This window comes from Amblyraja radiata, chromosome 10 (assembly GCF_010909765.2).
Source record: "Amblyraja radiata isolate CabotCenter1 chromosome 10, sAmbRad1.1.pri, whole genome shotgun sequence".
Lineage (NCBI taxonomy): Eukaryota > Metazoa > Chordata > Chondrichthyes > Rajiformes > Rajidae > Amblyraja > Amblyraja radiata.
This window is the reverse complement of record NC_045965.1, coordinates 57,843,870-58,132,227: the sequence shown is the minus strand read 5'-3', so window position 1 is coordinate 58,132,227 and position 288,358 is coordinate 57,843,870. Positions and strand designations below refer to the sequence as shown.

General features: G+C 41.3%; 3 protein-coding genes across 13 annotated transcripts; 2 read left to right on the top strand and 1 right to left on the bottom strand.

The window, feature by feature from the left end:
• Positions 1-83,651: 83,651 nt before the first annotated feature.
• tgfbr3 (transforming growth factor beta receptor 3) lies at positions 83,652-199,910 on the bottom strand. Of its 3 annotated transcripts, XM_033028965.1 has the most exons (18): positions 199,757-199,910; positions 180,888-181,119; positions 167,206-167,426; positions 140,763-140,900; positions 128,933-129,116; positions 128,445-128,613; positions 125,159-125,309; positions 115,691-115,886; positions 109,405-109,715; positions 108,182-108,334; positions 106,376-106,501; positions 105,050-105,229; positions 102,287-102,595; positions 101,045-101,174; positions 97,830-97,871; positions 95,301-95,408; positions 92,262-92,312; positions 87,068-87,204 (listed from the first exon to the last, which is right to left on the bottom strand). In XM_033028965.1, the coding sequence occupies exons 2-17, from the start codon at positions 180,946-180,948 to the stop codon at positions 92,269-92,271; spliced, it is 2,523 nt and encodes an 840-aa protein (XP_032884856.1). In that variant the 5' UTR covers positions 180,949-181,119; positions 199,757-199,910; the 3' UTR covers positions 87,068-87,204; positions 92,262-92,268. The 3 variants fall into 3 exon arrangements, with proteins under 3 accessions (XP_032884855.1, XP_032884854.1, XP_032884856.1); XM_033028964.1 differs by lacking the exon at positions 92,262-92,312 and having other exon boundaries at positions 83,652-87,204; positions 125,159-125,306; XM_033028963.1 differs by lacking the exon at positions 92,262-92,312 and having other exon boundaries at positions 83,652-87,204; positions 199,757-199,907.
• Positions 198,976-269,626, top strand: LOC116978002 (bromodomain-containing protein 3-like). 9 transcript variants are annotated; one of them, XM_033028969.1, is made up of 12 exons: positions 198,976-199,406; positions 239,506-239,800; positions 240,609-240,746; positions 240,828-240,963; positions 242,661-242,809; positions 245,404-245,751; positions 253,884-254,012; positions 260,306-260,491; positions 265,893-266,077; positions 267,186-267,472; positions 267,565-267,684; positions 267,766-269,626. In XM_033028969.1, the coding sequence occupies exons 2-12, from the start codon at positions 239,543-239,545 to the stop codon at positions 267,903-267,905; spliced, it is 2,076 nt and encodes a 691-aa protein (XP_032884860.1). In that variant the 5' UTR covers positions 198,976-199,406; positions 239,506-239,542; the 3' UTR covers positions 267,906-269,626. The 9 variants fall into 9 exon arrangements, with proteins under 9 accessions (XP_032884860.1, XP_032884866.1, XP_032884865.1 ...); XM_033028975.1 differs by lacking the exon at positions 198,976-199,406 and adding an exon at positions 224,758-224,918 and having other exon boundaries at positions 267,565-267,641; positions 267,769-269,626; XM_033028974.1 differs by lacking the exon at positions 198,976-199,406 and adding an exon at positions 224,758-224,918 and having other exon boundaries at positions 267,565-267,641.
• Positions 269,627-276,732: 7,106 nt separating this feature from the next.
• LOC116978003 (bromodomain-containing protein 4-like) lies at positions 276,733-287,330 on the top strand. Its single transcript, XM_033028976.1, has 7 exons — positions 276,733-277,143; positions 279,623-279,717; positions 279,809-279,914; positions 282,589-282,677; positions 283,099-283,319; positions 284,630-284,786; positions 286,225-287,330. The coding sequence occupies exons 1-7, from the start codon at positions 276,849-276,851 to the stop codon at positions 286,291-286,293; spliced, it is 1,032 nt and encodes a 343-aa protein (XP_032884867.1). The 5' UTR covers positions 276,733-276,848; the 3' UTR covers positions 286,294-287,330.
• The last annotated feature ends 1,028 nt before the right edge of the window (positions 287,331-288,358 follow it).

Genomic DNA, 288,358 nt, shown 5'->3' with positions numbered 1-288,358 from the left:
ACATGGAAAAAGTTGCCTCTCCGTGGAGGAGGCGATCAAAGAGGTTTCCCCCACACCACCCCCCACACAAGATACACAGAGAAACATTAAACACACATATTGAGACACACCCACCCTGGGCACTAAATGATAGGGCACTAAATTTAATCTCATAACAAATCAGATGGGTTGCACAGCAGAAATGATCAGAATATGTAGGGTCTGTGGACTTATTCTAAGATTATTGATGTGCTAATGTGATATTGGTGTGCTTAGAAAAAAAGCATGTCCCAACCTGAAGTTTTGCCTTCCTATCCCCTCTACGGATGCTACCTGACCCGCTTGAGTTCCTCCATCACTGTGTTTTACTCAAGATTCCAGTAATTGCAGTTCCTTGTGGCTCCATGAAGCTGAATAATGTATCTACAGAATATTAAATAAATACTAATTTTCAAAAAATTGCAAACAGTCAAATCAAAATGGATTGACATGACAGGTCTGTGGCTGAACAGGTGTAAATAAATTCAAGTAGACACAAAAAGCTGGAGTAACTCAGCGGGACAGGGGGAGGAAAGGTTTCTTGCTATCAACCTAATGTATTTGGGGGAAGAATCCACAAGAAATTGCAGTGAATTGTGGACGCAGCCCAGGCCATCACACAAACCAACCAACCAACCGTCTATTGACTCCATTTATACCTCGTGCTGCCTCGGCAAAGCCAGCAACCTAATCAAGGATGAGTCGACCCTGGTCACTCCCTCTTCTCCCCTCTCCCCTGGCCTCTCCCATCAGATAAGAGGTATAGAAGTGTGAAAACGCACACCTCCAGATTCATGGACAGTTTCTTCCCAGTTATCAGGCAATCATCCTACCACAACCAGAGAGCAGTACTGCGCTAATATCTACCTCTTTGATGACCCTCGGACTATCCTTGATCGGACTTTGCTGGCTTTACCTTGCACTAAACGTAATTCCTTTATTATGTATGTATACACTGTAAATGGATTGATTGTAACCGTATTATCTTTCTGATGACTGGTTAGCACGCAACAAAAGCTTTTTACTGTACCTCGGTACACGTGACTCATATTTTGCCCTGTTAACCCCATTCTCCTGCCTTCTCCCTGTATTCATGACAGGGGTAACCCATTGTGAGTTTGCAGTTGTACAACTGGCACTGGAAGAAGGAAGCTCAGAACCATGCCAGCTTCGTGTTAAGGCATTAATAAGCAGTGCAGACCTGGGTACGTTGCACCACAGTGAATAGTTAATACTTTTCCACCACAACATAAATGCTTCCAAGTTTACTATTTTGTCTATGTACTCAGTAATATCTAATGCACTTTGTTGGATCTGGTTTTCTTTAACTCTGAGACATCTTGGCCCTCTGCTTAATGCTGTGGAACTATTTATCACTTGCCATGTAATATCAAATAATTGAAGGGTTCATGGCTACCCGAGCTCAAGGCCTCCAATGCCCTCCAGCACATTGAGCCAGACATTCAAGAAATATCTAAAGTAATTGGGACTCTTTTCTTGGGCATGAGCCAGTGCATACTTGACCTACTATGAACAGGGCAAGGATTCTCGTTAATTACGTGCTCAAGTCTATCTTGTCTCCCAATACCAAGGCGATCTAACACCCTACAATGAACACAAAGTCTTGGCACAACTGAGATAGCTGGTTGGCAAAACAATTATTGTACACACTCTGTGTAGACCCTCCTCATGATACTCAAGAAAGGATGATCTCCCAAATGGGTTTAAGTTGAGACAAAACATTTAATAGGAATGCAAAAACTTTTACTGCATCGAGATTTGGTGGGTATATGGAATGAGCTGTAAGATGATGTCGTTGAGGCAGATACTAAAGCAGCTATTTAGAGTCATTTGGCAGGTACAAGGATAGGAATGGTTTAGAGAGGGATAGGGGTCGAAACTGAACAGGTGGGACTGGTGTAGATGGAGCGTCTTGGTCAGCATGGGTGTTAGGACGAAGGACCTGTTTCCGTGCTGTGACTCTACGACTTGATGTGCACTTCTGCATCAAAGTGAACAGTCACCATAGATTTAGCTGCCTGCAAGTATTCTGAAATGTATTTATTTAAAACTCATGACCCGAGAGTATGTATATAAAGCAGGGTCACATAATATATAATGAAATCAAAAGGTGTGAATTCAAAGTTTTTCATCAATCTGCATTGTAATGAGAGAGCTGTAAGTAAATATAAGAGTAAATAGAGAGATAGCAGAAGAGGTTTACTGGAATGCGGCATGGATTTGGGGGGCATTAACTGAAGGAGACATTGAACAAATTTAGATGGTTTTTATTTCTAGAACGCAGGATGTTGTGAGGAGACCTGATAGAATTATATAAAATTTACGAGAGGCAAGGATAGGGTAGACAGAGTGGAAACCTTTTTCCCAGGGTGGAAATGTCAAAGACTGGAGGCAAAGCTTTAACAGGCAAGGGGCAAAATTTAAAAGAGTAATGAGGGGCAGATTTCTCACAGGGAATGGGAGGGGCTTGGAATGAGGTGGTGGTGGAAAGCAGATATGATTGTGGCATTTAAGAGGCTTTTAGATGGGCACTTGGATATGGATCATTTGCATGCAGATTAGATTAAGTTATCTTGGCATTATGTGCGGCACAGACATTGTGGGCCAAAGGGCCTGTTGTTCTGCTGTACATTTCCATGTTGTGTGTTCTATATTCTATGTTAGATGGATGTAGCTTGATAACAGGAATGCATCTTATCATATTGGTTTAAAATGTTTCACTATTTCTGCAGTATATTTTCAAAAACATTTTGCAGTAGTTTCCTGAAAGATTCCTCATGGCAGTCTACCAAGCCTCCACATATGCTGGGGCCACAAAACAAATGAAATAGCAGCCATTGTTTTTTATGGGAGCAATGACGTCTGTCTGCTGCAGGATAGCTGTGTTCAGCTGGAGAGGAAAGATTACCATCTATAGATCCACGCATGCTGTCTCCCAGAAAGTGATGAACTGCTAACGGAAATGCATTCCTAATCTGTTTTTCAGGATCTCCTGCGTAATTCCATGAGGTCAGTCTTCTCTATACACCAGACCGTAGGTCAAATTGAACCAAACCTCTTACATACCAGAGCACCCAATTGGAATGGGTTCATCCCAAACTTACTAACTCCACGAACCATCAAGCGCATAAAAAACTATCCTAAATTTGTTCAATGTCTCCTTCAGTTAATGCCCCCCAAATCCATGCCGCATTCCCCGGAGCTGGAGAACGCCAACCGACCCGTGGAGCTGGAGAACGCTACCCGACCCGTGGAGCTGGAGAACGCCACCCGACCCGTGGAGCTGGAGAACGCCACCCGACCCGTGGAGCTCACCTGACCCTCGCAGCTGGAGAACACCACCCGACCCGTGGAGCTGGAGAACACCGCGGAGCTGGAGACCGCCACCCGACCCGCTGGGCTGGAGAACGCCAGGTAAGTCCCGGGGCTGGAGACCATCAGCAGAGCCGCGGGGCTGAAGAACGCCTGCGGAGTCACGGAGACGCAGACGCGGAGCAACGGAGCGGCAGAACACCAGCGCGCACCAAGCCAGCTCGGCCGACCAGAAGCACCAACAGACGGCGATGCGTACGAAAACACCGCCGGGGACGCAGAGGTGGGTTAAAGGCCAGGTTAGAGCTAACCCCACACAGGGTGGCGATTCCTAGCCTTTTCCTCGCCAACGTGCGCTCACTGGCAAACAAAATGGACGAACTCCGGCTAAGGATCACCTCCCACAGCTGGATCAAGGACTGCAACATCCTGATCTTCACGGAAACTTGGCTCAACACCGACGTTCCTGACAGCGCCATCCAGCTATCGGGGCGTCATTTACTCCGAGCGGACAGGACATCAGACTCCGGTAAGACCAGAGGTGGGGGTCTGTGCATTTATGTAAATAAAGCATGGTGCACGGACTCCACCATCATCGAGAGTCACTGCTCAGCTAACCTTGAGTTCCTCTTGGTTAGATGCAGACCGTTCTATCTGCCCAGAGAGTTCACCTCCACTGTTGTGACTGCAGCCTATATCCCTCCTGATGCTAATGCCAAGCTTGCAATGAAAGAGCTGCATACTGCCATTAGCAATCAACAGACGCACAACCCCGAGGCAGCCTTCATTGTTGCGGGTGACTTCAATCACTCTAACCTGAAGACTGTACTCCCCAAATTCCACCAACATGTCTCCTTCCCCACTAGAGTAGACAAGACACTGGACAAAGTCTACACCAACATGGCTGAAGCTTACAAAGCCATCCCCCTCCCCCACCTTGGTCAGTCTGATCACGTCTCATTGTTCCTGCTCCCTAAGTACTCCCCACTCATCAGACGGGTTAAACCAACTGTGAGGACAGTTAAAGTCTAGTCAGAGGAAGCGGACTTCACACTTCAGCAGTGTTTTGGAAACACTGACTGGAAGGCGTTTGCAGCCCAGGCCACCCTCGACTCCCACACGGACATTGATTCCTACACATCCTCTGTTCTGGACTTTATAAACTCCACCATCAATAGTGTCACCTCCCTCAAACAGGTGACCATATTCCCGAATCAGAAGCCATGGATGAACAGCGAGGTCAGGCTACTGCTGAAAGCACGGGACACCGCTTTCAGGTCAGGCGATGCTCGAGCCTACAGTTCAGCCAGGGCTAACCTGAAGAGGGGCATCAAGAAGGCCAAGCACTGCCATAAGCTCAGGATTGCGGAGCACTTCAACAACAACTCCGACCCCCGACGCATGTGGCAAGGCATCCAGGCCATCACGGACTACAGACCCTCCAACACCACCCCCACATCCAGCGACGCCTCCTTCCTTGAGGAGCTTAACCACTTCTATGGCCGCTTCGACAGGGACAATCTAGAGACAGCCATCAAGGCTGTGCTACCTGCCGATCACCAACCCCTCACACTCACCCCCTACGACGTATATGTGGCACTGAGTAGGACTAATGCACGTAAAGCTGCTGGCCCTGACGGCATCCCCGGGCGCGTGCTCAGGGCCTGTGCTGCGCAGCTGACAGACGTCTGGACTGACATCTTCAACCTGTCACTTGCCCAAGCAGTTGTCCCCACGTGCCTTAAAACCACCTCCATCGTGCCAGTGCCAAAACACTCCACTGCGGCAAGCCTCAACGACTTCCGCCCAGTTGCACTTACCCCCATCATCACCAAGTGCTTCGAGAGGCTGGTCCTGGCACACCTCAAAAGCTGCCTATCCCCCACACTGGATCCCTATCAGTTTGCCTACCGCAAGAACAGGAGTACGGAGGATGCCATCTCAACGGCACTTCACTCCGCCCTCTCCCACCTCGACAACAGAGACACTTACGTAAGAATGCTGTTCATCGATTACAGCTCAGCATTCAACACCATTATACCATCAAAACTGATCACCAAACTCGGTAACCTGGGCACCGACCCCTCCCTCTGCAACTGGATACTGGACTTTCTAACCAACAGACCCCAGTCTGTTAGGTTAGACAAGCACACCTCTTCAACCCTCACCCTGAACACCGGCGTTCCACAGGGCTGTGTGCTGAGCCCCCTCCTCTACTCCCTCTTCACCTACGACTGCACACCTGTACATGGTACACCATCATCAAGTATGCAGATGATACAACGGTGATTGGCCTCATCAGCAACAACGATGAGTCTGCCTACAGGGAGGAGGTCCAGCACTTAGCAACATGGTGCGCTGACAACAACCTGGCCCTTAACTCCAAGAAGACCAAGGAGCTCATTGTAGACTTCAGGAAGTCCAGGGGCGGCACGCACACCCCCATCCACATTAACGGGACGGAGGTGGAACGTGTTTCTAGCTTCAGGTTCCTGGGAGTCAACATCTCCGATGACCTCTCTTGGACCCACAATACCTCAACTCTGATCAAGAAGGCTCACCAGCGTCTCTTCTTCCTGAGGAGACTGAAGAAGGTCCATCTGTCTCCTCAGATCCTGGTGAACTTCTACCGCTGCACCATCGAGAGCATCCTTACCAAATGCATCACAGTATGGTATGGCAACTGCTCTGTCTCCGACCGGAAGGCATTGCAGAGGATGGTGAAAATTGCCCAACGCATCACCGGTTCCTTGCTCCCCTCCATTGAGTCTGTCCAAAGCAAGCGTTGTCTGCGGAGGGCGCTCAGCATCGCCAAGGACTGCTCTCACCCCAACCATGGACTGTTTACCCTCCTACCATCCGGGAGGCGCTACAGGTCTCTCCGTTGCCGAACCAGCAGGTCCAGGACCAGCTTCTTCCCGGCGGCTGTCACTCTACTCAACAACGTACCTCGGTGACTGCCAATCACCCCCCCACCCCCCGGACACTTATTATCACTTATTATTATTTATTCAAATCATTTGCTATGTTGCTCTTCCAGGGAGATGCTAAATGCATTTCGTTGTCTCTGTACTGTACACTGACAATGACAATTAAAATTGAATCTGAATCTGAAAACAATGGACCAAAATGACTTCGTTCTTCAGGGAACGGGGATTCCCCTCCGCCACCATAGATGAGGCTCACACCAGGGTCTCATCCATACCCCGCAACACTGCTCTCTCTCCCCATCCCCGCACACGCAACAAGGGCAGAGTCCCTCTGGTCCTCACCTTTCACCCCACCAGCCGGCAAATACAACACATAATCCTCCGCCATTTCCGCCACCTCCAACGTGACCCCACCACTCGCCACATCTTCCCATCTCCCCCCATGTCTGCCTTCCGCAAAGACCGCTCTCTCCGCAACTCCCTCGTCAATTCTTCCCTTCCCTCCCGCACCACCCCCTCCCCGGGCACTTTCCGTTGCAACCGCAAGAAATGCAACACCTGTCCCTTCACCTCCCCCCTCGACTCCATTCAAGGTCCCAAGCAGTCGTTCCAGGTGCGACAAAGGTTCACCTGCATCTCCTCCAACCTCATCTACTGCATCCGCTGCTCTAGATGTCAGCTAATTTACATCGGTGAGACCAAGCGTAGGTTGGGCGACCGTTTCGCCGAACACCTCCGCTCAGTCCGCCTTAACCTACATGACCTCCCGGTGGCTCAGCACTTCAACTCCCCCTCCCATTCCCAATCCGACCTCTCTGTCCTGGGTCTCCTCCATTGCCAGAGTGAGCAACAGCGGAAATTGGAGGAACAGCACCTCATATTCCGTCTGGGGTCCTTGCGCCCTTATGGCATCAACATCGAATTCCCCCAATTTGGCTAGCCTGTGCTGTCCCCTCCCCTTCCTTCACCCTCTAGCTGTCTCCTCCCACCCTCCCATCCGCCCGCCCTCGGGCTCCTCCTCCTCCCTTTTTCCTTCTTTCTTTCCCCACCCCCCATCAGTCTGAAGAAGGGTTTCGGCCCGAAACGTCGCCTATTTCCTTCGCTCCATAGATGCTGCTGCACCCGCTGAGTTCCTCCAGCAATTTTGTGGACCAAAATGACTTCCTCCCCTCAGTCTCTAAAGCTGGATAATACAAAGCATTCTATCTTAAAGAACACTTGATATCTTCAGGAGGAGAGAGGGAGCAGGAGGATTTGGGAAGAGAGTAGCCTTGATGAAGACCAAGGGCAACCTTCACTGCGTTCGCGGGCAAAGTAAACATTCCACAAGAGTTTGGGGACATCTTTTCCCCAAGAGCAGGTGATAGGTTCTGGCAGGTGTCAAGCTTCAAGAACGGGGCGCTCGTTATCTCTGCCATGTTTGTCCTTCCCAACATATCGGCCTCAATCTGCTGGCCGAAACAATTCTCCTCAATCTGCTACATTTTATTTTTGAACAGTATGTTCTGTGCTGAGCTGACTCATTGCGATAAGTTGTTCTGAAGCAGTAAAATATCTTAACAGGAAAGGCAGCTGGATGAAGGCAACCTAAATTGTTCTACATTAATTTTGCTACTCCGAAGAGTCTTGATCACTTTAGTCACTTTGCTACTAATTTGCACAAATGATTAATTGTATGTGTGACTGAAATGACTGCCAGATGACAGGAAACGTTAATATCCTGGATAATTTACCAGTAATCCTAGATGACTGAACGCAAGGTTGTGTTATGCTGTGCATAACCATCTGGAATTATAGGCAGGCTGGTAAAAACATCAGGTTCTTTTAGAAGTTGCTGAATTTGCATCCTCATATGCAACAATAATGTCTCGTTTTGCACAGTCTTTATTCACTGTCTTGTATAATTGACGTATGCCTTGTGTTTTATGTGTTTGTCTATGTCTATGTGCCTGCAAGTAAGATTTTCATGATGCAGAAACCAGGAACTGCAGATGCTGGTTTACCAAGGAAAGACACAAGGTGCTGGAGTAACTCAGCGGGTCAGGCAGCATCTCTGGAGAACACAGATAGGTGACGTTTCGGGTCACCTACCCTCCTTCAGACTGATTGCAAGTGTGGGGGGAAAGAAACTAGAAGAAATTTTCATGGTGCCTGAACCTCGCCAAATGACAATAAACTTAAGATCGACACAAAAAGCTGGAGTAACTCAGCGGGATAGGCAGCATCTTTGGAGAGAAGGAATGGGTGACGTTGCTGGGTCGAGACCCGTCTTCAGGCTCAACTTGACCAGCTTCAACTTACTTGAGTTTGTTGCCAAAGGAAAGCTGAAGTTAGAAAAGGTTTTGAAATGAGTTAAGGCAGGAGAATGAGGGTGGGATCAGCTTACACAAGCTTCCCAAAGCCCCGCGTTTCTTGAATATCCTATCCTATTGATAGGCCAAATTAAGTGGTGCACAAAACTGTAAAACAAAAGTGAAGACAAAATAATCTGAGTTTTAGATTGAAATATTCTTCTAGGGTGAAGTCAGAGATGTGGACCATGTGTTGTACACTCCTATTGTTCTATGACGCAGCATTATCAAAAGGCCATTCGGACCCTTGAATCTCTGCTAGCTATGAAGTTTAGTTTAGTTTAGAGATACAGCGCAGAAGCTAGCCCTTTGGCCCACATAGTCTGCGCTGACCAGTGATCCCCGCACATTAACACTATCCTACACACACTATGGACAACTTACACATACACCAAGCCAATTAACCTACATATCTGTACGTCTTTGGTGTGTGGGAGGAACTTACGCGGTCATGGGGAGAACGTACAAACTCCGTACAGACAGCATCCGTAGTCGGGATCGAATCCGGGCCTCCAGACTCTGTGAGGCAGCAACTCTACCGCTGCGCCACCGTGCCACCCTAATGGTGGACAGTTCCATCTGTCCAACTTCCCTGTTCGTGCCAAGTAGCTCTAGAAAGTATTCTCACGTACCCCTATCCAATTTGCTTTTGAAAGTGTTATCAAAAAAAATGTCGTCAACACTTCTGGTGATGAATTTCAGATGATAATCGATATCTACATAGTGACGTTTTATCCTTCTATTTCCTTACATCGTTTGTTACATTCATTGTTATAACCAGTATCCCCGGCCTTGAATCATCAGTTAATTACAACAACGTCCATCTTCTTATCCTTTCCAAACCAGTCATGATCGGGTACATCTTTGTCAAATCTCCTCTCAAATAAACTGTGAGGATGCTGCAAATGCTCAGTAAGGTCAGGCAGCAACTGTGGAGGGAGAAGCAGAGTTAAAGGGTTTGGATTGCATTAGTGAGGCTAGAGGTTGCACTGCAATCCCTCGTATGGTGCATAGGTTAGTGCGTGCCAGACGTATGGTGCATAGGTTAGTGCGTGCCAGACTTAAGCTGTGAGTAACTAGTTCTTCTTCGTCTTCTGTCGTATGTCTTTTAGACCTGCAGCTCTGTTGAGGCGAGCCACGCCAACGTGTCATCGTCCAGTTCAATCAGTCCTCGTTCAAGTTCAAGTGAGTTTATTGTCATGTGTCCCTGTATAGGACAATGAAATTCTTGCTTTGCTTAAGCACACAGAAAATAGTAGGCATTTACTGCAAAACAAATAAATGTGTCCATATACCATGATATAAATATATACACACATGAATAAATAAACTGGTAAAGTGCAAATAACAGAAAGTGGTTATTAATAATCAGAGTTTTGTCCGAGCCAGGTTTAATAGCCTGATGGCTGTGGGGAAGTAGCTATTTCTGAACCTGGTTGTTGCAGTCTTCAGGCTCCTGTACCTTCTACTTGAAGGTAGCAGGGAGATGAGTGTGTGGCCAGGATGGTGTGGGTCTTTGATAATACTGCCAGCCTTTTTGAGGCAGCGACTGCGATAAATCCCCTCGATGGAAGGAAGGTCAGAGCCGATGATGGACTGGGCAGTGTTTACTACTTTTTCCTCTCCAAGGCGCTCAAATTGCCGAACCAAGCCACGATGCAACAGTATGCTCTCGACTGTGCACCTGCAGAAGTTAGAGAGAGTCTTCCTTGACAATCCGACTCTCCGTAATCTTCTCAGGAAGTAGAGGCGCTGATGAGCTTTTTTGATAATTGCATTCACCATTGTTTGGGGCAACTGGTGACTATGTTCTCCACTGTCTGTGGTGGGTTCCCACACTCGCAGGAGGCGCTCACTGTCCACGAGGCCCCACCTCTTCATCGCTACTCCATAGCGTCCGACGCCTGTCCTCAAGCGGTTGAAGTTTGTCCACTGTTTTCGGGGCAGGTCCTGGCCAGGGACGTCCATGGGGTCATCGATGTAATGGTGTAGCCTAGATGGTTCCGCTGACTTCCACTGGTCTCTCCATCTCGTCTTGACCCAGGCGGACTTGGAAGCATCAGCCGGTGTTGTGCGGAGCAGCTCTTGGGCTTGCGTGGCAAAGGGGCGCCGTGACTTGAGGCACACACGTTGTGGTGTCTCTGTGACGATCTGATGGACGAGGTGGGATTCACTGGTCTATGCCTTTCGAGAGAGGGCCAGCGTGGTTGCTTCTCGTCTGATGTTGGCTGGGGCGATGCCAGCGAGGACGGGCGGTTGGTTTACTGGGGTGGCTCGTAGGCATCCGGAGACAGTCCGCTGGGCGCTGTTGAGGGCAGCATCCAGCGTGAGGGCTACGGCACCAGACCGGGGCGCAGTACTCGGCGGCTGAGAACACCAGGGCCACTGTGGACATGCGCAATGTCTACGTCGTGGCTCCCCATGTGGTGCCGGCTAGGCGACGTATCAGTGCGGCACGGGCACTTGTCTTTGCCTTGGCACCTTCCAGGTGTTGTTTGAATGACAACGTTCTGTCGAGCTTCACACCGAGGTACGTGGGGACGGGCTGGGACCGTATCCGGGGGGAGACAAAGAAAGCCTCTACGCGGCCTCCTCCACGAGTAGCTTACAGGCTCATAAGCCCACAAAGCGAAACCAATGTCTTTACCGCGTCTGCAGACCGCAAAAAGCCATGCCTCCCCAGGCCATACGGCACCGTTAAATGCCGCCAACTGTCGAGGCTTAGCACTACAGCAGCTCAATGTTGAAGGTTCTTAGTTGAAGAGGCAGATACACGTCCCATCTGGAGATGTTGATTAGGATGAACCTGGTCCAATCCAATCTGACTGGGGTGATGGTGAGGTCCATTCCAATGTTTCATGAAACATTAAACATTTACGAGGTTGTTGGCAGGATTCGAGGGCCTGAGCTATAGGGAGAGTATGATCAGACTAGGACTCAATTCCATGGAGCGAAGGAGACTGAGGGTTAATTTAATAAATTCATGGGAGGAATAGATCGGGTAGACACACAGAGTCTCTTGCTCAGAGTAGGGGAACCGAGAAGCAGAGAACATTGGTATAAGGTGAGGGGGGGAAAATGAGCGGTAACATTTTTCACACAATTGAGGCAGGTTCCATCGCAACATTTAAGAAATATTTGGACAGGTACATGAATAGGACAGATTTAAAGGGACAAACGCAGGCAGGTGAGACTAGTGTAGATGGGACATGTTGGACGGTGTGTGCAAGTTGGGCCAAAGAGCCTGTTTCCATGCTATAAGACTCTATAAGAATTCTTATCCTAGAACATTTTGTTATTTTTTGTTGTTTTCATTCATCTCCATTCCGTGTTGAGTTTGGAGTTAACAAAGCTACTGAAAGTGACACAAAGTGCTGGAATAACAGCGGGTCAGGCAGCATCTCTGGGGAACATGGATAGATGATGTTTTGGTTGGGACCTTTCTTCAGAAAGACTGGGTAGCTTCTGCTTTAGATGAGCTGTAGAAAAGAAAATAGTGGGTGTGCTGTCTCCGAGTTTTAAAGGCAGTGTGTGCAGGGGTTAGCCCTTAATGTACTGTACTGAATTAAGGTCTCCAGTGTGTGATAGTTGTGTGCTAAGCCAGGTACATTGAAGAGGCTTAGCAATAGTATTCCCCTGCAGAATTGTTCTTTATGCATGTATTTTCCCTTGCTTTTTCACTTTAAATTAATTTCAAGTGTTACATTGGCCGTGTTGTAGGTAAATTTGATTTGTGTTACTTTTATAGGTTTCTCCTAAAGCCTGTACAGAGCACAGTTGCCAGGATACTTAATTTCAACAAGGTGCATATTTTACTTTTCGTGTGTTTTACTGGTTTAAAATGTCCCAACAGTTCCAGTTTTAAAGGGTACATTTAGTAAGTAAGGGTTTTACATTTTACATTAATTTATATTAAGGTACAATTGGGCAGCACAGTGCAGCTAGTAGAGTTAATGCCTCACATCACCAGAGGTCTAGGTTCGATCCTGACTTCGGGTGCTGTCTGTACGGAGTTTGAATGTTCTCCCCGTGACCGCGTTTCCTCCCGCACTCCAAAGATGTGCAGGTTTGTAGGTTAATTGGCTTTGGTGTAAATTGTAAATTGTCCCTTTTAAGCCCCTGTCCCACTTAGGAAACCTGAACGGAAACCTCTGGAGACTTTGCGCCCCACCCAAGGTTTCCGTGCGGTTCCCGGAGGTTGCGGGTGGTTGCCGGAGTTTGCAGGTAGTGGAAGCAGGTAGGGAGACTGACAAAAACCTCCGGGAACCGCACGGAAACCTTGGGTGGGGCGCAAAGTCTCCAGAGGTTTCCGTTCAGGTTTCCTAAGTGGGACAGGGGCATTAGTTACTGTACGGGGATCGCTGATCAGTGCAGACTCGGTGGGCTGAAGGGCCTGTTTCCACGGTGTATCTCATGTGCTGTCTGTGTGAAGTTTGCACGTTCTCCTTGTGACTGCTTGGGTTCCCTTGGGTTCTCCACCTTCCACCCACATCCCAAAGATGTGCGGGTTTGTCGGTCAATTGGCACGGTGTAAATCGCCCCCTAGCGAGCAGGGAGTGGATGAGAAGGTTGGATAACGTAGAGCGAGTGCTAATGGGAGGTCGGTGTGGACTCGATGGGACGAAGGACGTGTTTCCATGCTGTATCTCTAAACTAAACTAAGCTAAAAGATTAGCCATGACGATGGTGTGACAGACATGAGCAGCCAAACTGTCCACTCTCTGCTTCTCTTTCACATGACTTAAAAATCTGCAGATCCTTCCTTTTGGTCTTGCTGCAAGTGTTGTCAATTTCCTGTAGGTTTATGGATTATATACTTTAATATGTTACAGTGTTGTCCATATGTACTCTTTAATTGCACAATAATCTGGAATAGCCCAGGGGCTGCCAAGTGTTGCCACGGTTAATTGGCATTTATGTGCTGCTGCACAGAGCTGGAGGCTGAAATTCTGATTGCTATCACCTTGCAACTGAATCCTGTTGCACTGAATTCCAGTGCGACTGGAAAAAATAGTAATTGGAGATCTTGGGAATTGTAATTGTGGGAAATGGAATTCACGCAAGTGAACAACCTAAACTCCATCAACTCTTACTAGCCATGCGATAAAATGAATTGATTCAGATAAGCTTTGCCGAGCGGAGTGATCCAATCTATGGTCCATAATAAGCTGGGACCAGAATGTCAACGGATTGAACGTAGGATGTAGAAAAATATATCCGCCGCGTACTCCATTCCAATCACGTCTCAGCGGATAGATGCGATGGAAAAAGGCAACCAGTTTCAAAATAAATAACTTTGCCCCTGTGTTGTTGATTCAATCAGTTTGGGAATTGAGAAGCAAATAAGGGGTTGGACAGGCTAGATGCAGGAAGATTGTTCCCGATGTTGGGGAAGTCCAGAACAAGGGGGTCACAGTTTAAGGATAAGGGGGAAATCTTTTAGGACCGAGATGAGAAAAACATTTTTCACACAGAGAGTGGTGAATCTGTGGAATTCTCTGCCACAGAATGTAGTTGAGGCCAGTTCATTGGCTATATTTAAGAGGGAGTTAGATGTGGCCCCTGTGGCTAAAGGGATCAGGGGGTATGGAGAGAAGGCAGGTACGGGATACTGAGTTGGATGATCAGCCATGATCATATTGAATGGCGGTGCAGGCTCGAAGGGCCGAATGGCCTACTCCTGCACCTATTTTCTATGTTTCTATGTTATAATAGGAATTTATAGAAAGGGCAACACAGAGGTGCAACTGGTAGAGCTGAACCAAGAAGACACTTGCTCATTGACACACAGAGGGAGTGTCAGTTCATGGGTGTTGGCAGTTGGATAACTCTGGTATTTGGATAACTCTATGGAAGTTTGTAACTCTATGGTGGTTGGGTAACAATGATCGTGTAACTCTAAGGTAGGTCGGCAACTCTATGATAGTTGGTAATTGGGTAACTCTATGGTAGTTGATGGGCAGATAGATAAATGGGACCCCACACTTGACCTCAGCACCCCAGTTATGGAAAAGCTAGTAAACCAGGATTTCTGTTCAGGAGACAATATCCAAACTGGAGCCCCGTGGTGGTGGATGTCGTATAAGGTGCAGACTGGATCTAGTTGTTAAGCTTCTCACAGGTAACCCTGACCTTTAAGGAGCGTATATCACTATAAGGCGATGTGCTGAGAGCTAACACAGCATGTCTTGTGTCTGTAATGGCATAACATAGCAAGACCTCATCATCCTCCCAAGAGCAGAGGTGGAAAGAGATGCTCTGAGTATCATCTTCTGTTTCTCTCCCCACGGATGCCGCTTCACCGTCAAGGTGCTTCTAGCATTCTTGGAGTCATAGAGTGATACAGCATGGAAACAGGCCCTTCAGTCCAACTTGCCCACACCGACCAACATGCCCCATCTACATTGGTCCCAACTACCTGCGTTTGACCCATATCCCTCTAAACCTATCCTATCCATGTACCTATCCAAATGTGTCTTAACTGTTTATATTGCTTCTGTTTATATTTCTGATTTCCCGCACCTAGTTTAGTTTAGTTTAGAGATTGCAGCATGGAAGCAGGCCCTTCGGCCCACTGAGTCCGTGCTGACCAGTGATCCCCGCACACTAAAGCTATCCAATGCACATTAGGAACAATTTCACAATTATACCAAGCCACTTAGCCTACAAACCTGTACGTCTTTGGACTGTGGGAGGAAACCTGAGAAAATCCACACAGAGGAGAACATACAAACTCAGTACAGTTTGATTGTCATGCTTCCTATTTTCCCGGCACGATGGGAGTATGCGTGCGAGTTATGCTGATGTTGAAAGGGGTCTTATCCTTGTATGCAATGCACTGAAAGCCAACATGTAAATGCAATAAGTGAAATGATACGTCAACCTTTATTATGAGATTCAAATAAAAGAGATCCTTATTGCATGGAACACAAAGTGCTGGAGTAACTCAGCGGGTCAGGCCACATCTCTGGAGACCATGGATAGGTAACGTTTCAGCTCGGGACCATTCTTCAGACTGATTGTAATAGGGGGAGAATGGGGTGGTGCGGGACAAAGCCTGGCAAGTGATAGGTGGATACAGGTGAGATGGGTTTTGATTTGTAGATGGATGGACTAAGACTAGAGATAAAAAGAAGATATAAGGGTGACAAAAGGGGACAAATGGAGTTTGCGGTTGTATTGGGCCTTGATGGGACCATACATGGAATGTCAGCCACAATGTTGCTCTCCTTATTTGACTGATGTGGAACACCCCCCCTCCATCTCCTCCCCCCCCCCCAAAAGCTCGTCGAACGTGGAATGGAGTTGCTACAAATATCAGGTATGGAAAGGAAGGGTCGGTAGGGGTGGGGGTGAACCAGGGTAATGCCTCTAGCGCCTTTAGGTAACCTGCAGGAGGTTGCCCCCAGGAGACAAGGTGACTGATGAGGAGAAGAGAGAGACGTCGGTTCGCGGGCCGTGACGGTCGTGGGCAACAGAGGGGATCGGGAGCCGCTGCGGTAGAACGAACACGCGGAAATCCGGACATGGAACTCGGTAAATTGGCACCACACGTGGCGGGGCCGGCATTATTACATGCAAAATGAATTACATTGTGTGATGTTTAATTGCATATGTGACAATAAATATCCATTCAACCAATCATATTCATTGAATTGAAAAGATGACTTGCGATAGAGAGTGTTTCAGGTCAGGACAGAAACATATAAGATTGTTAAGGGCTTGGACACGCTAGAGGCAGGAAACATGTTCCCGATGTTGGTGGAGTCCAGAACCAGGGGCCACAGTTTAAGAATAAGGATTAAGCCATTTAGAATGGAGACGAGGAAACACTTTTTCTCACAGAGAGTGGTGAGTCTGTGGAATTCTCTGCCTCAGGTGGAGGCCGGTTCTCTGGATGCTTTCCAGAGAGAGCTAGGTAGGGCTCTTAAAAATAGCGGAGTCAGGGGATATGGGGAGAAGGCAGGAACGGGGTACTGATTGGGGATGATTAGCCATGATCACATTGAATGGTGGTGCTGGCTCGAAGGACCGAATGGCCTACTCATGCACCTATTGTCTATTGTCTATTGACCCATCACTGTAGATTCACTTGACTGGGTACACATGGTGAGTTTGCTCTGGCACCTGAGACTAAGGAGCTGAGAAGAATGGGAGAAGATCTCAACGAAACTTGCAAAGTCTTCATGAGGCTCAACGGGACGGTGGCAGGGAGGATGCTTCCCCTGCCTGAGGTGTCTGGACCCAGGGAACAGTCACAGACCGAGCAAGGGCAGCCTGTTTGCGACTGAGATGAGGAGAAAGGTCTTCAGTCAAAGGATGATGACTTCCATTAGTGCCGTGGAGGTTCAGTCACTGAGTTTATTTGAAGCAGCGATGGAAAGACATTTGAATATTAAGGAATCTGGGGAAAGTAGGGGGGATTTAGTGCCAAAGTAAATGATCGGAAGTGTACTTGATGAAAAGCAGATCCAGTTCAAAGGACTGGGTGTCAACTCCTACTCCCAAACTGTAAAACCACAAAAATCATTTAACTAGAAACAGAGCAGACCACAGACCATAAACAAGAGTCAAGAGTGTTTTATTGTCATTTGTCCCGAAACAGAACAATGACATTCTTACTTGCAGCAGCACGACAGATATGTAAACATGGAGGTTGCAGGTTTCAGGCTTCTATAACTTTTTCCCAATGGCAAGAGTGAAATGAGAGTGTGGCCAGGGTGGTGTGGACCTCTGATGATGTTGTCTGCCTTTTTGAGGCAGCGATTCCTGTAGATCTCTCTGATGGAGGGGAGGTCAGTACCCGTCATGGATCGGGCAGTGTCCACCAACTTTTACAATCTTCTATGTTTCTGAGCATTCGAGTTGCGAAACCAGGCTAGGATGCAACCAGTCAATATGCTCTCTACCGTACACCTGTAGAAGTTCAGCAGTATTCATTGACTTACCAAATCTCCTCAATCTTCTAAGGAAGATCGATGGGCTTTCTTTATGATAGCATCAGCGTGCCGGGTCCAGGGCAGATCTTCAGAGATATGCACAATCAGGAATTTGAGGTTTTTGACTCACTCAAGTTCAAGTTCAAGTGAGTTTATTGTCATGTGTCCCTGATAGGCCAATGAAATTCTTGCTTTGCTTCAGCACACAGAACATAGTAGGCATTTACTACAAAACAGATCAGTGTGTCCATATACCACAATATATATATATATATATATATATATATATATATATATATATACACATAAACAAATAAACTGATAAAGTGCAAATAGCAGATAATGGGCCACCAATAATCAGAGTTTTGTCCGAGCCAGGTTTAATAGCCTGATGGCTGTGGGGAAGTAGCTATTCCTGAACCTGGTTGTTGCAGTCTTCAGGCTCCTGTACCTACTACCTGAAGGTAGCAGGAAGATGAGTGTGTGGCCAGGATGGTGTGGCCATCGGCCCAACGGTGAAGACAGGTTTGTGGATCCTCGACCTTTCTGTTCCAAAGTCAATGATCAGTTCCTTGGTTTTACTGATGGTGAGAGCAAGGTTGTTGTTCTGACACCATTTGGTCACTCGATCGATCTCCCTTGGAGGAAGACAATGTATAGTGACAGATTTTCATATTGTTCAAAGAATCTTTCCTTTAGTCACTATTATTGAAGACAGGGGTTCAGGAGATAATCAAAACGCACTCACGAGCTCTCCACGAGGCATTCAATGCTGTTGAAAGATAAATCTTCCAAACACAGTCTCTTGATTAATAGTTTCTTTATTGTAATAGTAAAATCAGTAAGATATTCATCCAAACTTCTTCTTGTATAAGTCCATTTTGATCTTACTCGTGCATGATCAAAAGTTGTGACCTCTCCCCCATGCTTCTTCAAACTAAAGTAAACTTACAGGGAGTCTGCGTGAGAATCCCAGCCGCAAACACGCCTCAGACTACGTATAAATCCCACCCACATAATTACAGGCAGATAAAATTTAAAGGTAACTGGTTACAGTTAAGGGCCTGTCCCACGAGCATGCGACTCCATGCGGCAAGCGCGACCTAACGTGGTCGCTTGAGCCATACGGCCTCACGGGGCCGGTCCCACTTCGATCGTCGGAGCCGTATGGAGTTGTGCGGAGCTGGTCCCGACATAGCGCGGGGCTCCGAAAAACTGACCGTGTTCAAAAATTCAGCGCGGCAATGGCCTGCCGGCCCGCAGCCACCTCGGCGCCGTTCGCAGCGTCTTGACGCCGTAAGTCACGCGCGAACTTCCTGCGGACTTCGCTCGAACTTCACGTCACTCACTCGACCTCCGCGCCGCCCCCGTTTCCGGTTTGGTCGCGCTCGCCGCATGCAGGCGCATGCTGGTGGGACAGGCCCTTTATAACAAACTGAGTTAAGCTAAATCGCTACTACATGAAGCTCAGGTCCATTTGATACTTTGATACTGATGTTTGTGCTGGTCCACTTCACATCATAATTTACCATCTACCCAAACCAATGAACAGGACCACGGATCTATTCAAAGCAATGCTCCTCTGGCAATACAAGCTTTCCTCAACACTACAGGGGACTACCAGTCTCTGGAGACCGAAGCGACTGTAGATGCTGGAATCATGAACAAGAAGATAGACACAAAATGCTGGAGTAACTCAGCAGGACAGGCAGCATCTCTGGAGAGAAGGAATGGTTGACATTGCGGGTCGAGACCCTTCTTCAGATTGATGCCAGGGGACAGGGAGATACATAGATAAGGAGGTGTAAAGTGTTCCTCAGTCTGACGAAGGGTCTCGACCCGAAACGTCACCCATTCCTTCTCTCCAGAGATGCTGCCTGTCCCGCTGAGTTACTCCAGCATTTTGTGTCTATCTACGGTTTAAACCAACATCCGCAGTTCCTTCCTGCACATCACGAACAAGACCCTTCTTCAGTCTAACTGGAGCAGGAGGAAGGCACAAAGTGCTGGAGGAACTCTACCACCCAACACCAAACGGCACCTGTCTATTCCTCCTTCAGATGCTGCCTGGCCCGCTGAGTTCCTCTGGACCACCACTATTATTTATGATTTGAAGCAGGTGGGGTTCATTGCCAGAATTGTTCCAACCAAACATGAGGATTTAAGAGAGAGTTAGATAGAGCTCCAGGGGCTAGTGGAGTCGAGGGATATGGGGAGAAGGCAGGCACGGGTTATTGATACGGGACGATCAGCCATGATCACAATGAATGGCGGTGCTGGCTCAAAGGGCCGAATGGCCTCCTCCTGCACCTATTTTCTATGTTTCTATGTTTCCATGTTTCTATGAGTGTGTTACCGCATGAACCAAACTGACAACGGAAACATTTTACAATTTTTACTTCAAGTACGACATCTTATGTATTGTAATGTATATATTTAAAAAAAAATGAAATACAATTGCTCCTTTATTCCAAAGACATGCTGGGGATGTAGGTTAATTGAGGAAATTACCCTTAATGTGTAGGGAGCGGATGAGACAGAGGGATAACATAGATCAAGCTTGTGTAGGTGATGATGGTTAGTGTGGACTCGGTGGGCCACAGGGCCTGTTTCCGTGCTATGTCTCGAAACTAAACGAAATGTTATCAGTGAAGAATATTGTATTCCAGTCTTTCTTGTGAATATTCGTGTGTGAGGGTGGGATAAGTTGGTTCAATTGTCTGGAATATTAGATTAAAATACAGAAATTGATGTTAAGTTTAGTTTAGAGATTTAATGTTTTTCTAGAATTCAGTGATTCAGAATAAGTGTGTTAAACTCGAAGGGCAAAGGTTCGGTAAAAGGCATTTTTATTGTGGAAAATCAGGTATGCTTTGAGCAGTTTGGCATCAAAACTATTCTTTCATTGATGTTGCATTGAAATTATGTAAACAAGCACTTGATCAGAGGAATGGAGAAGTCCTGGAATGTTTGACTTGCAAGTTTGAAGGTCAAGTGAGGCGTCTTTTGGCGTCACAAGTTGCATATCGCATTAGTACGAGGTCACTTGCTTTACGATTGTGCAAAGAAAGATTCCTACTTTAGTTTTTCATAAATTAAAATGTAAAGAATTGCGAAATCACATTCCAGGCACTTTCTACTTGAAATAGACACAAAATGTTGGAGTAACTCAGCGGGCCAGACATCGTCTCCGGAGAAAAAGAATAGGTGACGTTTCAGGTCGGAACCCTTCTTCAGACTGAAAGTAGAAGTGGGGGTGGGGGGGGAGTGGGGAGTGGGGGGGTGGGGAGTGGGGGGGGGGGGTGGGGGGGGGGCGTTAACACCAAACCAGACAAGTAGAAGAGAGAGTAGCCATTGTTAATGCTTGCAAGAAGATAGTGGCGTGTGTCAATGAGCCCTTTCTGGAGGACACCAAGAGGTACAGACGGAAATGGTAGGCTTATCCAAGAGGGAATCATCTGGGATGGTTCATAGAAAGAAGATCAATGATTTCTCAAGGGTTGCAGCAGGGATTTGAGAGGGCATTGTATCAAGGGCGAAAAGTAAGAGGAGGATTTTATTCATGTTTGGGCTTTTTTTATTCATATAAAATCCTAGATAGCACACAAACAAAAGAACAGAGGCTAGAAAATGCCAGAACAAATCAGATGACCTCGAAGGGTGGAGCCCACAATGGCCCATTGTTGGCTGGGGGGGGGGGGTAGGTGCGTTAACAATGTTGGCCTATCCAGCCAACAATGAAACCTATTTGGGTCCCACCATTCCTGAGGTCATTTGTTGCCGGCCCTTGATTTGCTCTGGCCTTTTCTCATCTCCAGTTTTTTTACCCCACCTCTACTTTGAGTCTGAAGAAGGGTTGTGACCCAAAACGTCACCAGTTCTTTTTCTCCAGAGATATTGCCTGACCCACTGAGTGGAAGTGGCGGCGCTGTGATACAGCTGCGGCTCGCCTGCAGTCTGTCTGTATTTACTTTTTTGTGTTGTTTTTTTTTGTCTAGTTCAGTAATTTTTTTGGTTATTAGGTGGTGTTGTGTGTGTGGGGGGGGGGGGGGTGAAACAGGGCTTTCTGTCTCTCCCTTCTGGGGAATGCGACTTTTTTGTTGTATCCCCCTTCTCTTCCCCCGTCTGCGCTGAGGCCTAATGGCGGAGCTGGCGGCCTCCAACCTGCGACCGACCTCGAGGGTCCGGAGGTAGAGCCAGCCAGGACTCACCAACGCGAGGCTGGCCGTCTTCGAGCTTTGGCGACGTCCGGGCAGCGGCACGACTCGGCGCGGGGCTGAGACACTCCCGTGCGGGCGGCACGGCTACCGGCTGGAAGGCGCTCCTGTGTGAGCGGCCTGGATCCCGGCTGGAAGGTGCTCCCGTGGGGGCAGCCCGGTGCGGGGCTGAGAAGTTGCCGTGTGGGCGGCCCGGCTACCGGCTGGAAGGCGCTCCGGTGAGGGCGGACCGGCTCCCGGCTGGAAGGTGCTCCCGTGGGGGCAGCCCGGTGCGGGGCTGAGACGTTGCCGTGTGGGCGGCCCGGTGCGGGGCGGAGACGGTGCTCCGGTGGCTGAGGCGGCGTTCTGGCGGCGGCGACCTGGATCCGGGGCTCGGCCGCGGGCCAGTGGATGACAATGTCGGGAGCTCGCAGGTCACAGGCTGGTGCCTGTTTTCCGGAGCTCCCGTTGCAACAGCTGCGTCCGCTGGACTGGAGGGCGGCAGCTTCGACCACCCCCGGGCCGCGGAGCTTGAACCGCGGGACTGACTTACCATCGCCCGGTGGGGTATCGCCTCGGCGCAGAGGGAGAAGAGGAGGGAAGAGACAGTAACTCTAAGACTTTTGCCTCCATCACAGTGAGGAGGTGTTTGGTGAACTCACTGTGGTGGATGTTAATTTGTGTTTATTGTGTGTTGTTATTATTACATGTATGGCTGCAGGCAACAGCATTTCGTTCAGACCGAAAGGTCTGAATGACAAATAAAGGATTCAATTCAATTACTCCAGCATTTTGTGCCTATCTTCAGAATCAACTAGCATCTGCTATTCCTTCCTGCACTTTCTACATTAAGTTTTTGCTGGGAAGTACAAGAGGTTCTCTGCTTCCTCACTGAATTTTGTTACAAACAGAGATTTGAACTTTTACAAAGCAGCAATCTTTTCCCGAAGACATTCACAAAAAGCTGGAGTAACTCAGCGGGACCGGCAGCATCTCTGGAGAGAAGGAATGGTTGACGCTTCGGGTCGAGACCCCCCCCCCCCGCTCAGTCCACTTTGTTTTCTCTCGATTGCCATGGAGTTTTTAAACCAAGACAGTAAACAAGGGATCCTTTCCCATATTATTGTCACTGGCAACATCCAACAGGGGTGAAAAGTTGCTGAAGGATGCTCCTACATTGCACCGGTCAGAACTCAAGTGTAACATCTGTTGTTGAAACAATTTGGGGCCTTTAATTAAAGAGGAAATTGCTAAACAATTGGATGAAGATAATATGATGACATTTAGCCGAGAGAGAGCAAAGCTGAGCTTGAGAAAATTCTGTGTGGGGCTGACTAATGTGCAGTGGGCATGCAGAAAACTGTCATTAAGATCAGTGGGAGAGTTGACGGAATGAAGGAAGGTTATGCCCCTGTCCCACTTAGGAAACCTGAACGGAAACCTCTGGAGACTTTGCGCCCCACCCAAGGTTTCCGTGCGGTTCCCGGAGGTTGCAGGTGGTTGCCGGAGGTTGCAGGTAGTGGAAGCAGGTAGGGAGACTGACAAAAACCTCCGGGAACCGCACGGAAACCGCAAAGTCTCAAGAGGTTTCCGTTCAGGTTTCCTAAATGAGACAGGGGCATTAGTGACTTGGATTTAAAAACTGCTCAAAATGGAGGAAAGCAAGGAGAGGAGTTGAGGTCATTTTGGGACAAGTTGGTGGTGGGAACCAGTGCTGCGAAAGCTTTTACTCTGGAATTTATCTTGTTTCTTCAATGTCATTGTTTCTTCAATGTCATTGTTTCTTCAATGACCTGGATGATGGACTAAAGAGAGTCATTAAAGTAAGAGAACTATTGCATTTTTCTGTGCACTGAACAAAACTGCAGAGCGACATTGAGAAGATCGTAAAATGCCAAAGAATTCCGGATGGAACATAATGCGGGTAAATGTGAGCTGACATATTAAAGTTATAAAAACAACAACTCTGTGTGGATGGAGATTTAGGAGATAAAGGAACAAAAGTAACGAGCGTATAAGCTTTTTAACATTTATTTAATGGACGTGGGCATTGCAAGCTGAGCCAGCCACAGTGGCGCAGCAATAGAGTTGCTGCCTTACAGTTCCAGAGACCTGGGTTCGATCCTGACTGCGGGTGCTGTCTGTACTGAGTTTGTACGTTCTCCCCGTGACCTGCGTGGGATTTCCCCGGGAGCTCTGGTTTCCTCCCACACTCCAAAGATGTACAGGTGCGGACTCGGTGGGCTGAAGGGCCTGTTTCCGTGCTGTATCTCTAAACTAAACTAAACTTTAAGCGCCCATATCTCATGAACCTTGAGAACGTGGTGGTGAGCTGCCATCTTGAACCACTACAGTATTTGCACCCGCTGAGTTTCTCCAGCATTTTTGTCTACCACAGTATTTGAAGTGTGGATTTCTTCATAATGCAATTCAGATGGGACTTGCAGGATTTTGACCCAGTGACGTTGAAGAACCAGTAATATATTTCCAAGAAAGGGGTGGTGTGTGGCTTGGAGAACAACTTCCAGGTGGTGGTGTTCCCATTTTTTTTTTGCTTCCCTTGTCCTTCTGGCTGGTTGAGGTTGGAGGTTTAGAAGGTTCTATCCAAGGAGTCTTGGTGAGTTTCTGCAATGCATCCTGTCGATGTACCTGCGCCACTGTGCCGCCCTTGTTCAATACAAGAATGCAATGACTTTAAGCAGCACACTGGCGCAGCGGTAGAGTTGCTGCATTACAACGCCAGAGACACAGGTTCGATCCTGACTGCGGGTGCTGTCTGTATGGAGTTTCCACGTTCTCCCTGTGACCACGTGGGTTTTCTCCGAGTGCCCCATTTTCCTCCCACATTCCAAAGACGTGCAGGTCTCTGTAAATTGTCCATAATGTGCAGGATAGAATGAGTGCACGGGTGATCGCTGGTTGACATGGACTCAGCGGGTCGAGAGATCTGTTGCCACGCTGTATCTCTAAACTAAACTAAACTGGTTGGAGACTAGTGCAAGGAGCACATTGTGATTTAGATAATGGAACTGGTGGATGAACAATGCAAAACACACATTGGCGGAGGAACTCAGTGGGTCAGGCAACATCTGTGGAGAGAATGGACAGACAACGTTTTGGATTGGGACCCTTCGACTCTACAGTGTGCATTACATGGGAGAGAAAGAGATGAGAAAGAGAGAGATAGCAGGAAAGTAGTGGAGTGAAATATAAATCTTCAAAATTGAAATAAATAACTGTAAAAGGTTTGTATTATTGTCCAATCAAGTCTGGAGAGGTTTATGTTGCAAGAAAGCTTCCCACCAGACATCCCTTTCTCTTTAAATCATTTAGATTCATTAGTGTCAATTGTTAGTCATTATCCATCTATTCCATCATATTCAGTGTTAATGTGATGTGGAGACAAGCTTAAAACTAGAGTAGACATAATGAATAATCCTGTTGGATTTATTCCTAATGCATTATAATTGAACTGTCAGTTTTTATTATAATAAAACATAACTTTAACACTGATCGCAATTCTGGCCGATTTCTCTCTCTTGGTTAATTGCCTACTTCTGCATTTCAATAAAACCACTTTATGTCAGGAGGCAGATGAATCTGTGCTGTGTTCAGTGCCTTGCTGCTTGGGTGGGTTGTGGGGTACATGGTGTCGTTCATCAGTAAAGCTCTCAGTCATTTACAGATATAGATATCTGTGAAATTGACAGAACATAGAATATACAACAGTACAGCCTAAGAACAGGCCCTTCGACCCATACCATCTGTGGCGAACACGATGCCAAGACCACCTCTTATCTGCCCGCACGTGATCCATATCCCTTTATCCCTGCAGATACATGTGCCTATCCAAAAGGCTCAGAAATACCGCTATCGTGAGTTGTATACTATGAGTTGTATACTCTGGAGTTTAGAAGAATGAGAGGGGATCTTATTGAAAGATATAAGATTATTAAGGGTTTGGACCCGCTAGAGGCAGGAAACATGTTCCCGATGTTGGGGGAGTCCAGGACCAGGGGCCACAGTTTAAGAATAAGGGGTAAGCCATTTAGAACAGAGATGAGGAAACACTTTTTCACACAGAGAGTTGTGAGTCTGTGGAATTCTCTGCCTCAGGTGGAGGCCGGTTCTCTGGATATTTTCAAGAGCGATATTTTCAGATAGGGCTCTTGAAGATAGCGGAGTCAGGGGATATGGGGAGAAGGCAGGAATGGGGTACTGATTGTGGATGATCAGCCATGATCACATTGAATGGCAGTGCTGGCTTAAAGGGCCGAATGGCCTGCACTTGCACCTTTGTCTATTGTCTATCGTATCTGCCTCCACCACCACTTCTTTACCCGCTGTGTGTGTAAAAAAAAATGTGCCCCTTATAACTCCTATAAACTTTGCCCCTCTCAGCCTACAAGCCACGCCGTCTAGTCTTTGCCATTTCCACCCCGGGGGAAAAAAGGTTGTGACTGTCTGCCCTGTCCATACTTCTCAACTCTATACTCTTCAACTTTGCAGGTTGTGCACTTAGTTCACGGCTTTTGGTCCAGGTGTCTGCCTATATATTCAAGGCCCATTGTTCTGGATTTGAGCAAATTTTAAGATTAGAGTCAAAGAGTCTAATTTAATGACATTTGTCCAGCAAAGAGCAAACTGAATTTCCAGACCCTGGTGTCAAACTAAAAGCTAATCAGACTATGTGTGTAGGAAGGAACTGCAGATGCTGCCTGACCCGCTGAGTTACTCCAGCATTTTGCGTTCATTTATCTAGCTAATTGCCAGCGAAGGTTCACCAGACTGATTCCTGGGATGTCAGGACTTTCATATGAAGAAAGACTGGATAGACTCGGCTTGTACTCGCTAGAATTTAGAAGATTGAAGGGGGATCTTATAGAAACTTACAAAATTCTTAAGGGGTTGGACAGGCTAGATGCAGGAAGATTGTTCCCAATGTTAGGGAAGTCCAGAACAAGGGGTCACAGTTTAAGGATAAGGGGGAAATCTTTTAGGACCGAGATGAGAAAAACATTTTTCACACAGAGAGTGGTGAATCTCTGGAATTCTTTGCCACAGAAGGTAGTTGAAGGCCAGTTCATTGGCTATATTTAAGAGGGAGTTGGATGTGGCCCTTGTGGCTAAAGGGATCAGGGGGCATGGAGAGAAGGCAGGTACGTGATACTGAGTTGGATGATCAGCCATGATCATATTGAATGGCGGTGCAGGCTCGAAGGGCCGAATGGCCTACTCCTGCACCTATTTTCTATGTTTCTATGTTTCTAAACAGACTATGTGGTGTTTCTTCATATATTATCAAATTAGAAAATCATTTTTCTCTTTTTAAATAAAGTGAGTATTTGGTTGTTTACAGAAGTTAGAGTACTTTTGTGTCAGGAGGTCTGAACAAAATTCTCGAGTCTGACTCCAGTTAGATTATTCCATGTAAATAAGGGGGACAGATGATTGTGAAAAGTGAATGCTGTCTGTTGTGCTGCCAAGCATATTTTGGAAGTGAATCTGTTGATAAATGATTGTTGTGTACACCTTGGCACACAATCTTTCTTCATTACAAAACAGATGTGGCAGATAATTGAATTCTCATTAGTATATACTCTTATCTTGCACACGAGCCAACATTCATCCCAAGGTACACCTTGAAATCTATGCAATTTGTAAGCGTTTCAAGTGCAGTACCGTATCTTTCAGTTATCTGCTGTCCTTGGCATTTGATTCAGGTCAAACCACATGTGTGGCGAGATATGCCGAATATTTTCTTTGGAATGGAGAAGCAAAATATTCCATCTCAAGGGAAAATTGCCACTGCCCAGTAGTAGTTAGTTCTCCTTCCAATGTCTTGTTCCTATTGTAAGAGTTCTCTGCACTTCAGGAAGAATGAATACTTGTCGAGATGAGCTAATACAAAAGGAATTGTTGGCATGAGAATCAGAACATAATCTAACATTAGTGTTAATCTAACTTTGCTTTCGTCAAGGTTTGTATGCATCTCTTTCCACTGCTATTTTTTTTTTCCAGAAGACTTACATAACCACTCTGAACATCTGTTAGAAGCAAGGCTGATGGATTGGCGCTGACAGGAGGAAAAAGATCTACTTTTGCTCTTTGATTTGTCATTAGCACACACACTTTTCACGTTTTGGTTCTGCACCAGAGCAAGCTATACACCCACTTGACTCCAGCGTCTGAGCATATCTCCGAAACAATGAAACAAAATTATGACCCATTTCATCACTGGAATGAGGTTCAACCACAACAATTAAAAACACTTGCAGATGATAAAAGAGGTCTTCCACTTCTGAATTAAAAACAGGAAATGAAAGAAATATTCGGGTCAGGCAGCATTTGTGGAGAGATAAACAGAGTTAATTTCATCAGAACTCCACTAATGACATGTGGCAGCCCGACTAACCTTAGAAATATTGAATGTTCATTAATTCGCCTCCCTTAAAAAGAAGCGGAAAGATAGATGATCCCTCTACAGTCATTTAATGTATTCAATCAGGGCTAATGGCTGGCATTTAAAAGAATTATAACCAGCAAATTTATAAAAGGTATTCGAGTATTGTACACAATAGTAAATCCTAGGTAGAAACATAGAAGCATAGAAAATAGGTGCAGGAGTAGGCCATTCGGCTATTCGAGCCAGCACCGCCAATCAATATGATCATGGCTGATCATCCAAAATCAGTACCCCGTTCCTGCTTTCTCCCCATATTGCTAGATTCCACCTTCTTGCGTATGGCATGCACAGTCTAAAGTTGTAGGGCAACTTGTTCTATTTGATCTTATTTGATTGTGCCCGGGTTGATTGCACTCGTCGAAACAGGGCGGACCACGTGAAGGTTGCAATCTCTCCCACCCTCCTTGATTCCATTAGCCCCAAGAACTATATCCAACTCTCTCTTGAAAACATCCAGTGAATTGGCCTCCACTGCCTTCTGTGGCAGAGAATTCGACAGATTCTCTCTGGGTGAAAGAGTTTTTCCTCAAAATGAGCATTCTGCATTCTCCTGTGCATCTGCACTTACAACAGTGATTCTTCCTTTATCAATGGAAGAACTCTTGTAATGAAAATAATGTTTCATACAAACCTTCTCATGTTTGTGAGACTGAACCAACATTCCCGCTGCTGAGTAGATTTCTGCATTAAACTGCATAGATCAATTCTGATACAATGAATCTGACACCGAGAGGCCTATTGATATCTTCATTTGATTTGATCAGTGCCTATTTTAAAGTGTTTAACATTTTTTAATATTTTCTGCTTTATAAAGCCAGATGGACCATGCAATGCTTTGGTCCTTTTATCATTATTTAAAAAAAATACCTTCACAAAAGATTACGGTTGTACAAAACGTTGGTCAGGTCACATCTGGAATATTGTGTGCACTTCTGGTGGCCCCTTGTCAGGAAGGATGTGGAGGCTTTGGAGAGGGTGCAGAAGAGGTTCACCAGGATGTTGACTGGATTAGAGAGGATTAGCTATAAGGAGAGATTATAATTAGCCTCAGGTATTAGGGTAGTTAATTAGTCCTTTTTCCCCCAGTATGGAAATGTCCTTTGCTAGAGGGCATAGCTTTAAGATGAGAAGAGGAACGTTGAAAGGAGATTTATGAGGGAAGTTTTTTTTACAGAGTGTGGTTGTATTTGGAGTGCAGAGTCAGGGTGGAGGTGGAAATAAATATGTCAGCAATATTTAAGAGTTATTTAAAGGGACACATAGACATCCAGGGAATAGAGGGATATACAGTAGATAATAGACAATATAGAAAATAGGTGCAGGAGGAGGCCATTTGGCCCTTCGAGCCAGCACCGTCATTCATTGTGATCATGGCTGATCATCTACAATCAGTAACCCGTGGCTGCCTTCTCCCCATATTCTTTGATTCCGCTAGCCCCTAGAGCTCCATCTAACTCTCTTTTAAATTCATCCAGCGAATTGGCCTCCACTGCCTTCTGTGGCGGAGAAGGGCCAAAATGTTATCCCACCTTCTTGAAAGGTGGGATAACATTAGCTACCCTCCAATCCACAGGACCTGATCCTGAATCTATAGAACATTGGAAAATGATCACCAATGCGTCTGCGATTTCTAGAGCCACCTCCTTGAGTACCCTGGGATGCAGACCACCAGACCATTATTTATGAGGCAAGTTTTTTTTTTACAGAGGGTGGTCGTATTTGGAATGCACTGTCAGGGGTGGAGGTGGAAATAGATATGACAGCAATATTTAAGTTCTTTAAAGAGACATATAGACAGCCAGGGAATAAAGGGATATAGATCTGTGAAGGCAGGTGTGCAGTTTGAATTGGCATCAGGTTCAGCACAGGCATCATGGGCTGAAGGGCTGTACTGTCCTCTGTTCTAAAATAATATAAAAAATCACAAGAGTACTTGACAGGTTAAGGGCAGCACCCTAAATGATGCATTTCAGAGACTATTTTTGGGTAATGTTTAACAGAAATATTCTGGCCTCAACAAATCATAAATGTTGTAAAGAATTCCATTAGTTACGAATGTAAGAATCTTTCCTACAATGTGTGTGGTGGAACAGAAGTTGTGTGGATGGTATCTGATGGCAGGTGAGAAGGGTTTCTGTTGCTGGGAGCAGCAGCAATACATTTATGGCCATCCAGCTAAAGTTCATTAGCATTGGGGATATGCAGTCCTTTCAGAAGCCTAAGGAAGTTCAGCATGTTTAGTTTAGTTTAGTTTAGAGATACAGTGTGGAAACAGGCTCTTCGGCCCACCGATTCCGCACCAACAAGCAATCCCCGCACACTTACACTATCCTACACACACACACACTCACTATGGACAATTTACAACTATACAAAAGCCAATTAGCCTAAATCCCTGGGATGGCGGGACTGTCATATGCGGAAAGATTGAAAAGACTAGGCTTGTATTCGCTGGAGTTTAGAAGGATGAGAGGGTATCTTATAGAAACATATAAAATTATAAAAGGACTGGACAAGCTAGATGCAGGCAAAATGTTCCCAATGTTGGGCGAGTCCAGAACCAGGGGCCACAGTCTTAGAATAAAGGGGAGGTCATTTAAGACTGAGGTGAGAAAAAACATTTTCACCCAGAGAGTTGTGAATTTATGGAATTCCCTGCCACAGAGGGCAGTGGAGGCCAAGTCACTGGATGGATTTAAGAGAGAGTTAGATAGAGCTCTAGGGGCTAGTGGAGTCAAGGGATATGGGGAGAAGGCAGGCACGGGTTATTGATAGGGGACGATCAGCCATGATCACAATGAATGGCGGTGCTGGCTCGAAGGGCCGAATGGCCTCCTCCTGCACCTTGTTTCTATGTTTCTAAACCTATAGGTCTTTGGAATGTGGGAGGAAACTGGGGATCCTGGAGAAAATCCACGCCGGTCACGGGGAGAATGTGCAAACTCCGTACAGACAAGCACCCAGTAGGCAGGATCGAACCCAGGTCTCTGGAGCTGTGAGGCAGCAACTCTACCACTGTGCCACCGTGCCGCCCAATGTTTCCAATGACTCTTACCAACCTCAACAAACGTACCATATGAAGCCTACTGTTGGATTGCACCACAACTTGGTTTGGCAGAAGCTCTGTCCAAGTCTGCAAGAAATGTCAGGGAGTTAGAATCATGGAGTCATGGAGACATACAGCACGGAACCAGGCCCTTCGGCCCAACTTGCATATGCCGACCGACATGGCCCATCTACGCTACTCACACCTGCCCGCGTTCGGCCCAAATCCATCTCAACCTTTACTATCCATGTACCTGTCCAAATGCCTTTTAAATGTAACCCAGTCCATCACACGGATCAGCCTCCTCACCGTCAACTCCACCTGCACTTCATGCTGCCTTGTGAAAGGGGCCAACATAATCATGGGGCCTTTTCCAAACCTCCTTCTCCCCTCTCCTGTCAAGCAGAAAATATAAAAGCTTGAAAGCATCCACAACGGGATTTCGGAACAGCTTCTTCCCTGCAGTTAGCAGACTACTGAACGGTCCTTCCATCTGCTTCCGTGTAGTCCCAGCCATCTACCCCGGCTCATTGTGGACCTTTGACTTTTCCGCCTTGAAACATATAAGATTGTTAAGGGCTTGGACACGCTAGAGGCAGGAAACATGTCCCCGATGTTGGGGGAGTCCAGAACCAGGGGCCACAGTTTAAGAATAAGGAGTAAGCCATTTAGAACGGAGACGAGGAAACACTTTTTCTCACAGAGAGTGGTGAGTCTGTGAAATTCTCTGCCTCAGAGGGCGGTGGAGGCAGGTTCTCTGGATGCTTTCAAGAGAGAGCTAGATAGGGCTCTTAAAAATAGCGGAGTCAGGGGATATGGGGAAAGGCAGGAACGGGGTACTGATTGGGAATGATCAGCCATGATCACATTGAATGGCGGTGCAGGGTCGAAGGGCCGAATGGCCTACTCCTGCACATATTGTCTATTGTCTATTGTCTATAACTCTCACTTTATATCACATGAGCTCTTGCAGCCTGTAACCTAGTCAGAGGCATTCAGAAACATTCAGAGTGGTTTACAGTTTTGACAGCCTGGTCCACTGTGATGAACTCAGGAAGATGTCAGCACGTGTCCAGCTGCTATGGAGGTGGTGCTTATTGTGGGTGGCCTTATGAACTGGCCACACAGGTGACAGTGTCATGTTCCATGTGTAGAAACAAGGAACTGCCAATGCTGGTTTACAAAAAAAAATGACACTGATCATCCAAAATCAGTACCCCCGTCCCTGCTTTCTCCCCATAACCCTTGATTCCGTTAGCCCTAAGAACTAAATCTAACTCTCTCTTGAATACATCTGTATTGTGTAGCCAGGACATGTTGGCCGGCGTGGGCAGGTTGGGTAATAGGGCCACGTTGTACGACACTATGACTTCTTCAGACTGATTGTAGGATCCCGACAATCTAATTACTGCCCATCCATGTTCTCCATAGATGCTGCCTGACATGCTGAGTAACTCCAGATTATTGTGTCTTTCATTAATGTCTGTGGCTTATTTTTATTTAATTCTTGCTGAGTTTGCTGCACGTACTTAGAAGGTCCTGCTTCATCACGTGGGCTTGGCTGAAATGTAGAATCAGGCTCTATTTAGCTTCAAACTCCCAAAGGGAACATGAACCTGTTTAAGAAGGAACTGCAGATGCTGGAAAATCGAAGGTACACAAAAATGCTGGAGAAACTCAGCGGGTGCAGCAGCATCTATGGAGCGAAGGAAATGGGCAACGTTTCGGGCCCGAAACATTGTCTATTTCCTTCGCTCCATAGATGCTGCTGTACCCGCTGAGTTTCTCCAGCATTTTTGTGTACCTGGGAACATGAACCTGTTATGCTCAGATGTGATTATACCTCCTTTACTTCACAAATAACTTGGTGCTCGATGGGACCCGAGCCATGAGCTTTCACAGCTAACGGGCAGGCGAAACCCGGTCAATAGGTCATCAAGCCAGGGCCGTACCTTGATTACTGGAACTCCCTGTTTAAAGAACCTTGGGTGTGTCAGAATTACAGCAAAATCACGGTTAAAATCGCAATGAATTATACACCAGCTGCAATACAATGGAAAAAAATGCAGAGATCTGTTGCTGCACTTACGCAGAAATTTTTTAATTAAATTAAAACGTTTCTACAGGCGGCGGTGAATGATAATATTCATTGATTCCCAAAGGTCGGCAATAAATGTTTTAACTTCCATTCCATGAAAACGCATACATCATGTGTTAGAGAAACAATAGACAAATGTAGGTGGGAGTGCACAGTGTGTTGACTAGCTGAACAGTGATTGCCATTGGTTTCTGGTGAAGCAATGAAGGGTCCCAACACTGAAATGTTGTCTGTCCATTCCCTCCACCGATGCTGCCTGGCCCGCTGAGTTAAGGGCCTGTCCCACGAGCATGCGACTCCATGCGTCGAGCACGGCCAAACCGGAAGCGGGGGCCGCGCGGAGGTCGAGTGATCCCCGACATCGCGCGGGGCTCTGAAAAAATGACACTGTCCAAAAATTCTGCGCAGCAACGGCCTGCCGGCCCGCAGCCGCATTGAGGCCGTACGCAGCGCCTCAACGCCGTACGCAGCGTCTCAACGCAGTACGCAGCGTCTTGACGCCGTACCTCACGCGCGAACTTCCCGCGGACTTCGCTCGAACTTCACGTCAACTCGTACGGGATCACTCGACCTCCGCGCGGCCCCCGCTTCCGGTTTGGTCGTGCTTGCCGTATGCAGTCGCATGCTCGTGGGACAGGCCCTTTAATCCAGCACTTTGTGTTTTACTCGAAATTCCAGCACTTTTTACTTTCTTGTGTCTCTTCAATTTGTAAGATTCCGCACTTAGTTTTTTAAATGTTTTGTTTAGAGATACAGTGCAGAAACAGGCCCGTCGGACCACCTAGTCTGCACCGACCAACAATCCCCGCGCTCTAACACTATCCTACACACACTAGGGACAATTTGTGATTTTACCACATTTTAACGTACAAATTCTATACAGGCAGCACCTTGGTAGGGAGTCAAACCCGAATCTCCAAATTCAGTCCCCAAACCTCCAGGATACAAGAGGATGGAGGAAAGCAACAGGTCAGGCAGCACCTGTGGAGGTAATGGACAGGCAACGTTTCGGGCCGGGACCCTTCTTCTGTCTGAGTAATGGTCCCGACCTGAAAATATCACCTGGCCTTTCCGTCGACAGATGCTGCCTGACCCACAGAGTTAAGGGCCTGTCCCACGAGCATGCGATTGCTCTAGCGCGACCTAACGTGGTCGCTTGAGCCGTACGTCCTTGCGGGGCCGGTCCCACTTCGATCGCCGGAGCCGTATGGAGTTGTGCGGAGCAGGTCCCGACATCGCGAGGGGCTCCGGAAAACTGACCGTGTTCAAAAATTCCGCGCAGCAACGGCCTGCCGGCCCGCAGCCGCATTGAGGCCGTACGCACCGCCTCGACAGGCATACGCAGCGTCTTGATGCCGTACGCAGCGTCATGATGGCGTACGCCTAGCGCGAACTTCCCGCGGACTGCGCTCGAACTTGACGTCACTCACTTGACCTCCGCGCGGCCCCCGCTTCCGGTTTGGTCGTGCTTGCCGCATGCAGGCGCATGCTCGTGGGACAGGCCCTTTACTACAGCACTTTGTGCTTTATTCAAAACCCTAGCATCTGTTGTTCCTTGTGTCTCCAAGATTCAAATCCGTCACTACCTTGCCTTGATAAATGCCTTTCCATCTTTGAGAGGCTTTTCAGGACTGATCTCTTTGATTGTCGTCTCTCTTGGCCTCTCCCGGTCCCATTTGTCTTTTCACTTAGTGAAGCACCTTGAGACATTTTGTCAGATGAAAGGGCACTTTCCACGCTTCAGTTGGTGCAATGCCTTCGGGTGAAATGCTCCAATTGCTGGTTGTGAAAGAGAAGTTACCTGGAGTCTTGGAATGTAATTCCCACATAATATTCATCTGCAACTTTAAGTTGTGAATTTGGTTCAAAATAACTTCAATGAATATAAAATTCAGCCTTTCGTTTAAATGGGTTAGTGCAACAAAGTCTGAAGAACAGGTCCCAACCCGAAACATCACCCATACCTTTTCTCCAGAGATGCTGCCTGTCTCGCTGAGTTACTCCAGCATTTTGTGTCTATCTTCTTGTCTTGGGTCTCCCTATCACTGGGCCAAGACCATCTTCTGTCAACACAATGTGGTCATAGGAGTACAGTGGACTTCCTACATTGAGCAGACTCACGCACAGGTAACTTTCTCTTGCCAGAACTGCGGTGGAAACAACTTCGTCTGGGGATGAAAGATTAAATCAGCGTTTATAATCTTTTGCCTAAAAGCGTAACTTTCCTTCTCAAATGTTCTTAACTTGCGCCGAAGTCTAAAAAACAGCTACATTAAGTTGACTGCTGCCAAAAGATATAAACCATTGAGACAGTGGAGTGAGGATGATGGCAAATTGCAAGTGATTTTTGAATGCAGTTTTCTAAGGCTTGATTTCAACAGTTTATTATTTTAATCTGTCACTCATTACTTTGGTGTCTTAAGTATTTTAATAGATTGAAGGTTCCAGTTTTTTTTCTCCCTGTAAATATTTGGAAATGGCAAATGAACGAAAAGTTTAATATAAACAGCTCTGCGCAGTAATAAATTTCTGGAGGCCTCTACCTCCTCATTAAACCTTCCCATATAAGGTGTGATTTGAGATCGCTAAAAACTTAGCCCTTGAGCAACTTGTGGAAAACAATCCTTCCTTCTAAATAACCGGGCTCCGTTATTTTGCAAAGGTTTTCTGCCACACTCTCTGTGACGTTAATCTCTCTTGCTTTCTGGCAAGATCGGCGAAAACAAAATAGTTACAGATGTCTTTCTGCATTGATTGCTGAGAGTTTCAAACCCCACAGGCCCTGAGGCCCCGAGTCCTTGTAATTTCTGCTGTTTATGTAATTTTCAGCAGAGTACATCACTGAAAAGTTATTTATCTGGTAGAAACTACGGCCAAAGTTGGCAGGTAGCGCTGTCTGCCAATGTCTAGTGATCCATCATATCTTCCTCACTCAGTCGTGCTGTCTGTGGTTTTTTTTTAAAGATACTGGATGACACCCAGACACACTCTGTCCATGGCTCGCTTAAATAACCTCCTCACAAGCACCATATCTGGAAGCTTCATTATCACCAAGCACCTTACACTCTGAGCTGAGTTGGTCTCCTCCAGATCCCCGACAAACGCAGCTTAACTGAGTGATTGATACTTTTAGCAACACATAGAAACATAGAAACTAGGTGCAGGAGTAGGCCATTCGGCCCTTCGAGCCTGCACCGCCATTCAATATGATCATGGCTGATCATCCAACTCAGTATCCTGTACCTGCCTTCACTCCATACCCCCTCATCCCTCTAGCCAGAAGGGCCACATCTAACTCCCTCTTAAATATAGCCAATTAAAAAAATCCTAGAATTATTGAATGAATGGGAAAATATTCAACTTCAGTCCCAAACTCTAAACACAAACTATTTTGTCCTGTGTTCCGAAATGTGCTTTGATATTGCATATGCACAGAACTTAGACCACTTAAGACACAAGCAATTACAATTAATTACATTGCCTATGTAATTAGGAACATATTTCCAACCTCAAGTACCTTCTGTGGCAGAGAGTTCCAGAGATTCACCACTCTCTGCATGAAAAATGTTTTTCTCATCTCGGTTCTAAAGGATTTCCCCTCTATCCTTAAGCTGTGACCGCTTGTCCTGGACTTCCCCAACATCGGGAACAATCTTCCTGCATCTAGCCTGTCCAATCCCTTAAGAATTTTGTAAGTTTCTATAAGATCCCCCCTCAATCTCCTAAATTCTAGCGAGTACAATCCGAGTCTATCCAGTCTTTCTTCATAAGAAAGTCCTGACATCCATGGAATCAGTCTGGTGAACCTTCTCAGCACTCCCTCGATGGCAATAATGTCCATCCTCATATTTGGATACTAAAACTGAACGCAATACTTCAGGTGTGGTCTCACCAAGACCCTGTACAACTGCAGCAGAACCTCCCTGCTCCTATACTACATGTGACATTCTTTTCACTGTACCTCGGCACACGTGACAATAAACTAAACTGAACTGATACTAAAATAAAAGAAACTAAACTAAACTGATCTTTGTTTTGCATGCCATATACAAGGTATGCAAAGGGTCTCCAACACTTTTTCGAGGTAAGTGCAGTAAACCATTGTTTCGGTCAATGGTTTCTTTATTGCCTCATGTACCAGGTACAGTGATGTACAATTTTTTCACTTAGACTATCCCCCGTACGGTTCCTCTATAGACCTCTTTATAACGGATTTCAGTTATAGCGGATGGGCACACCGCCCTTCACCACCAGACCAGGCTGCCCCCAGCCACTTCCAGGCCAGATTCACAGCCGTCACCGCCGGCCCACACAGCTTCTTCCTTGGCCGCTTCCAGGCTGCGCCTGCTACCACCACCGCCGACCCTTACCTGGGCTCCACCCGCCCGCAGGCCGTGACCGACGACTTCGCCGATCTTCGCCTCTGCTCCGGCCACCAGCAGGCCGAGGCCTTCAACTCACCTCAATTCCAGGCCCAGTTTTGGACCGAGAGACTGAAGAAGGGTCTCGGCCCAAAACGTCACCTATTCATGTTCCACAGAGATGCTGGTTTACCTGCTGAGTTACTCCAGCACTTTGTGTCCTTTTGTGTAGTAACCAGCATCTACAGTTGTTTGATTCCACGACTTATTCAATGATAATCCCTTACTTGGTTATAGCCGATAATCGACAATTAGGGACACCGTTCCTCATGGGGCATGTTGGTAGGTGTGGGCAAGTATAGCTGAAGGGTCTGTTTCCACACTGTATAACTCTATCACTCCATGACTCTATAAACTAATTTAAAAGAATCCGTACTGACATTAGCTTTTCTAGTTACTTTTAATCAATGTGCTTTAGGACGAGTCATTAACAGGGGTTGGGTGGTCAGTGGTGAAAATGAAGAGGGACAAGCAACAAATTGTCTCGGTCCAAGGTGCAGGTTAAAAAGAAAATGTTGGGAATGAAAACAATAGCTCGAAGCGGCACAGTGGTGCAGCGGTAGAGTTGCTGCCTTACAGCACCAGGGACACAGGTTCAATTCTGACTACGGGTGCTGTCTGTACAGAGTTTGTACATTTGCCCTTGACTTGCGTGGATTTCCTCAGGGTGCTCCGGTTTCCTCCCACACTCCTAAGATATGGGAAGGTTAATGTCAGGGACCATGCCCTTCCATATCTCTGTGTCTCCCTCTCCCCTGACTCTCAGTCTGAAGAAGGGTCTCGACCTGAAATGTCACACCTTCCTTTTCCCCAGAGATGCTGCCTGTCCCGCTGAGTTACTCCGGAATTTTGTGTCAATCTTCGGTGTGTAAGATAGTGCTAATTGGCTTCGGTAAAAATTGTAAATTGTCCCTAGTGTGTGTATTGGTAAACTAAAAACATAAACTAAGTGCTAGAGAAACCCAAAGGGCCGTCCCACAACCCGAGAGGTTAACAGTCTGGGTGTTGGCCCTTCCATCAACTTGACTGGTCAGATCCAATGTGTCTGGACAGAAGGGCCTTCACCCCTAACCCATCTCCACTGAAGACACCATGGTCTCTGCACAACTGGCTGTGTTTATTCCCTGTCTCTGCTATTGGGTTGGGTTCCATATCGGCTCTGCAAGGGCCAGTGACTCTGCAAACAGACTTTTCCTTTGGGAAAGGGAGGATGATGGTCATGGGGCCCAGGGAACAGGGAGTCACAGTGCAAGTGAACAAGATGGGGGGAGAATATCAATTTAACACGAAAAAGAAAAACCAAATTTGCTGCTCTACAGATTATAACAGTCCCCAGAGTGGATGGGCCCTCTCCAAAGCTTTCAGGCAAATTTCCAGACTACACCCTGTGTTAACAAAATAAATACTGTTCTGTTGATTTGAAATTGTCATTATCTCCATTCTGCTTTGGTGAAAAAATTAGATTGCATTTCAGGTGTCCAACAGCAGGAACTAATTCTAAGCACAAAAACATTTCTGTGCTTTGAAAGAGCGTTAATCTTGCAGTCTGGGCAACCCTTCACCCCCCTGCGGTGTGTCAGGCGTAACTTTGTGTCATTAAAATGGAATCAGATCATAAAACAGCTTGCGGCATCGACAATAATTCACCAGCCGCTCGCCGCCGCTTTCTTTCCTTGTCAACCGTTCCCTCATCAGGTAACACTAGCGAAAATAATGTCGGCACAGGGAACTGCAGGTGTCCGTTTACAAAAAAAAGTGCTGGAGTAACTGAGCTGGTCAGGTGGTCAGGTAACTGAGCTGGTCAGGTAAGTTATAGAGCCATAGAGTCATAGAAACATAGAAACATAGAAAACAGGTGCAGGAGTAGGCCTTTCAGCCCTTCGAGCCTGCACCGCCATTCAATATGATCATGGCTGATCATCCAACTCAGTATCCTGTACCTGCCTTCTCTCCATACCCCCTGATCCCTTTAGCCACAAGGGCCACATCTAACTCCCTCTTTAATATAGCCAATGAACTGGCCTCAACTACCTTCTGTGGCAGAGAATTCCACAGATTCACCACTCTCTGTATAAAAAATGATTTTCTCATCTCAGCCCTAAAAGACTTCCCCCTTATCCTTAAACTGTGACCCCTTGTTCTGGACTTCCCCAACATCGGGAATAATCTTCCTGCATCTAGCCTGTCCAACCCCTTAAGAATTTTGTACGTTTCTATAAGATCCCCCCTCAATCTTCTAAATTCTAGCGAGTACAAGCCGAGTCTATCCAATCTTTCTTCATATGAAAGTCCTGCCAAAGATTCATAAGTAAGTCCTGTCATAGAGTGATACAGTGTAGAAACAGGCCCTTCGGCCCAACTTGCCCACACTGGCCAACATGTCCCAGCTACACTAGTCACTGTGCTTGGTCCAAACCTGTCCTATCCATGTACCTGTCTAACTACTTCTTAAACATTGGGATAGTCCCAGCCTCAACTACCTCCTCTGGTGACATTTTCACCCACCACCCTTTGTGTGAAAAAGTTACCCCTTAGATTCCTATAAAAATCTTTTTCCCTTCAGCTTAAACCTATGTCCTCTGGTCCTCGATTCACCTACACTGGGCAAGAGACTCTGTGCATCTACCTGATCTATTCCTCTCATGGTTTTATACATTATAAGAATGATCCCACAAATTAGTAGATTAACCTATGATGAGCCTTTGACAGCACTGGGCCTGTACTCGCTGGAGTTTAGATGAATGAGGGGTAACCTCATTGAAACATACAGAACAGTGAAAGGCTTGGATAGAGTGGATGTGGAGAGGATGTTTCCACTGGTGGGTGAGTCTAAGATTAGTGGTCATAGCCTCAGAATTAAAGGATGTTCTTTTAGAAAGGAGATGAGGAGCAATGTCTTTAGTCAGAGGGTGGTGACTCTGTGGAATTCTTTGCCACAGAAGGCTGTGGAGGCCAAGTCAGTGGATATATTTAAGGCAGAGATAGATAGGTTCTTGATTAGTACGGGTATCTGAGGATATGGGGAGAAGGCAAGAGAATGGGGTTAGGAGGGAGAGATAGATCAGCCATGATTGAATGGCGGAGTAGACTTGATGGGCCGAATGGCCTAATTCTACTCCTATCACTTATGACTTTATGACCTCTATAAGATCACCCATCATTCTCCTGCGCTCCCCTAGTTGTGCAGGGAATGAATGAGAAAGTGGGATAACATAGAACAAGTGTGAATAGGTGACTGATGGTCAGCGTGAACTTGGTGGGCTGAAGGGCCTGTTTCCACGCTGTATAACTGAACTGAACTAAATTAAACTAAACTTTAATTGATCCTCCAGGACTGTTAATACTAGACACTGGGAGCATCTAATGGAGTCCTTCTGATGATCAAGTCTGCTAGAACCATCTTGGTGAACGGCTGTTAGCCAGCAGCCGTCCGTTTTAAATTCGTTTTTTTTATAGTTTTTAGTGAGTCCTGTTTTTTTGTTTGTAGGGGATATGGTCTTTTAATGTGGGGGGTAGGTGTAACTTTATTTCTAGGTCCCTACCTGGTCGGTGTGGCAGCCTTTTCTCCGGGCTGCCTGTCGACCCGTCCTCGTGGCCTACCTGCGGGCTTGGAGCGCCGTTTCCTGGCGGGGACCGCCCAGCACCTCGGCCTCGGCGGTGGCACAGCGCTGGAGCGCTGGAGCGGAGCGGAGTGGAGCGGGCGATGCCTTGCCTGGGTCGCCGCGCTCGAGCGACGCGCTGGAGCTCTGACGAGCTGGACCGCCGAGAGCAACATCTCCGGGCTGCGGGTCTGCGGAGCGGAGAGGTGGCAGTGCGGAGAGGCGGCGGTGCGGAGAGGCGGCGCCGACTTTATCATCGGGAGCCTGGGAGCTCCAAACCGGCGCGGCCTTGTCGGCTTCGGCAGCCGCGGGCTCCAACCAGGAAGAGGCCGTTCCAGGTGGCCCAGCCACCGATAGGACTCTCCCGACGCCGGGGCAAGACCACCCGGTGAGAACGGCCAGGGACATCGGGCCTCCGTAGAGGCAATTGCGGTGGCCTCAATAGGCCTGACTTTGGGGTGAACATGGGGTGGGGACTGGACATTGTGCCTTCCTCCACAGTGCTATCCACTGTGGGGGGATGATTTTTTTGTCTAATTGTAGTCCTGTAGGTCTGTGTCCAAGATGGCTGCCGTGAAGAGAGAGTGGACGCTGGCGCGCTTTGGCTGCCGCTGCTTTCTCTTCACACTGTGTTTTTGATTTTCTGTTTTTGGATTGAATTCTGTTTTTAATTTGTGTCTCTGTGATGTCTTTATTACTTGTTTTATTCCGATTATATGTTTTTATTCCGATGACTATGTAAGGTGTCCTTGAGATGTCTGAAAGGCGCCCATTAAATAAAATTTATCATTATTATTATTATTAACCATTCATTGAGAAAATCAGACCTGTTGTACTCACTAGTGGAAGGATCCCTGATTTGGTGGATAAACATTGGAAAATCGAGTAGAATGACTTCTTCTTCTTCTTGCGTATGGCGTGCACAGCCGAAAGTTGCAGGACAACCTGTTCTATTTGATCTTGTTTGATTGTGCACGCCAGGTTGATTGCATTCGTCGAAACAGGGCGGACCACGTGAAGGTTGCAATCTCCCACCCCCAGAAGAATGGCTCACAACCAATGATAAATTTTACTGCCCAGTTCATCCAAGTCCATTTCCTCGGTCAGTGAAAGGTACGTTTCTCAGCGATATTCATGGAAGAAATCTCAACATTCTACATTAAAATTATATAATCGCTCTCTCTCTCTCTTTCTCTGACCCCATGCGTTTCTGTTTTCAATTCAGAGTCCCATCTGCAGCTTTCCTGAAGAAGACAGAGTGCTGGAGTAACTCAGCGGGCCAGGCAGCATCTCAGGAGAACATGGATAGGAGGCGTTTCGGGTCGGGACCCTTCTTCAGTCAAGATTCCAGCATCCACACAGTTCCTTGTTTCTGCAGCTTTCCTGAGTTACTTTTCCCACAGCCTCGTCCCTTCCCCTCTTCCTTTGCTGGGCCTCTCTCTCATCCTTGCTGCTTTGTGTTTGTTTTCTCACTGACTTGCGGAGATGATCTTTAATATAATCTCACAATCTGCTTGGCATTTCAGCTTATCGCAAATCATTCAATTCCTCCTGGGTTGGATTCTCACAGAAGATTGACACGAAATGCTGGAGTAACTCAGCGGGACAGGCAGCATCTCTGGAGAGAAGGAATGGGCGATGCTTCAGGGTCATGACCCTTCTTCAGACTCACAGCTTCTTCTGTCTCATTTTGTCCTTTGGCTTCACCGAGACTCATTTTCTGAAGCAAGACCCTGCTGGCTGCAACAGTTCTGGAAGGAGTCTTGTCTCTGTCCCGTTTCAACCCACTTCACAGTCCAAAGTGCACAATCTAGACTGACACCTTGGTGTGGCCTTGAGGGAGCGCAGCACTGCCAGAGGTGTCTACTTTGCATCAAGCCGTTAAACGTCTCGGGTGAATGTATAGATCACTCTGGCACTTATTTAGACAAGGGGTTGTGGTGGGAGGAAGGGGGAGGAATCTAAGATGACAGCACAGTGCCAGCCTGGAAGAGCTTGGCATCGCTGGAGGAGCAGTCTTCAGACGAGATGTTAACTGATGGCCACAAACTCTTTGAATCACTTCCCTCTGGAAGGCGACTCCGGACTGTCAAAGCTGCCACAGCCAGACATAGAAACATAGAAACATAGAAAATAGGTGCAGGAGTAGGCCATTCGGCCCTTCGAGCCTGCACCGCCATTCAATATGATCCTGGCTGATCATCCAACTCAGTATCCTGTACCTGCCTTCTCTCCATACCCACTGATCCCTTTAGCCACAAGGCCCACATCTAACTCCCTCTTAAATACAGCCAATGAACTGGCCTCAACTACCTTCTGTGGCAGAGAATTCCACAGATTCACCACTCTCGGTGTGAAAAATGTTTTTCTCATCTCAGTCCTAAAAGACTTTCCCCTTATCCTTAAACTGTGACCCCTTGTTCTGGACTTCCCCAACATCGGGAACAATCTTCCTGCATCTAGCCTGTCCAACCCCTTAAGAATTTTGTAAGTTTCAATAAGATCCCTCCTCAATTTTCTAAATTCTAGCGAGTACAAGCCGAGTCTATCCAGTCTTTCTTCATATGAAAGTCCTGACATCCCAGGGATCAGTCTGGTGAACAGCACTTTTCTACAAGTAGTAGCTCTACTCAATAACAAAAATCTGTAGCCTCCTTTTGCTCTGATATTTTATTTAATTCACATGTTTAATCGATAATGTTTTATAATTAATGTTTAATGTTTTATGTCTCATTCCTAACTGTCACTGTATGTCATGTTGTCACTTGCGGGCGGAGCACCAAGGCAAATTCCTTGTATGTGAATACTTGGCCAATAAACTTATTCATTCATTCATCTGTTCTGTGTAGGAAGGAACTGCAGATGCTGGTTTATACCGAAGAAAGGTACAAAGCGCTGGAGCAACTCAGCGGGGCAGGCAGCATCTCTGGAGAATGCTCCTTCAGACTGAAGAAGGGTTCCGACCTGTAACGTCACCCATCCTTTTTCTCCGGGAGACGTTGTCTGACCCGCTGAGTCACTTCAACACTTTGTGTCCATCTACTACCTACCTGCTCTGTTGGGTGGAGAAGATCCCATTGCAAGGAGGAGCTGAGGAAACATCCCCAAATTTGCAGCCAATATCTATCCAACAACAGGAAAAATAAACAAATGATCTGGATATTGAGTACATTGCAGGGGCAGGTCTTGTTCAAGTTTGGCTTCGGTCCTTTCGAAGAAGTGAAAGTGGCCACTGTTCATTGTCTTTTCGAAGCTCCTGGGGTTGACCTATCCACGATCTCCTGGGACGTAGCCTGAGCTGCTGAGTTACTCCAGGACTTTGTGTCTTTTTTTTGAAAAACCAGCATCTGCAGTTTCTTGATTCTACAATGTGGGACTAGTGTCACAATAGGTTAGGCCATGCAGTGGCAGCAGGTTCTAATTCCACGAGGGCAGGGTGCGGTTTTTAGGGCAATCAGGCAGCCCTCATGGCTACGCTGTCCTGTTGCCTTTTCCCAATTAGCAGATTGCTTGAAATGAACCTCATCAGATGCCATGGTGGAATTGGCTAGCCCGGTATCTCTTGTCGAGAGGTTTACAAGAATGATTCCAGAGATGATTGGGTTAACATACGATGAGCATTTGACAGCAATGTGCCTGTACTCGCTGGAGTTTAGAAGGATGAGAGGGTACCTCATTGGAACTTACTGAACAGTGAAAGACTTGGATGGAGTGGATGTGGAGTAGATGTTTCCATTGGTGGGAGAGTATAGGACCAGAGGCCATGGCTTCAGAATAAGGAGCTGTGGCTTTAGAAAGGAGTGAGGAGGGATTTTTTTAGTCAGAGAGTTGTGAATCTGTGGAATTCATTGACACAGAAGGCTGTGGAGGCAAAGTCAATGGATATTTTTAAGGTGGCGACTGATATGGTTATTCATTAGTACGGGTGTCAGGGAAGAAGGCAGGAGAATGGGATTGAGAGGAAAAGGCAGATCAGCCATGATTGAATGGCAGAGTAGATGTGATGGGCCGAATGGTCTAATTCTGCTCGGAGAACTTGAGAACTCTCACCACCATGTCAGCAGTCGCTATCAGCCAGTAATTCCTCTTTCCACTTTCACTGCTCTCACAGCTTAGAAACAAAGAAACAAAGAAAATAGGTGCAGGAGGAGGCCAGTTGGCCCTTCGAGCCAGCACCGCAATTCATTGTGATCATGGATGATCGTCCACAATCAGTAACCCGTGCCTGCCTTCTCCCCACATCCCTGGATTCCGCTAGCCCCTAGAGCTCCATCTAACTGTCTTTTAAATTCATTCAGTGAATTGGCCTCCACTGCCGTCTGTGGCAGAGGATTTCACAAATTCATAACTCTCTGGGTGAGAAAGTTTTTTTCTCATCTCAGTTTAAAAGAGCCTCCCCTTTATTCTTAGACTGTGGCCCCTTGTTCTGGACTCGCCCAACATTGGGAACATTTTTCCTGCATCCAGCTTATCCAGTCCTTTTATAATTTTATACGTTTCTATAAGATCCCTCTCATCCTTCTAAATTCCAGTGAATACAAGCCCAGTCTTTCCAATCTTTTCTCATATGACAGTCCCGCCATCCTGGGAATTAACCTCGTGAACCAGCACTGCACTGAACTGCCGCAATAGCAAGGATGTCCTTTCTCAAATTAGGAGACCAAAACTGCACACAATACTCTAGATGTGGTCTCACCAGGATAGCAATCAACCAATTACCACATAGCACATTATACCATATGGGTCAGCTTCAGCATTCTATCCCTGTTTTTGTAAAGAAGCCCTCTTGGAATAAATGCTAGCAAATGCTTTCTTTACTACCGATTCGACTTGCAGATTAACCTTTTGGGAATCCTGCACCAGCACTCCCAAGTCCCTTTGCACCTTCGATTTCTGGATTCTCTCCACATTTAGAAAATAGTCTACGCCTTTATTCCTACTACCAAAATGCATGACTCCACACTTTGCTCACTATATTCCATCTGCCACTTCTCTGCCCACTCTCCCTTCTCCAACCCGTCCAAGTCCCTCTGCAGAGTCCCTGCTTCTTCTACACTACCTGCCCCTCCACCTATTTTTGTATCATCCGCAAATTTGTCCACAAATCCTCCAATCCCCTCGTCCAAATCATTAATATGCAACGTGAAGAGTAGCGGCCCCAGCACCGACCCCTGTGGATCTCTGCTGGTCACTGGCGGCCAACCAGAAAAAGCCCCCTTTATTGCCGTTCCCTGGCTTCTACCACAAGCCAATCTGCTATCCGTGCCAGTATCTGCCATTTGATACCGTGGGCTCCCCTGATGCTTAGCAGCTCACGTGTGGCACCTTATCAAAGGCTTTCTGAATGGCTGGAAACCTACACGGTCACAAGGGGAGCGTGCAAACACCACACAGACAGCAATGGAGGTCTGCATTTTTTAGACTCAATGGGCCGCCAGGACTGTTTCCATGCTGTTAATTAAACTAAACTCTTTGTGGCGATGGTGACTTCGTCACCTCTCCTCCCACGTGGCTCCACTGAGCATTGCAGACTCACAAGATTTGTTTACTTTTAATCACCAATTTGGAGAATTAGACCGCTCGAATGTTGGCCATAACTCTTGGACAATCAGCAAATGATTGTGAGATTGTTGTAGTGGATGAGTGCCAGTGTAAACAGCAGGATGATTGAGGAACAGTACAGCTCACCAGTGCAAGGGCGTATCCTGAGTAGTGGCAATCCCGTGAGATCTGGGATACAGTTGTGACATTTTCTATGAAGCCCCACATGTTATGAATATCACAAGCCACCTGGTATCGGGCACAGACCATCCTTGTCTTGCACTGATTCATTGCATTTTACTTTCCAGACTCGCCCCTCACATTACGATGGTAGTCCATGGATTTATATGTTGTGTGCAAAGAAAATTAACATTAAGGATTATTTTGTGAAGCAACAACGCCCAATTCCCAAGGTCTGAAGATAAAAATAGAAGATGAAATCTTTTCAGTCCATTTCGAAGGGCGGCACAGTAGTGTTGCTGCCTCACAGCATCTGAGAGCTGGGTTCGATCCTCACCGCGGGTGCTGTCTGTTTGGAGTTTGCACTTTCTTCGTTTGTGACTGCGTGGGTTTCCTGTGGGTGCTCGGGTTTGTTGGTTCATTGACCTCTGTAAATTGTCCCAGTGTGTAGGGAGTGGATGTGAAAGTGGGATAATATAGAACTAGTGCGTACGGATGATCGATGGTTGATGTGGACTCGGTGGACCTGTTACCTTGCTGAATCTCTAAACAAAGGAAGCGTGGGGGAACTACCGTGAGGGGTGGGGGGGGGGTGGGGTGGTTGGGTGGGGGGGAAGAAACAAGGAAGACCTGGCATGGGAAGCTAAGAACAACGGAGGACCTGGTGTGGGGGACCGCCATGAGAGAGGTAGGGAGGGGGAGGGGGAGGGGGGGGGGTGGGGACAAAGAAGACCTGGCGTGGGATACTTTGTAACTTTGTTGGTGCCCTTTATGTGGCAACTCTTTGCATACCTAAGGTAAGTAAAACAAAGAATTTCACTGTGACTTGTCACATGTGAAAATAGAGTATTCATTCATTCCCTGGCTACCATTTCCACCTTCACGAAGGCTGTCAGCATGCTGTCTTGGTGCAATGAGTGCAAAAGGGCACTGGTTGTGAAAAAAACAACAAATGTATGTAGTTACATTTATTTAAATTCCACAGCTCGCATGGTGGGATTTACAAACAGTAACTTAGAAAGTAGAACGGCACTGTAGCACAGCGGTAGAACTGCAGCCTTACAGTGCCGGAGACCTGAGTTCGATCCCGATTATGGGTGCTGCCTGTACGGAGTTTGCACGTTCTCCCTGTGACTGCGTGGGTTTTCTATGGGTGCTCCTGTTTCCTCCCACACTCCAAAAAACGTATAGGGTTGTGGTTTCATTGGTATTGGTAAAAAGAAAAATGTCCCTAGTGTGTAGGATAGTGCTAGTTAGTGTACGGGGATCGCTGGTCTGCATGGACTCGGTGGGCCGAAGGGCCTGTTTCGTCGCTGTATCTATAAAGTAAAGTATAGACCAGGACTAGGCTTCTGCTCTTCAAGCCTGGTCCTTCATTCAACACCATAATTTCCTTATTCCCACCTTCTGTCCATAGCCCTTGACGTCCTTAGGACTAAGATATACCAGCAAGTGTGTAGGTGCGAACATTGAATTCTCCAATTTTAGGTAACCTCAAACAACCCTCCCCCTCCTCTTTCTCCCCCACACCTCCCATGTCTCCTCCTCCCCCCCCTCTCCCCTGTGCCCCACCTGGATTCCCACCTATTCCTCTCCTCCCCCACCCCACCCTCCTCCTACATTCCTTCCTCTGGCTTCACAATTTGTAACTCTTCAATCACACCTTCTGGCCTTTGTTCCACCCATCCGCCTATCAAAACCCCTCCTCATCTCAGTCCACCTATTACATAGAAACATAGAAAATAGGTGCAGGAGTAGGCCATTCGGCCCTTCGAGCCTGCACCGCCATTCAATATGATCATGGCTGATCATCCAACTCAGTATCCCGTACCTGCCTTCTCTCCATACCCCCTGATCCCCTTAGCCACAAGGGCCACATCTAACTCCCTCTTAAATATAGCCAATGAACTGGCCTCGACTACCCTCTGTGGCAGGGAGTTCCAGAGATTCACCACTCTCTGTGTGAAAAATGTTTTTCTCGCTACCTGCTACGCTTAGTCTTGCCTCTCCTCTCTCTCATCGTTCTACACCCCCACCCCCCACCCCCCACCCCCCACAATCAGTCTGGAAAAGGGTCCCGACCTGAAACGTCATCTGTCCATGTTCCCCAGAGATGGTTCCAGACCCGCTGAGTTACTCAAGCACTTTATGTCCTTTTTTTTAAACGAGCGGATCATATTGCTCTGGGCTTGATGTCAAGATAGGGGCCAAACTGAATTAGGGCAGCAGATGTCCTACCCTGAAGGTCATTAGTGAACCAGATGGGTTTGAGCTATGATCTACAACATTGGCTGTTAGTCAGACTCTTAATCATAGGGCCCTTAAAAAAGCTGTTGTTTTGCTTGTTTCTCCGTTTTCCACTAAAGTGATCTGGCATGAGTTTACTCAGTCTGAACCAAGAACTTCCATCTAAAACTTTCAGCAGAGACAGATAATCACAGAACAAAGGCAATCTTTGCAAGAGGATAGCTCATTGTTGCAAGTTTGTAAGAGACATATAAGTGCCTAGATTATATAAAAGTTGTACTTGGGCTGTACAGTATACAATGATCTTTAATTCCATTATAATTGTCCATCACAAGCAGGAACCATAGGTCAATGGAAACAAGCCAGTTTAATTATAACACTGACCAGCTTTGCTCGTTCAAGTCTTTGTGTGAAGCTAATAAAGGAAAAAATAATGTTCTGCGACTAAAATGAATGCACATTTTTTGAAAATTTTTGCAAGTAATTTGCAAGTTTGGACATTAAGTTGGCATTGATGTTGTTGGCTTGTTTGGTGTTTAAAAATATTTCAGTTTCAGTGTAGTTTATTGTCACGTGTACCGAGGTTCAGTGAATAGCTTTTTGTTGCATCAGCAGAAAGACAATACATGATTACAATCGATCCATTTACAGTGTATAGATACATGATAAGGGAATAACGTTTAGTGCAAGGTAAAGCCAGCAAAGTCCGATCAAAGATAGTCCGAAGTTCATCACAGAGAGAGTGTAGACAGTAGTTCAGTACTGCCTTCTGCTTGTGGTAGGATGATTCAGTTGCCTGATAACAGCTGGGAAGAAACTGTCCCCCAATCTGCTGGTGTGCGTTTTCACATTTCTATACCTTTTGCCTGATGGGTGAGGGGAGAAGAGGGAGTGGCCAGGGTGCGACTCGTCCTTGATTATGCTACTGGCCTTGCCGAGTCAATAGAAGGGAGGTTGGTTTGTGTGATGGTCTTGGCAGCGTCCACAATTCGCTGCAAATATTAAACCTTTGACAACTTTTTCTGATGCCTTTTATAGTTCTTAAGTCAAAGCAATGACTTGTTGCACTGCACACAGTAAATTGTATTGTCTTGAAAAGTGGTTCATGTAGTTTCTTCAGTGTTTAACTCTCTCGATCATATTGTGTTTAATTTTGTAATTCATTTAAAGCTTTTCCACTAAAAGCAACCTGTGAAATTAAAAACAAAAATTGCTGTTCAGGGTTTGACTCCCATGTTGGATTTGCAGTTGGCCATGTTACCATAAAACAGTAGAAAAGACTGAAAATATTTTCAGCTGAATGTATTAGAGAGCTGGTTGTGTACTTTCCATTTGGGGGCACAGACTTGGTCAAGCGGAACAATATGGTGACATTTCGGAGCAGATCATTCATCAGATTTGTTCAGTTAAAAGACATGGCAACTGACTCATCATTTTCCACCTCCTATGCCACAAAAATATATTCCACTCCCACAGAGCAATCTACCCCCTCTCCCCTCTCTCCCCCCCCCCCCCCCCCCCCTCTCCCCCCCTCCCTCCCCCCCTCTCTCCCTCCCCTCCCCTCCCCTCTCTCTCCCCCTCTCTCCCCCTCTCTCTCCCCCTCTATCTCTCTCTCCCCCTCTCCCCCCCCCACCCTCCCCCCCCTCTCCCCCCCTCTCTCCCCCCCTCTCTCCCCCCCTCTCTCCCCCCCTCTCCCCCCCCTCTCCCCCCCCCTCTCCCCCCCCCTCTCCCCCCCCCTCTCCCCCCCCTCTCCCCCCCCCTCGTCCCCCCCCCTCTCCCCCCCCTCTCCCTCCCCCTCTCCCCCCCCCTCATTCACCCCCCCCCCCCCTCCTCCCCCCCCCCCCCCCCTCCCCCCCCTCCCCCCCCCCCCTCTCCCCCCCCCTCTCCCCCCCCTCTCCCCCCCCCCTCTCCCCCCCCCTCTCCCCCCCGCCTCTCCCCCCCCCTCTCCCCCCCCTCTCCCCCACCCTCTCCCGCCACCCCCTCTCCCCACCCCTCTCCCCCCTCTCTCCCCCCTCTCGGCCCCCCCTCTGTCCCCCCCTCTCTTCCCCCCCTCTCTCCCCCCCTCTCTATCCTCCCCCCCTCTCTCCCCCCCTCTCTTCCCCCCTCTCTCTCCCCCCCTCTCTCCCCCCCTCTCTCCCCCCCTCTCTCCCCACCCTGCTCTCCCCCCTCTCTCCCCCCCCTCTCTCCCCCCCTCTGCTCCCCCCCTCTCTCCCCCCCCTCTCTCCCCCCCTCTCTCCCCCCCCTCTCTCCCCCCCTGTCTCCCCCCCCGTCCCCCCACCCCCACTCTCCAAGTATACTAAACCAACCCTGCCAGCCTTGCTTGGTTGCCAACCTTGCCTTGTAGCTGAATCAGAAAGTTCTGGTCTCATTCCAGAGATTTGAGCTCAGTTTGGGTTAGTACTCCAGTGTAACACTGAGGCAACGCCAGACAACAAGACTCTCTCACACTTGACTTGATCATCAGTCACTGAAAGTTGGCGTGCAGGTACAGCAGGCAGTGAAGAAAGCTAATGGAATGCTGGCCTTCATAACAAGATGATTTCAGTATAGGAGTAGAGAGGTTCTTCTGCAGTTGTATAGGGCTCTGGTGAGACCGCATCGGGAGTATTGTGTACTGTTTTGGTCTCCTAATTTGAGGAAGGACATCCTTGTGATTGAGGCAGTGCAGCGTAGGTTCACGAGATTGATCCCTGGGATGGCAGGACTGTCATATGAGGAAAGATTGAAAAGTCTAGGCTTGTATTCACTGGAGTTTAGAAGGATGAGGGGGTATCTTATAGAAACATATAAAATTATAAAATTATAAATGCTAGATGCAGGAAAAATGTTCCTAATGTTTGGCGAGTCCAGAGCCAGGGGCCACAGTCTTAGAATAAAGGGGAGGCCATTTAAGACTGAGGTGAGAAAAAATGTTTTCGCCCAGAGAGTTGTGAATTTGTGGAATTCCCTGCCACAGAGGGCAGTGGAGGCCAAATCACCGGATGGATTTAAGAGAGAGTTAGATAGAGCTCTAGGGGCTAGTGGAGTCAAGGGATATGGGGAGAAGGCAGGCACGGGTTATTGATAGTGGACGATCAGCCATGATCACAATGAATGGCGGTGCTGGCTCGAAGGGCCAAATGGCCTCCTCCTGCACCTATTTTCTATGTTTCTATGTTTCTAAGACTGCTAAATACATTATGGATATGTGGGTGGTGAATCAGTGGAATTCATTGCCACAGAAGACTGGAGGCCAAGTCTATGGATATTTTTAAGGCAGAGATACTGTAGATAGATTCTTGATTAGTGCGGTGTCAAAGGTTATGGGAAGAAGGCAGGAGATTGGGGTTAGGAGAGAGAGAGATAGATCACCCATGATTGAATGGCGGAGTAGACTTGATGAGCCGAATGGTCAAATTCTGCTCCTATCACTTATGATCTTACAATCTATGATTTTATGATCTGGGCAAATCGCTGAGAAATGGTTGAACGTGTTTAATGCAGATAAATACGAGATGTTACATTTATTGGGTGGTCAAACTCGGACATGACTACACAGTGAATGGCAGGGCCGTGCAGAGTATTGTAGAGCAGAGGGATCTAGGACTGCAGCTACACGGTTCCCCTGACAGTGGTGTCATAGAGTAGGTAGATAGGGTGGTCGAGAGGGCTATCGGCACATTGGACTTCATCAGTCAGGGTATTGAGGCCGCTTTGGAGTATTGTGTTTAGTTTTGCTCATCCTGTCATGGGAAGGATGTTATTAAGTGGAGTAGGAAGGAACTGCAGGTGCTGATTTAAGCCGAAGATAGACACAAAATGCTGGAGTAACTCAGCGGGACAGGCAGCATCTCTGGAGAGAAGGAATGCGTCTGAAGAAGGGTCACGACCCGAAATATCACCCATTCCTTTTCTCCAGAGATGCTGCCTGTCATGGTGAGTTACTCCAGCGTTTTGTGTCATTAAGTGGAAATGAGTGCAGAGAAGATTTACGATGATGTTGCCAGGACTTGAGGGCTACAAGGAGAGATTGGGCAGGTTAGGACTTTATTCCTTGGAGCGCAGGAAGCTGAGGGGTGATCTTATAGAGACGTGTATAAATTCATGAGAGGGAGAGATAGGGTGAATGCACAGTCTTTTACTGGAATAGGAATCAGGAACCAGAGGATCTAAGTTTAAGTCGAGAGGGGAAAGATCTAATAGAAACCTGAGAGGTAACTTTTTCACACAGAGGTGGTGGGTGTATGCAGAGAGGTAGTAGGAGGGCACATAGGTAAAAGAGAGAGAAGGGAAAGAGAGAGGGCGGCATGGTTGCTCAGCGGTAGAGTTGCTGCGTTACATCCCTTGCAGTGCCTGAGACCCGGGTTCGATCCCAACTACAGCCGCTGCCTGTACGGAGTTTTGTCCGTTCTCCCCGTGACCGCGTGGGTTTTCTCCGAGATCTTCGCTTTCCTCCCACACTCCAAAGACGGGCACGTTTGTAGCTTATTTGGCTTGGTGTAAAATGTTAAATTGTCCCTAGTGTGTGTGGGGTGGTGTTAATGTGCGGGGATCGCTGGTCGGGCACGGACTCGGTGGGCCAAAGGGCCTGTTAACGCACTGTATCTCTAAACTAAACTTAACTAAACTGAAAGGTAGGGGTATTATTTATAATTGGAGGATTTAAAGTTCATACCGTTGGGTTGTAAACAAATTGGATGCACTGGCGGAGCTACTGAATGTTTAGACTGGGTTGTTGCTTGACACGGCATTAACATTCTGATCCTGACCTGTCTGAGATGCATTGCTCCAGCTTCCCCTGACCTGTCTGACTGACCTCCTTCAGCGATCCAGCCAAGCTTCAAGCAGACTTCAGCAGTCGTATTCCAACAATTTAACAGGCTCAGACATTAACTATCTCCTCATTTTCTTTCTGTTTCCTGCAACTGCCTGACAATTCAACCAGTTTAAATATTACATCTTTGTTTGGTCTTCTTCCACTTTTGAGTTTCTTGCCCCTTGTGTTCTTTTAACACCCCTCCCCTGCCAAGCTATTGTGATCATTGTAATGATTCAGCTTTTCACCACTCTCTAGTTGTTCATCAGAACTTTTGGGGGAGTCCAGAACCAGGGGGGGGGGCACAGTTTAAGAATAAGGGGCAGGCCATTTAGAACGGAGATGAGGAAAAACTTTTGCTTCCCGAGAGTTGTGAGTCTGTGGAATTCTCTGCCTCTGAAGGCAGTGGAGGCAGATTCTCTGGATACTTTCAACAGAGAGTTACTTAAAGATAGCGGAGTCAATGGATATGGGGAGAAGGCAGGAACGGGGTACTGATTGTGGATGATCAGCCATGATCACAGTGAATGGCGGTGCTGGCTGGAAGGGCCAAATGGCCTACTCCTGCACCTATTGTCTATTGTCTATTGTCTTTGGACTATATTGAAAGTGTCTATGTGAATTTCTTTAATACCCCATCACATCACTGATCTTCCCAACATCACCTGGAGTGAATAGCTTGGAGGTTCCAGTTCTATTTAGTTTAGTTTAAGTCTGGAGATACAGCCAGAAACAGGCCTTTCGGCCCACCGAGTCCATGCTGACCTCCGGTGCTGACGGTGTGGAGTTTATATGTTCTCCCTGTGACTGCAAGGGTTTCCACCAGGTGCTCCTCATCCGTCACAGAGATCAAGGTAGGGTCCTTTCCCTCCACATCCCAAAGACTAGCGAGTTGGTAGTTTAATCGACCGCCGGTGCATAGGTGAATGGTCACGTATAGAGAGTCAGGAGGAGTTTAATTGTCATATGGACCGGGAATGGAACATTTAAATTCTTACTTGCTGTAGCTTAGCACGCACATTTAACGCAATAACGTCATAACGTCATAAGGTCATAGGAGTGGAATTAGGCCATTCGGCCCATCACATCTACTCCGCCATTCAATCATGGCTGATCTAGCTCTCCCTCCTAACCGCATTCTCCTGCCTTCTCCCCATAACCTCTGACACCTGTACTAGTAACACATCTATCTCTGCCTTAAAATGATTACAATCGAGTCATTTATAGTGTATAGATACAAGATAATAGCATGTAGATGTACAATATTCATTAATACGATAGAATATAGGTAACCAATGCATAATAGTGGAAACCAAAGCACTAAATGCACCCAATGGATTAAGTCCATGGGAAATCCACAAAATGCTGGAGTAATTTAGCGGGTCTGGCAGCATCTCTGGTGAACATGGGTAGGTGGCATTCCAGATTGGTTTCCTTCTTCAGGCTGATTGTGGCGTGAGAGTGTTGAGGGGAGAAAGCTAGAAGAGCGGAGGGGCGGGACAAAGCCTGGCAAGTGATAGGTGGGTACAAGTGAGGGAGCTCTTTGATAAGTAGATGGTTGGACAAGGGCCAGAAATAAAGAGACATAAAGTGTGAGATGGAGGATTGAAAAGGTATGAATTGAGAAGCCAAAGAAAGGAATCTAGGTGGGAGAGGAGAAGGGGAGGGGGAAGGGGAAGGGGATAAGTGGATGCAAATCCAGGTGGGGCACTGAAGAGGGGGGGTGGGGGTGGGGGTGGGGGGTTAGTAGGTTAGCTACCTGAAATTGGAGAATTCAATGTTCATACCTTTTTGAGTTGTAAGCCACCCAAGGTGAATATGAGGTGCTGTTCCTCCAATTTGTGAGTGTCCGCACTCTGCCAATGTAGAGGGCTGAGGACAGAAAGTTCAGTGTAGGAATGGGTAGAGGAGTTAAAATGTTTAGCAACTGGGAGATCCAGCAGGCTTGGTGGACTGAGCACCAGTGGGCGGCAAAACTGTCACCCTCTCTACACTTGGTCTTGCCGATGTTAATGAGGCTGCATCAGGAACAACAAATGCAGGGGATGCGGTTAGAGGAGATTCACGTGCAATGATTGTTTCGCTGAACACTTGCACTCAGTCCGCCAAGGATAGGCTACTCAGCCCCTCAAGCCTGCCCTGCCAACGTATCTAATCATGGCTGATCTACACCTCCCCCTCACCCCACCTTGATCTCGGTGATGTCCAGGTTGAAGAACAGCTTCTTCTCAACAATCATCAGACTCTTGAGCTACCCGTCCCCTATTTTCTTTTGTTCTTTAACTCCTCCTCAGTTCCATCTTAATTGAACGATCCTTTTAGTTGAAACTCATTTAGTTTAGTTGAGGTTAATTTAGAACAAGGAAGAAAGAACAGTACCACACTGGGCTGGCACGGTGGCGCAGCGGTAGAGTTGCTGCCTTACAACTTTCAGCGCCGGAGACCCGGGTTCGATCCCGTCTACGGGCGCTGTCTGTATGGAGTTTGCACGTTCTCCCCGTGACCGCGTGGATTTTCTCCGAGATCTTCGGTTTCCTCCCACACTCCAAAGACGTACAAAGATGACAAACAAAGATGTCCCAAGTGTGTGTAGGATAGTGTTAATGTGCGGAGATCGCTGGTTGGCATGGACTCGGTGGGCCGTAGGGCCTGTTTCCGCTCAGTATCTCTAAAACTAAAACTGAAACTAAAAACACGAACAGGCCCTTCGGCCTACAATGTCTGTGCCAAACATAATGCCAAGATCATCACTCATCACCGAGTCAGTATGTTTCTATATGATTACCTCTCAGTCTTCTCAACTCCTGATCACTTTTTTCCTAATAAGACAGCACCAGCGTTTCAGGAGTGGTTTATGTGAGTAGGGGGTGATATCATTGGAGATGGCAAGAGAGACTCAGGCTCTGGCCCTTGTTCCGCAGATGTGAACTAAAGAGAGATAGCATGACAATGAAAAAGCAGGGAAACATCACCATAAAAAGACATTTCAAAAGGACAAAGTGGTCACTGTGCAGATACAAAATCAAAATCAAATTAGCGAGCAGATGAGTTATTTCAAAGTGCTGTGATTGTTGCTGTTTTAGGTAAATTAAATTGAACAAACCCGCACAGGCAGTAATGTGACCCCATCATAATTTGATTTATTATTCATTTAAAGTACACAGTTTGAACATAACTTGCAAACAAAAATAATCTCTGCTACATTTAATAAAGGCGAGCTTTATTTTGAGACGTGTATAAATGATACGCATGCTGACAGACAACTATAACACACACTTCCAACTTACAGTCATTATTGTCAAAGGGGCGGCACAGTGGCGCAGCGATAGAGTAGCAGCCTCGCAGCATCAGAGACCACCGGTTCAATCCTGTAGCAATGTTACAACGTTTTGAGATTTTAAAAATCAAGTCTGCAATTTATCCCATCAGACAAAGCATAAAAATAGTTTAATTTGACACCTAATTCACTTTCATATCTTCAGTATTAAAAAGGTTATGGCCATTTTCATACTCGGAAATTAGCATCTTGTTCCCTATTGCTTTTCCATTGACTTAACTCAAAAGCTGTGATCGAGGACAGTCAAAAGCCCATAGCTTTCTTAAAAATTAAGAGAACTGAATGAAATTTTCAGTTATTGTAGATTGAAGCATTCTGAAACAAATGTGAAACAATCTTACTTGGATGACCTGAAATTAAAGCATATAATTAGTTAGTTACCTAATTGTAGCTAATTACAAAATTCAATTACTAGATCTAAACATCTATCCATTTCTTAAGAAAAGGTTAACATTTTTAAATAGCCTAAGTGTCCAAATAACATTCACACAAGAATTCACAATATAACATGATTTTTAAATCTCATTTTCATTAATTTATAGGCCAAATGGAAGGAATTTAGTGTTTAATACCCGTAAATTAATGGACATTTAAATCATCTTGCGAGTGAGATTTTGTGGAACGCGATCGTTTGGAACGTTGCAGTTTGCGGTGAATTTGGACCCCATATCGGCAGGAAAAACACTGCCGTTCGTATGAGGCCATAATCACACTTTCGCCAATGAAATTTGGATTAAAGTAATCTTAAGAAGCAAGTTTATATGTAAAATAAACGACTTACCTTATGTTTTGTCCCGTACGTGAGATCCGTCCCGTTGTCGGCGTTGACAGCGTTAGAAGTAGCTTTTTTATTTTACTCCAGGGATTAAATTGTCCCGTGATTTTTTTTTTAAACTTCCGAGAACGCAAGTTGGATCGATTATTCTTCAGCAGCTTAACAGCCTGAGAAATATTGACTCTGACAGGCAGGAGAAAACGGCATTTTAATCCCGCCCCCCCCCCCTCAAAGGCGTCAAAGTCGCGCACACGGTCAGTGGCAGAACTGCAGCGCCGCTGAAGGTAAGTTTTGTAACATACCTAGACCTTGGGTGCTGTTTGTGTGGAGTCTGCACGTTCTCCCTGTGACTGTGTGGGTTTCCTCCCACATCCTAAAAACATGCGGGTTGGTAAGTTAATTGGCCTCTGTAAATTGCCCCTTGTGTGTAGGGAGTGGATGAGAAAGTGGGATAACATAGAACCAGTGTGATTGGGAGATCAATGGGTGTAGTGGCATCAGTGGGCCGAAGGGCCTGTTTCCATGCTGTATATCTAAACTAAATCGATGTTCATCACTTACAATTTGTAGCTTTTGGATTCCTCCTGTCGTTGCCTGACCCATGCAGTCCGCTACACTGTGCAGAGATCAGAGCAGCAAAAAAGGCCCATCAGTCAATAACTGGTGTCAAGGGTAATGGGGAGAAGGCAGGAGAATGGGGTTAGGAGGGAGAGATAGATCAGCCATGATTGAATGGCAGAGTAGACTTGATGGGCCGAATGGCCTAATTGTTCTCCTATCACTTACGACATGACCTTATGAACTTAGGGCTTTCAACTAAAGCGTTCAAAGAAGTGGGAAACAAGAGACACACAATAAACTTGAGCTCAGCTTGTGCCAAATTTGAAAGTAATCCTAATTGAGTTATGTGATGGAAATTGCCCCACACTGTTGATGCAATGTAGTACTAGAAACCTTATCCTCTTTCTTAAACCTGCTGTGAACCACAGATATTTAATCTGCTTTTTGTGATTTGCTGGGGCACACCAAGCTTCATGCACGCTGAGACTAATCCCGCAATGTTCTGTGAAAGGAGGCAGGGACAACAAAGCGGCCAAGATGGAACCTGACCCTTGTTTTAAAAGCCTTTACTGTAACGAGGTGATTAACATTAGTTGTTTAGCTTAGCCAGTGGATTTTTCACAGATTTTCCCAACATTATCTAAAGCATGGATTTATTTACAACTCCACCCCACGTGAAGTTAATGGTAAACCTAAATAATACCACGAACCATCGTAAATGTCAAAGGAGCGGATGGTAATAAGTAGCAAGGGAATAGTTTAGACAGGCACAAAATGCTGGAGTTACTCAGCGGGTCAGGCAAAGGAATAGGTGACGTTTCGTGTCGGAACCCTTCTCCTGATTTAATAGCTTATTCAGGCATATCAGGATACCAGGAATAGTTTAGTTTGGTTTAATTTAGTTTAGTTTAGTTTAGTTTATTATTGTCACATGTACCGAGGTACAGTGAAAAGCTTTTTTGTTGCGTGCTATCCAGCTAGTGGAAAGACTATACATGATTACAACCAAGCCATTGTCAGTGTAACGATTCAGGTTAAAGGGAATTACGGGTAGCGCAAGATAAAGTCCAGTAAAGTCTGACTAAAGATAGTCCGAGGGTCTTCATTGGGGTAGATGGTAGGTTAGTACAGCTCTCTAGTTGGTGATAGGATGGCTCAGTTGCCTTACAACAGCTGGTGATAAAATGATCCATGTTCATCACTCATCTGGAGTATTGTGTACAGTTTTGGTCTCCTAATTTGAGGAAGGACATCCTTGTGATTGAGGCAGTGCAGCGTAGGTTCACGAGATTGAGCCTTGGGATGGCGGGACTGTCATATGAGGAAAGGTTGAAAAGACTAGGCTTGTATTCACTGGAGTTTAGAAGGATGAGGGGGCATCTTATAGAAACATATAAAATTATAAATGGACTGGACAAGCTAGATGCAGGAAAAATGTTCCCAATGTTGGGCGAGTCCAGAACCAGGGACCACAGTCTTGGAATAAAGGGGAGGTCATTTAAGACTGAGGTGAGAGAAAAAAAAATTCTCCCAGAGAGTTGTGAATTTGTGGAATTCCTTGCCACAGAGGGCAGTGGAGGCCAAACCGCTGGATGGATTTAAGAGAGAGTTAGATAGAGCTCTAGGAGCTAGTGGAGTAAAGGGATATGGGGAGAAGGGAGGCACGGGTTATTGATAGGGGACGATCAGCCATGATCACAATGAATGGCGGTGCTGGCTCGAAGGGCCGAATGGCCTACTCTTGCACCTATTTTCTATGTTTCTATGTTTCTATGTTCTTGATGCATATTTTCTAATTGAAAGGAAAAGGACGGAGGAGAAAGATCCCATGGGAATACTGGAAAAAAGAGAACACAGGAGGAGTGGGAGACTGTCAGAGAGAGCGAGAGAGAGGGGGTATCATTAGAGAATGTTCGAGCAAAGGGAGAGAACAAATCAGGGTGAATTTGAAGGACAGGACTGAAATGAGAGAATGGATTTTTTTTTAAGGGAAAGCTGAGGATGAAGTTAGAATGAAAATGTACAATATGATTTCAAGCACATCACTGGAATCAATTTACGCCAAAACGATTGGTTTCAATATTTCCTGACTTGGTCTACTTGGAAGTGCACACGCTATAGCTGAACCTTGTGGCAATTTGTCAGCATGCATTTTCTTTGGCAATCTTGATCCATAGTAAAATAAATTCCATTCGCTGCGGTCCTCCGCTCTCTTATTGTCAGGAGCGAGGGTTTGTGATTTTCTACAGTCAGTTCAACAAGGTTTGTCAGGAAGATACCATTCCCACTGGCAGGGCAATGGGGAACCTGAGGGCATGATTAAAATTATAACGAGACTGTACAGGAGTCAAACCAAGAAACTGTTCCTCGTGGGTAGATCAAGGGAAGCACAGACCTTCTCAAGGGCAGACTGTTTACCAGAGAAGCATCCAGCTACAAGCTTTCTTTGTCTGAGTCTCAGGTCTATCGCAGCTGTTCTCCGGTTGAGTTCAGAGATACAGCATGGAAACAGGCCCTTCGGCCCACCGAGTCCACACTGACCAGCGATGATCACCTGTACACTAGTTTTATCCGGGACTATTTATCGAGGCCAATTAACCTACCAACCTGCACATCTTTCGAATGCGGGAGGAAGCTGGAGCACTCGGAGAAAACCCACGTGGTCACGGGGAGACCGTACAAACTCCGTACGGGCAGCACCCGTGGTCAGGATCGAACCCGGGTCTCTGGTGCTGTAAGGCAGCAACTCTACCGCTGGCCCAGGGTGCCGCCACAGTTAGTATCGCGAGTGTGTGTGTGTGTGTGTGTGTGTGTGTGTGTGTGTGTGTGCGCGCTACCTCACAAGATAATACGGTTGAAATGCTTTAATTGGGTTAGGACTGCATTAGGGATATTACTCTGGCATTTATATAATGAAAAATATTATTGCCAGAGCAAATAAAAAATACTGATTCACAGGAGTCAACATCTTGATGTCGTATTGGCATCACCAAGGTGCCCCGATCAAGGTCTGAGTGTCACCAGTAACTACAAGAGGCATCAGAAGCTGTGAACCTGCAGAAGGTCACTCACCTCTCAGCTCTCCACCGTTCCCATCCACAAGTCACAATACAAGGCCTAGAATACTCCTGGGGACGTCAGCTCTGTCAGTGCTCAAGAAATTCAATATCAAGTTCAAGTTCAAGTGAGTTTATTGTCATGTGTCCCTGATAGGACAATGAAATTCTTGCTTTGCTTCAGCACACAGAACATAGTAGGCATTTACTACAAAACAGATCAATGTGTCCATATACCGTAATATAAATATATACACACATGAATAAATAAAATGATAAAGTGCAAATAACAGATAATTGGTTATTAATAATCAAAGTTTTGTCCGAGCCAGGTTTAATAGCCTGATGGCTGTGGGGAAGTAGCTATTCCTGAACCTGGTTGTTGCAGTCTTCAGGCTCCTGTACCTTCTACCTGAAGGTAGTAGGGAGATGAGTGTGTGGCCAGGATGGTGTGGGTCTCTGATGATACTGCCAGCCTTTTTGAGGCAGCGACTGCGATAAATCCCCTCGATGGAAGGAAGGTCAGAGCCGATGATGGACTGGGCAGTGTTTACTACTTTGTCCAAGGTGCAGCTGTCCATTTGATATATTTTGACTTTGAATATATTGTTACAGTATTCCTTTACTGCCTCAATCACGTAACTCCCTCCGTTAGAATTGGCACCCTACCAACCAACCCAAACATTATGTGTAGGAAGGAACCGCTGGTTTACACCGAAGACAGACACAAAACGCTGTAGTAACTCAGCGGGACAGGCAGCATCTCTAGAGAAAAGGAATGGAAACATTAGCATTCTCCACCACTGACTGCAATGGTTGCTGTATGTAACATCTTCAAAACGCACTGCAGTCACTGGCTTGACAACCCCAACAGCACCTCCCAAACACATGAACTTTACCACCTTGTTGAGAAGGGCATGAGGTTGATAGGCACACCACCACTCCTTCAGAGAGATGCTCTTTGGTCCTCCGAGCTCCCTCCCCTACTACCCCGCACTTTTTCTGCTCCCTAAACTAATTCATTTTCTCGCTTTCCTGGTTCTAATGTAGGGTTCCAGACCTGAAATGTTAACACACTGAGCATTTCCTGCATTTTCTGTTTTTATTTCACTTACCTGCAAGTTCACCAATATATTTTGACATGGAATATATCGGGTTTAACGCTTAGAGATGCAGCATATATTCCATTCATTTGTTCCATGTGCTGTCTATATCTCTTGTTTCCATTTCCCCTGATTTGCAGCCTGAAAGAAGGGTCTCGACCCGAAACGTCACCGATTCCTTTTCTCCAGAGATGCTCACTGACCCTTTGAGTCACTCCAGCTTTTTGTGTCTATCTTAGATCAGAGTCAGAACGTGTCCAAATTTGAGGAAGGACATTCTTGCTATTGAGGGAGTGCAGCGTAGGTTCAAGAGGTTAATTCCCGGGGATGGCGGGACTGTCGTATGTTGATAGAATGGAGCTGCTGGGCTTGTATACACTGGAATTTAGGATGAGAGGGGATCTTATTGAAACGTAAAAGATTATTAAGGGATTGGACACGCTTGAGGCAGGGAACATGTTCCCGATGTTAAGAGAATGCAGAACCAGGGGCCACAGTTTATCCACATGGACTAATATCATGAACTTTATCTGCACATTGTGCCAGAACTATTGCAATCTACTCTGTGTATTCAAAAAACCTCCACTATTCCTGTTCCTCACACGATTTTATTTGTACAAGTGAGAGACATATACTACAGTATTGCATAAGTATAGCGCTAGCTTCTAGTTCTGCCAGAGTATATTTTTGCCAAATCATTTTCCACTGCAATAAATCAGCATTCGTGACACCTTTCCCTCTTTGTCGATTCCCCCCGAGCATCCAAAATATATTCCATGTAGATCTGCGAACATCTTTCTGCAACTCCAATGCCAACTGAGTCTTACCTGATATAAAACTCAAGCGAACTTCGAGATGACCATACACTAATTCAGATCCCAGAGCCAACTTTCTTAAAACGATCACGACAGGTTTAGTTTTGAAGGGGAGACTTCTTGGACACTTGCAGTTTATTTTCTTTAATTTGGATAAGCGGACATAATCCTTCATTATTAAACATTTTCCATAATAGGGCACTTTTCAGAGTAGTTGTGGAGCTGGACATTCTTGTGAACCAGAAGCACCCGAGAAGGAATTTATATTGTGTTGTATTGTAATTAATTTATTAGCCAAGTGTGTAAAAACATACAAGGAATTTGATTTGCCGTACAGTCATACCCAAAAAAGCACCACGACACACGACTACATATAAATTAACATAAACATCCACCACAGCACACTGTGATGGAGGCAATAACGTATTATCTTCTTCCCTGTCGCTTCCCCAACAAGCCATTTGTATACATAGCTCTCCATTGTTTTCCCCAGGAGATTGCAGGATGTTAGAAACATAGAAACATAGAAAATATGTGCAGAAGGAGGCCATTCGGCCCTTCGATCCAGCACCGCCATTCATTGTGATCATGGCTGATCGTCCCGTATCAATAACCCGTGCCTGCCTTCTCCCCATATCCCTTGACTCCACTAGCCCCTAGAGCTCTATCTAACTCTCTCTTAAATCCACCCAGTGAGTTGGCCTCCACTGCCTTCTGTGGCAGGGAATTCCATAAATTCACAACTCTCTGGGTGAAAAAGTTTTTTCTCACCTCAGTCTTAAATGACCTCCCCTTTATTCTAAGGCTGTGGCCCCTGTTGGGTGGTAAGAAACAGGGCGATGCAGAATTAAGGAGCATTGTCAGTATTGCTGTGACCATGGACTTGCCTCCTGCAGATGATGGAGGACTACAGGTTCAGCCACAGTCAGATCATTGTCCAGCATCAGCAGCAGCATCAGCATCAGAATGAGGGGGGACCTCATTGAAACGTACAGAATAGTGAACAGCTTGGATAGAGTGGATTTGGAGAGGATGTTTCCACTCGTGGGAGAGTCTTGGACTAGAGGTCATAGCCTCTGAATTAAAGGACATTCTTTTAGGAAGGAGATGAGGAGATATGTATTTAGTCAGAGAGTGGTGAATCTGTGGAATTCTTTGCCACAGAAGGCTGTGCAGGCCAAGTCAGTGGATATATTTAAGGCATAGATTCTTGATTAGTACAGGTGTCAGAGGTTATGGGGAGAAGGCAGGAGAATGGGGTTAGGAGGGAGAGATAGATCAGCCATGGTTGAATGGCGGAGTAGACTTGATGGGCTGAATGCCCTTATTCTATTCCTATCACATGACCTTACGACTTTATTATCCAGCAGCATCATTTTACTTGAGAAACGAGAAAGTGCAAATGCTGGAATTTTGAGCAAAGCACAAAGTTACTCAATGCGTAGGAAAGAACTTTTGGCGAAGATAGACACAAAATGCTGGAGTAAGTCAGCGGCTCAGGCAGCATCTCTGGAGAAAAAGAATAGGTGATGTTTCGGGTCAGAGCCCTTCTTCAGACTGAGAGTAGAGGGGGGGGGGGGGGGGGGGGGGGGGGGGGGGGATAAACTGGTGATGAAGAAAGACCAGAACAAATCAGGGCTTGCAACAGATGATCCCAGGAAGGGTGGAGCCCACAATGGCTTATTGTTGGCTGGGGAAGGTATGAGAGTAAGAGAGATACAAAGATGTGAACAGTGGAACCGGTAGGGTGACAGGGGTGGGGGAGAGGGGGAGAGAGGGGAGGGGAGGGAATGCAAGATTAGTTGCAGGAGTTACAGGAATAACTCAATGGGTCAGACAGTATTTTTGGAGAACATGGATAAGTGACTTTTTGTGTCGGTGCAATTCAAATTTTACTCCTTATCGCGCTCGTATACTTAGCTTCGGTGCAAGCGCCTTTATCTAAGCTTTAATGTCTACTAACATGTGTAAATTATAATCATACAGTGACACAGCTGGCGTCCTGGTGCCATCGCAACAAACTGGAGCTCGGCTCTTAAGACAGTGGAATTGATAGTAGACTTTAGGAGAGCTCCCCCTCCCCTGACCCCACTCACCATCAACAACACCACAGTCACATCTGTGGAGACTTTTACGTTCCTGGGAACCATCATCTCCAAGGAACACATGGGCTACCATCGACTCCACAGTCAAAAAGGCACAACAGAGGATGTACTTCCTGCGGCAGATGAGGAAGCACAATCTGCCACAGGCAATGATGGTCCAATTCTACACGGCCATCGTAGAGTCTGTCCTCACCTTCTCCATCATGGTCTGGTTTGGCTCAGCCACCAAGCACGACACCTGGAGGCTGCAGCGAATCGTTCGATCAGCTGAGAAGGTTGTTGGCTGCAACCTTCCCTCCGTGGATGAACTGTACACTGCAAGGGCCAGGAAGCGAGCGGGCAAGATCATCTCTGACCCCTCTCACCCTGGCCACAAACTCTTTGAATCACTTCCCTCTGGAAGGCGACTCCGGATTGTCAAAGCTGCCACAGTAGACATAAAAACAGCTTTTTTTCCACGAGTAGTTGCTCTACTCAACCGCCAACAATCTGTAGCCTCCTTTTGCTCAGGTATTTTATTTAATGTACATGTTTAATCAATAACGTTTTATGATTGTTTAATGTTTTCTGTATCATTCCTAACTGTCACTGTATGTCATGTTGTCACTTGCGGGCGGAGCACCAAGGCAAATTCCTTGTATGTGAATACTTGGCCAATAAACTTATTCATTCATTCATACAGACCAGAAACAGGCCTTTTGGCCAAACTTGTCTATGCTGACCACGATGCCCCTACAGTACGTCCCATTTGCCCATGTTCAGCCCATATTATTCTAAACCTTTCCTATCCATGTACCTGTCCACATATTTTTTATATGTCGTTATAGTATCTGCCTCAACTACCTCCTCTGTCATATACTCTCTCCATATATTCACTACCCTCTTAGTGAAAAGGTTGTCCCCGGTGTTTGTATTAAATCTTGCCCGTCCCACCTTATACTCATGCCCTCTTGTGTTTGATTCCCTGGAAACAGGCCCTTATGCCCACTGAGTCTGTGCCGACCAGCGATCTCCGCACACTAACACTATCCCACACACACAAGGGACAAGTTACAATTATACCAAGTCAATCCACCTGCAAACCTGTACGTCTTTGGAGTGTGGGAGGAAACTGGAGCACCCGGTTTCCCACGCAGGTCACAGAGCGAACGTATAAACAGACAGCACCCGTGGTCAAGATCGAACCTGGGTCTCTGGCGCTGTAAGGAAGCCACCGTGCCGCCAAGGTTGTGAGGGGTGAAAGTTAATTTCCCTTTAAGAAACAAGCTGATGTGTGCAAACGCAAGTTGATGGGAAATGACTGGATTCATGGGCTGGATACGAGTCGGCTTTGTCCATGGCCAGCATTGTAACTGTTTATACAGCTGTACCCATCAACGCAAGGACACAGCTAGAGGTTGTTACAACAGCCAACTTACAAACTTCAAATACTTGTGGAATAATTAAAACAAACAGTTAAGAATCAAGAAAGTCAAGAGAGTCGAGAGTGTTTAATTGTCACATGTACAGGCAATGGAACAATGGAACTTGCTCGCTCTACAACAATAAACGACAACAAGACTTGCAACAATATGACAATAAATAATCAAACCAAAGTCCGTAGTAGATCATAGTTTGGTTTAGTTTAGTTTGGCGATACAGTGCGGAAACAGGGCCCTTTGGCCCACCGAGTCTGCATTGACCAGCAATCACACATGCACCAGTTCTATCCCACACACTAGGGACGGTTTACAGAAGCCAATTCACTTACAAACCTGAACATTGTTGGAATGTGGGAGGAAACCAGAGCACCCGGAGAAAACCCATGTGGTCACAGGGAGAACGTACAAACTCTGCTGTGCCTCTGTACAATGTGCAGTATCTGGTGGTGGCCTGATTGCAACAGCTACCATTACAGGTCATTCCTCTGAGCTTCATTGCACATTAACTGGATTTTATACTAAGAAAAATAAGGTTGGCACAAAGGTGACTTAATGTTTTTACTGATAGACTTGAACAAACAAATGCAATGTTGTTGTCACACCTCAATTATCCTGGTCCCTGAAATGGCAGAAGAACGACAGACTGTTCTATCTCACCAGCGCTAATGATCAAATTTAGTTCAATAGAAAAGTGACTAGATGAATGAATGAATGAATGAATGAATGAATAAGTTTATTGGCCAAGTATTCACATACAAGGAATTTGCCTTGGTGCTCTGCCCGCAAGTGACAACATGACATACAGTGACAGTTAGGAATGACACATAAAACATTAAACATTAATAATAAAACATTATTGATTAAACATGTGAATTAAATAACATACCGGAGCAAAAGGAGGCTACAGATTTTTGGTTATTGAGTAGAGCTACAACTCGTGGCTGTGACAGCAGTTACCATGAAATGTCTCGACCAACGGAAAAAAAATAATAGCGCTGCACTAAACCAGCATTTTATCATGCATTCAGGATGACTTAAATAGTTTTGAACCCAGTGAACTGTCTTATCTTAGCAAATGGTATAACTGAGCAGGGTGACCCTGGGATGTTCTGTATAAAGCAGCTCTCGCTGTGCAGCCAGATGATGGGTCAGTCTGGGATGAAGTGGAATAAAAGGGAACTGCAGATGCTGGTTTATACCAAATATGGACACAAAGTGCTGGAGTAACTCAGCGGGTCAGGCAGCATAGAAACATAGAAAATAGAAACATAGAAAATAGGTGCAGGAGTAGGTCATTCGGCCCTTCGAGCCTGCACCGCCATTCAATATGATCATGGCTGATCATCCAACTCAGTATCCCGTACCTGCCTTCTCTCCATACCCCCTGATCCCTTTAGCCACAAGGCCCACATCTAACTCCCTCTTAAATATAGCCAATGAACTGGCCTCAACTACATTCTGTGGCAGAGAATTCCAGAGATTCACCACTCTCTGTGTGAAAAATGTTTTTCTCATCTCGGTCCTAAAAGATTTCCCCCTTATCCTTAAACTGTGACCCCTTGTTCTGGACTTCCCCAACATTGGGAACAATCTTCCTGCATCTAGCCTGTCCAACCCCTTAAGAATTTTGTAAGTTTCTATAAGATCCCCCCTCAATCTTCTAAATTCTAGCGAGTCCAAGCCGAGTCTACCCAGTCTCTGGAGTAACATGGATAAGTGACATTTCAGATTGGGACCCTTCTTCAGGCTCTGGTGATGTTGCCTGACCCGCTGAGTTACACCAGCATTTGGTATAAACCAGCATCTGCAGTTCCTCGTTGTTACATTATGGTTTTACGCACAATGTGCAAGACTTTTGTGTATGGTTTGATTGTTCTCATGTATTGTAAGATTTGATTTGATAGAACGCAAACAAAAGCTTTTTTACTGTATCTCGGTCCATGTGACAATAATAAATCGATACCGATTCCAATCGCAGCAAAGATTGCACTTCAGAATCACCAGGAGCAAGGAGGTCCTTTTACAACCCAACAGTAACACCACAGTGATTTTTCTAACTTTGTTACCCTTGCATCCCCTCTCACTCCGTTCCTCCCCCAGCCAAGTCGTTGTACTAGTATCAAAGCCGTCTTGTTGAGTCTCATTGTTTGTAACTCGTTTGCACCTAGCCCACAGCTAACAATGGCCTGCTCCCTTTGTAATCGTTACTTGTGTGCATGTCTTTCATTCATTTGTTCCACATCTAACTACATCACCGTCTATATCTCTTATTTCCCTTTCCCCTGACTCTCAGGCTGAAGTAGGGTCTCAACCCGAAACGTCACCTATTCCTTTTCTCCAGTGATGCTGTCTGACTTGCTGTTACTCCAGCTTTTTGTGTCCATTTTCGGCCCTTTCTGACATTTTGTAGTCACGAAAGGAGTCAAATAAATGGAAGTTCCATTAAATGAAAGAATTGGTAGATTGACAGATAATTACATTTAACAGATAATTAAAAAGTATCTTCATTGGCTATCTTTAAGGTGTTGTGGAACCTGGGTGATTAGGATTGTGTTAGGTTTAACTCTAATAGTTTAAATTGCCTTTGCGCTAATAGTTTAAATTGCCTGTAAATGAGAAATGAATGCTCATATTTTGGCTGCAGTTTTTTGCCCCAAAATGGCTATGATTATGTAAAGTTTTCCACGGCTCCACGGATGTGTTTCATCTGCCACTAAACCCAGAAGCTCCTTCACACACTTCCGGTATTTTAAATAACTCATAAATCCCAGATGCCGCAGTTTAAGAACCAGGTCACTGAAGTTCGTTGCAATATCCAGCTTCCTGCATATCTTTAAAAACTCTTCCCAGCCCTTGTCCTGCTTTTTAATGAGACAGTCTTGTCCCTCAATGTGATTGCAGATCACAAGTAGAATTTCCTCACAGTGAATGGGAGTGGGAAAGTTTCTGGGAAGCACACTTGATTCCTTTATCCTGATAGAGGTACTGGAATCTTCAGTGGCCTGGGCCTCGAGGGGGGACAGAGTCTCCCTTCTACTCCCCTATTTCTTTACACTGGTGTACTCTCCAACCATAGCAACAGAGTCCAGCTAGAAAGAGTGAGATTTGGTTAGATTTAGATTCAGATTTCAAGAGAGAGTTAGATTTAGCTCTTAGGGCTAACGGAATCAAAGGATATGGGGAAAAATCAGGAACTGGGTGCTGATTTTGGATGATCAGCCACGATCATATTGAATGGCGGTACTGGCTGAAAGGGCCAAATGGCCTTTTCCCTGCACCTATTTTCTATGTTTCTATGAATGGGATTCACACAAGCACTAGGATCATTGTGGATTGTGCTAATGGTCTCCTGAAGATGGGATTTGGTTACCTGTATCATAGAAACATAGAAAATAGGTGCAGGAGGAGGCCATTCGGCCCTTCGAGTCAGCACCGCCATTCATTGTGATCATGGATGATCGTCCCCAATCAATAACCCGTGCCTGCCTTCTCCCCCTTGATTCCACTAATAGAAACATAGAAAATAGATTTCCACAGGGGATGCACTACAGAACTTGCAAGTAAGTCCCCTTGTGATTGTTGGAGCTGCCTCCCTCTTCCCTACCGGTTTCCCTTCATGGCTGTAAAAGTATGCCCTGTTACTGCGAATGCCATGGCACGTGTTCCTTTAAAGATTGATGCTCACTGTTTGACTCCGGCTTCCTTCCAGTTCTGTGCCTTCTGAGCTGGCCGATGAGACCAATGTAGAACTCATAGACTGAGTCACAAGTGGCAGGTGGGTCGTTGTTGAGGTGACACAATCTGTGCGCTAACAACCCTGGATAGGGTTGCCCTGCAAAGGGATGTTCATACGTTCTAGGAGCAGAATTATGCCATTCAGCGCATCAAGTCTACTCAATCATGGCTGATCCATCCTTCCCTGTCAACCCCAACCTCCTGCCTTTGCCCCATAACGCTGACACCATTATTAATCAAGAATCTGTCAATCTGCGCATTAAAAATATCCATTGACCTGGCCTCCACAGCCATCTGTGGCAATGAATCTCACAGATTCGCCACCCTCCGACGAAAGAAATTCCTCCTCAGCTCCTTTCTAAAGGTACAAACTTTTATTCTAATGGGCCTGTCCCACTTAGGCGATTTTTCAGCGGACTGCCGGTGACCGTCAAGTTGCCGGCAGTCGCCTGAAAAACCGGCAACTGGAACGGCGACTGTCAGAGTGGAAAACACACACACACACACACACACACACACACATGCAAGCACATCGCTTCCTTCACCAGCCCATGTGAATTTTTTAGACAGCGCTCCCCCCGCTTGCCCTGTCAAAATAATTCACATGGTGCAAAGCCAAGGTGATACAGACACACACCACGATGAACAGGAAGGTTGGCGCTGTAATTAAGACGGCTGAAGCACAGTGTACGGTAAGTCCTTTAAAAGATGGGGGGAGAGGGGGAAGAGGGGGGAAGAGGGGGTAGAAGGGGAGAGACAACTTTTAAGAAGCCAGAGACTCACGGCTGTGTAGCTCAGCAGACATTTAACATTATCGGTTATCCTTGGTTCTGAAAACTACTGCTTTCCTTGTTTTTCCCCAAAGAGCCAATGAAATTCACCGGTCAGCACCTGCTACAACCTACAAGAACCTTCGACCTACTGGCAATCCATTAGGACCTTCTGGCGACCCACCTACAGCACGAGAATTCTCGCTACTCACCATGGCGGCTTCATTCTAGTCGCCGCTAATTTCTCAACATGTTGAATAATTCGCGGCAATCATAATGAGGCCGCGACTAGTTCCCTGAATGCGGGAACTCCTCACGACCATGAAGGCGACTTCCCGGCAAACACCCTCGAACATGTGGCGACTGCATAGTCTCCTGCAGTCGCCTAAAAAGTCGCCTATGTGGGACAGGCCCATTAGGCTATGGCCACTGGTCCTAGACACCAAGTTCAACAATGTGAAGAGAAGGATTTTTATTCATGAGTTCACAACCTCACTGTCCAAGAGGAGGACATGTGAGGGATCTCCAAGATGAGGTGGTTGGGGGCATTTTCAAGAAAGGAGGCACGTGTGTTTGCAGTAAGACAGGTGCGTCTCCTTGCTGTCTGCCACAGTTCACCATGGTTCTCCTCAACCACCTCCTGCCAGCAGCCAAGAGGAACGTCCCTGAAGGCTCCCGGGATGTGTCGTGGATCCGGAACGCACACAGGAGACCCGGTGGCCGGATGAAGGACGACCCGGTGAGCCGCGTGCGGCCTGTAGGGAGAGTCGCCGAGCTACCCACAGCCACGTGCGGCGTGGGCCTGGATCGCAGCCGTGGAGAAGGGCCCGGCGGACCACAGCCTACTGCGGAGAAAGCTCGTAAACCACCGAGCTCGGTCCCGAACACTGGAGAGCCGAGGAGGAGGAAGCCTCTGGCGAAGATGGACGTGAGGAGCAAAGGCCAGTAGGAGGGGGATCGGGGTATTGCCTCCAGTGCCTTCAAGGTCAGCTGCAGGAGATGCCCTGGGGACACAGATGCGGGCAGGCAGGCGGGTAAGGAGAGGGACGTCGGTTGACCGTCTGAGCTGGTCGAGGGCGATGGAGGAGGACATGCAGCAGCCTGGGATCAGCTTGTGGATCAGGGGCTGCTCCAGTACATCCACCGCATGGATCGGTCTTTGGACTTTTTATCGCTGGCATGTGTGATCTATGCAATAAAAATTTCACTGTGCAGTGCACGCATGACAATAAAGCAACATTAAACCATTGAACCATCGAGTTCCAGAGTAGATTCGTTCCGTCTGGAGGAACAATGGATGTGTCCCGTCAAAGATGCGTCCTGACCCACTGAGTTCCTCCAACAGTTTGTTTTATACCATGCCAGATTCTCACGCTTGGCCTGCCTATTCCTCTCACTAATGAATCTCCCACCACTACTGCTCACTGGGACTTTTCCCTCCCTTTCATGCATCAAAGCCACAGGCTCTGCCAAAAACTTGGCTGCTTACCCTGTTCAACCAATATGCTGCTTGTGTTACAAGAAATGTCTTCTAGCTCAGAAAGAGCAGTGAGGCTAGAACAGATGGAATGGAGTCAAGGACACCCCATGTCACAGTGAAAGTCACCGCTAAGGAGCTCTTCAAGGTGCTCCTTAGAGTGGACACAGGTGAGTCACCTTAGGAGGGCAACGCGTAGATGCCGATCAGTCAATACAGACTCATGGATGGACGTTTGAGATTGCCCTTTGCTCCCAGTCACTAAGTTGGTGATACCACCATAAGATTGGCCAAGCTCTTGGTCAGAATTTGCATTTATTCTAATTTTCCCTTCATCGACTTCTCCCCTACCTTGGAGTCTTTAGGGCCAACTTCCTACTCTCCAGAACTTATTCCCATTTACCTTTCCCTCCAGGAAGTAGGTCAGCTACTAATGTAAATAGTCCCTGCTTGCTGTATGTATCCTTCTTCCCTTTGAGAACCAAGGTACTTTGAATGTCACCCATACCCACAAAGTGAACAAACTAGGTTTTTGAAGTCCTGTCCTAGCAATGTTGCTCCATAGACCTTCAACATATGTCAGCATCTCAATGGGCATCACATCTTCCCGCCAACGCTCCCTTCAGTTCTGCATGAAGCTTACAAACAAAATACTTTCTGACTTCATTCATGATGCATGAACACTCAGTACCCAAGAGTCAAGGGTGTTTAATTATCATATACTCTGGGAATGGCACAATTACATTCTTACTTGCTGCAGACTTACAGGCACAGGAACCCAAAAACACAACAAATAAATATGCAATAATCACATACAATAACTTAATGATCATTAATATGAGGTGTTTAAGAAAGAACTGCAGATGCTGGAAAAATCGAAGGTAGGCTAAAATGCTGGAGAAACTCAGCGGGTGAGGCAGAATCAATGGAGAGAAGGAATAGGTGACGTTTCGGGTCGAGACCCTTCTTCAGACTGAGGTGACCAGGTATAATAGTGCATAATAATGTTAAATCAAAGTACATGATGCAACCAAAAACAAACTCCAAAGTAGATTGATGCTGATGTAGGGTTGCGGTTTGGTTCGTTCCGTGTGGTTCAAGAGCATGTTTGTTGATGACTCCTCATGTTTGTTGAAGAAAGCTCCTCATTCTTCTTGATCTCTCCCCAGTTCTAGATGCGGTCACCTACTCCATCATATTCCAGGACATCCTTGTCACCACTCCTTCATAAACAAGCCCGCCTTCATTCTCTGCCCCACATGCCCTGCTCCCCCATCAGTAGTGGTCAGGAACCCAGACTTCCAGTTCCCTGTTGATTTAGAGTTAACATTTTTTACCATTGTGTACTAATATCTTCACTGCCTTTCCTCCCACTTTCTGAATGCCTTCCAGCCTTCCAAGAACTTATTTTTTCTCCAAATCTTCTTATCCGGTCCTTGGCAATGGCAGCCCCATATCTTGACACACAGTCCGACAATCCCCCCTTTGTCTCGGCAAGCCTCTCCTCCTTCACAATACATTTCAAACCTCCTTCTTTGGACAAGCTTTTAGTCATCGCGTCCAATCCCTTTCTGTAGCTTGCCAACTTTGTGCCTGATATTGCATCCATGAATCAACTTGGCACATTTGATTAAGTTGAAGATACAATATAAATTCAAGCTGTGGTGATGCTGTCTTCACTAGGACTGAGCAATGTTTATCCCAACCAATGCCATTGTGCATAGAAACATTGATTGCCAGCACCAATTCCGGTGGGTTAATTCTTTCTACACCATCTCAGGTGCACAGTTCTGTGTGAAGTGCCCAATCCCAAACCTTTTGATCATGATGCAAGTGTGGACAGATATCCTGTCCTCATTATCTCTATGGCTGATGTGTTTTAAGCAGCACATGTGGAAATGGTTTTAACATCTGCTTCTCAGTCAAAAGGCCATGAAGGATCTTGTTAATAGAAAATGACTTCAGTGCCAGTTGTGGTTTTATGCGGAAAGACACAAAGTGCTGGAATTATCTCAGCGGATCAGGCAGTATCTCTGGAGTAACACGAATAGGTGACATTTTGGCTTGGGACTCTTCTTCAGACACCAGCGATGTCGCCTGACCTGCTGAGTTACTCCAACATTTTGTTTCTTTTTGTGGTATAAATCTGCAGTTCCTTGTTATTGCATTATGGGGTTTGTCGTAGTGTGTGTATCAGGCTTTTAAATAAGACCATGGATATGCAGGGAATGGAGGAATATGGATTACGTGCAGGGAGTGGAGATTAACTTGGCATCAAGCTCGGCACATGCATTGTGGGTGAAGGGCCTATTCCCATCTTGTGCCGTTCCATGTTCTATGTTCAATGTTTATTGAGATTCAGCAAAAACCTTGTTTGCGTGCTATCCCATCAAATTATTCTATACATGAGAACAATCACGCCATACACAAGCTGAACAAGCAGTGTAAAGAGTTGAATACCAGAGTGATGAACATAGTGTTATAGCAAGGGTTCCCAACCTGGGGTAATTTTGCCCTCAGGGGGTAAATTTCATCTACCCAGGGGGTAGGTTTGTTGATTCTCGATTTGTACATATTTTTTCTCAATGACTGACTTTGTTTGGTCCTGGTAAATCGGTATCTGTTCATCATTAGTTGTTAATAAATAAGTGAAATAACATTGTTATGTCACTGTGCTATTAAAGGTGCCAGGGGCGAATGGGACCAAAAAGGTTGGGAACCCCTGTGTTATAGCGCTACAGTCACAGAGAAAGCGCAGGTAAAAGAAAGTGCAAGAGCTGCAAGCAGGTAGATTGGGAGATTGGAAATATACCTTCACAGATGGCAGGACCATTCAGTAGTCTGATCACAGTGGGGAAGAAGCTGTTCCTGAATCTGATGTTACGTACTTTCATGATTTTGTATCCTTTGCCCCATGGGAGAGTGGAGAAGAATGACTGACTGACTGGTCCATGATTATGTTGAAAGCTTTCCTGAGGCAGCGTGAAGTCCAGATGAAGTCAGTGGGTGGAGGTTGGCTTTTGTGACGGACTGGGCTACATCCACAACTTTCTGCAAAATGTGGGCTTATGTGAGCACTGGGCTTTGGTGTGGAGGGTGAGTTGTGATCAGGTAAGGTTTTGTTTTCTCTTTCTCAGCAGAAAGGACTAGGGATAAAGGCTATGGAAGCTAGGATGGTGATATGCTACTCCTACTGGATAGAGGAGATCGGGAACATCGGGAACATTTCTAATGTCCTAGGTTACTAAAGTTGTAGGAAGTGCATCCAGCTGCAGCTCCTGTCAGATTACATGGAGCAGTTGAAGTTGACCACAAAGTGCTGGAAGTGGCTCAGGCAGCATCTGGGGAAAGAACGGACAGGCGTTGTATCACGTCGGAACCCTTCTTCAGACATTGGCATGGCTATGGGACATTCAGTTTGGGAACAATGTGAGAGACAGGACTGTTAGCGAGTTGGTCACACTGTAGGTACAGATAGGAGATGGGTGACCACCAGTCGGAACAAGTGTGCAGGAGCCTCCTGTAGTCATTCCCCTTTCAAATAGTTACACTGCGATGGATACTCTTGATGGAGTTGGCCTCTCAGATGAAAGCAGTTTCACCAACCAAGTTTGTGCACAATAGTTGGCTATGATGCACAACAGAGGAAGGGAAAGATTCATTGAGAAGTAGTGGTGGGAGATTCAAGCTTTTCACTATACCTCGGTACACGTGACATTAAACTAAACTGAACTGAACTGAGGGGAACAAACGGGTATTTCTGTGGCCAAGAGTAAGACCCCTCCAAACTGCTGGAGGAACAAAGCGGGTCTAGTTTTTAGTTTAGTTTGGAGACACAGTGTGGAAACAGGCCCTTTAGCCCACTAGTCCCGGCCGACCAGCGATGCCCATACATCGCACATTAATACTAAAAATACACACTAGGGAGAATTTATAATCTTTGCCAATGCCAATTAACCTACAAACCTGAACGTCTTTGGAATGTGAGAGGATACCGTAGCACTGGGAAAAACCCATGTGGTCACGGGAAGAACGTACAAACTCCGTACAGATAGCACACGTAGTCATATCGAACCCAGTGTCTCTGGCGCTGTAAGACATCAGCTCAACTACCGTGCCACCCTGCTGCACCGATGTTGCTGGGATAGGGTTGTGGTTAGTGTTTTGCGGCCATCGTGCCATTTCGTGAAACATCCAGGAAGGGAAATGGGCTGATGACATTTCAGGTTGGGCTTCTCCTTCAGACTGATTGGAGTAGAGGGACGTTAGCTGGTAGAAAGAGGGTTAAGGATGAGGCGGGGTGAGAGCTGGCAAATGACAGGTCAATCCCGGGAATGAATGGGGCGTTTGGGTGATGAATCAGATGGGGGAGAGAAGGGAAGTGATCGTAACCAAGGCTGTAGGTAGGTGGAGAAGCAGTGTCTGTAATAAGCTTCAAAAAAATCATTTAATACTAGCTTATATAAAGGGTATAGTCATTCTATGATGGAAAATCAGCAAAGTAAGTTTGTCCCTTTACCTAAATTTTATTCCCTCGATGTCTCCGTCCCACCCACTCCATCTTACTGGTTGAAAAAACAATGATAAGTAATATCCAATGTATGAAGCTTGGGAAATTTGTTCCCTCATTCCCAAAAGAACTCAAATAAAAGCAGTGGGAACTGTGGAAAGGCAGGAGCAGCAACACTCCTGCCTTTCCTAAGTTGGGTGTGTGCCAAGTTTCACATCAGCCCTTCAGTATTAAATGTTCTTACTGTACGCTTATCCCACAAGCCCTGCCTCTGATTTCTGTCGTTACTTCATTCCCTGTGCTGTGATCCGTCTGTGTTGGAAGGGGGTGGGGCGGTGAGCACAAATAATCAATGTTACAGCCAACACCATTCATCTCAGGTAATCTGCACTGCCCAGATGGTTTGTTTATCAGGTGACTCCAGCGGGAAAAGGAACAATGGTGGCCTGTGAGAAATAAAAAGATTACTCCATAACCTGTCGTTGTTTTTGGTTCTGTCTCTGAAGGCTTGAGAACAGACCTTCTGAGGCCTCACTGTAGCTGTGACCCAGCAATATTGGTCTATCTCTCCTCCCAGCAGAAATTACATAATTGGGAGATCATCATAAAAATATTGAACTATATGTAACTATTCATCTGAGATTTATATTGAGGGGCATCCATTAGAGAGACTATGAGCAGCAAACATCTATGTCTGATGTGCTTTGTACTGAGCAGAGTTTATAGAGTCATATAGCATGGAAACAAGTCATTCAGCCCAATTTGCCGACCAACATGCCCCATCTACACTAGTCCCACCTGCCTGCTTTTGGCCCATATCCCTCTAAACCTATCCTATCCATGTATTTGTCTAAATGTTCCTTTAACGTTGCAATAGTCCCTGCCTCAACTACCTCCTCCAGGAGCTCATTCCATGCACCCTTAAGGTTCCTTTTCCTCTCACCTTAAACCGATGTCCTCTGGTTCTCGATTCCCCGACTCTGGGCAAAAGACTCTGTGCATTTATCCAATCTATTCCTGTCATGATTTTGTACATCTCTATAGATCACCCCCTCATCCTCCTGTGCTCCAAGGAATAAAGTCCTAGCCTGCCCAAACTCACCCTGTAGCTTAGGGCCCCCCCCGAGTCCGGGCAACATCCTTGTAAAGAAAGCAGATACAAGGAACTGCAGATGCTGGTTTACAAAAAAAGACACAGAGTGTTGGAGTAACTCAGGGAGTCAGGCAGCATCTTAGGCAGCAACATGAACCGTCATCTATTCTTAGTCTCCAGAGATGCTGCCTGACTCGCTGAGATATTCTAGCACTTTGTGTCTTCATTTGTTCTGCGTTGTATTGAATGGTTGCTTGGAAGTGGTAATGGTCTGAAACTGTTTTTGATGGGAATGCTCTGTATTACTTAAGCTAGAGGCAGGGTACCTTTGATATTGTCGAGGATTTTCCATTCTGGTGGACTGAGAAACTCCATGAGACAAGCGGTGATGTTAAATTGAAGCAATGGTCTGTTCCCAGCGGTTACTAGATCTGGGGGTGCATGTTCTTCCTCATCCTGGGCTCAAGATACAATACTTCATACTTAGGAGATGTGCAGGAGCACCAAGGCCGATGTTAGAGCATCCTTCAAGAGGATGAATCCACAGAAAGCATCCAGTCTGGACAATATACCTGGCATGTGGTGAGGACCTGAATGGACAACTGGTAGGAGTATTCAAAGACACCTTCACTCCCCTCACTTCAGCAGTCTGATGTTCCCACCTTCTTCAAAAAGGCATCTATTGTACCAGTGCACAAGAAGAGCATGGAAGGGAAGGAGAGAAGGGAGGGAGAGGGCTGGCAGCAGGAGCAGATGCCGGGGTCCGGGCGGACGGGTGTGAGCTGAGGCCGAGGTTTGTAATGAGGAGGAGGGAGATGGGTTGAGGAGTGGGGTGGCAGAGGGAGATGCGGAGGGGGGGGGGGGGGTGGAGGAAGGAGATGCCCCCTTGCTATCTACCCTCACTCCCTCCCTCCCCCTCCCTCTCTACCCTCCCCCCCCATACCCCCTCCTGCTACCTCCCTCCCAACCCCCCCCCTCCCTCTCTACCCCCTGTGTTGGGGGAATGGCTTGCATTGGGGGAAGGGGTGAGTGGTGGAATCTTGCATTGGAGGAGCAGACCTAACGGGTCTGCACTTGGGCTAGTTTACAATGTATATTAATGATTTAGACAAGGGGAATGTAACATCTCCAAGTTTGCAGAATACACAAAGCTGGGTGGCAGTGCGAGCTGCGAGGAGGATGCTATGAGGCTGCAGGGTGACTTGTATAGGTTGGGTGAGTGGGCGGATGCATGGCAGATGCAGTATAATGTGGATAAATGTGAGCTTATCCACTTTGGGGGCAAGAACAGGAAGGCAGATTATTATCTGAATGGTGTCAGACTGGGCTTGTATTCATTGGAATTTAGATGGATGAGAGGGGATCTTATAAAAACATAAAATTCTTAAAGGATTGGACAAGCTAGACGCAGGAAAAATGGTTCCGGTGTTGGGGGAGTCCAGAACCAGGTGTCACAGTTTAATAATAAAGGGTAGGCCATTTAGGACTGAGATGAGGAAAAACGTTTTCATCCAGAGAGTTCTGAAACTGCCAGAAGGCCAAATCACTGGATGTTTTCACGGGAGAGCTAGATTTAGCTCTTAGGGCTAAAGGAATCAAGGGGTACAGGGAAAAAGCCAGAACAGTGTACTGATTTCAGATGATCAGCCATGATCGTATTGAATGGCAGTGCTGGCTCGAAGGGCTTACTTCAGGACCAATGTTTCTATGTTTTACCATGTTCTAATATGACCAGGTCTGGAAGGGTGAGGCACAACAGATCTTCTGCAATACCATAGAGCATCATCACCAAACTGGGTGTGGGCGACAAATGCCAGACAGATGCAGTTTCATTGTTCAGCATCTGGATAAAGGATATGATTTAAAGAGCCCCACATGGGCTGATGAATATCAAAAAGCTTTCTTAGATGATTCATTTAATTCACCATGAGGCATTGTTTTAAGAACAGCTACAGAAATCATTACTAGTCTATTGAAAAAGCCGAATATCAGGATGGCTCACAGTGCAGTGAATATTTCTGGATCCCGTTCATCCTTGACCTGCCATATTGGTCAAAAATATCCTTGTATCAGTCTGAAGAAGGGTCTCGACCCGAAACGTCACCCATTCCTTCTCTCCAGAGATGCTGCCTGTCCCGCTGAGTTACTCCCAGCATTTTGTGTCTGTCCTGGTTGCATTAATCTTGATACATATTGTTTCACATCAATCTGACCTCTGGTTTGTAAAGTTTCTCTTACTCTGCAATGAAATGTCTAAAGCAGTGATTCTCATGACAGCAGGAGATTAAAGAATTTGCAGATTTTCAGCTCCTGTGGTTTAGTTGTTGCAACTCTCATAGGTATCATTTTTCCAAAAGACAAAGACAGACATTTAGAGTTTATTTTCATTAAATTGAACATCAATTCCTTCCAATAATACATTATACTGTTAATTAATGAACTTCCTTTCTGATTTTTAATTACAGGATACTGACTTTTAAAAAAAAAAACCATACCTTAGGCAGCATTGTTGAACTTTTAAATGACTTTTAACTGACATTAAATACTTAGGGTAATACCAAGCCTTTAATCACTAACATCAGAGTGCTCTTGTTCATCAGCCATAGGATATAAATTAGGGATTCGGAGCAGAATGCTGCAAAACTAATGAGAAACTGTTTTCCATTTCAGCACTAGTTAATCCTAAACCTCATCACATTCCTGTCATGACTTGGAGCAAGGTTCCAATCATCACATCTACATCAGATACTGAAAATCCATTAGTGCAAGCAAGTTGTTTCTCATTTGGTCAGACAGTCATCTAAGTATCAGTGAAGCATGGCAAGACAACATGCTTTAATCGGATTTGCAGAGAAATTCTCTGGATCCAAATGAAACCAGTTGGAGCAAGCAAAATGAAAAAGGTTATAAACAACAACCTCGTGAGTTTTATGGTCAATCATGCAATGTAAAAAAAAATTCTGGAAAATAAATAAGTCCTCTCTTTGCAGTAAGCACAAGATCTTTTCGTAAAGGAAATATGCAAATAACTGACCTCTCATGGGCAATATTTCTGAACAGTTGGACTTCTGTTCCGATTTATTTCACAGTTTCTGTTCTTAATGAACAATGGGCAATGGTGTTTCAAGTTCAATTTCCCACAAACTATCTTCACATTACCAATATCTCAAGATCTGCAAACAGTGTACTCTGCAAAAAGAAAAACTTTCTTCTAGTTTAACTTGTGAACAATCCAAATTTAATCTGATTCACAACATCACAGTTGCAGTGCCTCATTGCAAATGCATTTGGTATATTTTAAGGCCAAGTGCCGTGGTTTGCCTAATTTGTTTTGGAGTCTGCTTTAACTTTTTTTTCGTTGTACACCTTTGCACTTTATATGTTTGTCGTTCATTTCTGGAATTTTTTTTATGGCTCCATATTAACAAAGACACCATACATAACATTTCTAAAATGCTGCACTAATTTATTCCCCATTCTCTTTCTCTGGGTAGTTTACAATGTGTTGCATTCCACACTGAGGGGGCAGGAAGTAAACTCGCTTCCAGCCCTCTGCCAGGACTCTGACCATCTGCTGGAAGGTGCTTCACAGAGGCTCACAGGGAGTCTCCCTTTTCGTGTTTTTCTTCCTCCCTGTGGAGCAGTTCCTACACGATACTCAACACTTTTTTTTTTTAACTACAGGATTGCCAAGATTAGTAATTTACCATTTAAGGAACCACGGATATAAACTTGCTCCTGACTGCACTGAAACTTCCTGCTGTGGCAGGTTATATGGCCTCTAAATACCGCATAATGAAAATGAATTACAGCTGTTCCTATTTCTCACATTCTGTTTTGCATGATTTAAGAAATTTAATATTCAAGCCAAAGGTTATGTCAAGAAATTCTCCTTAATAAGTATCATCAGTGGGGTAAGGATAAGGGAGGCAACAGTCTCGGATTCTTCAGGGAATAGTTGGATGCTGTTACAGTGAGGAGAACTGACTGCTTTAATGAGACACAAAAAGCTGGAGTAATCCAGCGGCTCAGGCAACATCCCCGGAGAACATGGGTAGGTGACGTTGGGTTGGGACTCTTCTTCATTCTGAACGTCACCTATCCATGCTCTCCAGGTATGCTGCCTGAGCCATTGAGTTACTCCAGCTTTTTGTGTCTTTCCTTGGTAAATCAACATTTACAATTCCTTGTTTCTACTCTATGCTTTAATTAGACTTTCCCCATCTGTGTTGGTCCTACAACTAGTTCTGCGGGGACATCCCAGTGTGTGATTTGATTCAGATTCAGATTCAGATTCAATTTTAATTGTCATTGTCAGTGTACAGTACAGAGACAACGAAATGCATTTAGCATCTCCCTGGAAGAGCGACATAGCAAATGATTTAAATAAATAATAATAAGTGATAATAAGTGTCCGGGGGGTGGGGGGGTGATTGGCAGTCACCGAGGTACGTTGTTGAGTAGAGTGACAGCCGCCGGGAAGAAGCTGTTCCTGGACCTGCTGGTTCGGCAACGGAGAGACCTGTAGCGCCTCCCGGATGGTAGGAGGGTAAACAGTCCATGGTTGGGGTGAGAGCAGTCCTTGGCGATGCTGAGCGCCCTCCGCAGATAAATTGAGTGAAATTGCAACCATTGTGTCATAAGTAAACATAATTTACTCTCTAGAAAATCTAATTTTTACCTTGCTGGAATCTAGCACTTCTTTATTTAATAAAGACAATTTCCAGATTCAGTTAATTGATATACACCTTTATTTGACATAATTATATAGTATGACAAAAGATCAACATTTTTTTTTAAACTTTCACAATAAATCCCTTTTTAACAGCATATGCAAAATAGATAGGAACAGAACACAGCCCTATTAAGTAGGCACAGATACCACCTGCTAATACTTACAAAAGTCATATAGTACAACCAGCAGGAGAGGCTTTGTTCCTTTAGTAAAACAGTGAGGTAGATATATTTTAAAGGCAAAGAAAAAAATGAAGTGTTAAGAAAAGAAAATTTACAATCTTCGATGAATTGTTTCTCCAACAGTAATATTATACAAACTTCCAAAGTATGCAAAAGGTACATACCATCTGAAATTTCTAGGTGTACAGCTGCCAGGGTCCACGTTAAATCATTAGAGTGAACCTACTATAATGTTTAAAGCAATCTGATTGCTCCCGATTGTTTTAGTAAACCCCTCCCAAACACCAGAATCAATAGTATCCTTGAGTCAAAGTGAAAAAGAAAAGGCCAAAAAGAAGTAGGATATTACATTCATTGATCTCTTTTTATGCATCATTACGTTAGGCCCAAATGTATTTTTCTATCTGTATTCAATTGCAATACACAAAAGATTTCACATACAACTTAAAAGCAGATTAACATGCAGTTTGAAGCAAAGTGGAAGGCATAAAGTCATTTATTTTCAGGCAGTGAGCCAAACTCCTAAATCTTTTCAACTTATATTGTGAAACGTAAGAGAAACATTCCTGTAGGGTATTTTCCCCAATCACTTTGGAAACAAAAAATGAGAAAGCGAAATAGTATTGCAATGACAGCACTGAAAGATGCTAACTTTAATCACCACCTAACAACAAGCCTTCCGAAAACCTGTAATTTTACAAAATAGTCAGTAGGCTCTGCTAGAGGCAACTCTATTTTGTATAGCAAAATAGTAATGGATGATGTTGTTCTATACTTTACATCAGTGGTTCCCAACCCTTTTCAGCTAAAGTCCCATGTTCATAATCTAAAATGACCTTCCTTCTTCACGGACACACACACACACACCAAATGTCTCATACGGCACCCTTTAAGAAGTTAGGCTATTCCAGGCACAGTTCACAATCCCAGGGCTAGGGCAGTTGGCATGCAGAGTATATTTTAACTTCTTTTTTTGGGAACTTTCCAACTACTAAGCTGGGTATTATTACAACCTCACAGAACCCCGAGGGTCGTGCACCCATGGTTTGGAACCACAGCTTTACATCCTTTCTTTGATCAGCTGATGTGGTTTAAATGCAACATTTTCAAACAAAAAAAGTAAATTGAGACATTTGATCAGCTGGTTTGTTGAAAGAAGAAAATTAAAGTGCTAAATTGCTCATTAGATCCATTCATAACCACTTCTCAGAAATGTTCTGAATAAGGGCATAAAAAGTATTTGAAAAATCATAAAAATAACTGCAGAAGCTGTGAATCTGAAATACGAACAGAAAAAGCTGGGAATACTCAGCAGGTCAGGCAGCAACTGTGGAAAGAGAAACAAAGTCAATGTTCTTCAATCTGAAACATTTGCTCTGTTTCTCTTTTTACAGAAGATGCCAGAGTATTTCCAGCATTTTTGATTTTGAATATGAATAATAACTAACTGTTTAATACCAACAACTGCCTTAATGATTTAGATTGGTCACCTTATCATTTGTTTGTTGTCACTGTATTATGACAGGGACAAGTTACTGAATGCACATTTAATTTCATTAATTGTACAATTATCTTTAAAAAAAATATTAATTTTGCAGCCATATGTACGTCAAACTGAATTACCAGCTTTAGAAAAGTGTACAGATTTTATACAATATCTTCAGCTGGCAATAATCGTCTCAATCTTAGAATCTTAATAAAATGTAAAAGTGATTCCAATTACTTTAATTAGTATTGATTCTGATTAAACAAATGAACTTCTATTGCCCAAACAGATATTCTGAAAGAAATTAATAAAAAGCAAAATAGCAGAAATCTATTATAAAATCCAACAATTGCTCATTAGATCCATATACAATAATTCACAGTTAGCAAAATTAATACATATTTGTATAATTGAATTTCATTTTTATAATTTTAACAACAAAGGGTAAATTCAGTAATCTTGCAATTATACCAGGAAAGTTAGTTTCAAGGGGAGTGCGAGGCAGATAATAGATAACACAAATGTCATTCAAAGAAAGAAGTGTGATATCTTTAATCCAGTCAACCCAATGCAGTTGTGTCTGGACTGCCTCCTCGACCAGGGACCGTCACTAAATGCCGGCATTACCTACAACATCCATACCCTCGTGCAGTTTGCTTCACCTGAACTTGCTTGAGCCCAGCTCCCCATTGTCAGCATTCGACGACCAAATCTACCCTTAGAACACTTACACGGAAATCCAGAATACAATAAAAAATATAGCCTATATGTTACTAAAATACTCTGTACTCTGCTCTGGAGAGTTCTATAAATGTTTATATACAAGGAATACATTATTAATTCATGACAAAATACATTCAACTGTACAGTTTGCAATAGTCAGTACCGTGAGGAACACAGTCTGCCGAGTTGCAGAAAATATAACATTCATGGTGTGGGACGACTTGTATCATCTCACTGATGAACAAATGCTTTAAAAATATAAAAAAGTAAAAAAAGAGGAATTCAGAGTGTGCTTTATAGCCCCATGTGTGTCTAAAAGCAACATCAGCTGCTTTCAAGACACTTGGACAACTAACCAATTAAAATCTTCAAAAACCACCTGTCCAGATAATTTGAGAAAAACAGCAGAAACCTCTGCTTTGGTCTATATTTTCAATTTTAGATCACTTAGCTTAAAACACTGATTTCTTAACTAAGATGTAAATGTTCTTTAAAAAAAATGATAACATTGATAACAGCTTATGTGGAGAAAGATGGCTTAGAGCTGTTTTTTGGTACAGGTATTTTACGATATTTTACAACCGGTCTAACTGATACAAATTTGATGTACATGTGACTTGGAAAGACTGAACGTTTAGTTGTTATCTTTGGTTAATCAGAACATGGTGTTTTCTTTCGGCGTTCAGAAAGTTGCTGGTGTTCACAATTAAGTCAATATAATAATTAAAAGGCCGCATTCTAGACATTAAGCAGCATTGAAAAATATCTGGTACAAATTTCACATAAGGAACATATAAATTGTTAGCAAGTTCCTATTCAGGGTAATTAGTAGTTTCATCACATATAGCATTATGCGCTTGAGAGAAGTCAGTTTGCCTAAAGTATACAGCAACTTAAGATGATATTTTTTGTCTTGAAAGTATATGTCAGCTTTCAAGAGGCAACTGAAGATCTTCCTTTTATCCTCGGGATACTAACCAACACTTAGCCACTTTGAATTTGCCTTTACACTTCATTTCCTTGTAGCTATTTCCCTCAGGGTTAGGGCGTGCTGCTGCTCGAACAGGGAGTGCTCTGTGTGCTTCCAATGCTATGAGCGGCGCTGCTGTTTTCTGACGCCGGAGGAGATGTGGGGACCTGCTGCCTTCCACCTGTTTCACCTGCGGAGGTAAAACAATTGTCAATTAGTTGGCCAATGCACCAAACAAATGCACACATCCCACAGGCAAATTTAGTCTCAACATGCGGTAATAATAAATAACAAACAGAAATAACATCTCAGTTCTTTTGCTATGCATAAAGTAATTCATCAGTGGTTTGTATGAGAGATTATAATTCACCTAGAGAGGAAAACAGTTATCCATTAGTCGGCCAATTCCCCCAAAAGATGCAATGATTCAAGTCAAGTCAAGAGTGTTTATTGTCATGTGTCCCAGATACGACAATGAAATTCTTGCTTGCTGCAGCACAACAGAATATTAAGGCATAACGACACGCAAATTGAATCTTAATTTGTGATAAGATTAATTAAAAGGGCGGCACCTGTGGCGCAGCGGTAGAGTTGCTGCCTTGCAGCGCCAGAGGCCTGGATTTGATCCTGACTATGGGTGCCCTCTGCACAAACTTTGCACATTCTCCCTGTGACCTTGTGGGTTTTCTCCAGGTGCTCCAGTTTCCTCCTACACTCCAAAGATGTTTGAGTTTCTTGATCAATTTGCTTTGGTTAAAAAAAAACCCTGTAAATTGTCCCTCGTGTGCTGGATAGTGCCAGTGTACGGGGTAATCGCTGGTTGGAATGGTCTCGGTGGGTCGAGGGGCCCGTATCCGCGCTGTATCGCTAAAGTATAAAGTAAAGTCTAAAACTTCATGTGCTATGTACATTAAAGTGCCTTGTGGGCGAGGCTGAAGAATTTAAGGCCTTATGTTCTTATCAGATGAATCCTGCAATCCTCTGTGTGTAATTCCTTCATTTGTAGGTATATATTAAAACTTTCCAGCTTGAAAATAGTTTTCACAACCCATGAAGTTCCTGTTTTCCACTCCACTGCTGGAGATGTTTAAAAAAAAAAAATCACAATCCCTTTTCAAGGCCTCTCAGCTCTGAGGTTCACTGCCAAGTTAAAAAAAAAACAAATATGTCACAGATTCATGCAAAAATCAGAACCGGCCCCGATCCCCCACTGTTATCCCAGATTGGTAGCTTAATATCACATTCAACCATTTCCCAAACAATTTCACGATAGGGACTTATTTTTTGAGGATGTAAGGGGCTTTTCTATATTAATTGCACTTGTTGAACTTAAAGTTAGTGCACCATTCTAAGAAGGGATAAAGTCACGACTAGCACTGAACCAAATCCAAAATCACCCGTAAACTGCAAAAATGTGTGCTTAAGAACCATTCCATGAAAAATCAGATCAGCTTTTGAAAGCGTTCACTTTAGCAGATTGAACATGGTGGGGTGCACACAATATGATATTCTGCAGATGTAATTTGCAACTTTTAAACTGAAACAAAGCTAGCTCACAGCAGTTAGCTGCGTTAAAAATAAAATCAGTATTAGAACTCCCTGCCAAGTAAATCTGACTGATATTTTTCCATCTGCTCTAATCCACTCTGAGTTTGCTTTGTCAGATAATTTGTAATCAGGGTATTTAAAAAAAAGGTGGTCTACAATCATGGAAAGATTTATTTTTCTTCTTCGATAAATAACTCATTCTAACAATCGTAACAAATGAAAGGCACTTTGGTGGGTCCAAAAACCTTAAGCCAGACGCAGGCAATAGATGTAATTACCATCTAATAGTATGATTAATACACTGAATCAGATGCAATTCACAAACATGGTTCCATATAATGCCTGGAAATTGAACTGCAAACCCAAATATTTAGAGGGAGGATGTTTCCATGTTTAAGATGAACACATTTGGAACTGGTCAGAATTTATAACCTGCACTGAGAGATGTAGGAAAAACATGACTTAAGTGGAACATTTGAACTCAATGAGTTATACTGGATGACAATGAAGTCAGTTTCCACCTCCAGGGCTGAATAATAGTATTTCAGACAGCTGTTGTATCTTTTGCTGAATTTCAATTGATGTTTTCAAGGCAATAGGCTATGTTCAGTACAACTGCATCACAGTAGCATATTTTGCGATTTGCTGCCTCCGGTACCTTTGAGCTTTGTAAGTAAAAGGAAGTGATAACCATCTATTGTCATTCTCCCTTAGAGGGAAATAAATATCTTTCTTCCAGTGCAGGTTTATACAAGCCTGACTGGTTCCTATAACTTAAGGAATATTTCCCAGCTACAATTGTACAGCTGTTTTGTAAAATTAGTGTCAAGAGAGATGCTACAGGTCGTAATTTTGAATAAGCAACTTCATTTTGTTGTACACTTTAAGCAAAACCTGGGTTTATTCCCTCAGGCTTGCAACAGCATGTTCGGCAATGTGACCTGCCAAATGCTTCATCATGCCCCAACGTACAAATTAACGATGAGTCCACTTTTTCTAATCTGTCACCCTTGATAAATATGGAGTTGTGCTTGTGACGTAGTCAAAGTTTTGAATTAATCAATTGGTCTTAATGTTATGCACAATCCTCACTCATTTATTTTTTGTGAGCAATCCAGTTTTACAACTGCATCACAATACAATGACAAGAAGTACCTTCTTTGTCGATCAGCAAATATGCAATGTTTTTTTCTCTCCAGAAAACCAATAAATTAATGAATACTGAAAGAATTAGCCTAGATAAATCCACGACCCGCAGAAGAAGGAGTAAATCAAAAAGATTTATCACAGCAATGTAAGCATTCTTGCTACACAGCTTCACAGTAACGAGGTGATGGAAAACAAAATCTAAATATTTAGTCATCTCTGCAAAATCTATCTAAAGGGAATGGGTTAATTATGTGTAACACATCAAACAAATGAATGAAATACGGAGGATATACAGCATTACTTTTCCTCATCTTTTAAAACTCTTTCCGTGATAACTGATTGAATTGCTTGAAATTACTCCATGATAAAACACCCTTTGGCCCACCAATGCACTATTCACATTAGTTCTATGTTATCCCACTTTCCCATCCACACCTAATGCAATAAGGGTAATTTACACCGGCCAATTAACCTACAAACCCGCACATCCTCAGGATGTGGGAGGAAATCGGAGCACCTGGAGGAAACTCACACGGTCACAGGGAGAATGTGAAAAAACTCCACATAAACAGCACTCAAAGTTGGATCGAATCCAGATCTCTGATGCTGCGATGCAGCAGCTCCACCAGCCGCCCCACTGTGCCACCCGAACTACTATTGCGAATTTTGCTCTCCCAACAAAAATCTGTGTAATTGGAAATAAAACCTGTCCGAACTTTGCTTTGTTGTTTTGGCAGTGTTATTAAATTTATAATGAGCATCTGCTGTCTCAGTATCCAGCAGAAATAGTGTACCCAGATTAACTTTAATTAACTTCACCTTTTGCAAATGGAAATCCTTTTTAAAATATAATTCTTTCAAAGTTAGGAAAATAATGCTAAAGAAAAAACACTGTCAACTTCAACAAAATTGTTAGTGTATTGAAGAACTGTTGAAGTGCCGAGGATTGATTAAATTGTTCAAATCCAATAGGATTGGGCTTCATGTCTTCATATAATTTTATTGAAGAGATATGCAAGGATATACAGTGCCCTCCATAATGTTTGGGGCAAAGAACCATCATTTATTTATTTGCCTCTGTACTCCAGAATTTGAGATTTGTAATAGGAAAAAAATCACATGTGATTAAAGTGCACATTGTCAGCTTTTAATAAAGGCCGTTTTTATACATTTTGGTTTCACCATGTAGAAATTACAGCAGTATTTATACATAGTCCCCCCCCCCCCCCCCCCATAAATCTGTTTGAGACATCAGCCAAACCTTAAGCTTACCAAAATCAACTGTTTGGAACATAATTAAGAAAAAAGAGAGCACTGGTGAGCTTACTAATCACAAAGGGACTGGTAGGCCAAGGAATACCTCCACAGCTGATGACAGAAGAATTCTCTCTATAATAAAGAAAAAAACCCAAACACCTGTCCGACAGATCAGAAATACTCTTCAGGAGTCAGGTGTGGATTTGTCAATGGCCACTGGCCGCAGAAGACTTCATGAACAGAAATACAGAGGCTACACTGCAAGATGCAAACCACTGGTTAGCTGCAAAAATAGGATGGCCAGGTTACAGTTTGCCAAGAAGTACTTAAAAGAGCAACAACACTTCTGGAAAAAGGTCTTGTGGACAAATGAGACGAAGATTAACTTGTATCAGAGTGATGGCAAGAGCAAAGTATGGAGGAGATAAGGAACTGCCCAAGATCCAAAGCATACCACCTCATCTGTGAGACACAGTGGTGAGGGTGTTATGGCCTGGGCATGTATGGCTGCTGAAGGTACTGGCTCACTTATCTTAATTGATGATACAACTGCTGATGGTAGTAGCATAATGAATTCTGAAGTGTATAGACACATCCTATCTGCTCAAATTCAAACAAATGCCTCAAAACCCATTGGCTGGCAGTTCATTCTACAGCAAGACAATGATCCCAAACATACTGCTAAAGCAACAAAAAAGTTTTTTTTAGCTAAAAGATGGTCAATTCTTGAGTGGCCAAGTCAATCACCCAAACTGAACCCAATTGAGCATGCCATTTATATGCTGAAGAGAAAACTGAAGGGGACTAGCCCCCAACATGAGCATAAGCTAAAGATGGCTGCAATACAGGCCTGGTGCAGCACCACCAGAGAAGACACCCAATAACTGGTGATGTCCATGAATCGCAGACTTCAAGCAGTCATTGCATGCAAAGGATATGCAACAAAATACTAAACATGACTACTTTCATTTACATGACACTGCTGTGTCCCAAACATTACGGTGCCCTGAAATGGGGGGGCTATGTATAATCACTGCTGTAATTTCTACATGGTGAAACCAAAATGTATAAAAATGGCCATTATTACTATCTGACAATGTGCACTTTAACCACATGTGATTTTTTTTCTATTACAAATCTCAAATTGTGGAGTACAGAGGCAAATAAATAAATGATTAGTCTTTGTCCCAGACATTATGGAGGGCACTGTACAAGGACAAAAGAAACAGAAGCAGTGGAATACAGCTCTTCTCTTTGCTCTGACATTCAAAGCAAAGATTTCTGAATTCTTACCTTAACGTCACTTTCCTGCACTAACCCCATGTTCCTTGATTCCCTTTAAATCTAAAATATTCACATCCAGATAAAAAATGGAAGTCAATTGAGCGGTGACAGTAAATAGTTCTATAATGTATTTTTAAAATGTTTTCCTTACACATCCTTGCATATTTTTTGTTCAGCAATAATGTAATTAAGTCAATGATGGATGATTTAGACACAATGAAAGATCCCGCTTACAACACAAAACAGTTCTGTGATAAATATCTTGCCATTTCCTGGAGAATTTGAAAGGCCCTGAGGGGAGTGTACAGCAACATCGAACTCTGTCAATAGAACACAGTGATACAAAGAAAGGTCTAGGATTTATATTTGAGCTCTGCCATAAAATGCAGTGTTATTTCCCATAGTTTAGCTCTCTGCTGCTGTGATCTATTCCTATAGTTCCGCCAGGTGGTAATGCCAATGATCTGAGGGTTCTCTGTGAACATCATTAATTATATTCGATCACCCATCAAACGCAGGCAGCTGAACCTTTGATTTGTGTCCCTTTTATGTCATTTCTAATCCCAACCCGGACTTTCTGTTGAAAGGTTTTTTTTTGTGTGTTCGATAAGGTGGAGCACCTTATAACGTTGACCTATAGAACTTTTTGAACCATTTATCAATCTGCTAGATCAGGTAGTGAGGGCCATGCACGTCTCAAAGCAAAAAGCCTAATGCATGTGAATGTTCTTCTGTTTTTAACACCACACTAAAACCATTGGTGAAATGAGATCATTAATTTGGCTCAATGACATGCGGCTTTGAGCCGTGGGCTTGCAATCAGTCAAAATGTTAGAAAGACCCAGAGTGGGTCATATTGGAAAGTCTACATTTGCTAAAATAAGTGAAAATTAAACTCACTGTTGGCTCAGCTCAAAGCCAAATCATATGGACAACGCAAACTTCCATTCAAGCCACTAAGAACAACATGGCTTTTTAATAAAAACAAATACTGATACATTTCTACCTGGGGAGCTACATTAAAAATATATACAAATACAGAGAATACTGATGAATGCAAATTGCTCTACAATTAAGAATGGAGATTTAGAGAAATTGAAAGATTAATAAAAATGCATTCTCTGAAGAGGTTATAAATTCTTTATGGCTTCAGTGGTGGGGACAAAATATAATTTTTTTTAAAAAGCTGATTATATGAATATCTACATTGTGATCAATGGCGCACTAGACAAACCGTTTGCCCTGGAAACTATTGAAATTCAGTAAAAATATTTCATAAAATAGGGCGGCACAGTGACGCAGCGGAGGAATTGGTGTCTCCAGGGAGTCCTGGGTTCGATCCTGCCCTCAGGTGCTGTCTGTACAGAGTTTGCCTGTTCTCCCTGTGACTGCATGGGTTTTCTCTGGGTGTTACAGATAGGATAGTGTTAGTGTACGGGGTGATCGCTGTTCGGTGTGGACTAGGTGGGCTGAAGGGCGTGTTTCCACGCTGCATCTTTAAAGTCCAATTTAAAAAAAAATCCTTGACTGGTAAGACATTACTTTGTATTCAAATAGAAATATTTAGTAATGCATCTATCATGCCAGTTCAGTCTATTTTATACTTTAGCATACTAGTTCTAGCTGTTTCAAATGTTTCAACATCCTAATACCAAACTGACAAATTTACATAAAATGCTGATAGAATTCACGTAGTTGTACAAGTATTTCTTGATGTACCAGAATTGAATAAAAAGTGGATCTAGTTCACCAACTTACCAAATGTCTCACTTTTTTTTTTTATTTTTTTTTTTTACAGATTGCATGTGGTAGTATTTTCTCTATTTATATATTTCAGCTATGGACCAGTAAATTATACCCAATTATAAATTATACCCAATTATAAATTATACCCAATTTTCCCTAGGCTATGTACAGGAGGTTATCCTCTGGCAATATTTCTTATGAACTCATCCTCCCATCCTGTCAGCTTCCACAGACCCATTGCATCAAGATAAATGTATTTCAAGGAAATGGCCAACATTATTAAAATATAAATGACTTTATTAAGGCCCCATTACTTTAACCATATGTTAAATTATTATTTTGAAAACGTATTTCCACTCATTCTTCAAGTTCTAAAAATACTCTAACAACGGTGACACAGCCGATAGAGCTGCTGCTTCAGAGACCCGGGTTTGATCCTGACCCAGGTTGCGCATTCCCCCTGTGACTACGTGGGTTTAATACAGCTGCTCTGCTTTCTTCCTATAACCCTCCCACATGTGGGTTTATAGGTTAATTGGCATATATAAATTGTTTCTAGTGAGTAGGGAGTGGATGAAAAAGTGGGATAAGTTCAAGTGTGAACGGGCAATCGATGGTCGGTGTGGACTCGACGGGCCAAAGGACCATTTCCATGCTGTACCTCCAAACAGATTTCTACAAGTTCTAAAAGAAAGCCTACAATTCTATAATTTTCTTATAATTTTATGCACTTTATTTTAGACCTGATAGAATTATATAAAATTATGAAAGGCATAGATGGGGTAGACTGTCAGAACCATTTTCCCAGGGTGGAAATGTCAAAGACTGGAGGGCATTGCTTTAAGACAAAAGGGACAACATTTAAAGGAGATGTGTAGGGCAAGTTTGCTTTAACAGAGTGTACTGGGTACCTGGACAGCAATGCCATGGATGGTGGTGTTTTAGAGACTTTTAGATAGGCGCATGGATATGCAGGGAATGGAGGGATATGGATTATGTACAGGCAAATGAGATTAGTTTATTCTAGCATTATGTTCAACAGTCATTGTGGGCCGAAGCACCTGCTCCAGTTCTGTACTTTATGTTCTAATTATATGATTTAGAATCAATCAAGTTGTATATTTTGTCCAAATTCAGAAAAGGAATCAAAACTGAGATCTGTATGTTCATCAGTATATTAATCTCAGTTGGCAACTATTAATCCTTTCCTTATCCACCAGAAAAATGTAATTGTTTCATCTCCACAGAATGAGGATGATCCTATGCCAGATATATAGAGAAACAAAATCATTTCAAGCCTACCTGTGCGGGAGTAAATGTACCACAAAGCTCCTGTCAGAAGGGCACCAATCACAAAGGCTGCAAATGCAATTCCCACAACTGTGGGAGTATCCAGACCATAAATTATATCTGAAAGATGGAAGAAATATTATACAGATTTGCATGTAGATATGACAAAAAAAAACAACAACTCCAGTTGGAATTATCATTTAACAAAAAATCTTATTTTTTAATGTACAGGTTTATTCATGGATAGTAACATAATGACAAGTGATCTAGTATTTAGGGCACAACGCAAACATCAGTAATTAAACAATTAACTTATTTGTATGTAGATATGAAGTATTAAATTAATTAAATCTTCAGTTGGGATTATTAGTCACCAAAAAAATCAGTTACAGATGTGCAGAATTATTTATTAGTATCATAATGACAACTGAACTAGTGTTTAATGCAACATACTCATACCAACAACAATTAATTTGTCTGCAGGTTTGATTGCTTGCTTGCACTGTCTCAAACATCACAATACGTTTTTTCTTAAATTCTGAAACACAGGGAGACTTTAGACCTAAAGACATTGACTGCACAAAGGCCTATGTGTGTGTACCTTGTTAACAAATCTGGTTCAGATCGCTGCTATCCATCCTGCTCTAATTAAGTCTGAAACCATGATTTAGAAGGAGGCACAACATGTAATCTTAATAACAGTGCTGGAAATGGGCAAGAATAATAGCAAATCTCAGGTGATAGAGATTGTATCTATTAGAGATAAAATAATTTAAATAACTAATTGTTTAAAATGGGACAAAGGTCGACTACGTATTTTAAACATTAACCAACTCACATACGTTTGATAAAATCAAAAAGTGTTGAAATAAACACACCTTAAAGAAATTTTCCAGTGAGATTCATGAACTTATTATGCACGGTAGTTTGCCTTTAAAGAGCAAACTTATCCTGAATGTTACACTTACAAAAAAGGGCTACTTAGCTTCCACTGGTGTCATTGAGTATTATATGTGCCCCAGTTCTTTTCTATTTTAGTAATAATCATCTAATTAAGAGATTTTAAAGAGTTACATTGCTATTTATTATCTTAAGTTTAGAATGGATTATTCATTGTATCACTTTATAATTTAGGAATATCCATTTGTTATTCCCAGACAGAAGGAAAATCAGTGTTCCCATATAATTATGGTTAATGGCACATGCTTTGTTTTTGTTTCACTTGCAAGACCTCTGGTCAGCTTTTAGGGCTGAATTTCACTTAGCTGTAATCCTGCCACAATACCTCAGCAATCTAGCTAATCGTGGCAGGAAGTATTGGCAAGCAAGGTTGTAGTTTCAGAGAGAGATTGCTACATTAATTAGTAAAACATAGGGATGTTTGTGAATTGATGCTTTCATTTGCACATGTATTTCTGAATATAAAGAAAGAGAGAATTAAACAGTTTCATTCTGTGGATATAATTCCTCTTCTCATTCACTTTTAGCGGTGAAAGTGAACGGAAAGAGGAATTAAATCCATAGAATTAAACAATTTCTTAATCAAAAATACATTTAATGTAAAATCATACTTTAAAAGAACGTGGACCTGAATCAGTGCATGAAAGCAGCACTGAAGAGATGGTGCTATACCATTTTGGACCAATGATCCCCAACAGCTCAAGTTTAGTTCAGACTGGCCCCAGGATGTCATGTTGGGTAGAACACTCTTGCATTCTTTATCCAAAAGCTGATGACATGAGGGAAGAAATCAACTTGGGCTTTGAATCACCAGTGTGAGAGAAGGGAGGCGGGATGAGGGAGGTGGGTCTGGAACAAGGTTGTAAAGAGGTAGGTTTTAGAGAGAGATTTAGATTGGGGTTTGATCGGATAAGGCAGGGTCAGTCATCTACTGGAAAATAAATTAGGGTTGGGAACTCTTAAAAGTGGTTAGGGACTCTGGTGATATTGACAATAAATAGACAACAGGAACTTATGCAAAATGTTTTTTGGAGATGGGAAGACTTTATTGGAAGTATGTGAGGCATGTCTTGTTGCACAGTGGTGGTGGAGGAAGCAGACACATTAGCGGCGTTTAAGAGACCTTTGGATAGGCACAGGGAATAGAGGGACGTGGATCATGTACAGCCCAAAGAGGGCTTTAATTTGGTATCATCTTCAGCACAAACATTATGGTATGAAGGGTTTGTTCCTGTGCTGTACTGTTCAATGTTGAAAACATTATGTGTTATGTTTTATATTATGCTGCAAAACTATCCAAAAATAAAAAGTCACTGAATGAGGAAACTTATTACTTATCAAAGCAAATGGTACCACTGACTGAAAGCTCGTCCATAAGAACATGAATGAACAACAGTAGTAGCAGCTTCCATCCTGCCCCTTATGCCTGCTCCACCATCAAGATCATCATGGCTGATCTTCTACCTCAGCGCTACTTTCTTGCATTACCTCCTTGATTCTCTTATTAGTTTTAAAACATAAGCATATCATTATAAGCATAACAATTTTACAGCTAAAATAATATTTAATAATTTAACTTACAAGGCCTTGGTTTCTCGGCAATAATCTGGGTGTCCATTTTCACTAAAAGGAAGAAAAATCAATGTATTAATTACCTATCAAAATATTGGCCTTTGGCCAGTCATCATTCTCGAGTTCACAAGAAGAGTTTGATTAAATATTAAAACTGAATTCTATAAACATAGCAAAGAACAAGTTACTAGGATACATGCTGGATTGCACATATTGTGTTCACTAGCAGTTCTACATTTCTTTTTTATTGCTTAAGTACGTTGTTCAAGTACAAAATGGCTTTGATGGATAGATTGAAAGAGCTTCCTGCTTTCTCACTGGGCTGGAGAAAAGTGTGGGGGGGGGGGAAACGGGACTGAGGATTTTTAACACAACTGTATGGTCAACAATAATTCCATGTTACATTTTAAGACTGTTTTTGCCTTGAACTTGTATCTCACCATTACTCATTTATGCAGAACAATGGTTTAGGTTTATTATTGTCACATGTACCAGGGTGCAGTGAAAAGCTGTGTTTTTCATGTTATCCAAACAGATCAGATATACCACACAAATACAATCAAGTCAAACTCAAGTGCAGAAGATACAGCAAAGGCGAAGATACAAAGTGCAGGATATGTATATGGTTGGTATGTTTATTTTAAGACATAGCAAAACACAGAGTGCTGGAGGAACTCAGCAGGCGAGGTAGTAACTGGGGAAAGATTGGACTACTGATGTTTTGGTTCAGGACCCTTCTTCAGACCCAAATGGAAACATCATCTGTCCATTCTCTCCTCAGATGCTGCGTGACGCACTGAGCTTCCCCAGAACCTTGTGTTTTTCGCAAGCATCTGCAGTTTCTTGGGTGGTCTTTGTTCTAAGAAATTTTAAATTAAAAAAAATTTGAGCCCAGTGTGCAAACCAAAACAGTGTGGAATGTTCTTGCAATCCATTGAATATATCTATTAAGAAACTAAGAAAATGGTAAAGTACAAAACTGAACACCTTCACACACAATCAAAATAGAGCAAAATGCATTTAGTAGACTTCCCTCCCTACCCCCCTTTACTGTCTAAACAGAATAAACACATAAATAATTCATCAAATATCTTTCCATATAAGCACTGCTTGCTTCACATAAAAGAACGGATAAACAAAGTCCATATGCTTCAAAACATGTTGTTTATAAAGGGGTGTGGTTATTTATTCCAGATGACCATAATTTTTTTTCTTGCCTGCACCAATCTCTTCAGAGTTGTTGGTGAGCTGAAGTTTTGAAGTGTTGAATGTAGTGAGAAAAGATTTGAAAAATCAGATCTCATCGGTTTCTTTCCCCAGACACTACCCAAGGTTGTAGACTGCTTCCACATTTTAGAGCATGGTATTGGGTCCTGGTTATCGAGTTTGTGTCAGAAACAAAGACAAGTTTTACTTGCCTTTCCTACTGTTTATTTTGATAAAATTGCGGCTCGTATAATAATAGGTTCAGGCCAATATAGAGGCAGTGAAGATATAGTGAGTAGTGATAGAGGGGTGGGGATGGCACACTGTGAACCTCTAACTGGTAAACCATATTGGTTGTAGGTAAGGATGAAGGAGCTAACATGAATGGATCTGCATCCAATTGAAGGCGGGGAAGAAAAAACACAGATAGAGATGTCCTAGTTCTGATCAGAATATGTATTTGGTTGATATGTTAGGCTGGAGCAGAATCAAGCACAACATAATGTGACGCAATCCAATTATGAAATGAGGCTTTCAATAACAGTTAATTTATGACTGTTATAAATGTATATATCCAGCTCATAGTTGTTCTTTTAAATCTTGTACAGATTATATTGAAAACTGTTCTTTGTTAACGAGGCCATTTTTTATGGAACAGATTTAAACAATAACTTGCACAGGAGTACGTGGCCAGATCTATCCATCCTTCACTTGACTGATCTGTTAGAGCAAATATGCTCTTCAACTGCAATCGAACAGAGTCCAAATTCAACTTAATAAACAAAACTACACTGGAAAGCAAACTTCATACTTTTACCAAGATATAAAACAATAGTTCATTTATATTTCCTGTGAAAATTTCTATACTGATACTGTGCTGATTTATGACAGCGTTCTTGGTCATCCAGCCATAATGTTCATAGGGACATATCCCTCCCCAATATAAAAAAATACATCTGTTCAGGCTGTACACTGTTGTGCCAGGAACATAATACAACACCCTACTACCCCAAACCCCCTGCCCCCCTCCACCGTTTGTTACTGAACCTGGAACCAAATCCCCAACTTCTGCTGACACCTCCTCACCAATGAACCCGTTTGTGGCTTGGTGTAGAGAGGCAAGGGCTCAGGGCTGCATCCTGATTGACACTGGTTGAGAGTAGCCCATTGTCAGGGACTGGCAACAGTTCCATGACATCCCAGATTCCATTGTCTCTCTCTCATCACCTTCTGAAGGATTGGGAGTTGCTCTCTCCCTATTGCCTACGCAACTGTCCCCACCTCAAAAACCATTACTGGCTAGAACAAACCAATACTCAATAAATGGCATGGCGTCATAACCCCTTGACCATCTTCAACTGCTCCAAAGCGCTTGACATGGTCGATCACTTTACTCTCACTAATCATTAGTCCTCCAGCATCCAGCTGCAGATCTGTGGTGTTTCGCCCAACAATGTAGAAGCAGCCATCAAACTTCTGTTAATGAGATGTGGTCTTACATGCACCTTTACCTCTGGACTTCATTGGTTATCATAGGCTCACAATATAATGCGTTCCTGTCCTAGATAGGATAATTTTCCATACATATGCCAAATCGATGACACTCAATTCTACTTTTCTGCCATTTCTTTCAACTGGTGCTTTCCTTCTGTTCAAGTCGTATCACAAATATATTTAATCCTTGCATGTAAAGGTATTATTTACAACAATATGCAAAAGTTCTGCTAATCTACCAGTGATTTCATTCTTCTCGTTGGACACTGCCTCAATGTGAGCAGTGAGATCTTGATAGCTTGGTCTAGAGTGAACCAAATTTCATACCTCCATTCGATCACAAAAACCATCCTACCATCCGTGAAAAAGTGACATTCCACACTTCATTAATGTTTTTTTGCTAGCCTAGAGGAAAGCAGTTACTGATTGCATACATCTGTGTGGATTACCCGTTATGTAAACCAATGCACAAGAAGTATATGCCACACACACAAACTACAGTCAGGCTTTTAATGGTGACTAACCTTGTGCGATGGTTGGAGCAACTTTTCCAGAAATGACGGCCAGTGGCTTTGTAAATGATTGCCTGTTCCTTGCCATAGCCATTATTATTTGAAAATTCACACTTATACAAGCTTCATCAGGTGGAATACACTGCAGCAAGAGACGATATATCAAAATCAGGTTAAAAACAAGCACACTCAACAGGTCTAATGCTTTGTGTTAACAATAATTGCAAACATTATGGTTTAGTAACCATTGCATTGATTTATGGCTGGAATCTTTGCATTGATATATTTTCTGCCAATGAATAATTTATAATTCCAATGATCAATCCCAAGTGTTTTTGAGGCCAGATATTTAAATAGATTTTCGTGCTTACCAATTAATTAACTGCACTCATAGTGATTTGTATATTTGATTATAAAAATAGATGTCATTAAACTGGAAAGAGTGCAGAGTAGATTTACAAGGATTTTGCCAGGACTTGAGGGGCTGAGCTATAGGGAGAGGTTGGGCAAACTAGGACTTTACCCAGAGTAAGGGAATCAAGAACCAGAGGACATGGGTTTGAGGTGAGAGGACAAAGATTTAATAGGAACCGGAAGGACAACTTTTTCCACACAGTGAATGATGGGTATATGGAACAAGCTGTCAGAGGAAGGGGTTGAGGCAGGTATTATAACAACATTTAAGAGATATTTGGACAGGCACATGGATAGAAAAGGTTTAGAGGGAGATGGGCCAAACGTGGGCAGATGGGACTAGTCTTTTATTGTCATATGGGGGCATCTTGGTCAGCATGGACAAGTTGGGCTGAAGGGCATTGCCACTTTTCATTTCACTGCACATCTCATATGTGTATGTGACGAATAAACTTGACTTGACTGTTCCTGTCCTGTATGACTGGCTCTACAAGATAATAGGAGCCCGAAACAAAGCTGGTAAATGTTTTCTATAGAAAACATGCACAAGCAATGTATGATTCAACACGGCAGATCTCAAGATATAGATTGTTGGCTGTCAGGGGATACATAAATCATTCTGGTGACTCACATTATTTACTTCAGCAGTGGCCATCAGCAAAGTTACAGCAACTTTTAGTTAAAACTGTGTGTTGTGTTATCTATAACTAGATAAATGTTCCAACTGCTTTTAACGTGGATGAGGAAATCTGACTAACATTCTAAGCTTGCAGAAATAAAGCATGCATTGCAAATTGCTGGTATTTATGTCCTTATTTTCAAATAACTAAATAGACAAACCTTGGGGAGATTAGGAAACCCTTGGCTTTCACCATCCTTTTTACTGCATAACATAATTTCACAATGAAGGAAAACCAAGGACATGTTGTAGACTGGCTTAAAGATAAAGCTGAATCTCTTTTTCTCCATCTCTGCGTGCGGTATGAGGAAATCAAGCTTCTGGGAACTGTAGAAGGCCACCGAGTCTTCTCTTGGACAAATGTTTTCAATAATGGCATAGTTTGAATGGGCAGCAGGGTCCGACGATGGAGAAATGTAACATGTTTGGATGACAAAACTGATATCTGGGTCAGATTTCGTAATAGAGACCTAAATCCAAAGAGCAAGAAGAGAAAAATTATTTAAAATTCTCAAATGACATCACAATACAATTTAATCAAAATCATCAAAAAGGTGGAAGAAGATAGTTGTGAAAAAAAAATTTACAGCCTTAATTCTATTTTTTTTTTTTGCTGTAGTAATTTGATTCTCATTGTGAATATTCTGCGTTGCTTGGATGCTCCTATGATATTGGGCTAGGGCAACGAGCAACTCTTTAAAGCCAGAACAGGCTGTATTTTCAGATTAGCCTTTCGCTCGAGAGAAAAACAAAAGTATACCACTATGCAAAGAACCAACATGTGTGGAATGGAAACAGATCAGTATCTGGAAATTTACTGCATCATTATTTTTTATATCTATTTTTAAATTGGCAGAATAATGAGGTTGTTGTGAAGTTCCTTCCTGTCATTGCAACAAAAGAAACGCTAAACAATGCGACCATGAATTGGCTCTGGTTGTGCAAAGATGCTTTTGTGTTACCGCGTGCATGTTTTTGATCTGCAGCTGCATGTGATCTTAATGACACATTAATTTTTTTTGAATGATTTTTCACTATAGTAGGAATCACGCGACTCAGACAACCAAGAAATTGCTAGTTGTAACTTGCTTAAGCTGTAACTAATAATACTCCTATAGTTAAACTTGAGAAAGCTTGTGATAATTATATAAGAGGAAAGACTTTCCCCAGTTTTTTTTTATTTTCACGTTGAGACAATGAAGAGGGGCTGCGTGGGAATCAATGCTTATACATTAAATCATTTACTTAAAAAGACTTTGGTCTTTTAAACTGTTTGAATATAGATTACAGATTGCCCTATTATTCGCTGATAAAATTCCAGATAAATTGAGTGTTTTCTTAGTCTAAAAATGTGCCATTCATTGCTTTTTTAAATTGACAGGATAAAGTGGTCACTGTTGCAAAATGTGATAGTAAGTGGGCAATCATTGATAGTAATAATACACAGAGAGTGCAGAAGAGATTTGTCAAGATGTTAAGACACAAAATGCTGGAGTAACTCAGCGGATCAGGCAGCATCTCCAGAGAGAAGGAATGAGTTACGTTTAGGGTCGAGACCCTTCTTCTAGATGTTGCCTAGAATGGAGGACTGCAATTGTAGAGTGAGATTGGAAGACTGGAGTTATTCACTGAAACATTAGAGGCTGAGGAATGACTTTAAGGAGATTTATAACATTACAGGAATCAGAGAGAATCGGTAGTCAGCGTCTTTTTCTCAGGGCAGGGAACGGGCGGCACGGTGGCGCAGCGGTAGAGTTGCTGCCTTACAGCACTTGCAGCGCCGGAGACCCGGGTTCGATCCCGACTACGGGTGCTGTCTGTACGGAGTTTGTACGTTCTCCCCATGCGTGGGTTTTCTCCGAGATCTTCGGTTTCTTCCCACAATCCAAAGCTGTGCAGTTATTAGATTAATTGGCTTGGTGTATATGTAAATTGTCCATAGTGTGTGTAGGATAGTGTTAATGTGCGGGGATCGCTGGTCGGTGCGGACTCGGTAGGCTGAAGGGCCTGTTTCTGCGCTGTATCTCTAAACTAAACTAGAGGGTGTAGTTTAAGATGAGAAGCCTTAAAGGAGATCTGAAGGGCAGGTTTTCACACAGCGGATCGCGGTCATTCGGAAGGAGTTGTCAGATGTGGTGGGAGAGGCAGATAGAACATTTAAAAACCATTTGGGCAGGTACTTAGATAGAAACGGCAAATGGGATTAGCACAGACCTGTATGATGCTTCACATTGAAGAGGTGGACTGAAAGGCTCCATTTCTGTATTCTACAATTCTATAATTCTATTTTAATCATACTCTGTTAAACAACGTAATATTCAACCTTCAGTATTTTAGCTTGCAGTAATTAAAAATAAACTTATTTATTATTGAAAAGACCTTTGGTTTTGAGAACCCTGCAGGAAAAATACTTTGCTAGTGCAAATCTGAAACTCTCTAGCCCCTAACCCCATTTCTTTCATTGACACAATTGATTGTATAAAACGATTTTGTACAACCCAAGGTTTCTGAAGATCACAACTATCACATTACAGCAGAACTAACTATATTTGGATGTAATTTATTAAAATGTTTTTCACCCTAACTAACAGCAGCTTGAATAAGCAAGAATATAATTAATGTATAAAGTGTGTGCTTTAGTTAATGATGTAACAGTCTTAGATAGCATCTTAGTTTTACAAGTAGTATTACAGACCACAATGAAATTACGGTCATTGTATCATGGTCAGGAAAATCACTTCGGTCAAATTCCAGTATCACTTCTGGGTTGATCATGCCTGCAATTTTCCCTGTCGAGCCATAGAAAGCAAAACCACAAGCTAACCACATGCTCGTTTGATTGCACACAAAAAAGGAACTGATATAATTCAGCACAAAGCGCCAATTGCACAATTCTTCATTTGCAAGCTAGGCAAGATCATTACCTCAACAAATAATGGGGCATTTTCCGAAACAGTGTGCACTCCCTGTGTGGGTGCGCGGAACAAATCTGTGCTGTACAGCTCCATGTTCAAAGTCGCGTTGTTGACTTGGTTCATTGAAGGGAAATTACGGCGTCGAGGCACTTTTGATTTCTTGCTCGCTGATGAGTATGTACAGTTAAACTGAAACAACAGAAACATTATCACTAATAATGCCATGCTAGCTGCAACCAACTATTAAACTCTTCCTTTTTCACACAAAGGGTGGTGGATGTATGGAATGAGCTGCTGGAGGAGGTAGTTGAGGCAGGTAATATCACAACGTTTATGAAATAATTAAGACAAGTGCATGGATAGGACAGGATTAGAGGGATATGGGCCAAATCCAGGACGAGGGGTCATCCAGGACAAGGGGTCACAGCTTAAGGATAGAGGGGAAATCCTTTAGGACCGAGATGAGAAAAACATTTTTCACACAGAGAGTGGTGAATCTCTGGAACTCTCTGCCACAGAAGGTAGTTGACGCCAGTTCATTGGCTATATTTAAGAGGGAGTTAGATGTGGCCATTGTGGCTAAAGGGATCAGGGGTATGGAGAGAAGGCAAGTACGGGATACTGAGTTGGATGATCAGCCATGATCATATTGAATGGCGGTGCAGGCTCGAAGGGCCGAATGGCCTACTCCTGCACCTATGTTTCTATGTAAATGCAGGTAAGTAGGACGAGTGTAGATGGGACATGTTGGTCGGTGTGGGCAAGTTCCGCCGAAGGGTCTGTTTCCACACGCTATGACTGTATGACTCTTACAAATTCTAGTACAATGGTCCTCTGCTTAGCGCTACTCAACGGAACACTTATTTGTTTGTGCACTCTCTGTATTGCAAAATTGTCACTCGCAGTTGTCAGCATCTGAACCACTGTGAAACCTCCTTGTGGTATGCCTCCTATGAGGAAGCCCTCCTCCCTCCACTGGAAGCAGTAAGTCCTTCTGGTCACCGATTTCCCCCCCCCCCCCCCCGCCACGCCTGTTCTCACTCAAACTTCCCACCACAGCCTCAGCTCCCACCTTTGTGTCCACTGCCTGACCTGCTGAGTCCTCCAGCACTTGTGTGTTTGGGTCATAATGTTAACGTTTACTTTGCTCAAATAAAACAGGCGACCCATATTTGCAACACATTTTAAGGTCAGCAGCTGAATAGTTAACTGTGCAATCGATTATTTTTGTAGGACCATGAAATTCAGAAGGCAGATGTCCTTGCTAATGTGTACTCTAACCTGCTTGCATGCACGAATGTAAATTGAAATCAATACGCAAGCTGCATTGCATACCAGAATAGTTCTGGGTCTGCTTCCAACTAGGTCATCACCATCTCCAGGAAAGCCATTGTCTCCAGATTCTTCATTATCACTATACCATCCGCTTTCTTCAATGGCATACTCCAACTGCATCACAATCTGTCAGTCAGGGAAAATTAAGAATAGCTTAATGAAACATTTTTGAAATAGATTCATTAAATTAGAAAAAAAAAAAAAAAAAAAATAGTTGACCTGCAAAATCACTGGTCATGTTCAAATAGTAAAAGAAAATATGTTTTCTTCCGGGTACCCAATCTCTAATCGGCTCACTCTCACAAGTAGCATGGTGCTACTTGCCCTTATTCTAAACTCTCTCCATCAGCAGTTGTTCATCATTTCCCCTCTGCCATGTGCAGTGACTTTTGCCTTCAAACTTTTAGCGTTGCCACCGACTAAACAATCTTTCCCTAGACAGCTTATTTTGCTTCCCTACACCGCCATCTATTCTGCTTCCTATTTTTGGTCTATATTATTTCTCTACCATAGAATGTTTTCTGAGATGTCACTCTTAACGTGAAATTTTATACAAGTATAATTTTCCCCTTTTTCTCCTCTACTGCTCTCCTTATCTTTTCCCTCATTGAGCCTCCCCAACACACTCATTCCCTCTGCATTTACTAATCATAGAATTGTATGTCTAAACATTCTCTTTCTATGCTGAGCAAGCAAGAAGCAAAGTAGTGTACCAATTAACAGTGATAAAGTAAAGTAATGGTCAGAAAAAAATATTAATCTAGTGGCCATCCAATTGCCTGAAGCATATTTCATCCAGGCATTCATCAATTTATTTTATAAAATTAACAAATCATGGGAAAAATCAAATGGAGAGCAGGATAAATCTGCTTTTTGGGGAAAAAAATTATCTGAATTTTAATAAGGTTGTGTCATGAAAATGAAACTTAAAAACATGTTTTTTCCCCCCATTAGTAACTTCATTGCAGCACAGCATTCGAAAAGCAGCAAGACCACATATTTTGTGAAAAAACACAAAACCTGGATCTGAAGATGCCAAATGCCAAAAATTTGGTTTCCACAAGTCTCACGTTTTGGTCTCCTAAACAATTGAATGCCAATGAGAAATAATAGTTGAAGGGAAACTGAGCAATTGTGTGAAATATTAGATTTCCTTCTGTATCCTCTCGGGCTTGACCAGCTAATGCATGGAGGAGCCCATACTTGCCCAGCATCTGACAGTGACAGACACATCACACCTGGAGGAGATTTTTAGAGGATTCTCCACCATACATGCAGCCCCCTGAGGGACAAGGCAATCTATACAGAAGCAGACCTTCAAAACATTTACAATCCTGCTTCAGTATTACTTAAAAAGGGATCAGCTAAAGCAAATGTTTAGCACAGACATGTTGCCTCAGGTGGGTCTCTTTTGAAGAATATACTTTCCCAATTCTTCTGTTGGGCCTCCCAATTACGTCCATCAGTGGTGACCATGGCTTCAATATGCAACCCATCAGGTTGGCCTCCCTTCCAATCTGAAAAACTGTCAATCTGCCCGCCTAACACTCATAGACCAAAGAACAGTACAGCACTGGAAAGGACCCTTTGCTCCACAATGTCTGTGCCGAACATGATGTCAAGGTAAAATAATCTCCTCTGCCTGCCTGTATGTGATCCATATATTGTTCAAAGCAGAACTTTTTGATATTTTTTTAAATCTTTGACAGTAGTTTATTATCCTCTGGTAGACAGGATTAAAATTAGTTTCATTGTAGTCTTTTGCAACAAGTTTAAAGCCAGCAGCTTATTAATTGTTTCACCTACCGAATTCAAATAGACAGTGGAACCATCCATGGATGGGTACATAGTCGTCTCACAGCCAGTGAGTGAAGATTCCAAAATATAATGCGTGGCATTTACTTTTGCTTTGCATTTTGGATCCAGTAGAGTAATCTCCATAACTGTAGATGTGTCAATCTGTAGAAAAACATCATGAGATGATAAAAATATAAACTCAGATTGCTTAATCTCTGCAGCTTCAACCTTCATGTATCTTTACTCTTGCACTGAATCATGTAGGAATCTTGTGTGAACGGGTGATCGATGGTCGACGTGGACCCAGTGGGCCTGTTTCCATGCTGTATCTTTAAAACTAAAATCTTTAAAACTAAAGGCCAAGATATAATTTGCCTTTCTTTCTGCTTGATGTACCCACATGTTAATTTTCACTGAGTTGTGAAAAAGGACACCCAAATCCCTCTGGAGACCAATGCATCCCAATAACAATTGAGAAAATGCATTGCTTCACCACGTTTTTCAACTAAAGCAGACACTTCTATTATATTCTATCTGCTATATCCTCACACATTTTATTAGCCTGTCAAAACCTTCTTATAGCTTAAAAAAAAAGACAAATTGCTGGAGTAACAGCGGGCCAGGCAGCATGATGCCCAATCCTCAATCAGTTTCTCACACTCTAATTATATTTGGTGACTTCTCGAGTGGCAGTTTATCAAAGGCCTTTGAAATATCCAGAAATATCACATCAAATTGTTCATCCTTACCAATTCTGGGAATTACAACCTCAAAAAAACATTTCCCTTCCACAAATCCATATTGACTCTGCCCAATCTCATTGTTCTTTCCTTTTATGGCAACAGAATGCTCAAGCACAACTGTATCTACAACTAGCAAACAATCGAAGCAACAATCTACTTGAGGATAGACACAAAAAGCTGGAGTATCTCAGCAGAACAGGCAGGATCACTGGAGAAAAGGAATAAGTGATGTTTCGGGTCAAGACCCTTCAGACCGAAAGGTCTGAATGACAATAAACGAATCTAATCTAAAAGACTTGAGGAACTCTGTGTTGGAGCAGCAAATTGTGGGTAGAAGCAAATGGTCAACGTTTCGAGTTGAAATCCTGCATCAGGTCTCTTGCTCCAGATTCCAGCACCTGAATTTTGTCTCCAACTGTCTGAACTGATGATATTTTTGTGAATTAATATTTACAAAATTGATAAAGCATATAATAGAATTAAACAAACCTGCAAGCTGCTCTTTTCAATTACAGCGATCATTTTTTCATCTTTGCATTGAACAGATAGGGCCACATTATCAATAGTTTGAATTTCTGGTTCAGGTAATCCACTTCTCATTAGCCTTTCAAATGTACTATCTTGTGATCGCTGTGGCAACTTGTGAGCGGTGTCCACCCCGTCATATTCTTCTTGGTCAAAGTGAAATGGAAACCGAAGAGCTTTTCTATGCCCAGGCAAGGCCTGATCTGACGATTGCAAAGGCTCCCTCAGAATAGTCAGCTCTGGTGGCAGGAAGGACTCAACCTCCTCTTCTTCAACTAGAATAGGATGTGGGTGTTGGAAGAACAGGAAATAGTCAATAAACAGTCTTTCCATTTAAAACATTACAAGGCTTAAAACAAGTTTCATTAGAAGATCTAATTTACTCCAGTGTTATAACTGTATTAATAACCATAAAACCCATATAACAATTACAGCACGGAAACAGGCCATCTCGGCCCTTCTAGTCCGTGCCGAACACTTATTCTCCCCTAGTCCCATCTACCTGCACTCAGACCATAACCCTCCATTCCTTTCCCGTCCATATACCTATCCAATTTATTTTTAAATGATAAAATCGAACCTGCCTCCACCACTTCCACTGGAAGCTCATTCCACACAGCTACCACTCTGAGTAAAGAAGTTCCCCCTCATGTTACCCCTAAACTTCTGTCCCTTATTTCTCAAGTCATGTCCTCTTGTTTGAATCTTCCCTACTCTCAGTGGGAAAAGCTTATCCACGTCAACTCTGTCTATCCCTGCATTGTCTTATTTCATTTGAAGCATTCTATGTTTAGGAGGAAATGGTAAGACCATGCGGAGGCGATTTATTAAAAGTGGTGTACCCCAGGAGATCAGTCAAAGATGATATCCTGAGCACAACTATGGTACAGCTTTTATTTTCTCAGTTGATTACACACAAACTTGATTGTCAGTAAAACTATGTCATGATTACAGACTGGAGGTTACAGAAAGACTTCGTTAGATAACAAACTCGGTCTTGATTATGGAATAAAGTGACTATCCACAAGTCTAATTTAGTCAACAGTAGATTCAATTGCTGTGTTATAATCAATGAAGTTCCTGAAACTTGAGTGTCGTCAATGCTGCATTCCATATCTCTACTTTTAAGCTTTGTCTGCCATTCCCTGTCACCAAATTAGCATAAACCACATCCCTATTTATTACTTATTAGTCCGACTATTCTTTCCCAGACAACACCGTGGAACACAGTAATACTGTTTTGTAATCTATAGAATGCTCCATGGAACAAGATTTGATTCAGTTCTTTTTTCTTAAATGGATTGAGTTCTAATTTTCAAAAGACTCTCAAATACTAAACATCTTAATGTCAAATATTCTAAACAGTTGAACACAACGCTATTATACCATTTAATATCACGGGCTGAAAGAGCAACAATAGTGTTACTGTACTATTACAATGCATTACATACCACAAAAATGCAATCGGAACAATATCAACATTCTCCAGCATCAGTATTTCTGGTAGACTGAATGAATCTATGTGGGTTTGGATCAACTACACTATTCAGATTGAGATTTAAAAATTCAACATTACAATTATTTTGAAATCAACACTCAGTCCACATCAGTTTTCCAACATTCCTGACTAATTAGATCTTTTCAAATTGGACCTTAGAATTTCTCTTTCATTCTTTCCCCCCTTCTTAAATTAGTTCTTTACAGTACAAGGCTCAGATTATTTATGATTTTCAATGTGCATCATGAATAGTGATTTGACCAAGGTATCAAGGAGCCATGTCTAAATATTGTACTTTTAAGCCATGTTCTTCACTGTACCAAGTCAAGTTTATTCGTCTCATACACATACAAGATGTGCGGTGAAATGAAAAGTGGGAATGCTCGCGGACTTTGTGCAAAAAAACAAACAACCAAACAAACTACAAACATTGCTTGGCCAAAATGATCCAACAGTTTTCAGGGAAAGGCCAAGCAGATCAGTTGGTTAAAAGGGTGATAAAAATTTAAGTCTTCAGCTTCAGTATAAAATGTCAATGTTACCAAACCAACTACATCTATCATTGACTGTAACCCTAATAACACTTGTTACATCCATGATAGTATTTCCTCTTGAAAAGGAAGAAAGAAATAGCAAGTTTTGTACACTAATAGCCATCAGGAATGGTGAAGCAAAACTACCCAAAGGATTATTCAATAAAGTTGTTCATTTTATTATTGCAAGGACTTGTGATAACTTTCAAACGATTAACAAGTTTAATTTGACATTTTAATTTTTCTATAACACTGGTTGATGCCACTGGGAGACTGGACTGTTTATGTTCAGAAATCCTGTGGTTTGGGCGAACTGCACTAACAATTTCAAAAGTACATGATTCCCAAGGAGTAATTCCTTTGGGTCAAAATAATGCACAAAGCATATGGTGCTGAGGAAAGCAATTTGTTAATAGTGAATTTAACGTAAAAAAATTGAACATTTATCAGCGGGGCTTCCTTGAATTAACTTGTGCTATTGTCCCTTCATCGAAGACCAGCTGCTATATTTATATTTTAGGATGGGTTGGTTGTTTTATGGGCTTTTTAGTGCTTTTGTCAATGTTGTTTTTTGATAAAGCCATTCAAGGTTGGGATTTCTACTACTTCGGACAAAAATATGTGTGCTGAAATGCCATTACTTTCAAATTTTCCTTCCCCAATCTCATCTGATCCTGATCTGTATTGGTAGCCTTCCATCAATAAGGGTCAATATTGCAATACCATCATGATTTAACAGTATTGCTGGAGCAACCTCTTCAGACACAGTAAGTGGATTCACCTCCTCAACTATCTCAAGGCTACTTTGGATGCAAAAGGTCACTCTTGCTAGCAAAGAAAACTTCTCATAAGAAAGTTTATCCAGGATTTGTTCATTTTCCATTTACAGTTCCTTCACCACTTATCTGGTTCAGCTTAATCCCCAAGTTACTTGAGATAATTCCACACTGCAGAGATCCAAAGAAATCCTCCAAGATGTCTTATTTCACTTTTGATGTAAAAAAAGATACAATTCCAACTACCCACATTGGCATTTGTGCTATTGCCATTCACATAAAGCAAAATAGAAACGGATCGAATGCACATTTGAAAAGATATCTATGTCAAAGAAAAATATTGATAGAGAAAAATAGCAGCAGGAATTAAAACTGTAAAGTTAGATAACATGTGAAGAAAAGAATGAAAAGGAGAGAAGTGAAATAAAACACATGGGTTAAATTACTTCTATTTTATCTGCTAAATTCTGTTTCACGCTGGCTCAGGAAAGCAGCCAACATAATCAAAGACATTTCCCACCCTGGCTATTCCTTCTTCGCCCCGTTCTTGCCAGGCAGTAAATAAGAAGCTTGAAAACTCGCACCGACAAACTCAGGAACAGCTTCTTCCCCTGTTATCAGGTTGCTGAACAGCCCTTCAAATGCTAGCTTACTGTCCAATTTACCACTACCTCATTGAGGACCTTGTACTTTATCTCTATAACTATTGCACCATAATGCTGAGAACAATATTCTGCACTCTGTATCTTCCCTTTTGCTCTACCTATTGTACTCAAGTTTGACAATTGTATTTATGTATAGTATTATCTGATTTGATTGGATAGCATGCAAAACTAAGCTTTTCACTGTACTTGGGTACACATGACAATAATAAACCTAAATTTTGTAACGTACGTATATACAAATAAACCTATTTTCAGAAATGCAAACATTTCTGGAGGTAAGCAGTGAGAAGTGATGAACAAGAAAATAAAAAAATAAACAACTTCAGTCCTAACTAACCATTTAGCCCCATAAAAGTGAATTACTTTTGAAAGCAATATATTATCAAGTTAACACCGCATTTCAACATATTGACCCGATTTAAATTTACAAGCAACAATTTTGAGCATTTTCAGCAGCCGGTCCAACATTTGTTACAGCACATCACTGCCTCTTGCCAACTCAATGTTGATTCCCTGATGAGATGCAAAGATATTATTTTTCGCTTTGCCATATTAGAAGTGACTTGTCTTCTTTGCCTTGTAGCTCTTGCACCTGTTACTTGACCACTTGTTCCACAGGCATTTGGAGAGCTAACATCCCCCATAGCAGCTGCAGCACATCTCTTGTCTCCCTTAAGAATTTCTGAATCACTTCCAGTATTTCAGTTTCAAAAAGACCACAAATTTTACGGTTTTCAACTTCCAAAAAAGAGAAAGTAAATTGTTGGAATTGAAAATTTTACTTCATTCAGAAATCACAAAGAATCACTTTTCATTCTCACAGCTGGAACCTTGCTGATGCCTGGCTTTTATCTTCTGTTGCATGTATAAAGTGATACGTTTGGAATTACTTTGTCAACTCGTGCGTCCCAATGTGAGAATGCTTTATTTTCACGTTTTGCCTCCACGGAATTTGAAGATTGCAATTCACAATTTTTGAGAGGTATGCAGAAACTCAAATTCTAAAACCTCTCGCAGCAACTCCAATACTTGGACTTGGATAATATCCAGGTATTTGGGGCAAGTGCCAGGTTGCTTCCCGGATAAATTGCTCAATCATCTCCAATATTTTCAATGATACCTCCACTAAGTTCCTCACCATCCTTATCCTCAAGCAAAGCTCAGGTTCACATTTGAGTTTAGTTTATTGTCACGTGAACCGAGGTATGGTGAAAAGCTTTTGATGCGTGCTAACCAGACAGTGGAAAGACTACGCATGATTACAATCGAACTATCCACTGAGTACAGAAACACGATAAAGTGAATAACATTTAGCGCAAGATAAAGTTCAATAAAGTCCGATTAAGGATAATCTGCAGCAACCATGGAAAAACTATTGCTACACAGCCAGGGCGGTAGCAAATGTGGTTCCTGGTCACAAATAGTGTTCATAAGGAGTAAAGTCCCAACAATACTTAAAGGGACTTGATATTAACCATTCTTCATACTAACTTCATTCATAACCATGTTGCTGAATAAACAATATTTGGCATCAAGATTAACATTGCAAATTCTACCTTTTTTTGGGCAAATTCTACCCTATTTTTGCGTTACCACACTTATAAAGACAAATGAACCTACTTACTGCATAAGCTGGATGGATGATGAAGTCCAATTGTGAGCTGAAGGGCCTGTTTCAGTGATGTATAACTCACTGTGTTGACTACTTATAACTAAACTTAAAATAATTTATTTTACACAATGTAAAAATGTTCACGAGCTGGAATTATTGTAGTCTATTTTAAATACTTGTAGATAACTATATAACTTCTGAGCCCTTCCAATTTGTTTTGAGACATTGTTTATATATAATAATAATAATAATAATAATAAATTTTATTTATGGGCGCCTTTCAAGAGTCTCAAGGACACCTTACAAAAATTTAGCAGGTAGAGGAAAAACATGTAAGGAGAATGAAATAAATAGTAGAGACATGACTAGTACACAAAGTAAAGACAGAATTCAATACAAAACACAATATGAGGCAATTAATGCACAGATGAAAAGGGAGGGGGACGTGGGGCCAAGGATAGGCAGAGGTGAAGAGATGGGTCTTGAGGCGGGACTGGAAGATGGTGAGGGACACGGAATTGCGGATCAGTTGGGGGAGTTCCAGAGCCTGGGAGCTGCCCTGGAGAAGGCTCTGTCCCCAAAACTGCGGAGGTTGGACTTGTGGATGGAGAGGAGACCGGCTGATGTGGATCTGAGGGACCGTGAGGGTTGGTAGGGGGAGAGGAGGTCAGTGAGATATGGGGGGGCCAGATAGTGGAGGGCTTTGTAGGTGAGGATCAGGATTTTGTAGGTGATCCGGTGGGAGATGGGAAGCCAGTGAAGTTGTTTGAGGACTGGAGTGATGTGATGCCAGGATTTGGTGTGGGTGATGAGTCGGGCGGCTGCCTTCTGGACCAGTTGGAGTCGGTTGATGTAGGTGGAGCTGATGCCAAGGAGAAGCGAGTTGCAGTAGTCCAGTCGGGAGGAGATGAAGGCATGGATGAGTCTTTCAGCAGCGGGAGGTGTGAGAGAGAGTCTGAGTTTGGCGATGTTGCGGAGATGAAAGAAGGAGGTTTTAATGACATGGCGGATGTGAGGCTCAAGGGAGAGGGTGGAATCAAAGATCACGCCAAGGTTGCGTGATGGACATTCATTGCTGTTGGGATTAAAGATGCTGATATATAGCTGTGATCAGATTATAATTCAGTTCTAACTCCTACTGAAGATACACATTCTTGAACACTTACCAGTTTCCTGAAGCCTTAAATGAATGTGGTTGGCAACCGAGGCCTTTGTATATGAAGTGATCGTGCTGTGACCTCGTTCTCGAACCCAACGCATAAGGTCAAGCTTGGCGGTCGTCAGATTAGATGAGGTTTTCTTCACCACAGCCATGGATGCTTCTGTCTCTCGACTAAATTTAATACTGTCCCTGTCAGAGATCTTGATGAGATAGAGATAAATGTCAATAACAAATCTATCAAGTTAAGGATCATTACTTAGTTATGTTTAGAGATACAGCATTGAAATAGGCCTTGTGATCCACTGACCATAGATCACCCGTACGCACAAGTTCTATTTTATCCCAGTCACGTCCACACCTTCCATATTAGGGGCAATTACGCAATTTGTGGGAAGAAACCAGAGCACCCGAAGGAAACCCACGTGATCACAGGGAGAACGTGCAAGCGCCACACAAATAACATGAGGTCAGGATTAAACTCAGGTCCCTGGTGCTGTGAGGCAATGGCTCTACCAGCTGTGCCGTCCATACTTAATTTGTTCTTTTTTATCCCAATTTGAGAAATCCATACAATTAAAATTAAACACTCACAATCAACCTAAAAAGCAAATAAAAGCACATGCAAAGACCTATCTTTAACTTCTTTAACTTCAGTTATGTTAAGTGCTTATACTGTGTATATACTTTTGGATTGTCAGAATGTGGTAATTAAAATACCACTAAAACATTATATCTTTATTTTGGTTTGCTTAATATAGTTTACAGATCAACAATTTGCCACCACATCAAATGTATTACAAACTCAGTGGCACAAACTGTATTTTCAAGGTGATAAGATTGAAATTAGTTGCATTTACCAGGGCAAAATGTTACTGCATATGCCTAGCTCATTCTTACTATGGAATTTGGCATTGATCTCATTATGTTTTCATTCCAAAAGACATTATAGCTATGGAGAGAGCATCTCAACTTCAGAAAATATCTCAACAGAAGAGTTAAGTATACTACACTAGAAACGTGTAGCTAATGCACATTAAATACAGTGGCAAGGTGGTGCAGCAATAGAGTTGCTGCATTACAGCGCCAGAGACCTGGGTTTGATCCGGACTACGTGTGCTGTTTGTATTGAGTTTGTACATTCTCCCTATAACCGCGTGGCTTTTCAGTGGGCGAAAGGGCCCCTCTCCACACTGTATGTCTAAACTAAACTAAACGAAATCTGAGCCAAACATGGCCACTGGCGGTGAGCTTGAGTTGGCCACCTTTTTCCAGGTAAGTTGCTATGGTTTTCTCTTCATGATTTGCTCCTTTGCCCCACATAATCTCCCTGTTGATCAACTGCATTCCTCGACTAGCTCCGATCGACAATCCAGGAGATAATTGATGAAAAACCACTGCTCTGCACACATTTGCAACAAGAATACATTTGTCAGAGGGTCTGGCAAAAAGCTAGATTTACCCATTGGTAAACAACACATAGCAAGTTTTAGTGGTGGAAGTCGCTAACATGATTTACCAAAATATTTGGAAGACATAGAAACACAGAACATAGAAAATAGGTGCAGGAATAGGCCATTCGGCCCTTCGAGCCAGGACCGCCATTCAATATGATCATGGCTGATCATCTTAAATCAGTACCCTGTTCCTGCTATTTACCCATATCCCTTGATTCCCTTAGCACTAAGAGCTAAATCTAACTCTCTCTTGAAAAATTCCAGTGAATTGGCCTCCACTGCCTGTGGCCGGGAATTCCACAGATTCACCACTCTCTGTGTGAAAAACTGTTTCCTCATCTCAGTCCTAAATGGCCTACCCCGTATTCTTCAACAGTGACCCCTGATTCTCGACTCCCCCAACATTGGGAACATTTAACCTGCATCTAGCCTGTCCAATCCTTTAAGAATTTTATATGTATCCATAACATTAGTTCTCATCCTTCTAAATTCCATTGAATACAAGCCCAGTCGACCCATTCTTTCATCATATGTCAGTCCCACATTCCCGGGAATTAACCTGGTGAATTTGCGTTTTCATAAAAGGATGGACTTCAAGTAAAATTAGGGTGTAGAAACAAGGAACTGCATATGCGGGTTTCCCAAGCAAAGACACAAAATGTTGGAGTAATTCAGTTTTGAGAAACGTCCCGACCCAAAATGTACCCTATCCATGTTCTCAAGAGATGCTGCCTGACACGTTGACTTACTCCAGCATTTTGCGTCTTTCCTCAAGTAAAATCATAGTCTTCAAGAATATGTAGACTTTATTCTTCCAGTTGCTTCCTAACAGAATCAAAACTGAATTCAGCCGTCTGGTTTCTAAGTCTAACAGGCATAACCTGCAGTACAGACATTTTAATGGGAGAGAGAAAAGAGACAGACCCATAAACTGTTCTAACTGGCCAATGATGTGTGAAATACAGTATCACAAAAAGAGTGGCATAAAACTATTTACTAAGTTGCAAAAGGACAGAGATTGCAGTAACATCATCCATGAAAAACCTCTGGCACTGGTTGTTTTTTTGCTTCAGAAGGAAAGTAAGCAAGGGCAATGTTCAGAAATTATGCATGCTGACACAATTGACCTTGGCAAATTGAAGTTTGTTCTACATCTGGAATGCAGTTAAGAAAACACCTTTACATCCTTCAAAGTCTAAAAAAAATTTACAAGCATATTATTACCATGTTACATCAGATCTAGTTTTACATTGTCCTACATTTCCCGACACTGGAAATCTCTTCGGTTCTCTTTTGAAAATGCTGCTGTGCATCTCTGCTGCAAAGATTGTGAGAATTTAAATAAAATGCACAAGGATTGTAATTGATGTTCAATGCAGGATCAGGTAGGAACAGGCAAATGACGCCTTGTGGCAGCTGACTAAAAGTAGAATGATATCTCCTAGTAAGTAAAGGTGCCCCACAAGCAGCCAAAAGTGGCCAAATGGCTCCTACAACAGGGTATATTGCATTTAAAAAAACAAAAACTTAGAGAAAAAGAGGTTATAACAGTGGAATATGGAAGGTGATGGCATGGGAAACCTTCTAGCTCAGTCACCACATGCAAAGAAGAAAGAAGCTATATGGCCAAATGACCTCCCAGTTATGAGTTCATAGTTATGACACCGCCAGTGCATACGCAAATACATTTTAATTGAATTCATGATTTCTCTCCTTTGAAAGTGACTGAAACCAGTAGACTTATTCAAGGTATAGGTTGAGATGTTTCCACTTGGAGAAGGATCTCAATCGTGAGGACTTAGGAAGCTGAGGTACTTTGACCACCTTCTAACAGAGAGTGGTGAATCTCCGTCATTCTCCACTTATGAGGTTGGTGGTGAAAAGACTTGTGGGTATTTGGAGAGAGGAAATACATACACTTTTGAAAGATCAAGAAACTGAGGGCAATAGGGAACCGGAGAAGAGGAATAGAGGCCTGGGGCAAATCATTCATAAATCAAGTTGAAATAGGGAGCATGCTGAGGGGCAAAATGTTCTAATCCTGCTCTTTCTTAATGTTCTTTGGCTTATTCTTAAACTCGTTCATTCAGATAGTAAGTTCCAGGGATTTTTAACTGAAAATTCTATTCACGTATAACCTTTCCAACAATTCCCTTAAATCTATGAACTTAGTTATGCCTTTGGCATGGGGAATAGATGCTTCCTTTCTGCTCTCTATGGGCTTCTTCTTCTTGCGTATGGCGTGCACAGCCTAAAGTTGTAGGACAACTTGTTCTATTTGATCTTATTTGATTGTGCATGCCAGGTCGATTGCATTCGTCAAAACAGGGCAGACCACGTGATGGTTGCAATCTCCCACCCTCTCTAAGGGGCCTTTGAATTTTATACACCTCCATTCAATCTTTCCTCAATCTCTTCTATTCTAAAGAAGACAAACACAGCCTGAGCAACCTTTATTCATAACTAAAAATCATCCAACCCTGGCTTGGTAAAATATCAAACAAACTTTTAGGCACAGATCCATTATCTATTGGCAATATAGACCACGGAGAGTACTTTCTTTTGTTGTATGAATGTAGATGGTGAAAACATTTTAGTAAGAGTTCTCTTGATTAAAAGTCGCTATTGCCTTAAGTCTACAGGAATAAATAATTTATATTTCCATTTCTTTAAAACAATTTACAATTGGTTTCGGAAATCAAATTAATTTTATAGCATTCATGTTAAAAAGGAGGGAGAATGGTGAGAGCCACTATCACAGTTGGAATAAGAGTAAGCAGTGTGAAAGGGTGGTGAGGTTAACGTTTGAAACTCATTTTACATAAAATCCCAAATACCTGCCCTGTGATGTATCTGGGGCGTATTAAAGATATTGTAAAAATAGAAGATACATATTTGATTAAAGTTTTGCTTGCAGCAAGTAAGAAGGCCATTACCAGGCAGTGGCTTCATGAAAAAAGTCCAAAACAGGAACAGTGGTTAGAAATTGTGCGAGACATCTTTAATATGGAGAAATTGACATAATCCTTGAGAGTCAAAGAGAATTCATTTGAGAAGATCTGGGGAAAATGGACCGTTTATTTGAGCCATGACACCAATTAGATAAATACCGAGCTAGATATGGGAAGAGTGCGTTATACAGATGGTATGTTTGTATGAATATTGAATTATCTCCAGATAACTAATCAATGTAATGTTTTTTCTTTTTTTAATTTGGTAAGTGAACCACACAGTCTTATTCCAATTTTTTTATTTATTTACTTCTTTTTTTTCCCCCCTATCTACTTATTTTTTTTATTTTGATTGCTGTTTTTCTTACTTTGTTTTATTTATGGTGATGGTGTTGCACTGTTTTGTATATATCTCTTAAAAATCAATAACAATTTAAGTGAAAAAAAAAGACTCATTTTACAAATGTACATGATATGTGCGTCATTTTCTGTTTGAAGACAACTGGGTAAACCAATATTTCAAGCTAAATATATTTTGAAATGCGTCGATAACATTAAGTAAAATAAACTTGTCAAAGGGAATATCAGATTTAGCTAAATCCGCTAGACCTTTCAGTCGTCTATCCATTTTGTGACCAGAATACACACATTAAATGGATTTCATGGTTTAAATAATGTTTTCCATTGAAACGTCTGATCACTTCACAGACATAATGCAGTGTATCCCTTCTAAATTCCCCATTTGTTCCTCATTCTATTTGCCCTTATTGTGTCCAAATGTTAATCCTTTCCCACTGAAAATTCCCACGAATTCATCAATACTCAACTACATTCCACTACAGTCGTATTGTTTTTAGGAACATTTCTTTTTTGTTATGCTTTGCTACCAATGCACAAAAAAGCCACACATCATTATTCGACTGATTGAGTATTTCTTCCCAGAGGCCAGTAAATTACCACTCCATACTTCATCAATACAATACCATCAACCGGTCACCGCTAATCCTTTATAGGGCAGGAACTCTTTTTTTTAAAGCTCTCATAGGTAATTATATATGGTAATTAGATTTATTTTCATTAGTTGCATCTTCATTTGATTGCTCTGACAACCAGAGCATTTAATGCTTTTATGCATTTGCTTCAATTTACTAAATAGCTTAAAAAATTAAAAACATGTCCTACAAAGTACCACTGTGTCAATTGCAAGAATCATTTATTTTTGCTCTACATAATTGTAATAAGTTGCTCAGTTACTCAGATAAGCACTAATGTGCTGTCAAGGAAATAATTTACATTGGCTATAATGTGGTTCAGTATAAAGCTTGCCTGATTTCCCTTTCTCCACAATCTTACCGATTTCACGCTCTGGGTTGACAGCTGAACAAATACTTAGTACAGAACTGCATTATCATGACTAACACATTCTCCATTTCAATTTAAAAAGGCCAATTTGGTTATAACACTGCCACACTACTTTCTTCATACTCCATCTAAAGAACAATATTAAGCTCCAAAGTGTTTCCATTGGTAAAACCTTTCAGAAACATACGTTCTTCAAATGGGGTGAATCTGCATTTGGCAAATAACATTTAACAGCAATAGAAAACAATGTGATTAGTATGAATAATCACACAAATATACAAAATGTGTGCTTCCAAAGATCCCAAGGAATGAAAAGTTCCAAGCTTAAAGTTAGAATTAAGATGAGAATATTCTTCTTGGAACAAAGAAGGCCAAAAGGTGATTTGACAAATGCACAAGATTACAAATAATTTGCATGGAGTAAATAGAGAGAAGCTATTCCCTTTAGCAGATGGTTCAAAGACAAAGGACTGCAGATGCAAAATTCAGAGGAAAAACCATCACTGGGGGATGCGTAGGAAAACAATTTTCTGGAGAGGGCAGTCATAATCTGGAACTCATCGGTGTTAGGGTGGTGGAAATAGGATTTTTTATTTATTCATTTTTTCAAGATGGGGGAGTCATTAACAAGGCCAGCGTTTATTGCTCATTCCTAATTACGATTGAGAAGGTGGCGGTGAGCTGCCCCTTTGAACAATTGCAGTCCTTCTGGTGGAGGTGCTCCCACAGTACTGTCAGGCAGTGAGGTCCAGGATTGAGTCCTTGTAATGAAGGACTGGCACATGGATGCTGTGCATCTTGGACAAGAACCTAGAGGTGATGGTGTTACAAAGTGTCAGAACCATTGTGTGCCAGTGGTGGCAACAATTGGGGTGTCGGCAAAGCAAGCTTTTTTTCCCAGGATAGTGTTGCACATCTTGAGTGAAGTTGGAGCTGTATACTCCATCACTGTCTGGACTCATGCCTCGCATCTGGTGGAAAGACTTTGGGGTGTTAGGAAGTCAGTAACTCACCATAGCTTGGCTAGCATAGCTGTGAATACCACCTTACATTTATCAGCCCATGCCTAAATGTTGTCCAGGTCCTGCTGTATATAATTGAAATTGAAATTTGAATACAATAATCACCAAACAACCCACTTTTGATCTAATGATGGAAGGAAGGCGTCCCAAAGACGTGCGGGTTTGTAGGTTAATTGGCCTCTGTAAATTGCCCTTAACGTACACAGAGTGAACACAAAAGTGATATAACATAGAACTAGTGTGAACTAGTGATTGATGGACAGCATGGACTCGATGGGCAGAAAAGCCTGCTTCCATACTGTATTTCTAAACTTCTATCATGAAGAAACTCAAGAGCAGTTGATTCATGGCAGCACCACATTTGCAAGTTCCCCTGCATGTCGCATCCGATCCCAACATAGAAATACTTTGCCATCTTCACTATTGAATGGCAAAAATGATAAAACTACCTTCGTAAGCAGCATGCTGGAAGTATTTCATTATGAAGTCTACAGTAGTACATGAAAGAGAATCACCATCACCCACTCAAGCAGAATAATATATTGCCAGAAACTTATACTTATCGGTGATTCCCATGAATGAATGCAGGAAAGAAAATAAACAGAACATTTTACTTGTGATACAATTTTGAACCATAACAGAACAGATAATGTTATTCCAGTTTTTTTCAAAATTGCTCTTTTATCTAAAGCTCACTTCTATCTTTCAATGAAAGGACTATTTATGTTTAATCTGGCGAGAAAGGAGAGAAATGCCAATGGTGAACTGTTGTGAGGATTCATCTTCAAGTCCAGAGGACTTGTAACATTCTGAGCCGAGAGGGAGGGTATACCAGGTTTCTGGCCCCTCAGCACCACACCAGTCAGAGTTGGCGAGTGCATCAAGCCCTGCCCCATTCAATTGAAGGAGGCTGCCAACTGTCACTTAAAATATACGTGAAAATATTTTCCGCTTTAATTAATACTGATATTTTCAGTAAAACATTTAATTGGAAGATACAGTAACGCATTGAAACTGGCTCATCGTAAGCCCATGCTGATAATACACACTGATTCTATGTTATCCCACTTTCGCATCCACTCCTTACACACTCGGGGCAATTGACAGAGTACAATTAACCTACAGACCCATACGTTATTGGGATGTGGGAGGAAGCTGGAGCACCCAGAGGAAGCCTAGTCACAGGGAGAATATGCAAACTCCACACAGACAGCACCCAAGGCCAGTAGCGAAGCAGGGGTTCAGGCACTTTGAGGCAGAGGCTCTACCAGCTGCGAAACTGTGCTTCGAGTGGATTTTTGTTGTTGTTGCTATTAATATTTTAATAGTAAATTATTTAAGCTAAATGGCCATAATCATAAGAAATGAAAAAAATGGCGGTACAGTGGCAGCAGCGGTAGAGTGACTGCCTTACAGCGCCAGAGATCCGGGTTCAATCCTAACTACGGGTGCTGTCTATACATTCTCCCCGTGATCATGTGGGTTTTCTCCAGTGCTCGGCCAAAGACGTACAGGTTTGTAGGTTAATTGGCTTTGGTAAAAAATTGTAAATTGCCCCTAGTGCTAGTATACGGGGGTGACTAGCTGGTTGGTGTGGACTCAGTGGGACAGAGGGCCTGTTTCCACACTGTATCTCTAGTCTAAAACAGAGAAAACCTTGAACTGCAGGAAGGCCTTCAGGAAGTTCCATAGGCAGGCTCTTAGTTTCCACCACCTGTGGCCTAATCGGCACTCACATGCCCATTTCAGACCAAGAGGTTGTTAGGAGCTATGCAGCCACAAATGGTTAGTGTAACAGAGTGTGTGATGTAAGCAAAGGATGGGCAGATTCAGTGCCTAACTGGAGTGTTTAATAAATTGAGAAAATAACTTTTTTGAAGAAACTGAAAGAGCGTGCTGAAATGTTCCCAATCTTAAATAGGATCTGAGTAAAACACAAAGTGCTGGAGAAACTCAGTGGGTCAGGCAGCATCCATGAAGAGAATATATGCATTTTGGGTTGGTACCCTTCTTCAGACGTCACATGTCCATTCCCTCCACAGATGCTGCCTGACCTGCTGAGTTCTTCTACCACTTTGTGTTTGGCTCAAGATTCCAGCATCTGCAATTGTTTGTGTATCCATTAAGTTGCTCCTGGCTTGTAGAAGAAGAAAAGCATGGAAATATGCAGCAACAAATATTGAGAACTGTGTTGAAGTCAGAATAGAAATAATATTTTCTGCTCCTGAGAGTATGGCACTTGAAACTGCAGTTAGTTTTTGAAGATTTTGGGCAAGTACAGAACTCAACAGCTAAGAGCCTGAGGGAACCAGCAGAAAAATGCGTTCTCAGTACTGAGTCTCACATTACACTCTTAAGTGCCCCTAACCTGTTTTGCTATGCAAAGATGTGGACTCAAAACTTTTGCAAAGGATCAACTTCCTTTTCTGATAAATTGTAATCCCCAACAAAAACAGTATATTCATTCTTTCAATAACTCATACATGAACGAAAGCAATATATATCACTAGATTAAGGTTTTCGTAGCTTTTGGAAGGGCAATTCTTCACAATACTTTTTTAAAAGCCATCCACTTGCTAAGTCATCAAAAGTGTTTCACACTCTCATACCACAACAAACTTAGAGTATTTTGATTTTTAGTTAATAACAATTAGTTAACAGAGGTAAATACTCAAATACTTACAATTACTTCGAGCTTTCCACTGACACCATGGGACTGAATTACCCAATTGACTGCTTTCTCACATTTGAGGATCAGCAAAATATTTCTGGAGAGCACGGTGTCTGCATGCATTGGTCGTATGTCGACAACAATGTCCACTTTGAAAATCCTGCTGTGGGACAGTATAAAAAAAAAAAAATTGTATGTGTGCCAAAACTTTTACTTACACTCAATCTTTTCCAGCTGAACATGTCTCTAGTGTCTGGCTAGTTGATTAAAATGCTGGAATTAATCCCAGACAATAGAACATGTGCAAAACAGGCCAGAGTGCAAAATGCATTATAAAATGATTCATAGTAATATTCACTCAAAATTAGGCTACACGCTTTTTCCAGAAGTAGTTAAAAGGTCAGACTTTTGAGGTTGGAATTTGACCATTAACACTTTTCTCTCAATGACAGTTTAACTTGCACAGACAAATTAGTTTTATTTGTCCATCTCAATGACAGCCATGATTTAGTGGAGTGTTTTTTATTAATGATGATAGTTTTCTTATTATTTGCTCTTATGTTTATACAATCATGTATGATCAGGAGGTCAATTAGCCTACTCGTAGGCCTATATTATGTGGAGCAGAGGCAATTACAGAGGCCCAACTCTGATCTTTGCTAGACATATCTCTACAGTGTCCAGGCAGCTTTATTCATCAGGGCAAAGCTGACTACCATATTGAATGTTGGAATATACATTTTAGACCATAGGTATACAAAACAGGACAAAATAAATGAGTCATATCCAACATTTTGCATTTATTGCATTGTTATGTAGGATAGAAAAATGTTGTTAAAATGGGAATCCACAAGAGAAAAGTTCTAAAGGTCCATTGCATGCATATTATAACAGAGTAAGCAAGCTTGTTAAAATCTGTGCCAGCCAAGCAAATGGTCTGACAACTTTGTTGTAGCACACGACTATATTATCCTTTGAATTGCTTTTATTATGATGCTTGCCAGGTGATTGAGAAACATATTCTGTTTACTGTTAAGTTTGATTCAGCAATGAAGGGTGATTGGTCAGATGTTATGATCAGGAAATGTAACTGTACTGACTTCATCATAAAAGCATTAAAGGATACTTTCAATGGAAAATGCATGAGAACAGAAATAATACCTTAGAGGGCTAGAGGAGGTAGCATTTGTACCAGAAAGGATAAACACCACAACTGGCAACTCAAGTACATTTTTCAGGTAAAAATAACTAACGAAAAACAATGACTGAAAATAAAAAAGTACTCTCATTTTGAAATCGTATCATTTTAATGCCAGCTTTTTTTTTTAGAAATACAATGTTAGTACAAAATGCAAATCAGATAACATTAAACTTAGAGCTTAATAAATTGAATTTTATTTTGGAAAATTAGGCCTGAAAAATGGTTCTGACCCGAAACGTCACCTATCCATTTTCTTCAGAGATACTGCCTGACCCACTGAATTACTCCAGAATTTTGTGTCTTTCTATTAGAAAACTTGGAAAACTTAGCGGAATGAAGGAGTCATGGAAACAATTGGATCCAGTTAAAATGTCGCTAGGCGTCATCAGGAACTATTTCCTGAGGTTAGATGGGGTATTCCAAGAATCCTGCAAGGTGAAATAGTGATGCCCCATTAAAACCGTTACCGGGTGAGTCATCCGGAAGTAGTTAGTTATATCAAGTCAGGGAAATTTAACAAAATGCAACTAGTCATTATCCTAGAAGTTTATCTGTGTGATGTGGAAGAAATGTGACAATAACCAATTTTGAGCAAGTTTTTGGGATACTTAATGCTAGTTGTTAATAGGTATGGACATGGTGGGAAATACATTCGAGAACTCTGGAGCTGTTTTCCTGGTATCTAGTTGGTGTAAAACCACTGGCAGAACAATGACCAAAATCTGGTGAGAGTTTGCACAATATTGGTTTTAGCACTACTTTGGCACTGTTCATTTGTAAATAAAGCAGCTTTTCGTAACAGTGAAGGCCCAAACTGAATGTAATTAAATTGTAGTCAAAGGCAGTGCCCTGTACAACTCTCTGCAAGACCAACCTCAAGTACATTGACCCAAACTGGAAGATCCCAGCAACGATAACCAGCTGGTGTCCCTCAAAATTAACTGGCCAGAAATGCCAATAAAAATCAAATAAAAATAATAAGCAGTCCATGTCACCAGGTTAAAAAAGTGAAAACATAGACAATTCACAAAAGACGTGAAACAAAAAAAAAAAATCTTAATCAATACATCCTATCAGAACTATTTCTATGCATGCTACCCTCCCAAAAGTTAGCCCTTCCTCACACTTGAAACCTTTGAAAATCTTGTTTACTGGTTTAGATAAGTAATTACACTGCTTTTAAGAGTCAAAAATTAATCGCCTCTACCCAGACGTTCTTTGTTATCCCACTATCACAACCACTCGCTAAACACTCGGGGACATTTAGTGAGATCAATCAACCTAAAAACCCACACGTCTTTGGGATGTGGGAGGAAACCGGAGCACCCAGGGAAAACCAACGCGATCCGTGGGACAACGTGCAAACTTCACACAGGCAGCAGCCGAGGTCAGGATCGAAACTGGTTCTCTGGCGCTACGAGGCAGCAGCTCCACCAGCTGAGCCACTGAATCCTTCCTCTCAAAACACTAGCCTCAGGATCCTTGTAACCTGCCTCTGCATTTGACATTCTGCTGCATTGCAGAAGTGCATAGGAGCTCTCCGGCTGAAGCGTGGAACCTTAAAGGGCCTGTCCCACTTACACGACCTTTACAGGCGACTGCCTGCACCCGTTATAGGGTGAAAATTCAGCGGCAACCAGAAAGATGCTACGACTCTTTGGAGACCTCTCACGACCATAGGAGCTTTCTGGTCACCGCTGAATTTTCAACATGTTGAAAATTTCGGCGACCTATCACGGGTGCTGACAATCGCCTGTAAAGGTCGCGTAAGTGGGACAGGCCCTTAAATCTTTGATCAATGCAACTTATGCGTTTATGTCTGGAAGGGGCATTTGGCTGCAATGGAGGGCTTGATGGAGAGCATTCATTCCATTCCAAGTACCTGTACTTACCTGGAATCCTCCTGCCACAAATGGACCTTTGCACAAAAAGGCTGCCTTCTGTTCTAAAGCGTAAATTATACTAATGTTTCGACACCTGTTGCTCGTCATAACACCATATTCTAAACAACACGGTCATTGTTTACCCCTTATCACACAGCAATTCAGCATTTTGAAAGGAATCAAATACCCGAACAATACTGAAATTCTGAATTACCTGTAAGTACTAGAACTTGGGGATTCAAGTTCAATAACATGAACCTCTTTTTCTTCGGCTGGGTATGAAGTTGTACAACCCTGTGCAGGTTGCATTTTTAAATAGGCTCCCAGATAATTCTGAGACAGAAAGTTTTTCTTTATTATGCACGTCGGTGACAATGCAGGATCTAGAAAAGTTAGAAACAGTGTCATGATTTGTTCACAAACCAACATCGAAATATTGTCTTAAAATTTGTTCAGTTTAACTGTGGCAAACAAATATCTGAGGTGCTAATTTTACCAAACCTTATGATAATCAATATTATATGTAGAGATAATAAACAGCAAAACACTTTACAAAATGAAACCCCAGCTACCTGCAAGAACTAATTTCAAATAATTATACTAACATACCTATAACTAAATAACTGCCAATAATGAATAATTCACACTGATCATTACAGATAAGAGACAACTTACGGCAATCGCGATGTAAGAGGGACTCACCTTCACCCACTTTGATGTAAATATTATTCACCTTATTCAGTTCAGTAAAAGATGTTACGGACCCATATTTTCTCTGGGTCCACTGCAGTAAGTGTTTACTACCTTGAGGCAGTGAATGCTCTTCCAATGATTTTGATGAGGTAAAGTTTGCTGATGGAAACTGAACTGTAGAATTCGTAGACACCTAAAATTAAGAAGAATAAAAGCATTTTGTTAAACCCATTCATGTACGTAAAAAAATATTGCTTAATATTTGTCACTCCAGGGTGACATTTTATATTGCCGGGGCTCATTAGTTCTTATGTCAGAGGAAGTGCCTCTGAAAAAATGAGTCCAAATTCATGGTGCTAAGGCAGAGATAAATGTGTATGAATTGTACAATTCTGGGTTAAAAGCACAGTAAGTGAACACATCTACAGTCCAATAAATCTTAAATAGTGCCAATTAATCTTCCTGGCATTCAAACCTAACGTATCAGTAAGTTATTGTATCAGTAATCCTCTAGATTTTAATTAATGTTGGAGATTTAGACAGCAGCGTACCAAGATTGCTGTAAATTCAAATGCACGGGCCCAGGGGGATTCCGAATTAGTGCATGTGCAACAAACCGTGGCCTACAAAATCCAGGCTCAAATTCGATCTACTAAGAAGCCATGGCTATTGCCTCCATAACTTGAAAAGCTGAACTTGTTGAAACATAGTCTTTGAAATGTGTAAAGAGTTCTATAGGCAATAGTTCTGCAGTAATGCAGTAATGAATGATAATACTACTACAATGTTTACTAATGTTAAACATAACATCGATTAAAACTTGGCCCACAACTGGCTGTATTGTAGCCGGTCCAGTACATTTAGGGCTTGAGTGATAAATAATATGTGCCCAGTTACTTTCTGGTCTAGACAGTTTATGTGGAATTAATTTTGCTGCACAAAAACATGCGACAATGTAGGAGGAGAATAACTTCCAACAGGATTTATTTCATATACTTATTACTTTATCTTAACCACCAACCATAATGCAACATATTCTTTCCGACCTCCAGTGTCATAAGTAGGCTACTTTCACGGTACTGTACGTATTCCCTTCTAGTTTTCTGATACCTACATCCTACAGCACAAATTTAATGCAGATGGGTTGGAGTCTGACGCTCCACTGATTAGAGCCAAAAAGTTATAGAGACAGCCAGCTGTTCGACCTTTAGAAATAATCCTTTGGAATTTATTTTTTGTTAGTGCAATAAAACAAAGTAATAAATGCATGGTTTAGTTTAGCACCAAGTAAAAAAGCCATAATGAAGGCCCGTCTTGGTATCAACAACAACAATATGTATTTATTTAGTGCCTTTAGCATTTGGGAGTGTCCAGGAATGCAGAACATTAAGTCGCAGTGACCAAAAGCTTTGTGTGGGAGACTGTGGCTTAAAAAAAACTCTAGTGACTAAACGTCAACGTAGAGTGGAGTGAAATAAGTCAGAATGCACAAAGGAACAGTATTGGGAATCAGTTACAGATGCGAGATGCAAGGGAGATGCAGCACTGGAGTACGGGGAGAGCTGAAGTAACAGACAACCACCTGCTTTTGTGTGAACTTGTGACACAGGCAATTCAGAGGCCATTTGATTCAGACTCCCAAATGCATTTCATCACCCAGGCAGACCATGATTGACCTGTACCTGAACACACTGAACTGAGCAAAACACAAAGTGCTGGAGGACCTCAGAAGGTCAGACAGCATCTGTGGAGGGTACGAACAGACAAAGTTTCAGGTTGGGAACTTGCCTTACTTCATACAGCAAGGGTACAGGAAATTCAACTCAGCAAATCCCACACTGGGCATCGATCACATTGGACTCACTAAGTCCACACTGGGCATCGATCTCTGTTACCCCTCTTTCTCATCCACTTCTACATACCAAGGACAATTAACCTACAAGTCTTTAGGATGCGGAAGGAAACCGGAGCACCTGAAGGAAACGCAAACTCCACAGGGACAGCAAAATATATTTCTCAGCACAATATTTTACTACATTTGCACCCACTTTAACTTGGCATCATGTTCGGCATAAATATTGTGGGCCTAGAGCCATTCTGTGCTTTTCTGTTCTAAGTTCTGAAATAATTTTTTGTTCACAGCCATGTGATAAATTTGAAAATAGATTGTTCATTTGAGAATCATAAGCACAAGAATGAAGGCCAAATTCCATGTTTCAGGATTAAAGCATTACTTTGGCATTTAAATTGGAATGATTAAATTATTATTTTAGGGAAGTACTAATTGTATCATGCACATTTGATTGCTAAGGCAATCCTATTTGCATCCTCATGCTATTTAATATTGATAATGTTGATATGATAATAAAGCAATATTGTAACTTGTTTTTAGAAACAGGACAGTTTTAATATCCAGAATGTTTAATTGGCCTGCTTGGAGATTATAAATGTAAATTAGAAATTCAGTAGAACTGGTGCATGTATGTGTCTTCCAAGAAAATGGGGAACGAATTGCCTTGGAGGATGAGAAGGTAATTCACAATTCATGCTGCCCCTGAAATTGGAGGTTTACGCATCAATGTGGAAAAACAAAACAATTTTAAACACAGCGTGATAACTAATTTTGAATTACAGCACCACATTTTTCCATAATGACACACGATGGAAATATGGTGCAATGTAATTACAGGGTTTCTATGCATAAACAAATTTCCTGTGATTAACAACACTAAACTGCCTACAAACTTAAACTTCAAACTTATGAAAACATGATAAATCTAGTACAATTAGTTTCAGCTTCAACTTAGAAAAAAACATTATAAAGAACATGTTGATTGTAAAGCACCCCAATTTGCTTACAGGCACATCTGACATAATGATGAAAGGATGGTCAACAGTGAAGCAGGAAATGAGATGGGCCGCAGACCCCCCCCCCCCATCAATTATGTCTCGGGGCCAAAATAATCGGCCTCCAAAAACCATAACCATCTTCCTTTGTATGAAATATGATTCAGGCAGCAGAGTTTTCCCCTTGATTGACATTAATGCCCACTCTTCTTGACAAAGGTTTGTGTCTTCCCTAGTGAAGACAGATCCACAGTATCTGATCAACTTGTCTGTCAATTCCTTGTTCCCCATAATAAATTCACCCGTTTCTGTTTTCAAGACACCTACATTTGTCTTCACTATTTTTTTCCTCTTCACATACCTAAAGAAGCTTTTACTATCTTCCTTTATATTCTTGGCTAGTTTACCTTCGTACCTCATCTTTTCTCCCCATATTGCCTTTTTAGTTATCTTCTGAAGCTCTTTAAAAGTTTCCGAATCCTCTGGCTTCCTTTCTGGCTCATCTTTGCTATATTATACTTTTTCTATTTTATTTTTATACAGCCCTTGACTTCCCTTGTCAGCCACGGTTGCCCCTTACTCCCCTTGGAATCTTTCTTCCTCTTTGGAATGAACTGATGCTGCACCTTTGTATTATTCCCAGAAATACCTGCCATTGTTGTTCCACCATCATCCCTGCTAGGGTCTCTATCCAGTCAACTTTGGCCAGCTCCTCCCTCGTGGCTCCATAGTCCCCTTTGCTCAACTGGAATACTGACACTTCCGATTTTCCCTCTCACGCTCAAATTGTTGATTAAAACTTATCATATTATGGTCACTACCTCCTAATGGCTCCTTTTCCTTGAGTTCCCTTATCAAATCTGATAAGGTTCATTTTACAACACTAAATCCAAAATTACCTTCTCCCTGGTAGGCTCCAGTAGAAGCTGCTCTAAGAATCTATCTTGGAGGCACACCACAAACTCCCTTTCTTGGGGTCCAGTACCAACCTGATTCTCTCAGTCTACCTGCATATTCTCAGACTGATGAAGGTCCAAGTACAAAATTCCCTGACTGATGAAAGCCCAAGTACTGAAAGTCTACTTGACCGCTCTATCAACCAGCTACACAACTTTCAGGGAACTATGTACTTGTTTTCCTTGATCCTTTCAGTCTACAACACTCCCCAGGGCCTTGTCCTTCACTGAAGGCCCTGGCCCTGTTTAATTTAAGTTTTACCAGGACCCCTTGCTACCACTCTGGCAAAATGATGCCCAAACAATCTCCCAGATGTACTAGTGGCCAGAGGACCTAGGGTGACGGAGGAACTGAAGGAAATTCACATTAGGCAGGAAATGGTGTTGGGTAGACTGATGGGACTAAAGGTTGATACATCCCCACGGCCTGGTAGTCTGCATCCAATGCGCCAAACACAGGTAAATGGGACTAGTTGTGGCACCTTGGTTGGCATGGATGAGTTGGGCGAAAGGGCCTGTTTGCATGCTGTATGACAGTCACATGGCATCTATCTTAGCCATTGCTGTAGTGTTGCTTATTGATAATTCATATATTACAGATAATACACAAATGTAAGTCATTGACATTGGTCATGAAAATATTTCTCTCTCCAAGCCTATTAAAGTCTCAGATATGTGACTTTAATAGTTTATTTATTTTTCATAGCTTAAACAATACCACTACTGTTACTATTTTAATGATTTTTTATCTTTCTGGAAGAAAACAATTTCTTGGCAACATTGCTAGATTTTGCAAAGTCAAGATTTCTGATTTAATGTATGAAATAACCTTTTGGCAGCATTGTCATAGATGCTGAATCTTTTTTATGCTTGGCCCTTCTGATGTATTAAATATCTGTTTTTTATATGTTACTTTGTGTATATTAACGAGATTACTTTTCTGCTCAACTGGATTGCCATTATATCTGCCATCAGAGTAAACCTTTTGAACTGCTTTGCTAATGCTAACATTATTGGCATAATATGTCGGTAAACAATGCTCAATTTTAAATTACAGATATGGCATGATCGTCGGTTTTAACCACATTATAACAAGATGACGATTGCGTACAGTTTTGGTCTCCAAATCTGAGGAAGGACATTATTGCCATAGAGGGAGTGCAGAGAAGGTTCACCAGACTGATTCCTGGGATGTCAGGACAGTCTTATGAAGAAAGACTGGATAGACTTGGTTTATACTCTCTAGAATTTAGGAGATTGAGAGGGGATCTTATAGAAACTTACAAAATTCTTAAGGGGTTGGACAGGCTAGATGCAGGAAGATTGTTCCCGATGTTGGGGAAGTCCAGGACAAGGGGTCACAGCTTAAGGATAAGGGGAAAATCCTTTAAAACCGAGATGAGAAAAACTTTAATGAGTGGTGAATCTCTGGAACTCTCTGCCACAGAGGGTAGTTGAGGCCAGTTCATTGGCTATATTTAAGAGGGAGTTAGATGTGGCCCTTGTGGCTAAAGGGAGCAGAGGGTATGGAGAGAAGGCAGGTACGGGATACTGAGTTGGATGATCAGCCTTGATCATATTGAATGGCGGTGTAGGCTCGAAGGGCCGAATGGCCTACTCCTGCACCTAATTTCTATGTTTCTATGTTTCTATGACTGAATAGGATAACAATTCATTGTTCAGTGAGAAATACAGCTGCAAACAAAATTAGTAACATAAATTATGGGCAGATTGGTGTCAAAATCGTGCAATGGGCACACAGATAAAATAAGCATATAGCCTGATATTGAATCTCTATGACACAGAAAGGGGTAAATAAGCCAATTGTCCAAAAAATATATGCTGGAGTAACTCAGCAGGTCAGGCAGTATCATTGGAGGGAAATGGGTGACACTTTTCTTCAGGAGCAGGGGGCTGACGATGGAAAGGAGAGATAAGGGTTGGACAAAGCCTGGCAAGTGATAGGTGTAAGGTAGACACAAAATGCTGGTTGCTGCGGGCCAGGCAGCATCTCTTAAAATGCGTGTTTCGTCGTTCTTTACAGCTGAAAACTTGCTGCGCAAATCACAAGGCATTGGGGAAAATCTGTAAATACTCATTTAAGTCATTGTCACAATAACTATTTTCATTATTTTATAAAAGAACATTATTTTCTTCATTTGCAAGGAATATTATTTCTTCCTCATGGAAGAATATTAATTTTATCTTATTATTTTCTGTGTTCCGTGCACAACAGTTTGCTGTTTAAAGAGTACGGCGTATAAAGATTAATTTGTTTTAAGTGGTATCATTTACTTAGCTCATAAACAGCATGTGCAAAGCAGACATTTGATGTGTAGGCATTTTACATAACTAGATTGCATGTCTGAAATATAATACATTTAATATAAATTTTGACTCAGTTAGACAAATCTGTTATTCATTCTAAGACGACGCTGAAATGGTTCCAGCTCCTTCCAACCAGTCTGGAACACAAGTTTATGAGTTTAGCAAAGTAGTACTTCTCAGATAAAACTGGGGTTTAAAAAGAATCATTAAATCTTTATACAGGTAACTTATAAAATAATTGTTTCTATAGTATGATGTTTTATGGTGGAATTACATTTTTTATCTCTTTAAAATACAACTGGAAAGCTCACCTTTGATTTACTGATAAATGCTTTGCTGAAGAAAACAAACAACACTGGTGTTTCAGCAGGTTTTGTCATGCAGCCAAAAGTCTGGTGTGAAGAATCAGTGCTCAGTGGTTTAATGGTTTTAGACACACTTTAATGAAGGTCGACATTATGCAGTCTTATAACGAAAAAAACAACTAGATTTTGGCAAACTAAAAAGACCAGGGGAACATTTTAAAGCTGTGGATAATGAAAAGCCCATGCGGAACTCAGCAAGACATGGACAACAACCAAGCTCTGGCTGAAAAGCAGCAAGTTATGTTCACACCATGCAAGTCCCAGGCACTGACCATTCCAAAGAACGTATAATCATCCATTACACATATTACTATTTGTATTATTATTGCTCATACTTCTCCCCCATTCCAAATGGAAAGTCAACCAGCTACTTATTGTAGCAGATGCCAGGTTTTGGTATTCTGTCGTGGGTTAGTCATGTCCTGTCTCTGGAAAGCCTTTCCACCATCTGCAAAGCGTCTCAAGGATGTCTACTTTCCTGGATGGGAGGAGTTCCAACATGGATCCAGAAACTCAACACTATCCAGGGAACGGCATCTTAAAGATGTCCACCCGCTTGGATGGGAGCAGATCCACAAGACACAAGAAACTTAACACTCAGAACAAGACATCTCACTCGACGGGCAATTTTATAATCTTGAAAATTAATTTCCCCCATCAGCAGAGAAACATGGCTGCAGTGTACACTATGAGATGCACTGCACCAACTTGGCAATGCTTCTCTGACAGTATCCCCCAAACCCTCGGCCATCATTACCTGTAATAAAGGTAGAAACAAAGAACTGCAGGTGCTGGTTAATACACAAAAGGATGCAAAGTGCTGGAGTAACTCGGCAGGTCAGATAGCATCTATGGAGAACACGGATTGGTGATGTTTCAGGTCGAGACCCTTCTTCAGATTGATTGTAGAGGGTAAAGAAGAAAGCTGGAAAGGAGATTGGCAGGAGAAAGCGTGGCAGCTAATAGGTCGGCATAAGTGAGGGGTGGGGAGCGATTTGCTAGGCAAATAGTTGGCATGGTATACTTGTCATGCACTGTCCTCGCTTGAGCAGAAAGTCATTGTTCTTCAATTGACACAAACTCACCGCACTGATTATTACCTGCGCTAGTTGAACTGAAGCAAAGCATCACCTCTTCAAGTCCAATTAAGAATCAACAATAAATGTTGCTCTTGATCTTGGCCCCAGAGAATGATTTTATTTTCAAAACTGCGGATATTTCTTTTTAAAATGCAAGTATTACATTGGAAAGTTGTTGCAAAAACAAATCACTGATCCTTAATATTAATTCAATTTCATTTCCAACTTGAAATTGTACTAAAATGTATATTGCTAAGTTTTCATATTGTGTCTGTTGTCCAATGTGTTTACCAATTATTAAGGGCATTGCTGCAATGGCATCAGTATGTTGGATTAAGATACTTCTGGATTCATTTTGTGTTAAATGTCATCAATCACAATATGCTTGGGTTCCTAACCTAGTAGTGCAAATTTCAATCAAAAGGGGAGAATCAAAGAGTAAGTAATAACCTCTGTTGATATGTTAATTCACAATTTTTCAAAAGGAAATACTTCTATAATCCGTCTCTCAAATTGTCACATCAAACAGATTTTTTTAAATGTGCTTAATATTTTCTGTCCTTTCCATTGATGTACTTCTTTGACAGTTTCATGGTGCCAATCCAATAGCCCCTCAAGTGGTTATTCTTCATGCATTAACCTTGACAGTGTTAAGTACACATTATAAGCAAGGCAAGTTCAGCCCGAGTGGGAGCAGGCAAATTGATAAAAGTCATTGTCTAGATAATGCCGAAAGCTGAGCAACGCAGCCACAATAACATTTAACTGTAAGGTGTATCAGCTCATCACAGCGTCAATGTGTTATGTATGATATAAAACCACAACAACTGATTGCACTTCCAGAAAACAAACAGTAAAACAGTAGAAAGTAGGTGATGGTGTCAAGTTGGAAATCACCCATGATTATAGATAATATTTTTGAAGTATTGCAGACAAAAAGCAGAAGCTGAAAACAATGTATTATACAATGAAGGGTACAGAAGCAGCACAAAAAGTGCATGGCTGCAAAAATATGATTCAATCAGCTCTTGACTCTTGACTGAGTGGTCTTATATTTTGAGACCTTGAATGATTGGGGAAAGATTTAAAAGGAATCCAACGGGGCTGCTTTTTCATGTAGAAGATGGTACGTATATGGAACACGCTGCCAGAGGAAGTGGTTGAGATAAGTACTATAACAACATTTAAAAGACATTGGGACATGTGGTCAGATCGGAAAGGTTTAGAGGGAGTGACTATTCCACACATTCAGCACCCTTTGCATCAAACAAGATACCTATTCTATATGATCAGATGGAGATCAAGGAAGACACAGAAGAGGCAGTACTTGTTGTATTGCATTCTTGGATGATCTTAACAGAAATTTTGATCAATAACTACTGATATTGGGACGGGTAGCTTAGTAAACTATTTTTCAGGTTTCTTGGAGAGGTTAGGTATAAGGTAGTTATTTACAAGGAAAGGAAAGGATAGTCATAAATGCCACATCAACCCAATATCCAAGAAGTTTTCCAGTATTTCTACAAAAATGACAGCAAAGATGCCATCTGTTTTTTGAATGCCAAGTAACTAGTTGGCGAGGAGTCTAATTCTGGAACTGTCTGGATCACGACTCTTATTGAGTTGATGTAGTGAGAAAGGTTCTATTTGGAAAATTTCCATGTTTATTGAAAGGCTCAAAAGTCTGAAAACATAGTCTATTACATCGTTTTACTGGCTGCTTTCTGAATGTTCCCATCTGCTGTTGTCTGGAAAGGGTAGAGATACAGTCCATCGGGCTCAGGTGTGCATAATCTCACTTTAGAGAAATCTAAAGAAGGGCTAAAACGAGCACTACAGTGACGCAGCCATACAGTTGACGCCTTACAGCACCAGAGACCTGGGTTGGATCTTGACTACGCGTGCTGTTTGTACGAAGCTTGTACATTCTCCCAGTGACTATGTGGGCTTTCTTTGGGTGCTCCAGTTTCCTCCCTCACTCCAAAGACGTGCAGGTTTGTAGGTTAATTGGCTTCGGTAAAATTGTAAATTGTCCCTAGTGTGTAGGATAGTGCTAGTGCACGGGGATCGCTAATCGGCGCGTACTTGGTGGGCCAAAGGCCCTATTCCTGCGCTCTCTCTCTCTAAAGCCTAAAAAGTCTAAAGACTGGAAATGAAGGCAGATATCCTGCACTGGAATAACATGGTCACTGTCTGGAACCTTACTTTGTGGCTCTTACATGAGCGCAGCTAAAAGAACCAGTCTTTTACTTCTGTGATTCCACACCAGTCCTTTGGGCAAACTGCCCAAAAGATTGTGGGCAATGTGTCTGCCTTAACTTTCCTTTCCGAGAACCCTTCTCTTGTGCGTACAATTTTGCATCAATAGAAACGTTTCCAACATTGGTTTAATCAAATTAAATCCACATACAAAAAATATAGACATTTAGTTGTTGAATAAATTAACCTGCACCTGATTCTAATTGCTTGCATGCAGAGATATGTGTGTGCACGTGCATGCATGCATGAGATTATTGCTGTGATGCATTGTTGCAAAATTAGCAAACTGATAAAAGTAAAATATGTGTGAATGTCCATGTATGTCATCTGAGAACCTCGGAATAATGTTAAAAATGTTCCTTATCAACTGAATTTATTTTATAATGTAGACAATGCAATGCATTTGATGCAAAATAGTGTCTTGTATAATATGGTCTTATTTTTATTTGTGAACTCTTTTCCTTCTTGATCTCCATATAACTACTTACCAACACATGAAAGTCAAATGTCTGCAATTCAATGTCAAATCGAGAAAACTTATGTCCTTTCAGTACTGATGCCATTTAAAATGTACTTAGTTGAAGCTGCTCACTTGAACATAGATCTGCTATATTTGTTTATCTCGCCATAAAGTGAGGCTGAATAACGAAAGGTCACTTTTTCTACTTTTGGCATCCAATTTCAGCATCTATCACTGCGAGGCAGAGAATGAAGTTTATTATAGTCTCACAAACATCTGGAAGTGCACCTACTCAATTTGGCTAAGTTGGTAGCATTTTTGTTTCTTGAAGTCATAAAGTTGCATTTTCCAGTCTTGGTTGTGGACATCGTCTAGACATATACTTTGTGCTGTACCAATTTTGCGCAGACATTACAGATCCTAAAACGACTATTTAAAAAAAAGTGATCTACTTATCACTTCGATAATGCTTTTCTTTTGAACACCAAAAAACAGATTGACTACTCAATTATTATCTCATTACATCTTTGTTTGCAAAAGAAAAAATGATCGAAATCTTTGTTTGCAAAATAAAAATTTGCACGCACAGAAAGCACATTTCAAAGCACCTTTGTAGATATGAATTATGTTTAAACATTACGAGTAATAAGGTGATATATAAATTGGGTTTTTATTTTTCATTAACTACATATTTTTAACTTTAAATTTTAATAATTCAGGTGGGTCAATAATTTTGTCTCTAAAACTTTATCATTTTAAAATCTTGCACATGGCAATATAGTGTATTAATCTGTATTGGCTCCAGAATCCAATGACAGATGCTCACTCTCCAAAGAATGCCTCACAAGTATACTATCCAAAAACATCCATGAATCGAAACTGTCTTCCCTGAAGATCTATTAATTCTGTTTTGAACATCAGAAAATCTTGGACCTAGCCTTGAGATCAATAAATAATAGGGTGAAGGATTGGATTCTCTCAAGTATATTTTACTTGTTCAAGGAGAAAGCATTATTATTACTGAACTAAGCTACACCTTGGGCTTATATTTTTGAGGTTTTTGAAATAGTTTAAAGTTAATAGTCAAATAAATAAAAAATATTATAGCAGGTAAAATTCAAACAACCTTGCGGAGGGATAAAGAAATGTGGGAAGCCAACTTTGTCTACACTACTATTTGAAAAACAACAGGGACAATTTATTTTTTGTTTCGATCAATAGTTTGGAATTTTGCATTGGAAAGAACTTAAAAATCAGAGTCAAACTGCCCAAAGATGACAGATCACAATGGGCAAGCCCCTACCATCACACCTGCTAAAAAAGCTGATCTGAACAACAGTCAAAAAATATTTCCTTAACCACACAAAAAAAAATGTATGGCTACTCTAAATTAAGGTCCCCATTTCTTTAAAAGAATGTTCAAAAATATTTAGAAAAGTATTAACATGTTTTTAATTAACTCTCCTGTATTACACTTGCGTGTTTTCTTCCTGAAACATGTTTACACTGATGTGCCGACTAAATTACTCAATTAATTCAACTTACATGGAACAAACGTTGTACTCCTGGTGCCAATTGCTTTGCCTTTATAATCCAAACCACAGGTCTTGGGGAATTCAGCACAAATACCAAAGGCTTTTGATGGACGTCAATGGAGAAAATGGGTCTTAAATTCAGTGTCACCTTTTGGGAAGAGCAAAAAAACATCCGTTATTATTTATTATAGTCAAAATCTGCTTTAAAATTCTTACATAACATTCAGTTATTGCATTGTTTGATAATAATTTTTACTGATGTTTAATCTTCAATCAAGGTGCTATGTTTGTGAAAGGTTAAGTAATACAGCTCCACTTTTTATAAGATCAATAATACTTGATATTACTGTAATCAATTCAAAATTATCAAGGATGTCAGGATGTAAAACAAGTCACCGCTCTATTTATCTGTTCACTGTTAAAAGGGATATATTGCTCAGTAGTGAACCAGATATTCCTAGCGCAAGTACATAAGCTGGAACACATAATGTACATGCAAATCAGCTCAGAAAATGCAGCAAAAAGCATTAAGAGAAAGGCAATCATTTTTTGTAACTTGCAACTGAATCATCCTACCAGTGCTGAACTACTATCTTTGGTGACCCTCAGACTATCCTTGATCAGACTTTGCTGGCTTTACCCAGCACCAAACGTTATTGCCTTATGTATCTTTACACTGTAAATGGTTCGATTGTAATCATGTATTATCTTTCTGCTGCCTGGATAGCACATAACAAAAAAATTTCACCGTACCACAGTACATGTGATAATAAACTAAACTGCATTTGTCAAGTATTAACATAGTTGTCGCCAGTTACAATAGTTTATCCCAGTCAATTCTACAATGTTTTCTTCACTAACTGTTTGTGACAGAATACAGTGTATTCACGCACAACTGGTTGATTTTATCTTTCAGTTAACATCTGAGACTCATTTATCGCTATCCGTGATTATCATCCTGCCCCATGAGAGGAACAGGCCCACCAGAGGTGGTAAAAAATAGTTGTAAGATTGTAGCAACGTGAGTTCTCAGTTTGCTCCAGACTTCAAAGTCTCAAGGTATTAGGTCAAACAAAAACTCCTGCTGTTATCACTATTACCTACTTACAGCTGACGTATCAGTATTTTTCCTTGCTGAACATTTTTAGAAGCAGATTGTACAAAAGGTGGGAGATTTCATTGCCCATAACAGTGATTGCTGAGTGGCACAACTATTGTCCAAACTGTTAGATTGCTCAGGAGGATCTGGGTCCGCACACAGTCACGATGAAATCAATATCGTCCTTGCCGAGCTACCTGTGTATATGCACCTGCCCATGGCAGCATTGGTAGAAGTGAACGCAAGGTCCAGCCTTCATTATAGAGGACATCTTCCATGGTATAATGGGGATTAAATCTAGGAACTAAATAAGGCTAATTTGTAAAAACCTAAAGCTGGTAAAAATACACCAGCCTGAGAGAAAATATAGTTTAATGAAATACACTTTTGCTATTGTTACTATGCTCTGGACATTGACACAATAGCAGTAACAACAACATTGTATTCGATCACAATATGTCGTCTCACTGCCGAACATATCTTTACCACAGCTATCTGTGACCAATGTTGTATCACAGGGATGATGCCAGGACCCTTGTGTTTCTTGTACATTGACGCCTTGGATGTAAACATAAGGGGCAAGATTTGTGTGTTTGATATCTACTGTAAAACTCATTGCCAGATGGTGGAATCAAATATATAATTTTACATTTAAGAGGCATTTGGCCAAGCACTTGAATAGGCAAGACACAGAAGAGACTGAGCTAGTGCAGGCTAATGGGATGAGTGTAGATGGGTAAAAGACATGAACATGGTGGGCTGATGAAGCTTTTTCTGTGCGATCCAGCCCATGACTTTATGACCAGGGACCAATCTAATCCAATTGCAAAGAACTTGGAATAACTGTGAAGAAAGGTGCCATTGTATCTGACAACATCCGCCCTGAGCAACAGAAGCAACATACAACAAAACAGGGTTATCCCACTACATCCTGGCCATGTGCTTCAAGACTCATCATGTATTAACTAGTGTTCAAAAGGGAACTGCAGATGCTGGAATATCGAAGGTACACAAAATTGCTGGGGAAACTCAGTGGGTGCAGCAGCATCTATGGAGCGAAGGAAATAGGCGACGTTTCGGGCCGAAACGTCGCTTATTTCCTTCGCTCCATAGATGCTGCTGCACCCGCTGAGTTTCCCCATGTATTAACTAGTCGCTGATTAATCTGTGCCTTTCTAGAAGAAGGTTTATACGGTCCCTACCAATTCATCTTTTCCTCTTTTTTTTTACATCAATAAAATATTAATAGACCTCAACTTTTCTGGCACCTCTCCAATTGCCAGGCAAATTGTAAAAATATAGGAGCACCATTTTTTTTCTCATTTCTTTTAACAACCAGGAATATTTCATCTTGGCCTGGCAATTTATCCATTGTAAAACATGCTAAATAAACCCGTCAATGTTTTCCCTTTACTATGTCTAATCTGGCTAGCATTTCACACTTTCCCCTTTAACTACAGCACTGGCACTATTCCCTTTTTGTGAAGATAACTGCAAGATTTGCAATAGGAACCTTTCACATCAGGTTCAACAGGTGGTTTACGTGTCTTAGAAGGGTCCTGACCTGAAAAGTCACCTATCCAAATTTTCCAGAGATGCTGCCTGAATTGCTGAGTTACTCCAGAAATTTGTGTCTTTTTTGTAAACCAAAATCTGCAGTTCCTTGAATGTCCTGGGTCCTCAAGAGGCCCTACTCATTCCTTAGTAACCCCTTTTTTTTTTAACTTCTAAAACATTTTTGGATTTTCTTTGCTATTACACGACAGCATTGCTTATTTACTTTCTTTATTTTCCTAATCTCACTTCCAATTTCATTTCTACTTTTGCAATACACATCTACGCTTTCTGCTGCATTAATTGTTACTCCAATGCGAACCATGAGGCGCTGCAGGTATCTTAGAAAGAAAGTTGAGAATCTACTAGTTTAGTTTAGAGATACAGCTCAGAGACAGGCCCTTCACCCCACAGAACTATGCCAACCTTCGATTTCTCATACACTAGTTCTATGTTAATCCAGTTTTGCACCCTACACACTAGGGGTTATTTACAGAAGCTAATTAACCTACAAGCCAGCATGTCTTTGGAGTGTGCGAGGAAACTGGAGCATCCTTAGGAAATCAACATGGTCACAGGGAGAACGTACAAACACCACACAGACAGCACTCGAAGTCAGGATCAAACCCTGTAAGGCAGCAACTCTCCCGCTGCTGTGCTGCCCTCTTAACATGAAGCAATTCTGTATTTCAAACATGTCATATGACATAATTTATGAAAGGTTACCAGTTTTATCAAAGTGCACTAACTATTATGTGTGTCAGGGACAAAAGTCCAAGTTATAGTATCAGTAGTTTAAATCAGTCAAGTCGTGATCTTCGGATAAAATGATGAAAATTTTCTATATAGTGGTGCTGGTCATCTGGCACAGCCTCTATTGCTCTGCTGCTTTTAATGCTCAAACCTTTCCCAAAGGGAACTGACTGAAAGGTCCCATTCATTCAGGCAACGTCCATCTTCTCAGATAGCCATACCCGCTGCCAGTTAAATAATCAGAGAGCATAACGCACTGCAAATTAAGGGCCACAGTGATACCAAATTCTGCATTACTTTCATCCATAATCGCACACTCTCCTAAATCAACAGATGAAAAAAATGCTATCTTAACCATTTTGATCATCTTGGAAAAATATTTACTTCACTGTGTTTGACAACAGGAAAAACAGCATTCCTGATTTTATCTGATGTAGCTTTCCACTCAAATCTACATAAAGCATTAACAATAGTGCCATTCATGAATGGATATTTTACAATTTTCTGCAAACTCAACATACATTCTGTTTGTCTATTCTACTCAGATAATGGCAACAAAATCTGAAGAAACTTTTCTTCAGCGGCTCCATTATAGACATACTTGATGTCAATAGGCCAAAGACAGCTGCACAAGTTTGTGTTTCCCAGGAGACGATGGTTTCACGGAAGGCTGAGAATTGCCACAGCAACCGACTATAAAAACAATTCTCTGATTCAGGCTTCCAGGTTCTGTTAAAGCAATTTGTATTGTATCACAAGACCAAAAGAGAAATGTTAAAAAATGATCAAAGTAAACAGAGCCATTAAAATGCCATTTTGTTTTTACCGCAAAGGTGACAAGTCACAACCTGGAATTGAGTTACAACAGATGAAAGGGAATGCAACCAATCCGTAAATTGATTGAGCGGTTTCTACTGGACGGGTCTAGCAATGAACCAGTTGGTTGATCATTCATAACAACTACTCCAAATTTACATTATTCCACTAGCATGGCAACGTACATTGAGTAATATCAAATTTCACTGTAACATAAGCTGTCTACACTTCCACAGCTGTTGTAAACTGAACTACAAAAACTTATTTTCAGACAAATATTCCTCAGAAGTCATACGGAAGTAAAATGTTTTAGCTATGCGGTAATGATACAAAATAGCTGGCAAGTGAAAGAATAAGATATTGAAGCTCACACCAAATTGGCAAAATGGACTTTTCTAACAAATTAATACCACCGTTAAAAGATTATCTGACAAGTTTAAGTTGATGATACCAACAAATTCATGGCTTATCAGAGATTGATATTATTAAGTACAATACACCACACGTCATAAGAATTATATAATCTCACTAACATGTGTTTTTACTTGTTTTTCACCTGCAAATATCAGTTGGTGGCATGTTTGAAAGACAATACTTTCAGTCAAATATTGCCTACTACTGAAGCTATTTTTATAGTTTGTTTTTACTCTTTATAGTTTGTTATCATCCACAAGCACTGTGCCTGCTATCCCTCTTCGTTTCCTTATACCTTGCCAAGATAACTCTTCTCCAGCCAACTCCTGTTCCCTTCCAAAACTAGGCTTTGTTTCTAAATCTGGTCACAATTGGAATTCTCTGGATGGACAAAGTCAGGAATAGCACAATGGCATGAGATTGCATTTATAACTGGATTTTCTTCTGTGGCTTTTTTTTTTCCAAAAGAAAAAGCAACACAATGCCAATGATTGTGAATTAGCTAGCACAAAAATGGTCATGAACAAAGAATGAAGGAGATGGGACATCTGAAAGCAGTTTATAAGGAGTTAAATACAAAGAATTGGAGTAACACCGAGAGGCAACATTTGTGGAGAGAATGGACGGGCAATGTATTGGGTGGGGACCCTTCTTCAGACACCTTGGTTTCCAATTTACCACTTGACTGCAAAATCTCCTTAAAATATGCCCACTTTTAAGAAAGTGTGCAATAATAAATGAACGTGTCAGTAGAGGGTTTTTTCCAAGTTATTCACCCTTTTCCCATCTTTATCTTTTTTCAATGTTACTCTCACAGTAACTGAAGGGAAAGTATTCATATTGCTTTACCCTGCTTCCACTATTTATTCAGCTTCTCATCTCTACTTACTTTTGTGGTTTGTTACCCAAATGTTTAGTCATTGACGTTTTCTTTACTGTAAACATTTTTCTGATCATTTTGATCCTTTAAAACTATACTTACTACCATAAATGTGCAAAAGAAAATTCTGAAGGGACTGGCTTAGGATTTCTAATTTAAAGATTAAATGCAATATTGTATGCTTCTTCATTGTAACCAATTCGTAATATAATATGACACTTATAGATTCCTCTTCAGTATTGTTTCTGCAGTCTTAAAAAAAATTGCTTGCTTCTTTTAACATACAAATTCTCCAATGTTCATGCTGGAGTCATAATTTATGTTCAAATCCACGCTGGAAGTTAAAAAAAAAGACCCTGGCCTGGTAATAAATGCCGATTGACATTTCCTTTTAAATGGGAACAGTGCTTTATAGAAAGTAATGGTAAATATGAACTAAATTTGAACCTTTGAAAACTTAAGATTTCCTTCCACCATTAACATCTACCAGCCTTGTCCAGTGAAGACACTTGTGTAGGAAGGAACTGAAGATACAGGTTTACATCAAAGATGGACACAAAATGCTGGAATAAGTCCGCAGGTTAAGCAGCATCTCTGGAGAAAACAAATAGGCAACGTTTCAGGTCGGAACCCTTCTTCAGACCTTCTTCACACATATTCCATTGCTAAATAGAGTAGACAACGTTTGATAGAAATACTAATGGAGATTCCAATATATGTACATAGAATGCATTACGGTATGACATAGTTGGCACCTAAAATTAGGTTCCACTGTACTGTTTTGTACTGTATTAACTTCTAATAAAATGAACAAATTTTTTTTTAAAAAGGAGATTCCAATATATAAACACCTGGATCTCACCATTCCATGCTTATACGTGTAGTTGTATAAAAATAACTGGATGGTGAATCAGCTGAACTAATGAATTGGTTGAATCATTCAACCATAGAATTTACCATCAATAATCTTTTTATGACTAATAAACCAACATAACTAATTTAGGTTATTAGAAAACAAACTAAAATCAGTTCCCAATAATGTCAGGCAGGTCTACTTTTCACTTGAGTGTTCATGTTTACACATCCTCAGGATCACCAGGCATTTCTAGGGTCAGTGTAGAAGTGGAGAGAGACAGTGACAAGCTGGTCCAAAGTTACAACTCATTTGACAAAGTGGACTGGTCTGAGAAAAAGTTCATTCAAAGAAGCAAAACTTTTCCTCTAGCTTTGCTTTAGAGTGCTTAAGTCATACAAGGCAATCGCACATACTATAAATTCTCACATAATAAATTAACATTACTTTGAAATAGTTTTACTGTACACTGTCATTTTCACTCTGTGGTCCCACTGGATAGATCCAGCAATATACCCTCAGAAGTACATAAATCGCAAGTTCTTTGATATTTGAAATAAATGATAAAGTTCTTTTCAACAATATATGGAGAAGAAGTGGAAATATTTGCAAGTCACTTATTTTTACTTATTTTACTTATTCTTACTTATTTTTTGATAATAAGTATTTGGCCCATTGGGTTCATGCCACTTCCCATCAGTCTCACGTCACCTCTCCACTACTCCTCATTTCATACCTCCCTGCACATTCTCTCTCACGTGCCCATCAACACCTTGATTCTTTTTGCACTTGTTCATATTAATGGACAATGTACAATAGCCAATTAATCTTAAAAGAAACCACTTCAGATTTTCCTTCTCTGGTAAATACACACTAATGAAATTATTTTTACTACTAATATTTGCTAAGGTACAAGTGACAATAAAAGACCTTTAAAACCTCTGAATAATGAGAAAGCAATTTTTGTAGTTTAAAAAAAAAACTTTAAACGTCCAAACAATATTATAAACTTTTGATATACATATTACAAATTCAATGTTGGATCTGTAGTTGCAGGAAAAAAAATGAACAGTGGCTTCATAACTTGATATATAAATGTAACTTCACTGTCAACTTTCTGACATTCTGCATTTGAATGTGTCCTTGCATTTAAAAAACATTTTATCGCAGATTCAAAATACCAAAACTCACTTAATTCTCTTTGAAAACAGACTCTCAACTCAAGTCATTATTTCTGGCTTTGTATCCGAGACATGCTTAACATACGCATAAGTGATCACTGGTCTGATTCCTTCTGAGATAGTAAACCATTTAAAATAAGCAGGTCAATGCTTGCATTTAAAAAAAATGTAGACAGACAGGCATCTTATAAACTGATTATGGATTTAACTGTTAATGCCACTGGTAACATCCAGAGTAAAATTATATTCAAATCTTTTCAGTTAACATTTCTGACAGAAATTCATGGTGGTTCTCGGGCTTCAGCATGAAAACTCTTGCTAAACTAATCCCAGTTCAATGAAACATTATTTTAGGACTGAGCTTTTGTCATAGTTTGAACTGGAAACTGAAACCATGCAAAACTATAGGAAATAATTTCACTGATGTTCAAATACATCTTAAAAGCATACAACATTTTAATACTATAATTAAGAGAGTAATAACGATTACATTTGCATGGGAAAAATGATTTAACAGTGAAAACTAAATTTGAATTTGTCACTGATATTTTCTAAGGAGGTCACAGTTACTGGTTAGAATGCATGGTATTCGAGGTAAACTCGCGAACTGGAGCAACAATTGGCTTGGTAATAGGATGCAAAGAATGGTGTTAGAGGGCTATGTTTCAGTTTGGATGTGTTTGATCACTGGTATACGACAAGGATTGGGACAAGGTTAGTGATATATATTAACAACTTTTTCTGGTTGTAGGAAGTATGATTAGTATGTTTGCGGATGACAAATAAAGTTTGTGGTGTCTGTAGATATCCAAGGAGGTAGTCAAAAGCTAGAAGCAAGACGTAGATCAGCTAGAAAGTTGAGTGGAGTAATGCTAGACAGGATTCAATCCCAACAAGTGAGGCGATTAATTTTGGAAAGTCAAATAATGGTAGAATGTATACAGTAAATGACGGGTCCCAAAGGAGTATTGGTGAACAGAAACACATAGTGGTGCAGAGCCATAGTTTCCTGAAAGTGGCAATGCAGGTGGATAAGGTGATGTAGAAAACATATGGCATGTTTGCACTTACTGGATGGGATATAGCACATAAGAATTGGACATCAATTGACAACTTTACAAAACATCAGGTAGTCTGCACGTGGAAAGTTATATGCAACGCTGGTTGTCAAGTATAGAGAAGATGCGATGGTGTGGAGAGAGTCCAAGTGTTACCTGGGTAACATGGGGTACAAATATATAATTCTATTCCCATGGCGGAGAATCCGAAGTAATTAGGTATAGGTTTAATAGAGGGAAAAGATTGAGGGGATCAGAGAGCAAAGTTTTTCACACAGCGTAGCTAATATCTGAAAAACATTGCCAAGGAGAATCAACAATTTTCTGGCATGGACAATATCAATTGTCCAAATTAAAATCCAGGGGCCTAAGCAATCTTGGGTGAAGTAACAATTCATTTGTACTTCTTCCAATTTAGTACACTAGCCTTCCCCTCCTTCCACACTTGGCATTCAGAAACATGACCATTACAAGTCCCTAACTATCAACATCCTGCAGTTCACCATTGACTGGAAACTCAACTGGCTTTAGACATGCAAGTACTAAGACTAAAAGCATTTCAGAGACTGGGTATCTTGTTGCAAATACCCCCGACTCCCAAAATCCTTTACACAAGGCACAAGACACATGTCAGGAGTAGGATACTCTGCCTGCACTTACATGAATGAATGCAGCTCCAACTAAACATGAAGCTCAACAAAATTCAGGATAAAGCAGCTCCCTTGATTAGCAACCCACCACCAGTAACAATTTCTCCCTCCAGCACTGAGTAGCCATGTACTTGCATCAAAATGGACAACAATTACTCGCACCAGCTTTGAACAAACCACGATAATCGTGGGAACACCAACAATTGCAATTCCCAAGTCTCATACTATCCTTGGATCTATATTTTGGAACATTACCCAAAAATAAGAGCTGCAGAAAGAAAGAATTGCCAAAAATAAAAGTACGGGAGTAACTCAGCGGATCTCTGGAGAACATGGCTAGGTGACATTTTCCGTTGGGATCCTTCTTCAGACTACAATAGCTCGATAAGGTGGATATTTTCATAAGGGCAAATTTAGATAGGAAACATGTAGGTTTATTATTGTAACGTGTACTGAGGTACAGTGAGAAATACAATAGAGTGAAATGTAAGTACAATGGAGAGAGCAAATAGGAAGATACAGAATGTGGAATATAGTTTTCAGCATTGTAAATCAAATATTGGCATTGCCAGCAACACCCTCAAGTTGACAGTTGACAAATACTTTGAGGCAATAATAGATTTTTCTACGAATACCATTTTGTACTGAAACCTTCAATGAGCGAAAGTTTAATCAATAGTTGGTAATTAAATATATAATACCAATCTATTACAAAGTAACACTTCAGTCAACCACATTTTAGCTAATTCGTGCTAGCAAAAGCCTGCTACCTCAGCAAATCTACTAGCCTTTATTGAGAAGCCAGAGCATAAATAAAATATTGCCAAAAAAACTATAAAAATCAGATTTTTTTTAGATGTACTGCTTTAAGTCAGGATCTTTATCACCTGATATTTAAAAAATAAAATTAACCATTTTTTTCTGCGTACACAATCCACAGCGAAGAAAGGCAAATTGACCAGTGAGTGACAAAGTCTATTGTTTAAACTAATAGCTGCTATTTCCTGACTTCTGTTAACAAAGGGAGAAAAACAAAAATCAATGCATTTCATGTGTGAAACAAAACTGTGGAAAGAAATCTGTCAACACCACTTGTTCAAAGATACATAAATTCAAGGTAAAAAATGTTTGGAATACATCCACCGAGAAACAGCTTGCATTAAGTGCTAGGCCACATATCTGGTCTATCATTAAACTCAATATTTAAATGTGCATCAAAAAAGGCACCCTTTGCCAATGATGGATCAGTCAATCGATTAAAAAGCAAAGAAAAACTTAAACCCACTTGCTTCAAGTCAATAGACAATAGGTACAGGAGTAGGCCATTCGGCCCTTCGAGCCTGCACCGCCATTCAATGTGATCATGGCTGATCATCCTCAATCAGTACCCCCATTCCTGCCTTCTCCCCATATCCCATGACTCCGCTATTTTTAAGACCTCTATCTAACTCTCTCTTGAAAGCATCCAGAGAACCTGCCTCCACCGCCCTCTGAGGCAGAGAATTCCACAGAAGTCAATGTATTGAGCCCGTTTTTTTTTTTTACTCGCTATCGAGAAATAGCAGTGGAATTTGTACTTGCATTGTTTGGATTTCCCCTTAGATTTGCTTAATTTGTTCTATTTATGTGGCTTCATTGGCAAGACCCTTGATTACCCATCATTATTCTGAAGAGATGATTTTGAAACTTCTTGTTGTATACCACAAAACCAATTCAGTAACAATGTAGGAAGAGCGGTGTGTCTAAATCAGGATGTTGGAAGGGAACTTTATCCATCTGACGATGAAGACTGCAGGGAAAGGAGGCAAACTTTGCAAGTCGTTGCAGCGCATGCACCTAGCAGTACAAAATGTTGCCATGAGAGTTTCGATAGTTAGATATAGAGATCAATAGCAAGGACACTTTTTTGTCTCAACACTATCAAGTTTCTTAGAATTATTCCAGCTACTTGGAAATGGTGGGTATTTATTCAAACCTCTAACTAGAGCATTGTAAACGCTTAAGACTTTGACCTGCATCTGAAACACTCTTTTACATCTAGCTTTGGCCAGCCCAAATAAGATTCTGGTCTCAGGAAACTGCAAAATGTTATAGATTTATATAGTACAACATAGAAACAGACCCTCCGGCCCACCAAGCCACTCAATGTTCTGAACCACATGACACTCTTAGGTTTCTATGCCTTGGTGATTCAATTACTTATCTGGACATTTCCTTACGATCATAAGTATCTGCCTCCGCCACCTGTTCAAGCAGCGCATTCCAGATTCCAAGCACCCTCTATGTAAAAAACAAATCCCACTCAGATCCAATGTAAACCTCCTCCCTCTCACCTTAAACCTATACCAGTTTAGAAGAATGCCAGAGTTCATTGAAACATACAAAATCCTTATAGGTAGGCTGAATGTAGGGAGGACGTTTCTTCTGATGTGGAACCAAGAGCCATGGGCACCAAAATGAAATGAGTTGGCCATTTGGGACCAAGGTGTGCAGAAAGTTCTTCACACCTTGGTCACAAATGGCCAACTAGTTTCATTTTGGTGCCCCTGGCTCTTAGCTCCACATCAAAGGAAACTTCCTCCCCACATTCACAACCAAGATTGATAAATTTCTGGGCATTTAGGGCAGACAGGAAGCGTAGGGATGGTGGGAGATAATTTGAGCTAAGAAAATTATTCCACGATCTTGAATAATGACAAAGATTCAAAGGGTCAAATGGCCTAGTCCTAAATCGTACATTATGATGTACTGATATGCAAGTATCACCAGGAGAAATTATCAGATGGTCAAGTAGTGACCTCTCGACAATGAGGTGAGCCAGGTTACTGCCTTATACTGGCTATATCAAAGACCTCTATTTACATCTACAAAAGGATATGAGAGCCCATTCCACTAAAACCAACTAATTAAATAACATTCCTATGTCTGCATGGATTGAAAGTGCTCAGACTACATTTTTGAAAATTTGACGACTTCTAATATAGTCTGAACATTACAACTTAAACATCTTTGAAGTTTCTTGAAAGAGGAATTTTGAAGTGTCCATGGCAGGTGATCGAATTGCACCATGCAATATGTTTGCACCCAAGATTCCCCACATGGTAAACAGGACTGCAGGAAATTCTGTCTGACCAAAATATGACTATTTCCTCTGAAAATGTGGTGAGAGTAGCTGCCAAACTAAGCCAAATCCAGTTGCTGGCAACTTCAGAAACAACTTTGAAAGTAAGATCTTTCTTTGCTCTGAAGTGGAGGTATAAACATTGACACATTCAGAGCGACTGGAACAAGATGTGATTAAGCTGCCTTAAAAGGTTTAGCTGTACTGCAAATGAAGAGAATTTATCTGCAGTCTGTTCAGGTGCTCTGAAAAATTGTAAAAGCAAATAGAATTGTTCCAATTAGTAGCACCTCCAAATTAACTAACAACTTCAGCTTAGAAAAACAAGCTAATCGTGCTTCAAATTTTTATCTCTATTCCAAAAAACATTTTAGATAAATGTTTTTTTGGAATTTAGATAAAAAGGACTTTTAGATAAAACTGCAAATTGCAAAGTTACCTGGTAGATATCACAATCAATAATTTAAAATTCTGCACAGTTCCTGCACAAAATCACCACACTCTTTCCAATAAGCTTTACACAAAATAACAATGACATAAATGTTTTAAAGCAATAAACTAACAACATGAAAAAACTAGTGTCTTCTTATATCAAATAAAGTTTGTAAAACAAAGATTCACCCTTGAACTTTGCTGGAGAAAACGTCAACCACAGAATTTCTGTGTTTTATATTTTTAAAGAATCGCAACATATAATCTACCGCACATGAGGAACTGAAAATATGAAACTGTCATACCGCTAACTTCTCAAGATTAAGTCGTTTTACTTTTCCCAGTGTACTCAAATCTTTATTTTAGATAAGCAATCCAATTTCCTCAGAATTCAGTTTCTTTCCTAATACGATCTGCTCAAAGATCAATTTATTTTGAATATGCCATGTTCATAAAACCTCATCATATCATTTTTGAGATGGATGTACCTTCTTTATGGAATTCATGTTTAAAGTAACTTGATACAAAGCACACAAGTCAATTCCTACATTTTCTCCAGGACAAATTGGAAACTGGTGGACTCATATTTAACTGTGCAGAATGCACTCTGACTAAGTCATCAGTGTGCAGTCTCATTTTTTTAACTGAAGGACCAAGATGAGCGATGGTTGCAACTTTTCCATTTACTTCCAATTCAATGGCTTTCATTACTATTGAGCTTGGTTTTGATTTATATTGCATACAATGGCTCAACTACTTGCATTGCAATTGTTCACTCCAGGCAATGCAAACTTGCACAATGTCTCAGGCATTAAATTCTGTATGATGATTTCCAGCTACACGCTAAGATAAAGTACGGTAAAACTCTGCACTTACATTTTCTCAAATTACGTATGGGATTTTTGGGCTACCCAAATGGATTCATAGATCTATCTGGCAAGTAGCAGTGCCATAGAATCCAGGAAGGTTTGCATTCGATCTCCAATTATAATTAAATTAGCTGATTTCAACAGAGACTATGCTACCATGCATCAATGTTTGCCAAAGCCATGCTTGGATGAACATCTAAATTGAGTACTATCATGGGAAAGAGTAGATATTTGTAATTTCAATATTTGTAATTTCAATTTTGATCATGTCTAATATCGTGAGCAAAATCCTCAAAGAAATGGAGAATGATAACTAGAAATCAGTTATTGTTCTCAAAGTTGAAGTAAAAATATATTGTGTGCACAGGAGATGCAAGTTCCGCACAAAAATTGGAATTGGATGTTTCAGTAAGAGTTTCATCTCATCCTTAAGAAAAGCTCATAATTCCTGCACAAATTTAAACCAGTTCAGTGATGCATTGGAGAAAGTACATAAGAGGAACCAATTCTCTTCCCAGAGCCAATTTCTCTGATGGAACAAGGATTTTCTTGCACAATTTTCCCCTTTCCGAACAGATGGCTGCTCACTCACTTTTGTATTAACCTCTTTGGAGACAGTGAAAGACACTTCAATGGTAAGCGAATACAGGCACATCTAAAATCCAAGTGCTCAGGCAACAGGACGTTTGGATCAAAGGAAAACTACCAAGCACAAATGTTGCAGAGGAACAAGGAGAAGGTGTCACTGGGGATAATTTAAGAAATTGGAGAAAAATGTTAATGCTATTGTAGCGGCAGAGAGATTTTGAAAAATTTATACAATCATTTTTTTTAGCATCTTGAACTAAATGAAATCAATAATTAATTCAATTCAGTCCTTTTTTCCATGCATTTCAGCTCGAACAGAATCAACCGTTTAAATAATTTTAGTGGCAATAAAATTAATATCATAAAATGTATAAAGATTATATATAGAATCACGGAATCAGGGTCATACAGCATGAAAATGGGCTACAGCCCACTAAGTTTCCATATACAAATTAAATAAAGAAAAATATAATAAATGAAGTAGTCAATTAGCACTGCTATCTCATAGCTTTAAATATCCAGGTGCTTGTCTGTGTGATCACATTGGTTTCCGGCAGGTATTCTGGTTTCCTCCACATCGCAATTACATACTGATAGGTTAATTGTCCACTGTCAATCCCTCCTGGTGTAGGTGGGTGGCAGTGAGATGATAGGCATGCAGGGTGCCACAGACACGGGGAATTGGACTGATGGGATTACACTGTGGGTAGACTGCATCAATCTGCTGGGCTCCAATGACCTCCTTCTGTGTTGAGATATGCAAGGAATGTTTTCATGTTGCAGTGATTCTGAAAGCCCATTTCTTCCAAAAGGACAAAGTATAATAGTCACCAATTTAACATCAGCACATCGAATCATTTATGAGGCAAATCACTTTCTTTCCTATACACTTCAAGTAGTTTAACTACCAGCTTCATTTGTTGCTGATATTATTAAGCATTAGCTTTAATTACATGGCCGTGAGATTTTTTATGAAGACATCAGACCACAAAAGAGGGCAACTGGAGAGAAAAAAGGTGCAGTTTCTCTTTCTGCAGTTATGTTCAGAAAATCACAAGTCTGGAGCTATTAATGTGTTGTAAACAGATATCAATTATTTTGTTTTGTTTGCACTGTGAATGCAAGAACCCAGCATAACTTGGCACATCATCAATAGATCCATTGAGTTTCCCTCATTAGCTAAGTCAATGAAAGTGCATGTCAGTGGATAGACTCCCAGGGATTTAATTTGCCCCAAACTTGTAACAGTCACAACACTATCAACAGTTGTATAATGATGTTTGAAAAGCATACTCATGCAAGGCACAAAAGATATGACAACAAATCAAAAAGACACCACTTTCCTAAAAACTTTCCAAATATCTTTGTGAACTAAAAACACCATAAATGTGATTTAACACTTGTCACATTGCACTTGCACGTAAGTTACATGATGTGTTCCAGCAGTATTTATCTTATTGATTGGGTTATAATTGTGTCTATCTTCGGTCTAAACCAGTATCAGCAGTTCCTTCTTACACATTCAGCGGCGTCTGCTGGGTCAGGGCAGCTGGTTTATCCTGTGGCTAGGAAGTGCGATGGATGAGGAGGAATGGAAGGAAAGACGACGTTTTCAGGTCCTAAGCTAAGAAGCAGGGTTTCAGGGACAACGGCACACTGCAGGATCAGGAGATTGGGGCCTTGGTTCCGACACCAGATATTGGGGCCTTGGTTCCGACACCAGATATTGGGGGTGCCCAAAAGCTAAAGATAATGGGACATCTGATCTCAATCTGGCACATTATGTTGAACTTTATCCATAAATATGGATATGCTTCTGTTTCATGATCAACACTTAAAGATAATTTGCCATTTGCATTTCCAACAGCACTACCTCACTACTTAGACTTCTCCACTGCTTTCTCAAGTGCTCTTCACAATTTGGTTTTGTGGCAGATTTGCTTTTTGTTTAAGCATCCAATGAAGATTTAAAGTGGTGTGGGAGAGGAAACAGTTGGTTATGCTCAGGAGATTTAACACCATTGGAATGATGGAAGTATGCAATGGTGCCAGACAAGCTGAAGCCTGTTACCTAATATCAGCATCTGCTAGGGTTACTTCACAGATGAAATCCAGTTATATGATATGGAAGAAAATAAAACAGATATGCACATAACAGTTGAGGCAGATCATGTGAAAAATAAACCTGGAATTTAGGGGTAAATTCACAATGTTTTAATTTGGTTAATTACTGCCACAGGCAACTCTGCTTTGCACTTTCACGAGGTTCACAACTAGCTTCTGTCAGTCATCAATCTCTTTGATTTGGTTGATGCACAGGCGTGTAAAAATAAATTTAGGTGGTGTTGATTATGCATTGGTGCGACCTGTTGAAGGTCTTGGGTTAAATAGTAATCTTGACTCAGTTTGCAAAAATTAATTAAAGACACCACATAGCATTGTGATGCATCAGTATTAGTCATTGACCTGGATCTATGATTCAGATGTTCAATACATACTGCGGGAAATGGATATATTTTTTAAGCTACAGGAATTCAGATTGCCATTTATCTAGTGTTAATATAAATGGAAAAGTGACTTTGTTGAAATAACTGGATTAGAATTCTACAATGGTAGCATGGAAATTTAAGCCTGTATTAGGAAGTTAAATTAGGCAGCTCAAACTTGCCATAGTGACGATACACAATTGATTTTGTTTTAAAAAGCATCTGGTTCATTAATGTCACACAGGATAAGAAATCTGCTCTCCTTACCAGCTCAGATATGACTCCAGGCCCGCCAATGTGGGGTACTAACTGATCTCCAAAATGGTCACAGTTCAAGAGAGATTGGGGATTAAAAAAAAAAACTCAGAACATCACCCAAGTCTTACAAACAAAATGTCTGGATATTTCCCCCCTCCCACCCTTTGACAATGTTCTAAAGCAAATAGACACCATCTTGATCGGCATGGACAAATTGGGCCGAAGGGTTTGTTTCCATGCTGTATGACACCAGTTAGAGAGTTACATTTTAATTTAGATACCTTTTTTACAAGTACAATAGTATTTTATCTTGTAAGGAAGTTTGTAAACATAGCACTCAATAAAACTTTGCTATTTTGCTTACCTCAGCTTGTCGTTTACTGAAGAATTTAATGACCTCAGTCCTAAATGTGCCTTTTTGCTAATTTTAACTTCAGTGAGGACAGCAGTTAGATATTAACACACTGGTGACATGGGCAGATTAAATGCAGAGATGGGTAAAGTGGAAGGAATAACGAGGAAGGACAAGATCAAATGGTACATTTGTGAAAAGTGTCCAGACACAAAGAGAACTGAAGGGTTTAAGGTGTCAGGAGCAGTCGATAAGGCAATTCAGACATTGAAGTAAAAATGTACTTAACAAATTGTGATGTAACAAGAAGCATCTTTCATAGGCTCCAGTCCCCAAGCAAAAGCTTCCTTGAAGACATTGATTTTTAAAATTATAATTGGTTGACCATGTATGACAACAGAGGGCAGAGAAAGGAAGACCGGCAATATAGGTTTTACATTGAAACTAATTGAGCTTAGAGTACCCAAGAATTGCAAATCTTTAATTTCCTCCAGGTATTGACAATATCACATGACACTTATCCATCTGGAATATTGCTTTCCTTTCATAGCTGACCTTCGTATTCCAGGATTATGTCAGATGGCCCTTGATGTTTGAAGCACCTAAAAGCAAAAATGTGAACCCCCAAAGCTAATAGTGCTGGCCAGAGATTTGTGCTTTTGTAATTGTAATGTAATGTCCATATGAGATGAAAGGGATAATACTGCTGAAAGAAACTCAGCAGAAAAACTTCTCCAAGGACAGGATTCATTGATTTTTTTTTCTCTCTCTCTCTTCTGATTGAAAGAATTTACTGAATATTCTAAGCAAATGCCGAGACCAAGTCACCCACATCAAAAGAGATCCTGACATACTGGTCACTTAAAATGCAATCAAAACAAATATTTTCATTGTGATAACAAAGACAACACTGAATGATTACTGTGATGTTTTAGAGCTGTGTACAAGTAACCTTCCAACACTCAAATGCTTGTGGATCCAGAAGATGTCTAGCCAAGTCAAGTTTATTGTCATGTGCACATGTATAGTGAGGTAGAGGTACAATTAAAATCTTGCTTGTAGCAGCATCACAGGCACACACTCTGACAACACACAAAAAATATATACAAGGCAGTGAAAATAAATAGACCTCAAAAACATTTGCGCAAAAATAATCAAAGAATAAGTTCATGATAGTGCAAGAGAGGTCCACAGCATTCTGCTACTGAAGGAGGATTTGTTTTGCGCAGGTTGGTTCTATAATCTGACGCTAATAGTAAAGTAGCTTTTCATGAACCTCATGGTATGGGACCTCACGCTCCACTTCAGCACCATTGGTATAGACCGGGTATCAAGACTACCCCCAGGGTTTTGCTGACAATGAGGGAGAGTTGTTATCTTGACACTCTGTTACTAAGCTCTATCTCCTTCCTGTACTCCTTTCCGTCATTGTTTGAGATCCGACCAACTATGGTGGTCTCATTTGCAAACCTGTAAATGGAATTGCAGCAGAATTTAGCCGCATGGTGGTTAGCACATAGGGGGTATAGTAAGGGGCCAAGAATGAAGTTGGAGCGGTGCTTAACCACACAATCATGGTGTAAAGCAAATAGAACAGGGGGCCAAGCACACAGCCCTGGTGTGTACCCTATGTGTTAATGGTGAGTGAGGAGATGTTGTTACCTATCAGCACTGATTGAGATTTGATGATCAGGAAGTCAAGGATCCAGTTCAAAGGGAGGAACAGAGGCCCGGGCTTGCAGCTTGGTGATGGGTTTGAAGGGGATTATTGTGTTGGATGCCAAGCTGTAGTTAATGAATGTTTTCATCGATGAATGCAGCCCGATGTATGTAATCTCTTGGGAATCAGTTCTGGTAACCGGCAAATGAGACTGCATTGCTTGTTCTTGGCTTGTTTTTTCAATTCAAAATGATAAACAGAGTACCAGAAAGTTCAAACTTGTAAACTTTCTACAAACTTCTGTGTCAATTAAAAATGGTTATTTTTGCAAAGATACGTTACATTTGCATCTGATATCATATTTGAAAATCTTTGAAAGCTCTTCACACAATGTGGTGCTTTCAACATTGCAATACAATGGCTATTATATGTTCGAATATAAATAATACAGACAGCAGAGAGAAAGGCAGCTCGAAAATAATTACTTTACCTTGGTCTATATCCCAATTGAGGAAACAGTTTAATCCACTCTGCAATGCATTACAGTTACTCAATGCGAAAGATGTGAAAGTTTATCCTTTGTCAGGGATTTTCTCCATCATAAAGCTTTCTTTACCCTCTGCCCCCCGCACTCTCTCCACTGAATCCCCCAAAGATCCATAGAGAGCAACATGTTCACTCATTCAGCTGCAATGCTCTGCCCTAGTCAAACTGGAAAAAATATCAGAATGGGGAATGTTGGCCAGAGTCCAAGAGCAAGTTTCTATTTGGGATCAGGCCAACAGAAAGGAACCAGTTCTCTAGTTGGTGGTTGGTTATATAGATAAATTCAATAATACTCGAGTAACGCCACACAAAGACTGGTATGATTTTAGACCCCACAGCAACATTTTAATGCAGCATTTCTTATCCATGGAACTTTGTACTAGCAATTATACTTCCTTTGTTACAGGTGTTGGTCATATTAATATATTTGTTCTTATTGATTCCCTTATAATGGCTTCAGCAGCTTTTTTATTCCTTGGTGTTATCAAATAATAACAAATTCTGCCTTTAATAAATTAGGATTGCTCCAATTACACTATACATTAAATTATAGTTCTCAATTATTTTGGTTGTAATGAAATCCAGCTCAGGTTTCTAAGGCATATGATAATATGTTGGTTTCTTTGCACCAGTCATTTCACAATAGCCATCTTAGATGAGAGAATATCCATAGTACATCCAAAATTTTGAAGAAGCAAGACTTGACTTTAATGCTGCAAACTAGTCTGCGTGTAGATCAAATAAGATGGATTTTAGCTCAATCGACTTGTACTCAGCATTTAATTCCTTAAGTAGGGTTTGCATTCAGTGGAAATAAACATCTTCTGAATAGCAAAATACATTCCAATTTGAATACAACAAATTCACTTCAAACATAACAAAAGTCATAATCAAATGCATTAGTTAATACAGATTTCCAATAACTATGTAAATATTACTGTATTGTGACAAATTGGCATCAATGTAGAATTGGATAAGCTTGGTCATGTAACATAATTCTTAATTAGGCTTTGATAAAATTGTCTTTCAAATATAATTTGTTTTTACAAGTCAGTGCTTGGCAAAGGGAGGAATTCAGCAACTGGAAATCAGTATCAGTTTACTCATTTAACCACTAAGTAGGATAGCTCAGGTTTTGTCTTAGACCTGGATATGTGAAGTAACTATTCATTTAAATATATCAATCCCAAATTAGCTTCAGCTTTTATGCAGAATAAACACACTGGCTTTATACTTTACATATGTGCAAAGGGGATATTAGGCAATATTGTACTATTGGGATCTAAAAGAACTCCCAAATGCTTTTCAATCTTTATATTTACTAGTATTACTAATTTATCCTCTATTATGACATTGTAACTCTAGAACTCGTTGCACATGTTGACGAGTTCTTGGAAAGCTGCCAAAGCCTCTAAGTGCAAGGGACTTGGACACAGGAGGGACACATCCACGCATTCGCAAAGTTTTGAATTCAAGCAAGTTTTTTTATTATCCCCAATGCCAATCATTTAGCAAAGTTGATCCAGAAGGGCGTGCAGTGCTTTGCTCTGTTTGCAAGCTGATTCCAGAGGAAAAGAGACTGCCATATTCCTAAGTTAAGCTAAATATACTGGGGTGGTCTCCTGTTGAGGAAGTATAAAGATGGCTGCCACTAGCTACTCCCCTCAGTACAACTGTCCCATTATTTGTAATAGGTTATGACGTATTTGTCCCAAACGTTGACATATGGGCGTTCTATTTAAAGCATTTTATTGGGAGTATTTTTTAAGATGCTTCGAGATGTGCAACAATTTCAGCATTGATAGGAAAATACTGTATTTTCTAATAAGAAAATATTGTGGACTAGAGTCGTTTCGCTAGAAATAGAAGAGCGGAAAAATAATTTATATCCTCACCCAAGATTTGACGTTTATCAATGTCTAGAATGACAGGGTCTGCACATCAATCTAGGCAATTATTTTCAATGTTGAACAGACTAAATTTAAGTTACTGATAGAGGCCAAGATAGCCATGTTGATGTTTTTATTCAAGTATATAAATCAGACTATTTGTGTGTGTTACAGGTACATTTTGAAATGAACATTTTCAGAACCTGTATCAACAAATTAAAAATTATACACCGTTTAATATTCTGAAGAATGCAGAGAGTCACAATCCTGGGAATTGTGGGTAGACCCAAACCCCAATGATTGCAGCAGTGCAAGGCTGCTCACACCTTCAAGGAGAATTAGGATTGAGCAGTTAAATGCTGCCTTAGCCTGCAAAGCCCAAATCCCTTGCATGGATATGAAAGGAAAATCACTTCTATTAATGAAAAATTAGTGAAGAATTTTTACAACAAATATACAATTCAATGTCTTGTTCACATATTTTGAATAAAAATAGTCAGAAGGTATTGTGTGTTTAGATGTATAAAACGATATGCAAAATAAATTAAATGGCAGTTAGACAAAAATGAGAAAGTATATACAAATCCTGAGGTTTTGAGACTGTTCATCTGAAAAAAAGGCTAGAGTTGGAAAACTGTTTATCACGCAGACCAAGAAGCAAAATCTGATCTCTTCATTTGTTTACTTTGCTCTGTCCAGTTGCCAGCAACCGGAAGGAACAGGAAACCATGAAGCTAAGGGGAAGAATATCAGCCATTTTAAACTATTATTATAATGGTGGAATAAATAACAGCAGACAAGTGAAGTCTAGCATCAAAATCAGCCACAGAGAAAAATGTCACAATATGCCACGGTCTAATCTTTGAATACAATTCCTTATCTTTTAAACATTGTCTGGAGAGAAAGTTGAAAGTTTATAAACTGCTAAATTTAGAAGTGAAAAGAGTTTCAATTATGTTAAAGACAATTTTAAATGACACAGCACGTATATTTGGACAATAGAACAAACACCCATTGAACATCCAGTATGGATGAGTGGAGGGGGGGGGGGGGGGGGAGAAGGAGAATCAAAAGAGGTGAAATTAGCTGAGCTATAGTGGGAGATGGCTAGTGCGGCACATAAATATCAAAAACAGACCAATTGGATCAAATTACCATTTCTTGCTCTACGATGCTGATTTTACAGATACTTAAAAACGGTTTTATGTTTTACAATCAGATTTAGTGTAAGTGGAGATCAGAGGGATAAGTTTAGAATTCTGAGGGGTATATTTTTCACACATAGGATGATTAATATCTGGAATGAGCTGCCAGAGGCAGATAGAATGACAATGTGTGTTAAAAGGTGTTTGGCCAAGTAAGGAATGGGGGATATGGGCCTGATGTGGGCAAATGAGATTAGTGTAGTCAGTATGGACAAGGTTGGCCTAAAGGTGGACGTGTTTCAGTGCTGTACATTTCTATGATTCTTTGAAATTGCTAAACCATACGATAAAATACCAGCTAAAATCAGCTAAATCAATGAAAATCTCTGAAGCTGATCTTTCATTACAACAAATAGAAAACCTCATTCCATGCATATGAATACAATGCCGATAATGCCCATCTTGCCCATCCTTTTCGATTAATGAAATTTAGCTTTACAAAAGATTTCCCTGGAATGCATCCCTTTTATAAATTAGTGAATGATTATATATGCAGTCCTTGAGGGATGGCAAGAAAGAAACAATTTTTAATAATTGATGTACCTATTATAAAAAATGTTTTGAAATATTCAGAAATATTGTGGCTAATGTGTACTTATCAAACTATTTTTTTCTTACACAAACCAAATTACGATCTTATATAGTCGATGTACCCCACCTACTCTTTGCAAAGTTGCTGTGGAAAGGAAAAGGATGAATCACAAAATGTTGAATTTGTCTCATATTCATATCTTTTTAAAGATCTCTCCAGCTTATTAAATAGTATTTGCTTGTGTAAACCTGCAAACATGTGGAAGAAAAAGTAGCTTTGTGCAAGCTTCGCTAATTATTATTTTAAATGGCTTGTGATCACTTTTTGTGCTACGTTTTTGCTAAAGCCAGAAAGAAAATTGGGATCATTTTAACTGAGGCAGAAAGTCGGCTTGGTTGGTATCACATCAGACCTCTGCCCAATAGTCAGCGAGACAGGAGTGAAAGTTTACAGTGGAGGACTGAGGCATCATGGATAGGATAGTTGAAAAATTACTAATCATCCTAGCCTTCCACGACAGGGATTTGTAGGTTACAGCTCCAAATGCACTGTTTAAAATAGGCTAAGGGTTTCAACTTCCAACATTTTTTAGTGTAGTGATTTCCAGACCACTAATATTCTCTAGATGGAAAAAAAAGTCCTCATCTCGACTCTAAATCTTGTACTTATCACTTAAAATTGATGCTCCTTTGCTTTTGACTCGTCTGACAAGGAAAATAGGTACCTCCTATTTATTCCCCCAGGCCTTGATAATGTTATACATTTCAATTTAATATCCTCTCAACCTCCTCGGTTCTAAATGTAAATTCAATCCTAACCAATCTTTCCTCATAACTAATATTTTCCACTCCTAGAAAATTCTCAAATCTCCTCTGCAACCTCTCTTATTCAATTACATCTCCGCTGTAATGTGGTGAAGTTAAGGGAAATAAATATCAGGAATTGGTGCAAGGTCACCTGTTTTGCACTTCTACATGAATTAAATTTCAACCGTTTTTTTCCCCCCAGTATTTACCACATCCCTTTCTAGTCATACAAGCTAACTCAAATTGACTTTTAAAAGAGGTGGGGAGGGAGCAAGGGGGGGGAACTGACCTGTAATACTTGTCATACATTAAATTGTTTGACAGGATCGCCATGGTAAATATTTGGGGGTTAGAGGTAAGGCAAGTACATTTGGGCATCAAGTTAGAAAGGAAAGCCTTTAAAATGTGACAATGTTTGAGGTCCAGTAGCACAGCTGTGTGAATGGTAATTTAGTGGGAATGAGCAAAAAGCGAGTCCCATGGCAGCACTGGCTCAGGCGGGATTTGAAAGGGGAAAGCATATAATGCAAAGCACAGAAAATTGAGGAATTTAAAGTGCCGGGGATCCTTTGGGATAGATAGGCTTCTTGGGGAAAAACAAGAGCAGCAAAAGTAGATGGTCTCAATCTTCATCTTTAGGGTCTCCAAGTCAGTTAAACGTTGTTGAAAGCATGGTCTAAGGGAACAGAAAAGGGACGAAGGGAATGTGAAGTAGCCTGGTGTTTTTGGATTATTTTCATAAAATGTGGTGTTTTTGGCTCAGAGAGCAGGAAAGCATGGTGAATTCATACATAATTAAAAGGGCTGTCCCACTGCAGCGACCTAATTGGCGAGTTTAGAAGAGTTTAGGAGAGTTTGAAAAAATGTCATGTTGAAGACCTCCTTCGGCCTCCTTCGACTATGTCGAAGACTAGCTTCGACTAGCTTCGGGAAAATTGGACACCGAATAGTGGAGAGTGAAGGCGACCTCCTTCGATCTCCTTCGACCTCCCTTCGACTATGTTGAAGACTATCTACGACTACCCTCAATTACCTACGAATAACATGCCGACCTATTACGACCTACTTCGACGAAACCTACGAGTAAAAAAACAATCGATTTTTTCCATGGCGACCTTTTTTTACTCGCAGGCATTTTTCAACATGGTGAAAAATATGCTGCGACCTAGCTGAGGCCTCAAGTACGCGGGGACTACTCTCGAGCATGAAGGAGAGTTGCAAAGACCTCCTAGGACCTCGTATCGACCATGCTGCGAGTCCGAGTCGAGGGCAAACTCACCAGAACTCACGGATTAGGTCGCCGCAGTGGGACAGCACCTTAAAGCACATTGAGCTAAGATAATAGGCATTACATCTTTTATGGATATGGTCCATCATTTCAACAGACTTTAACAGTGTGTTTTGTTTAATAACACATCACACGTTACATTTTACTTTTTACTTCATGTTTTCTATTTTCTCTCAGACATGAAATACATTCATTCATATTCCTTTACCAGTAATTGCACTGTGAATTTCACAGTATTTTATTCTACTTAATTAAACAGATGCAAAAGCCCAAAATTTCCTGCCAGAGTCTCTCACTTGCAGTAAATCTGAATTGATCTTATGCTGATACCCCAATGTCACCCTGCACTCAGTCTTGGGTTGGTTGGTTCATTGCCCCCAGTGTGTAGGTGGTTGATAGAATATTGGGCAAGTTGATGTAAATATGGGGTTGGTACGTCATGGCATATGGCCCCATAATGTGATATCCAAAAATCCATTTGCATTTACATAGCTCCTTTTGCTTAAATATCACACAATGTTCAGCTGAATATTATCAGCTGAATATCACCAGGTGAAAGTTGACATCCGAGGTTTATAGGATAATGGAGGAAAGAGATAGAAAGTGCCAGAAACTTTTAGGAAGGGAAATCAAGAGATTCAGGCCCAGACACTGCTGCCAATATTTAAAGGCAATTACATTAGAACTAGGCATGTGTTGTAGGAACAGAGGTCCTAATACATTTTATTGTGCTTATGAATCTGCACTTGTAGGGAGGGACAGGAAAATGGTAGATTAAAACATGAGCGAGAATTCTTAGATACTAGAAATGCCACCTGGTAGACAAAGTTCAGAGCACAGGTAATGGATGAATAGAATTTGAAGCAATTTAATATCCGGACTGTTGAGTTTGAGGACAGGTTTATGTAGGGCAAAGGATGAGTCAAAAGCATAGTCAAAACTGGGAGGTATTAAAATGCACAAGTGATTCAGCAGGATATAAGCAGAGGAAGCCCATCTGGCATCTAGCATAAGCATACAACAAATTACTTTCGTAGTAACCACATCCTTTTTCATATATTTATTGAATCAACAGGTATTGGGGCAGAACCTTAAATTTAAAAAAATCTTATCTACACTTTTTTTATTTCTCCTTCTGTGAAATTGTCAAGACTTTAACTTGCCTCATCTTTACGGTCGGCATGAACTCCAACATTTTTGCCTTTGCCGTGTTGACTGGGCTCTTTTCCAGTGCTTTTTAAATTGATAATGTGCACCTCTTGAGGAAGCCCTGTTGTTCCTCCACTTGCGCAGCCTGATAACACAGTAAAGCTCTCCAGCAATGTCTTAACTGGATGCGATTTGTCCACTGGTGCAAGTACACAGTCATTTCTTTCCAGAGGACCTGCAGATAAAACATAAAAAACAAGTTGATTAAGAAACATGTCTCCAAAAAATATATAATTACATCTATTCATGGACAACTAATTTTCCTGTAAAAACCACAAGCGTAGTTTGATGAAACTCTCTTCGCCCACCTCCAACAGTTTAATGTGCTTGAAGTCTATTTTCAGCTCACGTGGCTGTATAGAACGTTGGCACAAAATTTAACGAGGTCTACAAAGAACCCACTTATCAATACCCTTTAAAATAAATGGTTCCGAAGATCCGCTCACAAACAAAACACAATACATTTTTTTTTTAAATGGTAAGACAATAGCATCAGAATACTCAAGTAACTTGCTCAATACTTAAACGCCATTATTCTAAATATGCCAGCATAAGTTGAATTTATACAAATATCTAACACTAGCTGGAGTCCTAGAATCGGAAGGCTTATAACTCTACAAAGAAAAAATAATGAAAGCGAAAAGGAACAGCTGCTGTAAAATTCACTTCTACTTCAAGTGCTCTGGGCTTGAAGTCAAAGTTATCGCATTAAATGATAGCTAATAACAGAACCTACAATAAATTGGTAGTTTCAATCAAATGATTTTATTTTGCAAGAATTGACAAAGCAAAGTGCATTCACACCGTGCTCCATTCCTCAGGAGATTTCAGAATAGTCATGTTTACTGCAAGAGAATGCATTAATCTATGACAATAGGTGCAGGAGTAGGCCAATTCGGCCCTTCGAGCCATCACCGCCATTCATAGTGATCATGGCTGATCATCCACAATCAGTAACCCGTTCCTGCCTTCTCCCCATTTCCCCTGACTCCGCTATCTTTAAGAGCTCTATCTGATGCTCTCTTGAAAGCATCCAGAGAATTGGCCTCCACTGCCTTCTGAGGGAGAGAATTCCACAGATTCACAACCCTCTGTGTGAAAATATTTTTCTTCATCTCAGTTCTAAATGGTTTACCCCTTATTCTTAAACTGTGGCCCCTGGTTCTGGACTCCCCCAACATCGGGAACTTGTTCCCTTCCTCTAGCGTGTCCAAACCCTTAATAATCTTATATGTTTCAAAACATGAGAAACTTCAATTATTAGATTGGTTCTAAGAATGAGGGACTTCAGCGACATGGCAAGACAGAAAACATTGAATATCCTCCCTGAAGCAAAGATGGTTGACAACATATTTTAGATGTGTATAAGATAATTTCAGATTTAGTTAGGGTAAACAGTAGTCCTCAGGATGGATGGTTTAAGGAAAGGGGGAACACCGACTTAAAGTTATGGGCAATACATTCAGGGGAGGTACAAGGAAAATCTTTTAAAATAGAAACAGTCAACAAGGGCCTTCTGAGAGGGAGCTAGATAGTAATTTGAGACAAAATGTATTTGCAGGAATTGGAGGAGGAGGTGGGGAGAGTAGAGAATGCAACTAACTGGACGCTACTGCATAGATACAGTATGAACTTGATGGATCAAATAATCTCCTCCTGTGCCAAAAAACATGCAAGAAATAATATGTCAAAGCTAACAGGAAAATATTGTGTGTATATAAAATACCAGTGGTGTAAATTAACTCTAAATGTAGTCAACAGCATAAATGTGGGCAATGTAATTGTATATATTTCACTTGTTTTTAATTGTGGAAAAGAACAATGTAGGATTAACACATCTCCAGAATCTAATAAACTCAGAAATAGGCGAGGGAATATGCAACACGTAAATAGATTCAGGACTTCGCCTTAGTATTAAAAAGCATTAAGTGTTATTCCATTATTTTAAAGAGAAAAAAGGGAGAAACTTGATAATTACAGACATAGACACAAAATGCTGGAGTAACTCAGGGGGACAGGCAGCATCTCTGGAGAAGAAGGAATGGTTAACGCTTCCGGTCTCGACCCGAAACATCTCCCATTCCTTCTCTCCAGAGATGCTGCCTATCCCGCTGAGTTACTCCAGCATTTTGTGTCTACCTTCGATTAAAACCAGCATCTGCAGTTCTTTACTACATATAATTACAGACCTGTCAGTTTGGTCAATGATGTAACTAAAAGCTTGAACAAATTTCTTAGTTGATCAATGAGCCAGCACAGACTTGTCTGACAAATCTAGTTGAAACCTTTGAACGAATTGCGAGCATGGCACAAGGCGAATTTCTCCAGATCAAGCAAAAGTCATTTAATAAGTTTGCACGCAAGAGATTAATAATATCAATCACAAAATGTATTGTTCCATTATCAGTACATATGACTATTAAACACTCTCGATTCTTGTACTGAGGATATCCTTGGGACACATGTAGGGAATTGGCAGGGAGCCTAAAAGAGATTCATGAAGAGGTGGACAAAAATGAGAGAGAGTAACTAAAAAAAAGTAGAGAGCTTTCAGAGCATTGGTCCATATTCAAAATAGATTAGAATTTATAAGAGAAATGTAATTGTTTATTTACAGAAAGTATTGGCGCTGCACCATTAAGGAGGTGTACGGCAAGCTTTTCTGGAAAATAATCTGGAAAACTCCATCTGTTTCAATTGAATTCAATCTAAAATTCAATACATTTCTGTTAATTAAAATCACGGGATAATGATCCCCAGTTAAATAATGTGTCAGATTCCAAGATAGAGCTCAGTCACGCTCCATTTCCTGTCCTTTCATGTTCCCACACCTGCCACATTTATAACTCCAGCACGAACGTTTCCAAACATCAATTCCGTTTCTAAATAAAATGGATTGCAACTATTGGACAGGCCCAGTCCTGTCAACCTTTCCCTCGTTCACATAAAGCACTCAACTGGCCTAGTTAAGGACTGCCCCAACTTGTCTGTTAAAGGCAAGCATGAAAGCCGAGTGATTGGGAATGTGATCATTTAGCATTATGGTTTCCAAATCACAATAATGAATTTTATAGAACTCACTATAACCATATAACAATTACAGCACGGAAACAATCCATCTCGGCCCTTCTAGTCCGTGCCGAACACTAATATATTAGCAAGTGTAAGTTCTTGCACAGCATAATGCTGCCTGAGTTAATGAAAGTCTTTACATTTAATGAAATAAATTTAACAGCGTTTCAAACTAATGCTGTCACGGCCATGGAGCTAATAATTAACATAGTTTACAAGAGAACATTTTAAATTCTTCATCCAACATGAAAAAAGTAATGTATTAATATAAACAGCTGTAAATTTTGTAATAAAGAACTTTGATCATATTAAGAAACCAAAATGCAATAATAAACACTAACCAAAAGTAGCTAGCTAATCTTATTCTTTTTTGCACTCAACTGGTGAAAAATGTCTCTCATCAGACAGAGTTCAAAATTTGCTATGGCAACTGTTTAGCTTTGTTTATCTGAAAAGTTCATTCACTTCACATCATCAGCCTCTTGAGGAGAATAATAGCTCTAAGCTCTTAGCATAATAAAATCCGATTTAGTTCCTTTGCAAATAGCGACTACTTCAAAAGGCAAAGAACTGATTACCATCAAAAAGACATGTCCTGACATTCAGTACATATTAATTTTCCAAATCTTGTAGATCACGAATCAACAGAATAGTTCATTTTCAGTCAAATATATGGTTGCAGACATTACCACTGCGCAAACTGTGAACCAGAACATGGAGCAATTTAGAGGCAACCCAAGTGTAACAGAATACGTGTTTATACAAGAAATTTTGATAATACTAAAACAGATTTCAGTGCATTTTTAAAATCTGGGGCTGACAGCAAACCTCTGGCATTGAGACAGCATGCATTACTATCCTACCAGGCCTGCACCATGTAATTATATGGTCACTACCATTCACCTTGTGTGATCTGTGGTATTTCCATGCTTGGGACACTAGTATTACAAGTCATCCTTTCGAGACCCCCCAATAAAAATGTCCTGTTTAAGATATAACAAAAATGAGTGATAACAAACAAAAAAAAAATCACTCAAGAGCTGCTGGATCATTGCACCAGCACCAGAGTGTACAGAAAATGGCAAGCTGGCCATGGGTCTTGCAACCACTGAACATGTGTAAGCTGCAACCACTTAATTAAAAAATGTTACGGTATTTACAAATCAAAACATTAAACAAAACTATAAAGGAAAACAATTTTACTGTTCTGGCTGAGAATTCCCGATGAAATGAATGGGGAATCCAATCCCGCCCCCTCCCCTGACATCAGTCTGAAGAAGGGTCTCGACCCGAAACGTCACCCATTCCTTCTCTCCAGAGATGCTGCCTGACCCGCTGGGTTACTCCCAACATTTTGTATGAATTTTGGGTTTCCCTTCCTTGATGTATTGCAATATGCTCATCTTTGACACCAGCTTATCATCTGTGCCCTGACATGTTTATGGGACCTTCAAATTCCATCAAACTGTGGCTGGAACAGATCTTCTGCTCAGCCATCCCCATTCATGAGATTAAAATTATGTTAAATTTATAAAATAGACAAGATAGGAACATCATATATAATTCTGGGCATTCCGTTATCAATTGGGTGACAGACAACTGCAAACGCATACAAATGCTCAGAAATGAATATAATTAGAAATAAATGATTAAAGTTCACAGGTGAAAGGTATGAAGTTTAAATGGAAAGAAATTGCAGGGACATCCAAAAATTGTTTAATATTATGAAAGATGTTGAGAGTGCAAATAGTTAACTCTTGTTCCACTGGTTGACAACTAAAATGGCACAGTGGATGTAAATGGGTCGATCTTGGATTACCGTGAGAAGAACAAAGGAGAAATATATCAGAAGAAATGTTTGCAATCAGAGGCTTTTTCAACACAAAATGCTCTCCATAAGTAGCAACCAAAGCAGATCTACATCATTTAAAAATAATTGGGTAATAGGTTGAAGAGAAAAGTAAAGGTTACAGAAATAGGATTAGCATTGATAGCTTCAATTAAAGAACCAGCACTAGTACAGACATAATGCCTCTTTCTGTAGTGTTATTCTTAAGACTCCACAAAGTAGTAATCAATGGGCAAGATTGAGGTACTTTGTAACTTGCATCCACTGTCTGTTTTTGCATTGGATTCTTTAAAAGAGTGTGAAAATAAAATAATTTTAGAAGGATTATAATTTTGCAGCACAAATGTTTAACATTAAAATAACTCACTGAAGCAATATCATGTGCTGCTACATGAAACAATGCACCTTAAATTGCCAAAGTAAATGAAGATTTGTTAAATTAGATAAATGAAGATTCATCTGATCATTTTGTGTGAACAACCTGTCAATGAAGAATAATACTTTTCCAGTTGTCATCTTGTTACACGTGTAAAAATATGTGCTTTGAGTGTTTAAGAGGAAAATAAATTAGATTAATCAATGAAGAAGGAAATGGGAAGGAAAACAGAACATAAGTCTCACTTGGATTTTTACAGGATTTAAAAAAAATAAAAACACAAATTAATCATGTGATGAATGGTTCAGTGTTTAAAATTACATTTGTCTGCTCCCTTCTCGTGTAGGCAGGATTACACAGGCAGCAACAGCTGCTTGGAGAAGATAAAAGTTTGACAACACTTTACATTATATTAAATTCATCCACAACCAATATCCCCACAAAGGTCACACAAGAAAGGTATAAACAAACCCACGTCTAAATGCTAGCCATTCAAATCCAAAGATAAACTAGTCTATTTCAGTACACTCAATGCTCAGTAAAGTTGATCCAAATAACATCTGGCAAAGGTGGTTATAAAAGTGCACAAAACAAGTTACAAATAGAGCTAAATAATTGCTAAATATGGTTAAATAAAACCCCATCATGAAAGGCTGTTCGCCATTGAACATCCCTCAAAAGGAAGGAAATGTGCTGGTTACATCTGGTCTGGCCTAAATTCAACTACAGATTCACAGGAACGTATGTGATGTTCAACTGCCAATAAACTTCACACTGGAAACAGGCATGGCAAAGGCACACTATGCCCCAACAACCCTGCAACATCCTCAACAACATCTGACAACTTCTGTATAAATTGGAAAAACTGGTCCACAGACTTCAAGCAATAACAAAGGATCATCACAATCATAACATCTCATTTTTTGAACATCTCAGACTCTTAGATCATAATTACTGGGATTATTAAGTTCCATAGTCAAGTCATGTGGAAGAAAAGGCAGTGGTACAATGATTCATGCATTAATATTGACCCTAGACTCAACAAAACCAAATTACGTCAAACATGAGGAAGGAACCTCCCACATATTACTGCCTTCAGCTAATTAATCAGTAGTCCTACATAATTAACACTTTTTACAAGTTCAGCATTCCTATGAAGAGTGGTGGCCAATTAAACAGCCAACAGGTAGTGAAGCAATGGCGCCATAAACATTAATTTCTTGTCGACTTGTATAGCTTGTGTGTAGCTTATCCAGGTTAGTACCCTTTTTTGTTGTACCACTCTTGGTACAAGACAGGGGGAGAAGGCTTCGTAAACTTGGCAATCTTCAATGGCAGATTGCTTGTCGACAGTTCTGAGAATGGGGTGGGTTTATCATAAGAGGGGAGGTGGAAAATCGAAATTCTAATAAGTTGAGAAGGATGAGAGGGTATCTTGTCAAGTCACTTAAGTTGACAAGACTAACGTCAAGTCACTGAAGTTTTTAAAGGAAAAGTAAAAGTCTGGGAAAGTAATGCACAATATTTTTTATTTACTTTTGTGGTCCACCCCATTCACGGGTTTGGGTAATTTGTGCCTTTTAGTCTTATGATAAAAGGATCAGTGGGGATGGGGAAGAAACGGACTCCGTCAATAAGGCACACTCGATGCATGGCTCAGTACTCACAGAACTGTAACCTTGGCATTTGCATTAAGCCAGGATGACACTTTCATGAATAGAACTGAAGAAACCTCAGCACTAACAAGACAGCTGAAATTGCTTTGCTCTTCTGTGGTTTTTTTTTGCAATCTTTTAATACATGTTCAGAGACATGGGTAGAGCTTCTTCCCAAGTAAATGTCCCATATATCAGACAGGCACCCTCAGATTCCTCATATTATACTCCTGCAGTGGTATGCATGAATAATTCCGTTTTAGCAACAAAAAAAACTAATACAATTCTTTCAATAAAGTTGTCTGTCTACATATGGCTAATTTCACCATTTTGTTTCAGCTTAGCAATCCACACAGTTGCACCAAAATGAGGCAATAAAGAACAATAGAAGTCTGCTTCACCAGTGATATCCATATTCCACGATTGACCAAAGTATCTCAAAAAAAGGTCAGTATCTCAGCTAATATTTATGTAGAAAAAACATAAAATTGTTTCCCATTCAAACAGAACACAAAGTGCTGGAGTAACTCAGTGGATCAGGCAGCAACTCGGGAGCACATGGATAGATGGTGTTTTGGGTCTGAAGGGTCCAGACCCAAAACATCACCTATTCATGTCCTCCAGAGCTACTGCAAAAGGGCACCGACACAAAATGCCACTTTTTTCCCCCAGAGATGCTGCTTGACCCGCTGAGTTTCTCCAGCAATTTGTGACTCTCTCCAAAGATGCTGCCTTAACCACTGAGTTACTCCAGCATTTTGTGTTCTACGCAGCATTCCAGCATCTGACGTGAATTGTGTCTATTTTTCAAAAACTTCATGAATATTCTAGTCCTTATACTTCATGAATATTCTAGTCCAAATCGCAAGAATAGAATAGACCAAGTTCTTAAAAGTATTGACTGGAGACACTAATCCAATATGTAGCGAGTGCCCACATTGCAAACGCTTACAAATGAAAAGCAAATTCAGTTTTCACTATTCAACTTGAAATAATTCAATACTGCCTTAACATTATTGATGTCATTCTGAAGATAGCTCCTCCAATTAATTAATTTGCAAGAAACATATAACTGACAATGCAATGTTTCACCTAAGCTGTTCGTTTCTCATTTGAATAGAAACATGAGACACAAAAGGCAATCCAATCAAATTATTTTGATTTGCAAATAATGTACAATACCTACATTTATATTTTTAATTTTGTATTTTCAAATTCCTGCATGGTTACAAGTAACCACTAAGAAATATCAAAACTTTAATATTGCTCATTACCACCAACAGATTGATGATCAAACACTCTTTGAGACTTAAGCTTTACCAAGATAGTTTAATCTAGTTTAGACAAACATTGTTATGTTCCAAATTTCAGGAAGAGAGAATAGGAGCAGGAGTAGAGACAAAGAATCTTGAACAAAATCTTGAATCGGTATGTCAAAGAGGACTATCTTGAACTTCTACAGGTGCAGAGTAGAGAGCGTGCTGACTGGTTGCATTGTAGCTTGGTTCGGCAACTTGAGCTTCCGGGAGCGGAAAAGAAAGCAAAAAGTTGTGACCACTGCCCAGTCCATCATCGGCTCTGACCTCCCCACCATCGAAGGGATCTATCGCAGTCGCTGCCTCTAAAAGGCTGCCAACATCATCAAGGACCCACACTATCCTGGCCACACACTCATCTCTCCGTTGCCATCAGGTAGAAGGTGCAGAAGCCTGAAATCTGGTACATCCAGGTTCAAGAACAGCTTCTTCCCCACAGCCATCAGGCTATTAAACTCGCCATCAAACAAACTCTGAACTATAACAGCCTATTGCACTTTATCTGTTTTTTTATGTGTATATATATGGTCTATGCTATATAGACACACTGAACTGTTCTGTATTTATGCTTACAATATTCTGTTGTGCTGCAGCAAGCAACAATTTCATTGTCCTATCTGGGACACATGACAATAAACTCTCTTGACTTGATTTGAATACAAAAATGCAGGAACTCAGTACGTCAGACAGCATCTGTGGAGGGAATGAACAGGTGATGTTTTAAGTTGGGACCTTTCTTCAGTCCAATTGCAGTGGGAGGGGGGGGAGAGAGAAAGTTGGAAGAGAAAGGCAGGGACAGGACAAAGCCTGGCAAGCAAGGGGGGAGGAGTGGGGTTTAATTGGTAGACGTGGACTAAGTGATGAAGGCTAAAGATGAAAAAGGAGACCTATAGTGCCAATAGGGGAGGAGGGAGGCCACTCAGCTCCTCAAGCCTGCTCCACCATTCAATATGATCATGGCTGATCTCTCCCAGGCTCCATCTATTCTGTACCTGTCTTCCACAGCCCTTAATTCCTTGATCTTTCAAAATTGTACCTATTTTCTTTTTAAATTCAGTTTAATTCTGTTTAAAAGCAAAACTGTTCAATCCTTGGTGTTCAGAAGATACAAGATACAAGATAGATTTATTCATCACATGTGCCAGATGGCACAGTGAAATGAAATTCCCATACAGCCATACAATAAAAATAAGGGACACAACACACTATAGGGTTTGACATAAAACATCCCCACACAGCAGAATCAAAGTTCCCCACTGTGTGGGAAGGCACCAAAGTCAGCAAGAATACAACTGGAGTATAGTACAGACACCAATATCACAAAAAACTTAAAGCATTATTGATATAAAAATATTATGAACCAAATCTATAGTGATTTCCATCAGTTTTACATAACAGATGCCGAAAATAACATATAATACTTATGCTAATATTTTGAACTGTGCATATAACCATATAACCATATAACAATTACAGCACAGAAACAGGCCATCTCGACCCCTCTAGTCCGTGCCGAACACATAATCTCCCCTAGGTCCCATATACCTGCGCTCAGACCATAACCCTCCATTCCTTTCCCATCCATATAACTATCCAATTTATTTTTAAATGATAAAAACGAACCTGCCTCCACCACCTTCACTGGAAGCTCATTCCACACAGCTACCACTCTCTGAGTAAAGAAGTTCCCCCTCATGTTACCCCTAAACTTCAGTCCCTTAATTCTCAAGTCATGTCCCCTTGTTTGAATCTTCCCTACTCTCAGTGGGAAAAGCTTTTCCACGTCAACTCTGTGACAACTCTACAGTTAGGTCCCAAACTTAACTTGTGGAAACCAAAGCCAAATATATAAACAGCACTTGTTTTTCTCTGTGGTTACATATAATTCAACTTGTATTACTATATACAGTTAATCTGGCACAATCATAATGCCTTGATTCTGTAGCATCTGGTTGGAAAAAACTAATCAAAACAAAGTATGTTTAAATTTGGCTACAAAATCTAAACGATAAACCCAAATCAGAATCTTACTACTCATTTGTTAAGCAAACAACGGACGGGACAGGAACAAGTCTTTTGGGCCACAGTGGCTGTTCTGACAAGGACGCCAGTTTAAACCAATCCCAGCTGTCTGCATATCCTTCCATCCCATCTACTCTTATGCCCATCTAAATGCCTTTTAAATGTTGCTTTTGCATCTGCTTCCACCACCTCCCTTGGCACCACCATTCGGTGTAAAAAAAAACTTGCCGATCATATGTCTTTTCAACTTTCCCCTTGTCACATTCAATCTAGAATTTGACATTTCCATCCTCAGAAATAGTTTCTGGGCGCATACTCTGTGGCTCTTATGATCAGAACAGCCCACCGCCTCTGATGCTCCAGAAAATAAACAATCCTAGTTTGTCCTACCTCCCCTTATAGCCAATACCCTCAAATGCAGCCAACATCCTGGTGAACTTATTTTACAACTGCTCCAAAGCCTTCATATCCATCCTGCAATGCAGCAACCAGAATTCTCAATGCCACCTAATCAAAGTTTAATCCATCTGCAACATGGTTTCCCAAGTTTATACTCAATGCATCAACCTTGGGACTGAAGGCAGACATGTCACCAGGTACCGAAGCTAACATGCTAGAGCTTAAAAGAAAGGGACTAGCGAGATGGCAAATTTCCTAAAAACTTCAACCAATAGCTCCAAGCGAACAGAGGAGGTACCAGCAGATTAGAAAATCTCAAATGTGACTCAATTGTTTAAGAGAGGAAGACAAAAAGCAAGTGATTAACTTTGAGATCTTTTTTGTAATCTCCTATCTTAACATCTGATTTTGGCAAAATGTAGGAATCTATAAGAGTAGCCAGTCATTCTGAGACGTTTAATGGAATCAAACCAGGTCAACCTAGCTTTAATTAGGTTAATGAATGGTAAATCATGTTTATAAATGTGCTAGTTCTTAAGATAATAACAAGTAGAGTCAATAGATGGAAACTGTACATGTAGCCTACTTGGATTTTCCAAAGGATTTGACAAGGTGCCACTAAGTGACTGATGTACAAGTTTAGGAGCTCATGGTATTGTGGGAACCATGTTAACATAGACTGAAGATGGACTGTTTTCTATGCAATATGACTAAATGGGTCTTTTTCAGTTGGAAGGATGTAGCCAATGGAGTGCCCCATCAATTCCTCACCTTTGTTTTGTCATCTACAGATTTTAATCATCTTATTACTGACTTTGCATTCACTTTTTTTTAATAAATGCTCTCAGCTTGTTTAAAAATGCAACCGTATGTATCTATTCCCACACCAAGTCCCACTCCTCCATCACACACCAAAAGTACATTGACATAGGAGTTTTCTAGTTCAAGTTTAAACCTGTGGTTTTGGTCATTAACACGTTCACCCCATTCTCTGTTTTTTCTTACAGAAGGGATTTGACGTGGATTTGTGTGCATTCAACACCAAACAATGTAAATATAAATTTTGTTCTGCCACAGGTTTTTTTTCCTTTTTTTTTTTTTTAAGTACAGACAGCACGATCACTGCAAGCAAGAAACAGTAGCAAAGCACATTAACATGCTTCATGCTACACTGTAGGTCATCAGAATTCAAATACAAGCCTTTGCTAACATATGCTTATCTTGGCACCATTGCTAGCATAGTACCAAAACGCCTTGTGCCTAGAACGGAAAGAAGTGGGTGAGAGGAATTATTAAAATAAATAAAAGTCAGCACTTCAGCAAGCTCTATTTGCACCAATTCATACACAAAAATATCCAAATCTAGTTCTGAGTTAGTTGTTGAATAGGCCATCCGTAATGAAATTATGTATAGCATGGCTATGACAATTTTCTAAAGTCCACAAAAAATTGGTTATGAGGCTCCTACTGGGTGGGATCGCCCACATAATAAGTTTCTAGTAAACAATAATCTATTGATTTTTCAAAATACTAAAATATACCAAATTTATTGCAGATGTTTTCTGTAATTGTGTTTTCAAGCTAAAAACAAAACCAAAGACCAACGTAAAAAATTCCCAAAATATCCAAGATATTGATCAAATACTACTTTATCAATCATATAATTCACCTCAGTCCTTTAGTTTCTGTTCCCCCTCTAATCATTTTCCTTGGTGCTCAATTCTCTTATTTTGTCAACTTCATGCTTTTTCTTTTGCACCTTATTTTCTAAATTCTATTCATTATCATTCATCATTCTGTAGCCATGTACCTTTTATTTAGTTACATTAAAAATAAGGAACTGCAGATTCTGGTTAATACACAAAAGGAGACAATGTGCTGGAGTAACTCAGAGGGTCAGGCCACATCTCTCAAGAATATGGCGTTTTGGGTTGAGATCCATCTTCAGATTGAAGTGTGAAGAAGGGTCTTGACCTAAAACATCACCTATCCATTTTCTCCAGGGACGCTGCCTGACCCGCCGATTCATTCCAGCACTTGTGTCCATTTAGTTATATTACTTTCCTTTCTTTCCAATATTATTCTTCCATGCATAAATTAGTCCAAATTACAATACACCAGGATCTTTTTCTCCAATAATACACAAGGGCAGATTTAACAGTGATAATCCATTTGGCAAACCAGTTAGTTAGTTTAAAGAAATAAATGATAAATATTTTTTTAAAGTATACAAAACTAAGGAAAGAGTGCAAAAGCAGGAATTAAGACCTATTTTATAAACATCCTAATATAAGCACTGAGAGCTAAATATCCTCCTCCTGTACTGGAAATGTACACGGTTCATTTGGCAAGTGGTGACTAATGGCATGAAGGTTGGATTTTAAAGTCAGAACATTGAGATAGGAAAGCAAGTCTAAATGGCAGTAAGAGAAGGAGTTAATACTGTTAAGGTTCTACAAGATAAATATAGTGTTGTACGGCATGGAAGAAAGCCCTTCAGCTCACCGTGTCCACACTGACCAGTCAATACCATCGTCCAGCACTTGACCTGTGGTCCTGTATGCCCAAGACATTCAAGTGCTTGTCTGGATATATCTTCAATGGAACTCTGCTTCTACTGATCTCTTGCACACTGCAATATTCAGGTTTTAAATTCCACCCTCTCTGGGTGAAATCACTGATATCTCCCCAATGTCTTACCCTAAATTTGTATCCCCTAGTTTAATTTACCTTCAAGGAGAAAGGTCCTTGCCATCTACTCTATCTATAATTCTCAACATTATATACCTCAATCCTGTCATCTCCCAACCGCATCTGCTCCAAGGAAAATGGACCGAGCCTCACCACTTTCCTCATAGCTTAAATGCTCCATCCCACTCGGCAATCAGCCACAATCTGCAAAAGTGAAGACATGCTAGGGTTTTAAACTCTATTCAAAGGAACTCACCTGCAGACACTCCACACATCAACACGAAGAGCAATAGTGTTTGAATTCCATTTGAAGTCATGTTTAGAATACAATGCTGTGATAGGTTCTGCGTCCCTCTGGAGATATGTTATCTTCAAATGTGGCCAAAAAAAACCTCTTGCAATGGGTCAGATTTTCACCAGTGTAGCTATCTTTCTCAGTAAGATAGATTGGAATACAAATTCTGATCTTTCTCTCCTCCTTCGCAAGCCTGAAGGGGAAATGGACAAAATGAAACGTTAAGTGATTCATTTGTAACTGCATTAAAACTAAAATCCTATTTGAAGGATATATTATATTTGCTGACCATAATAATTCACTACTCACTGACGGACTGTCACATCTGAGAAGAACATGTAATAGACCAACGCGTTATGAAGTGCATGTTCTAATTTCGGTAACAACCAAAAATATTTGGTGTAAAACATTTTACAAATAAATTTAAATTAACACATAACAATGCAAATACGCAGTCTTCATCCAAGTACTGATGATGTTTCAGAAGCCTTCACCAGGCTTGAATTGCAAGTGGGAGTTATGAAAGAATTCAACCAATAATGAACGCGCTTTGCAAGTCCAATCCAAAAATCATCCTGGCCAAACTTCTAAATTTTTGTTTGTTCATTTCAAAATGCTGTAGTCAGAGTTTCAGATTTTGCATGAAATGACAGCAAACAATCTTTGAATGGACGTGCAAGATCAGCTTATTTTCTTTAAAAATATTACATAGACAATAGTGAATAAATGCCGGAGTAGGCCATTCGGCCCATTCGAGTAGGCCATTCGGCTGTACCTGCATGCTTACTTTCACTGACTGATGAACAAGGACCCCCAGATCCCGTCGTACTCCCCCTTTTCCCAACTTGACTCCATTTAGATAATAATCTGCCTTCCTGTTTTTGCCACCAAAGTGGATAACCTCACACTTATCCACATTAAACTGCATCTGCCATGCATCTGCCCACTGACCCAACCTGTCCAAGTCACCCTGCATCCTCATAGCATCCTCCTCACAGTTCACACTGCCACCCAGCTTTGTGTCATCTGAAAATTTACTAACGTTACTTTTAATCCCTTCATCTAAATCATTAATGTATATTGTGATTAGAAAGTAGAGAAAGTAATCAGAACCCTGAATAGATTGAGGATAATAACCATGGCCTCACACTGAGTTACAGAGCACAATTTTGACTGCCTTAGAGATCTGAAATGGAGACTTAATCCCATCCCCAAACGGCAACAGACCACAAACACACTAATAGTTCCATGGTTTCCTGTTGAATTCGCAGAAATGCCGAAATATAAATAAAAGTTTCAACAAGCAGAAACATTCAGCTATACACCACAATTCATGGCCATATCCCATTAAAAATATGGTGGAAAGTGAATGGGTAAAAGGGCAGCTGTTGTGCCGACTGCAGTTTGCATGGAAGGTACTGTGAGAAGGAAAGCAAGTTCTCGTGGAGTTGGTAGAGTGAATCAAGGAGTCAGAGAGAATAATCCACTGGTTAAACTGAAACAGGAGACACGTGGAGGTGACATCCCTTCCCACCTCAAGGAGCCCAAACAATCCTTGTCGAGAGGCAGCAATTCTCTTGCACTTCTAATCTAATGCCTTGCATTCAATGCTCCAATTTGGATGAAGCGTTTGTGGAAAAGTGGATGAATAGTTGTAGCTGTTACCAGGCAACTAAACCATCCTGCCAATAACTAGAGAATAGTACGGAGCTACTATCTACCTAATTGGAGACCCTCCGACCATCTTTGAACAAGCTTTACTGGACTTTATCTTGCACTAAACGTTATTCACGTTATTCCCTTTATCGTGTATTTGTACACTGTTGATGACTCAATTGAAATAATGTATCTTCTTTCCGCTGACTGGTTAGCTTACCTCGGTACACGTGACAATAAACTAAACTCAATAAACTAAACTCAAACACCCATTCGTTCCACTGGTTAATCTGTCATTTCAATTTTCCGTCTCACTGCTCACTGTCCCAATAAACCTAATGCAGGTTCGAGGAACATCATCTCATCTTCCAACTAGGCACAAATCAGCCCTTGGGACTCAATAATGAATTCAACAATTTCAGATAACCAGCTTTTCCTGTGTGTATATTTACTAGGCTATTAGGATTTATATTAGGATACAAGTGATTAATCTACAAAGACAGGTCAATAGTCAGGCGTCAAGAATGTTTAATTGTCACGTGCACCAGCATCGGAACAATTAAATTTAATTTTACTCTCACCAGTTGCTGCCTGACCAGCATTGTTTTCCTATTCCCTTTCATCAAATTGCTCAGCACATATTCTACACCTTCCTACCACTTTAACCAAGCTTTTGATGATTTGCCATAAAACTCCCTTCATGAATTTAAAGTTAAATCTAAACCTGCAAATGAAGTACCGTATTATAGGTGCTAAGGAAGGATTGGCGGTCAGACATCTCTGACCTCTTTGCATCCACTTCCTTCCTTGAGCACTATCCATTCTACTCCCTTTTTCTTTTACCATCTAATCTTTATCCCATCCTCCAAAACTACCTGATCCAATAATGGACTTTTTTAAATTCAGTTAGGAGTTAAAATATATCAGGCCAGTCCAGTAAATAGTTACAAAATAGCAGCATTGAAACAGTATTTATCACATCTTATCAAAATATCTTGCAGTATTTTATATTCAGTTATTCATGGTCACTGCCATCTATTTAGCAGCACAGTGACGCAACGGTAGAGTTGCTGCCTTACAGCGCCAGAGACACAGGTTCAATCCTGTGCTGTCTGTATGGAGTTTGTACGTTCTCAGTGACCACACAAGTTTACTCTGGGTGCTCAGTTTTCCTCCCACATTCCAAAAATATGCAGGTTTGTAGGCGAATTGGCTTCGGTAAATTGGCCTGTGCGTAGGATAGAACAGTGTACGGAGTGAACGGTTAATATGGATGCAGTGGACCGAATGGCCTGTTTCCACACTGCATCTCCAAAACTATGCAAACAAAACAGCTGAGTTCCATAGTTAGTTTGGTTTTGGTAGTGCTTGCAAAGGAAGGAATGTTAAAAAGTACACCAAGAGAATTTCCTGCTCTTGTTCAAATAACACTGGATTGTTTGAGGATACTTGTACAGTCAGGAGCAGTCACACTTTGATGTCTCCACACCAAGACAGTATCTTGAATAAAACAGCATTCTTTCAGCACCACACTGGGGCTGCCAGTCATGAATTTAACTTGCTGCCACCTAGAATTTTGTAATTTTCTTTTAATGTTCCTTCTTGCCAAATGTTCATAAAAAGTGAGAACATGAGGTCCTGCATGTAACTGCATGTAATTCAAGACCATCATCCGCAAACTAAGCATGCAAATTGTTAATCTCAGCAATTCAGTATTGGTTAGTACAAAGGTAAATTTAAACTCTTTCGTTACTTCACGCATCCTGCCATAAATGTCAGCAAATATAAAGAAGCAATTAAAAACAAACATTTCTAAATTAAAAGATAAGAGTTGTCAGACCATTTATAAGTACTTCAGGGCTCTCGCTTAACTTTTTTTTCCCTGTTGCCAGCTGGGTAACCTTGGCAGCTTTTTAGGTTGCCAAATGACAGTTTAGAAGGTCATGACGCGTGCTATAATGTGTCAGACGAAGTGCATAGTTACCAGTCGGAATTATACTCAATGAAGCATTCACATATTATTTCTGCTTCAAATAAAGTCACAAACTAAACATATTCACCAATCAAGACATGATATATCCCACAATGACATGCAGCAAAATTATAAGACAGTATCTCAACTCTTTCTACACATTGCAATTAATGCAATTTCTATTAGTTCTTTCCACTTCCAAACTAAAATGTGGTTGGATTATTCAGCGTATGATCAACCTGTGTCAATAAATCCTGGACCATGGTAACATATATGCGTACGTATAGTTGTGAATGTTGCTCATTAAATAACTACAGTACTGATACTCCATATTAAGAGCATTGATTTGCCGTTAAAATGAATTCTGTAATAACGTGTTAATGGTAGCAGTGACAATCGAACACTGCAGTTTTAATGTTTCACGTGTTCACAATTTAATTAATCCATCTTTATGGATTAAAACAGATAATAACATTGGGAATTAAAACACATTTGATTGCATTCTGTTATCAAACAGTCAATGTTCGCTCTGACGACATTTCCAGCTCAATTGGGTCAGGGAGGGGGGTGTGTGTGAATCAGTGCGGGGTGGATAGATGGCGGGGGGGGGGGGGGGGGGGGGGGGGGTTAGAAGGCAGTCGGTGCAGAATGGATGGATTGAGGTAGGTGAATTAGTAAATGTTGGTTGGAGTAGATAAAATTGTGAGGGGAGAGCACGAGGGGTGTCAGTGGTCTTGAATGGGGGGGTTCAGTACGGGATGGATAGGGGTAGACAAAGGTGCTGGAGAAACTCAGCGGGTGAGGCAGCATCTATGGAGCGAAAGAAATTGGCAACGTTTCGGGTCGAGACCCTTCTTCAGACTGTTCCCCCCATTCTTCTTGAATGGGAGGATCAGTGCAGGATGGATGGGGGGGGGGGGGAAGATCAGCGCAGGATGAATGGGGGGGGAACGGCCGCGATAGCGGCTCCATCGCCCTCTCCCTCCCTCCACTCGGCCTCGGCGTGCGGGAGGGTTTGTTTTGAAAGCGCCGTTAGCGGGTTTGCAAGCAGCAGCCGCGATTATGGCGGGCGGGGTGCAGGAGGAGGAGGAGATGGAGCCGCTATCGCGGCCGCTGCTGCTACTGTTCGGGGCCCGTCATTCGCTCTGACCCTTCCTCACCCCGCACCTAGTATCTTTCCCACGCAATACAGCCGTCACTGCCGACACAAAACGTTGTGTTCCTTTTCTCCAGAGATGCTGCCTGACCCGCGGAGTTACTCCAGTTTTTTGTGTCTATCTTCGGTACAAACCAGTGTCTGGTTGCCAAGCCGGGCAAAATGACTCGGTGTTTAATTTGCCCAGCGGCGCTTTGAGTGGTCAGTGGCACCCGGGCAACCGCTAATTTCGAGCCCTGTATTTAGGTGTAAATAATAATTTAAAGAGTGAACACTGTGCTAATAAAATGTGGAAAACCAACTACCCAGGGCAGATAGAAGTAACCAGTGGTTCTGAAGAGAATGGGATCAATTGTAGGCCGTTTCTACCGAACTCTTTCTTGAGAACATTTCATGATTCTGCAAGCTTGCAGCAGAGTTAGGCTAGCGTAAAAAAATCTGACTTTTGAGTTATCTTAACAATATAAATTAATACTGAGATTTATTTTGCATACTAACTTCAATTTTGTTGTACATTGATAAAAATGGGAAAAATTCCACTGAGGTAACATCAGTATTGAATGCCTGTGCAGCACACACTGGCTATACTGTAAATCTCTTTATTGTTTTTTTTGGCTAGCCTTTGGTTAATTGTATCATGTGGTCATCTCAAGCAAAATTGTGGTTTTAATTGATCGATTGATCATGAATTGAATAAATTAAGATAACTATGTGGGTCAGGCTAAATTTTGGAAGGAGGATCAGACATCCCACATTTGATCTGTTACGCATTTTTGAATCATATAATTAGTTAAAACTGTTTGTTATCCCATTGTCAAATTTTACAACCCTATTGTGCATCTCAAACCTGAAAATCTTTTCCAGTTCTTGTCATGAAAAACAAAAGCTTTTTTAAAATTGAAAAGCACAGATGAAAAACAAACAAAAGCATCGCAGAAAGTTATTTTCTCCAAATCTGACACGAACACACAGCTGCCACAGAACTAATATAAAACATATGTCCAACCACTAAAAAACAAAGAACATAGGTCTGAACCCCTGATGTCCTATTACATCATGATTAAATGTGCGACTAGCATTCTCTTAAAATGGAAAAGTTTCATTAACAAAAAATTCAGAATATCTTTCTGAACTCACTCTTTGGATGTGAATAAAATGTAAATGGATCATAAAAGTTTTACAATGCATTGGAACTTAAAATTGCTCATTTACAACAATTAATATTTAAATTTACTGTCTAAACGGATCAGCGGGAAGTTACAAAGGAACATTTCAGATTGCCTGCAACTTGTTGATGTGGGCACTGCAAAGTAATCATTACAAATGCTCATACCCATTTCATCAATTTAACTATAATTTCCAAGGTATTGCTTAGTTCACAGGAAAAAAAAAACTATTACCAGCAGATGGCACCCACAGCACTGGAACTCGTGGCCAATTTAAAAGTGCTTTTGTTTTTATGAAAAGTATAATATATGGTTGTTGGTATGGGAATCAGCCGGGATAGTCATTAAACCACAATGACATGAAATGCCATGCCGTAGTGTAATTTAAATTTACATAATTATTTAATCAGAAGAGTAAACCAAAACTTTGCAAAATCCTTCTATTAAAATAGCACCCTTTTATGAACCTCATCACAGGGAGCCAAGCAAGAGGTATCCAATGTACATTCCAGTGAACAGCTGACTGAGAACTGGCAAACTTATAAGGTACAAAATACCAATCCACTCCTTATTTTCACATATTCATTGCCTCCAGTCCAAATTTGGCAGTCTTCTTTTAAACAATATTGCAGCAGAATTTTTGACAGCATTATAAATTGAAGATAACAAAAATAACTAGTAAGATTTGTAGTCAATTTATTATACAATCCATTTTTGCGCTGCTGCAAAGCAGCTTAAGATGCACAAAAGAATGGTGGAATAACTGGCTCCCATTGAAAATAAAGCCGTTCCCAGCTTGTGCTAAGAAATGACTGCCCAGGGAAATCCGTTTTTCCATACAATCCAATGTGCTTCTTTGACACTGATCTTAGTGCCAATCAACATTACCATGAAGGAGGGCATAACCAGCTGCACATCACGATTCACAGATAGTCAAAAGTGAACAGATGCAGTATAATTGTGATCCATAACTCTTGATTAGTTCATGTTCTAGCAGAATTAGGCCATTCGGCCCATCAAGACCACTCCACTCAATCATGGCTAATCTATTTTTCCCTCATTTGCCTCTCCCTATAATCCCCATCACCTTTACTAATCAAGAATCTTTCAATCTCTGCCTTAAAAATATCTATTGACTTGGCCTCCACCGCCGACTGTGGTAATGAATTCCATAGATTCAACATCCTCCGACTAAAAAAGTCCTCCTCATCTCCTTTCTAAAGGCACGTCCTATTATTCTGAGGCTATGGCCTCTGGTCCTAGCCTCTCCCACTAATGGAAACATCCTGAAGTGTCTCGATCGAAAATGTCACCCATTCCTTTTCTCCAGAGATGCTGCCTGTCCGACTGAGTTACTCCAGCATTTTGTGTCTATCTTCAGTGGAAACATCCTCTCCACATTCACTCCACTCCACTCTATCCAGGCCTTTCAGATTAGTAAGGGCATCAAAGATTAGGGGGAGAAGTTAGGAGAATGCGAAGAAAGGGAAAGATTGTTGAGCCATGATGGAATGGTGGGATAATCACGACGGGCCGAATGACTTAATTCTGCTTCTATGCCTTATGAATTTATGAACTTATAACTGATTTGCTACACTGCATCAGACAATTCCAATATGCCTACACCACCTGAAATCTATTACATTGAGAGCATCAACAAATATTTAAAGTGGTTTGATCCTTCCTAAAACATTTTGGCAATGATGTGCCAGAATGAGAGAGGTATTTTTGTTCTCTCTTGCTGCACGTTTCTGTACACTAAAGCTAGGACCTTTGCCTTAACATTGCCCTCTTGAGTTTTATAACACAAAACAAAATTGAACCATGTTGGATCTAATTCAACACAGCACATTTCACAGGTCCCTTGGAATTTTGTTCTGCACAGCATCTCTAATCCAATCACATCACCTACTCTCACAAAGTAGTTTACACTTTAAAAAAAATCTGTTTTATTAGCAACCATAAAACAAGCACAGGGAAATGGTATCCAATGAGCACTTTGTCATAATGTTACTTAATGGATTAGAGCACTTCATTCGGTTTCTCTATGTTTAGGACGCAGTCGAATTGCAACTTGGATAATCCAACTTTCATAATCACAGCACAACACTTGTGTACTTCAAAAATTAGAGAAATGTATCTGGTACTTAAGGGTTCACTAAGCAACAGTTCTGCCCATTAAAAAAAAAAAACTTTTCAAAAGTCTTAGCTCATTTATAGCAATCCAACCCGAGTCAAAAGATTGTACATTCAATTATTTCTTTCGGAAGGAAACAAAATCCAATTTTTATGCCCTGTCAATATCTTTTCTGCAACAAATTACATTTTCTCATTACTAGTTTAAGTACCTGAAGTAATCAAATCATAATAGGTGTTGTATCACATGGGACTAGAGGCCCTAAAGTGCTTTGGACATGTTGAGAATATGAAAGTAGTTTATCTCAGACCATGCAGTACACTAACTTCTCAATCTACATATTTAAAGAAAAGCCAATGCCAGGGGGAAAATATAACTGGACCACCTGAAAACAGTAATGGCAAGTCCTCCTCATTTCATTTGCAGTGTATCTGGCCTGGATGAGATAATATTTAGGGTCAGTTGGACAGCAAACCTGGACACTCAGACTACAATTTAAGAAAAGTGAAAACACTGATCGTTACTTCCAAAATGATATTCCAAACAATTAATACAAATTGACACCTACTAATCCCAAGTGACCAATTTCCAAGTAAATGCCAAGTAATCATCAAATCATAAAACTATGAAACTCAGTGTTGACACAACAACTCAAATTGGGGCAGCAGGAATTAGTGCCATTGATTCATATTTATGTTAATTCAAGACATTGATGTAAGCCACACTTCAGGTGTGGAGACCCTAAAACCAATTTAGACATCTTTGAAGTCTTACGAACCACCTCCAATAGTTGTCAAAACTGTTGAAATTATTAGTCTGAAGAAAGGTTTCTCCAGAGATGCTGCCTGATCCGCTGAGTTACTCCAGTTTGTTGCACTGTCTTCGGTGCAAACCAGCATCTGCAGTTCCTCCCTGCACGAAATTATTAACTGATGGGCAAATGCATGCAAACGGCTCGCACACACTTCGGCTTAGATGCAAGTTACTCTTACACACTGTTCTCCCAGCCCCACGTTCAGCTTAGGTGCATCGCAAACAGCATGTGCATACATACTATTAAGGAATGTGTCAAGGTTTTCATTCCAATGCTAATCAAATGAACCACGTGAATAAAGGGACTCACCTAAGAAAACTTCACACGGTGGCACGTTGGTGAGACATGGAGGGAGCAGCGACAGGGGAGATAGATCCCTTCTCTTCTGCCTGCGTTGCTTGCTCTGCGAGGGTCGGTGCTGCAAGTATGGCTGGAGACTGCTGCTCTGCTGCTCTGCTCTGCTGCTGCACCGCACAAGCTGTCAAACCCGGGCAGCGGACAACACGCTCGCAGGCCCAGCACTCCGCTCTGTAGGGACTTCAAGGAGTAGTGGGTGGGACGGGAGCAAGAGGTAGGGGCCCGCCACTATATACACACACACACGGCGAGTGTACGTCGGCTTCCTCTGCCGATGCCGCACACAGATCTGCCGCCGTGCAGCTGCAGCTGCAGCAGCCCCTCCTCCTCCTCCGTCGTCGTCGCCTCGCGAAGCTCCAACCGTCCTCCGCGAGCAGCACTCCCGCCCTCACTGCGCATGCTCCGCCCCGGCCGCTGAAGCCCCGCCCCTAACCCACCCCGCAAATTGGACGGCGCATGTGGTGGGGGTGGAGGCGGGGACAACGCGCTTGACAGACAGGCGCTGGAAACAAACAGCGGGGATTTGCAACAGGATTGGGGACGTGGTGTCTTCTTGACACCAACGATGATCTTTGCCTGACACTGTCTGAAGAAGGGTCTCGACCCTAAACATCACCCATTCCTTCTCTCCACAGATGCTGCCTATCCAGCTGAGTTACTCCAGCATTTTGTATCCAGCTCGGGGTAAAAAAGGTTCCTTATCCTCACCTACAAAGCCCTCCACCATCTGCCCCCCCCCATATCTCACTGACCTCCTCTTTCCCTACCAACCCTCACGGTCCCTCAGATCCACATCAGCCGGTCTCCTCTCCATCCACAAGTCCAACCTCCCCAGTTTTGGGGACAGAGCCTTCTCCAGGGCAGCTCCCAGGCGCTGGAACTCCCTCCCCCAACTGATCCGCAATTCCGTGTCCCTCACCATCTTCCAGTCCCGCCTCAAGACCCATCTCTTCACCTCTGCCTATCCTTAGCCCTATGTCCCCCTCCCTTTTCATCTGTGCATTAATTGCCTCATATTGTGTTTTGAATTGAATTCTGTCTTTACTTTGTGTACTAGTCATGTCTCTACTATTTATTTCATTCCCCTTACATGTTTTTCCTCTACCTGCTAAATTTTTGTAAGGTGTCCTTGAGACTCTTGAAAGGCGCCCATAAATAAAATTTATTATTATTATTATTATTATTAAACCAGCATCTGCAGTTCTTTCCTGCACATTTCTTGATCTGTATCTCTTTTGATCTCTTACAATTCCTTATCTCTGTAATTCCCTCTCCCCTGACAGTCTGAAGAAGGGTTTCGACCCGAACGTCACCCATTCTTTCTATCCAGAGATGCTGCCTGTCCCGCTGAGTTACTACAGCATTTTGTGTCTATCTGAAGGGATTTGCAACAGAATTGGGAACACAGTGCCTGACACTGTCTTAAGAAGGGCCTGGACCCGAAACAACACCCATTCCTTCTCCTCACAGATGCTGCCTGACCCGTTGAGTTATTCCAGCATTTTGTGTCTGTCTTCGGTGTAAACCACCATCTGCAGTTCCTTCGTACAGGGGCTAATTTTAGCAGGAATTAAAACGCCTGGAACTCAATCATCTCCTCCGATTTTAAGGGAAGGATTTAGGCTTTTCTACACAGTTCAGATGGAGGAAAGAAACGGGGAGGAAAATATCCCGAGGAAAGGATGGAGGGATCCGTAGGAAGGAACTGCAGATGCTAGTTTACACCGAAGATAGACACAAAATGCAGGAGTATCTCAGTGGGACAGGCAAAAAATCTGGAGAGAAGGAATGGATGACGTTTCGGTTCGGAGGTCTGAAGAAGGGTCTCGACCCGAAACGTCACCCATTCCTTCTCTCCAGAGATTCTGCCTGTCCCGCGGCATTTTGTGTCTAACTGGGGATAGAGGATGTTTTGAAACAAGCATGGGAAGTGAGAGACTTGTCTAATGGGGCGGGTTCCCTGTGCTGTTGCAGGGATATTAAATTCGAGCTCATACGGAAGGAAGCATGCGACCCATGGAGTGGTGTTCTTGACAGTTCTGTGGGGGGTTTTCCCCCCAGCCAATGTGATATTTCCGAAAAGTAACGAAATTATCAGTAGACAAGAATCAGTATTGCGCGATGCTTCGGTCTCAGACAGGGCGCTTGGAAATACTTAAACACGTTGACATTTTTAAACCACAAAAAGGATCTTACTTTGAAGGTTAGGAGGTTAACAAATTAGATTGAGCAAAACAAAAGCCATCTATTTTTGATACAAGACTATCAGCTATATGAAATAATTGAAATAAACACTCCATGGGGAAAATTTAGCCGTTATCCTTTCGATTATGACTGAAAATTTTGTAAAATTAGTTCGGGTGTAGTCAAATTGATTAGTAAGGGGGTGTCAGGGGTTATGGGGAGGAGAAGGCAGGAGAATGGGGTTAGGAGTGAGATATAGATCAGCCATGTTTGAATGGCGGAGTGGACTTGATGGGCCGAATGGCCTAATTCTGCTCCTATCACTTATGATTTTAAAATCTTATGGTAGTATATTTTGAGAATCATTATTCAATCCGTTTTTTTTTAAATTTTAACTCGTCCTGTCATTTCTGGCCTCACATCCCACCGCCACATCCAGTTGGCGTCAAGCTTCAGACTTGACCAACTTGCATTTCTTTATCCAAGTTGTTGGTTTCAATTAGAAACCACGTTGCTGACACGGCTCTCTTTTCAGCACGTTATATTTCTCCATCGCGTCCTTTCACTTTTTAACAAGTACCTGTCGCCCATGATGTGCCTAGCTTCCTGTCAATTTATAGACTTTATCTTGAATACAACGAATTCGAGTTTAACTAAATACTTACGTATCCATTCTTTGAAATGCATTTTAGAGATCCGTGTATGTAATGTCATAAACATTTCTATAGTATATTCATCATTCTCGGGTTAATATCTTTGAAACTAAGAAGGTTTATAAGATAGGCATTTTCTTCCCGGTTGAAAACTGCTGACCAGATTAGAGAAATTGGTGTTTATTTTTGATAATCAATTCAATTATTTTGCATTTTAGTTTATTGATCCATTTTTGTATAGTTGCTTTTAAAATATGCACCTCCATATAAGGTTCATTTCAGCCTACTGAAATTCCCCAGTGACTCCCTCGCAGCTATAATTAAATGTATATAAAATATACATCTATTTCAGCAATTTAAAAAAAAAGGTTTTCAGTAAAATAGGGTTTCGACCTTAGTTTAGATCTTTGTCTCTGATGCTTTAGGGGTTTCTGCTCTGAACATTGTAAGTGAGTGAATGTAGAGAGGATGTATCCACTAGTGATAGAGTATAGGACCAGAGGCCATAGTCTCAGAATAAAAGAACGTCGTTTTAGAAAGGAGTTGAGGAGAAATTTCTTCAGTCAGTGGGTGGTGAATCTGTGGAATTCATTGTCAGGCGGCCGTGGAGGCCATCATTTGATATTTTAAAGGTGGAGATTTGACAGATTCTTGATTAGTAATGCAGTCAGGGGTTATAGGGAGACGGCAGAAGATTGGGGTAGAGAGGGAAAGATAGATCAGCCGTGATTGAATGGCGGAGTAGACAGACAGAGACTTATGGCGTGGAAACAGGCCCGTCAGCCCAACTTGCCCACACCTGCCATATGTCCCATCTACACTAGTCCCACCTACACTAGTCCCACCTGCCTGCATTTGGCCCATATCCACTCCCCCCTCCCAACCCTGTCCTATCCATGTACCTGTCTAAATCTTTCTTAAACGTTACGATAATGCCTGCCACAACTACCTCCTCCCGCAGCTCGTTCCATGCACCCACCACCCTTCGTGTGAAAAAATTACCCCTTAAGCTCCTATTAAATATTTCCCCCCCTCACCTTAAACCTATGTCCCCTGGTTCTTGATTCTCCTACTCTGGGCAAGAGACTCTGTGCGTCTACCCGATCTATTCCTCCCATGCTAGTGTACGCCTCTATAGTTGTATATCTCTTGCTGGACCGAATGGCTTAATTCTGCTCCTATAACTTAGGAAAGTAACCATCAGTGGTCAAGTCAGAGGGTGCGACATGTGTTGATGTACTCCAGAGACATTTTGTGCACAATTTTATTTGCTGACATTCCAAGGCAGTACTGACAAAACACTGCACTATTGTGTAGGAAAGAACTACAGATGCTGGTTTAAATGGAAAGCTAGACACAAAATGCTGGAGTAACTCAGCAGGACAGGCAGCATCTCTGGAGAGAAGGAATGGGTGACGTTTTGGGTCGAGACCCTTCTTCAGACCATTGTCTTTCGGAAGCCAGGAGCTTAGGAAAGGGGGAGATGAATGAATGAATGAATCTCTTTATTGTCATTGCACATGGTACAACGAAATTTAAAAGTCAATCCCACGGTGCGATTCACAAGAGCAATTTTAAATATATAAGAAAAGGTAAAAATATATACATATTAAAAAAAAATTACAGATAAATAACAATAGCAGCTGAGGTAGAACCATTCAGTTGAATGTGAGTGTTATTTCTTATTTTGCATTGTTAAGTTCACGTATGGCTATGGGGTAGAAGCTGTCTCTGAGTCTGTTTGTGCGAGTTTTGAAAGACCTGTACCGCCTGCCAGAGGGCAGCAGGTGGAACAGGTTGTGTCCAGGGTGGGAAGGGTCCTTCAGGATGTTGGCTGCCCTGCCAAGACAGCGAGAGCTGAAGATGTCCTTCAGGGAAGGCAGTGGGCAGCCAGTGATTTTTTGTGCAGTGTTGATGACCCTTTGAAGGGCTTTCCTGTCCGCTGCAGAGCAGCTGGCATACCATGTGGTTATACAGTACGCCAGCACACTCTCGATGGAGCAGCGGTAGAAGGACACCAGCAGCTTCTCCTCCAGGTTGTTTTTCCTGAGGATCCTCAGAAAGTAGAGTCGCTGCTGGGCCTTCTTGACTGCTGTGGTGGTGTTTGTAGTCCAGGAGAGATCCTCCGTAATTTGTGTGCCCAGGAATCTGAAGTCTGAGACCCTTTCCACACAGTCCCCATTGATGAATAGGGGTTTGGGGGCTGCACTGTTCTTACGGAAGTCTATGATAATTTCCTTTGTTTTTGTGGTATTTAGGATGAGGTTGTTGTCTGAACACCACGCTGCCAGTCTTTGGACTTCCTCCCTGTAGGCTGTCTCATCTCCTCCTGAGATACGTCCAACCGCAGTCGTGTCGTCCGCAAACTTGACGATGGTGTTGGTGGAGTGGGCGGGGGCATAATCGTGGGTGTCGAGGGCGTAGAGGAGGGGGCTCAACACACAGCCCTGTGGGGAGCCGGTGCTGAGTGTGATGGGGGTGGAGAGGTGATGGCCCAGTCTCACGGTCTGGGGGCGGTTATACAGAAAGTCCTTGATCCAGAGGCAGATGGGTTGGGAGAGTCCTAAATCCATGAGTTTGGTGACCAGTCTGCTGGGGATGATGGTATTGAAGGCGGAGCTAAAGTCAATGAAAAGCATCCTCACATAGCTCCCCTGGTGTTCGAGGTGGGTCAGTGCAGTGTGAAGAGCAGTAGCGATGGCATCCTCAGTGGACCTATTTGCTCTGTAGGCAAACTGGTGTGGATCGAAGGTGGGCGGGAGGCTGGCTTTGATGTGCTGCTGGACCAGCCTCTCGAAACACTTCATGATGACTGGTGTGAGAGCGACCGGTCGGTAGTCGTTAAGGCCGCTGATAACAGGCTTTTTTGGTAGTGGGATGATTGTGGCCGACTTCAGGCATGGTGGGATGATGGATTTGGACAGGGACAGGTTGAAGATTTTCGTGAAGACCTCGGAGAGCTGGTCTGCACATTCCTTCAGAACCCTTCCTGTCACGCAACGAGACCTGGGTGTCATGGTACACCAGTCATTAAAAGTAGGCATGCAGGTGCAGCAGGCAGTGAAGAAGGCGAATGGTATGTTAGCATTCATAGCAAAAAGATTTGAGTATAGGAGCAGGGAGGTTCTACTGCAGTTGTACAGGGTCTTGGTGAGACCACACCTAGAGTATTGCGTACAGTTTTGGTCTCCCAATCTGAGGAAAGACATTCTTGCCATAGAGGGAGTACAGAGAAGGTTCACCAGACTGATTCCTGGGATCTCAGGACTTTCATATGAAGAAAGACTGGATAGACTCGGTTTGTAATCTCTAGAATTTAGAAGATTGAGGGGGGATCTTATAGAAGCTTACAAAATTCGTAAGGGGTTGGACAGGCTAGATGCAGGAAGATTGTTCCCGATGTTGGGGAAGTCCAGAACAAGGGATCACAGTTTAAGGATAAGGGGGAAATCTTTTAGGACCGAGATGAGGAAAACATTTTTCACACAGAGAGTGGTGAATCTGTGGAATTCTCTGCCACAGAAGGTAGTTGAGGCCAATTCATTGGCTATATTTAAGAGGGAGTTAGATGTGGCCCTTGTGGCTAAAGGGATCAGGGGGTATGGAGAGAAGGCAGGTACAGGATACTGAGTTGGATGATCAGCCATGATCATATTGAATGGCGGCTCGAAGGGCCGAATGGCCTACTCCTGTACCTATTTTCTGTTTTCTATGTAAGCCACTTCAAAAGCAGTCACCGTATGCCCCTCCCTGGGGTGGGACTCAAAACACGATATGGTACCATTTCCAAAAGTTGGAGAGTTATTTAAACTATCCTGACTCATTAATTACGCCGCAACCAATATTAACAAACTGTTAAACCACAAATCTCTACGAGTTTAATGGACTTGCATTTTCGACTTTGCGACTTAACAAGGGTTGGATTTCTCCGGATCAGGAAAGGAGCTTAGAAATAAAAGTATTTCTCTTTACTGCTCACATCCACAATCTGGTGTTCATCGTTTACTCAACCTCAGCCTCCACCTGGTGCCTTTAATGCTCGCCGTTTCCTCAGACGCTGCGGAGGGGGTTGAAAGAGATTAGCGCTTTTGCATTTCACCGTTGCGTTTTTTAGAGCTTTCTGCACTTTTGATCAAGTGATAGTGGAAACTACACACTGACTGAGCAGTTCTGCAGGGTCTTGGCATTTCTTGTTGAATTCCGTGTTTCCATTCAGCGGACCACAGCCTCGTTTAAAAGTAACCGAAGGGAAATTATAGGGTTTCGATAGAAACAGATTACGAGGTTAAAATTAGCTCATTCAAACAGTTGCGTTCGTAGTTTAAAGGGGGAGGGATGTATTTCAACACTATCCGCCCGTATTCCTATTACCTCAAACCCAACCACCCAATATGCCTTGAGCAACACACAAAGTGCTGGAGTAATTCAGCGCAGGCAACACCTGTGGAGGGGATCATGAAGCTGTTTCCCACGTCGGACTCTTCTTTAGACATCCTAGCTTATGCCCCCACCCCCCGACCCAATTTTTTTCTCCAGAGATGCTGCCCGACTCATTGAGTTACTCCAACACAATCCTTGTGTAGGAAGGAACTGCAAATGTTGGTTTGTACTGGAGATAGACACAATATGCTGGAGTAACTAAGCGGGCCATGCAACATCTCCGGAGAAAGGGAATAGGTGACGTTTCGGATCGGAACCCTTCTTCAGACAAATGTTATGCCCTCCACCACCACCCACCCACCTACTTTCAGTCTGAAGAAGATTTCCGAACCGAAACGTTATCTATTCCTTTTCTCCAGAGATGCTGCCTGGCCCCTGAGTTATTCCAGCATTTTGTGTCTATCCCTCATGTCTTGTCGTGCTATGCAATACTAAAATATATTTACAGCACCATCTCTTTCCATCAGTGGAGCATATGAACTGAAGTAACAATTTTTCAACCTTTCCAACTATTCTAAGCATTTATTGAAAATTAAATCTTTAAAAATGCAAAGTAGGCCTCGTTAGTGACTGAAAAAGTGTTATTACGTACGAGATTTTAGAGCGCAGCTCAATACTTGCTAACACAAACACTCAACAATGGATAGGAGAGGTTTGAGGGAAGATGGATACAAATAGCTGGAGTAACTCAGCGGGTCAGGCAGCTTCTCTGGAGAAAGGGAATAGGTGACGTTTCGGGTCGAGACACTTCTTCAGACTGAGAGAGAGGGGAAAGGGAAACGAGATATACAGACGGTGATATAGAGGGATATGAAACAAATGAATGAAAGATATGCACACAAATAAGAATGATAAAGGGAACAAGCAATTGTCATCTGTGGCCTAAGTGAAACGAGTTACAGACAATGAGACTCAACAAGACGACTTTGAACCTGGTACAACGACTTGGGTGGGGGAGGGACGAAGAGAGAGGGGTGCAAGCGTTACTTGAAGTTAGAGAAATCAATATTCATACCGCTGGGTTGTAAGAGAGATATGGGAAAACGCGAGCAGATGGTCGAGCTTAGACTGGGTATGTTAGACGGCATGAACACGTTGGGCTGAAGGGCCTGTTTCCATGCTGTATGACTAAATTATTTCCTAATAAACGTAGTTACGTACAAGTCAGGACTATTCAGCATCTGTTCACAGGAGTAGCTCAATGTTTGGTCCAAATTTAGTTTATGAAGCCTTGTGTTAGTCGGGATTGAAAAGGCCCCTTCCGTTTGGTGAATCTGTTAACATTGACGAAAGAGTGGCAGGAAACAGATAACGCATGCTCTTGTTTTGAGCGAATGTAGAAGTTGCAAAAACATGCGTACCCAGAGCGAATATTATCCCGGGTAGAAACACAACAAGACGAAGTTATAACCCTAGTGGAACCTAGAGTTTATTCGCGAAAAAGGAAAGTCACGTGTCGAGCATTAAACGGTGTTTTGCTGATCTGTGCAACTCCTTCACGCTATCGTGGTCCCCCGAGTACACAATACTTCAAGACCGCATTGCGTTTTGGAATAAAATCTCAAGTTTGCTGGCAACCTTTAGCGCTTAAAATGGGCACTAACTGCTAGCGACCGATCTCTATTTACTCCCGGTGTAAGTAATGGGCGCCTCCGAACACATGAAGAATTAGCGCACGGTGTCAAACAAAATACTTACAACGTCCATGAATGAAATATTTGTTTTTAAATGAAACAAAGAGACACGAGAATATAGTGGTCTCCGATGATTATTCACGCCGAATAGTATTTTTTTTCACCATCGGACTACGTTCACGTTTACAAAAAACTTTGCTTTGGATCTCATAAGTTAACCAAGAAAAGCCACACGAGCCCAACCAAACATTATACAAAAAGGGCGACCAAACAAATCGACGCCAGTGGAAAACAGTTGCAAAACGTATCAGGTCAGATAACGCATTCCTTAAATAAAATACCCAGTTTATAGTAATGCAAACAGCTAAAAACAAAGTCTCGATTTGAGCACATTGCATTGTACAGTTTGGCCGAGTGATTTAGTAATTAAAAGACAACTTCTAGATTTCGGAGAATTACAACCGTGGTTGTCAAGTCTTCATAGTACAAAGTTCCTTCAATAGTAAAAAGGAATACAACAGTATTCATGTAACTTGAGCATATGAGCTACATATCAAACTCCAACATAACTAAAAGCAAAACAAATATCACACAGTAGTTAAAAGAAATACTAGAATTAATCAAGTTCATCGCTGCTCGTTATTTTAGGGTTGTCCATTACCTGCAAACACTTGCGAAATCTGGGTTCTGCTTGCAGCTGTTAAGCCTATATTTATGTTTTTGTTTAAGCAGCTCTTTATACAAAAGCTAGATGAAAAACACTGCCCACAGTTGATGTCATTTTGTGGTTTGGACAAATCAGTGCAATCTAACAACATTGCACTGAGCGGCTAAGATATTGGACGTGTATGGGTAAGTGGTTTATTTGATATGGTCAGATAGACTGGTGCTTATCTGCCATCTACTGGAAGGCAACCGCAATGCAACGTCAGTCCCCTTGAGAGATGCTTACCGTCCATTGACGCACATGGGAAAAGTGACGCCAACTATTTAAAGATACCTGGCCAAAATGTGTTTAGTAGGCACACTCTTTCACTGGCGCTGAAAATGATCACAGCCCAGTCTCTACGACGCGGGGCTCCTTTGGAGACACTTGTAGTATTCTGAAGTCAGCTGTTTATAAATCAGCTTCTTATCCCTCCAGCTGCTTATAAATGTTTCAATGAATAACATATGCCGTTTTTGTATGGGCTGGTGTGTTCGTGAGACACAAGCAACTGCAGATGCCGACATCTTGCGTAAAGTGCTGGAGGAACCTAGTGGTTCAAGTTGCATCTGTGGATGAAAAAAAGCTTAGACCAGAAACGTCGCCTGTCCACTCCCTTCACACTTGCAGCCCGAGACGCTGTTTCCTTAGCACTTTGCTTCTTGCTTGGTGTATTCATCAGCTTTGCACCAGTGAGGTCGGTCAGAATGAGCCGACACAAGTTTGCTGGTTTCCCACAAATACGGAGGGATCACGGAATGCAGAAATGTAACTATTTAAAATTATCCAAACCACCAGATGAAATGTCTATTTGTCTCATACGACGGCGAAATGCAAGCAGTTCAAAAGGGGGTCGAGGGCATAACTGCAGATAGATACATAACATACTCAACAGAAAGGAGAACAAGAAAGAGAAATAATATGCAAATAGAAACCCCATTCGCCAGGACAGATATTTATAAGAACTCGTAAGAACCTTACTAGAACTAGGGGACATAGTTGCAGAATAAGGGGGGGCTCTTTTAAAACTGAGATGAGGAAGAACTTCTTCACCCAGAGGGTGGTTAATTTATGGAATTCACTGCCCCAGGGAGCAGTGGAAGCAGAAACGTTAAATATATTTAAGACTAAAATAGATGGTTTTTTAGCTGCCAAGGGGATAAGGGGCTACGGGGAGAGGGCAGGGATATGGACCTAGGTATGGTTAGTATAGTAAGACCTGAGTGATCTCCTGGACAAGTGTCGATCGCCTGGATTGGGGTCGGAGAGGAATTTCCCGGATTTTTTTCCCGAATTGGACCTGGGTTTTTATCCGGTTTTTTGCCTCCCCCAGGAGATCACGAGGTTCTTGGGGTGGAGAGGGGTGATAGCGGTATAAAGGGGAGGGTAGTGTCTTGTGTTCTGTGTCTTGTGTCTACTGTTTGTGGGTAAGTGTGTCTGTTTAGTGTTCAGCCATGAGCGAATGGTGGTGCGGGCTCGACGGACCTGGTGGTCTACTCTCGCACCTACTTTCTATGTTTCTATGTTTCTAACCTTAAGGGAATGGAATAAACTAGACAACAATATAGTCAAATCACCTTCACTAGACAGTTTTAAGGGGGCACTAACAGCACGTTAGCATGCAAAACACATCCAAGTTGGCGATATGCAGAGTACTGCCCTGCCGACTACAAATTCAGAAGGTTCAGAAGTTCTGTAACAATTGTGCGTTTTATCTTTCATTCTCTCGTACTCAATTGTAACGTGTGAAACTGAAAACAAAACATAACCACTCACATGCAAGTGTTCCCATTGGTGAACATCAGGTGCACATGCAAAGTGAAGAGAGACTTCTTATGGAACTGGTGAAGGCTCTGTAGGAGATTCAAGACATGCATTAAAACTTTTAAGGCAAGAACGCAGAAGAAGTTCAGTATGCTCTTTCATTACTGACATAAAAACCAAATAATTTAGTCCTGTGTATTGTGCAAATGTATAACTTGTCACCAGTTAACTATGATACAACCAACACCAATGGACTCTCAAACCAAAGAAGGGTCCCAGCCCAAACTAACATCGTCCACAGATGATGCCTGGCCCCTTTAGATCCTCCAGCACTCTAGCTCATTTCTCCAAATACACTTTTTTTTAACCAATTCTGATTTCTTTCAGCTTCTCTTTCACTCCAGAATTATTGTTCTCAGTTATTTTCAAGAAGCTTTTTGTGTCTTCCCCTGTAATAAATAGACACAAAACATTTGGTTAATTTCTATGTCATTCTCTTATTCCCCAATAATAATTTCTCCTATCTCAATTTAAAAAGGAAAAATATTAACTTTTTGTAATCTTTTCATTGTTACATATCTGGATGAGACCATAAGACCATAAAACGTAGGAACAGAATTAGGCCATTCGGCCAATTGAGTCTGCTCCGCCATATGATCATGGTTGATCTATGTTTCCCTCTTAACCCCATTCTCCTGCCTTTTCGCCATAACCTTTGATACCCGCACTAATCAAGAACCTATCAATCTCTGCTTTAAAAATATCCGATGACTTGACCTCCACCACCATCTGTGGCAATGAATTCCACAAATTCACCACCCTCTGGCTAAATAAATAGTTTGATGGTGTGTTTCTGTCATTATCAGATCATTGTCATATTCAATGAAATTAGAATGTTATCCAATGTTAGTTACTGTTATTTTTGGCTATATTTAGTTTAGTTTGTTATTGTCACATGTACCGAGGTACAGTGAAAAGCTTTTTTGTTGCATGCTCTCCAGTCTGTGATAAAGACTATACATGATTGCAATCAAGCCGTCTACAATGTACAGATACAGGATAGAAGGAATAACGTTTAATGCAAGATAAAGTAGAGTAAAGTCCAATTAAAGAAATAAAGTTTTAAAAGATTGGAGCAATTGTAATGAATGATTGCTGATCCACTTCTGAGACCAGCAGGCAAAGAGTTACCTGACTTTGGTGCCATCTTGAAATCTTGAAGGTCTTTAAACATTTTACTGTGATCTCATATTCCTTTACTTTTCCCCCCATTGCTACCCTGCTGTAAAAGTCCAAGACTCTTTAATTATTATTCCTTAAAGACCTCTTCATTACAAATCTCTACAGATGAGGTTGAATGGGTAGAGATTAGAAACAAAAAGGGTGATGTCACCTACTGGGGGATTTAAATTTCCCTAAAATGTAATTGGGATTGCCTTAGCATGAAATGCACAGAGGGAATGGATTTTTTGAGGAGTGTCCAGGAGAGTTTTTTCATACACGATGTACTGTATGAAATGAGGCTAGAACAAATGCAATGAATGGTAGAGTCTTAGGGAGTATTGAGGAACTGAGGGACATTGACATAGATCTATGAAGTTGGCAATACAGGTAGATAATATTGTTAGGAAGGCATATGGGATACTGGCATTCATTAGTCTGGGCATCGAATACAGAGGTAGGGAGGTTATGCTCAACTTTATAAACCCTTGGTCAGACCTCAACAGGACTTCTGCATGCTGTTCAAGTCACTTAAATGTAGGAAGGATGTGATTGTGCTGGAATGGATGTAGAGAAGATTAATCAGAATGTTGCCTGAGACGGAGCAGTTCAGTTGTGAGGAGAGGCAGGAAAAGCTAGGTCTATTCACCCTGCAGCCGAGGAGGTATGATTGAGAAATCATGATTGAGGTATATAAACATATGAGGGTTTTTAACAGGGTAGACTGCAGGAAAGCTTCCTCCTTGTCAGAGGTGCATAAAAGTAGAGGCCAAGTTTAGGGTAAAGGAGAAGAGATTCAGTAGGGTTATGAGGGGGAGCCTCTTCACCAGAGAGTGATAAGTTCTTGGAATGCACTACCAAAAAAATCTTACATATTCCATGAATACTTCCTCCACACTCTTTCTTCTGCTTGATGTGTCGGATCTTGAAGTAGATTGAAGTTCCCTGTGATTATTGTATCACCCTCATTGTATGCACCTCTAACATCCTGATTTATACCTTGCTTTGTCACTGCTGTTTGGGGCTTCAAACAACTTTCACCTACGACTCCAGACCATTCTGTTTCTTAGCTCCATCCAAACTGATTCTACTTCTTGATTTTCCATTCCAAGATCCTTTCTTTATTTGATCCTACATTATCATGTATCCACTTCGGCTTTTCCATTTGCCAATTTCTTCAATAAGCATCTGGAAATATTTAATTCACAATCTTCATCAGTTTGCAATCACTTTTCTATAATGGCTTTAAAGTGCATACAATTAGACTGTATTTGCACTTGTCCTAATATAATTCTACATTAACTTGTCTATCCTAGTATTCATGTGGCATTTTCACTCTCATGCTCAGATCATTTTTCCAGGAAAGCCTCTAAGAAGAGGTATATTTTTATATTTATATGACCTGCTCTTTTCTGACATCTTTGTTTTCAATACATTCCGGTAGATCATGACTAACCTGTGGCTCAAATCAATGTATCCATTGGTTTTCCACATCTTTTGATATCCTTATTAAATTATCAGTTTCAGTTTTGAAAATATCAAGTCAGCCATTGCCAACTATTTTTTTGATTTAAAGTTCACAGTATACACCACTATTTGTGCAAAAAGTGCTTATTGGTTTCATTCCTAAATGGCTTGCATTTAATTTTTAAATTATATTTTTGGTTTTGAATTTCCTCCATTAGAGGAAATACCTTTCTAATCTCTATTATTTTAAATACCTCAATTATATCATCTCGTCAACCATTTAATCACAAGGGAAAACTATGCAACAACCAGACTGCAACAACCAGGTTCAGGAATAGTTACTTCCCCTCAGCCATCAGGCTATTAAACCTGGCTCGGACAAAACTCTGATTATTACCAACCACTTTCTGTTATTTGCACTATCAGTTTATTTATTCATGTGTGTATATATTTATATCATGGTATATGGACACATTTATCTGTTTTGTAGTAAATGCCTACTATTTTCTGTGTGCTTAAGCAAAGCAAGAATTTCATTGTCCTATACAGGGACACATGACAATAAACTAACTTGAACTAACTTGAACTTGAACTTGAACTTGCAAGGCTTTGTAACTTGCCTTCTTGATTTAACTCTTCAAAGGCCTTATATAATTCAGATGCATGTACGTAACCTTCATGCCTTGCAAGACCAATGTATATTCTCCATGTTTTAGTGATAGAAATGGGATATAATATTCCAGATGGACAAGTATACAAGCCTTAGAGACAGACGGAATTCATAATAAGATAGGATTTGTAGCAAGACAATAGACACAAAAAGCTGGAGTAACTCAGCGGGCCAGGCAGCATCTCTGGGGAGAAGGAATGGGTAACTCTATCGTCTGAAGAAGGGTCTCAACCCGAAATGTCACCCATTCCTTCTCTCAAGAGATGCTGCCTGTCCTGCTGAGATATTCTAGCTTTTTGTGTCTATCTTTGGTTTAAACCAGCATCTGCAGTTCCTTATTACACAAAGGCAATAGATTGAGCCCAGTGTTTAACTGTTCAGGTAAGAGTACTGAACATATCTGATTTATTTCCCTATATTTTGTTTGTACAAGTGATTGATATAACTCAATGACTTTTGTATTTTCATTTGGTCTGCCCAACCAAATCTAGTTTATGATTACAAATAAATTCCTTTCAGCCCATTTTAGTTAATCTATCCAGAAATATGAGGGGCATAGATAGGGCAAATTATGATAATCTTTTTCCCTTCAGCAAAAGTATCTATAATCAGACGGCATTAGTTTAAGGTAAAGGATAGGAAATACAGAGGAGACCCAAAGAAAAAGTTTTTTCACCCAGAGTTTAATTGCAATCTGGAATAGACTGCTTGACAGATTGGTGGTGGTAGATATTCTCACAACATTTAAGAAGTATTTAGATTTGCACTTGAAACACCACAAAATAGAAGGCTATGGGCTGAGGGTTGGTAAATAGGATTGGTATAGATAGGTATTTGATGATCAGCATGGACACAGTGGGCCAAATGTCCTGTTTCCTCACTGTATTCTCATGTTCCTATTACTATATCATGTTCTAGTCACAGACATCATTTGGAATCTGATCAGTCTGTATATAAATAACTCATTTTCTAGCAGTGGCATTAAATCTGTCTTCACAACCATGAAATTGAGATTTTTTGTTGTGCTGCATTCCTTTATCTACAACTGTTATTTTGTTATTTTAAGAGAATTAATTCCTTATTCTCTTAAATATCCGATAGATCTTTGAACTCCAATGAAAACTTGATTATAAAACTGAACATTCCTAACTTATGAAGTATTTTCTGGTATTTTCTTTGTGATCCTATGAACATGTTCGTTGCTCTAAATTCTGCCTTTAAAGTTGCTTATTTATGTTTTCAAAAACGGCTTATTTGTCACAAACACAAGTTCAGATAAATGAGTAAGCTGAAATCTTAACTCGATTTCTCTCCCTACATATTCTGCCTGATCTGTTGAGTGTTTTACAGTATTTAAAGTGTTTATGGTACATTTCTCGTGTGTGCAGTGTTTTGTATTTGGAAGGTGGAAGCAGGATGCAGCTGTTTGAACCAATGTGTTGGTACAGGTCTTTGGTACATCTCACAAGGAATACTAATCAGAGACCACTGAGAATGATTTAACCATTTCACCTCATTTCTTCATCAATGAACTGCTTGAAGATTAACTCTAAGTTTCTGGGCTAAATGTAAGCCAAAAGCACCAAAGAGGAAGTCAGACCATAAAATAACGAAATACATAAATAAGCTATGTTAGAGGTGGTACAAAAAGCACTTGAAATGTTTACAACATTACACAGAAAATGGAAGTAAAACCGTATTCGGTTAGCGTATTTCAGCTTCAAAAATAAACCTTCCACCACTTTTGGTAGGATTTTAACATCAAACATTATGAATATGTGATTATTAGGGAGAGATAGTAAACCGCAAGGGTCTGCAGTTATTTAATAACTTCTTTCAATAATGGATATCCTTGTGTAGAATTGGTTATCTCATTTCCCTCTCAGGTACTTTTGGCAGTCTCCAGATCATTGACAGAATGAACATTTGTCACTACAACACATCATCTGATGCTTTTTCTCTCTTAATGCAACAAACCGTTATTCTGATCTCAGAAAACTAACATACAAATCATGAACTTATTTGTTCATCTCTGGCTATGAGGATCCCAGTAAAGTCTATCTAAATTCCTGTAGCATTCGTCCAATCAACTATCTATTATCCTTTCTGACGTCTCTGATTATCCTATCAAAATTATTGGGAGGCTCGGGTTCATTGAAGACCCCCAAAAAATTATAGGCGAGATCATGACATGCAATTAACTCGCACTTCCTTATTTCCATGGAGACATACCACTTGCTAATTTTCCTCAATGACGTGTACTTCGTGCACTGTTAGAAACATAGAAACATAGAAATTAGGTGCAGGAGTAGGGCATTCGGCCCTTCGAGCCTGCACCGCCATTCAATATGATCATGGCTGATCATCCAACTCAGTATCCCATACCTGCCTTCTCTCCATACCCTCTGATCCCCTTAGCCACAAGGGCCACATCTAACTCCCTCTTAAATATAGCCAATGAACTGGCCTCGACTACCCTCTGTGGCAGAGAGTTCCAGAGATTCACCACTCTCTCTGTGAAAAAAGTTCTTCTCATCTCGGTTTTAAAGGATTTCCCCCTTATCCTTAAGCTGTGACCCCTTGTCCTGGACTTCCCCAACATCGGGAGCAATCTTCCTGCATCTAGCCTGTCCAACCCCTTAAGAATTTTATAAGTTTCTATAAGATCCCCTCTCAATCTCCTAAATTCTAGAGAGTATAAACCAAGTCTATCCAGTCTTTTTTCATAAGACAGTCCTGACATCCCAGGAATCAGTCTGGTGAACCTTCTCTGCACTCCCTCTATGGCAATAATGTCCTTCCTCAGATTTGGAGACCAAAACTGTACACAATACTCCAGGTGTGGTCTCACCAAGACCCTGTACAACTGCAGTAGAACCTCCCTGCTCCTATACTCAAATCCTTTTGCTATGAAAGCTAACATACCATTCGCATACATACATACTGTTAACTGCCATAAGGTAATAGCAGGGACCCAAAGTCGGGAATGTCGTTTAAAATTAGCATGCATTGTACGTAAGTAATTTGCAACTTGTAAAGTATAGTGCATTGTGATCGTTCATGCAGTGGAGAATATTTTATATGATGTGCAGTGAAAGTTAAATAATGGCCGATCAACAGAAAAAATGTGCTCTAAAAGATTTCAATGGCTGCACCCCAGAGGTTGGGCTGTAGTGGCAGAAAGAAAGGACAATGTCTTGTATTCACAAGAGAGTTGGAGACCGTCCAGGCACGTGCTCAGAGGAATGTGGGGTAGGTTTATACCAGGAGTGCAGTGCCAAAAACCTGAATGAAGGACGAAGTTTAGTGATCACAGGATTTGTCAATGGCAAGACTGTATGTTGAATTTAAAAAATCCAATAAAAGCTCCAGTAGCTAGTCAACTGCTCAATTCACGACAAAAATACGTTTTATTTATCTCCCATCAATCTTTATGAATCGGGACATATAATATCATTATGTTTTATCTCACTTGCTTTTCACTGTTGTAAGCCTTGCACCAAATAAAAGTAACTCTCAGTGTGTCGCTGAAATGAAACTGCTGGATCAACATAAAAACCCATCTAATTCAGTAATATTCTTTAGGAAGGGAAACCTGCCATCCTTATGAAGTCTGGCTGATATGGAAGTCAAGCTGACCATTGTATTTGACTCGTAACTGTCTCCTATGTTCTGGAGCAATTAGGGAAGGACAATAAATGCCACTATTGCCACCATATCAGTATCCCATCAATGAATTAAATTAAAAAGATAAATGTCCAACCTTTCAAATGCTGGCATTTATTCAACCATGGCAATTACATTATTCAAGCCAACACTCAATCAGGGATGTGCGGTCAGGGGAGGCAGAGCCTCATCTGTCATACTCCCAATGAAAATAGCTGTTAAGAAAAGTAAAGAAAAATAATAAAATAAAATAAATATAAAGATTTTTCCACTGATCTGTGTTATAAATGTCATATCTATATGAATCTAATCATTTTTTATAGTAAAAATCGCCAAATTTGCGCAGCTCCGCTGCAAATACAGGGAGAGATGAGAGGTGAGGCAGCGACGAGCTGAGCCTCCCCTCTGATTGCGCAACCCCTCAGAAACTGGATGGAGTGCGGGCAATAAGCGTGTGCCTGTTACTATCTCTCTGTCTGTCACCAATGTAATGTTTGTAAACCCCTTCATTACATGTCCTTGCCTTCCATAGTCCAGGTAGCTTATTTCACGTGTAAATATATTAAATTTAGGCCGCTGGTCTCGTCATAAAACTGCAATGAAAAAGCACCAGGGGAGGCAGTGATCACATCTGCCTCACTGAGGGGGCGTGTCTTGAGCCCAATGGAGGGAGAGCGAGCGTCAATTATGTAGGCTCAGTCTACGTAATTGACGCTACCTTACTCTCCCTCCACGTTAGCTAGCTTCAGCAGTGGCGGCGCAGCACTGGATTCCACCGAGGGCGGCGCTGACTTTCCAGCCACGGGCTGCTAGGTTGATTCGTTGATTTGGAGCGGCCGATTCGGAGGCTCTGGGCCGCTGAGAGCTCCCAATTGGGCCCCGCGCCTAAGTGGGCCCCGCGACTAAGAGTAATCAGGTAGATCTGTGGAGGGGGGAGAGAGGGAATGGAGAAGGGGGAGAGGGGTCGTTTGCTCACGGTCCCGGGTCAGCGCTCCCCCCCTCCAGTCGCCGTGCTTCACGCACACCCCTCTCTCTCTCCCCGGGGAGACGCGGTGATCAATACAGTGTGGGCCGGGCCACAGATACTAGCCAGTGCCTCCCCAGCCATCGACCTCACTGCACGTCACTGCACTCAATCACATATTTACTTACAGGTGGCATACAACTGGAGGCAAAATAACCAAAGATTTTATCTGCTCGGTGCAATGTAATCCCCTTTACGACTAAGGCACTTAGCAGGCTTTATACTGGAAGAGAATATAAAAAGCTCAAATTTGAACCTCAACATTATTTTGTAGATCTTGGATACTCAAAGTAAACTTCTTTCAGTATAATTTATTTCTGAGCGCTATATATCATTGCAAGAATATGCTGACCTTAGAGACATGTGTGCCAGTAGTTACAGTATATGATCAAATTTTAAGCGGGAATTAAACATTTCTGCTTATCAGGCAAGTGTCTCCACTTTCTTATCTATGAAAAACAGGCACATCATTTATCACACATCCCGAAATATAATATTTCAATAAAGAATATATTCTTAATTATTCTGAACAATCTTAGAAATCATTGGATCTTGAAAAATAAGCTATCAACAGAGCTTTCAGCAGACTTTCTTAACCTCTTTCCAGCCATCAAGTATCTCAAATTTCAACAGCATTAAAATATTCTCCAGATCTTTCCTCTCCTTCACATTTTATTGATGCCCAAGTCTTTTCCAGGTTTCAGCCCTCTCAGTGTTTTCACCATCCCTGCTGATCTTACCCTCTTGAAAGATTGATCATCAGCAAGGGCCTCGGCATCGTCCTCCTCTTAATGACTTCCTGGACCAGCATGACATTGAGCTCAAAGATAGACATAAAAAGCTGGAGTAACTCAGTGGGTCAGGCAACATCTCTGGAGACATAGAAAGGCGATGTTTCGGGTCAGATCTTTCTTCAGACTGATTGTAGGAGGGTGGTTAAGAAAGCTGGGATAGATAAGGGGCAGGACAGAGCATGACATTGAGCTCATTTTCTGCCAACTCCACCTCCAAGCTCTGTGCCTTCCACCACAGTGATGAATGCTGTGGTGGATGTTTGTGTAAAATTTTAATGTGGTTGTGTTCTTTATTATTGTACCGCTGCTGGCAACCCAAATACCACCGACCTTGGTTGTGTGGCAATAAAATTATTTCTATTCTATTATTTCTATATCATCGCTACATATGCAAACCTCATATCAGAGATATTTATAATGTTTAAAAAGAATACCTCTACATGTTTAATGGCAGACAATGTTTTGCCCCCAGCTTTGTCTCCTGAGAAAGGGCCTTAGCAGCCTTTCCTGAGGTCTTAACGTCAAAGAATTATACAGCACAGAAACAGGCCTTTCAGCCCAATTCGACCATGCTGACCACATTGTTTACCTGAGCTAAGTTCTGCTTGCATTTGGCCCATATCCCTCTCAAGCTTTCCTATCCATGTAGTTGCCTAAATGTCTTTCTAACATTGTAATTGTACACATCTCTTCAACTTCCTCTCGCAGTTCATTCAATATACTCACCATGTTTTGTGTGAAAATGTTGCCTCTGAGATCCCTTTTAAATCAATCCCCTCAGCTTAAACCTATGCCCTCTATTTTTACCCTGGGCAAAAGACCGTGGTTGTTAACCTTAACTATGCCACTTCTGATTCTATGTACCTCCATAAGATCATTTTTCAGCCTCCTAAACTCCAGGATAAAAATTCAGCCTATCCTACCTCTCTTTATAATTCAAGCCTTCCAGTCCTGGTAACATTCTTGTAAATCTCTTCTGCATCCTTTCCGGGATGCAGTTGGGCCACATGAGCATGTGGATTACAGGTGGAAGTGGATACACAAAAGGGGGCATATGGAGCCAATTTGGGTGAAGGTAGAGACAGCTACTGATGTGAATAAGTGAGGACACAACGGGTATCAGTGTTGAAATCGGATAAGAAAGAAAGGTAATTGGGGAGAGTTGAAGGGCAGATGGAACCAGATGAAAGAGGGAATCTGGTAGGTGAGTCATAGGTAGATGGAAGCAGGAAGGGAAATAGGACAAAAGTGGGCGATGGGGGTGCTGAAGATGGAGTCTGGGAAAGGGAACAGGCCCAGGGATGGATTGTAAAGAGAGTGAACAGGGATCTTAGGAGGTAAGGGTTACCTGATAATGGAAAATTCAATGTTCAATCAATGGGGTTGTACGACTAACCAGAATATAATAAAGGTGTTAATATAAGGAATATAAGGTGTTAATCCTGTAGTTTGCATTAGGCCTCACCTGGCAATAGAGAAGGCAAAGATGGACAGATCAGTATTGGAAGGGGAGTTGAAATTATGTATAACCACGAGTTGAGGGTACTGTGGACAGAGCACAGATGCTCTGTAAATCAGTTGGCTGGTCTGTCTTTGGTCTCACCAGTGTAGAGGAGATCACACTGGCAGCGCCAAAATCAGTAGACGAGTTTGCAGGAGGTGCACATGAATTTTTGCCTTTCCTGGAAGGATTGTTTAGGTCCTTGGATGGTGGTGAAAGAAGAGGTGTAAAATTGAGTGTTGCATTTTCTGCAGTTGCAGGAGTAGGTGGACCCTGGGGTCAGGGTGGGGTGGCTGTGGACCAGGAAGTCAAGGAAGGAGTGATTCCTGCGTAAAGTGGAAAGGGGTGAGGCCCTTTTAATGTATGGACTGAGTCTACAATTTTCCTGCTCTAAATCTAAATTTAACTCCTTGCAACCCAATTTAGCATAATCTTTAAATTTGATTTGAAATCTAGGACACAAAACTTGATTCAAACAATTGCTGGCTGTGGACTCAGTTCTCTTATTGTCTCTGCCTCCAAATATTTTTGTTACCAGAGATAATTTGCAAATTTTTGGTGGATAAGCAATAATATGGAAAACTGCATGACCCTCATGATTTTATACACCTCTATAAGATCGCCCCCTCAGCCTCCTAAAGTCCTAGCCTGCCCAACCTTTCCCTCTAGCTCAGGCCTTCAAGTTCTTTACAACATTTTCTTATATCTTCTTTGGACACTTTCCAGCTTAATGACACTCTTCCAATAGCAGGGTGACCAAAACTGAACACGGTACTCCAAATGGGGTTTCACCATCGTCATGTATAACATAACGTCCCTACTTCTATACTCAATACCCTGACTGATGAAGGTCAATATACCAAAAGCCTTCTCTACCACCCCATCAACTGACAACGACAATTTCAGGTAACTATGTACCTGCACTCCTAGATCCCTCTGCCCTACAACACTCCCCATGCCTCTACCATTTACTGTGTAGGTCCTGTCCTGGCTTGACTTCCCAAAATGCAATACCTCGCACTTATCTGCATTAAACTCCATGAGCCATTCCTTAGCCTATCTCCCCAGCTGATCAAGATCCTGCTGTAATTTTTGATAACCACCTCACTATCCACGATACCACCTACTTTAGTGTTAACTGAAAACTTACTAGTCATGCCTTGTACATTCTCATCCAAATTGTTCATATAAATCGCAAACAACAATGGCCCAGCAACAATCTCTGAGGCACACCACTAGCCACAAGCCTCCAGTCTGAGAAATAACCTTCCACCACCAGCAGAAGGAATCTCTACTTCCTTCCATGAAGCTAATTCTGTATCCTTATAGTGGGGATGTTTCTCAGAATATTTCGAACTTTACTGTACAGAAAAAGAAGACACGTGGAATACAGATATGCAGTGTTTTTCATTTCTAAAAATTATATATAATGCTGTATTTTTGTCTATATATATCACAATAAAAGAGAGCTGGTGTGTCCCAAGGAGATCAATGTTAAACATATTCCATATTTATCATATGTGCAAATATTTAGTTATCATTAGTCCTGTTACATATTTATCATGTGTACAAACAAAAACAACACCCAGATTATTTACTAATTCTAATTGTTGCATCTTATTTTGGGATGATTGTGGATATGTATCCAAGGTGTTAACAGATGCACTGCCAGTCTCTGAATCTTTCATCTATCTAATTCAATTGATTATCTCTGCTAGTCTTCTTAGCAGAGCCACCCCAAGAAAGCAATTGGAATTTCTGGCTAACCATTCGAAAATTAAAGGCATGTGTGCACTTTTCAATGTAAGTGTCAGTATCTCAACATAAAATGACAAATCCTTAGTTTGTCTTGATCAAACTTCAAATGAAGATCATATTCTACAAGCCTTGACCAAAGCTGGAGATGGAGACGAATAAAGACTGTTCCGACATTGACCAAAGAGATACTAAAATAAAGGCTTAAAATTTATTCTGTGGTAAAAAAAAAAGCTTCTTGTTCATGCTGGTGAACTTGTCACTGTTGTATATTCCCTTCTTTATTTTATCCAAATACAACCTTCCAAGATGTCTTTCAGTTCTTATCTCATGCCACATGATTGATGCATCCTGGAATTCCTTTAACAAGATACTCTACCTTTTTCTCTTCCTTCATAGGTAAACATTCAAGATAAAAGATTACTTCCACTCCATTTTTGTGGGCTCTGGGGCTAATGGGGCCAACATGGAAATCTCGCAGCCTTCCAAAGGTGAACCATGAGATGCTTGACTAGGAGGTTGGGAAGGGTGCAGGATGGTGGGAAGATGGTAGTTTGTGAGACACTGCAATCCTACCACTAACGCAGGGTTCAGTGTTCTCAGTGCCTCGACCTGAGGTTCTCCTGAGTGCTCCTTCTGTAGTTTGAGTGATCAAACTGATGTTGGGAGAGTCCAGAACCAGGGGCCACTGTTTACAAATAAGGAGTAAGCCATTTAGAACAGAGATGAGGAAACACTTTTTCACACAGAGAGATGTGAATCTGTGGAATTATCTGCCTCAGAAGGCAGGGGAGGTCAATTCTCTGGAGGCTTTCAAGAGAGAATTAGATAGATCTCTTAAAGATACAGGAGTGAAGGGGTATCGGGAGAAGGCAGGAACGGGGTACTGATTGTGGATGATCAGCCATGATCACAGTGAATGGCAGTGCTGGCTTGAAGGGCCGAATGGCCTACTCCAGCCCCTATTGTCTATTGTCTATTATCATGGGCAAATATTCCTGGGAGTCAATGCAGATATTCCATTTTTTTCAAGGAAGTTTTAAGTACATCCTTAAACTTTTTGCTCCATCAACCTGGAAACTCTTCCTTAACAGAGTTCAGAATAGACTTTTCAGTAGTTGATGTCATATAAGCATACAATTTGCAAACATAGATGCAGTTATCTTGGGTAAGATTGCAATGTGGGCAAAGTGTGTGATTCTCCTGTCCCACTTTACTCTGATCCTTCTGGGTCAGATCGTTATTGAGTTTCTCCATGCAACAGTGGATTGCAGTCTGAGACAACACGGATGCACTTTATTATATCTTGAAATGACTGATGTACATAGATAACATTATTTCTATCTCTGCTCAAGGCTTGGTGCAGATAATGTCAGATTGGTGACAGCTTCCTTTATGAAGCAAAGATGCAGGAGACATTGCTCTGCTGTGAGGCTCATCCAAAAAAACTTCCTGAAGAAGACTTTAGGATATCATGAAGAAAGTCCTTTTTCACTGATACTCTTTCTATTTCTGTCTTGACTGCTCTCTCTTGTCCTCTGGAAAACGGGTAACTCAAATATGGCAGAATCCACTTGAAATATTTTACAATTGTCATGTAAATAGTTCACTGATATAACTCAGATGACTTGTTGCCACAGAGATCTATTTAGAGATCCTTTTTAACATCTACGTAAACACTTATTGTGGTGTCAAAAGCAGTGACTGAACTTGAAGGTCTGCAAATTTAATGAAAATGGTGAATGACTAATATGAGCAGGATAATCTTCAGAAGAACTAAATATTTTTAGCAATGTTTATAGAGAATGGAAGGGAAGGGTAGTAAATGTAAACCTCTTGTTGGAAACTTGATCGATTGAAACAGCATGGAACAGGCCCTCCGGCACGCCGACCTGTAGGGGGGTATGGCTGCCTAGCCTACAGCTGTCTGTTTTTCATTTCTTTTTTCTTATTTTTAGTTAGTTTAGTGTTTTGTTTTTAAGGAGTTCTAGCTTTTTTATGTGTGGGGAGGGGGGGGGGGGAAGGGGGAAACTAATTTTCAGGGTCCCTACCTGGTCGGAGATGCAGCTTTTCTCCGGGCTGCACTATCGACCCGTCCTCGCGGCCTACCAGCGGGCCTGGAGCGGTATTTCCTGAGGGGACCGCCCAGAGCATCGGCGGCGGCGGCTGCGGAGCTGCGGGTCCGAGGAGCGAGGGGACTGCCCGGAGCCTCGGCATCGGCGGCACCGGCATCGGCGGCGGCGGAGCTGCGGGTGTGAGGACGGCGGTGCAGCGCTGGAGAGCCATTGCGGGGTGGGCGGTGCCTTGCCTGGGTCGCCGCGCTGGAACTCCGGTGAGCTGGGACCGGCGTTAAAAACATCGCGGAGTGCGGGCGGCGGCGCTGAACTTTACATCGGGAGCCTGGGATCTCGCGACGAGATCGCCAGTTGGGCTCCATTCGGCGCGGCCTTGTCGGCTCCGGAAGCCACGGTCTCGAGTAGGGAGGCGGCCGTTCCAGGGTTCCCATGCCGCTGAGAGGACTCTCCCGACGCCGGAACATCATCACCCGGCGAGGACGGCCTGGAACATCGGGCCTCCCTAGAGGCAACTGTGGAGGCCTCAATAGGCCCGACTATGGGTGGACATTGGGGATGGGACTGGACTTTGTGCCTTCCCCCATAATGGGAACCATTGTGGGGGGATGTTTTTATGTTAAAGCTATTTATTATTGTTATGTTTGTATTCTTTTTTATGTGCTGCATTGGCAAAAGGAATTTCACTACATCTAGGTGTATGTGACAATAAATCAACCTTTGAACCTTTGACTATTGAGCACCCGTTCACACAAGTTCCATGCTATTGCAGTTTTTCATCCACTTTCTACGCACTAGGGGCAATATAACAAAGGCCCATTAACCTACAAACCTGCACATCTTTCGGATGTGGGAGGAAACTCATACAATCACAGGAAGAACATGCAAACTCCACACAGATGGCACCCAAGGTCAGGATCGAACCCAGATCTCTGGCGCTGTGAGGCAGCAGCTCTACCAGATGCACAACTGTGCCGCCCTTGAAAGTGATTGAGATGGAGAGAGATTAGAAACTTGCTTCATAAACAGAGAATGGTAAAGATTTTGTTGCTCTCCTTCTTAAATAGTAATTGGTAATTTTAAATCTTGAGATAGATCCCTGACAGTTTCTAGTATTAAGCAATGTGGTGAAAATATGAACATGTGGATCTTAAACTGCAGATTAGCCATGTTTTCATTAAGCATCAGAACAGGTTCATTCTCCTTGCTCTCAGGTATTACATTAATTTCCAGGCTGATTCTCCAGTGCTGTTCTGAAAAAGCACCATTCAGTTGGAAATGCCATCTTTTGAGATGTTAAGTGAAGGCCATGTCTCCCCTCCCATGTAATTGTAAAATATCCCATCGGACTGGATGGGAGAATGAAAGCAATTAAAATATCTTCATTATTCTGGCCAATGATGCCAACTTCCACAAAGACGATGTGCTTATTCCACAAATTGTTGTGCCTAAATTGGCTGCCATGTTTCTTACAATACTGAAAAAAGATTTTAATAGCTATTCCAAGCCGCTGAGGACTGTTCACCCGACGCCGGTGTTCCATCTTCCCGGCAGGAGGGCCTATAACATCGGGCCGCCATTGCGGCGACGGGCTGCTGAGACCTCAAATAGGCCCCGACCTCGGGTGAATTAGGAGGAGGAGGTTAATCTCGGAAGTTTCATCGTGTGCAGGAATTAGCGATCATTATATTATCCAAGCAAAACTGCACTTAAAGCTTAAAGTTCCTTCAAAACATCCGCGAAAAAAATTTCCCTCTGGAAAAAAGTGAACAGCGAGGAATTTAAAGGCCTAGCAAAAAAACTGGCAAAAGATTTCTTCAACCTGCAACCAGATAAAAGATCCGTAGAGGCCCGGGGAGCCGTTGGTGAGAGGAGGACTTACCTGGAGCTGTGGTCGGGGTGCCCTCCAGACGTCCACATCTGCGCAAGGTGCGTCGAGATCGGGCTCCTAAGGGACCGTGTCAGGAACCTGGAACAGCAACTCGATGACCTCTGTCTGCTCAGGGAGAGCGAGGAGGTCATAGAAAGGAGTTACAGGGAGGTGGTCACTCCAAGACCACGGGAGACAGAAAACTGGGTCACAGTTAGGAAGGGCAACGGGCAGAGGCAGGGACTGGTGAGTACCCCGGTGGCTGTACACCTTGAAAATAAGTACTCATGCTTGAGTAAGGGTGGGGGAGACAGCCTATCTGGGGGCAGCGACAGTGGCCGGGCCTCTGGCACAAAGACCGGTCCGGTTGCTCAGAAGGGTAAGGAAAAGAAGGGGAGGGCAATTGTAATAGGGGACTCTATAGTCAGGGGGTCGGATAGGCGATTCTGTGGACGCAGACAGGAGTCCCGGATGGTAGTTTGCCTCCCTGGTGCCAGGGTCAGGGATGTGTCTGAACGTGTCCAAGAAATCCTGAAATGGGAGGGAGAGGAGCCTGAGGTTGTGGTGCATATAGGTACCAACGACATAGGTAAAAAAAAGAGAAGAGGTCCTGAAAGAAGAATTTAGGGAGTTAGGTAGAGAGTTAAGGAGAAGGACTGGAAAGGTAACAATCTCAGGATTACTGCCTGTGCCACGCGACAGTGAGAGTAGGAATGGAGCGAGGTGGAGGATAAATGCGTGGATGAGGGACTGGTGCAGTGGGTATGGATTCAAGTTTCTGGATCATTGGGACCTCTTTTGGGGAAGGTGGGACCTGTACAGAAAGGACGGGTTGCACTTGAACTCAAGGGGGACCAATATCCTGGCGGGGAGATTTGCAAAGGCTACTGGGGAGACTTTAAACTAGTATGGTTGGGGGGAGGGACTCAAATTGGGAAAGCTAGCAGTCAGTGCGTGAAGCAGGGGGCAGAGAATGGTAGCACTCTGACCCAAAATGTAGGGGAGAGAGAAGAAAAAGAAAATAATCAGAGAATAAGAGAGGGTGGGTTTCTTAAATGTGTATATTTTAATGCTAGGAGCATTGTAAGAAAAGTGGATGAACTTAGAGCCTGGATTGACACCTGGAAGTATGATGTTGTGGCGATCACTGAAACATGGTTGCAGGAGGGCTGTGATTGGAAACTAAATATTCCAGGATTTCGTTGCTTCAGGTGTGATAGAATTGGAGGGGCAAGAGGTGGAGGTGTTGCATTGCTTATCAGGGAAGATATTACAGCAGTGCTTTGGCAGGATAGATTAGAGGGCTCGTCTAGGGAGGCTATTTGGGTGGAACTGAGAAGTGGGAAAGGGGTAGCAACACTTATAGGGGTGTATTATAGACCGCCAAATGGGGAGCGAGAATTGGAAGAGCAAATATGTAAGGAGATTGCAGATATTAGTAGTAAGCACAAGGTAGTGATTGTGGGAGATTTCAATTTTCCACACATAGACTGGGAAACACATTCTGTAAATGGGCTGGATGGGTTGGAGTTTGTAAAATGTGTGCAGGATAGTTTTTTGCAACAATACATAGAAGTACCTACTAGAGAAGGGGCGGTACTGGACCTCCTGTTAGGAAATGAGATGGGTCAGGTGGCAGAGGTATGCGTTGGGGAACAGTTCGGGTCCAGTGATCACAATACCATTAGTTTCAATATAATTATGGAGAGGGACAAAACTGGACCTAGGGTTGAGATTTTTGATTGGAGAAAGGCTAACTTTGAGGAGATGCGAAAGGATTTAAAAGGAGTAAATTGGGACAGTTTGTTTTATGGGAAAGATGTGGAAGAGAAATGGAGTACATTTAAAGGTGAAATTTTAAGAGTACAGAATCTTTATGTCCCTGTTCGGTTGAAAGGAAATCGTAAAAATTGTAAAGAGCCATGGTTTTCAAGGGAAATTGGACACGGTTCGGAAAAAGTGGGAGATCTACAATAGTTATAGGCAGCATGGAGTAAATGAGGTGCTTGAGGAGTATAAAGAATGTAAAAAGAATCTTAAGAAAGAAATTAGAAAAGCTAAAAGAAGATATGAGGTTGCTTTGGCAAGTAAGGTAAAAGTAAATCCGAAGGGTTTCTACCGCTATATTAATAGCAAAAGGATAACGAGGGATAAAATTGGTCCATTAGAGAGTCAGAGTGGCCAACTATCTGCAGAGCCAAAAGAGATGGGGGAGATATTGAACAGTTTCTTTTCTTCGGTATTCACCAAGGAGAAGGATATTGAATTATGTGAGGTAAGGGAAAGAAATAGAGTAGCTATGGAAACTATGAGGATCAAAGAAGAGGAAGTACTGACACTTTTGAGAAATATAAAAGTGGATAAGTCTCCAGGTCCGGACAGGATATTCCCTAGGACATTGAGGGAAGTTAGTGTAGAAATGGCAGGGGCTATGGCAGAAATATTTCAAATGTCATTAGAAACGGGAATAGTGCCGGAGGATTGGCGTACTGCGCATGTTGTTCCATTGTTTAAAAAGGGGTCTAAGAGTAAACCTAGCAATTATAGACCTGTTAGTTTGACGTCAGTGGTGGGCAAATTAATGGAAAGAATACTTAGAGATAATATATATAAGCATCTGGATAAACAGGGTCTGATTAGGAACAGTCAACATGGAATTGTGCCTGGAAGGTCATGTTTAACTAATCTTCTTGAATCTTTTGAAGATGTTACTCGGGAAATTGATGAGGGTAAAGCAGTGGATGTAGTGTATATGGACTTCAGTAAGGCCTTTGACAAGGTTCCTCATGGAAGGTTGGTTAAGAAGGTTCAATGGTTGGGTATTAATGGAGTAGCAAGATGGATTCAACAGTGGCTGAATGGGAGATGCCAGAGAGTAATGGTGGATGGTTGTTTGTCAGGTTGGAGGCCAGTGACGAGTGGGGTGCCACAGGGATCTGTGTTGGGTCCACTGTTGTTTGTCATGTACATCAATGATCTGGACGATGGTGTGGTAAATTGGATTAGTAAGTATGCAGATGATACTAAGATAGGTGGGGTTGCGGGTAATGAAGTAAAGTTTCAAAGTCTACAGAGAGATTTATGCCAGTTGGAAGAGTGGGCTGAAAGATGGCAGATGGAGTTTAATGCTGATAAGTGTGAGGTGCTACATCTTGGCAGGACAAATCAAAATAGGACGTACATGGTAAATGGTAGGGAATTGAAGAATGTAGGTGAACAGAGGGATCTGGGAATAACTGTGCACAGTTCCCTGAAAGTGGAATCTCATGTAGATAGGGTGGTAAAGAAAGCTTTTGGTGTGCTGGCCTTTATAAATCAGAGCATTGAGTATAGAAGTTGGGATGTAATGTTAAAATTGTACAAGGCATTGGTGAGGCCAATTCTGGAGTATGGTGTACAATTTTGGTCGCCTAATTATAGGAAGGATGTCAACAAAATAGAGAGAGTACAGAGGAGATTTACTAGAATGTTGCCTGGGTTTCAGCAACTAAGTTACATAGAAAGGTTGAACAAGTTAGGGCTTTATTCTTTGGAACGCAGAAGGTTAAGGGGGGACTTGATAGAGGTTTTTAAAATGATGAGAGGGATAGACAGAGTTGACGTGGAAAAGCTTTTCCCACTGAGAGTAGGGAAGATTCAAACAAGGGGACATGACTTGAGAATTAAGGGACTGAAGTTTAGGGGTAACATGAGGGGGAACTTCTTTACTCAGAGAGTGGTAGCTGTGTGGAATGAGCTTCCAGTGAAGGTGGTGGAGGCAGGTTCGTTTTTATCATTTAAAAATAAATTGGATAGTTATATGGATGGGAAAGGAATGGAGGGTTATGGTCTGAGCGCAGGTATATGGGACTAGGGGAGATTATGTGTTCGGCACGGACTAGAAGGGTCGAGATGGCCTGTTTCCGTGCTGTAATTGTTATATGGTTATATTATATTATATGGTTATAAGACAACTGGGTGTGGCTGAAAAACTCTTTAAATAATATTGTCACAAATCATGTTCCTCAAAAACTAATCAAGGGCCGTATGCGTCCTCCTTGGTTTTCGGCAAAACTGAAACGTCTCTGCAGTAAGAAAGAGAAGTTATATATCCGTGCCAAAAAAGGGGGTACAAAATTGGACTGGGACAATTTTACTAGAGTGCGAAAGCAAGTCGATCGTGCAATTAGGATTGCTCATAGACAACATGTTTCCTGTATTCTTGGGGGAGAGCAACCCAAGGCTTTTTGGAGATATGTGAAATCCAGACGGACAGACAACACTGGTGTCCAGATGCTTAAAGTGAACAACTGTCTGATCACTGAGGACCAGGCGAAAGCAGAAGCTCTTGCAAACCAATTTCAACACGTTTTCACCCGGGAAGATGTGGAGCCTTCATCATTTCCAGTCCTTCCGCCCGGCCCATATGCTGATATGCCTGCTATTAAAATTGAGGTTGAAGGTGTCAAGAAGTTATTACTCAACATTAATACCACAAAAGCAATTGGACCAGATCAGATACAGAATCAAGCCCTCAAGATCGCAGCCGAAGAACTGGCTCCAGTTTTGCAGTTCATTTTTCAACAATCGCTTGACTCGGGCGATGTGCCGCTGGATTGGAGGAAGGCCAACATCACTCCTCTCTTTAAGAAGGGTTCAACCACCAACCCAGCGAATTATCGACCTGTTTCACTAACAAGTACTTGCTGCAAATTGCTGGAGCATATCATTGATAGTAACCTGATGCGTCACGTGAGCAAACATAATATTCTTGCCGACAACCAACATGCATTTAGGAGGCATAGATCATGCGAGTCTCAGCTTATCCTGACGACAAATGACCTGGCCAAGCACCTTGACAGTAACGTCATCATGGATTTAGTTGTGCTGGACTTTTCTAAAGCATTTGATGTCATCCCACACCAGAGACTGCTTCGGAAGCTTGACTTCTATGGTATTCGTTCCAACACGAAACAATGGATTTCCAGTTTCCTGACGAAACGTCTTCAGCGTGTGTGTGTGAACGGAAAGAGCTCCAATTGGCATCCAGTGTTGAGTGGTACACCCCAGGGCACAGTACTTGGCCCACACCTATTTTTGCTTTACATAAATGACATCCATGAAAAAGTCGCAAATACGACCAGACTATTCGCTGATGATTGTTTGCTGTACCGTCCAATTAATTCAACTGATGATGAAGATGCTCTCCAAAAGGATCTCGATACTATGGTCGAGTGGTCACAACAATGGGGCATGCAGTTCAACCCTTCCAAATGTGAAACCATGCGTGTCACCAGAAAGAGGAATCCAGGCATCACATCCTACAACATACTTGGTGTCACCCTTGAAGAATCCAAACAAACCAAGTATCTTGGCATCAAATTGCAGAATGATCTGCGTTGGAATGGTCAGACTCATCATGCAACAGTGAAAGCAACAGGTGTCCTAAACTTCCTGAGGCGCAACTTTCATAATTGTTCAGCTTCTGTCAAGGAGAAGCTGTATTTCACCCTCGTTCGACCTCATTTGGACTACGCAGTTGCAGTTTGGGACCCATACACAGATAAAAACATTTCACCCATCGAACGTGTCCAAAGACAGGCCGCTCGATTTGTTACTAACACCTATGAGAGAGAAGCGAGTGTCACCAAACTTCTGAATTCTCTGGGGTGGAACCCTCTCCAAGACAGACGTGAAGCTCACCGTTTGACCTGTTTTTACAAAATGTTAAATGGTCAGCTAGACATAGATCACAAGACCTACACCAACCCCAAACCAATTAGGAGCAGACGCGGGCATTCAATCCAATTTGCGATCCCAGCTACAAAGACAGATGTGTACAGCAATTTGTTCTTCCCACGCACAATTAAAGCATGGAATAATCTCCACCAAACTATAGTTACCCAACCAGATGCAACTAAATTTAAAGTAGCACTTTCTTCCCAATAACCCTTTCTGGTTTAATCCCTCCCTTCACCACCTCCAGTTTAAATTTCAGTTGGAATATTTTGGAGGACCAAGTAACCAAGAGGACTGGACTTTTTGGTGCCTTCCCTCACAGTGGAAAGTGTTGATTCTGCTGTTAGGGGGACGTTCGTGTTGAATCCTATAGTGTATTGTGTCTTTTTTTTCTTCTTTTTTTATTTTATATGGTATTATGTATGGTAATCCAATTTTTTTTCTCTGTAAAGCACTTTGGCTTCAACGTAATTTGATTTAAAAGTGCTATATAAATAAAAATTACTTACTTACTATTACATGGTTTGGGATATCTTGAATGTAAGCAACTACCTGTATGTAAATGCTAGATAGACACAAAATGCTGGAGTAACCTAGCGGGACAGGCAGCCTCTCTGGAGAAGGAATGGTTGACGTTTCGTGTTGTCCCTTCTTCAGACTTATGTCAGGGAAGTGGGCAGTACAGAGATAAAATGTAGTTTTATCTATGTAAGACAGGTGGGAGAATTGGGAAGGGGAGGGGATGGAGAGAGGGAAAGCAAGGGCTACTTACTTGAAGCTAGACGTTAATGTTCCATACCGCTGGGGTGCAAGCTACCCGGGGTGGAAGATTGCAACCAAAGATTATAGAACTCCTCTATAATCTTTGATTGCAACCTTCCCTGTTTCGACGAATGCAATCAACCTGGCGTGCACAATCAAATAGAACAAATTGTCCCACAACTTTAGGCTGTGCACGCCAAACGTAAGAAGTAAGCTTCCCGAGTGAAATATGTAAATGCTTGTCTTTGCACCCCTTTAACACATAAACGGTCTCTAACTCGGTGACATTGTTACGTTATTTCATGTTAATTAACACTTCCCTTTTCTTCTTTTGATTGGATTACAACGGTGAATTTAGATTTTCTACTCCTCCAACCTGCCCTTAATCCATCCAAAAGGAACCCTTTTATCCAGGAGCACAATCAATAAACAGACGTAAGAAGCTTAATCGCCTCTTCCTAATTAAAAATCGAACTAAATTAACTCTCCACCCACTTGGTTGTAAACATTGCCGCTCCTTTAAAGGAGTTTTAAAACGATGTTTGGCCGTTCACATTATTGGTATAGATTGATACGATGGACAGCATAGATGTGGTGGACCGAAGAACCTGTTCCCTCGCCCACGTTTCCACGACGTATCCTATAGGTTCCCTGGTTAATTTTGAAACCACGCTGCCGGGGTGGATCGGGAAAAGCCAGTGAACAGATTGCCGGACGGACTCCGCCATCGCGCCAATATAAACGGGCCCGATCGTCCCTCACGTCCCGCCGTTCCATTCCTGCCGCGCGCCATTAACGGTCGCTATTGTCGCTCGGTCGCCATTTTAACCAAGGTCAGTTCAACAACTAACTTAACGGAAAATAGACACAAAAATGCTGGAGTAACTCAGCGGGACCCGCCAAATAAATAATCGAAAGGGAGAGTCCCCTCCCCCCTCTCATCCCCCGAGACACAGCAAGGGAAATTGCCTTGCATTTTAAAAAAAAACCTCAAGACCTATTGTTTGTTTTCCTCATCCCACAAACGCAATCTGACTGTATGCAGTGGTACTGGGATGCAAGAAGGGCGATCGCGAACAGGGTACAAACGTGCTTGTGCAATGTAAGAAGTTTATTTTGTGGTTTACAAATGAGAAAAAGTGGAGGGATATTAAATTAATGCAAGCAAATGGATTGATATAAACATTGGTGGACGACGTAGAAGTGGTGGGCCGAAAGGCCTGTTCCCATGCTGCAAAATTTCATCACTAATTTAAATTGCGGGTGGGCACCAAAGATAGCACTATTTTTGTTGCTCTTTACCTCAGTCACTTGCCTCTCCTGGAGTGTGGTTATGAAATTGTAGGAAAATCCTAATTGATAATCGCTTGTCAAGTTTATTCTCTTTATCTCACACACACATGTTCAAAACATACACGTACTTGTTACCGAGGGTTGCAGACACAAGAAACTTGTTCATGGTACCGTTTTTGGCTGAATTTAGTTCTGCTTTACAGAGTTGTCCAGTGACTAGAAAATTGTAAAGGCAATTTCTAATCCTGAAAAGAATTGCGTGGTCCAGTTGTGCATTTATCTAACTGAACTATTCCTTGTGGTCTACAGTGATTTATTTTGCTTATAGTTAAGGTTAGATTTTTTTATTTTTTTATTTTTGGTTCAGAGTGGTGTGTTTTCAGTTTTAACTTTTGTTTAGAAACTGTTTAAAGAGTAATATCTCTGTCAATCAGATGCACTTAAATCCAAAACAAAGGTGTAGACTAATGTGATACATTTAAATGCTCATTATTGATTCTTCATTCAAATATGTTTTGGGGGTGAAACTACTGTGCAATCTGTCAGGAAATCGATTTGTCATTGTTTTTGTTTTTAGTGCTGTTAGGGCAATTACTGTTGAATATTAGAGTGAGTTCACAAAACTTGTGTTGGATGATATAATATTAAAGATCTTTAATTTTCTTTTGATTACAGGACTCTTTTTTCACAAATGTGTCATTGATCTGTTAATGATAGTATATTTAGGGCATCCTTAATAGCAGTTTATAGATTGTCATTAGTAGTTAGATTTACATGATCTCTGCTCATTAATGTGGATGAATCTTGAGGTAATAAAGGTAGATTCAATTAATGCTCCTGAACATGTAATGAGATTTATTTCTCATCACGTTCTCGGGCATTAGCTGCCTGTACTAGAAGAATGCAATTAACAGGCTTTATTACATCAGCTAGATTAATATTTTCCTCTATAGGCCTTTCATCATCCACAAACATCTATTTGCCCAAAATTGCTTTTATTATGCCTTGACCTCTTTGTCCTGTATCCCCAACTGAAGCTTTCTAGGACTTTAGTTGGGCCACATTTGGAGTATTGCATGCTGTTTTGGTTGCCTCATTACGGGAAGGATGTGGAGACTTTGGAAAGGGTGCCTAGGAGACTTACCAGAATTATGACAAGACAATGGCTTGGCGATCGTTTCGCCGAACACCTCCGCTCGGTCCACAATAACCAACCTGACCTCCCGGTGGCTCAGCACTTCAACTCCCCCTCCCATTCCGTATCTGACCTCTCTGTCCTGGGTCTCCTCCATGGCCAGAGCGAGCTACACCGGAAATTGGAGGAACAGCACCTCTACATCCTGGGGGCATGAACATTGAATTCTCCCAATTTTGTTAGCCCTTGCTGGCTCCACCCCTTCCTATCTCACCCTCAGCCCTCGGGCTCCTCCTCCTTTCACTTTTTTCTCCCCGCCCACCAAAATGGTTGCTGAGTATATGCTTGCACTCGCTGATGTTTTACCAGAATTATGTACAAATTAGAGAGTATTGGCTACAGGTTGGACAGACTTGGATTGTTTCCTCTGGACACTAGATGTTACCGAGAGATTTGATGAAAGTGTATAAAATTATGAAAAAATCAAATACTAGAAGGCATAATTTTAAGCAGAGAAGTTTAAAGGGGCACTTTTTTTTACATAGAGGGTAGTTAGTGTTTATGATATGATACGATACAATAGAACTTTATCCCAGGAGGGAAATTGATCTACCAACAGTCATAAAAACACAAAATACATGGAACGTGAAATTAAAGTGACGAGTGGAAAGGATGGGAGAGGGGAAGAGTCAGTCTCGGTCTACCCCACGACAGAACCGCGGGAGGAGTTGTACAGTTTTCTGTGGAATTCTCTGCCACAGAAGGCAGTGGAGGCCAATTCGCTGGTTGTTTTCAAGAGAGAGTTAGATATAGCTCGGGGTTAATGGAATCGAGGGATACGGGCATAAAAACAGGAACGGGTACTGATTTTGGATGATCAGCCATGATCATATTGAATGGTGGTGTTGGCTCGAAGGGCTGAATGGCCTACTCCTGCACATTTTTTCTATGTTTCTATGATAGCCACAGGGAAGGATCTCCTGTGGAGTTCTGTCCTGCATCTTGGTGGAACCAATCTGTTGCTGAAGGTCCTCCTCAGATTGACCAATGTGGGTAGTTAGTGTCAAGAACGTGCTGCCAAGGGAGGCGGTTGAGGCAGATATGATGGTGTCACGTAAGGAACTTTTGGATGGATTGCAGGGAATGGAGGAATATGGATTATGTTAAAGCAGATGAGAGTTCGTCTTTTCATTGTGTTTGGCATCGCCATTGTGGGCTAAGGGGCCTGTTCTTGTGCTGTACTGTTCTATGTTCAATATTATCAATGCTTTATATTTTTTTAAATAATGATTTTGGTTTCTGTCAATTGTCGTTACCCTATTTAGATTGCACATTTGGCCATCATGTTGAGTGGGGAAAACCTGGAATTCTTAACTAACATTCTACATTTGGTCTTCAGAACTGTTCGCAAATTTAGTTTTGTGTTCGACAAATGGAAAATACAAAAAGGAAATTGATTTACCTCAAACAGAATACTGATTCCTTAAAGCAGTGATTCCCTAAGTTTTGATACCCATCGTAAGCATCTTGTACCTCTCGTTAAAAACAATTGTATTTCATTGTAAAATTTAATAAAAATTGCATACATTTTTATTTTAGATTAAGGTATGCATGTAAACAAAAGTTTTCTATAATTACTAGAATAAAATTAATATAATATCCATTAAATACATTTTTAATTAAAATAATTTATCATCAATTTGAAGGATCAAATTGCTTGCGTTGGGAAAATATTTCGACAAAATTTGGCTCTGTAGTTGTTAATTTCACTCTCTGTTGCGGTTCCTCTTCTTCGTCTTAATGTCCACAAGGGCCGAAAATCCTACTTCACACAGGTATGAGCTTGGAAATGGAAAAATGATCTTTAGGGTTTTATCTGACTATTCTGGAAATTTATTTTGTGTTTATAGCAAAAATGAAGATAATGTGTTCTCTTTATATTTGTTTTTTAAGAATCCATCAAAAGCTAGTTCCAAAAGCTCCTCTTCTGTTTGTCACAGACCTTTTGGCACTGATTGGTTGGTGTTGAATAGGTATCTTATCCACTCAATATCCATGTCCAATTCAGGGAAATACTTTTCTAGATTAATCTGTAAACTCGGTAAATGCTGTATTATAATAATCATCGCACCGTCTTCAATTTGTACGCTCGAACTTTTCTGAAGAGATGGAAAAGAGACCACTTCTCCATTAACAACTCGCTTTTGTCACAACTTCAACTTAGCCACTGTGGCGCTCACCTTATCTTGAACGTGAAATATAGAAATTTCCTTGCCTTGTAAGGACAAATTAAGATTATTTAAAACAGAAAATATGTCTGCCAGATATGCTAATTGAAAGAGTAGTCTTGTAAACATTCTTCAATTCAAAACTTTCATTAAGAAACTAGTACAGGTGCACAACCTTTTATCCGAAAGCCTTGGGACCAGACACTTTTCGTAATTCGGAATTTGTCGGCCTTCGGAATGGAAATTTTTTTGCGTAGATTTTAATGGCTGGCTCAGTGGTAGAGTGCTCGGCACATATCCGCAAGGTTGCGAGTTTGCGCCTTGATCCCGTCAGTTCCTCGGTCGCGAGTTTGAGTCTTCAATGTTGTTTTTTCTTGCAGAATAAATGTCTGTATGAAATGCAGTGTGTTGAATGAATTCCTGAATTTGTAAATGTGACCGCAGCATTGAATCACCTCTCGCACTCATGTCACCCTAGCGGGGCTACATGCCCTTAGGCGGCCTAAGGCGACATTTTCACACTCTTATATCCGTGTGCAGCAGAGGCGACGTGCGTTTGGCGCCAAACGTGAGCTTTGGTGAGCTTTGGTGTGCAGACGACATCCTGGAAAAAATGTCCGGTTTCTTCCAGGTAGGCGATATACCCTCCCGGGCAATATACCCTCCACTTCTCTTTTATGAAGGGGATTTAGTTCCCCTTTCTTCCAGGACCGACCGGAGGTTCCGCTGTCACCTCTGCGGGCCACCCTCGGTGAACGTCCTGTCTCCCTGTCCCTGGGATAGTAGGGGGCGATCAAACAGCACAATACCCCCCTCCCCCTCCAACTCCAGAGGAATCCGCTCCCCGATGGGCCGCTACGGCGACAAGTGGCAGTTCGCCCACAGCCCGAGCTGCCCCCCCCCCCCCCCCCCCCCCCCAAGAACAAGACGTACCTGGAGCGGGGCTGGGCTGGAGTTGCTGATCTGGGATCTCCGTGCTTGCAGTGGGCCTGGGGGTCGGTGTCCCGATGAGGGGGCACAGCTCGGGCTGTGGGCGAACTGCCACTTGTCGCCGTAGCGGCCCATCGGGGAGCGGCTTCTGGTGGTCCTGACGTCTCCGGCCAGTTTGCAGTTTTCCTCTGTAGTTGGAACGGGGCTGGGCTGCTGCTGGCTGTGGGTCTCTGGGATCTCTGTGCTTACAGTGGGCCTGGGGGTCGGTGTCCCGATGGTCCTGACGTCTCCGGTGACTGTCACTGACCTGCTGGCATTGCCGACGTGAAGACAGTGTAAAGCCCCCGCGCCGGTGCAATGGGCGGGGAGCTGGAGAGGGGAGGGAAGGGGTCACACACATGGCCGGGAAGCAGAGGGGTGTAGGTGGGGTGAAATTGAAGGGAGCGACAATCTGCTGCTGCCTGCCCGCTGAGTTAAAACGTTCCCACGCAAGACTCACGATACACTGTGTATCGTGAGTCTACCGTGGGAACTTTTTAACTCAGCGGGCAGGCAGCAGCATATTGTCAATTATTAACCCTCCCGCGCAATATACCCTCACCTTCTCTTTTATGAATGGGGATTTAGTTCCCCTTTCTTCGAGGACCGACCGGAGGTTCCGCTGTCACCTCTGCGGGCCGCCCTCGGTGAACGTTTTCAAGGACCTTTCTTCAAGGACCGAAAAAATGTCCGTTATTCGGAGGTTTTCGTTATTTGGATCTTCGGATAAAAGGTTGTGCACCTGTAGTTAATTCCGGAGTTCAAATAAACGAGTCAACACTTTTCCACGAGAAAGCCAACGAACCTCGGTATGGAAAAGAAGTTGGGTGTGATTACTACCCATTTCTTCACACAGTTGTGAGAAAAGTAGGGCATTTAATGGACGTCCTTTAATATAATTTATGGTTTTCACTGCTTCGTCTAGAACTCTTTTTAGGTCTGCAGACATCGTATGTGTACCAAAGCCTCTCTGTGTATGCAACAATGTGTCGATTTTGCATCTGGTGCAATAGTTTTAATCCTTGAAACAAGCCCTTTTTTAGATCCAATCAAGTTTGTTTTGTTGCATAAATTCATCCATAATGTTAAAGATTTCTACTCACAGTTGTATGTTCTGGCAAAGGTTGGCAAAATAAAAGGTTGTCATGAAGTTTTTGGTCTTTTTCATAGCTAACGAACACCAAAAGATTTGCAAAATCCGCAATGTCAGTGGATTCGTCCGCCTGTAATGCATGATAACGATTCTGACGGATGTCGGACAATAATATTTGTTTTATATTTTCAGCCATTTTGGTGATTCTTCGATGAACCGTATTATTTGAGAGACAAATACGAGCAAAAGACCTTTTTGCGTCATCTCTGATCATTACTGCCATTATCTTTGCTGAGGGCTTGATCAAGATTTTGCCAATTATCTCTGGTGCGCCATTTTTCGCTATTATACGATGCCATATACGAGGCTAATAAAGCTTTTTTATTCTTCCTGTCAGGCCCCACATTTTCTGAGTTTTAAAATTGGGTTTATTCTTGAAAAATTCCACAGATTTGGCTTTGTATTCGATATGTTTCGATTCAAAATGGCGCTTCAAGTTGGAAGGTTTCATACTCTCATTTGTTAAAATATCATGACAAATGACACATAATGGAGCCGGTTCATCTTCATCTCCCGTCCATGAAAATCCATATTTCAAGTAATTTGCATCGTACTTATGAAGTTTCTTTGCCATCTTCTTAGTTGGTCCTTTAGAGATGTCAGATGGCACACCCTTCTCAATTTCATTACATTCATATGGTCCAGTTGTCTGCGGCTACTTCTATCTTCCTTATTGCTCTCTTTTGTGCGTTTTATACACCCAGTTTTTAACCAGTGATCCATAATTGAGAATTTAAGGGCTAGAAAGGCAGTTATCCACGACCAGATGATTACTCTTTCTTAGTCGCTGACGCACATGAAGTGCAAACCATTCGGGCAAGTGAGGCTGAACGGAAATTCATGAGTTGTTATGCAGGAGTCTGTACACTACGCAAATGCAGCAGCTTTCACAACTTGAGTAGGAGAATTCATACGAAATATATAATTTATTTGCAATTATGTATGTATAAAATAATTCGTAACCACAGTTTTTTTTCTAATAATGAATCTGTTTCAGTAGTACATAGCTGAACATTCCCGCATACCCCCGAAGATCTTTTGCGTACCCCACTTTGGGAAACACTGCTAAAGCATATAATTAGTTAACCATTACATTGCATTAATTGCAAGATTATACATTGGATGAGCAACCCATTGATGCAATTTAAAAAAAAAATGTATATCAATTATTTAATATAAAGAAAAATTCTTCATTGAACTTTCTTTAGCGTACCATACTACAGGCAACCCCCACGTTATGTGACCTAGAAAACTGCCCATTTGACAATTTGAACATGTGTGATTTGGAACATAATAAACTGAAGACTTGAAAGTGGTAGTGATGGGTAGGGATAGATAAGGGGAGGAAGGAGGGCAAGTATAGACAATAGGTGCAGGAATAGGCCATTCGGCCCTTTGACCCAGCACTGCCATTCAATGTGATCATGGCTCAGTACCCCGTTCCTGCCTTCTCCCCATCTCCCCTGACTCCGCTATCTTTAAGAGCCCTATCTAGCTCTCTCTTGAAAGTATCCAGAGACCTGGCCACCACCGCCCTCGGAGGCAGAGAATTCCACAGACTCGCAACTCTCTGTGAGAAAAAGTGTTTCCTCATCTCCGTTCTAAATGGCTTACCCCTTATTCTTAAATTGTGGTCCCTGGTTCTGGACTCCCCCAACATCGGGAACATGTTTCCTGCCTGTAGCGTGTCCAAATTCTTAATAAATCTTATGTTTCAATTAAAACCCCTCTCATCCTTCTCAACTCTGGAGTATACGCCAGATGGGATGGGATGGTGGTGGTAAGTGTCATCCTCTTGTGCCTCCACTTATAACCATCAGTTTGAATAGAAACGCACACATGGAATATGTTAATATCAAATTATTGTGACTTGAGATGATTCACCATTTTGTGTTTATTCACCCCCAGCCCCTATGCCCTTTACAAATTCCATAAGCAGAATTTATTCCTCATTAGTTGCCTGTAAATATTAGCAATAATAATGAAAGGGTTTCCAAACAGATTGATCAGCAGAAGATGTGCAAATCTTATATAGACTATGAAAGGAATTTAGCGAACAACATAAAAACTAATAGTAAGAGTTTTTATAGCTATATAAAAAGAAAAAGGGTGGCTAAGGTGAACGTTGGTCCATTGGAGGGTGAGACTGGAGAGTTGTTGGTGGGGAACATGGAAATGGCAAAGGCATTAAACGAGTATTTTGTATCAGTCTTCACCATAGAAGACACAAAAAATATTCCAACGCTGGATAAACAGGGGGCGGTAGGAATGGAGGAGCTAAATACTATTAAGATCACCAAGGAGGTGGTATTAGGGAAATTAATGAGACTGAAGGAGGATAAATCCCCTGGGCCTGATGGATTACATCCAAGGGTCTTGAGGGAGATAGCGGTGGGGATTGTGGATGCATTGGTGATAATTTTCCAAAACTCCCTGGAGGCAGGAACGGTCCCAGTGGATTGGAAAATGGCCAATGTAACACCTATATTTAAAAAAGGAAGTAAACAGAAGGCGGGTAACTATAGACCGGTTAGTCTAACATCGGTGGTGGGTAAAATGTTAGAGACAATTATTAAAGAAACACTAACGGGGCACTTGGATAAACATGACTTCATCGGACAGAACCAGCATGGTTTTGTGAAGGGGAAGTCCTGTTTAACGAATCTGCTCGAATTCTTTGAGGAAGTAACAACCCGGGTGGATAAAGGGGAACCGGTGGATGTGGTATACTTGGACTTCCAAAAGGCTTTTGACAAGGTGCCACATAAGAGACTATTGCTAAAAATAAAAAATTATGGGATTGGGGGTAATATATTAGCATGGGTAGAGGATTGGCTAACAAATAGGAAGCAGAGAGTGGGGATAAATGGTTCATACTCGGGATGGCAACCGGTAACTAGCGGGGTTCCGCAAGGGTCGGTGCTGGGACCCCAGTTGTTCACAATTTATATAAATGATTTGGAGGAGGGAACCAAGTGTAATATATCAAAATTTGCGGACGATACAAAAATGGGAGGAAAAGTAGGGGATGAGGAGGATAGGAAGAGTCTGCAAAAGGATATAGATAAGCTAGGTGAGTGGGCAACAACTTGGCAGATGAAATTTAATACTAATAAATGTGAAGTCATTCACTTTGGGAAAAAAAATGATAGGGCAAGTTATTTTCTAAATGAGGAGGAGCTGCGTTGTAATGCAACGCAAAGGGATCTAGGGGTATTAGTACATGAATCACTAAAAGTTAGTATGCAGGTGCAGCAAGCAATCAGGAAGGCCAATGGAGTTTTGGCCTTTATTGCTAGGGGGATTGAGTATAAAAACACGGAGGTCTTGCTGCAGCTGTACACAGTATTAGTGAGACCACATTTGGAATACTGTGTACAGTTCTGGGGTCCATACTTAAGAAAGGATGTACTAGCCCTGGAGGCAGTGCAGCGAAGGTTTACAAGATTAATTCCTGCAATGAGGGGATTGACATATGAGGAAAGGTTAAGTAGGCTGGAACTCTACTCTTTGGAGTTTAGAAGAATGAGAGGCGATCTCATTGAAACATATAAGATCGTGAGGGGCCTTGATCGGGTGGATGCACCGAGGATGTTCCCAATGATCGGGGAAACTAGAACTAGGGGACATAGTTGCAGAATAAGGGGGGGCTCTTTTAAAACTGAGATGAGGAAGAACTTCTTCACCCAGAGGGTGGTTAATTTATGGAATTCACTGCCCCAGGGAGCAGTGGAAGCAGAAACTTTAAATATATTTAAGACTAAAATAGATGGTTTTTTAGCTGCCAAGGGGATAAGGGGCTACGGGGAGAGGGCAGGGATATGGACCTAGGTATGGTTAGTATAGTAAGACCTGAGTGATCTCCTGGACAAGTGTCGATCGCCTGGATTGGGGTCGGAGAGGAATTTCCCGGATTTTTTTCCCGAATTGGACCTGGGTTTTTATCCGGTTTTTTGCCTCCCCCAGGAGATCGCGAGGTTCTTGGGGTGGAGAGGGGTGATAGCGGTATAAAGGGGAGGGTAGTGTCTTGTGTTCTGTGTCTTGTGTCTACTGTTTGTGGGTAAGTGTGTCTGTTTAGTGTTCAGCCATGAGCGAATGGCGGTGCGGGCTCGACGGACCTGGTGGTCTACTCTCGCACCTACTTTCTATGTTTCTATGTTTCTATGTTTCTATATGCTGCATTCAGTATATGTTTTCTGTCCTGTCTGCCATGGCCTGATTCTACTATTCACCTGAGCACACTTCATGAACCCAGCTGGAGAATGAGCACAACTTTCCTGTGATATTTCTCATTTCTGCACCAGTTTCTCTTTTACTTATAGAGGCAGTTTTTTTGTTTTTTTTAGCTAAATTATAGATATGGCCCAAAACTAATATGCTGTTGGAAGAAGGCTTCTGCTAGATCTGAAATAATATCAGAACATGCTGGAAACATTCACCAAGTTTGTGGAAAGAGAAGTAGTTAACATTTCAGATTTCCAGTATAGTGTCTTGATTTTCATCAACTGCTGCTGGGACATTTGCCTCTGCTTCCTAATGTTTCTCTTTACAATTTTAAAACTACTTCCATTCTTGAGAAGTAGTATAGTTCCAACAGAAAAGTAGCAAATATGTAGGGCTATATTTGGCCAAGTCTTTTCAAAAGCATTTTGATCTGACAAATTCTAGATCTGATGAGTAATGAACCAGAATTTGGTTAAAAATCTGAGTCAAAATGTTAACATTTTCAATTCCCCTAAAAAGTCTGAAGAGATTACAAACTGACCATAGTAAGGTGAGCTGAATTGATAAATTTACAGGAAAACAGTGGAAAGTAACACTGGAATACAAAATTAACACAGAGCCCTGGAAGGCAAAAGCTTCACTTGCTTGGTGAAATAGCAATCATTTGCAAATTAGGTAAGACATTATCCAGTTAAAAGGAAAGTTTACATAAATAAGATTCCAGACTGAACTATAAAAAGCAACAGTGGAATACAAAGAAATTAGAACAGGTTGAAATAATTAATCTATTTTGTCTTAAGTGCTTTAATTTGTAACACGCTACATTTCCAGAGCCTGGAAAGTGTCAAGAAAATCAATAGGGAATATCAAGTTCCCACATGGCCAGTAGGAAATAAGGATAATTGTTCTTATATTTGTAGTTCTGAACTTGTAGTAAGAAAATGCTTTTTACTTGCATGCTTTTAACCTGATGTAAATAAAGCTATCTAAGTTGTGTATATATCTATTATAGTGGCAGATTATTATATCGTTCGAGAGATCTCTTGTTATCTCCCTAGCCACTTAGACAACATGATATTAAGAGAATGTCGTATCGTTACGCATGTGAGCTCTTCACGAGACTTTCAAAGCTTCTCAAAAGATAAATCTTCAAAACACACTCTTTTGATTAATAGTTTCTTTATTGTTGAAGAAAAACAGTAAGATATTCATCCAACCTTCTTAGACTCGCGCAATTTAATCTTCGTCAAACTCCAACATATCGCTTTTAAACGTTAGACAACTCCTCATGTCTCGGCAAAGCTCCACATGGTCGAAGGATATCCCTCCAACCATGTCGAGCTCCAAACTAAAACTAACTAGCTAACAGCTTCTGCACAAGAGAACCCAGCAGCAAACACGCCACCGACTACGTAATAAATCCCACCCACATAATTACAAGCTGGCCAAATTTAAAGGCAAATGCTGTAATTCATGACACACAAAATAAAGGCAAATGGTAACTACATACCGGACCCTAATTGTTCTGATGCCACTACATCTGTATCTGCAAGGAATTAAGACCAGCTTTGTTGCATCTTAAAATCCTTAAAATAATTTTTACATGCTGACATCAAAATTGTGGAATAATGATCTTTACTGTAAGCCAGCTAAACTGATTCAGTTTATGGAATGCAAGATGTGATGTAATGAAGTGTTAACTGGCGATTGAAAGGCAAGTCCATTGTGATGCAATTTAAAAACCCCGTTACTGCTCTGATACTCTAAATGTGAAGTCTTTTGCAGCTTTGAATCATTGTATAGGTTGTGAGTATCTTTTCCTTAAATAAATTCATAACGAGAAAAATGCATGTGTACATCTCATGACTTTTGGCTTTTTTCTAATCGTTCTCATTACTAGCAAAATAGGGATTTAAGATAAAACTGCTAAAGGGGCTGACATGTACAAGCTAATTCAAGAGTTCTCCCGAGTTTCCCCTGATTCGAACACGGAGAATTACGGTAACAGCCGTTCGTAGGTACTCGGGGCTCTCGTGGACATTTTTCAACATGTTCCTCCACAGACACTAATAATAATAATAATAAATTTTATTTAATGGGCGCCTTTCATACATCTCAAGGACACCTTACATAGTAATCGGAATAAAAACATATAATCGGAGTAAAACAAGTAATTAAAGACATCACAATGACACAAATTAAAAACAGAATTCAATCCAAAAACAGAAAATCAAAAACACAGTGTGAAGAGAGAGCAGCGGCAACCAAATCGTGCCAGCGTCCACTCTCTCTTCACGGCAGCCATCTTGGACACAGACCTACAAGACTACAGTTAGACAAAAAAAAATCATCCCCCCACAGTGGATAGCACTGTGGAGGAAGGCACAATGTCCAGTCCCCACCCCATGTTCACCCCAAAGTCAGGCCTATTGAGGCCACCGCAATTGCCTCTACGGAGGCCCGATGTCCCTGGCCGTTCTCACCAGGTGGTCTTGCCCCAGCGTCGGGAGAGTCCTTTCGGCGGCTGGGCCACTTGGAACGGCCGCTTCCTGGTTGGAGCCCGCGGCTGCCGAAGCCGACAAGGCCGCGTCGGTTTGGCGCTCCTAGGCTCCCGATGAAAAAGTCGGCGCCCGCTCTCCGCACTGCCGCCTTGCCGCCTCTACGCACGTCGTCTCTCCGCACGCCACCTCTCCGCTCCGCAAACCCACAGCCCGGAGATGTTGCTCACGGCGGTCCAGCTCGCCAGAGCTCCAGCGCGGCGACCCAGGCAAGGCATCGCCCGCTCCGCTCCAGCGCTCCAGCGCTCCAATGCAGTGCCGCCACGCAGGCCGAGGTGCTGGGTGGTTCTCGCCAAGAAACGGCGCTCCAAGCCCGCTGGTAGGCCACGACGACGGGTCGATGGGCAGCCCGGAAAAAAGGCTGCCACACCGACCAGGTAGGGACCTATAAATAAAGTAACACCTACCCCCCCACATTAAAAGACCATATCCCCTACAAACAAAAAAACAGGACTCACTAAAAACTAAAAAAAAAACGAATTTAAGACGGACGGCTGCTGCTAGCAGCCGTTCACCAAGATGGCTCCTCCTGACACCACCACCACTTGCCCATCCTCATTCCTTGAGCAAAGGTAGTGTACAGCTACTTTCATAGTAGGGCTCCATATACTGCTTTAAATAGAACCTTGAATGCCTTTTATGAATTTAACTTAATCTCAGCCCTTTACACTAAAGCAGTCCCGGTCAATATTGGGAAAGTTAATCTCCACAAGCACAAACCTATTTTCACATTCTTCTGCTCTGTGCCCACATGTCAGCATGAATCAGAAGAGCAGATCTTTGGAAGGACTATAATATAACTCCATCAAATTTGACTGCCTCATTCGTATTCCTCCTAAATTCTTAGCCCCATTGACCAATCACTCCAAATATCTCCCGGAGTACTAATGCAATACTCTCCCTGATCTAACACACCTAAAACTTCTACATCCCTGGATGTCGAGCTGCCAGTCCTGCCCTTCCCTCAGTAATGATTATATAATTGCTGCTATATCATAATTCCATGTACTGATATATGCTCTGACCCCTAAGATCATCTCTGACCCCTCACCCTGGCCACAAACTCTTTGAAGCACTTCCCTCTGGAAGGCGACTCCAGATTGTCAAAGCTGCCACACCCAGACATAAAATCAGCTTTTTTCCCCCCATGAGCAGTAGCTCTTCTCAACAGCCAAAAGTCTGTAGCCTCCTTGTGCTCTGGTATTTTATTTAATTCTTCACACGTTCAAATTATAATGTTTTATTTTTAATTGTCTACTGTATATCGTGTTGTAACTTGCGAGCAAAGTACCAAGGCAAATTCCTTGTATGTATATATATTTGGCTAATAAAATGTATTCAATTCAATTTATTCAATTCAATGCTCTCAGCTCATTCGTCTACACTTTGAGACCCCTTGCAGTAAAGTAAATGCAGTTAAAACTACCAGCTTGTCCTTTTGTCAGGGTCTGAGGTTGCAAGAATTTGGGCCTAAGTGGCTTGTAGCTAATTCTAATTCTAGCTAATGCTAATTCGCTAGTGATCGTGAAGAGATTTATTTTTTTCTCCAATATTATTCCTTATGAGTAGGATGCTTGTAGTATCTTATGCCATGCAAGACCTGGTTTCTCCAGTGAGACAAAAGCAAAATAGTTTTTTGAATGGTATGTTTTTATATCTTCATCATTGGTATAAATTGAATCATTTGCTTTTGTTTGCTTCTTATGACATTTCTGTCATCCTAATATTTATGCAACCACAATTTCAACACCAGTTGACGTTTAATTCATGATGTTTCATATATCTTTCCTTTTCAGCTGATAAATTGTTTGCTTTTTAATAGTGGCTATGATTCTAATCTATACTGTTTGCATTTAACAGATACACCATGAAGCTATAATGGGTTCAAGATCATTGAATGGACATTTTTTATAATAACAAAATAGCAATTGCCTCTGAAGAACTTGTCATTATGTCATCGAAGGAAGAAAAAGGGGCCTTGCATGAACGTACATGTGTGAATCCTCAGCCACCAGAATACTGCAATCCAAATAAACCCAGCAGCATGACAAATCAGTTGCAATATTTGCAGAAAGTGGTGATTAAAGCTTTGTGGAAGCACCATTTTGCATGGCCATTCCAGCAGCCTGTTGATGCTGTGAAGCTGAATTTGCCTGTACGTGTATATTTTTATTGTATCATCCCTTACGTGGTTTTAGTCTTCACCTTTTTTTTTTAATTTGCTGCATAATCTGTAGCCCTCTATCTCTACTAATCAACTCTTAGCTTCTGTTGTTGTATCTGCATTTCCCTGGATCAGGATCGATTATTCCTTTGCTTTTCCAGATGGTGCCTGACCCAGAGTTCCTCCAGCAGTTTTTCTTTATGCACTAAATCTCAGCAGCTGCAGTCTCTCTTGTGTTATTTCAGGATTTCATTTTTCCATTGATTGCATTTATTTTTCCTAACAAAATATGTTTCCTTAACCTTGCTCGTTTTGTCATGTTTTGTTTTATCAACATTTTGTCTATCTTTTCTCACCCTAGACCCACTGTCATATCATTGGTAAGCATCAAGAAACATAATTTCTCCATCCAAATCTGCTGCAGATTTCTGCTGACATATGAACACAAACTGACCCAAAAATATTTTGCATTTCATCATAATTTTTTTTTTTTGAGATACCTTCCTTCCTTTACTGAAGAGTGAATAAATACTATGCTCTACCTAACTATTAATTTCCCAATTTTTAAAGTCTACATGTTCACAGGATTGTTTTAAAGTAAAGATAGACGCAAAAAGCTGCAGTAACTCAGCGGGTCAGACAGCATCTTTGAAGAAAAGGAATAGGTGACGTTTCGGGTTGAGACCCTTCTATACATTTATTGAATTTTAAAATCCTATTAAATGATGAACTAATAAAGCAATGGAGAAATTAAAAATAACTAAATACTGATCTAATTGTCAATGTTTTGTTCTCGCAGGATTATTATCAAATAACAAAGAAGCCAATGGATTTGGGTACAATAAAAAAACGTTTGGAAAACAAATATTATTGTCAAGCTATGGAGTGTATAGAGGACTTAAATACAATGTTTACCAACTGCTATGTATATAATCGGGTATGTGATTGCATTTTACATTGCTCTGTAAATCTTTTTAAGGTTATATCATTATCAACATAACCAGTGTCTGTTTTATAGCCAGGTGACGATATAGTTCTCATGGCACAAGCACTGGAGAAGCTGTTTCTACAGAAGGTGGCAAAAATGCCACAAGAGGAAATAGAGCTTTCAATGGCTAATAAAAGAGGAACACGCAGAAAAGGGAAAGGGGCAGGTAATCAAACGGATGTGTTCCTTGTTTATATATAAACAACTTCTTTAATTTTGTGAGATGAACTGTATATTTGAGTGAAAAACAGGTGTCACAAACCTTTTTCATTATATCTAGTATAATATTCATATAAGATTTCCAGTTATTGCTAAGTTCCTGGGATTTAATTCTGTTAGACAAGTTTATAGTGGCTCGATAAAACTAACACGTATCCAATTTTGAAGGATCTAGTAGAATAGCCATGGTTGGAGTGAATTGGAAGATAGTAGACTAGACCAAGTGCTCCCCCAAAGCAAGATTCCACCCATTCCCCCAACGCAACCTGTTCCCCCAACGCAATATTGCACCAAGCACGCATAGCCCCCCAAAAGGGAGGGGAGGCGGAGTGGTGGGGGGGGGGGGGGGGTGGGAGTGAGGGGGACGTGGCAACTACCCCCTCCACTCACCCTCATATCCCTCATCCTCCTCCCCTCACTCACGTTCCCTGCTGCAGCATCCACCCAGGTCGTAGAGCAACGCCAGGGCCTGGAACTCGGCCTGGTTCTCGTACTCTGCCCGGCCCTGGCTGTAGACTCGAGCCGTCAGCTTCACCGCCGCCTGGGCCATAGTGCAGGCTACAACTTCATCTCCGGGCTCGTCCCTGACCACAGACCCAGGCTTGTCCTTGGTTTCAGCGGCGGTGGCTTTTTCGGGCCCGGTCACGGCCCCATCCCAAGCCCCGGGCTCGGCTCTCACTCCAGCTCCAGTACCACCCTCCCCACCGGGCGTCGGAAATATAGGTGAGAATGCGACGGGATGATGTTTATCGCCTCAACCAGAAAAATGTGAGTAGAATGTGTGAAAATGGAAAGGCTGTGGCCTAGCGTTTGGAAGAAAATAGGAATTAACTAGATTGTGCCCTGATCTGCCCGCCCCCCCTCTGCCCGCCCCCCTCTCTGCCTCTCACTCACACAAACAAGAGAAGAGTTTTATTAATATAGATAGATTATATGATGATATGATATAGGCATTCCACTTTTTTTTCCCAAATTGAACTATTTTTCCTGCATATGGTTTTTAGTTATAACATGCCCAAAATTGCTCTTTCTAACTTTGATCTGATTATTATGTGCAGTTGGTTATTAACCATTGACTTTCTCTTGGAACTAAAGAGATTGAGGTTCAGTGGCCAAAATGCTACAGTGACATTTTTATCTTGACACCACTATCCAAACTATCTGTTATACTTACAATCAAATCTATTCTGAGAACTTTCTAATATTTGCATTAAATATATCTTAACCAATAAGTATTATTTATAGCAGAATTGAAAATAATGCAACATAAATTTGTACTATGTGTTATAATATGTGCAAATAGTTAAAGGAGCCAAGAAGCATTTCCCAGACTATTAATTCCATCACTTGTTGTTATGGTATAAAACCTATTGGAAAATAAACAAGAAATAAGGGTTTTTGAAGCCTATTTGTGTGTGTGTGTGTGTGTATGAAAATACTTTAACATTCATATGATTTAATATAAAATAGCCTTTTTGCTGCATATTTATTTCAAGCTATTACTTCAACAAAATTACTTGCATTGTGTGTCTCTACATAACTGTCAGATGAGTTATTAATACAAATGTGGCAGACAATAATAAAAAATATTAATTGCTTTTAGTGTTCTATGAACATAATAATGCCCTATTTGTTTGCTGCCAGCCGTGTCCTCAACTGTGCAATCAAAATTATGTCCACCTGCTTCTGAAGTGCAAATTCAGAAACCAGTGCTATCAATCCAAACAAAAACAACTTCATTACCAATTACTTCAGTTCCTCCTCTAATTTCAGCAAGTCAACCAGTTATAAAAGTAAGTGTATCTATTTTTGAATGGGAATTTAAGAAAGCATGACACATTTTGTTTCATGTACTGGATATTGCTCAAAAATAAAGTAATTCAATACTTAGAATCTGAAGTGAGATTGGAATGTGATGACAGAATGCAATTTCTATTAAATTAGTCAAGAACTTAGATAAAACAATGTTGAGGGGCAGGGGAAGGAAACAAGTTATCCATGTTTACATTGTACTGTACAGCAAGGAATTTCAGAAATAAAGGGAATTAATAAAGGGCACATATAGATGTGCAACTCTATCAAGGATAGAGTGGACTGACTTGGATTGTTTTCTGTGGAATGCTGGAAGTTGAGGGGAGACCTGATAGAAGTATATAGAATTATGAAGGGCATAATTATGGACAGTCAAACCTTTATCCCATGGTGGAAATATCAAAGACTAGAGAGCACATCTTTCACGCGAGGGGGCAGTCTCTCTGCAACACAGCTATTCAGCTGACCTGATTTATATTCCCAGTATTTTTGTTTATCACTATTGAATTCTTTGTAAAGAAGGCCATTTTCTATTGCATTCAGTGCTCCTGATGTGGATTCCTTTATATCGATGAGACCAATTGTAAACATTTTAGAGAGACACCATGGAATCAGGCCCTTCAGCCCACCGGGTCCATGCCAACTAGCAATCACCCATACACTAGTTTGTTGTTGCAAACTAGAGACAAGTTACAAAAGCCAATTAACCTACAGACCTGCACGTCCTTGAAATGTGGGAGGGAACCAGAGCATCTGGAGCAAACCCACATGGTCACAGGGATAGCTTACAAACTCCATACAATACAATATACAATATTTATTACATGTCATTTGAACCTCAGTGAGGCTCAAACGAAACTCCGTTTCCACAGCCATACAAACAAAGCCAATTTCCTACAAGACATACACACAATTCAATTCACACAAACATCCATCACAGTGAATCTCCTCCTCGCTGTGATGGAAGGCAAAGTCTTTTCTCCCCCCTGCACCATTTCTCTCCCGATGTTGAAGCCCCAGGCGGGCGATGGTAAGTTCCACGGACATTTAAGACCGCGCCGGGCGATGTACGGCTCCGCTTCGGGTCGTTCCAACCCCGCGACATGGGCTGGAGAAGTTGCGTTGTGGGAGCTCCGAAAAGCGGTCTCCCACCCGGACCCGCGAGCTCCCGATGTCCCAGTCCACCGGTCTGGAGCTTCCGCGCTCCGGGGTCGGGCCGCAGCAGCGAGCCACCACCGCTCCCCACGCTCTGAGGCCGGCCAGCCCCACGATGGTAAGCCTGCAGCACCACAGGCTCCGCGACTGGAGTCCCAAGGTCGTTCCGGCTGGAGGCCGCTCCACGGACTAGACCCGACAGGGAAAAGGTCGGGTCTCCCGTGCAGGGAAGAGATTTATTTAAGTTTCCCCCTTTCCCTGCCCCCCCACATATACACAGTTAAAAACAGTATTAAAAAACACGAATAACTACATTTAACTAGCCAAAAAATAAAAAAAAGACAGACAGGTTGTAGGGGCCGCTGCAACCGGTGTCGCGCCGCCAAACAGGTCTCCCCTCAACTTCCAGCATTCCACAGAAAACAATCCAAATCAGTCCACTCTATCCTTGATCAAGTTGCACATCTATCTGTGCCCTTTATTAATTCCCTTGTATCAATCCAGATACAGACAAGCACCTGTAGTCTGGATTGAACCCGGGTCTCGGATCCTGTAAGGCAGCAACTCCACTACTGCGTCACTGGCCACCCTAGACAACCATTTCACCGAGCACTTGGGCTCGGTCCACTAAGCCTGCTGGGTCTTCGGGTTGTTAACCATTTTATCTCCCATTTCCATTCTGATCTTTCTTTTTCTCCTGGGCTTCCTCCATTGCAAGAGTGAGGCCACACATAAACTGGAGGAAGAGCACTTCCTTTTCCGCTTGGCTAGCTTATAACCCAATAGTCTGAACATTGAATTCTCCAATTTTAAGTCACACCCTCCCCTCCCTCTTTCCTGTGTCTTGCTCCTCCACTCCCAACCACCCCCCCCCCCCCCTGAGTTATTACAGCATTTTGTTTTGTTAATTGGCATACTTTGTCAAACTATTAATTGTTTTTTAAATAGGAAGTGTTCTAAATATACAGCACGATGGGCAGAATTCTGTGGAGAGAGAAATGTTCTATGTCAGTGGCCTCATCAAAAGCTGCTTCAGGTCATGGATCTGAAAAGTAAACTCTCACAAAATGTTGCCTGAATACAGAGTATTTCCAGCATTTTATTTATTTTTGCCTTTCCATTGTCAGTTTTCTAATTTATCAATTGAGCTTGTTTTAAACTGAGAAACCATTTAGATCAGACATTTTAACCAATCTATTTGAAGATATTTTCTCTAATTATAAAAAAAACCTGCTCTGTTTTTATGTTAGTTATTGCTTTGCCAAGTATTTCAAGGAAGTCGGGGTGGAATTGAAATATTCAATTAGCTAAGAAGTTGATCTTATTTCTTATTAGTTATTTCTACCTATTTCCTATTCTGATTCTGTGTGCTTTTATTTTCAAAATCATTGCCCACTTTAACTGACTATTTTTGTAAAAGGTAAAGAAAGGTGTAAAAAGGAAGGCAGATACTACAACACCGACTACTACTTTCAATACAAGTAGTGAACCCTTGCCAAGAAAGTCTACAAAAAACTGTTCTCAGAAGTTAACCAGTCAGCCCATCAAGTTACCAACAAAGGATCTACCAGATTCTCAACATCAAGCTGGAAAGAGTGAAAAAATAATGGAACATTTGCAGGATTGTAATAACATTCTCAAAGAAATGCTAGAAAAGAGGCATGCTACATATGCTTGGCCTTTCTACGAGCCTGTGGATGCCAAAGCATTGGGACTTCATGATTACCATGATATTGTTAAACATCCCATGGACCTTAGTGCTGTGAAAGTAAGTTCATTTCATCTTCCCCTGCCCCTCTGCCCTGCCCAGATTCAAAATATTGAATAAAATTAGAAAGTGGTAGTTTATCAGCTATTTCAGAAGATGATTCCTGCTTCCTGTTCTGGTTTTGTATCCTGCTCATCCTATAAAATATTTAAGTCAAAATTTTGATAGCCTTCTTTCTATGTTGACTTTTCCCCCAAGGCAGGTTAATGCATTCATTAATTATTTTATGAAATGTTCCTTTGGAACTAGAGGATTTTTGTGTTCTTATTTTGTGTAGATTGTTTTTGCAATTAGGAACTTTGTGGAAAAGGAATTAGTTTGCATCCACTGCAGCAGACAGAATTAATCCTTCAGCAATGGTTAACAGAAAACAAATGCAAAGTCTTAATTTTCTATGGGATGCAATTAATACAAGTTTCAAAGTAGCACTTTACAAACTGACTAGGTTTGAGTAAGTATTGGGGCAGCATAGATGAATTAAAGGCAAATTAAAATTAAAGAATTTAGAATTATTCTACTCTTTGCAAAAGATGGCAGTGATACAAATTACAAAAGAAAGTAATCTAGTCTCCAATATTGGAAATTTTCATGATGTCCCAAGTATGTGTAACTTTGTTTTACATTCCTATTTGCTCATCAAATTCTGTTCTATTAATTTAGATTATTTGTTTGAAGTAGAAACCACAAAGGGTGAAGGTAGGTCAAATGGGAACTAATATTGGGCATTATTTTCTCTGCACTCTCCAGACACCAGGGCTGTTAAACTTAGTGCCATGGTGAAAACCAATTTCAATTCTGAAAAGGAGTGATTCTGCATATTCCCATCCAGATATGTTTCTCTGTTCCAACTGCAACTTTGTATTTGATAAGATTGTCTCTGGTATAATATTTAATATTTTAATGCAGATGACAGCTGCATTTCTTAAATGAGCTTCAGAAACATGTTGATGAAATGTCAGGTGACCATGAATTCCTCACACATGCCACCAGACCGCATGGAAAGTGAATCTGTTTCCAATAATTCTCTATGACTGGATAAATAACCAAAGACCCAAGCACAAGCAGTCCCGCCCAGGAGGATGACATGGAGAGACTTTGGAGCCAGATGGTGTAGGTACCCTTGTCGGAAGCAGCAAATCAATTGAAAAGATCTCCTTTCTTGATCCATCCAAAATCTTGCTGTTGGGTCCTTGGCAATGTATCTGCCATGATATTCAAGTCTACAACTGATTTTCTGGCAACTGATGGTCCGGCGCCTCTAATCTGGAAAAAATCATGCAAGTGCACTTGAAATCCACCCGGAAGTGCCCCCAAACATATGATATCTAGGTCGGGTTAGGCGGCCGATCTCAACCTCATCGGGCGTCCGCGCCGATTGACAGGTCAAATTTGCTCCCTCTGGTCGGTCTCTGCCCGGCCAGAGTGGCAGATGTGTTCCCATAGCCAACTTCCGAAGCTGACTTTGCGGGCTGCTATCCCAGTGCCAAGGTGGACCGTTCTGATACCGTTGGGCTCCTCTTGGCAAAATGGCTCATCCAGAAAGGCTCTGGAACCAACGGTGCTGGGATAATTGGTGGTTGACCTGCACTTACATTTTCATATTAGAGTTGCTCATTGCTTGCAACTTGTCTGATTATCTGCATGAATGCTGATCATATTTTTTCATGTATTTGTTTTTTTTTTTTTCCCTCCCCTGATCTTTCTATATTCCACCTTCAAAATAAAAATAAGGCAGGTTCTGAAAAGGATGTTCTGTCAAGAGAAGCTAGGACATGATTATGAAAACCTACCCAATGTTTTTTTCCTTCAGGAGGTGGATCGTGAAAGGAAGAAAAAGAATAATCGCCTAGTCTGTTTTCTCTTTAAATTCATATTGTGCATTGTCAGGTAACATTTAGCCAACCCTATTATTCAAGATTCAAGTGAAGACTCACCCCAACATTGCTATGCATTTAAACTACCAAAGGAAAGAAAATATTTAGAAACATCTTGCCTATTAAATAAATTGTAGTTGTACTGTGGTTCATTGCAGCCACCTTTGAGAGAGCTGGACCAGCTTGTGTGAAGTACAGAAAGAATATTGCATAAGATGTAGGTACTAAATAAAATATCAATGTTAATGGCGTCAATTAATATGGTTTGATTGGCCTAGAACAATTTGAAGAGGAAGTTTCCAGACCTTTTTTGTTAATTGTACTTTGAATTTCGATCCTTTTTTTACATTGTTCTCTTTATAATCAAAGGATTTATTGCAACATATAAAGTATCATAACTGTATGGGGCAAATTAGAAGAATCATCTTTTCCTTTCCAAATTTCAAGAAGATGTCAAATGATCAGATGCTGGTCTTTCATTGTGTATGGCTTCTCAGATTTTTGCTGCACAATCCACCGGTATTGATTTCAGTTTGCCACTACTTTAATTGTTGCTGACAGCAATATTGAACTTGCCTGAAGCAAGAGTGTTATCAATGACTACAAAATGAACACAGATCAAAAAGTGATTCTTATCACTGCCTCATTAACGAATCCATTTGTATTTCAAATCATTGTAATTGCTGTAATGCCTCCCTATAGAGAATTCCAGGAGTTTGTATTGTGGCTTTGAATGAGTAAAGAGGTATGTATTATAGTATGGAAGGACTACAGTATGATGGACATAAAATGCTGGAGTAACTCAGTGGGACTGGCAGCATCTCTGAAGAGACTCAGTGGGACACTCCAGTATTTTATGTCTATCTTCAGTGTAAACCAGCATGTGCAGTTCCTTCCTACACTGGACTACAGTATCTTTTGTTGGTATGACTTTACTAGTTCACTGGTGAAAACGAATAGACCAAAACCAATTTCTTTTTAGATCAAGCAGAATTTTGCATGTGCATTATTAGTTCACTTGCTGTTTAACTACTGTGTGAATTATGATATTTGCATGAATTGGTCTCAGAAATTGGTATCTTGACCCCGATTTTACCATTTTCTCAAATATTTGTCATTCTGCAGACAATCTTGTCCTCAAACATTTGAAATCCATTTTACCTTTGCAACTTTATTTCCAAAGTACATCAAAATAACAGTATCAAATACATGAATCAAGAATTTCTTTACAGCACCAGATCCCTTCCCCAAATCTTTGTATTGGTCAGCGTGTACAATTTGAACATAACACAAGTAACTATCCAAAGCATCTTTATTAATCTAAATGGTTAAAATATAAACTGCAAAAATCCTGGTCTATTAAGCTACAAAGAGATTGATCCAAGTCTATCGGAGCATTGCTTCAGATTTAAATGGTTCTACCACATTGAGTAGAACCTTAAGTGGAATTTAACTGAAGAACTTGTGAGCTTTTGTAAAATACTGTTTACTGTTCTTCTCAATTGACAATCGACTGGGTAATAGCATGATTTTGTGTAAGAAGTGGCAATTTTAAGTTGAATACAATCTGATATTTGAGTTCATGGATCGGCCAGAATTATTTAACTGCTTGTAATTATGGTGCTGGATCTTGATCCCAGATAACTAAGTAGTAGTTTTTTTTTGTTCTTTCATGCATCAATTCTACTCATTAAAAAAAAATAAAAAATGACAGTGCTGAGTAACTTAAAGGGTAAGGCAACATCTCTTAAAGTCCAAAAATCAAAGGTATTAGATAGTACGGTGAGGGCATCATATGGCATTTTGGAAACGATACAAGTTATCTACTGTATAAGAGTATTCCAGTGATCTGCTTAATCTGACCCCAGAAATCTGCAAGTTCCTGGAAGTGATGGCATTGTTGCTGTACTCCTCTGTCTCATTTCTACGGAAGTTAGAAATGTCAAATACTAGCCTGATATAGCTTGATGTTGATATGGGGAATGTTTAAAGGAGCTTTATATGGCAAGTACACAAAAATGCTGGAGAAACTCAGCGGGTGCAGCAGCGTCTATGGAGCGAAGGAAATAGGCAACATTTCGGGCCGAAACCCTTTATAAGGCAAGTCCTTTTCAGTGTGGTGTCTGTAAGATGCTACCTGGAGAAGTGGTGAAAAGATACATAGTAGCTACGTTTATGAGATATTTAGACAGATGCCTGAATAAGCACGGAATTTAAAGAAATGAATCGTGTGCAGGTAGATGTGCAGTTTAAATTGGCATTGTGGTTGGCACAGATGTTGTGGGCCAAATGGCTTGTTCCCAGGTTTTCCTATTCTATGTTCCTCCAGGGATGACATTTACAAAATGTTTTCATCTTTTTGATATTGGGTTCCCTATTTCTTTCATGTTGTATTGAATCTGCTGCAGTTTCGGTCTGAAGAAGTGCCCAGATCTGAAATGTCTGTCTGTTTTTCCCCCACAGACTGCTGACTGATCTGCTGAGTTCATTACATTACAATTACATTACAATTCAATTTATTGTCATTTGGACCCCTTGAGGTCCAAACGAAATGCCGTTTCTGCAGCCATACATTACAAACAAATAGACCCAAGACACAACATATTTTACATAAACATCCATCACATTGCTGTGATGGAAGGCAAAAACTTATCTCTCCACTGCACTCCCCCCCCCGATGTCAGAGTCAAAGTCAAAGCCCCCGGCGGGCGATGGCGAATTGTCCCGTGGCCATTTAAGCCACGCCGGGTGATGCAAGGCCGCACACCGGGTTCTTGATGTTAGAGCCCCCGGCGCGCGCTCGCAAACTCCCGCGGCCATTCCAAGCCGCGCGGGGCAGTGATGTAGGCCCCGCTCCAGGAGCTCTTCAACCCCGCAACTCGGGCGGGAGAAGTCGCCGTTGCGGGAGCCCTGAAAAGTTCCTCCAGTAGTTTGTGTTTTGCTCAAGCATCTGTAGTTTCTTGCATCCACAATTTTGGTATTAATGTCCTTTTGGCAATTGTAAATTGTCCCGAGTGCGTAGGATAGTGTTAGTGTACAGGGTGATTGCTGGTCGGTGTGCACTCAGTGGGCCAAATGAGTTTTTGGTTAATGTCTTGCATTGGTTCAGAAAATTAGTTTCTCAGTTTTTGACCACTGTAAGATAAAAGTGACAAAGTGAATGAAGAAGGAGATGTGACTATAATCCAGTGGCAAAGTAATCCTCTTAAATGTTACCACCATGTACACCCAGCTCATTGGAAGCTTGGAGGTACATGCCAATCTACCTGTAAGTGTATATTTGTATTCTTTGTAATATTTATCTCGTTTTTGTTCTGGTTATCAATGGTGACAAAGAAAGGATACAGGGATTTTCTTTTTCTATCTGAACAAATTGCTTGGAAAAAATTCAGAACCCATATCAAACATGGGCTGACATGATATGTATGTGTATTCATTTTCGACATTGCATGCTGTTTTGACACCAAATTACTCTGCCTGATTTAAAAAAAATACTCATAAAGCCTGCCTCTAAAAGTTGGCCGCGATTTTGCCTTTAAGGACTTAGTGTGTTTTCTTATTTCATGATGCTGCATTATTTATGTGCACAAGGGAGATGAAGGAAGCCTATTTTGCAATCTTCCTGAAAATGCAAGTACAAATGTAATTGTTCTGGTGCATATGACAAATCTCTCAACACTTGAAATGAGGTTTGCACTTAAATATGATTCCATCAGGCACAACGTCTGATTGATAGGACAACCTACTTGCACCCATGCTCAACATGGCTCAAACAAAACTGCTGGTCTATAGAGCCGGTGTTCAAGAAGGAACTGCAGATGCTGGAAAATCTAAGGTACACAAAAATTCCAGCATTTTTGTGTACCGGTCTATAGAGCCGTTGTCCTCTCCACCCTGTTGTATGGACGCGAGTCATGGACCACCTACAGCAGACACCTTAGAGTCCTGGAACAATACCATCAAAGATCCTTACAAAAGATTCTGAGGATCAGCTGGGAGGACAAACGCACCAACATCAGCGTTTTGGAGGAAGCCAACATGACCAGCATCATCACCGCAATAATGCAGCACCAACTTCGATGGACTGGCCATGTCACCCCCATGTCCAACACACGTCTCCCTAAACAAATCCTGTACTCTCAATTGAAGGAAGGTCGGTGAGCCCCCGGTGGGCCAAAGAAACGCTTCAAGGACAACATCAAGAACAGTCTGAAGAAATTCCACATCATATTGAGCAACTGGGAGCACATTGCACTGGACAGGCGCTCCTGGAGGAAATCCATGCAGGAAGGAGCTGCATGTCTCAAAATGGAACTACGCTGTGTCGCAGAGACAAAGTGACAGCACCGTAAGGAGAAAGAGAAGGGGGCTCGACGACTACCTACCACTGCCAATCTCAACTGCCCACGTTGCACCAAGGTGCGTGGATCGCGGATCGGCCTCTGCAGACATCTGCAGACCCACAAGTAGACAACCCTATGGAGAGGAGAGGACAGTCGTATTTGTTTCGACTGACCGCCGATGATGATGACCCATGTACCACCCTGTATTGTGACAGTGTCATACAACTCAGTCATATATAATCATCGCCACAGAAAACCGGAACGGAGTCTCTGGTCGCATCCTTGGGTGCGAATTGGACGGAGCAACTCCCGGGAGTGTTCAATGACATCTTTAATCTCTTCCTACTCCGTTCTGAAGTACCCACTTTCTTCAAGAAGACCACTATCACCCCAGTGACCAAGAAAAGCAAGATCTAATGCCTTAATGACTACCATCTAGTGACCTTGACATCTACCATCATGAAGTGCTTTGAGAGGTTGGTTATGGAACACATTATCCAGCCTATCAAGCAACCTTGATCCACTGCAGTTCACCAACCGCCACAACAAGTCCACGGCTGATGCCATCTTCTGGCTGTACACTCATTCCTGGAACACCTGGATAAGAAAGACACCTATCTCAAACTCCTATTCATAGACAACAGCTCTGCTTTCAATACCATTCATCCCCTCGAAATAGCTTGATCAGTTTTGAAGATAAAATTTTAACAGTTTTAATTTGTATCTGAGAAAGTACTCCCTTGATTACTGTAGAAAATGAAGCAATCCATTACCAAGTGCTGGAGTAACTCAGCCAATTAGACTGGAGAACGATAAGCCACATTTCTGAAGAAGTGTCCCGATCCAAAACGTTGCCTATCCATGTTTTCCTGAGATGCTGCCTTACCCACTGAGTTACTCCAGCACTTTGTCTTTTTTTCCCATAAACTAGCATCTGTAATTCCTTGGGTCTATGGTTTATGACATACTTGGTTTGATAATTAAACCCACACTTCAATAAAAATGTGTATGGCATAAGCTATTGCAGTGGTCTGAAACCTGTGTTCAGTTGAACTCTCAAACATTTAATCCATTGCAGGGTCTGAAGCATTTGAAGTCTTTCTTGCGTTCATTGTTTCAGTGAGTGTTGGGCAGCAGTTGAGTGCTTATGAGACGCATGCAATGTTGGGCTGAAAAGTCATTCTGGGTTAATGTGCAAGTTATTGGCCCTCTAACAAATAATAACTTTCCGAAAGCTTTGACTGCAGTGTACTGAATTTTTGTTTTCCTCTTGCTGCAAGTATGCATCTGCTCTTGTTATTTAGTCTTCATTACAGCAGTATTTTACTAATTCAATCCTTGTACACTTCCTAATGCAAACTGGACAAGTGCTCTGTCTTTCCTATGTGTAAATTATAGAGCTTGCTCACCTTACCCAAGATGTGAATTGATCATTGCCTTTGTACTTAAATGTGTTGGGTGGGTGTAGAATTATATTGTTTTCATTCGTGAAAATTGTGTTTTGAGCTTTGTGTGTTCTTCGTGTTTGATTTTCTTGATCAGTGAAGTGAATTTCTTTTATTGATGGACATTTAATCTTGACCAGTATTAATAACTGACATGTGTAGGAAGGAACTGCAGATGATGGTTTACACTGAAGATAGATTAATAGATGGATGGATGGATGATGCTAGAGTAACTCGGCGGCCCAGGGAGCATCTCTGGAGAGAAGGAATGGGTGACATTTCCAGTCGAGCGTCTGAAAAAGGATCCCGCTGAGTTACTCCATCTTGTGTCTATCTTGGTAACTGGCACTTCCAGGGATGGTGCTTCAGTCTTCAATGAACAGAAATCATCATTAAACATTTTAATGTATTACATTTTTCATGCATTTAATTTTCTGATAGTTCTGTTTCTCCATTTTTGTTTATATAAGAGAAAATTGGGCAACCAAGAATACAAAGATAGAGAAGAGTTTGCTGGAGATGTGCGACTAATGTTTTCAAACTGTTACAAGTATAATTCACCAGACCATGAAGTTGTGATCATGGGCCGAAAACTTCAGGCGAGTATTGAGCATTCATACACACAATTTAATTATTTTAATTATAATTAATAATGGGGAAGGCCAATAGTCTTGCTGATATGCATCACCTAGTCAGACTGCTATATTTACTCATTTGGCCTCATCCCATTCGAGATATTCCCATTGTTCCCTCACCTTCAATGCAATTTAAAAACTAACTTGTTTTTCTTTCCCTGTTCCCACTTCTGACAAAGGCACCCAAACCTGAAACATCAACAGTTCTCTCCACAAATGCTTGATCTACTCTGTGTTTCCAGCATTTTCTGTGTTTATTTTGGTTTTGGATTTATTTTTCATTCACTATAATCTCCAGCAGAATGGTTTACATTGTTTATCAAATTTAAAAAGTCATGGAGCTTGATTGAAATTAAGTTAAAACCTATTATGGTTCTGTCTCATGGAAGAAATATGTTATAACACTGATTTTGGCAGCAATGTATGAAGGAAATTGAAAGTCGATACACGTATTTTGGTTTGTATAATGGGCTTGATACAATCATATATTTTATATCTTTCATTTTGACTTGCAGATAAATTGTTCGTGTTTAATACTAGGACCAAAAACTGAAATACTTATTTAGAAAGTTGAGTATTTATCTTTCTAGAAAATCACCGGTCTCTGGAAAGGTTTTCTGTTCTGTGTGATCTTTATTTGTTCAGGTTCCATGAATTTTAAAAGTAATAGCCCTTTCCTTTGGTATCAATTTCTAGTCCTTCCTACAGTAGAAAGTAATGAAATTTAATCCTGACCCAGATTTTTAATGGATTTTTCTTGCAATCCTCTACCTCCACTGCCCAATGACTCACTTATCTAATATGAATGTGGGTGTACATGGTATACAAGTCATTCACAGTTAACCGGTTTTCATGATTCTCCTTCCCTCTTTAGGGAAGGCATATGGTGTGGTCTACAGTATTTCCTCAAATAGATGATCGTTGATGAAGCAAAGACATATTTCACTCCCTCAGTCTTGTACACTCACAGACGCATATGTGCATGTGCCCATACATTTTCTTTTATCACTGCACCATCATCTGCCCTCAACAACTCCATTTCTATAGCTGAATGCAAATTCACGGTTGGAAAAGAAAGCATGGATCAACAACTCCCTATTACCCTCCCTCCGGGAAAAACCAAACCGGCAGTGATTAATTTTCTGTGAAAGAAAGACACTTCATTAACATTTTTTTATACTGAGATTAAACTAGGGACCATAATGGAAGAAAAAAATATTTATTGTACTAGTTTCCTTTTTTGTCTCTTGGTTTAATGTATATTTGTGTAAACATCGCCATGTACAAAGCACAACTTACTAAATTTGAACATAAGATGTTATACGAGACTAACATTTCAATTTGAGACTAATAATTATATCATTAATGGAATATAACCATTATTTCCTTCCCCCCCATAAATTGCTTGCACTGAATTTGAAACTTTTCTTTTAAGGAAAGTACGGAGCTAATAATTTTTTTTTTTTACCAAAAGCTACGGAAGTCCTTCGATGCTTAGCCACATTAGGGTGGCTATCACTAACTGCACTAATCTTAGCTGTAGTTTTTTTCTTTTTCAACCTTTTACACATTACTAATACAATTTTTTTATTATCTCTTCTACCTTATAATATATTATATTTTGTATTTGGAGTGGAATTACATATTTTATTTAGGGAGATATGTTCGGATGGAAAACAGACTAGATTTAAAACTCATCTACCTGATGTTCAAGTATAAGGTAGGGTTGAGGGTGCTGAGCCATCTGCTCTAACCACTCTAATCACAAGATGCAAGACGTGAATAGGAAAATTGGGGGTGAAGGAATTAAATTCTGTAGTTGGAATGTTAAGGGAATTAATGAACCTATTAAGAGAGGCAAAGTGTTAGCTCATTTAAAATCATTGAAAACAGATATAATATTTCTCCAGGAGACACACCTGAAAAAGGAAGCACAACATAGATTTAAAGCAAAATGGATTGCTAAAGCGTACCACTCCTCATTCTCACATAAACCTAGAGGGGTTGCAATATTAATTCGTAAAGGTATACCCTTTAAACATATATCAATGATAGAAGATATTGAAGGCAGATATATTGTAATAATAGGGGAGTTATACTCAAAAAAGGTGACTCCTTAATGTGTATGGACCAAATTTTGATAGCCCCCTGTTTTTTAAGAGAATACTTAACAATATCCCGGAATGTACACAACAAAACTTAATAATCGGTGGAGACTTAAATTGTACATTGGATGCTTATTTGGATAGATCATCAACTCAAAGAAAACTAAAATCCCAATCAAGTGAATTTCTAAACTCATATATTAATACTACCAACATTAAGGATGTTTGGAGAATTGAAAACCCATCGGGTCGAGAATATTCATTTTACTCACCAGTACATAAAACCTACTCAAGGATAGATTATTTTTTAGTAGACTCAAAACTTATCCCATTTACCTATAACTCGCAATATCATAATATCATAATCTCAGACCATGCTCCACTAACATTTATGATTAAACTAAACGGAATGGTAGAGACACAGCCACAATGGAGACTTAATCCCCAAATCTTAAAAGAAAAGGTATGTAATGAATACCTCGTAAAACAGATGTTTTTTGAGGCTAATGATAGCCCTGAAATCTCTGCTTCCCTTCTTTGGGAAACATTTAAAGCATTTGTGCGAGGAGCATTAATCTCTTCTCAATCATTTCTTAACAAAGAGAATAGGGCCAAACAACAGAAATTGGAAATGGAAATAAGGCAATTAGACATAGAAAATGCAGCAGCACCATCCATGATAAAACACAATAAAATTGCAGTACTGAAATATAAATTGAACAAGATATACTCAGACCAAGTTATAAAACTTTATCAACATACAAAACAATTAAATTTTGAATTTGGTGATAAACCACAAAAACTAATAGCGAGACAACTTCGTAAACTGGACGGGGAAAAAACAATTTACAAAATTAGAACAGACAAGGGAGAAATACTAACACTGCCTAAAGATATTAATGATAGATTTTTACAATACTAACAAAAATTGTACTCATCTAAAATGACAGAACAATCAGCAGGAATGGAAACATTTCTACAGAAATGTAAGCTTGTGGGTTTAGATCAGAAAGAGAGAGAATCACTAGGTGCTGAAATTACGATAAAAGACATAGAAGAGTCAATTAAATCTTTAAAAAATGGAAAGGCTGCAGGTCCTGATGGTCTAAGTTCTGAATTTTATAAAACATTTTATGATCTGGTTTCTCCACGTCTACAGACACTGTACAAATATGCTTACACTCAACAGAAACTCCCAGAAACTCTAAATGAATCTACAATCATACTCTAACCAAAAACGGATAAGGATCTTGAAGACCCAGGTTCATATAGAGCAATAGCCCTTTTAAATACTGATCAGAAAATACTAACTAAAATTCTATCTCATAGATTGAGCTTAGTGATTAACAAATTAATACACCCCGACCAAACAGGTTTTATTCCAAAACGTTATTCATTTTATAATCTGAGAAGACTATTCAATATTATATACTCCAATAGAATTCCTAATGCAGATCTAGCAATTATTTCGTTAGATGCTGAAAAAGCATTTGACCAGGTTGAATGGCCATATTTATTTTCGGTGATGGAAAAAATTCAATTGGGAGAGAAGTACTGTACATGGGTTAAATTGTTATACTCTAATCCAACAGCTAGAATATTAACAAACCAAATGTTATCAACTAAATTTAACCTCTCTAGAGGTTGTAGACAAGGATGTTCACTATCCCCACTATTATTTGCTCTTGCAATCGAACCCTTAGCAGAAAGCGTTAGAACCCATACAGGAATATACGGATATAACACTAGAGAAACAAGGAATAAAATTTCCTTATATGCAGATGATGTACTAATATATATTACAAAGTTAGAAACTAGTATTCCAAATCTATTAAATTTAATAACTCAATTTGGTCAGTTCTCAGGATATAGAATTAATTGGAATAAAAGTGAAATCATGCCAATAACAAAACTCAATCTACATACATTACAACAATCCCCTTTTAAAATAGTTAAAGATAAATTTAAATACTTAGGAATCTATGTAACTAAGACATACCTCTTTATTTCAACTAAAATTTCCACCCTTACTGAATAAACTACACAAGAATATTCAATACTGGAAAACACTTCCCATTTCAATGCTTGGTAGAATTAATGCTATAAAAATGATCTTCTTACCGCAACTACTGTACCTATTTCAATTAATCCCGATATATATCCCAAAAACCTTTTTCAAAAAAGTCAACTCCATTGTTACAAGTTTTATCTGGGATTATAAGAATCATAGAATAAGTAAAAAACATTTATGTAAGTCAAAGATAAATGGAGGTTTGGCTTTGCCAAATTTCTTGTTTTATTTTTGGGCAGTCCATATTAAAAACATGAATTTCTGGCTGGAAGAAATGGATCAACAACCAGATTGGTTAAGGATGGAAAAGGAAGACTGTTTACCTTTTGAAATTGGACCGATCATATTTGCTACCACAAAACTGCACAAAAAAACCTATAAGGAGAACCCCATAATACATAGTGGAATACGAATTTGGAAACAATTAAAAAAAGTTTTAACATTGAATAATATACCACTATGCCTTCCCATTGTAAATAATCCCTTATTCAAGCCATCCTTTTTGGATAAGGGTTTCACACAATGGAAAAATTATGGAATTAAAAAGATTGGACATCTTTATGGGAAAGGCACTTTTCTTTCATTTCAGGAGTTACAACAGAATCATGGACTGCACTCAAATAATTTCTTCAGAAATCTACAAATTAGAGATTATGTTAAATCTAACACACAAGTCTACAGGACTAGGGAACCAGAAATCCTTGATGAATGTTTGAACAAGCATCCTAACTGAAAAATTAATAGCTTATATTTATAACACCCTCCTAAACAATGAGGTACCACCGACGGAACCATATAGACACACATGGGAAAATGAATTAGGTCATCCTATAACGAAAGATTTGTGGGACGAAAGTTTACAACATATACATCAATGTTCGTTAAATGCCAGACATGCTTTAATACAATTTAAAGTCTTACATAGATTACACTACTCTAAAATAAAACTAAATAGAATCTTCCCACAAATCTCTCCTATTTGTGATAAATGTCTACATCTAGATGCTAATTTAACACATACGTTTGCAAATTGTATAAAAATTAAACATTTCTGGATTGATATTTTTGAAATAATTTCAGAAGTTATTAATACAAAACTGGATCCAAACTCAAAATTAATAATACTTGGAATAGCAGAGCAAAGTTTAACACTCACAACAAGCCAAAGAAATTTCCTCGACTACAGTATAATAACCGGGAAAAAATTAATATTAAAATTTTGGAAAGGCCCTACGACCCCCACAATTAAAATGTGGATTGTGGAAATGTCGGAGACCCTATATCTAGAAAGAATTAGACTTGTCTTAATGGACAAACAAGAACTTTTTGATAAAATATAGGCGCCATTCATTAATTATCTGACGGGATAGATTGGCCCGGCACGAAAACCCAACTGAAACTTGAACTCAGGATTAGATGAAAAGTCATACTTTATAATCTACGAACCTATCTCCAATGACGTATTATAAGTAATCCATTCCACCATTTTTGTTTTTTTTGATATTTGTAACTTTTCTCTCTCTTTCTCTCTTTTTCTATATTTAAAAAAAAACACTAGAAGTAGAAGTAATCGACAATTGAAAATTTTAATAATGTATGACTGATGTATATGAAAAGTTTTTTTACTATAATATGCAACTATACTTTATAATATGTCTACTAATAAAAATATTATTAAAAAAATAAATTTAAAAAATACATTTCTTATATGCAAATGAACTGGTCAACTGTAATGCTGGAACTGTACTTAAAATTACAACTTTAAAACATAAATTACTAGATAGCCATATTAACATGAAGCTGTCATTTGGATTTGGCTTTCATTTGGCGACAGATTCAGAGTTCCTGAGGATTATTTTGCTCTGTATCACATGACCACATCCACAAAATTTGTTTTAATTTGGTGGAGACTTGTGTACTTTAAGGATTAGTCTGAAATTATAAATTCATCAAAATGTGTTGCTTTCAATTTTTAATTTGTGTGGGATAAGTACATAAACTGTCATTTTGAGCTTTGCATAAACACTTTTACAGTATCATCTTTTTTACTGACATACACATTAATTCTCGCACTTGCACAGGATGTTTTTGAGATGCTTTTTGCTAAAATACGCAAGGATCCTGTAAAAAGTGCAGTTTTGGCACAATCTACAACTTGTATCACTGAATCAACAAGTGACAATGGTGGTGAGAGTTCCTCTGCTGAAAGTACCTCCCAAAGTTCAGGAAAAGAGCAGAAGAAGTGCCTTGCTCAGCTTCAGGACCAGGTAACAAAATAAGCGGTGTAAATATTGTTAAATGGAATTTATTCGTTTCATCTTTGCCACTTATCTCAACTCTGTCTTTTCCCATTCATAGATGTGTTTGTAAGCTTTGCTGCATTTCACCTTGATTTTAAGATTTAGTGCAGTCTCCCAGGATTTCCTAATAATTTGGATTTGTCATCTAAGAACATTCTTTTTACAGTCTTGTCATCTTTTTCTCTACATAATAATCAGAATCTATTACTAACAGAGTCTAGTATATTGTTAGATGAAGTTCTAGCCATTCTGCATCTGCTGATAGAGCTGTAAATTCTGGCACTACCTTTAGATATTTAAGTTATCAAATCTATGTCCTGTTTCTAACGTCAGAAACTTTGGGTTATCAGACTCTAATTACCGGACTCATACACGTGTAAAGATACAACACATCTTTATTAAACACTTACAGCATTGGATATGCTGTACGCTACATGTCCGAACTGCTACATCTACTGCCTGACGTAGTCGAGTTCTTAATGTTATAAAGCATGTACTCGGTGGGGTTACTACTAACAAGCACTATATTGGCTAGCATGCTATAGCCGATCTACATCTCTATCTGTAGAGAATAAAAGAAACTACGGTGCCTTAAACAATATACTGAGGGCATGCTAAGAATATGCTAGCAAGATTATACAAAATCGCCATATCTAACGGGTGGCCTGCAAACCCGTCCAGCCCTCGTGCGGTAGGAGACCGCTTCACCTTCTTTCGCGGGAGAACAAACGGTACGACCGGCGATAGCTCGCTACAGTTAGGAATAAATTTACCCATGTAGTTAACCATGCCGAGGAATCGTTGCAAACTCGTGACATCGGTGGGAACCGGCAGTTCGTTGATGGCTACAATTTTCAGTGGATCAGGCTTGAGACCACTGCTGTTGAACACATGTCCGACGTAGGTGACCTCAGGAACTCGAAACCTGCACTTATTCTGCAAACAGTTGTTCCATGGTGCGCTGAAACACTTCACTGACAGAGTTGATGCCGAAGGGCATCCTCAAAAATTTGAGACGGCCAAAGGGTGTGCCAAAAGTAGTGAGGTTGGATGATTCTAGGTCTGATGTAATCTGCCAAAAGGAGCTTTTGGCATCCAGGACTGAGACCACTGCTGCGCTTCCAATCTGCGCAGCTACGTCATCTGTGGTTCTCATTGGGTACTGGGGGTGCTTGATTGCAGTATTCAGGTCTTTGGGATTGATTGATTCATATCTCCTCTTTGTTTTTCTTAGTTGCAAAGACCATGGTTGAAACCCAGTCAGACGGGTCGGTAACTTCGGCAATGACTCCCATTGGGACCATGCGTTTGAGTTCATTGTGTATTCTTTTACGCATGGCATGTGGAACACGATGTGGTTTCGGACTACAGGTGTGACTGTAGGATCCACAGTGATTCGATACTTAACAGGCAACTTGCCAAATCCATCATCAAACAGGTCTTTGTACTGGGAGAGCAGTTGCTGTGCTGGCTCATCAGTGAGGCACGTCCAAAATACACCAGGCCTAGGTCGTGGCATGCATTGATACCAAGCAGATTCTCCGAGTTTGATTTTACAATGTAAAACTGCAGGGTGCTCGTCTACCGTGCACTTTAAATCAGCTTTTTCCAATGGGTGTAAGACCTCTCCTCCGTAAGCCCGGTGCGTGGAGTAGTCCTTATGCATTCGTTCAGCATGTCAAATTTTATTAAACTGCCTTATCGACATGACGTTGACCTTTGCCCCCGTATCCACTTTGGCGAGCAGGGCCTGCTATTTATGAACACAGTCACTTCAGGGTCGAGTAGCTCGTTAGACGATAATAGGAGGGATTGAATGACAGAGCTGTTATCAGCAGTGTCTGAACAGTGCTCATGGGAGGATGTTTCGAACTCTTGGGAGTCAGCATCTGAGAACTCTTGTTGAAGCAGGTGCAAGTTTGTCCTTGAAGCATCGGCAGCCCCAAGGGAACGACACCATTTCGCGAAGTGATTTAGCTTTTTACAATGATTGCAGGTCTTTCCATAAGCTACGCAGAACTGGCGACCCCTCGCATGAAAATAGTTACAATTCTGACATCGCGCATCAGGCACATTAGGGGCTTTGCGGGAGGAGTAGTTAGTAAGATTGACGTTGCGTTGCTGTCGTGGGCAGAAAGAGACAGGACCAGCATGTGGTGCAGTAACCTCCGAAATTCGACACGAGTGAATCGCTTGGTCAAGAGTTAGTTCGGTGTTGCGAAGGAGCTTATCCATCCTTTTACTATCGATCATGCCCCCGACAAGCTTATCTCTCACAAGTTCATTCGTCAACTCACCGAAGCGACAGCGCGCAGCCATGTGTTTTAAATCGCTGATAAATCGTTCGACAGGCTCGTCAACCTGCTATGAACAGGCATAGAACTTTGTCCTTTCAATTATGCGGTTTGGCGGCAAGTCATACAGCTCTCTGAATTTTCTGAGTAGAACCACGGGGTCATTTATGGTCTCGGCAGGCACTAGGACCTGCCCGTTGCCATCCAAAACAGCAGGCGCAAATTCAAAATTGTCAGCACGATTCATTGGACCCTCTAGATTAAGCAGTAGTGATGCTTTCATATCAGCAGGTTCATTCCGATGAACAATGCGGATATAATAAGTGTAGTCGCGTTCGAAAAGAAGCCATCGCTCAGCGATGTCTGAATTCAAGATCAAAGGGCTCGGTCTGCGGCAGGAGTTAGCCATAACGGAAAGGACAAAATGATAAAATAAAACTGATAAAATATAAGAATCCCGGTAAACTAGCGAAGTGAGTATGAGTCACTGTCTGACACCATGCAATTACCGGACTCGTACACGTATAAAGATAGAACACATCTTTATTAAACACTTACAGCATTGGATATGCAGTACGTTACATGTCCGAGCTGCTACATCTACTGCCTGACGTAGGCGAGTTCTTAATGTTATAAAGCATGTACTAGGCGGGGCTACTACTAACAAGCACTATGATTGGCTAGCATGCAATAGCCGATCTACAGACTCCATTTACCTTTCGTTCACCCAAGCAGTTAGTCCACTGTCATAGACGAAAAATGCTTCATAGTAGCGCTTACGTTGTCACCTTCGTCAAGACAGTAGGGGTGTGATTATGGATGTGTGACATTACATGCCTTTTAAGGCAGGAGATGTCAAAACAACTAGTGCCCCATTGAATATCACTGAATTTGAACATTTTTTAGTTTTGCTGTTCTTTAGTTTCTCTGTACAATACTTATTTTCAAAATAGGCAGCCTAGCAAAAGATGCAGGTTAATCATCTGTAAGATCATTTTTTCTCTTTCTCTTTGTCCAGTATTGGTCATATTTGCTCATATTTTTTGCAATGAGTTATCAAAACTGTCTGCTTTCGATCTCCACGCTTTTGATCCAATAAATATTATGTGCCAATGCTATTAATCTTGTTATTTAAATAGTGTATTTCCTATTTTAAAAAGATTCATCTCTTTGGTATTATTGTAGGATTTGATTAATAGCGTTCTAGATCAAGAGCAGTATCTTCAGCAAGAGGCTGATTGCACCAATGTGCAAAACGGAGAGATACAGGAAGTCCTGTTTACCAGCTGCAATAAGACTTTTTAATGAGCACAAATAACTGCACTTTTTTTTAAATTAATTGTATTTTAACTTGTATTTTAACGTATTTTAACTTGTTATGTATGAAAGCGTGGTGTTATGTTATGTTTGTCTTGAAGCTGTCGTGGCAAATAATTTCCTGAAAAGGATTATTAAAGGAATATTCTATTCTATTCTATTCTATTCTATTCTACCTCCTGATGAAACAAATGCTGGGTTAAGATTTTGAGAGTGGTTATCAAGGGATTTTAACATAAGGCCACTAATTTATTACCATAAAGTAAATTAGAGTAGGGTGATGATAAAGAGACGAGGGGGAGGAATCTATTTCGGCAATTTTGCTAAACTCAATCTAAACTTCATTTGGCAGGGCAAAAGATTGGATTGCGGGGATGTAAGAATAGAATGTCTTAAGAATAAGGGGCAAGCCATTTAGAATGGAGACGAGGAAACACCTTTTCTCACATCCCCAGTCAACTGCTCTACATCGGCGAGACCAAGCACAGGCTTGGCGATCGCTTCGCCCAACACCTCCGCTCAGTTCACTATAACCAACCTGATCTCCCGGTGACTCAGCACTTCAACTCCCCCTCCCATTCTGATTCCGACCTTTCTGTCCTGGGCCTCCTCCATGGCCAGAGTGAGTCCCACTGCACATTGGAGGAGCAGCACCTCACATTTCGCTTGGGTAGTTAACACCCCAGTGGTATGAACATTGACTTCTCCAATTTCAGGTAGTCCTTGCTTTCTCCCTCCTTCCCCTCCCCCTTCCCAGCTCTCCCACAGCCTACTGTCTCCGCCTCTTCCTTTCTTTTTCTCGTCCCCCCACATCAGTCTGAAGAATGGTCTCGACCCGAAACGTCGCCTATTCCTTTGCTCCATAGATGCTGCCTCTACCGCTGAGTTTCTCCAGCATTATCGTCTACCTTCGAATTTTCCAGCATCTGCAGTTCTTTCTTAAAAATAAGACTAGAATGTGTTCAGTGTTGGAACTGAGAAGTTGGGAAAAGTAAGGAATTTGACAGAGTGGTGGGGATTTTTAGGTTTAGTGTACACTTGACAGCACGCATGGTAACTGGGATTAATTAGCTGCAGATATAAACCCCACATAGATTCGTTTAGCGTAATCGTGAAAGCCTGGTTCAAACAAAATAAAAATAGATGTGTTCCATTTCTGTTTACAATGCATTGAAATAAGGTAGGAAAGAAGAGGCGACGGGTGGAGGCATTCATTAAAAATTCTGATGCATTATTTGGAGATAAATCAGAAGTACTGTATTCAAAGGAGAGATGTTACTAAATCTAGGTGGGAATTATCCTGGGTGCTGAAGTCTTCTTGCTTATAGCGTGCACAGCCTAAAATTGTATGTCAACTTGCCCTATTTGTTTGCGCACGTCGGGTTGATTGCATTAGTTGAAACAGGGTGGACCACGTGAAGGTTGCAATCTCCCACCACGGTGCTAAAGTGAGCATGGAAATATTCCTATTCCTGTCTTATAAAGTTGCTTTATATATGGGGAGGTATCAGAAGACTGGAAGACTTATGGACACCCCACTGGAATATCTTTGGCATGCCAAAACTTCAGAGGGTGCAGAGAGGATTTGTTAAGGTACTTGTGCGGGGGTAAACTGCATTAGTCATGTGCAAAGACTAAAGCAAGATGACAAGTTATAAATTTACAATTTTGATTTGCAAATCTGTGTGAAATTACCATATGAGGAGTCAGTTTTGCTATTTCTATCAATATAAGATTTATTCTATTATTTCTGCCAGTTGAAAGCAGTACACGAGCAGCTTGCGACATTAACACGGACCCCACTCTCTAAATTGAAGAAAAACAGAGTCAAAAAAGGAAAAAAGAAAAAAGATAAAAAGAAATCAAAGAATATTGAACAGAAGAAAGTACAATCGAAGCAGTTGCGGCAAAAAATAATCAAGAAAGGCTCTTTGGAAAGCAGGTACAGTTGGATTTTGATGCATTGTTTCCACCTTGTGTTACTTTGCAGGTACTGATTCATCTAAAAGCACCACAGTTAATACAGAGTGAGGCAGTCGTCAAGGAAGGAGGTTAGGAAAGCATGTATTTATAAATACAATAACAATGCTTGCCTTTAAACTTGATGAAATTTGACCATTTGTTGGAAATCTAAGTATGCTGATGCTGCAAATGTGAAGTTGAACAGAGAATGATGGAAATACTTAGTAGGTATTGCAGAAAACAAGTGATTTTTAAAATATATTGCCCAGAGAGTGGGATGAGGGAATAATCTCATAACGTGAAATGTGGGTTGCCATCGTGTAGGTTGTGGTGGTGGTCATTCAGTTGATGGATAATGGGGGTAGTTAGAGAAGAGTGAACAAAATGCAATGAAGAGAGAATACAGACCAAAGAAATGTGAAAAAGTACAAATGCAAGGCTGTAGTACACTTCTAGGAGGTCAGTCTGAGGCTTAATCTGGGCTAATATCACTGATTGATCATTTGCAGCTGAAATTGCCAATTCTGATACTGAGAAAGCTATTTACCTGAATTTGTAGAATTCCATGTTGAGTCACAAAGCGTGGAAATGGGCCCTTTGACCCAAATCAACCATGAGTTGCGACTATTTGTTTTTTTGTTCTTGGTCAAAAGGATAAGCCTTTGGACAGGAGATACATTGTCCCAGATGTGAAATTGGTATTGCTGGTCCAGTAACTAAGCAGATTTTAAAAATGGGCAAAGATCTGATCTGTATTGCTCTAATTTTACAGTCCTAGGAGTTGATATTTTTTCTCCAAACATCTAAAAGCAATTTTGTTGTGAATTACATTTCTTTCAATTACAGAATGTAACATTCATCATGTTGAGCACTTGCGGAGTATATGTGGTGCTTTTAGTGATGGCCAAAAGACATTTAATTAATCTTAATATATGAGGCATCCTTTTGAGGTTGTGTGTTTATCAAATTTTAACATCTAGTTTACAATCAAGTAGTACTAACTGTGGCACTAAATATTTCTTGCACAATTGCCATTGATCAGGAATATTTAAATACTATAATGCTGATGCGTGTACTTTATTATACAGGCAGTTAAAGAAAAAGAAGCAACGAGCTTCTGTTTACGATTCAGAAGAGGATAATGTTAAGCCAATGACTTATGATGAAAAGAGGCAATTAAGTCTTGACATAAATAAGCTTCCTAGTGACAAACTGGGGCGTGTCGTCCACATAATACAATCAAAGGAGCCATCGTTGAGAGACTCTAATCCAGTCGAGATAGAAATTGACTTTGAAACTTTAAAACCCTCTACGTTAAGAGAGCTGGAAAGATATGTTATGGCATGTCTAAGAAAGAAACAAAAAAAACTTGATTGTGAGTATGCCATTCATTCTCTTGCATGTATTGTACCTATTTAGTGAGGTAGATAGTTTATTTTCCTATTTTGATGGTGTCACATTGTGTAGCTAAGAAAGCTCCAGGAAGATCTAAAGAAGAAATTCAATCGGAGAAAAAACAAGAGCTGGAGAAAAGATTACAGGATGTGAGTGGACATCTGAATTCTGGAAAGAAAGAAACAAAAACATGTATGTACTTAATGTGCTTGTGCTGTAACGGTGTGCTGTTCATCCTTTTCTGTGGATTCAGTATGCATTATTTATTTTCAGCAGCTCGGAAGAATAATGCAGCAGAAGAAATGGGTGAAATTTCCCGATTAAGTGAGACCAGCAGTTCCTCAGACTCTGAAAGTGACAGCAGCACCAGTGACTCTAGTTCTTCACTTAACAGTGATTCTGAACCAGGTTAGATGTCAACCTCTGTATGTAATGAATACAGCCAGATGTTTAATATTTCCAATACCACTGTCTCCCACTATTGTTGCTCAAAGTGACTCTCATTGCAACATTTATCATGGAGTCATTACAGAAAACTGAGATGGTTAACTACAGTCTTGCTTGACACAATATTGGAGGCTGGAAGTATCTCCATTGGAAGTGGAAAAAACTATTGTGCACATCAATATATTTTGTGAAATGCAATGTCTTTCATTTAGACGTTGAGCAGAAAAGTTCATCGCATCTACATCTAAAACTGATTTTTTTTTTTCCCCCCGTATGATGTATAAACCATTTAAGATGTCAGCCTTCTCACCCAGGAAAGGAATGTTGAGCAATGTAGTATTCCTTGTAAATGTAGAACACAAATTTATATGTAAGTAACACTGAAATGTTTGAAAATGCACAGCAAAACTGAATCCTTTAAGATAATTAAGTTATATGTAAAATCTTTACTTGGCATACGGAGTTGTAGAATTATCATTTCTCTTCAGATCCTGGGTGACTGGCTTTGTATTTTCAGCATTTCTTACATTTCTCCCTTCTTGCCAGCCAAACAATTAACATTGAGTAAAACTGTAAACTAAATTCTTATGACTTGCAAATGATTAACTGGAGTTCACCATTAGCACTTTTGTGATTTTCTGTGTTCAATATATTTGTAAATTGTGATTTTTGTTGCTAGAGTGCCTAGGTATGGCATGAAAGAACAGTTAAGCATGTACGTAGAAGTTGTGACATGTCATTTGAATGTGATTTCATACCTCCCTGCCAATGGTGTAACTTCACCTGAATTGTGCCACATTGCAGTTCAACCTTCTTGAATAGTTGCTGTTTATAGTTGATGCAATGCTAGGGATAATAAATAGTTTGCAATTATCTGTCGGAAAATTGAAGAGCTGATGTTCATGTACAGCAGTAATTCACGGTGAATGATTCGGGCAGCGGTGTGCGATAGAAATTATTTAAATGATCATGGTATGTTTGAATATATGATTGGTACACTTGCATCATCTGTCTAATTGAACAAAATGACTACAAAACAGTGCATTTGTTTTCATTTTTAGACTGCCATAAATATTAACCATCTTTTATAACAGACTGAGTTTCTAGTAGATGGTAAATTGTGTTGTTTCCTAATTCACACCTGATCTACAATATATGTAGTTTAATCACCATCATAATAGAATCGCAATTGGTCTTTGATTATTATGATATTAATGTATCATTGCTATAAATTATTAGAGCATTTTGCATGTATTGTTTTCTCCAGTTTGAACTCTGCTGTTTGATCTTTAATTTATTTCTTTCAGCCTATGCTAGGGTCACTTGCCTGTAAGTTTTTTGTATTCGGTAGATTATAAGTCTTTAGGACTGAAGTTAAAATCAGTGATCTAAACTTTGCTAAATAAGAAGTTTTCATTGAAACCTCTAGTTTTCCTGTTTTCTGACTTTATTTTTGGAGAATTTGTAGAATTAAGAAGTTAATTGGAGATAGTAATGGAACCAATATAGCCATTCGGCAAACTTATCTTGTACAGATATGTATGTAACAGTGGTAAATTTTGAAAGCTTCAATTTTTTGAAAATGTGTCGTATGAAAGTACAACTTGGTGTACAGGATTTTGTTTTTTTCATTCAATGTTTACACTTTCTATATTTTATGACATGCAATAAACGTACTGAAATCATTTATCTTGTGTTAGATCTGATGTAAATTTCAAAATCGTTGACGTAATATGGTCATTCATTCCATAGGTGACAACATGCTTTGTATAAATATAATTAGCTTCATTTAAAGCACCATTAAAACAGACTTGGAGATACCTGAAATGTTTTTATTAGCTTTTACTCTGCTTCCTTTTAATTGAAGGAAATAAAAGGGACGACGTGGATTTGCAAGCATTTATATATGTAAGTTAAGCGCTCAACCATGAGTGAAGAGGTAAGTGTTCCAAAGAACTTGCCAATTACTTCCATAATGAGCTAAATTAAATAGCTGCACTTTTTAATTGTGGTGGAACATAAATTGATCATCTCTATTTCTAAAATAGGACAATTGCTGGCTATTTTCCCCTTTTCTGCCCCTTTTACTGATTTTAAAGAAGGAACACAGCCATCAAACTATTAAACACAACGAATAAGCTATGAGTTCTGAACTGCAAAAGACTATTATTATTTGTTAGTTGCACTATATTTGTTATTTATTGAACTTTTTTTCCCCCGTTATATACAATGTTTACATATTCACATATTCTGTTGTGCTACAGCAAGTAAGAATTTCATTGTCCCACCCGGGACATATGACAATAAAACACTCTTGACTCTTGACTCTTCTTGAAAGCTTCAGCTTGTATACTGACATTATTGTATGGTATTAAGATTATACTTCCTCAGATGCACTTTGATCAATGGAAATGATGTCACTTCCAAATACCTGACTTTATGCAACTCTGGTGAGAATCTTGGCAATCGGGACTATTTTTTGGGTTCCCATTCTTAAACTGGTCAAGTGTTGCCTTAAAATAGTCTTATTGAAGAATACTTCACAGGATATTGACTTCATCAGTATAAATGTATCAATCAATTCCCATGAATGTATCTTTGCAAAAAGGATGCTCTTGTTAATGATCATGTCACAACCTAAAGTTGTTCTGACACAAACATGCCTTTGTGTTTGGAACAGTGCAACTTCCCTTCCTATTTTTGCAATATCACAACCAGTATATGAATGTAAATGGCATCAAAGGTAGATTGGATGGTGAAGCAGACTTTTGGCATGTTGGCTTTCATTTGTGGAATTGGTTTGAAGTTGGGACATAAGGAACTACAGATGCTGGAATCTAGCGAAACACAATGTAGGAGTAACTCAGCGGGTCAGGCTGGAGGGAATGTACAGGTGATATTTCAAGTAGTGACCTTCGGACTGGGTTGTTGGGAAGTTATGGATAGGAAAGATTTGGAGGGATGGCCAAACAGGGCAGATGGGACCAATGTAGAGGGGGCATCGTGGTCGGCATAGGCACGTTGGGCTGATGGGCCCGTTTCCATGCTCTATGAATTGAAATTGGGACTTCATGTTACAGTAGTACAAGATGTTGGTGAGGCTATGCTTGGAATATTGTGTTCAGTTTTGGTCACCATGCAAAAGAGAAGATAGAGTTAAGTTGGAAAGCATGCAAAAAAGATTTATGAGAATATTGCCAGGGCTCAAGGTCAATGTATTAGGGAGAATTTGGGTGGGCAAGGACTTTATTCCTTGGAAAGCAGGACTGGGGTTGATCTTAAAGAGGAGTATAAAATCATGAGGGGAATAGATAGGTTGAATGATTTTTTTTTCCCACCAGCGTAGGGGAATCAAGTACTGGAAGCCATTGGCTTAAGGTGCAGTGCCCTCCATAACGTTTGGGACAAAGACCCATCATTTATTTATTTGCCTCTGTACTCCACAATTCGAAATTTGTAATAGAAAAAAAATTGCAAGTAATTAAAGTGCACATTGTCAGATTTTAATAAAGGCCATTTTTATATATTTTGGTTTCACCATGTAGAAATTACAGCAGTGTTTATACGTAGTCCCCCCCCCATTTCGGGGCACCATAATGTTTGGGACACAGCAATGTCATGTAAATGAAAATAGTAATGTTTAGTATTTTGTTGCATATCCTTTGCATGCAATGACTGCTGGAAGTATACGATTCTTGGACATCACCAGTTGCTGGGTGTCTTCTCTGGTGATGCTCTGCCGGGCCTGTATTGCAGCCATCTTTAGCTTATGCTTGTTTTGGTGGCTCGTTTCCTTCAGTTTTCTTTTCAGCATATAAAAGGCATGCTCAGTTGGGTTCAGATCGGGTGATTAATTTGGCCATTCAGGAATTAACCATTTTTTAGATTTCGAAAAACTCCTTTGTTACTTTAGCAGTATGTTTGGGATCATTGTCTTGCTGCAGAATGAACCGCTCGCTGTCCAATGAGTTTTGAGGCATTTGTTTGAACTTGAGCAGATAGGATGTGTCTATACACTTCAGAATTCATTATGCTACTACCATCAGCAGTTCTATCATCAATGAAGATAAATGAGCCAGTACCTTCAGCAGCCATACATGCCCAGGCCATAACACCCCCACCACCGTGTTTCACAGATGTGGTGGTATTCTTTGGATCTTGAGCAGTTCCTTCTCCCCTCCATACTTTGCTCTTGCCATCACTCTATAAGTTAATCTTCGTCTCATCCAGAACTTTTTCCAGAACTGTGGTTGCTCTTTTAAGTACTTCTTTGCAAACTAACCTGGCCATCCTATTTTTGCGGCTAACCAGTGGTTTGCATCTTGCAGTGTAGCCTCTGTATTTCTGTTCATGAACTCTTCTGCAGACAGTGGTCACCTGACTCCTGAAAAGTTTCTGATCTGTCGGACAGGTGTTTGGGGATTTATCTTTATAGAGAGAATTCTTCTGTCATCAGCAGTGGAAGTCTTCCTTGGCCTGCCAGTCCCTTTGAGATTAGTAAGCCCACCAGTGCTCTCTTTCTTCTTAATGATGTTTCAAACAGTTGATTTTGGTAAGGCTAAGGTCTGGCTGATGTCTCGAACAGTTTTATTCTTGTTTCTCACTCATAATGGCTTCTTTGATTCTCATTGGCACAACTTCGGTCCTCATATTGATAAACAACAATAAAAGTTTCCAAAGGTGATGGAAAGACTGGAGGAAAGACTAGGTGCTGAGAGCTCTCTTATACCTGCATGAAGGAGGCAATTAAACACACCTGAGCAATTGCAAACACCTGTGAAGCCATGTGCCCCAAACAATATGGTGCCCAGAAATGGGGGGGGGGGGGGGGGGGAACTATGTATAAAGCTGTAATTTCTACATGGTGAAACAAATGTATAAAAATACCCTTCAACAAAATCTGACAATGTTCACTTTAACTACATGTGATTTTTTTTTTTTCTATTACAAATCTCAAATTGTGGAGCACAGAGGCAAATAAATAACGGGTCTTTGTCCCAGACATTATGGAGGGCACTGTAAGAGGGTAAAGATTTGATGGGAACCTGATGGGCATGTCTTTCACACGGAGGGTGGTGGATATATGGAATGAGCTGCCAGAAGAGGCGGCTGTGGCTGGTACAATTAAAAAAAAAACAAAAAAAACCTTGAGATTCATTCAGGTACATGAATGGGAAAAGTTTAGAAGAATATTTGTCAAATGCAGAGAATTGGTACAAGCTTGGATGGGACATCTGATCGGCATGCAATATTTCGTTTGAAAGACCTGTTTCTGTGCTCTACGACATTCCGAACATAGCTAATAGAGCAATACACTATCATTTAATAATACTACAAGCTGCATGTCGTATAATAATACTACAAGCTGCATGATTCTGTACAATGGTGCTTGCAAAGCAATAAATTATTGACTAAGAAAATGCAGCTTTTTGTTGCATACTTCAAAATTGTTCAGAAGGATCTAGAAGTACATAGTTCCTTGAAAGTGGTGTCACAGGTAGATAAGGTGGTCAAGAAGGCTTCCAGTACATTGGTCTTCAGTCAGGACTCCTGCAAAGCTCTTCTCTCTGACTCCTATTTCAAATGGATGCTGTTTTGTAAGTACTGGAATTCTAAAGATGTGCCAAAAGGAAAGCATATGTTCTGGTATTACAGTTTGTAGCTGGTATAAACCTAGTTTATTCTTAAATTTGAACTGCTGCTACGGTCAGGCAAACGCCCCCGTTGCCATGCTGTGAGAACGGAGAGGTTGAGAAGGAGTTTCTTCCCAGAGGCCATTAGGACTGTAAACTCCTATCCCACCAGGGACTAACTTTACTGTACCACTCTACTGTGTTTTTTTTTTTAATTGCTTTTTTTTCCCCCTTTTTCCTTCCGCCTACAATTTTTAATATGTAAAACAATATGTGATCCTGTTCCATTCTGTTTGTAGTTTGTTAGGTTGTTTGTTTGTTTTTTTGCACAAAGTCCGTGAGCATTGCCACTTTTCATTTCACTGCACATCTCGTATGTATATGTGACGAATAAACTTGACTTGACATTGGTTGTTCAGGTGAGTTCTTCATACTGAAGGCACTGGGAGCAAGCATTAAACATTGAGGTTTAAATATTCACAATGAGATGCTATGTAAAGCTCTCTAAACTCTATTTCAATCATAGTTTATTCTCTTAATTTGGCACTTGCTCTTTTGCTAGCTGCTTGCTGCCCCATTCCCTTTGAACTTGCATGTCAAGTTTTGGATGCTCTGATTAGTATGGCTGAGGATAACATCCTTGGCATGTGACCTCAACTGACGATATTGGGCTCTCGACTTAATACATCTGCCGTGCTGGAGAATCACTTTGCCTGTGAGAAGCAAATGGAGTTAATTAGCTCAATTTATTTGTGCATTGGGCATGGCTATGAGCAGCACAGCAGGAAGGATTACATTATAAGCCAAACATCTTTGCCACTTTGGACTTGCCATGAAACTAGCATACATTTTGTGATCGGTAGCAGTCTGTTCACCTTGCTTACAGCTGGCTTAAAACATTATCATATGTGTTTTACTAGGGGCTTGCCATAATCCATCTTTGGGATTAAGAGAAGATTTCCAAAGACCAAAAAATAAAAGTATTCCCACCTAAAGAATGATATTCTGCAGTAATGAAGTGAAAATTTCAAAATCAAATGGTGGTCTTTCTGTAATTGGCATGAATGAAGCCTTTTATTTACTTAAAAAAAAATTATATTCCTGATTGCAGCAGCCCTAACTCTTTCTGACATCTTTTGTGGGGAGCTGGTAAAGTATTCCAACTTCATACCATTGCATTAATTTCAATGGATTGTGATAGCACATGCAGTAGAGGTATCCACATAACCCTGCAAAGTTGCTCTTGAACGTTCCAGAATTTACTCTTTACTTGCTCTTCGGAGTACTACAGGGAATGCCATTGAATTCTTGCTGTTTGTTATAAACATTAGTAATTTGGAAAGGAATTCGGGTAGTATGATTTTGTTTGCCGATGACACAAATTGGTGACATGTTAGTGGTGCTGAGGATTGCTATAGGTTACAGGACTGTATTGATTAGTTCTTAAGAGAAGTAGAGCAATGGCAAATGCCATTTGATCCAGATATGTTTAAGGCGCTACACTTCTGGAGGACCAATAAAGATAGGAGTAGGAACCTTGGTGTACAAATCTGGGGATCCCTTCAGGTGGTGAAGAAGATATACAAGATACTTTAGCTGGGATTGGACTATAAAAGCAAGGAGGTTATGATGTAATTTTATAAATGTTCCTAAGTCCATGTTGAATTTTTTTTTGTACATTTCTGGTCAGTGCACTACAGAATTGATGTGATTGCATTTAGAAGGGTGCAGATGAGATCATCAAGATGTTGCCTGGGATGGGGCATTTCAAAATTACAGATTGGGAACATGGTGGAATGCTTTTGCTCATCGCAGGGATATCTAACCCTTGACTATTCCTTTCGGTGTAAAGCACAAGTTTTGGAGGCCACCTGAAGTTTTTTCACCTAGTGGGTAGTTGAAATCTGGAATGTGATGTTTTGGTAACTGGTAGCAGCAGATACACTCTCGACATTGAAGTGGTAACTAGGCAGAATCTGAATATGGTACAAAGGCTCCAGACCATGTACAGTTAAATGGCATGAGCATGGATGAGATGCTTAATGGACAGAATGAGCCGTGGAGCCTTTTCTGTCTAGTGTGACTCTGATTCTTGTCATTTCTGTTAAGAGTTAAGGGGAGCTGTCCTCTGTACCCTAACCATGTTCTGGTTTAAATCCAAAAGTTCAACATTAAAATTTGAAAACTGACTGTCTGCATTAATGAATGCATAATAATTGTATGACAGTATACTGAGCTGTACTTGTTAGTAAAGGTATTAGAGTATTAAATAGGCAATTTTAAATGGCGATGCTGTGGTAATTTGTGGATTGAGTTACAAATGACTCATTTTGGTGTGTGAACTCCAGTTATGTTTGTAGTACTATATCCAAGAAATTGTTTTGATACCAAAAATGTATTGAAACAGTTCAAATGAATATTATTGTTGTTTGTGTTTTATCTGCATAATGAGAGATTTTTCTTGAGCACTTCACCATGGCAATTTTCCTAAACTGTTTTCACAATTTTCCGAAACATCCATATTTTATAGATGTACCTGAAGAAAACTGGAGAGGTTATGTGTAGTGAATTATGCAAATAGGTACGAAGTAATTCTGCCTCCAACACTGTAGAAAAGCAATTGGATTCCAAATCATTTTTTTCTAATGACTATCCAATTAAGATAATTAAAAACACTTGGTGCTCACATTGGAACAAGACATTAAAGCATATCCTTATGTTCTTCCTGAAATTTCTTCATTTCAATTTGGTTGTAAAATACATGTTAAACTTGTATTCCTCGCTCATTTTTGCTTCTGTGCTTTGGCAGTTGTCGACTCCTTTTCTGAACTCCCACTTAATTGGTACTGAACGGTTTACTCAGTTTTGTTGAAAATATAAAGTTAGCCTCAATTTGTATAGCTGTTGTGCTCTCCACAGTTGCATTACTTGACAGCATTCTCGCAATTCTGTGGGAACTGTGCATTAGTCTTGTTAAGCCCCAAATGCATGAAACCAGAGATCCCACCAATTGTCTCCCTAAATTATACAGTGGTGAAGTGAAAATGAAAGCTGTTGTTATTCTAGTAACAGCATAAGTATATATTTAATCGGGAAGACATCTTGGACTTCAAATTTTCTTTTCATGCAGTAATTACAATTTGGGGATTTAACTCGCAGTTTTATTGCTTCATTTCATGGTTTATAATGTTCTATGTTTAACATTTTATTTCCACAGAAACAATATCAAAACCGAAGTGGAGGAAATGTACCAATATTCTCATTAAGGAGGAAGAAATGGTAACTTTAAAAAACATTATCATTGGAATTGTCAAAATATTCGGGTTCCTAAGCTTGTCTTTTCCCTTCCCAAAGCACAGCCACCTAAATTACAAGTTGAATTATTCCTTGTATCAACCAGCATTGGATTCTGTTCCTCAAGTGCAACCATTGCATGTCAAAAAAGTACCCGAATCACAACAAACGTGCCGTCATTCTATTTTGTTTGATAAACAGCAAAGAAAGATGCAGCATTCTCAGCCACAACAATTTGGTCCATTTGCAGGACCAGCAAAGATTATTTCATCACCAGGTAATGATTTTACAGGTATAACAGCTATTTTAAACCGGATTCTGAGTGATAAAGGTTTTGGAGGAAACTTTTGTATTCATGCATCACGATTAACTTAACTGTGTTCTTTAACTTTCAGTTTTAACCCACAATGTTATATTCCACACAAAAAAATTTCTTCATTGAAGTATGTAGTCATAGATTCATACAGTGTAGAAACAAGCTCCTCGGCCCAACTTGCCCACACTAATCAACATGTCCCATCTACACTATTCCCACTTGCCTGCGTTTGGCCCATATCCCTCTAAACATCCTATCCATGTACATGTCTAATTGCTTCTTAAACATTGTGCTTTCTTCCTTCTGTAACTTTCACCTGTAACTTCCCCAATTTATCTCACTAACTTTTGTGAGTTTTATCTTTCACATTGAGAATAATTATTAATAATTGCTAACGCATTGAAATTCAAGGCAATTGAATCAGTAGCGGCATGTCATGGATTTAACATTTTTTTGCCACAAATTCTGGACCAATATTTTGTGTTTCCTACTATTCAACATTTTGTGCATTTCAGTGAATTCCAGTAAACTACTTTAAATCTTTTTTTGAGTTCCTCTGCCTAACACTTGGGGCAAGTTTTGTTTCTCTGCTTTGCACCAGCTTCATGCTGTAAATGGTGTGCCACCACATAATCGGGGCCACCACATAATCAATTATGGAAAAAACTGTTTCCAACTTTAACGCTTGCAAACATTATTTATTTCTATTAGATTTGCTTAAAGCTAGATGAACTCGTGTTTAACACATTTGATGTCCCCGGTTGCTTAGAATTGAATGGCTTCGAGGACTTCTCATTGACATTAAGTTAACCATGTAAACAGTTAGTTTGGGTAGTACTGGTAGTTTTCCTTCCCTGAAAGTATTCTGTCCGTCAGAACGTTTGTAGTTTTTTGTCTCAATGGATATCGTTCATATACCAAAAGTATTACGCCCATTAATCATCATTGATGTTGTGCATCAGCGGACAATTTCATACTGGAATTTTGAGTTTGTTGAGGGTCTGTCGTGTTGTTCCTTTATTCATCAGTAACCTCTACTGGAATGTCAGTGGGAAAATCGGTATTAGGCTTGTAGTATGACATGAAAATCTAAATACACATCAACCTGGCCAAATGAACTTAAATTTCAACCCAAGTTAATTAAAAAATTCTGCAAACCTTCTCTATTTTAAAACAGTGTAGTCAGAGTATAGAAGTGAGATCGACCGACTGATCAAGTGGTGCTAGCACAACAACCTGGCTCTCAACATCAGTAAGACCAAGGAACTGATTGTGGACTTTGATAGGGGAAGGATAAGGACCCTCAATCCTGTTCACATCAATGGGACGATAGTGGAGAAGGTCAAAAACTTCAAATTCCTGGGCGTGCATATTTCCGAAGACCTGGACCCAACACACCGATGCAATTATAACAAAGGCACATCAGCGACTCCCTGAGAAGATTACCGAGATTCGGCATGCTGAAGAGAATTCTCCTAAACCTCTACAGGTGCATGGTAGGAAACATTCTGACTGGTTGCATCGTGGCCTGGTTCGGCAACTTGAACGTCCGCGAGCGGAAAAGACTACAAAAAGTTGTGACCACTACCTAGTTCATCACCAGCTTTGACCTCCCCACCATCGAAAGGATCTATCGCAGTCACTGCCTCAAAGGCAGGCGAAATCTTCAAAGACCCACACCATCCTGGCCACACTCATTTTACCATTGCCATCAGGAAGAAGGCACAGGAGCCTGAAAACTAACGTTCAGGTTCAGGAACAGCTTCTTTCCTACAGCCATTAGACTTAAACATGATAACAAATAAGCTCTGAGCTCTGAACTGCAAAAGACCATATTATTATTATTGCACTATATTTGTTATTTATTGAACTTTTTTCTTTCTCTTCCCCCGTTATGTACTATGTTTACATATTCACATGTTCACTTGTGTTGCAGCAAGTAAGAATTTCATTGTCCCTTCCAGGACATATGACAATAAAACACTCTTGACTCTTAAATCGCAGATTATGTCATTGTTTCCCCCATTCATATCAGAAATTAGATGTGTACAAAATAACTTTCCCCACAATTGTTAACTTAAATTATGGGTGCAACAACTATCTTGAATGATGATAATGAAGGAAGCTGCTTTCTTTGGCAAATAAACATTAATCTTCGCAAATAGTGTTTTTTCAACAGGGCATCTTTTCTAATATATAAATATAATAATCAATAATATGATTAGAATAATGAAGAGTATTATATAGTGCAAGGGAAGGTGCTATTTCCGTCAAAAGGAGCAAGATAAATTCTACAGAAAACATTCTGCTCACTTGACAAGTTTCCTTTAAACATTTTGAAATATTTTGGGTAAGAGTGCCGAATGCCATTTTAACCTCTTTGCTGAAATTTCAAGAGATGTTTTTACCATGTCTGGTAAAATCTTATTTTGTTTTTAAGGACTTGCTCCAGTTCTATCACCGTTGCAGTCACCACCTTTGTTGCAAGTTGTACATCTATCAGTCAATCGTGCTCTTCAATCCATTCACCCTAAAGTAATGAAAATCATTTCAGAACTTTTATTTTAAAAGAATGCAATTTAGAAACTTATTTCTTAAATGTGGTTTACTGGGTGCTGTTTTCCAGAAAGCAAAGACTTTATGCAATGCAGAAGAGGAAGCTAAATGCTTACCAATTCATCAGACCATGCCAGCTCCTGAAAAATGCAGCGGGTCTACCACACTACACAAAAGTAGGTTTATTGCATTAGATATTCATAATCTTTAAATATGCAGTCATGTTAATATTATGCACAAAAAAAGGAAGCATGGAAGTTTATTTGCAAAGATGATGTTGGCTGGACCATCCTTTTTTTATTATCTGCATTTGTATGTATGATAAGCATAAGAATACAGAACATTGGGATTTGGTACAAATCATTCAACCACAGCTTTTATCTGAATGTGTCTGGCAAATGTACATAAATTACACGCAAGCCAAGCAGTTAGAAATTACTTACAAAGTAGAATTGTCAAATTTGAGCTAGCTACTGATCTGTGATTTTTTTTTTTCTTTAAAACTGTTTACTTTGACAACATCATTGGATGATGGTTCAGGAGCTAATGTCTGGTAGGCAACAAAGCAATGTTGAAATACCTTTAAATTTGTTTTCTGAGCTCATTTGCAGCTGAAATGGGCATCACCTGATATTAAATCATATTATTTGGCCTTCATAGCGAGAGGATTGGAGCATAGGAGCAAGGAGGTCCTACTGCAGTTGTTCATGTCCCTGGTGAGACTGCACCTGGAGTATTGTGTGCAGTTTTGGTCTCCTAATTTGAGGAAGGACATTCTTGCTATTGAGTGAGTGCAGCGTAGGTTCACCAGGTTAATTCCTGGGATAGCGGGACTGGCATATGATGAAAGAATGGATTGACTGAGCTTATATTAATTGGAATTTAGAAGGATGAGAGGGCATCTTACAAAAAAATATACAATTCTCAAGGGATTGGACAGGCTAGATGCGGAAAAAATGTTCCCGATGTTAGGGGAGTCCAGAACTAGGGGGTCACAATGTAAGAATAAGGGGTATGCCATTTAGGACTGAGATAAGGGAAAAATCTTTTCACCCAGACAGTTATGAATCTGTGGAATTCTCTGCCACAGAAGGCTTTAATGCTCCTAAAGCTTACCCCCCCCCCCCCCCCCTTAGTCTAGTTCAGTAAAACACTGAGTCAAGCACTGGATCACTAAACTTTATTCTTTCAAACAATAACGAACTCCCTATACGATACCCAACCACCGCGGGTCCGATCCTTGTCTCTGCTCGTTCAAGCCCTGCAACCTTGTGCAAGCAGACACCTCCAAAAGGTTACGCAGTCCCAAGCGCCCCTCCAGAAGATCGACCCCGATCCTCGTGGGGACCACTTTTTATAGGTGATCAGACCCTGTGGCGTGAAACTAGATGGGGGTGGCAGCCTTTACAAACCCATCACAAATATCGATTACATTATATGGATATTGACAATTCCCTAACCCATTACCAAGTACCCCATTACAATGTTTCTACAGAAGCTTCTGGAAGGAAGTCAGTTAACTAAGTAATGCAACATTTTCCCAGGTTATTTAAACAAGGTTTCACACTTCAGCCAATCATCAAGCAGCAGTACAAACACCCTGCAACATTATTAACAGTATTTACAACTCCCCTTTAGTTGGCCAATCCTGATCATTCATTTGCAATATCTCTGAGCTCCTCTGCAAAGGAAAGGACATCTGGATCTTACCTTATCCTGCAGATCAATCTAGGGTCCAGACTATCTGGCACCAGCTCACAGCTTGCAACTTTGCACAGACATAGGCCAAGCAGGCCTTGCAAATGCAAAGATCCTCCATTTTATAATACCTCTAATTTGGCCAATATTAACAGATATAGCTCTTGTGGGTAAGGGAATAGTGTGGTATGGGGAGAAAGCAGGAACGGGGACTGATTTTAGATGATCAGCCATGATCATATTGAATGGTAGTGCTGGCTCAAAGTTTCTATGTTTCTGTATAGTACCATTGCATGTAAATGAGATAACAAGCATCATTTTATTATTTAGAAATGTATGTCCAAATGCAAACCAATTTATGCAAGTAACATGCAAAAAACGTGCATCGCAAACTAATTTTACTATTTTATGGTTTTGAAACCGAAACATAGAAAACAGCACCTAAGAATCATATTACTGCAGTGTTTGGAGACCACTCGCCATCTTCACTTACGATTGATGATGAGCAATAAATGTTAAGCTTGTCAATAGTCCACACATCGGGAGGGAAGCATAACTATCTAAAAGTAATTTTGAAAACTGGTATACAATATCATCGAGAGAGATAGATGGTGAATGGTTAATCTTTTTTCCCAGGGTAGAACTGTCCAGTACTAGAGGGCATGGGTTTAAGATGAGAGCGGAAAGATTTAAAAGACCTGAGGGGCAATTACTTCATGCGGAGGGCAGTGCATAAATGGAACAAACTACCAGAGGAAGTTGTAGAGGCGAGTACAATGGCGAAGTTTAAGAGACATTCAGACAGATACATGGATAGGAAAGATTTAGATGGATATGGGTCAAAGGCAAGTAAATGAGACCAACCCAGTTATAACATCTGGCTAGGATGGATGATGTGGCCCAAAGGGACTGTTTCACTTCTATAACTCTGCAACTTCATAGACTTTTTTGTTATATTAAACACAGGCTAATCATTATTATAGACTGCAATGGATTATTTACACTTTATTGATGCAGTAGTAAATGGTATCAAAAAAAGATATGCCTACTTCTGAATGTTAAGGTGATTGTCCAAATGTAACTTGCTTCATTAAGCATTGCCTGTTATTATTGTTATATAACTAATAGGTATAACTTTTCATAATATTTCAGATATGGAGCACATCCATCCAGATGAAACCAGAGCAAATGATAACTTTAAAATTGTGCCAGAACCTACATCCTCACTTACCCCAAAGAAGGTAGTATCTCGCATTTCTGAAATATCAATTTAGACATATGAAACCATATTTATGCCTGTTTTTTTTATCCTAGTATGAAATTATGACTTCTGAAAACTAGTTGCTAGTCTTTTTGGATTTCAAATTACTGTTTTCCTCAGATTTTGAATACTTATTGGAAGCAGCTCCCTTTTGACTTTGTATATCATCCCAAACCTACTCTCACTATATGTCAACTGCTCATTACCTGTAAATTCTCAAATGCGTAACCTTGAACTCCAAATTAACTCGTGTTTACTATATTCAGAATGTTTGGAGTTTGTTGCAAGACTAGATGTCCTGGTGATTCTTGGAATAAAAATCATTATTGATTAATTAATTAAAAATCTCAAAATTTGCTAATTGTTCCTTTTCATTTTCACAAAATATTTCAATAAAATAGGAAGTAGAGGTCAAGAATGCAAATTCCTGGGCAAGTTTGAGCAAAATGGTGACACCCACATCACTGATAAAATCTTCCAGTGAAAGCTTCAAGTTGTTCAGGAAAGCAGCATTGGAAAAAGAAGAACATGGAAAAGCTTTAAAAACTCGAGCGGAAATCAAAAGACGGCATCTTGTGCAAATTGGTAGTGAAGAAAGGAATAAGGTGACGTTCCAACAAAGGTAACGTTGTACCAAATGAATAGGTTGGAAACTGATAGAAGTAGTTTCCTATGGCAGCAACAATAGTTTAGTTTAAATAGGTTAGAATAATATTCATACCATCCACAAATGTGTTTTGTTATGTACTGTACCTCAAATCCAAGACCATGAATGAGACTTTATTCAGCAATAATTTTCAGGAATCAGATACTTGACTTGCCATTTTTCTGGTTGTAGAGGTAAACGTTATCAAATATGTTCGCATTCTCTGTCTCTTCTGGTTTAATTGACCTGTAGTAAATTCTGTCTGAGGATTTCTAGCTTGTGGAATCCCTTTCATAAGTATTTGAAATTCTGGTAAGTAAATCTGTAACTTGTACCATTGTCCAAATAGCAAAGGAACACAATTCTTGTTCAGGCTCTGGTCTTGTGGGCTCTTCCATTCCATTAGTCCCTATTTATTTATTTTTAACTCATTCATTTTTCTGGCTCTGGGCATCATTAGCAAAATTAGGACTTGCTGACCTGGTAAATTGCTGGTGTACCATCTTCAACCACTGCAATCTTTCTTTCTCAAAGGTGGGACATTCTAGAATTCGGGCTTGGTGATATTGAATGAGCACCAATATTTTTCCAAGTGATGATTTCTTAAGCTTGGTGGGAAACTTGCAAATGTTGGTGTTTCTATACATCCCTACACTTTATGCTTGTTAGGTGGTGCCACAGAAGGCATGGCAAATTTGTCAGTTATAGAGGGGATTAATATTACATATGATAGATGGGATGCCAGCATGGCAATGAGCTCCCTGCTGTTGGAGCTACATTCATCCAAATGGAGTGTATTCCTCCATGTGGATGAGTATGTTGAGAAGCAAATCATGCCTACAGGATACCCAGCCTCTAATCTAATTGTGTTTTCCAGAATTCTGAAGAATAAAGGGGATCTCTGAAATGCAAAAAAAAATATGACTGGGTGAAATAAACTGGATTTATGCATAATGTTGTGTGCAGCTGGTGATTCCAGACAAGGGGTGCAGTCTTCAGATAAGAGGCAAAATGTTTAAGACTGAGGCGAGGATTGTAGGGTAATAAACCTGTGAAATTTCTTCCACTGAAGATAGTGGAGGCCAAATTAATGAATATGTTTAAGAAGGAGATGGAGAGATTTCTAGACACAATCTATCAAAGGGGTGGTTGAATGGGTTGAGAGTGTGGAAAATGGTATTGAGATAGAGAATCAGCTCGAAGGTCTGAATGAACTTTTTCTGTTTCTAGGTTTGTACAACCATTATTTATTTTGTAGTCACGCAGAAATGGCATTTGTGTTGCAGCGAGCATGAGAAGGAAATTGGCCTTGAATCCACTTCATCAGGTCAAGACAGGCCCTGTGAGCAAACGTCTGAGCAGAAAATACCAGAAGACCATGAAGCGCAACAAAACAGAAAACTAGCCAGAAAACTGGAGCAAGAGCGGAGAAGGAGGGAAGCAGTGAGTAGAATTCCACTACTAAAACTATGAACATTTATTAGAATGTCATTTGAAAGTAATAAATTGCTGATGGTGGAATACTAAAAAAAACAGAAGAAATGCTCAGTAGATCGGGCAGCATCAATGAAAAGAGAACCAGTTAAACTTTTAGATTGAAAACCTTATTCAGAACTAGGTCTTCAGCCTGACACTAACTCTGTTTTTCTTCACTGCTGCCTGACCTGCTGAGTATGTCCTGTATCTTTTTTCATCTTTTTAAATCATATTTCATATGATTTGATACCACCCATCAAAATTTCCTTTTTTTCATTCTAGATCTGTGTTTTCTGCTTTAATTGCAATTTCTGGCAACTTATTTCGTACTGTATCTCTAATGAACAAAAATGACACGGGATCACTTGGGACAAATTCATGTTCAGCTCTGATCATCTTGCTTTCCCCAAGGAAGGATCAGTTTTCCCATGATTTTTTTTCCTGCTTTAAATCTTTCTTCACTTGTAACGTGTCAGATTGCTTTGTCTCATGAATCTTAAACCATGATCATCGGTTATATGCAACTCCCCATAACTGTGAATATCTTGTTAGATAAACTTTTAAGAACTGACCCTCGAAACTGAATCACTTAACCTTATTAGAATAATGGATATAATACATCCTTTTAAATATCGTTCTCTATTTGTATCTCATATAATCCCAATTTTGCAATTTAAAACATGGAGTCATTTTATTTGTACAGAAGGCAAACAATACAATACAATACAATTTATTTGTTGTCATTTGAACCTCATTGAGGTTCAAACGAAATTTGGTTTCTGCAGTCATACACACAAGAAAAAGAACCAAGACACAACACAATTTACACAAACATCCATCACAGCGCATCTCCTCCTCGCTGTGATGGAAGGCAAAGTCTTATCTCTCCCCTGCACTCCTCATTCTCCTCCCGATGTCGGAGTCAAAGCCCCCGGCGGGCGATGACAAATAAGTCCTGCGGCTATTAAAGCCACACCGGGCGATGCAAGGCTGCGCTCCGGGTCTTGGTGTTGGAGCCCCCGGCGGGCGATGTAAGGCCCTGCTCCAGGTACTTTTCAACCCCGCAACTCGGGCGGGAGAAGTCGCTGTTGCGGAAGCCCCGAAAAGCGGTCACCCAGCAGGGACCCGCGGGCTCCCGGTGTCACCTTCCACCAGACCTGCGGTTGGAGCCTCCGAGTCCCGGGGTCGGGTCGCAGCCGCGTGCCACCACAGCTCCACCCGCTCCGAACTCGGCGGTTTTACACAAGTATTGGAGTTATTTGTGTATTGCATTTTTGGTGATTATATATTGTGCTTACTGGCCTGTTATGCTGTTGCAAGTAAAAAATGTAGTTGTTTCTGTTGGGACATATGACCATTAAACACATTTGACTGTTATTCAAAATTATATTTCTGCTTCTTACAGATGGCAACAACAATTGACATGAATTTACAGAGTGATATTATGGAAACATTTGAAGAAAATCTATATTAGAAATCTTGACAATCTTTGTTCATGTTAAAAGTCTAGTCGTATGATGGCTGAAATGATCAGAATTGACTGATTTGGAGTTTCCAATATTAAAGTATATAATGGACACCAAACTGATAATTAACGAATCCTTATCAGAGCTTAATCTCCAAATGGTTATTGAAATGTTCCTTGAATACAGAGGATGATGATGAATCCTATTTATATAGAATTTAATAACATTTTGTCAGTGTTCTTAAAATAAATGTGCAGGTTTAGATTTTTAGAAAATCAAATGAAAAAAAATTAAAGTTATTGTGTTCAGTTAAAGATAATTGGTGGATAAGATTTGGAAAAATGAAATTGTAATTGTTTTGTAAAATCAATCCTACAGCTTATTGCTGCAGTAAAATATTTAAGATTTAGCTACAGTTAAACTGGTATACTGTAGTAATGTCCTTTCATTCACTGACATTGGAAGATAATTGTAAAAAGTAATAATATTCCAAATTATCTCAAATTCAAAGATGAAGAAATATAACTTTTCTCTACCTGAACATTTTGATAGCATTAAAATTAACTAGAGTTAATAAATCGCACTGTCATGTATTTATTTTCACTCTCTGATATTCAGATTTTGTTAAATTATTTGAATGACATTCATAATATTTCTGTACTTAATGCTTCCAGTTCATATTTTTCTAGTTTTACCGAATGTATTTACAGTTGCCAGCACTTGAACACAGAACAGTTACCCATTATAGAGCTAATTATAATCATTTGAATTGTTATGCAGTTGAAATTTCATCTTCAAGATGCAATGTTTCAGTTTTTTCCCTAAAAGGATAGACATTTTTCATGACCTCATATCTTTCATGCAATATACTTTCTATTACTGAATGATTCTTGTGGTTTTGCCAATTTCTTGCTTCATAATTCCTGTTTTTCAAGTTAACCAGTTTCATTTAGTCCAATTTGGTGAAAAAGCAGTGTACTTGAAATTACTGGATGTTTTGGAATCTATCACATGTTCTGAACTTGATCAAGCTATAAGAAATGAAATGCACTAAATATGTTAATTTCACAAATTTGCTGTGTGTTTTAAAAAAATTGTCGAATGAAGCATTGAATGCTTCAAGCATGAATTGATTGTTTTTGTCTGGTCTCAAATTTCCCCCAAATTTTGGGACTTGGAGATTGGAAGAAAATGTATGCCAAACAAAAATAAACGCATGTTAATGTTCTGAAATGCAGCAATGAGGAAACTCAGTCAAAATTCCACAACTGCATTGTCCATATCTGGGACCTTTTGTAACTGTGTTGGTCTGACCATCTTCAAGAAAGAAGGAAGTTGCGCCTGTGATAGCTAATGAAGGGTCCCTCTGGTACCTACCACAGGGGAAAGTCACCACCAGTGCCCTCTTCTCAGTGTCTCCCTCTGTTCCCTGAATTGCCCATTGACCAACATCTCCAAGTGATATGAAATGCAACGAGGAGTAAAAACCAATATATATGTGGCCCTGCTTGAACTCTCTAATAGCTCGAAGGTGCAGAGGAATAGATAGCCTCCTCCAATTTGGCTGCCTATAGAATTAAAATACAAGCCATGGTCCTAAGCAATGGGTCCACAACAGGGACTATATCAGGGCAAACCAGTGTCAAGTAAGATTGTGGCATTGACCTTGTACAAGCTTTCTCACTGTGATGCTGTTCCTTAACTTCATCAAGCTTCCTACAAGAGTGGAGCTAATGTACATGATGAATTAAAAACTATTCAACCTATAGTTTCCACTACAGTCGTGGATCTGCATGATTAATGCCACACATATGTAGAGGCCAAGTTCTGTAACCATCGATTTGTTCACCAAAGCCTATAAGGGAAGTTCTCTACCCTGATGTCCCTAGCTTTAAAACACTGTTCTCCAACAATGTAGATAAGCAGAACGGCTCTGGAAAACACAACCCACACCCATGTCTTGAGAGACATCTATCAGTGAAGGCAGACATCAATGAGTAATACTTCAGACAAAACTCATGCCCTATTAAGCAGCAGTGATCCCTGCTCTACTACATGTTTCTGACACTTGGA

Bases quoted from the DNA above. Each gene is read 5' to 3' on its own strand.
- tgfbr3 (XM_033028963.1), bottom strand. From the start codon at position 180,948: ATGACTTCAAATGGAATTCAAACACTATTGCTCTTCGTGTTGATGTGT. The intron at 108,335-109,404 runs GTTTGTTTAATT...GTTTTTCTACAG, and splicing joins TTGAAAAGAGCAGCTTGCAG to ATTGACACATCTACAGTTAT. The intron at 95,409-97,829 runs GTAAGTTAAATT...TCCATCTTTCAG, and splicing joins TGCCGAGAAACCAAGGCCTT to ATATAATTTATGGTCTGGAT.
- LOC116978002 (XM_033028969.1), top strand. From the start codon at position 239,543: ATGGACATTTTTTATAATAACAAAATAGCAATTGCCTCTGAAGAACTT. The intron at 239,801-240,608 runs GTACGTGTATAT...TTGTTCTCGCAG, and splicing joins CTGTGAAGCTGAATTTGCCT to GATTATTATCAAATAACAAA. The intron at 254,013-260,305 runs GCGAGTATTGAG...GCACTTGCACAG, and splicing joins TCATGGGCCGAAAACTTCAG to GATGTTTTTGAGATGCTTTT.
- LOC116978003 (XM_033028976.1), top strand. From the start codon at position 276,849: ATGGTAACTTTAAAAAACATTATCATTGGAATTGTCAAAATATTCGGG. The intron at 279,718-279,808 runs GTAATGAAAATC...GCTGTTTTCCAG, and splicing joins TTCAATCCATTCACCCTAAA to AAAGCAAAGACTTTATGCAA. The intron at 282,678-283,098 runs GTAGTATCTCGC...TCAATAAAATAG, and splicing joins CCTCACTTACCCCAAAGAAG to GAAGTAGAGGTCAAGAATGC.